The sequence below is a fragment of the Carassius auratus genome, chromosome 26 (genome assembly GCF_003368295.1).
Source record: "Carassius auratus strain Wakin chromosome 26, ASM336829v1, whole genome shotgun sequence".
In the NCBI taxonomy this organism is placed as follows: domain Eukaryota; kingdom Metazoa; phylum Chordata; class Actinopteri; order Cypriniformes; family Cyprinidae; genus Carassius; species Carassius auratus.
The window spans coordinates 22536871-22777870 of record NC_039268.1 but is presented as its reverse complement, the minus strand read 5'-3'; the positions used below and the strand labels follow the sequence as shown (position 1 = coordinate 22777870).

Below are 241000 nucleotides of genomic sequence, written 5' to 3'. Positions count from 1 at the left end.
GTCTTGAGTGAACATTGAGCCACTGCACATCTAAAGGAGCACCTTTCTTTAAACTCTATTCTGTTCTGTTCAGCAGAGTTGGAGTTTAGTTTGGCAAGACCTGGGATTTTCCTTTTAGGCCTGAGCTAGAACACTCTTCTTTTAGGGTAAGCATGGAAATCTTTGAGAAACAAGCATTTATGCTGCAAGCTGTAATTCTGTAAAGATTAATAAAGAAGAAAGTGAGTGGTTGATTCAGGTACAGGCATTATGATCTTCTCTGGTTGCACCTAATCATGTGAACTGGACAGAACAGAACTTGTTGCTCAGACAGTTGGGGTGTAGCTCGATTACATAAACCCAGAGGTGTAATATGAATGTTGTTTTTACAACTCTTCACCTGGAACGCTTCAGGGGGAAAAACATCAATCACTGTGAATAGCAGGTTTATGGGAGTTGTCATGGAGCAAACTCTATCTGCTTTAGAAAAAGCTAGTTTGCTCTGTTTTTGTGATAAATGTAAGTATGTTTTTGACATGACTGGCATGCATTTGACACATTTAATGTGTGTGGGCAACACATCCTCTTCTGCATGGTCAGCCATCGCCTGCTAACTGGAAAGAAAATTGCTGATAAAGAAACACTGACTCACACGTTAGCAAGTATGTGAAATTTGCAACATCCTTCTGAGTGTCTCAACAGTGTAAGGAAAAATTTAACTCAAAAATGAAAGTTCAGTTATTAGTTACTAACAGCACAAACCTGTGTTTTCCAAACGTGTTGAAGAATATTTATACAGTTTATAGCTGATAAAATAGCAAATTTGTCCATTTTGCTTTTGCTTACACCTAGATAGACACAATATATCTCTGACATGGCTGCTTCGACACGAACCGTGGTTACTGAATCCACGTCTTTCTTTCTGTGAACATTTGGACAGCATTACACAAATATTTCCACATAGTGATGTAGACATGTGGGGGCGTGTTTAAACAAGGTGTTTCAGTGGGCCGTGTCAGAGTCTTAACTTTTTATAAAGAATATCTCTTTGGATTTGAGACATTATTCTTTGCAACTTTACAGATCTTATTTATACATCAAGAGCTTGTAACACTCCAAAGAGAAAGGAAAAATTTGAATCGCATCATATGACCCCTTTAATATATTTTAATCACTTTCATAACTAATAAAGTTAATGCGTTTATCTGACAGCCCTAGAAACCTAAAGGGTTTTGAGGTCTGTCAAAATAAAAGTTTGGCTTAACATGAAGAAACTGTGACAGAAATATATTACTGACAATAAAATTATAATTAAAACATCAGTTTGAAAGAAATATTACCAGAAAAAAAACATTTACCAGAAAAAAATGTAAACAAGTAAGTTATTTAGAGATGCTTTTGATTGAAATTGTATGAAAACATTTAAGATGGAATCCAGAAAATTAATGGCTAACAGAATATGATATAAATAAAAGTTAATTTGAAAAAAAAAAAGTGTTTCACAGGGCCTTAAAATATACTTTTTGCTAAACATTTAATACATTTGGAAAAAATAAAACTGATTTCAAAGTGTGCTAAAATCAAATGGGTTTTAAGGACCATAAGAGTGAGTTAATGATGTTGAATTGTAATTTTTGTGTGAACTATTCAAGGTATAATTGTTTCAAGCTTTCTTTTAGTGCAAGATAATTCACTTTGTGAGGCAAATGTTCTGTGAGAGAATCAAAGTCTGCTCTAGTTCCACAAACACTTCATAAAGGTCCCTCTGACCTAGACCGGTATTGATCTTTGACTATGGTTTCTAGCCTGCCTGTTGAGACCGGACGCCTCCTGCTGTGATCTGTTTAACAGGAGTGCCACTAGAGTGCCTCTGGAAAACTACAAAGTCAGAAGTCCTGACCTTTGCAGTTCAAACAGAAGCTAATGGGCATCAAAAAAATACCAACAGTTTTTATTTTTATTTTGTTTCCACTCAAAAACCAAATGATTGTGAGTTGGTTGATCGTTTTAATGGCACTTAAAAGCAAGATGTTTTGTCACATCTATTCAAAAGTGTCTGTGATGTGTTTCATGTGATCTCATTGGCCAACAGAGTTCCCCACAAGGTAACGTATGCTTAGCAAACACCACTTCCTCCCGCTACTTCTGCATAATGTGCATTTCCCATGTCGACCAACAACTGTAAGTTTTGCATTTGTACAACTATATTTGTTATTTTAATTGAACTTTTGGAAAGTTTTTCCTTTCCAGGCCGAGGAATATGGGGCATTGCTATTTGTGTTGGCACTTGAACTGATTTAAATTTGAAAATAGGCTTTGAGACTCTTCGTAATGAATGCTGTTGACCTTTCATGCTGTACATTTGAAGACAAAGATCATATTATAGGAACCAGAATTCACGAATCTTGTTATTTGGAATATGTGATTGGTTGACGCATATTTTTTTTATCTAATTCTGGTTAATATGTGTATTTTTAGGAAGCAAATACCTTTGTTTAGAGCATCCAGGTATTATAAACAGGAAGTCGAATATATGAAGGAAATATATGTTTAAAATGTGAAATGTATAGTACGCCAAAAACTGACCAGTCATACTTTGGCCTGGTACTGTTTCTATGGAAAGCACAGGCATGTGCAGGTCCACTGTGTTTAAATGCAGCCGCTGGTTTCCTGGCAGAGAGACAGGAAGTGGGGGCTGGGTGCAGTCTGCACTAGTTCGATAACATGCAAAAAATACACTGATTCTTGATTCCCTGGTTTGTACGTCCCACTCGCTCCAAACCTCATGGAATTATGTGGTTCTCTCCCAAACCAGCCCCCGATCCGAGGTGAAATACCGGAGTGAAGTTGTCAGTGTCAACACTGGTGGCGTGGTGAAGGGCTCTTTCTCAGTCCTCTGAGAGGAAATGTGTTGTTTGGGTCGAGTAGCAACAGCCTTCATTCATTGCCAAGAGGGTCAAAGACCTTTATTCTGTTAAAACACGATCGCTAGTTAGAAAAATGAGAGTGCTGTTTATGGAAAATATTGTTGAAATGTTATCTCAGTTTGCGCCATTGTTGATTTTAATCAAGGCAGTTGATTCTGTAATATTGTATTGTTTAAAGTACAACATATTTCCACAAATGCTGCTGGCATAGACCATTTATCTATAAAATGGAAATAAAAAGTAATTATATATATATATTAATGATTGGTAGTTGTCAGAGCATTGATGTGTGGTTCCTAATGTTTTTTGGGTGTTTGGTAAGTTTTTCAAAAGGGTCCATCTTCATATCTCTGATATTTTGTATTCTAGAATATTAAGGTCCCACTTTCAGGGATTTATTTATTTTTATTTTTATTTTTTTTGGAGGGGGTAAACCATATGGCAGGTCACTCATGCCAAATTGAAACTGCAAAGGTGACACAAAGGCACTTCTGAAATGGCATTTAGGTGTGTTTACACAGACTTATTAATACTGCTCAGAGGTGCATTTACAGAGCAAAGATAACCATATGAGAGCAGGCATAATTTAGTCTGGCTTTTATGCAACATTATGTCTTTATACAGAATTGTAACCAGGCACATAGAAGCCTTAACTCAGCTGTGTAAAATGCCTTTAGGAAAGTAATAGCACACCTCTCCTCAATAAGCTGCTTGAGCTAAGTCATCATTTATGTCTGTAACAAAACAGCCTGGGAGAAGTTATGTGCTGAAGTTTGATGAGCGATAGTAATAGCAATGCTTTCCTTTGCAGAGATTTGTTCAGTGCATTTTGGCACCATCACACAGCATGGCTGTTCACAGTGGAGTGTGAGCACTCTTTGTGTAATGATGTGTCTGCTCTGTGTGTGGAGTGAGTGGGCCAGAACTGTGGCTCAGAGCTTCTGTTGTTGAGGAGACAGGCCTCAGTGTCATCCAGTACCAGGACTGAGTTTAGTCTGCAGGAACATCTGCTAGGTGTCTTTGTTCACTTCCTCAATACGGTTTCCAAATATGCAGGTGGCCATTTAGCAAGACCCAACATGTAGCAGAAGTGCATTCTGAACCTCAGTGAACACTGTCATTATTTACTCACTCCTTTGTCGTTTCAAACTTGTATGACTTTCTCTCATCCACAAAGCACAAAAGAAGGATTTTGCAGAATAGTACCATTTGCTGTTTTCTACAGTGGCCCAGTAGTGCACAACACAACGAAATCTCCACAACACAATGAAATTGCCACAAAAAATAGGATTAATTATGTTGTGTAGCTTGTTTCCATTGTGTAGCTTGTTTCATTTGCATTGTGTTACGACTTGTTTCTGCTGTGTTGTGGGTTGTTTCCATTGTATTGTGCTAATTTTGTTGTGTTTTGGCTTGATTCCGTTGTGTTGTGGAGATTTCGATGGGTTCTGCACTACTTGGCCAATGTAGTTTGCCATCTTCCAAGTGCAGTGAATTTGGGTTGAAGCTTTCAAGCTTCGAAAAGATGTTGCGGAACTATTGAATTGGATCTTTTCAATTAATCGGTTGATCCAGTTAACAACCTTAACAGATTTGTTCACGAACCAGACTTGATTTCATTGTATTCATGCAAAGTCAAATTAACTAAATTCATAATATTTTTTGAATATGAAAGCTTTAATTAAAGCTTTTATGTGCTTTTTGAAGCTCCAATTCCCAATTAATGTAAATGTGTGGAAATAAGTGAACAGTACAAGTCTTCAGATTTTTGTCTTCCACATTTATAAAGGTTTTGAACAACATGAGGGTGAGTATATAATAAATAATTTGTAAGGTGAACTATTCCTTTAAGAAACATAAAATGTTAAACAGGCGGCAAGGAAGCCAACCGGAAGTTGAAGTCGGCCGCGTGCCGCCATCTTGTAGCAGAACTTCACTTGCGTTAGCATTCCCATTGACTCCCATTCATTTTGGCGTCACTTTGACAGTGAATAACTTTACATCTGAGGCGTTTAAAGACTCCGTTTGTCCATTATTTATTTCTAAAGATACACGACAATGTATAAAGGGCTCCATTACCTTCTATGTTACATTATGACCCGTAGAAACCGTTTTTGTAACGATTGCGTCATAACCACTCGACTCTCTGTCGCACAGTAGAGAAATTACCATACAGACAGGAGGAGAAGCTCGCAGGCAATTAACTTTATATGGCGTACTGGCGTTACATTTTAAAATACTATACAAAATAATTAATCAGAATACTTACTCCTGCTCACTCACTCAATGTATCTTGCTTTTGTATTTGTTTCATGTCATTAAATAACTCTTAATTAAAAAAATAATAATAAAAAACTTCGAGAAGCAAGTATAAAGAATAGCAAAAACTTTTAAAAGCAAAAAACGTTTATTTTCTTTTTTTTCGTCAGAGATGTTATACTTGGAATTGTCAGTGTTGTCAGAATGGGGTAATTGCATATGAATGCATGTTCACAATTGTGAGGTTATGCACAATTGCACCAGGATAATACAGTAATTATGCAGTCCTGATTTTTCTCGCCTGCCTCAGACTGATTTTTTTTCTTCTGTTGATACAGACCCTATTAAGCAGACAACGGAGCGTTGTTTGTCTTCCTTTTCTGTTGTGTGCAGTTTGACATGGTTTGATTAAATTTTATTTGTACAAAACACATCTCAAATTTCAGTTATTGCATGTATTGAGGTACCTTGATGTAAATACACATCGCAATTGTTTCCGCAGCAGTCGTGATAATTGTAAGTGTTATGCAATGCGGATATTGTGAAAAATCAGAGCAGTAATCCTTATGTTTTGTACATTTGTATGTTGCGCAAGAGACAAAACCAGGGTTTCCTACAGTCTTAAACAGGACATGAAAAACTCTCAATTATTGCTCCTATGAAACTCTTGTACACTGAAGGTCTCAGTGTAATGAGACAGCAGGGTAAATAGATACAAATGCTACAAAGGAATGTTGAGAAAGGAATGGCCCATTTGGGCAGCTTGGACAATCATCCTAGTTTGTCAAACAGGTGTTGAGTGGAAACAGTCTCAAACACCCTGAAATATAAATAGTTCTGCTGTGTTTCTCTGTGAAAGAATGTGCCATCTGAATAGTGGTGAGTGTGTTTGTTGATTTGAACCATGAGAACATTTAATTTTATCCCCTCAAGACCTTGGCAACAAATACCAGTCTATATTAGTGTATAGCAACTTTACTAGTTAGTTTACAACTATATTAGTTTATAGTAACTTTAAATCATTAAAAACATCTCATAATATTTAAAATCCATTAAAATGATCAGTTTTAAATATATAAGTATTAATACTTGAAAATAAACTTTACAACATACAGTATTGTTCAAAATAATAGCAGTACAATGTGACTAACCAGAATAATCAAGGTTTTTAGTATATTTTTTATTGCTACGTGGCAAACAAGTTACCAGTAGGTTCAGTAGATTGTCAGAAAACAAACAAGACCCAGCATTCATGATATGCACGCTCTTAAGGCTGTGCAATTGGGCAATTAGTTGAAAGGGGTGTGTTCAAAAAAATAGCAGTGTCTACCTTTGACTGTACAAACTCAAAACTATTTTGTACAAACATTTTTTTTTTCTGGGATTTAGCAATCCTGTGAATCACTAAACTAATATTTAGTTGTATGACCACAGTTTTTTAAAACTGCTTGACATCTGTGTGGCATGGAGTCAACCAACTTGTGGCACCTCTCAGCTGTTATTCCACTCCATGATTCTTTAACAACATTCCACAATTCATTCACATTTCTTGGTTTTGCTTCAGAAACAGCATTTTTGATATCACCCCACAAGTTCTCAATTGGATTAAGGTCTGGAGATTGGGCTGGCCACTCCATAACATTAATTTTGTTGGTTTGGAACCAAGACTTTGCCCGTTTACTAGTGTGTTTTGGGTCATTGTCTTGTTGAAACAACCATTTCAAGGGCATGTCCTCTTCAGCATAGGGCAACATGACCTCTTCAAGTATTTTAACATATGCAAACTGATCCATGATCCCTGGTATGCGATAAATAGGCCCAACACCATAGTAGGAGAAACATGCCCATATCATGATGCTTGCACCTCCATGCTTCACTGTCTACACTGTGTACTGTGGCTTGAATTCAGAGTTTGGGGGTCGTCTCACAAACTGCCTGTGGCCCTTGGACCCAAAAAGAACAATTTTACTCTCATCAGTCCACAAAATGTTCCTCCATTTCTCTTTAGGCCAGTTGATGTGTTCTTTGGTAAATTGTAACCTCTTCTGCACATGCCTTTTTTTTAACAGAGGGACTTTGCGGGGGATTCTTGAAAATAGATTAGCTTCACACAGACGTCTTCTAACTGTCACAGTACTTACAGGTAACTCCAGACTGTCTTTGATCATCCTGGAGGTGATCATTGGCTGAGCCTTTGCCATTCTGGTTATTCTTCTATCCATTTTGATGGTTGTCTTCCGTTTTCTTCCACGTCTCTCTGGTTTTGCTCTCCATTTTAAGGCATTGGAGATCATTTTAGCTGAACAGCCTATCATTTTTTGCACCTCTTTATAGGTTTTCCCCTCTCTAATCAACTTTTTAATCAAAGTACGCTGTTCTTCTGAACAATGTCTTGAACGACGCATTTTCCTCAGCTTTCAAATGCATGTTCAACAAGTGTTGGCTTCATCCTTAAATAGGGGCCACCTGATTCACACCTGTTTCTTCACAAAATTGATGACCTCAGTGATTGAATTCCACACTGCTATTTTTTTGAACACATCCATTCCCTTTCAACTAATTCAACTAATTGCCCAATTGCACAGCCTTAAGAGCGTGCATATCATGAATGCTGGGTCTCATTTGTTTTCTGAGAATCTACTGAACCTACTGGTAACTTGTTTGCCACGTAGCAATAAAAAAATATACGAAAAACCTTGATTATTCTGGTTAGTCAAATTGTACTGCTATTATTTTGAACAATACTGTATTAATAAAATTGTATTTGCTTATTCAATAAGTATTTGCTTATACTTATGTCACCTCCATTCATACTGTGTGGGAGATCAGGACTAGTTATTGTCTCACTTTTTAGTCCAGTACTTTATATCTCATGTTCATAAATCCATTTAACATATCCATGCATACACATTTTTTTAAGAAAAAAGAAAAAAATGCAAAATTAAAATTTCAATTTTGACCACAATTTAAGAAAGAAAGATAGAAAAAAGAATGCAGATGGATCTAACCATTATTTTGACTAACATGTAGTTATGAATAAATATAAAAAAGTTTAAAACTACTTGAGCTGTGGAGAGGGATATCGATGTTTGTATTATAAAAATATCAGAAGTTATAAAAAAGTAATTTCATATGATATTTTTTTTTTCCTTTTATTTATTTATTTACAAATATTGGTTTTATTTTCAACTGTACAGTTAGTTTTTATTGGTTTTACTTTCAACTGTATACAGGTCGTTTTTTTTCTTGGAAATTCAGTTTTTTTAAATATATATTTTATTTCAAAAGTACAAACTGTACAATTAAAAACAAATTGTTTTGTGAGTGCTGGTGCGTTTGAAGATTTTCAGAATTATTTTAGAGAAATTCCTGGCAACTAAAGGGTTAAGACACTTTTCACCCGTGTGACAACTAGCCCCGGTCTGTTCTTCCAGCGTGGCTTTGAGTGGGAGGAGCCAGTGTCGCTCGCTCTCGGACTGTGATTGCGTTTCTCCGCGGATCTCTGGAGAGAGCTGCAGGCAGTGAGCTCACATCCTCGCGATGCAGCTGCCAGCAAGTCATACTGCGAATACTAGTTCATAACTCCGGCTCAAATCTGCGACATACTCGCCAGCCTTGCAGGACTACCGCGTAGCGACATATAAACGCGTTGGTCTCAGATTGTACGCGCAGGTTCTTCCAGTCACTGCTGGCTATGGAATGCGGTTTCACTTAAACACCTCCCCTGCTTTTCTTAGTGGGGTCGTGCATTTTTTCTCGGCTCGTTGTGTCGGATCTATCGGTTCATTGTGTGAAACCGAGCGCCATGTGGGCCAGGAACGATTTTGAGGACGGATTCGACGCTTATAAGATAGGTAAGAGCCTAGTTCTTGTGTAATGACACACTGTAAGCCAGATATGCTCATAGGAACAGCCATATTTGATCGCGTGTATTGTTGTTTCGCGCTCTCAGACTGTGATATATTAGATACGTAATGTTCCGTTATGAGTGTTGTGATGTTATTGAATTGTGATGGTTTGACAGCATCACTCGTGTCACCTTCAGCTTTGTCTTTGAGTCAGTTATGGACACAAAGGTCTCTAACGTCTTCTATCTCTTTATTGGGGGGCCTTTTAATATATGCAGTTCTGTGGCACACAGATGGCATATAGAGAAAGAGGGCTATTAAATGTTTTTTCTAAAGCAAAGCATTGTCTAGAATATTTATTTAGTTTAAGGTTTGTAACTACTATTAATGTTGGATGTATAATAAATTAGAAAAAAAATATTTATTTGTAAGTATGTATATAAATGTGTTATAATCATAAAAAAAAAAAATATATATATATATATATATATATATATATATATATATCCATTTTGTGATTTAAATAATTGTCCTTTTTTATCTCAAATATTGAATTATAAATTCCTTGCATGTGTCTTTAGTCCAGTCTTTCTTATTCTTTCTTTATTTTTTTTAAACAAATTGTATACTGGTGACAGTAAAATCCAAACAAACACGTGTTCAGGGTTTAGTTGCTTGTGGTTTTACACTTCTTGTTTGAAAGTTGTCTTAATATTGAACAGTGATGCAACAGATTCTGGCTAGTCTCTCTGCCAGTGTTTTTAATAATTCATATCACGTTGCATAACTGTTGGTGGTCTAGAAGTTGCTGGAGCCTCATCAACATTGAGCCCTGTGTTTACCCGGGATATTTACAGATCTGCTACTCTGTTACGATGGCTAATGTAGATCACTTTCATACGAACTATTAGGAACTTGAGGTTTTCCACCCAGGAATTATGGAGATGTAATTTTGGTTCTGGCCTTAGTGATTTCGGCTGGAGCTTGGCTTTCATGTAAAGCATCTGAAGTATTTTTTGGTTTTCTGTTTATTGCTGTTTCAGGGCAAAATGCTTCAAACTCAGTTTGTGAGTTTTCTCAGATGTATGGCACAATATAAATGCGTGTGTTAGGAGTATAGAATTTGCTGACTGCACCTGAAAGGAAAAGGATGAGGTTTATACTTTCCACAGTTTTAATAACAAGTTAATGATCAATTCTGAAATTTATCTGTTGTAGTTTTTCATCTCTTCGTTGTATTATGAATCAGTATTAAGATTTTTTTTTCTCCACTATTTGGAAGCAAATCAAAATGTTCAGAGATGTAGGCAAGAGGGTTTATGTATTCCACTTTTTTCCTGCCAGGCATTACAGGGGACAGCCGAAATGGTGGTGTCTAAACCGATTACACCTCAGAACAGATTAGGCCAGCAGATATTGGGGAAGAGCCCTCGAGGGCAAATCTGACCATTTGGTTCACTGAACTTCACCTTGTTTTAGTGATTTAGTAGTTTTTGGCCCCAAAAATGTTTTTAAAAGAAGTCATAGCTTACTTATTTATTTTTCTTTTTTCTACAGTAAAAAACATTGTGAAACATTCTTAAATCTTAAAATGTCATTTTAATCCAAATGTATTACTTTGATGTTAAAGCTGAATTTTCAGCACCCAATGCTCCAGTAAGATAACATTCTTATATGATAATTTAGTGTTTAAGAAACATCTCTTATTATTATTAATGTTGACAACAGTATTCTTTAATGGATAATATGTTCAAAAGAACAGCTTTCATTTAAAATAGAAATGTTTTGTAACATTACAGATTTCTTTACGCCACTTTAGATCAATTTAATGTGTCCGTGCACAATAAAAGTATTAATTAATTTTAAAAGTAAATAAATAAAATGTACTTACCTCAGGCATCTTAATGGCAGTATATATATATATATATATGTGTGTGTGTGTGTGTGTGTGTGTGTGTGTGTGTGTGTGTGTGTGTGTGTACAAGTGTATAAAATACTAAAACAAAATTATTAATTTTAATAATTTTTAATAATCAAACAAATACTAATATTAATATCACTCATATATGAGTCAAGCTCAGAAACCTTAAGTACATAATTGTACTTTTTTTCAGATTTCCATGACATTTGGTTTACTTGACAGGCTTTTTCTTATTTTTTTATTTTTTGTTAATGATTCTGGATAAGAACCGGTTGTTGATTCTCAATTCTATGTTTGTTCACATTCATCTCATTTCATTGACGTGTTTGTAATGTCTATCTGAGATTTGCAGCTTTCAGGTTACACTTCTGTCAAGTTTTTTGAATGCTCACTTAACTAATGACTTTCATTGTGAATAAACCAAGTGCTGATACAGTTTGAAATCATGTGTTGGTTGGACATGACATCCCTCTATTTGTTTTCTCTTCTCCCATGGTAACCCTGTTCTGTTTGTCTCCTAGGTTCGAGCACGTCCTCTCCTGGATGGGTCCCTGGCTGCGACTCAGCATGGCAAGCTTCCTCTTCCGCCACTGGCATTAGCAGCCGCGGGCGACGTCACAGCGCTGCCTCGGACAGTGGCGATACCGGCATCGGGACCTCGTGTTCTGACAGCGTAGAAGGTACGAGACGTTTATGAACATACCACATGTGGCTCGGCTGACCGGCTTTAATCTGTTTTGCGAGGTGTGAAAAGTGTTATTGATCGGCTGTTTGTAATTCATGCCTGGTTTTCGCAGTCAGACGTTTTCTAGCAAGCTCATTACAAAATCAGCCCGAAGTCATGACCTGACTCCTCATGCTTCGCTTTAGTCAGACAAAACCTCAAATGGGATTGGCTTTAGTTTCGCCGTGACCAACAAATAGAGATTTTAATGCTTTAGCGAGGTCAAACCAGGGCATTCTTCCTATTATTTGTCAACCACCTTGATTTTTGAGAAGTTACCCTTAGCAAGCATCGGATTGTAAAAGCCTCTAGAAATAGGTCACGCTTCAATGTCTCTAAAATATATGTAGGCCAATGTGTGCAGTGGCTTATGGGTGGAGATTATAAGATGATGTGTAATGTTAAATCAATTCGTTTCCTCTTTTCCCAAATGACTGTTTGCATCTAAACACACTGATGATGCATGTTTACTTTTTTTTAATACATGTTAGAAACAGTATAGGAATTATAAGGCCAACCATATGCATAATTTTCTCTAAATTATTCTAAACCAAGAGTTTAGCGACTGATATAGATGCCTGCATTTGGAAATAAATGAAAGTGAGAGTAGTATATACTATATTAAAAATTTACTTTTTTATTTTATTATATTTTACACTGTAGTTTATTCTTTTGATGGCTAAGCTGAATATTAGTGCAAGAGAAGAGAATGAGGGGAAAGCCTTTTTTCTCTACAGGATTTTGTTATTTTGTCTTTGCAGAAGTGAGAAATGATAGTAAAAAATAAGGTTGACTTAAATTTCTTGTTTGATTTTTACTGACATTTACTATTAATGTTAGTCTGCTCTTAGTATAGGTAAAGCACTGTAAGACTATTATTTATTTATTTAAGACCGTTATTAGACTATTTAGTTGTAAAATTGGCAGTCTTGGATTGGGTATTCAAATGTCTAACCAATTGTGTGTGTTATAAATCTAAGCCTGTTTTGGCAGTAACCTAAATTGGATGTACCTATGGTTAAAGTAATGCTTTCAAGGTCGGGGAGATGAAAATTATGGACTAAAGGATATTTGGGTTTTAGTTGTAATGGTGATTGAATGATGGTTGTCAAAACAAGCACACCCGTTATATCTGCCTATATCTCTTGCATAGGAGCTTGGATATGGTCATACATATTTCAGTATATATAACTACCAACAGCTTAGCTGCTATTATCAGCTAGGCAGCTCAGTCACTACATTTGCTTTAGAATGCTTCATTCATTATGCAGGAGAATTCAGCCAGTTCCTTTACCATAACGTTCACAACATACTCATGGAATACATTTACAAACACAAATTGAATGTCACTTAAGTTTAGCAGCACTAATGAGCTTTATTTACTAGATGCTGGTGGTCAGCATTGTTGGAATTAACGCATTACAATTAACGCAAGTTATATAACCGGATTACTTTTTTGAAGTAACTAGTAAAGTAACACATTACTTTTTTTTTTTTAATTTAGATGAGCCCCTTTCACACCGCGATTCCGGCAAATACACGGGTAATGTGTCCCGGCAATTATTACGGGTCGCTAGATTTTGCACTTTCACACTGCCAGTGATTACCCGGAATATGTGCGTGCTTTCCCGTAACGACACGTGACATCAGTGTCTGACGTGTAATGTACGAGTCGAAAACATTAGACACGTTATACTTTCACTGAAGCAAGCGAACGATCTCATCTTCAGCACAGAAAGTGAGGAACTAACTGATCTCTGCTTCATTACAGTTTGCTCATATTTTTTCGTCGTGAACTAAGATCTTCCTTCAAAACACCTGGTAAAAGAGTCGCACGATAATGTGCGTCATCACTTCGACACGGCATTAGATCTGGCTTTTGTTCATAGCGCTCGTTCCGGGACTGAACCCGGCAATGTTACCAGGTCCCCAAACCGGGATCAATCCCAGAATCAATCCTGGGACGTGTTTGCTTTCACACAGAAGGCGACCCGGCAATGTTCCGGCAATTTGCTGGGTCTGACGTGCAGTGTGAAAGGGGCTATGGAAATCTGAGTTAGACTACTTTTTCAAAAGATTAAGGCCACTTTGTTTCCCATGTATTGACTGATAGCTCTTGTGTTGCCATGTTGAGAGAAATCGGGAGCAAGTGGAGAGGCGTTGTGTGTGCTACGGTTCTATAGTATTTTGTCGCGTCACACCACGCTGCTCGCCTTTTGTGTAGACACGGTAAGACCCAAGCAGATGCATGTGAACAGTGAATTCTGTTCACAGCTATGTCAAAATCCATGTCTCTGCAAGTGTCCTTGTAAACACAGTTGCTTATGGCTTAGTGAAAGTAAACAAGTGAGAAAGAAAATGGATGTGTAACATTATATTGGTTCACAGCAGTTTAATGTTCCTGTTGCTTTCTGTGTCATGAATCACACTACAAAACACAGAGAAAATAAGCTCCTTTAAAGTATTTTAATAGTATATAAATAATACTAAAATAGCAAGTGCAGGAGAAATGTGATTACTGCTTTCCGATTTAAAACAATCAGTATGTTGCTAGGGCATACTAGATACATTCTAGGTAGTTTTGGGTGTTTCCTAGCGTGTTGCTAGGTGATCAAAAGACCAATTTTGCAGTCCCTCCTCCAATAGAAATCTATGTGGTTTTTGTACGCCCGTTCTATAAACATAATTGGTGCCTAGGATTATGATGGGTTTGTGCCATGGTATATCATGTCTTTTCCAGTGTGAGCTCCCAGCTGGAGGCACACCATTCTGCCCTACATTTGAGCAGCCAATAGCCAACATCCTTCTCTCACCATCCTCACCCTACTTCCTGTCCCACTGCTGTCTAAAGGGAGTTGACGTTTGCCTGGCTCAGTGCCCTAGGAAGACAAATTCAAGCCAGTCTTATCGTCAGACGGACTGCGGTCAAGCTCGTATTGATCACAGCTTGTTGCTTTAATTGATCTCTTTATCATTAGCGCAGTAAATACGCCTCCGCTCAGGGCTCAAGTCAAGGTCAAGCCACAGGCTGTTCATGCATTCTGTCTCGATTCTGGCTCATGCGAAAACGTGTGATTTCATTGAAATGCCCCAAATGGTACAAGAGTTAAGCATGATCTCAAGACTTTGTCTCAGTGCCGATCTGGATGCAGGCAGCCAGCATGAGTTGGCTCCAGAAGTAGGGCAGATCTGCTATGGAAACATCTGTAATCGCTGTGTAGGATGAGAACAGTGATATCACCGCATGGGAGAGAAAAGAACTATGACCACCCCTGCACTGCTAGACATGATGACTAATCTGCACAACTTCATCTTCAAAACTACATTTGAATGACTGTCATTCATAAGTTTCCAGCTAATCTTATGATGCAATCAATAATAATTCCACAGATCCCCCCCCCCCCCCCCAATAAATATCTACAGAAAAAATATGCTTAGGCATGATAATCGCCTAAAAATGTCAGCCTTAGCAAAGGTTTGAGCTCATTTGAGTAATTTTTGCACCACTAGGGTTAACAAATGGAATTGCGAAAATAATGATTGTTCTCATATAGGTTTCCTGAACACTCCCTTTCATTTTTCTTTGAATACAACCCTATTGCCGCTTGTTGAGCCTGTAAACAGGGAAAGTTAGTTATTGTTTGTGGTTTTCTTTTGTGCTAATAAGTACTGATTTTCTCTTTTAGTAAAATAACTTGTTTAATACAAAGTATTACTGTTTCACTGCAGTGAGACAAATGTGGTTTTGCAGACAATGCACCGTCAAGCTTTGCAGAGCGGAGGAAATCTGATAAAAAGGCTTACGAATGATTCTCCAAAATAAGCCTCTTTGTTTTAATCCGGCCATGTTGTACAGTGCTCAAGGATGGTTTTATATAGGTCTACCCTGAAGTCCTTCTCTCCTCAATCTTTCTATCATGAATAATTCTAATGCAGGCTCACTGACTGTAAGCTATATGAAAAAGAATACTATTCTGGGAGACTCTGTGAAACCTCTATATCTAGTTGTCAACTTACAATTGGCTTATTTCATTTTCACTCTATGAAACGCAGAAATGTCTGATACATTTAGCCATAATGTACAGACAGCGCCACCCTATAATTTAATAGCTACTTTTCCATTTCCTTTTTTCTGGGAAGATTTAAGCGGTCTAGATATGTTTTTCCCGACTTTTTCTGAAGTTTTAGAAATACAGAATGGATTTTATATACTGTATATATATTTATATATAATATATGTTGAGTTTGATAAGTTTGAAACTCGCCTGTTATGTTTGGAAGTCACTGATCTAGTTTATCTTTTTTTTGCATGTCTATAACAATGCTATTGCAGACTGCTAGTCAAAGGCCTTAGCTTTTTCTGTGTTTTTATACTGGGGGTGTGCTCTTCTCATGTGGATTTCATAATTAGCAGACGGCCTCATTACGGTTCGTTAGGAAGTGCCGTATATCTATGAGCCTGGGGACATGTCCTGCATCGAGGACATCCTGTCATATTGTACTCAGTCACTTTGAGCACATGTGACCTCAGATGCAGAGTCACCAGGCCTCAAGCCAACTGGCATAAAAAAAGGTTTTCTGACTAGGTAAATAGTCCGTTTAATGTTGAATAAAATTAGGGTTTTACTGCATAACAGTATAATATACATTTTTGGTGGACATTAGTGGTTTTATTTATATATTTAGTTTATATTCATCAGTTGATATGAGACATATTGGTATTGGTATTAGGTTCTATATTTGTTGTCATCAAAAACATTCATAATTTTATTCTGTAAATTGTAATCTATAAAATATTTAAACATTTAACTGTTTATAATAATTTGAATTATAATGTTGTGAAGCCTGTGCATTTAAATGTATTCATTTTATTTTACAAAGAAAACCCTAAAGTGTTTTTTTTCTCTTTGATCTATGAGAAGTTGTATATGAAGTCATTTTATCAGTCTAATGAAGTTATTGTAACCTGTCTGCAGGAAATTGCTAAGTCTTAAGGTTGCTTGATGGTAATCAGTTGTCATCTTGCCCTTTGAACCCTGATGGACTCATGACAGAGCAACTCAAAACCCTGTCCTGCCAAAGTGTCAGGCTTTCCTGTGACACCAGTTTAACCTTGAGAAAAGCGCTAGAGACTTGTCCTCTTGCAGATTAATTGACTTACTTTCCTCCACCTTGAGGATCAGAATTCCCTCTCTCCAAATGAGCTGCCAGTGGCTGACCTAGAAGAAGGCACAGGAAATTCCTTTCGTTCTGAACCAGGACGCCTCATGACCTGAGTCACTAATTATACCTTTCCATGGGCAGCAGTAGCAGTTTTGTAATTACCCTGGGGCTCATGGCTCCTTTCGGGGACTCCTTTTCGTTCAACTCTTGCATGGGATTGATGTTAAGAGAATGACATAGCTAATCTTAATTCATCAAGAATCATGTTCTTTGCCCCACTTGCCACACTTCTGATCAGAGCGTTGTTTTTGCATAGTACTCATGGTACATTGCATTTCCATGGAGCACTTACGCAACGTAGTTCTGGACAGTTAAGGTGTCATCTTACTGTGTGAGGATCAGCTGTGTCGAAAGGAAACCGGAGTTGCATGACTTATCAGCCGAGAATAAACACATAGGTGCCCTAAGACTTGCTGAAAAAGATGCCTTGGATGCCACCGAAGCATCCATAAATACACGAGGAGCAAGTGACGTGCATACTGGTGTATTTGTGCCGCTGTGCTTTTGCATAATTCTTTAATATTTTGACAGCACTGTGTCACACATCAAGTGTTTATTTGTAGGAGAGAACCCATTGTCAGTGTATTATGTATCTGTAAAATATGTATGTGTATTCAGATTACACCAGATGTAGGGTAGGTTTAGACTGAAATCCCATTTAAGATGTAGCTCTATTCCATTCATAGTTTCCAATTAGCAAATATGATAATATATTTCATAAAGATTGTATTAAAAACAGAATGCACAATTTTATATAAAATAAAGCTTTTTTATAATATAATTATTCAGTTATTCTTTTTTAAACCAAAGAATGTCAAAATTAAATAAAAAGCACAGTTTAGGTAAAGATATATATGATTTATTATTTCCTTACATAAAATGTGCAATAAATATTGCATAAAATAATTAGTGCTGTCAATCGATTATTTGCAATTAATCACATCCAAATTAAAAGTTTTTGTTTACATGATATATATGCGTGTTTTGTGTATAATTATTTATATATATATATATATATATATATATATATATATATATATATATATATATAAATACACATACATACAGTATATATTTTTTAAATATTTACATTTACATCTATTTAAATGTTTATATTTATATTCATATAATTTATTTGATCAATACACACATTTAATGTATAAAAATAACATATCTTTCTGAAATGTACATGCATGTGTGTGTTTATATGTATACATAATAAATATACACAGTACACACATTATGAAAACAAAAACGTTTATTTTGGATGTGATCGTGATGAATCGTTTGACAGCACTAAAAAATAATGTTTTGTCACAACAATCTTTGTTATAAAAAGCTTGAAAAAATATTATTGTTGTTTGTAATGATACAAAATTCATTGGGAAGAAGGAGGCGGAACCGGCGCACAATCAAAACATAATTTTAATATTCAAAAATAAACACAACAGCGCGTCAGCCCCTCACGGCGACTGACGCGCACAAATAAAAGCAAACGCATAAAATAACGTCCCAGGCCTGGTCCTCTCTCGTCCTTCACTATAGTCGATCCAGTTTTATATCCTTCCATCTCCTACGTGGGACTCGATACTGGCGGTGGGGCGCAGGTGTAGCTCATCTCCAATCACTACACCTGGCCTCACTCCTCGTTCCCACGCCTCTCGGCCCCGCCCCACTCACCACATTGTTCAAGAATAGTTATTAGTTTTGAAGTGATTATTTAGTTGTTTGTGATTTGTATAGTGCTATTTTAAACCAAAAGTCTCTCAAAACACAATTAAAGTCACATTTTTAGGTGTAGCTCTTTTACATATATTGATTCTTTATTGCAAATATGCATTCCACATATCATATATTTATTTATTTATGCTTTTTCAAATAAGTATTAAAGTACATTTCTTTGGACTTTGAGCAGATCCCTATAAATATGGTTGCTTTTGCTATGGTTGGTTTTTAGTTGGTTTGTGGGGAGATGAAGATTGACGATTGTATATCATAGTTACATTGACAGGTAGTCATTTTTGGACAAAAAATTAATAAAAAAAAGGAGAGAGAGATCTTTATCTGTTTCCAAAACTGGTAAATAATCTTATAAATTCCTAGTATCAATCCAGTGGTATTAACTAAATCTCTCTCTTCAAATCTTCTCCGAACATCTCCGTCCCAAGAGAATTCTGGCTCAAAATGTTACCCTCTATTAGATTTGGGCTAGATTAGCTCCTGGCACTGTCTGATTAGCCAGTTGGGACTAGCGTATTAGCATTTGACTTAGAGTTGGGTAATGCAGTTAGCATGATTAAGGGGGGTATTGTTTGCTCCTGGCCTTCTGTCTTTTACCCCATAACCCCACCCTGAAACATATTTCATATGCCAGCTGCTCCTAACCCATCCCGCTAATGATGGCTTAGACACTGAATGAGGAATGAGTTTGATACAACACTGCATTAACATGATCTTCTTAGTTTACATGAGAGCCAAAACGGTTTTCCTCAAGTAACTGTTAGATTTAGGGGTGTGTTTGCAAATGTAATAAAGATTTGAAGTATTACATGCAGATATGTCCTGTGCATTGCTTTATGGCGTTAAGTCTAATAGCATTTCCTGCCAAAGCCAAAAACAATCACTTTTTTTTTTATCAGTAACAGTCCAGCTTAATGTACCGCTACCAAAAAAAGCCTTACCCTAAGAGTCCTCATCCACTTTAAGCATATCAGAATATATATTTTTTTGACTTGCCACACTTTGAATAGCTTGGACTTCTTTAAGTGATCTTGTTAAAAGTGTTTATTTATTTATTGTTAAAGCTAGACCTATAATACAATATAATATGATATAAAACAAATGTTAAAGATTTTATTTAAATTTATAGATATTTGCATACATTTATTAAATACATACATAAAATAAATTCATATATATATATATATATATATATATATATATATATATATATATATATACATATATACACACACACACATATTTTTATTTTTATAAAAAATATATATATTAAAATATACAATTAAATATAAAAATGTAAATTAAGTAAAATAATATATATATATATATATATATATATATATATATATATATATATATATATATATATATATATATATATATATATATAAAGAAATCATTATTCATAATCTAATTTGATTTTTTTTCTCATTTAAATAACATTATTATTGGAATAATTGACAATGACTGAATTATTTATACAATTTCTTGATTAAAGCCTAACAATCTAAATATTAAAGAAAGCTTGTAGACTGTATGACTTAAGTCCTTTTTTATTGTAATGTGTGATGAAGTATCTTGTGAAGCCCCCTACCTGGTTTCCAGGACGACTTTACTCTGGCATCTTAATTTGCTCATCTGACATATTGTTGAAATCTCAGTGGTGTCAACCAGTGTTAAAAATCCTGCCAGCTTTGGGTCACCCAGAACTAACGCATTGTTTCACCTTTTGGCAGAGGGATCAGGATTTTCTGTGCATGTGAACACCGGCTTAATCAATTTCGAATTAAGGGTCTAGCAGAGCGTTGATTAAATCACACCCAAATAAGATTTTCCATCACAACTCCATAACTTGGAGAACCAGTCTGTCTAGCAAACGGATGGTTAATAAGACGCCATGCTCTTATAGATGAGGGCAGTGTGAAAGGAAGGAAGTCTGTCTGTGTGAAGCTTTCTAATTACATTTGGAGTGCAGCCACACTCACACTTGGAAGCTCTTGCCTTGACCTTTTTTAATTAATAATCTCTAAGGCTTTTACCCGCACGACCAGAATGGGCTATTTTGCATTTTTTTCTCCCTGTTGAAAGTCGATTGGTTTAGGATTCAGCATATCTTGATCATATTATGGAGGACAGGAGAAGGTAAGGACTTCGTGTAGTAGTCAATGTATAAGACTAGTAAAGGTCAGTGTTAGAAATCACACGGAGATGGAAATTGTCTGAAAGTTGTGTTCGCAAGACAAGAAACAGCATTTTGAGCCTTTTAACCTTATTAAATGCTCTATTTCCAAATGATTTGGGATATTCACTGAGAATTTTTTTTATGTTGGAAAACAAATCTTGCTATTTATACTATACAATACAATAATGTGGTTTAGTCGAGAAATGACACAGCTTTGAAGCATCCAAGCTCCTCATGTTGGTGACCTACATTTTCTGTCATAGCTGTTTGTTCCTGTGCGTTATCTGGTAAACAGGAAGCTATGAAAGATCACTGAAATATCACGCGGACACACAATTCACTTCCTGTGGACTGATATCTGTTGGTGTTTATGGAAACCATGCTTTTATTGTTGTATTATCATTTTTATCGTTTCTTTCTCTTCATCTACATCTGTTTTAATTGGTCAGTGTCATGAAGACTCTTAACTCGTTTCTCATCATTACTTTGCAGTAATAGGTAACTGCAGTTAACCCCCAGCTTTTTAATGTTGTTTTTTATTATTAAAATGATTTATCAGTCTTTTGTCAATAAGTTTGGTTGACAATGACTTAGTCATCCAACCAGTAAGCTGATTAGTGAGCTTGATTAATTCTATTTTTCCTCTTGTTTTTCTCTATATTAATCTGTTATCATCACAATCTAAGTAGCACTTGGTAAGAAATTCTTCATCTTTAACAATATATTTCAAGGCATTTATTGTGAGTCTCAATATTTTTAAGCGCAGTTTCATCAGTTGTGTGTGTGTGTGTGTGTGAGCTGTCTGAGCTATTGCAATTTTAAGAAGACATGTAAAGTCAAGTACTGTTTATAATTTATTCGGGGCTTCCTTATGACTAACTAGTTGACTAATTGCTCCGACGGCATGCAGACTAATTGATTTTCAGCATCTCTAATTATAGATGTGGAAGCAAGACTTATTGTTTACTTTTGCTGCATTGAAACATGAGTCATATCGCCACCCTCATAGAAAACAGAATAAAATAATAGGATCGAAAGGATAATCCTCTTGCCTTAAAGGAACCAGATAAGAGCTTTCAGGCCTTCAAACACTGCAAGATGTAGTGCTGTGGAAAAACCTTCCCTCTGAGACTGGGTAATTTCTCTAATTATATACTAAGGGCCAGGCTCACAAAAGTAGGGTAGCACCTCTTATGAACAGCTGTAGAACATGTCGTTTTTGACTTTGTGGAAAGAACACTAGTGCATTTTAGCAAGTTAATTTAATCCATAATTGCATAATGAAATGTCACCTGTACTCCCAAAGACCACACATGCATAGATTCATGTTAAATCTGCTGTTTTACCACAGGAAGGAAACTATTTGGGCTTAATGGCTCTTTCCACATATCCGGAATGAAGTTTTGCTTGACTTTTCCATAGTGGAACTCACTGAAAAGAGGAAAGATCAGGTCTCATTTTTATTATGTAATGTTGTTCTGCTGATTTTGGCTTTTCTAAGTCATATTTCACACTGTTAAACTCAAGTCTGCTAGATACTGCACAGTTGTGTAGCACATTAATATTAATTTAAAATGTTATGTTTTTGCTCTGTTTTCAGTACCATTCAAAAGTTTGAGATTAGTTTTATATACTTATTTATATGTTTATGTCTCACATGGCTGATTAATTTGATCAGAAATGCAGAAATATTATAAAATATTATTGCAATTTAAAACAACTGTTTTCTATTTAATGTAATTTATTCCTGTGATGGAAAGCTGAATTCAGCATCGTTACTCCAGTCTTCAATGTCACATGATCCTTCAGAAATCAGTTTAATATGCTGATTTGCAGCTGAAGAAGCTTGAATGATTTTTTGATGAATAAAAATTTCAAAATAACAGTATTTATTTGAAATGAAAATATTTTGTAACATTTATAATGCCTTTGCTCTCTCGTTTGATTGATTTAATGCATCCTTGCTGAATTAAAGTGCTAATTACCTTAAAAACATTTATCTGACCCAAAACGTTTGAACAGTAGTTTTTAGACCGTTTTTTATTTTTGTACAAGAAGTATAAGCATTGTTGGTCTGTGAAATGTGTAGCTCTTTAATATAGAGAAGGAGAGCGGCTTGTGTTGTAATGAATGAGGTCAGCAGTTGATCCTCTCTCATCTCAACACCAGACTGGTTTATTCTCGTCCTGTCAGGGCTATTTTACCATTTTCTCCCAAACTGTTCCATATGTTTTCTGGCACAGCCTAGCCATAAAGGGACCTTGTACATAGACCTTCCTTTATGTTGACCTCCTTTCATCTGTTTGGGAATCACATGTAAGCCATTACGGCTGTGATGATGGTCCTTTTGTGGTGAATGTGATTCTGTTATTGTGCTCCCTGAGGGCTGGAACATCTGTCATCAGACTCCAGCTGCAGTGCGCTTGAGTGTGAGGTCTGGAGTGATGTTTGTGTGAAAACCGTCACAAAGAACTGTAGGATAGTTACGCTTTACTTTACAGGTCTAGCCAATGAAAACCGGACAATTTGAGCAGTATATATTAAAAATAGGATATTTATAGAAGTGTTTTCTTTCCTAAAAGCTACTATTGTTTAACTGAGCTATAAGGTTAAGGTATACTTTATATAATATACAGTTTTATCACTGTTGGCATATTTACAGTCATAACATTTTAGTTTTAAATAAATGAAAAAGTAATAGGCTAATATTTCGTTTTAAGCGATTCAATTTAAAGAAAAATATTTGTACTGTTTTATTCATTTCAAATTAAATATTTATATTTAAAAATAAAAAATATAAAATATTATAATATACTTTTAAATGAATAAAATGAATACTATATAAAAATAAAAAAAGCTATTACATTATTATTAGTATTAAAATTAAATTACTAATTTAAATTTTTAAATAAAAGAAAACAAATTATAAAAGTAATAATTTTTTTTATTAATTTGAAATGTATCTATTTATTTAAATTAACAATAATTACATTTTTAATTCAAATTTACACATATATATATATATATATATATATATATATATATATATATATATATATGTATATATATGTATATATATATATATGTATATATATATATATATATATATATATATATATATATATATATATATATATATATATATATGTATATATATATATATATATATATATATATGTATATATATATATATGTATATATATATATATATATATATATATATATATATATATATATATATATGTATATAATATTGTCAGGAGAGGCAATCAAAATAAACCAATTTGTTTTTTTGTTATTGTTGTTGTTTTTATACATTATTTAATTATTACATTTCATTTAAAACACAGAAATACTAAATATATATATATATATATATATATATATATATATATATATATATATATATATATATATATATATATATATATATATATATATATATATATATATATTGTGTGTGTGTGTGTGTTTTTTAAATTAAATGTAATAATTCAATTGTCATGACATTTTCCTCACCCTGTCCATGCTATCCCAGTCTGCCTTACCTCGAGCTCATGAATGAAATGAGAAACGCTGTGCAAGGAGAGAGGGTATGAAAGAACATGTATGATGAATGAGAAACTGCCGCTTGCTAGTACTGTATTACTTTCTTTATCTCAAAGGATGGAGATAAACGAATTACACAGGAGCAGGATGCAGCTCAGGCAGACTTACTGTATGTCTACTGGATATGGATATAGATCAATATGAATGCAGCCATAGTGCTGCCTTTTCTTTAAAAAAAAAAAACCACACAGGAAGGGATTGTATCATTGATGCTTTAGAGAGGAAGATATTGATCACTTCATCATGAAAATGAAACACAGAGAGAATAAGATGCGCATGAGCTGTCATTTATGTTGTTTAAACATTGTGTTTATATAAGTTTTATATTTTTTCACTAATTCCCAAGTTTTTTGTTTACATTTCTCTCGATTTGTTGCCCCCCCCCAACCCATTTTTATTCTGCATTCCTTTTAAAATGTTAAATTACATTTTTTAAAGCATGTCTAAATACCTGAAATGAAACATTATTAATAATTTAACAGCAATTTATTCAAAGTTAGACAGAAATTACATTTCAGGGCCCTATGAAATCCTTTTTTTTTTTCAAACTATGTTTGGCGATTTTATTAATCTTTTATTTTTTTAAGCACATTTTATATATTTCAGTCACAATTTCCTCAAAAAAACTTTTATTTTGTGGTGACATTTGAGTTTCTGAGTCCATATTGTAATTTTATGAATTAATTGTATGGCCCTATTTTGATTTATTCATCTAAAATTCAACTAATTCTGTGACATTTTATGCTACATGTATTTCACATTGCAGAAATCATAGGGCCCATGATCCACTATTATGGTAGTTTGTGAGTGACTGCACAATTGCCATCTCTTTTCATAACACGATCAAGTGGCATGTTAGCACTCCGTGGTCCCTCGAGGACGTACAAATACATGCGCACTGACACCGTGTAATGGCTCAGCATTTCTGTTCCCAAACCTGATAATTAGCCTCACCAGTTTGAAAACACACTTCGCGTCCTCTCGGTCCTCATTAAAGCTCTGCTGAGGCCTGTGTTTTTTCAGCTTAGTTTAACTGCTGTGCTCTTCCAGGTCCAACCATTGTGTTCATGTTTACTATGCTGTGTTAAATTAATACTAAAAGCTGCTGGAGATTACAGGTCTTCTCACTAACACCATCAAACAACATCAACAAGCTAGTAAACAGTCTCCAGTCACTTTTAGTGCGTAGAAAAAGTGGAATGTGGTGGCAGTGTAGATGTTCTGCTAAACATCTCTTATGTTCCATGGAAGAAAGAAGCTAGACTGCATTTTCCTTTCTGGATGAAGTAGCACTAGTCAATAATTGGCTGTGTGGAGCGGTGTGTTTCTTGAGGCTTGACCGTGACTCGTCTCAGATGCGTTACATCAACTGTCGCGTGTCACTGTGGAATTCTGAGCAGCTGGTGATGCAACAGAAAGCCGGAAATACTGACTGTTGACAGGACTGACATGTCTGGAAGAGTTTTCCAGATCCTTAGCTGAGTAAGACACAGAATGCGTTTTTTGCTTTGAGAGGCGCCTTTTTAAAATTGTTTTCGGTTGGCAGTGAGCGTTCTGTGCACTGTTTATGCACTCTGTGCACCTCGTGTTTTTGCCGTCTGATGCGCCTCGTGTTTTTGCAGAGGTGCTCTGAGCGCCTGAAGCAACTCTGAGCAGAAAAGGCGACGGACATCTTTCGCGTTTTTCCCAGTGGGCCTTCCGTTGTGCACCTCTCGATTTCCTTCCTAAAAAATGCATTTGGTGTGATCTATCTATCATTATGTCTATCATTCTATACTTCTATTATTCTGTAGTTCTATCTATCGTTCTATTATTTTATCTGTAGTTCTAATTCTATCTATGGTTATGTCTGTTTATCTGTCTATTGTTCTATCGTTCTATCTATATTTCTGTCCTTCTATCATTCTATTATTTTATGTTGTTCTATGTATCGCTCTATCTGTTGTTCTATAATTCTATCATTCTATTGTTCAACGTTTCATTCTTTCTGTTGTTCTGTCTGTCCTTCTCTAGTTCTATCTATTTTTGTATCTATTGTTCTAACATTCTGTTATTCTATCTATTTATTCCATCTGATAAGAATCTGTAAAAAGGTTCGATCCAATCACCTGTTATTGTCATGTGACTAATTAATTTACATTAATGATGTCACCTAGGTTTTACAGTGTCCTTATATGTGGTGAACAAGTAACTGTGTCTGATTTCAACTTGCCATTTTTGTCTCCATATTGCTGTTACCAGAATCCATCACTGGTTCGAGAAGCACCCATCATGTCTTTCTCTATTTTTAAAATGCCTAATCTTTATTTAAAAGTGTCTTGGCCCGGGGCCCTTACGAGAATGGCCCTTGAGTTCCGTCTTGGTCCCCAGCAACCGTCTTTTTGGCGCCAGGCTAATGGTGATAGACGTGGCAGTGAAATCTAAGAGCAGTTGCTAAATATGTGCTAATGTGGTAAGGCCATCAAGTCCATGCTCTGGTGGCACACGCTTGACAACTGACATCAGAGTGTGTTGTGATACTCTAGAAATGGAGTACTCACATGTACACTTACTCATAACCATGTGCAGTTGCTGATAAATGTTGAGCATATATGTCGTGACTTATGTGCTATGTTTCGAGTCTTCTGAAGTTGTTATGAACAAAATCAACAGATTCGTTGAATTAAAGTTTTCATTTTGAAGTTTCACTTCAAACCGATGATTTGTTAATGACCACAATTCAAAATTCATAACAATATTCTCCCGTAGGAATATGGAAAACGTTCAGTAGAGGAATCCTGTGAAAAACACAGTGATCTCATTCTCATTGATCTGTCGTGCTGGTTTTCATCTTTTTTTAGCTTTACCGCTCAAAGTTACGTTACGTAACGATTCTGAGAACGTTCACTTGTTAGCAAGCACTAAATAAAAATAAACACACGTGTTCCAGCTGTGAGCAGCTGCGAGGGGTTGATTGACTCGCTGAGAGGGCGGCTGAAATAACACAACGTTCTGCTTACTCTGGCTCAGGGAGATGATTTCTCTTGAAGACACGTTTGGACACAGATTGCAGATGTTTTCTGACAGCGTCCATGTGGACGTCATGCTAATCAGTGTCACTGAGGAGGATTCCGGTGTGGAACGGAGTGGACGGCTGTTGTGAAATGACAGTTATGGCATAAGTGTGTTAGAATAAGGTGTCTATCTATCTATCTATCTATCTATCTATCTATCTATTAGGGGTGTAACGGTTCACAAAATTCACGGTTCGGTTCGATACGATACACTGATGTCACGGTTCGGTTCGGTTCGGTTCGATACGTTTTAGATACAGCAAAATGTAAAAACATCTCCACTTTTCAGAATGCCGCAAGCGCACCGCGGGTCATGTGACAAGAACCAACCAATCAGCTTCATCCTTTCCCGTAACAAGGTTGAGAGCTCAGCCAAGATGAAGGAACAGCTGATCATAGTTGTATATGGATTGCAATTTTGAAATAAATTTAGTAGCAGAGCTACTGCAAGCGATTTTTAGAGCTGCAAATCCATTTATCCTTCGCTGAAATTTCCGCGTCTCATGGAGAGAGCACGTCATTGTTGCTTAGCAAAGACAGACGCCTCATGAGCGCTTCTGCCCGAGCGCTTTGGAAAGGAGGAGAAAGACGTGCTTAGCGTTTTCCACGCGTTTTTAGGAGCGATATGTGAACGGCCCCTAAGGCGCTCGCTCACTCAGCACGCGCTGAAGGCTCGTTGCAAAATGTCTAATGCATTTAACAGACCAGAAATATAAGATCCTAAAATAACCAACAGGTCTGGTGTTTGGGTTGGATTCCCTGTAAGCTATAGTGTCTAAATGCTGCAGGGATAGTTTGCTGCGTGCATGTTTCTCCTTTTTTTCGTCTTTTCCCAGATAGTACTGACGCATATATCCCAGATATTCCCGCTGGTTTTTTTTTTTTTTTTTTTGTAATCCCGCTGCTGTACCCTGTCATGTTGCAGATGCGACATACCGTTGTTTTTTTATCCACCACTCTCTTGCCATCACCATTATAGCTTAAAGGGAATCCAAAGTGTCCAAACACCAGACCTGTTGGTTATTGGGGGATCTTCTCATTTCTAGTCTGTTAAACGCATTGGCTATTTTGCAACGAGCCTTCAGCGCGTACTGAGTGAGCGAGCGCCTGCTGAGTAGCCTAACATAAACATATAAGATGGTGTTTTTTTCTTCTTCGGGAGTGTCAGGGGCGTTGCCTGTTACGTTGTTTGGGTTATTGGGCTACCTTGTTGAACGCATATCATTATATTTCTATCTCTCTCTTTTTTTTTTTTTTTTTTTTAAATATAATTAATTACTCCAACGAACCGTTCGGTATACATAATGCGTACCGTGTACCGAACCGAAAGCGTCGTACCGAACGGTTCAATACGAATACGCGTATCGTTACACCCCTACTATCTATCTATCTATCTATCTATCTGTCTGTCTGTCTGTCTGTTTATCATTCTGTGGTTCTGTCTGTCATTCTATAATATCTTCTAATATGTCAAGTAAGAGAACATGTAGAAAATTCAGACGGTATTGCAAGAAAAACTTTTTTTTTTTGTAATTTATAAATGTCTGGATCTCAGCTTTGTAGATCTTATCCTTCCATCATCCATTCATCCACCCATTTTTACTCTAAAGTATCAATCAGTCCAACCATCAATTGATTAATCCCTCCATCCATCCATCCATCCATCTATCCATCTATTTTTACTCTAACGTTTTCATCCACCCATCCATTTTCCCTTTAAGGTTTCTACCCATCCAATCATCTGTCTTTCCTCTAAAGTGTCCATCTATCCTCCAAGTATCCATCCATCCATTTATTTCTCTTTCCTCTAAAAGATCCATCCATCCATTTTCCTCTAAACCATCCATCCATGCGACCATCTTTCCACTGAAGTTTTGAGAGAAATCTGTAAGAAAACATTCAGAAAGTGCAGGCAGTATTGCAAGAAAATTTTGTTTTTGATGATTTATAAATGGCTTGATCGCCGTAGGAGGAAGAGCTTTGTAGATCTCGGTGACCCACATTTCAGAATCCCACAGATACAAACACACACGGCAGTGCATTTATTACAGTGTATCTGACAGAAACACAGCAAGAAACCCAAATCACAAGAAAGTGCACAGACTTTGTCCATCGACCTAAACACATCGATTCAGCCCTAGAGAGACGGCAGCCAATCATAGATCAGCCCACCCTGATTTTTCCTCAACGCTGCTATCACAAGCTTCAACACCAAACTGATTTCACTTTAAATGTTTTGAATCTGAGCCTGATCTGTACCAGGCTAATTGATTGCATAGACTGATCTCAAACCTGGTTGTCACATTTATTCAGCCCTGATAAATAGCAGAATTGAAATCCCCATTTAAACCTGATATCATCAGCCATCTCAAGCGACCTTGGTGATCCAGTAATCAAAAACGCAAATGACCGTATTGTATTGGAGTCCTCACATGATTGTTGCACTGGAAGCAAAAGTGAGAGTAGTCTTGTCAGTCTGGAAAACCAGGTAATTCCCTGTGATTTGTTTGGCAGTGTTCAATTACTGTATGTGCGTACAATATGTGAATATTTGCAAGAGTGGTGTCTTTTCTCTGGAATGTGCCGTCTCAGTCCTGCTCTGTGTCCAGATGGTCTTCTGTTGGCAGACACACTCATGCCAACAAAGAGCCGTATTGTGCAAACCTCCGTAGAGATGTGCGACAGTTTACTTTACTATAAGAAGTTAGTCAAGAAGGGTCACTACAACTTAAAATTAATATCTAGAGTTCAGAATTCCTTGATACGATCACTGAAAGCCAGTCAGGTGTCTCTAATAGGACTGTGATTTACAGGAGAGTTTCTCAAGGAGCTTTCATAACTAACAGGAAAAGTGAAGGGAGTAGGTGGGATGTAGATGGAAAGAATGCTGAATGGCAGAAAATATATTTGGTGAAGAACAGGATAAAAAGTGCTAAAAAAAATACTGCATTGGGAGTGTCTTATTGCTTTAATAATCATTGACAACAGCAAATGATAAAATACACCAATGTTTAATCAATGTTGTTGGTTTTTATTATTACTTACAGTGTTGTTTTTGGCAGCTCTTTTAGTTTAGTCTTAGTCTTAGTCTTTTGGACGAAAATGCTTTTTAGTTTTAGTCACTTATAAACTTGATAGATTTAGTCGACAAAAACACAAAAAGGTTTTAGTCAAGTTTTAGTTGATGAAAACGCAAAAAGGTTTTAGTCAATTTTAGTAAAAAACAAAAAAGTAGTCTTTAACAAATTAATTTAGGTTAAAAAGTATTGGAAATGGACTTAGGTTTGACAGGTTGTAACGAGTGTTGCAATTCATAAAACAACAGTTAACCTTAAAAGCTTTGCATAATAAACTAGACTTTCTCATTGATGGAGATGCAGTGCTGCCAAGCTGTACTTCATGGTCGCATTGGGCAGAAACCTTTTATCCACATATTTCAAGTTATATTTTTTTCCATGAATTGATGCTCTTCTAAAATTTCAGCATATTGCCTATTTTCACCAGTAATCACAGTTATAAAGGAATGGTTTAAAGTTTAAACAGCAAAAAACTTTGAGCTACTACAACATTACACACAGATAAAGTGGTAACAGTGGAATCACTGTTTTACTCCAAAAAAGCCAGGAATAGAAATATTCTTATTTTGGCAAAGGTGGCTTTATTTGAGAAATTGCTAAAGTGCGATGAACAACGTATATTATATACGTACATTTTCGTTCCGTCTCGTCTCGTCAACGAAAACTCGAAAACGTCTCGTCATGTTTTAGTCACATTAGAGCCATTTTTAGCTAGTCATCGTCGCGTTATCGTCATAAAAAAAGGTGCATCAACGAAGTCATTTCGTTGTCGTCATCGTTGACGAAAACAACATTGATTACTTAGTAGTAGTAGTAGTAGTATCACTAATCATAGTTTTAATTATTACAAATTACACAAATCACAATAAATGATTGCAGGCTGTTTACAGTTGCTGCAGAACAATACAGAATTCAGTGGATGTGCAGTTATGGGTATGTGAATACTGAGTCTCATGTGACTCATTTCATCCGTTTTTTTATCATTGTAAAAACCGCCTGAGCATCCTTTGAAAAAGATTGATTGCTCAAATCTCGCATAACAAAGTGTCCGAAGCGGCGGTCACACATGACAGCACTGATATGATGAGAGCCTCACGGACAGCTGAGCTTCTTCTTCTGAATGTCCATATCTTTAGCTTCTTCATGATGGGGTTAAAGCCTGTCAGCTCGTCTCAGTGTGACTGTCAGCGCTCTTCACTCTGCCATGACTGCTCATACTGCAGTACACTGACCTCAGATGCTTCCTAACCACATCAGCACCTTTCATTTGCTTTACCTCTGCTTCCAGTGTATTATTACAGCCGTGTGTATACATTTCTAGATCCATTTTTGAATTCACATTTCCTGTCATTATCTTCTGTAGTGTGCTTGGTTATTGCTGGTTTATTTACAGTGTAAAAAAAAAATTTTGTCAGGTACCCTAACATTAAAATTAGATGTAGATAAACTGATTTTTTCAATTAAAGAAGATTTATTTATTATTCATGTATTAATGTGAATACTGTAGATTACACCAATTAAAGGAAAGCAAATAATCTGGATTTATTTATTTTTCAATTCCGGCTTTTTTTTTTCTTCTTTTTTTTTTACGGTATTTACTGACTTTTCATTATGCATATTTATTGAATGCAACATCATGATGCAATATTTTATGATTTTTTTATGAGGTGTGTAGTTTATTTTGTATTTTGTGTTTTATTTTTAGGGCTATTTAATGTGGTATTTTGTTTTTTTATTATTATTATTAATTCATTTTTACATTTAATTGTACATGTATCTATTGCACCATTCCATGACATAGTTGAAAAAATATATATTATTATTATTATTATTATTATTTAAATATAGTCTCTAAAATACCTTTATAGACTTTTGTTGGATCTAGAAAATTATATATAAAAAAAATCTGAATAGGTTTCTATGTGTTTCAGCCATATTGGTGCATCCCTTATAAATATAACTTTAATAATATGCTTGAACAACAATATATATATATATATATATATATATATATATATATATATATATATATATATATATATATATATATATATAATTTTATTGCTTTGAATTAAATGGTCATAAGTTTGAAGTCTGGTAGTCTTATATAAGAATAGTTTGAGTGTTATTCTCCTGCAGTGACTCACAGTCAGATGAGTTCAGTCACTGTTTATTAGAATGACAGAGTTTGTGTTTTGTTTTTAAAGCATGAAAGAGAGGCTATGTGATCGGGGGAATCCCAAGTGCATGATGGGATATTGGAGCACTGTGGGCAGGGTCAGTATTAGGTCATCTCCATCCAGTTACTTTGTCAATCTAGTCTCTCAGGAAGAATAGGAATGGAACGTGAAATACTTAGCCTCATTTCCTGTAATCATTAGAGGCTTGTGTCACTCCAAACTTTTCTGGGTAATTCCTTCCAGACAAGGGCGTTAAAAACAGTTTTAGCTATTGAAAAAAAAATAAGTAAAAAAGTTTCACTCATAAAAGTAATATCCATTCATTTTAACACTAATTTTTAACACTATTGTTTATTTTATTTATTATTTTCACTTGTTTCAGTCTGCATAATAATAATATTCAATTATTTTTAACATTATTATTTATTTGTTTGTTTTCACTCGTTCCATCCCACATAAGAATAATATCCAATCTTAATTAACACTTATTTTATTCTGTTTTATTTCATCATCAACATTTTTAAGTTATTTATTAGCTCATTTCAGCCCTAACAAGAATAATATCTAACATATTTATTTGTTTATTTATTTTCACTTATTTCAGCCCAGATAATAAAAATGACTCCAATCATAATCAACACTTATATATAACACAATTTTATTATATTCTATTTCACTTCAGCCCTTGTAAGAATATAATATCAAATAATTTGAAACAGTTGTTTATAACACTTTTATTTATTTATTTTATACTTATTCATAACACTATTTGATTTTATTCTTGGTGCTTGTGTAGTTCATTTCTATTGTAAAGCTTGTTTGAGTTGGTAATAAACTAAGGGAGGTGGATCTTGTAATGTATTACTGCTCTCAGTAGAGGGAGCTCTTTTTCATCCATAACAATCCAGCTACCTATTTTCCTTCTGACAGCAAAGCAGTGACACCCAAAAGGTTTTTACATTCAAATTAAAATTCTGTTTTCATTAGCAGGAGCATTAGCATTGTTAGTTAAGCCTAAAATGTCTAAATGTTGCATCTCTTTCTGTCTGTCTCCAGACCACTCCACCTCCAGCGGCACATTGTCTTTCCAGCCTCTGCGCTCGCAAGGTCCCATCCCCACGGCCCACGTCATGCCATCTCCGTCCAGCTCCAAACTCAGCGTGCCCTCGGCCCCCACCAGCCCCTGGAGCAGCTGCCAGCTCCCTTCTCCCCTCGACAGCCCCCTGGACATGAAAGACCCCCGGCCGGTGCGCCGCTGGTCCTCTCTCACCCGTCTGACCGGCCAGGAAAAGTCAACCTCTGCTGGGAGACCGTCACAACGCATGGACCCACACGGCTCCCTGGATCGAGGTGTGCTTTACGGCTACCGACAGGACCCTCTTTATTCAGACGGCTTTCTTTCTGAAAGCCTGCACAAACTTTCCACCAACTCTGACTTTACTAAGTACGACCTGGGCAGCAGTAACACCCTGGGCAAAACGGACTCGTCTTGCTCTTCTCCGCTCAAGCCCAGCACGTTAGACCTTACCTACAGTGCCTTACCAGAGAGCAAGACGCCCACCATCGCCCTGGCCGGGCCCGGGCAGAGAGGTCCCACGCTCAGGCACCAGGCCGTGGGAGGGTCGCCCATCCAGCCGGCCGTAAGGACTCAGATGTGGCTGAGCGAGCAGATGGAGTACCGGCCGGGACCGGAGGGATGTGGCTCGTGGCAGCAGGAACAGCAGCAGCGAGAGCGGCTACGACAGGAAGCAGAACTCCCACAGGTCAGTTTGCAGTTGAAAAAATGCATGGAGAAATAAAGAAATGTTTTAGAAAAGTAGGTCCACAGCGCCCTCTGCTGGAGATAGAGTGGTAGGTGAATGTCCTGTTCACAGCACAAACCATTGAAACTATTTACTAGCAAATATGCTTCATTTAAAAGACTCTTATTTTTTATTTTATTTATTTTTTTACAACTATGCAACTTGTAATTAAGAGATGTTTCTGATTACATCCACACCAGTGATATTTTAGTATTGATTATAAACTGTTATAGCATTTATTAATTATTACTACCATTATTAGATGAATTTTTCAATTCGTTAATTTCAGTTCAGGTTTTATTTTTTATCTTTTATGCATATAAAATGAGTATAATTAAATTTATTGTGCTAATGACCAGAATGTCTCAAATGCTGATGAGTTTGAACTTTTATTGACCTCGTATTGAAATTAATGCTATAAAACCACTGTGTAACTTTTGAATCAGGTATATTGTCTAAAAACTGTGTTACTTACTAGAATGGAGCCTGGTAGTTGGAAGGGTTGAAGAGTAAGATGGATTCTTGACGTCAAACGATAATAAAAGTGATTTCCGAGACAGAACAAGGTTATGATTGAAATAATGTGCACGGTTCAATCATAAACAATACGACCATGAGCATGCATTAAGAAAGTATTAGTGATTTCATGTTGATTATGGTCTCCTGTGCCTGGTGTCTATTTTTAGTAAAGACCCAGTGTTTGTTCTAAATGGACTCTGCAGGACTTCAGTATTTGCTTTGATATTCTTTTTCATTTACTCAATGTCTTATTCAGCTCACAAAAAGACACATTTTATCGGTGTAAGTGTTTTTATTAGCAGCACTTGCTTTCATTGTCTTATTCCTCAAGTGCCTGCATTGCACAGTAACTCCTTCCCATATATGAGTACAAGTATTTCATAAATATATTCACACAGATTTAGACGAGCTAAGTGATAGCAGAAAAATAATATAGAAAGAGTAAATTGATTATTTAATAGGCAAACCAGTGCATATCCTTATTAAAACATGACTTTGTCCTTCAATTTATTATAAGGAGTACATCCACAATTTTTTTTTTTTGCAGGTAAAATACAGATTTTTACAAGTTGTGTGTCATGTAATTTTAGTGCTCATCTATATTGTCATGTACTTGAATCCAAACCTGCTGTTCACAGTTTTGTTCACTAATTTTGATCTAAATCAATGGAATTGTGTTGTTGTTGTTTTTGAGCAGTAAGAGGCAGCAACCACTAGAGGGCGCAGTGACACTGGTTTTAACGTCTCAATTTTTTTTTTTTTTTTTTTGTAAATAATATGTAGCAGCATTTTTTTTCTATCGACTATCAAGTTTAGAATTTTTTGTAATGTTTTAATTTTTTTTTTTTTTTTTTTTTGAGTGATGCAGTGGAAATATTTTTTTTGCATTTACCTTACTCCTCCATTAACCTCTAGCAGAGCGTGTGTCATAAGCTAAAGTTGTTAACTGATATTTTTAACACCAGGCTTTCATAACGTCCTTACTATCTGATTCAAATGAGTGAAATATGTGCCCTGAGAAATAATAAAAGTCTCTCTGACAGTGAAAAATATAGAGAGAGAAAAAATTTAGGGAGAGAAAGGGGAAAAGTCTACATCGGAAAACTAGCCAATCAGAAACATTGCCTGCCTGTCATTCATTTCGCACAGGTTCATCTGGTGTGTTGTTAAAGTGAGAAAAAGTCAGTCTGATGTCATATTAGGAACCTTAAACTGGTTTTGGAGGTGGAGAGAGTAGGAGTCTCTTGTTTCTGGCCATGTTGGGTCACATGAGCTTGACCAGAATCAGCATGAGCAGTAGAGCCACTACAATAAGCAGGAAGTTGAGCAGCAGGTTTATCCCTCGGTTATTGATCAGATCCATAGTGACGGGATGGAGATTTCCTGGGCTGTTCGGCCGTGTGGAAGTGTATCCGAGTGGAGGTTCTTCTTGTTTGCCAGGGAACAGGAGGATGAGCAGGTTACATCACGCTGGTCTCTCACATGCCGTGGAAAGAGCTAAACATGATTGACAGATTGACATGAGCTTTTCTGATAAGACAGAGTCATATAAACAGACAATAACTGGTTCTCTTAGCTTCCTGTGACTGCATCAGTGAAATACTGGTGTGGATCATTTAACTGAATTAGTACAGTGGGATATCAGTCAAAAACAGAAACGGCACACTTTTTATTGCACACAAGTGATCATACAATGCTTTTATTGAGCAAGTGTTTTTCAGTTTGGCACAGTGTGTAACAGAAGACGTGGCTCACAGGTGACATGCAGTGACGGGATACTGGGGAAAGTGACGGACACATGGAGAGACACATGCATGCAGCATAAGTTCATTCAGTTCTTCAAATCACCCCAGAAAATGGAGCGCCAATCCTATTTTAGCTGATTTAACTCATTTCTAATCAGTTGATTGTACAGTACTGAACAAAAGTCTGGGGTCAGTAAGATTTAAACCACCTTATGAGCACCAAAGCTGCATTTATTTGATCGGAAATACAGTAAGGACAGTAGTAATGGGAAATAGTGTTATAATTAAAAAGAACAGTTTTCTATATTAATATAATCTAAAATGTTTTTTATTCCTGTGACACAAAGCTGAATTTTCTGCATCATTACTCCATTCTGCAGTGTCACATGATCTTTCTAACATGCTGATTTGCTGCTCAAGAAGCATTAATATTATCAGTGTTCAATAGTTGTGTTGCTTAATATTTTTTGTGGAAACTGCAAAAAAAAAATATTTTTAGCTTTTTTTCTGACATTATAAATGTCTTCTATTTATTGCATCTATGCTGAACAGACTTTTTCATTTCTTAAAAAAAAAAAATAGAAACAATTTACTAACCCCAGACTTTCAAAAAGCAATTTAACTATATTAGTCTGTATTAAATTAAATTTGTGACCCTGGACTACAAAACCAGTCTTAAGTCGCTGGGTATATTTTGTAGCAATAACCAAAATAAATTATACATGGGTGAAAATTATGTTCCATGAAGATATTTTGTAAATTTCCTACAGTAAGTATATTAAAACTTCATTTTTGATTAATTATATGCATGCTAAGAACTTATTTTGTACAACTTTAAAGGCGATTTTCTCAGTATTTAGATTTTTGTGCACCCTCAGATTCCAGATTTTCAAATAGTTGTATCTCGGCCAGATATTGTCCTATCCTAACAAACCATACATCAATCGAAAGCTTATTTATCCAGATCATTCAGATGAAAAAATTGACCCTTATGACTGGTTTTGTGGTCCAGGGTCACATGTTTAATTGAACTCATTATTTATATTTACTTTATTAAGTTTGCCTCATCCGCTGTCTTGGATTTACTTTTCAAAATGGCACAATTCATTATTTAACTTGGCTTTTCTGCTTAGGATACATGTGATGCTGCTTTAACATTAGTCCCAAACTAAATCAAATGATATAATTCAATTTTATGTGACATTATCAGACATATTGGCATTTTAATCATCTGACTGTCTAGTTATTGATGTTGGCAACATCCACTAAAAACCCCTGTTGTTTAACCACTAGTTAATATCAGTATTGCCTTTTTTGTGTTCCTCTGAATGTGATATTTACAAACAAAATTTTTAGACACAAATCATGCAACTACTCAAAACCCCATAAATAATAAATAGCCCCGCCCATCCCACCCCTCAACACGATTGGCCCTATGTACAGTCCTTCTCCCTCATTGGCCAGAGGGAAACCTGTGTCCCCTCCCGCTCACATTAGCAAGACAATGATGTAGATGAGCAGCAGGCAGATGAGGATGAGGCAGAAGTTGACGAAGAGCTCCTGCATGTTTTGCTTGGCCTGCTGGGGGACCTCCATGGTGGACGCCCGGCGGATGGCCGCCCGTGTGATGTGCTGCACTTTCTCCATGCCGAGGCGTGGTGGGTGGGACGGATTAGTGCAGAGAGAGGGGAGAAGTGTGGAGGAGAGAGGAAGAAAGATGGCAGTACCACGAGGTGGAGTGGAGAGCCGCGTGAGGAGGAAGCAGTGCTGGATTTCACGGCGATGGAGGACGTGATCCGGTTGGCTGAGGGAAAGGAGCAGGAGATGAAAGAGTGAATGTGCATGCAGATTCAAAAGAGTCATGCAGTTTGGTAGATGATTCGGAAGATTTTGACACCATCTAGCATCCTTAAAGTGATAGTTCATCCAAAAATGAAAGATCTATCATCATTTACTCACCTTCATGTCGTTTCAAACCTGTTTGACTGACTTCCTCTGCAGAACACATTGGGGTCCATAAACCATGGACCTCTGAATATCTTATTTTGTGTTCTGTGGAATGGGTAAAGTAACTGATTGAGTATAATCTGAATTCCTACTATTTTTGCCATGTAATTTGGAATCAGTAACCGAATAAAAAATTTTTTGTTTGTTTTTTTTGGGTGAACTATCACTTTAAAGATCATATCACACGATTAGCATTATAGAAATGTATTCAATAGTAATGTAAAAGGCCACTTGGACTTTCACATGTTTTTACGATGTAGCAAGAAATTGCACCAAACATGTACCGATTTGAACTTGGAACATGAAAAAGGTTGATTGTTTCAATACATCAAAAAGATTCACCAAATATTAAAGAATGATTGTACTATGACTAAAAAGGAATACACTGAATTACGGTGCATTAACATCATGTCTATGCCCTAATGTGTTTCAGATGTGTCCCCAAAAAGAAAGATGCTTGACGTGTTCCTAAAATGAAAACCCCAGGGGTCTCGGTTCCTCTGGGTTCGTCGTTCAGAGTGGATTTTACAGTCTTACTCTCGCTTGGATTCACTTTTACAAAACCTTGGTCTATCATACTTTGAATGCAACTTCATTAACCTATTATTATTATTAACGCTTGCAAAATGAGACTCTGGCAGCACATATTGTGTCTTTATATAACTGTCTTTGCGGTGTAGGAGTGAGTCTATTTCTTTTCATTACCCCGTCTTGGCTCTGAGTAAATAAAAAGAGGCGGCTTCAGAAAGACGTTTTATATTGGTGATTTTACATGTGTACAAAACAGCCTAAATCAGGATTTAGCACTTCGCCTCCAGAAAGAATAGATGAAGCCCTGTTTTCGCTGAAAGATAAAGTGGCCTTGATTATAAATCTTTGCGTATTAGCCTTGCTCTCGTCTTAGAAGAGCTTATCTCGCTCATTCAGACTGCTGCTCATTCCTGTGTCCTCAGATCTGTGTGGAGTTCTGTCTTACGAATGCATTCGGAAGCATCTTGAATGCAGAAGCACCTCTGACCTGTGTTCTCTTTGGCTGATGTGTTGCATTATCTGCTTCGCCCACAGTAAAGTTATTCTTAGGAATGACTTTTGGTGGTCGCAATATTCCATTGAAACCGTGGCAAGGACTTACCCGGAATGCCTCAGGAGCCGGACTCTATTTTACTAAGTACAACTTATCACCAAGAGAGCCATGAAGGCCTGGGATGATGTTGTCGTTGGATATGTAGGCTGTGACAACTTTAGCCTAATGGGAAACAGGATGTGAAGGATTGGTTGTTTTTGTAGTGACCTGCATGACAGAAACCTGTTCCTTTGCAACAACTTGTAAAGACATAAAACAGGCCTTTAATGGCGTGCATGGTATTTTCAACTATTTATGCATTTCCACAATTTATGTTGTTTAAATGGCTTCTTGACAGGAAAATTATGTAGGCCTACTTCTTGTTTTAGTCTGTTCCACTTTAAATTAGAGATGGGTCACTGTTGTTAACAACAACAACTGACTTATGTTAGTCAGGTTGACTAGTTTTGGATTTAGCATTTTCTTTTTCTATTAATATTTTTTAGCGGCTACATCAATTGACCTGCTTTCAGTGTGTGGATTTTTAGCTGTTTACTTTGTTTTGAACATTTCACACTATGAACATTGGGTTTTTAAGCTGATTTACATTTGAAGTCAACACAACAATCCTAATCTTGTATACGCCCCCTAAAAATGCACCCAACTGGAGTCACGTATAGCAAACCCCAGCCTAATTTAACGCCTCCAAAAATGTGAATATCGGGACTGGAAGAATGGATATAACTGATAAAATCCTAAAAGGTCATGGGGAAAAAAAGTTATTGCAATTTGTGTAGTCAACATTTTTCTTATGTATTCTCTCTTCTAAATATTGGTATAAATATGACAAAAATCTTATATCACGGTATGAGTAATATTATTTCATGGTAATATCACAATATAGTTCTTTTAGCTTAAAATAAGGTCTTTATGATATCTAAACTGAAAAATATTGAAAGACAAATACTCCAGCTCACCGAAGACGAGTAAACAGTCAGCGATTAAGTAAGAATTGAAAACGAATTACAAGCAATAGGACAAAATCGACAATAAAATAAATCAATAAGAATTGCTACATAAATTGTATAAAGTATAATCATCACTGCATATTCTTCACTGTGTAAATTAAATATATATTTCTTCTTATTAAAGCTACAAAAGTCAAGAGCACTGAGAGATTTTCTCTCTTCCGTTGTTTGATCAGCATAAAAAGACAGAAAGCGGGAATATTAGACTGCTGTCACTTTAAGAGCTGCCCAGATCCAAAATACTGTTACGCATGTTTTCTTCCTGAGCTGTTTGAGTTCAATTAAAACCTACATTTCAGTGTTTACAAGGACACATTTTGACACAAAAAAAGTGTGTGTATTTAACCTTTCAAGGACTAAAGCAGCAAAAAAAACTCAACGTTCAATACTCCCACCCACACTCCATGACAGTGCTCAGAAACACGGTTGACAAATTCCAGCAGATAATTGTGTCTACTAGTATATTGGCAACCCCTAATTCTAATTATTTTACTAGATATTTCTCTGTAACCTTTTTTGTGTTCTTTATGCAATGATTTTTAAAATACTTATCACAAACGACTTGACATTTTTTTTTTGTAATAGAAGTCTTAAGAGTCTCATCTCAACTTGAAAAGCCATGTTTTCTTTTAGCGGAATGATCGACACTAAGCTACAGAAAAGTAGACCCCACACTTCCCCACCGCTTGTTTTCATAGTGCTTCTTGAGTCCAGCTGACCGATGTCACTGGACAAAGATGTTAAGTGTACGAGTGACTGACAGGGAAGCCTGGAGTTGAGCAGTCCATTCAGACGCCCATCGCAGGCCACATGTGACACAGAGGAGATAAACCCGCTGCTGGTGACGACAGACTTTGGAGAGATGTTTGTCAACACCACAGGGCACCAGAATTCCAGCACCCTAGTTAGCTAGTCAGGAGTCATGTCCGCCTTCACCGCTGGGAATGATAAGATCATTAACAATCTTCTTAGGAGGGTATCAGGCAGGTCATATGTTTGAGACCCTTCCTCATATGGCTGTTCTGAGCAGATTTCTATCAACTCTCTCAAGCCATCTTTTGGCAAAAAATAAGAACTCATCTGCACTGAAATGCACAGAGAGAGCCAAGAAAGTTGTGAAAAAATAAAACAAGGAGAGCAAAAATAAGATGGAATCGCACCGAGGAAGGAAATCATCTGAAAGGCTGGCCTGGAGATTTCCCAAGCCTCTGCATGTTTATGTGCATATTTTTTACTCTGCTGTACAAATAAGTCGACGTGAGGCAGAGCGAGTGCACTCAGTTGGCCTCAATGCTGAACTTTCCATGATGGCATTGTGGAGCAATGCAGTGGGGTTTTTTTGTGACTTGGTGACGCTTATGGGCATGACTCTTAACAGGTAGACCAGAGCCTGTTGAAGTGGCATTACGACAAACATTTCTGGACATGCACACAAAGGCTGTGCTGATAGTCACATATTGATATTTAATATTTCACTTTATTTCTTTGAAACTTCAGATCTTTTAGATATTTTATTAATGCTATAATTTTCTTGCAGTTCAGTTTTTGAAGAAGGTGAAAGTCTGAAACTATTGTGGAGATGCAATACTGGACACAAGGGAAGCAAATCCATTTAAACGTCGTACAGCAGATGCATTCTCTCACTGAGAGAATTTCACATTTACTGCAGTTTCATTTGCAGTACAGTTTTGAAAAAACTTTCAACTTAAAAATGTAAGTTCATGTTGAAGCCTTAAACTTTTACATTTTATATAATTAGCATTTTAACTTAAATTACATTAAACTGACTTTACAAAACCAAGTTGAATTTCATATAACTAGCAGAATAATAAGGCAGTTGCAACAAATGTTAGCTCAAATACATATAACATATTTAATTTTTGTGCATCATTTTTTTCATGCATTTTTATTTTTTTGAACACAATTGGATGCGTGCAACCTTTGTTGTGGTTCCTGCTTTAACACTCTTCTGTATTCAGTTAAGCTGTCCTCCTCTGCAGGGCCACGGTGAATGCAGTGCAAATGTGGGGTGTTGTGTATAGGTCGGAGTCAGTCTAGGTCACGTCTCCCAGATTTGTGTCGGAGAAGAATGAATCTGGCTTGCTGTTTATCGTGGGCACACAGAGCGTCGTCCACTGCTGTGTAAAGTTATGAATATAAAATACAAAGGGTAACTGTATCACAAAAAAAATATTTAATGCATTGTTGCTTGTGGAAAAGCATATGCACGGAGCTTTCAGTGGTAAATAACCTCGTCAACTAATTAATATTAATAAAGCACCTTGAATTTAGGCTGGTTTTGGATAAAACAGACTCCATTCTCTTTTTTTCCACATGTGCATTTTTAAGTCAAACTGTTTTTAACTTGACACAGCATCCTAGAAATCCTATGTTTGGGAAAAGATTCTCATCAAACAGCACTAGACACAATAGTCAAATGTGGTAACTGTCAAGGATAAAATCTAGATAAACTAATCTTTGACGACTAGACTGAAACTGATATACAAGAAAAAGTTACCTACCTAAATCTGTAGATGGAGAGTGTTGGGGTTCAATCCTGTTGCTCTGGTTTTAGAGGAAAGGAGGGTCTGTGGCAACAATGTTGTGTTCGAAAGTTTATGGCAGAAAAAGTGGAGGGGTGGAGTAGAGGTGGAGAGAGAAAAGAAGGAGATGCGTAGGAGGGGTCTGAGCTCTCGCTTTCTTTCTCTCATTTTTTATTTGGAAGCAGATTTACAAGTGTTTATCCTTACATAAGCATAGCATACCAAAACGAGGATTTATTGAACAGTGTTTATACAATTATTTAAAATCTTTAATTGGAAACAAAATTAAAATAAATGTATCCAGGTTTAAAATAATATTTTAATTATTATTATATAATTATAATATATATATTAGTTGTTATAGTATTGATATTATTACTGTATTTATTTCTATTACATTTGTTTTGTCAGATTTTACACTGAGGGCTAATGAAGGTTTAAATTACATTAAAACTATTTAAATAAACTTATTTTATGTATATACTGATTCATTTTAATTACTATAATCCTACTTACATATTAATGGACATGAATTATGTTTGCATATATGAAAATGTATAAAATTAACTGTCCCATGGGAAAAAGCTTTTAACTTTAAAAAAATACGTATATAATGTTTTGTTTTTTTTCATGTGCATCTCTTAGTTATAATGTAAGATATTATGGGCCTTGCCTAAATGTTACAAAATTGTGCATTTATATTAAGTGACATATTTTGCTAAGCTTTTCCCTGCTGCATGTAACAAGTAGGCTTGTGAGGATCTAAACAAGCCAAACAGAAATATTTGCAAACAATACTTGTGCTTAATATATTGTTTTTCTAGCATTTGCATGCTTTTCCCCATTACTGAACGGTTCAGCCCTGGTTGAATTTACTCACTGGTGAATTAATGCAAATATTCTCTTGATGTTGCATGTGCTAAATGACCGGTTCCGTTGAGATGATGATACCTATGTCCTAATAGACTATAACCATTTTCAACATGTGGTTTAAGACCCTGGGGGCTCTGGGAACTTTCTTGCATATTTGAGCTTTTTTCATCATTGTTTGAGTTCTATTTTGAGATAATAACATCCCGAGTCCTCTTCCTTATAAGGAGCTCTGTTCACTAGTGAGGGAAGCTCTAAGAGCTTGAAGAGGACCTGAGGATTGGAGAGGGCATTGTGATGGCATCTGATTTCAACAGAGCCTCCAGCCAATGCCAAACTGTTTTTGGTGAAGTCTGGATGACTGCCACTTGACCAAAACAGCACCAATGTCTATAAAGTCTTTAAAATGCACACTAGATGCTAAAGTTTGAAGGTTGTGTTATAAAATTATGTCAATTAGGTTTTGCTGGATGAACACTACAGCTGTGTGTCTACTCTAAACCAGGTCTAATCAAGCATAAACCAGTTTTTTTAAGCAACTCCTTCATCTCATAGTTCCTCAAATCTTTCTGAATGTGCATTTGTTAGCATGCTAGTTCCCACTACAATAATCCCAATGCAACAGGACATCGTTTGTGCCATTCGGCTCGGTAGACATGCTATTCTTTTTGGAAAAGGAGGAGGTTAGTCCACTCTGGTGACCATGTCCAGCGTACTGCGTTTACAGAGTGTTTATGGCGTGTAAATGCCCGGTTGCCATGCACATGTGTACACATTGTCTGTTCACCTGTCCCATGCCCTCTGGCCAGTGCTGGAAAGTTTGCTTGTTAGGTGCAATATATCCATGTCTCACCTCATTGTTCAGCTTAGCACACCCGCTCCCCGGATTCAACAGCTGTCACCAGAACACACACACACCGCGGTGCCTTTGGGTTGTGACAGAGTGTGTGTGTATACAGTGACCCTCAAAAGGTATTCGGACACTCGAGTGACACTTAACATGTCTAAATGTCATTTCATTAAGTGGCATCTGTAAACAAATGCTGCTTGAGATTTTCTCAGAATTAACTTTCTAAATTGCTATTTAATAGCATGTACTTTTAACTGGAGCCGCAGTGATTTTAAGTGGATGTATGAAGTCATTCCTCCTCACATTCACACAGGTGTTGAAGTGTCCAAATAGGTTCTGTTTGGTTTTCATTTTGAACAATGTTTTTTTTTTTTTTATCATTTAAAACCTAAAAAATCTACCGGAAAAAGCAATATTCTTCAGTGTGTTTGTATGTCTATCAAATAAATATCACTTGGCTTGATATTTTGTTACTAAATCTAATCTACAGTACGTCTATGCAATAACGTTTTTAAGTGACCAAATTATATTACTATTATCATTAGAGTTTTTTTTTTTTTAACAATGCACAAAGAAAACGTGTTGTAAGAAAAAGTAAATTTAAAAAAAATAAACAGCAAGTAACACTGAATTAAACATGACATTTTGAAGTAGAAACGCTAAAATAGTACTTTATTGTAAATGTACACCAGTAATATTTGTTATATTAACATCTTCAAAAATTTTTAAACTTCAATATATTATATTTTGCTTAAAAAGTGTGCTTGTGCAATTTTTCTTTCAAATAAATATTTATTATGCTATAATAGTTTTGTTGCCCAATTTAATGCAATGACATTCATACAAAATGTACTGTATTCTGTGTGTGTGTTGCTCAAAAGCTTTTAACTTTAAAAAAATAAAAATATATATTTTTTTTTTTTAAATATCACTTGGTTTGATATTTAGTCGCCTAATCCAATCCAGTTACATTCCTACAATAATTGTATTTTAAATGTCCAAATAAGCTTTGTCTTTATTTTGAACAGTACATCTGTTGTTTTATCATTTAAAACCCCTAAAAATACCTTTTTAAGAAATGTTGCCTAAAAGGCGTGCTTCTAGTTCTTTTTTTCTTTCAAGTAAATATCAGTTTGTTTAATATTTTCATATTTTTTTTCTTAATCTTATGTAAAGAACATAGCTTAAGTGTCTAAATAATTGTTGGGACACCGTATGTTCAATTTTATGTGTTTGCACTGTTTTTATGTAGTGAGTATTCTGGATCTAGAATAGCTTGAAGCAAACCCGATATCACCTACCTGTGCTCAAAACCGACAGGTGATTCTTATATAACACACTGCTGAACTCCCGCTACATTACAAATGGCCACAGCACTGCCTTTATTGGCAATTCTGAGTACCGCCACCTCGACAGGAGCCAGCGTGTCTCCCTTGTGTTGTCCCAGAATGCCAAAAGGCTTGATGGACGGCTGTCTGGAGGGCCTTGGAGAAAGCGCAGTGGCAGGGTGTGATAGAGTTCAGGGAATTGGCACCAGATTAGCTGTGCAATGTGACAGAGTGAAACTGTTCAAGTGCTGTAGCCGAAAGGCATCAGACCTTTCCTGTGCTCTTTGCTGCATTTGAGAGAGTGGATTTGACTTTTATACTGTTCACCAAAGGCATCCGTCCCCTGTGGAAAAATCCCCAATTCTAATTGCTACCAGACTAAGCTAAATTTTTTGAAATGTATGTCTGAAATCAATGAAAGCAAGAATTCTTTTTCGTGGGATTTTATATATCACTAAACTGGGGCATTAGGACCCACGCAGACCACAGGGTCAAGTTTCAATATGTGCACCTCTTCCTTGAAAATTGATCAAAATATGTTCCCCTTCAGTGTGTCCTGTCCAAACTACTTGTTTCAATAGGAAATGCGCTGTCAGGTGATTTATTGTGGTGTTTAATGTGGATTTTGTTCATAGAGTTAATGTGGTAGTGGTAAATAATAGAATATGCAGGGGAGCTTTCTCCATTTTAAAATGAAGACCTATTCAAAGTTGTTGACTCGAGGCGAATGAGGACCAAAGGGAGTATAAAATTAAAGACGCAGCATTTTGCATTTTCTGGCCTCAGTCTTCTGTAATGAATGAGGTTCCTTCTTCAAGCAGCTGTTCATATCTTAGACCGTTTAAATGGCTGCGTTGAAGGAGACAAACAGTGCCATCAGGAGCTTTGAGGCGCAGGTGGGGGAACAAGTTTAGACAAACTTCTGACTCACAAAGCTTTTAGTTTATGTAACAGCATAAAATTAGGTAAACATAGATGTTTATTCCCACTAGTTGCCCACTAACCTTACTCTTTTCAGGACTTATCTGCTATGATGCATGTTTCACACTCACACTTTTTGATGCCATAAAACCAGTACAGATACAATGACTTTAATCTCATATTGCTATGACTTTGATTTTTGACTTTATTTTCATGCTAAGACTTTAATCTCATAATGTTATGCCTTTATTCTCAATATGGCTACAACTTTATTCTTGTAATTTTGATTTTATTCTCAAAATATTATGACTTTAATCTCGTAATCTTACATTTATTTTATTTTCGTTTGCGTGGCAATAAAACACTGTCGTAAATCTTGCCTGGGTGTTTACCTGCAGAATTGTTTTTCGTTGGGCTACCTGGTGGACATTGTATGAAGCACAACAATGTTTTGGAACAAGTTCCTGCAGGGAGCTCCGTGACCATGTGTGATTCTATCGGCGCCAGTAGACTCATGGTTAGTGTGCGACATACAGTGCATCTGCGCTCACGGTGACCTACCGTATTTTCCAGACTATAAGTCACACTTTTTTTCATAGTTTGGCTGGTCCTGCGACTTATAGTCAGGTGCGACTTATTTATCAAAATTTATTTGACATGAACCAAGAGAAATGAACTAAACATTAACCAAGAGAAAACATTACCGTCTACAGCTGCAAGAGGGCGCACTGTTTTCTTTTGGTTCTAAATAAATGCAACTTATAGTCCAGTGCGACTTATATATGTTTTTTTCCTCATCATGGCGTATTTTTGGACTGATGCGACTTATACGGTAAGTTTGATAACCGTCTCGAGGTCCTTTGCCTTTCCCACTCCCAGTGCTTTCCTGTCTGCTCTCTACTATCCTTTCAAATGAAGGCATAAGAAAGCCCAAAAATATAACTTAAAAAATACGCTTTCTAAATGGCCACATATGTATGACAGAAATTTGGAGGCCTAGGGTCAACATAGTATCTTATGTAAGTGTAAAGGTCCTGGTCTTGATAGGAATTGCATGGTACTTCTGGCATGTGGTGACAACACCCTCCGAGGAGACAAGCTGGTGGGGAATGACTGCTATGTCCTGGCTCCCATGCTCTACAATCATCAACTTAAAGCCTTCTGGTCAGATGCATGGACACGTCACAGGCCATCATAGTAGTGCATGATAGTCAAATGTGTGGGTTACATACATAATATGGAGTTATGCATAGAAATGATTGTTTCCCTTATGTGATGGTCATGATGTTGTCTCTTCAATCATTAATCTTGGGTTTCTTGCCCCAATATTGAAAATCTCCTTCCTGAGTTGGGATTAGCAATAAGTGTTCTTTTGTTTTAATGTTGCAAGCTGTTCTGTTTAATAGTTGGTTGGTTAGGCTTGCTTCAGACTGGCTGGTACTTAGGTATCCTGGATATCGAGATTTATGACATTGTCTTGTAGTCCTGGACATCTTTGTGGAATTTGGCTCTTTGGGTTGTTTTAACACCAATCTGATTCAATCTTAAATTGTCTGATTCACTCTGATAACCTACAATAATAATACTTTAGGAGTTATAACATCTACATTTGGAAGATGCTATTATCTGCAACTTACATTGCATTCAAGGTAGTGTTGTCAAAAGACCCGGTACTTCGGTACCAAGTCGGTAAAAAAAAAATTAAAATGTGACGGTACCAGGTTTCTTTAAGTACCGGTAGTACCGAGGTCCCGTTCAAACCCGGTTCAGCGCTATGATTTCCACGAAGCAGAAAACGAGGACGGAATCTCAAAATCCAGTCATGAAAATGAAACTTACATTTTAATATGGACAGTCATGGAATTTGTTAAAGTAAGCATAAATTAATCAGATCAATTCTCCATATGGACCAGTATCTGTAAATGTTAAGCCGCAAAAGTTGTTTGAAATATGAATCCGTGTTCTGCGCGTCTCTGTGTGAATTAATGAATGGCAGAGACGTGTGGGTTTGTTTACTACATAGGCTGAAGCGCATGACCCTTGCATTAATTTCAGCATCTGAGCATCAGAGTTCTCTCTCCATCAAGCGATCTGATCTTTTCAGTTCACCTCAATGGACGTACAGCGCATCTGAAAACTCTTTGTGAAAGCGCACGACTCACCGTCACTATTTTTTTTTTTACAGAAAGCTTCAATGACAAAAAATATCATAAGCATCACCACCAGTCTTAAGTTCAGTTAAAATGACAAATATGCATTCATTAGGCCTAAAAGTAAATTTTTACATAAAGGCATTGTGCTAGAAATATTATACTGCTGTGTGATACTGCTACTACTGTTGAAAACATTTATGAAACTTAATTTTTTAAAGAAATAAATCACAATATTTCTTCCATGTTTTAATTTTAATAGCAAATCCCCTTTATTTACCCAAAATAAAATGTTTAAATTTCATAAATTAAAAGACAAATTAAATTTGGTTGAAACTTGCTTACTGTTTTTTATATTTATATAACTTGTAGAAAAACTTTAAACACAATTGTAAATAAGTATTTATTTTTAGTTCTAAAAAGTTTTATTTTTTAGAAGTTAATATTTTTTTAAGTAGCATATTTTTGTGTTTTGCTTTGGTACCGAAATTGGTACCGAGAACCGTGGATTTTCACTGGTATCGGTACCGAATACTGAAATTTTGGTACCGTGACAACACTAATTCAAGGTATACATCTCTTTATCGATTCTTTGCTGGAATTTGAACCCATTCACATAAATGTAGTTGTATAGACTACTTTTACAACTTTGTATGGTTCTTTTGCACCCTTTTTATGTATAAGTAAAGACAGAAAGTGCTTTTCTTTTTTGGGTGAACTGATCCTTTAAGAGTGAAAAGAGCGAGCTGCCTACTCAACTTCTCCCCATCCATTCTCTGTCATCTGCTTCCCAGCCTGTGTTTGTTGTCTCTGCTGCCAACCACCCAACCGGTGATGGACTCCTTCTGCAAAGCTCCTTGTGTGCGAGTGGTTGGTGCTCGTGGCACATACTGTGGAGATTTGAGCCAGCTTGTTGTGTTTACCACACACTGACTGTTAAATATATCCCCAGCTATGTGAAGAGTTGAGGGAGGCCTGGCAATGAAAGTGGCACCTGCTTCTTATCACCGCACAGTTTGCTGCTGAGACTAAAACCTCTCCAGAGGCAAATAAAGGCATGCTTGCAGACTCGAGTGCGCCACTGATATGTGCCGCATTTATAGGGTTGGCATTTGTGAGTCTGGCGACTGGTCAAGTCTGCCGATTTGGGTCAGGGAAACAATACGCACTATTTTAAAGAGTTGATGTAAATGAGTCTAATACATCTGATAACTGGTTGTGTAACTGGCATCTGCGGTTGCTCCTGCACAACCACATCAGTTGAATGCATAGTCTAGTGGACGGCTGCCATTGGTCTCCTTGGATAAAATGTACCATACCACATCCAGTATCCAGTCCAAAAAGTACAGGACTCCTAAGATTTATTTAGATTCCGAACAGTTGCTCAGATGACAAAAGAATCAGTAACAATGAACATGGAGACACCTTATAATTAAAGAAAATAAGTTTAATTTATATTGTTAATTATTTAATTTATTTGAAAATATGAAATCAAATTATACATAAAAGATTTTACAATAATTTACTAACGTAAACAATTCATTTAATAGTTATTTATTCAAATGTATTAATTTCTAAAATTAAATCATTTTAAATAATTCATTTGAAATGAACAATTCCATTGCGAGAAACATGCAAATCCTGAATTTAGAACGGTTTGTATTATATCAATATATATAATATATATTATAGCTATAATAATATAATTTCTAAAAAATAAAAAAAATCTACATTTCTAAATAATTTTTTTATTAATTATTAAACGTTTAATTATTTCACACTAAATACCTTTAATAATTATACTGTTTTTAATTTCATTATGAGAAGCCTACAAATCCTGAAAAATTACCTGTTTATATTATATCAATAAAGTAGCAATTAAAATATTTTTAGAAAAATATTTTAATTCATTAATTCTCAAATGTGTTATTTATAAAATGATTTTATATTAAATATGTAAAAATATTCTTATTATTTGTTCATTTTATTACCTGCAAATCCTGAATATAAATCTGAATTTATTAACTTTCAGTGAGTTACACATCTCCTTTGAACAAACATGCAAGTAAAGTTCTAAACAAATGCATGATCAGATTCAGCAGACTCGCTGTGGTCCTTGAGGCAAACCCCCTGGAGTTCTTCACTGTAATGCTGCGTGACTTCGGTGGCAGTTTGTTGTTGATGGTGATTATGATGACAGAGTATGTTAATTACAGTGTGCTTACCATAAGTACACGCTAGCCTGACCCCGCGTGTTTACCAGATGAGCGCTTCTAATGCTGTAATTATTGTTTGGTGCAGATGCTGGGTGGAACATCTCTCCCTGTCAATACCCTGGTAAAGATTAAGGAGGGACTCCTGAGGCAGAGGGAACTGGAGATTGACCGGTGAGTAAATAAAGACACTTTTAGAGTGTAATTCGATTATTTTTAGGTTGTGGGGTCAAATATATATTAAAATCATCTGACAAATTGAGCTAGAATGGTCCTGAAAATCTAAATTCAAGAATAATATATATTATAATCTATGTAATCTAATATGCAAATATATGGTAAGATATACTTGTAATATAACATTGACATAATTATTATTTAGTTATATTTATTGTGATTATAGATTTTATATTATTATACATTTATTTATGTGTTAAATTAATAGATATATTTTATCTGCCACATTAAGTTGTACACAAAGAACAAGACCTTTAGATACACATATACTGTATATAAATTCTAAATTTACATATATTAGATATTATAATTATTATTATATTATATTTAAAATATATGTATTATTTCTCTAAATGTTTTATTTTAAATTCTAAATTAACAGATAACATTAATATATAATAATTAACATAATATTAGATATTAGATAATAATAATGAACATATTTATATATACATGAATATCTATATTTTACACATTTAATTTCCAATCAAATAACATGGTTTCAGTAAGTCACATGCCTTACTGAAAACCGTTTTAAAGTGCTCAGAATAAGACAATTTTTAGGTTGTTGGGTCAAATATTTATTCAAATGGGGTTATAAGATCTGATGCGTGTAGACATATTTCACTTATTAAAATAGTCACTCATCCTAGCCTAAAATAAAAGCATCTCTCAACTGTCTGTGTCCAAACAAGGCCTATCCTGACCTCCCACATAAACAGAGTAATGGAATCATCCATTTTTGTCTGTAGGTTTGTCATGAGCTCCTGTTTCTGGAGAGGGGCAGATGCTTCATTAATAGCGTTTCATTAATTTAACATGACATGGGCTGTGTTTGCGACTCTGACCCTGCAGTGATTGCTGTGACCTTGAGCGCTTGTAATTATAGCATCATGCCATCACCCGAAGTGTTGTGAGCTCTAACAGACGGGGCAGTTTCACAGACGCCACCGAGCAGACCGCCACTGTTCAGACACAAACGAACCGCGTTTCCCTGCCAAGAATTACACATGAGGAAACGCTTTTAGCTGGCCATCAGTCTGGTACTGCTCAGACTTCTGTCACATGACAGTTTAGCTGTTCGCTTATCATATTGCTCTTATACATTTTAGTTTAATTTATTAAAGGTGCTGTAACCAATGTTTGGGGACTTTTATTTTCACCCCCTCTTCTTCCAAAACCCTGCCTTACAAATATGTTGTTGATATAAGGAGAGAGGAGCAAAATAGCAAAATTGTACCACAGACTAACTGTTGATTGTTTATGAAAGTGAATATGGCTGTAAACCTGAATAATCTTAAAAAATTGACACTCTTTGCTTCCTGTTTCACAAATATGGACTGCTCCGTGAACATGCAACATGATTGACAGGTAGAAAGCATTTCAGAATCTTCTGATTGTCTAAACCAGGTTTTTTTTCTCTTTGTTTGTTTGTTTTTAAAGCTGGTGCTGTCAAAATAATTAACCATGATTAATTGCAACCAAAATAAACGTTTTAATTTACATGTTTACATATTTGCATAAAATAATTTTACTTTTATTTATTATGTGTGTGTGTGTGTGTATATATATATATATATATATATATATATATATATATATATATATATATATATATATATATATATATATATATATAAATACACACACACAGTATATATTTTGAAAATATTTACATGTATATATTTACATTCGTATAATTTATATTATATATAAATATTTTTAATTTGTAAGCGAAACATATTTTTCTTAAATATATACATGAATGGGTCTGTATTTATATATACATAATAAATATACACAGTGCACACACACATACTGTGTACACAAAAACACACATTTTTTTTGGATGTGATTAATTGCTTTACAGCACTATTTTAAACCATAAAATATAAACAGCTATATATTTTCCATGTGTACAAATTTCTACTGTGTGAGGAATGTATATATAACGCTTCAAAATGTCTGACAATTTTTTTTTATTTTTTTTTCAGAATATTTTACACTTTTTCTCAGAAGTAACATCACATTCTTGAAATGTGTTAATTCATATTATTATTATTTTACCTTTTTCAATTTGTATTTTATTATATTTTGGGTCTCAGAAATGTTTAGGCCACAATTTATGTTTCTAAATCTACGGTCATCTCAGAGAAAGATCTGTTTCAGAACATCTAATTCAGTTATTTCCGTTGGGGAAAAAAGGGACGTTTTCCTAACAAATTGCTTGCAGCACCTCTAACTGAACAAAACATTAGGTACCACAAGACAGCTTTGCGATCAGTTCCCTGATCTTGCTGGTTTATCATATGCTGAACTTGTTCTAGTAATGTTTAACCACACTCCCGCTCTTATTTTGCTCAAAGGCAGAAAATGTCCAAACCAAGTGCAACAAGCACATTTTAAAATGTCATTGCAAGTGTAAAAACTCTGAAGCAGCGCTGTGCAACAGTCAAAGTGAATATTGAGTGTCTTACTGATTTCTAGGCAAAAGCAGCAAATCCTTCAGCTCCATGCGAGGATCAGGGAAAACGAGTTAAGGGCGCAACAAGTCCTCCAAAACCAGAGGGGGCGCTATGATGACTCATATCTGCTCAAAGCTAAGGTACTATAATGATTCGGATTACATAATTATTTTATAATGAGATTAAAAATGGTCACTTACCTACCACTGATGCCTTTCTTTTCACTATTTTAGGACTCTCCGTATGACAGTCCGGTATCCAGCCAGAGTCCGAAGTCCCAGCTGCCGGAGCGCGTGAGTCCCCTGTCCTGTGAGAACGGAGAGCTGGGCCGGAAACTAGCTGCGGCAGAGCTGGAGGTCATCCACCTCAGCGAATTTCTCAAACAGAACACACAGAAATACACTGAAGACATCAAGAAACTGGAGGAGAAGGTGAGCGCGTCTAATTATCTTACTCCTAAACGTCTGTGGTGCTAAAATATTTGGATTATATGGATTATATGTATGCACACAACAGTTTCTTATGAATATGTATGCTTAATTCAGCACACGTGCATAGACGCATGAATTTCTTCTTAACCTCATTCTAATGTTAATGAAGTTTGAGTTTTGTAAATAAGCAACTGCATGCCTGAAATTAGTTATCTGCGTAAAATAACAGCCAAAACCATCAAAGTTACAGACCTCTTATTAGCCAGCTGTACGTTATAATATGTAAGAAATATAGTATAATATTATAAAGACAGCAATAAAATAAATAAAACAATATAAAATGTGTGCTTTTATTTTGCCATTATAGTAAAAGCTAAATAAATTTTAGTAGATTTTCTTTTCAAATGTACAGTTACAGTACTTATTACAATTAAAAACAAAAAAAAAACAATTAAAATCAATCTCATGATTTCAGAGTATGAACAGTATTTTTATTGTTTATTAATATAATAAAAAAAATTCTGACTTAAAAAAAAAAGTTAGATTTATATATTAAATTTATTTATATATATATAATATATATTATATATACACACATGTAAATATTTTCAAAGTTTATACTGTTTGACAGCACTATATATATATTAGGACTGGGCAAGTTAACGCATTATTATCGCATATTAACGTGCATATATATATATATATATATATATATACAAATTTATTATCATTAACATTTCTTTGTATTAAACATTATAATTTTATATTAGGATTAACTATATTTAAGATTATATCTGTATCTAAAATGTTATTTTATCATGATTGTAAGGCCATCCTATGCATGTGATTTTGGCGTACTTGTGGCTTCAGTTGTTGAGTTTCTTACATTTAAAATAAATGATGGTTTGTAATTGTGATATCTTTCTGAAAACGTTCAAACAGATTTCTCACACAAACTTGTGTCAACACAATGTGTTTAGTAAATGAGAAACTGTTGAAGCTGAACAAGATACTCTGTGTTTGGGTTCAGATGAAAACACGTGACCGCTACATCAGCAGTCTGAAGAAGAAGTGCCAGCGTGAACAGGAGCAGAATCAGGAGAAGCAGCAGCGCATCGAGACGCTGGAGAAGTACCTGGCAGACCTGCCCTCGCTGGACGAGGTCCAGACACAGGCTCAGCAGGTCCGGACGTCAAAACCTGATCCAACAGTCTTTTACATTTAACCTGATTACCTTAGATGCTACTTCTTCCTAGTTTATCACCATCCCGTTCAGCCTTAAATCTGATTGTCAGCCTCAAAAATCTAAAGTGATGTTGATTCAGTTAATCAGGGCATAATTAGCGTCTCCTTTCAATGCTAAACCAACACAGCAGTGTCAGTCCCCACGGCGTTCTGCTAACAGATCAGCACAAACAGCTGCTGATGTGACAGACGCTCTTCATTATGGTTGGAAATAATCGTACTTGCGGGTTATTAAATCATTGTTTTGTGCAGTCTGCTAGTGAAGATTAATTTTATCCAACAGTCAACAGCAAATTTTTGGCATCACATTTTTCTTATCTGAGTAGTTTGCGGCATCTTTCACTTCCCTGTCACTACACTCAGATGATGTCTGCTGATTTTTTCTGTTCTGACACTGGATTAAATGCAGTGCAGTTTACTGCAGAAACAATTTTACTCATTAATATTTTAGTCGCCCTTTTCAGTACATATGAGAAAATCTATGATACGATACATTTCAGTACATATGAGAAAATCTATGATACGATACATTTCAGTACATATGAGAAAATCTGCGATACGATACATTTGTGTACTACTTTTATTTTATTTTAAAAATGGAAGAACACAAATTATATAGTGACCAGAAATGGCTGAACAAATGGAAACAAACATTTAATTTTGTTACTTTTTTTGTTGTTGTTGTTGTTGTTTGTATGGTTTATGCTAAAACCAAGAATTGGATAAGCAAAATAAACACACAAATAAAATAACATATTTCTAAATACTAAACTACTAATATTTGAACTCCGAACTACCCACCAAATGAAAAACATTTGTAAACACTTACTCATTTTGTGTTTGTAGTATTTTTTTTAACTTTTAGAGAAAATGGAAATGGAATGACAATCATGCAGTGACCAAAAATAAAAGAAAACTCAAATTTTTTATTTAATTCTTTATAAATTATTTTATTTTTGACAAATATTGAAGTTATCAAATCCTTGAAATAACACAAATATTGAAATTAACAAATATTGAAATTAACCAACTGAAGTGACCAATTTTTTTTTAATAAATCAAAACATTTGATTTGAAATGTTACGGTCCGAAGTTCTTCCCACACTGCAGAGATAAATGCTGAAATAACACTTCAGACACATTCTCATTTTATGTTATTTTATTTTATTTTTCCTAGCGCATTGTCAGAGTTTTGTCTTGCTTTACGCATAATGTACAATAAAACAATGTAAAATAAAGATAAAAAAATATACAAATTTACTATATTATAATATTTCACTTGTTTCTGAAAACAAGTCATTATCTTTTCTTCTCAATTAAACATATCTTGATTTAGAGATTATTCTGACCAATTTTCTGAAATGCAAAAGTAAAAAAAAATCTGATTACAGGCAAAATAAAATTTCACATTTGAGTAAATGTTATTAAATGGTGTTAATAGTGTTTGTGATCTGCAGTATTGTTACTGTACTCATCTCTGTCCGTATTGTGGCGTCTCAGTTGCAGGAAGTGCAGGGGAAGAAGCAGACTTTGGAGGACACGGTCGCCCAGCTGGAGAAAAACCTGGAGGAGAACCGAGCTCTGCTGCAGGAGAAAGATGCCCTCATCGAGACCCAGTCCAAACGGGAGAAAGAGCTTATGAGCGCTGTTCAGAGGTACTGCACTCACTCACTCACACACTCACTCCATTGAGACGAGCTCACACCCAGAAGCATTGCTTTTGATTTGCTTCTTCTCTGAAAGCCACTTTTTATATATAAAGTGCCTAGTCCTTGTTAGGTGAGCTGAAGATCAAAGTGCTGTGTACTCTTATTAAAACACGGCGATAACACAGGAATTAAATCAGGCCAAGCATCTGCTCAGACTGAAAAAAATGGAATGCCACTGCAACTTTGATATATGTAATGAGCATCTGTTATGATTTCTCTTTGTACCTTATTTCATTTTACCCAATGAATGATAAAACTCGTGTCTGTAGCCTGCAAGAGAAAGTGGAGAAGTGCTTGGAGGATGGAGTACGGCTGCCCATGCTGGACCTGAAACAGCTGGAAAGAGAAAACACTCGTCTGCTGGGACAACAGAGCCAGAAGAGCCTGGTACTGATCCCCCATGAAGCACCTAATGAAGCTTAAAAAGACATTACTGTAATCATGCGCTGCTTTTATTTCCAGACGTCTCTGCCACAGATGTCTTTTAGTACATTATAATCAACACATTTACTGCTAGATTGATATGTTGCACTAAAGACAGAACATGTACACTACACTTAGAGTTTGGATTTTAATAATTTGGTTTATTTTTTAATGTATCAAATTCTCACTGAAATACAATAAAAAACGCTGATATTGCGAAATAATTCAATTTAAAATCATGTAGGCATAAAAACCAAACAGGCCGATTGTATGGGAACACCTAGTCATTCTGTATTATTAAATATATCCCACCTTTTATAAAAATACTGACGTACACAAATGGAAGTAACCAAAAATTTTGATGAACCAATTGAAGTGACCAAAAATGGTTGAATTTATGAAAAATTAGTTTTTTGTTTTGTTTTGTTACAGTCCAAGTTCTTCCCACACTGCTGCGTAAAATGCTGAAATTCTCACTTTATTTAATATTTATTTTAATCACTGGCTGCTTTTCCTCCTTTGGGCATTCAAATTATATAATTACAATTTCTGCATTAAAATTGTAATTTTGCATACACGCATATGTATATGCAGTGTTAGGAAACATTACTTCTAAAAGTAATGCATTACAATATTGCGTTACTCCCTAAAAAAGTAACCAATTTCACTGGAAAGTAATGCATTACATTACTTTTGTGTTACGTTTGTATTACTTTTTCGATATAAGCAGTGCTTCATTGTTTTTAATATAATAAGTTCCATTTATAGAAAAAGTAAAAACCCTTTCACTAATGCTCAGTGAAATATTCTTACTGAATAAACTTCAGGCTGAAGGAAAAGTTAATTCACGTCTGTAGAGTAGAACGCAGGAGAAGAAGGTTCAACACTCTTCAGCAATAACAAAAAACAATGAAGCACAATTGTTAGTTTATCTAGAGTAATTTTTGCTTATTAGTATGGTTGAACTGGATTATTAAAAGTCTTAAAAAAGGTCTTGCTTAATAAAATGAGATTAGATCCATTTGTGTTATTTAACACGTTTCATTTGTTTCAGCTGATCGACGATCAGAAGCAGCAGATTGACAAACTCACTCTGGAGATGTCGGTAAGATGTCATTCTCTACCTTTTATTTGTGGAAGCTTGGTTTGGATTGGCTCTTACTCTTGGATGGATGATGAGGCTTATGTTGAATTGAGTTATCAGAGCAGGCTTCTTGCAGGCCCTGGAAAAGAAGCTGCAGAGGGAGAGAGGCATCACGCAGGAGCTCCGCAAACAGCTCTTGGAACGCGAGGAGGAACTGGAAACCCTCTCCAAAACTCTTCAACAGGTACGGCTCTCCAAACCATCCGCAAAGCGACTCTAAAGTCCCCCTAAGACTTTTTTCGTCCTAAATGATACAGATGAGCCTGCAAGCGGAAGTTAGAAGCTTGATTGAAGGCTCATTTTTGTGCCATTAAATTGCTCGCACCCTGCCTTTAACAGCTGTCGAGTCATGAATAACCCAACCGGCCCTCAGTACGTTATTAGGATTCAGAACGTCATTTTTCAGCGCGCCGTCTCAAGGTCATGCGTGATCCACAGACTCTCACAGAGCACTGAGGCCGTACATCATACCGCTGCCACAGGGACACCAGATTATTACCTGGCTTTCTCATTCGAGACCCACAGACTATTGTGAGGTTTGATTACCAAGTATAAAAGATCCCATGTAAAGGAGGACTGCAGTGGACAACAGTTTGGTTCCCTCATGATGCAGTTCACAACCGCTTTTAAACCACAGATCCTACAGCCTTAACCAAGAAGTGTTTCTTTTCCAAGCAACTGAGACGTAAGAATAGTACTACAATTTTTTTTTGTTACATTTTAGATTTACATTTATTTACATTCCTACAACCCCATTAGATGTTATAAATTCACTGTAAATTATAAATTACTGCTTTAACAGTTATACGTAGTAAGGTTTCACAGAATAACACAGAGCAAAAAAATGTAATGATATTAATAAAAACATTATTCTTCCGGCAAACAATGTAGTTTTTCAGAAACAGTTTTGGTTCCAACAAAGTGTTTGCCGAGCAACGCAAATGTAAACAAAAGGTGTGTATTTGTAGAGTAATTTACAACAGCTTCGAACTTGGCTCAACCAATCAGAATCAAGGAATTATCCGTTTTACAACATATTTGTTACATTTTAGCAGAGGTTTATATTTTGCATTGAAGTATGCCAATCTGCGTTGACAGATGGTGTGTGTGTGTGCGTTCATGTAAACCTTTCAAATGTTTGCATTTTTGACCGAAATACAATGAGAATATTGTATTATGAAAATATGTGAAATATTGTTACAAATTAAAATAGTTGTTTTCCATTTTAATAATTACATTTTAATATTCAATAATTTACTATCAATGTTTTAAAATTGTGCGTGTGTGTATATATACACAGTACAGACCAAAAGTTTGGAAACATTACTATTTTTAATGTTTTTGAAAGAAGTTTCTTCTGCTCAACCATCCTGCATTTATTTGATCAAAAATACAGAAAAAAAAATGTAATATTGTGAAATATTATTACAACTTAAAATTATAGATTTCTATTTGAATATACTTTAAAAAAAATAATTTATTCCTGTGATGCAAAGCTGAATTTTCAGCATCATTACTCCAGCCTTCAGTGTCACATGTAACATCCAGTTTATCACATGATCATTTAGAAATCATTCTAATATTCTGATTTATTATGAGTGTTGGAAACAGTTCTGCTGTCTAATATATTTGATGAATAAAAGGTTCAAAAGAACTGCATTTATTCAAAATATATTTTTTAAATAATATATATTTTAATAATATATTTTCTTTACTATCACTTTTTATCAATTTAACACATCCTTGCTGAATAAAAGTATTGATTTTTTTTTTTTTTTAATGAAAGAAAGAAAAATTACTATTACTATACATCACATGTTCTGAAAAAATATTAAGCAGCCGAACTGTTTCCAACTTTGATAATGAATCATCATATAAGAATGATTTCTAAAGGATCATGTGATAATGATCCTAAAAATTCAGCTTTGCATCACAGAAATAAATGATAATTTAAAGTATAATAAATTGAAAAATAATTATTTTAAGTTGTAATAATATTTCACAATATAATTTTTTTTCTGTATTTTTGATCAAATAAATTCAGGCTTGATGAGCAGAAGAAACTTCTTTCAAAAACATTAAAAATAGTAATGTTTCCAAACATTTGGTCTGTGTGTGTGTGTGTGTGTATATATATATATATATAGATATATCTATATATATATAGATATATATATATATATATATATATATATATATATATAGTGTGTGTGTGTGTGTAAAAATGTAAAATCTTAAATATATGCATGCATGTGTGTGTTTATATATACACAATAAATATAATAAATATATATATATATATATATGAACCCTTTTTATGTATTATTGCGAGAACCATGATCTGTTTTTTTATTCTGTAATAATAATTGTGATTCCTTGCTGAATAAAAAATCTTAATTAAAAGTAATCTCAGTTTTACAAGCACATTTTAATTTTACAGTATTTTTTATATTTACATTTAATTTCATATTTTAGTTCTCACTGAGCCCACATTTTTGAAGTGAAAGTGACACCTACAATTTCTGCCAGCCCGAGACTCGAACTCACAACCCTTCGATTGCGAGTCCGACTCTCTAACCATTAGGCCACGACTTCCCCTTAAAAACAGAACAGTAGTTCTGATTTCAGATGCAGCTTTTGTGTTGATTTCTAGTTTAATTTTGTTGTTAATCCTCTAATTATTAGTCCTTTACTGTGTGCTCACTTTCTCGTTATCAATTTTCTGAAAATTGTACAAGCTCTAGCAATGCAGTTGAGTAACTACATTCTAGCTGTGTCAACTTGAACGCCGTTCAGTGTTTATTTCATAATGACCTCTGTGAATAAATGAATATCTGCATCTTCTGTAATGTACGACACAGAACAGTTCTCTTCGGGCTAGATGTGAATGAATTATCAAGCGTTCTCCGCTGACGTGCAGATTTTATCCCACCATCATCAGTAGATCAGGACGCACGTTCTCCTCTGCTCTTGCTGTAGTCCTGCTGTGGAAGTGCTAGTAATTCCAGCTCTCACTCTTTAATATTTTGGGCAGCTTTCACAAATAGCTGCTCATGAATCTGTTCTTGTAGCTCTTGAATATGCTCAGAGTTACGCTGGTGATCTGTATCAGGATGCACACGATTGTTAAGCTTAGTCATCAACGCTGCAGTCCAAACTTTGAAAGTTCCTTCCACACTGCAGCATAAAATGCTGAAATCGCACTTCAGACACATTCTTTGTGTCCGTAATAGCACTTGAAGGTGAAAATAACCATTCTCTCAAGTCTCCAGTGGCAAATGTGACAAGCCGGGGCTTCATTGTACTTTCATAATTTAAAATTAAACTCTGAATGTTCCCTTGAAAGGCTCTGTCCTGATTCACCCTGCTTTCTGTATTTGTCTCCACAGAACCAAAGACGGCCAGACGAGGAGACGCTGAATGTGACCCCCGGGTCCTGTCTGAAGGAGGCCGGGCCCCTGCTGAAGGAGATGTCCCTGTGTCTGCTGGATCTGAAGGGTCTGTGCAGTGTCCTCACACAGAGAGCTCAAGGAAAAGAGCCCAACCTGGCCCTGCTGCTTGGCATCAAATGTAAATACTCTAGCCTTAGCAGCATAGGATCTTTTATTCCAGAATAAATAAATGGTTTGAACTTCCTTTTTTCTTCCAGCTATGAGCTGCTCGGCGGAGGAGAACGAGAAGCCGCTGATGGAGGACGGCTTGCGGGCCAAGCTGGTGGAGGTGTGCCAGCTGAGGAAAGACATTGACGAGCTGCGGACGCTCATCTCGGATCGTTACGCACAGGACATGGGCGAAAACTGCGTGACGCAATGAGCCATTTCCACCTTGTCAGGCCCGACGGCGTTCCCAGAGATCATAAAGGGGAAATAAAGTCAACCTCTCGGAAACAAACAAGGTCTTTCAGACCACTAAAGGTTGGACCAAGCTGTGAATCCAGTTTACAAGGACGTCTTTACAACAAGTTTCTTGCGGACATTGAATTTTCAAGGAGTTTGAATGTGTTATTGTATTTATTGAGACCGTTTGAGTTCCTCACGCTGTTCCTGTCAAGTCGACTTTGAGGGAAAGTAGAGCAACTGGTGTCCTAAAGTGCCTTGTGTTCCTGTTTGTGTACCTTTAAACTTCATGAACGTCACTGAATTATTTTACCCAAAGAAGCTGGTCCATCCTCTGCCCAACAGCTGCAGGTCGCAGGTCGATGTTCAGGACCCTGTACATCAAAAACACCAACAGGAACAGCAGCATTTGAAAGCTCCTTCATCGCCAACATCCTGCATTTTGTGTAGTTTAGTATGTTTGAGCTTCCGTTGAACTCGAGCAATGTTGCATTTCAAAATAAATGACAGCAGAGGAATCCAGGTGAATCTATTCAGGATGCCCATTAAATAGTTTTTAATTGGAATAAAATATGAGCTGCTTTTTTAACTTCGCTGCACAGTTCGGTGTCGAGTTCCAAAGTCAGACAGGAAACAGAATGTTCTGCACTTCCTGTGACATGCTTATGACATTTTATAAACTCCAGATAACACATGTATTTCTTAGGAATATGGACGAAATCAATGCAAAACTTGTTCACTCAGGTATTTTAAGAGTTTCTTTTATTCGTTGTCGTTGCTCTGAATGCTTTCAGAAGGGATTTAAGTGTCATTAAGTTCATTTTCGACCCCAAGCAGAATATTTTATAGTTGATAAAGTCCAGTGATGCGGTCATGTCAAGCTTTGCACCAAGGTGACGAATGTTTAAGATATTTACAGTACAAGCATCTATATATGGCTTATGTATCGTGACTGTACTCTCATTGTATTTAAAGTATATTAAGCATGTTTTCAAATGGAGGTTTTGTCATTATGTGCTCATAATATCTTGTGCATGTGCATAAAATTACTTTGTATTTAAAGAAGGGACTAGATTAAGGTAACTAAGTAGATGTACGCTGCGCTATGCAACCTCACATTAACCAGCATTTATTATGTGTTTCTGCAGATATGTAATATTATTCTGTGCCTTTACAAATCTATGCAGCAGAACCACAGTATGACATCGAAGGGTATTTTCCATAACTGGCAGAGACAGGAAGTTTATTTCATAAATGTGCAGGCCAGCTAAGCCATATTCACATGCAATGCATATTTATTCTCAGGCAGAGAGCTGCTCATAACCAGATGGAGAATGCATGTGGTGCTCTTCATTGTGCATTAGAGGACAGTGTGACCGCATGCTGAATTGTGTATATATAGGAATACAAAAGCAACGTGCACTGGTTGACATGACCCACTCACTGTGCACTGAAAGCCACTGCTTGGTTTAACAGTATGTTTGAATTTCACATGTCTTTCAAATCTTAAGCTTTTAATTTTCCAGCTAGATTTTACAAATGCCAAAGGTCTATTTATGTACAATTTTAGTTTTTGTTCTCAAAAGTATTAACTATTTTTCCATTTTGTAAAGTGCTTTTCGTTTGTACAAATGTCAAATAAAGTATTTTTCTACATCGGTTTGTTTAAATGTTTTTACTAACAAGAACAGTAAATTCATGTAGATTATTTTTTATATGATGCACATTCAATTCCAAATCTTGGTGTAAAATGTATAGTAATGTAGGATGTGCATTTCATTTAAATTTCTAAATCAAATGGTCGAAGTATTTTTCAGGCACTTTGATGTAAAAAAAAAAAAAAAAAAAGGGGGAGTACAGTATTTTTTTTGGAGTATAAGTCGCATCGGTCCAAAAATACATCATGATGAGGAAAAAAAACAAGTCGCACTGGACTATAAGTCGCATTTTTTAGAACCAAGAGAAAACATTACCATCTACAGCCGCCAGAGGGCGCTCTATTTTCTCAGGGGTAGACTACAGGAGCACTGAGCAGCATAGAGCGCCCTCTCGTGGCTGGAGAAGGTAATGTTTTCTCTTGGTTCATTTCTCTTGGTTCATGTCAAATTAATTTTGATAAGTCGCACCTGACTTTAAGTCGCAAGACCCGCCAAATTATGAAAAAATAAAGTGCAACTTATAGTCCGGAAAATACGGTATTCAAGTTTCTTTTTTTTTTACTTGAAAGAGCCATGTGGTTTCATGCATTCAGAGTGGATTACACTGTAAAAGAGTTGGATTCTCATGCCAAGCATGGATATAGTTTAAAAATTAATTGGATGTATGACTATTTCTGTGCCAAAAATCTTACTTCCAGGTTCATACAAGTTTCAGATTTTTCAATTGTGGCTCATGACGTAGACGAAGGTGGAACCTGGAAACCCACACCCACATTGACCAGAGCGAGATCGCGCTCATCAGTGAGCTTCTTTCAGATGAACATTTTATAAATAAGGCCCAGTTAGACGCTGGATTTGCATATGGTTTAAAACTGAAAGACGGAGATGTCCCAGCTATAAAAAGATCCTCCAGTCATGATTCAGGACTGCAGACGCAAAGTGAAACGGCATCAAAGGTCAGTTTTGTTTGCATTCGGTGCTCGTCACTCTTTAACTCCGCCCACAGCACATATCCAAGAGTTAAAGACTAAAGACTTTTTGGCGATATGAACGATGCAGTACTACTCTATAGGTGCTCAAGATTAACATGCGATTGGATGAAACTGTCTGTCATGCCCCCTTTAAGGGATCAGTTTGCTGCAGTTCACTTAAACAGCCTTCCAATGTCTAATTTACATGGACATTTACACAATTACATTTTTCAAAACTATATGCAAATATCAAATTCAATTCTCTCCAGAAACCAATTAACTAACAAAAAATAAATAAAATGCACTGGGTTTCATCCATACTTCAGGGTTTATCAAAACTCAAAGAATAACAAGACTGGAGTGGAGCATAGAGGTGCTTTAATAAATCAGCAACCCTGCAGTCTACCATAGTAAGATCAACCCAAGCAAAAAGTCACATGATAGTTACAATAAAAGCATCTCAAAAAGAGACCAGTGATCATTTGGCATGCTAAAACCAATAAAACGATTATCATTGTATGTGCACTGCATTTGCTCAGACATAAATTGAGAATGATTCTGTGCAATAAAACCTGGGGACTGACAACCTCAAAAGTGAAGGTTGCAAAAACAAAAATTCTAAAAAATCAGTTAAAAAAATTAAGTCATAAGCATGTTATAAAAAGACAGTTAAAACACTTAAAAGGTTTGTGTGTGTGTGTCTGAGGTCAGGCCTGAAGCGTGTTGAGATGACTGAGACAGGTCTGAGCACACTGCAGCACCATTCCCTTCAGAGCCTCCAGATAGAGCTCCTGGCCAGAGTTCAGGTACAGCCACATGAGTCGACTCAGCTGCGCTGTCACACAGTCCCCGTGCAAACTCTCTGTTCAAATAAAACACACATCCAGGTTAGGAATGACTGATGGACGGCAATCAGGAAACACACAAACCTTCACTTATTCTTTTACAGGAAGGTGACATATACAAACACACACACACACACACACTTTCATGATAAATGTAAACAACTGCTGATTTAAAAAAAAAAAAAACATCTAATATATATTTTAAACCTCAAAAAAAAAAAAAAAAAAAAAACTATAAAATACGACTGAAAGAATTTCTACAATTTAAATGAATTATTTGCTCTTTTTTTTTTTTTTTTTTTTTTTTACAAATTACAATAAAAAGACAGGTTTGGTTTATGAATATTTAAGCCGTTTTAGTAAAAAACAAATACATTTTACTTATTAATACTAATGCACCTTAATCTTAAAATGCAACAGCATGACAACAGTAATTAAAAAAATTATTGTTGTTATTATACACATAGTGTTATGTTATACAACGTTTGAATTTTTGCTTTATTATTCGTTTCATGCCATGGTACTTGAATATTATTTACTTTATGTTTGGATTTCCATGGTATGGAGTGTCAATATTTTGTCTCGGTTTTGTTTTTAAATCATAAAAATGCATAAAGATATTTTGTTGTTAAATGTTATAGATTTACTGTATAAATTATTATTAGTGAAGACCGGGAGAAAGTGGCAGGCGCAAGAAGCCGTCACTAAAGCGGAGGCACGACTAAGGCACAAAACGCTGGTGGGCTCCGTGGCAATGGGACGAGCAGGTCTTGGTTGTTTTCCCAAGCCACGTTATGATCTGGCTCATGGAAAAGAGAGGCGCAAACTGATTAAGGACGAGATACGAGCAGAGGTGGAGGAAGAACGCTACACCAAAATGGCCAGCATGTCCAAACAAGGAGCGTGGACCAGGTGGGAACATGCAGATCCATGCAGAATAACCTGGGCAGAGCACTGTAAAGCAGAGCCATTTCGGATCAAGTTTCTTGTCCAATCCGTCTATGTCATCCTCCCAAGCCCAGCTAACCTGCACACCTGGGGCCTGGCAGACACTCCTGAGTGCAAGCTGTGCAAGAAGAGGGGCACACTGGAGCACATTTTGAGCAGCTGCTCAAGAGCGCTAGGGGAAGGGCGGTACCGCTGGCGCCACGACCAGGTGCTAAAGGCTTTGGCGGACTCCATCTGCACAGCGATCCAGCTCAGCAAGACCCAGGCAGCCCCCAAACAAACAATCACCTTCATTAGAGCTGGGCAGAAGGAACAATTCCACCGGCCTAGCTCTACGGGGGGGCTCCTCTCCACTGCTCGTGATTGGCAGCTTCAGGTTGACCTTGGAAGACAGCTTAAGTTCCCAGGCAACATCGCAGCCACTTCTCTCCGCCCAGACATGGTGCTAAAATCTGAGTCTACCAAGCAAGTGGTTATCCTGGAACTAACTGTCCCCTGGGAAGACCGTATTGAAGAGGCCCACGAGCGTAAGAGGGCTAAGTATGCAGGGCTCAGCTCGTAGTGCCGGAACAACGGCTGGAAAACTCGCTGCGAGCCAGTCGAGGTCGGGTGCCGAGGCTTCGCTGGCCACTCACTGATGTGAACCCTCAAACTCCTTATGACCCCAAACACCCTATGACCCCGGGTTTCTCACTGATGACGTGTCCAAGTAGCACCAGAAGGTGTATTCAAACTCTTAGTAGTAATAGTTTTTTTTTTTTTTTTTTTTTTCATTGCATTATTCAGTCACAAATTGCCATTTACTTCAAACTTGTAAGACACTTTGATTGGACAGATCCTGCTAATGCCAATGTCATGAACTCTGTGTGGTCCTGAATGTTCACAGAGGACTGGATTAACACCAACCGCTTACAAAAGTTGAACTTGGTTGAGTAGCATTCTAGAAGACAGCATCAGCTTAAAAAGATGTTAATGAGACCCCTGAGGGTCTCAGAAGTCAACATAAGCATCGTTAAAGCTACAAATGTAAAGTGGAGGATTAATCCTAACATGAGCTACTGGATTCTTCTGTACTATTGCTGTGCAGTGATTTAGATTGATTCAGCGTTGTTCACATCATGTTAGCCAACACACCTTGAGAGATCTTGGTGTCAAACTCCAGCAGTGTGTAGAGCGATTCAGGCAGCAACTGTCTGGCCCAGCTGTTCTCCTCCAGGTAAATCCAATCCCGGATCAGTCTCTTTCGACGCAAGAAACCTTGAACATGATCCAGGTACACTGAATTACCAGAGACCAGATACAGCCTTAAAAAGAAGAAAAAAAAATTATATGCATGAGTTGGAAAACGGCAAGGCAAATTATTTATATATTTTTTTTCCCATCATCGTGGGAAATAACAACCTTTATTAATAAAGCCACAATGAGAATTAAAAACCAGAAACAATGTAATGGCTTTTGCGGGGAAAGTAATTTTTCAAGCACTTCTGAACAACGAGCCATTCATCTTTACAGTCTCTGGAGATTTGCTCCTGTGTAATGACTGGTACAGCTTCAGACAAAACACGCTGGGAGAAAAAAACAAGAAAACTCAATTTGTGTGCCGCAAAAATGCAAACACACACAGAGATATAGCTCCCCAAATGTGGATTATTAGCTCAATTTAAAATCAGCCAAGCAGGAGCAGGACTGCTGGTTTGAATGCTAATGATCAATTAGACCGATCAGATAGTAAGGAAGAGATAAACTACAGTACATAAAAACAACTAATGTTATTTGCAAAAAACTCAAAATAAAATATAATTTTTTTTATAATTTATAATAAACAAATCTTGCCACTTATTTGCAAGACGACTGGGTATAGAAATTAAAAATATGTTTTTCAATGTAAGTGGCATAGCATGAAAAAATGCAAACAAAAATACATTACAGTTAGCATTTTCACTTTTCATGCTGTGGCACATACACATACACATACATACATATATATATATATATATATATATATATTTAAAGCCACATCTTGAAAGCATGAAAAAAATAAAAAGTAGTATCATTTTAAAATGCACTATAATGTTCAGGTCTAATTGTTTGTTCAAGTGAGCACTTTACCTCTTCAATCACTCACACATCTGCTTATGTAAGACGATCAGCCTCAAGGAACATCCCACTTAACTTTACACACTACTGTTTTCTGATACTCTGGGATCAGGCTGACTTTAGAGCGGAGTTCAGTCCATGCTCTCAGAGATCAGTCACCATACACTTCAAAGATATCATCGACTGCCCGCGGATCTCAGGCTGTAAGTTACTGCAGGTGATTTGTTTGAAGCTGCCAGCGCTGCTCCTGTCTCCACCCAGCGCTCTCTCCAGGCTTCAAAGCCCAGTCTGAAAGCCAACCACTGCTAAAGCTCAACACTTTCACCACTAGTTTTAAATGGAAACAACAGCAATTCGAGTAAAAAAGCAACATTTTACAGCCTGAAAATAGTGATCGATGACAATGCTAAAGGTCAAGCTCCTATGGGTACCAGCAAATAAGAGTGTCACTAACATAACTGTGAAAGAGCCTCCTTTAAGTAAAATGCTGCATCAGTTCAGATTTTTCACCATGTTATAAAAATAAGGTTTTCAAAGCATTTGTTGTGTGTACAATGTGCTGAAGACTAGATTGCCATCAGCTTTGTAAAATAACTTAATTTAAAAAGTTATGTAAATTCAGCTTAGTTTATAGCATTGGGTTTAATTTTATTTTAAAAAAAATATTTCGTTTGTATTTATACAAGTAAATTTAAAATGTAAAGACATCTAGCTTCATTTAAATAAAACTGTTAAAGGTTTAAAGGCAAGAAATTATTTTTATTTATTAGTAATTTTATTTAAATTATTAAACGATAGCTTAGTTCTATGCATTTAAAGAAACTTTTTTTTTTTTACTTTTTACTAATCCAAAAAATAAAATAAAAAAACATCTTAAATTAAGCCAACATTTTACATTAATGGCATCTTAATGCAAGACTTTATTTTTAGATAAAAAAAAGAAAAAAAAAAAGTTTAAGATTTGTTTGTATTTAAATACATAACATCAGCTTAAATGTAAATGAATATTATAAATATTTTAATTTTAAATCAAGCTATGCATTTAAACAAAAATCATTTATTTTATAAAATCTAAAATAAATGTTATTAAATAATTGTTAATTTCTGAAACAAAAAGAGAAAGTCAGACAGAGTATTCAAACGGACTCGAGCAGGACTGACTTGTAGTAGGGGAGCGACTCAATCATTTTCCAGTTGACATAATTGGCAGCAGTCTCCTCCAGCGTACAGACACGGGTCATCTGGACTTTGGCCACCTGCCAGAAGCGCTCGTGCTCGATGAGCGTCTCCTGCATCTCCCGTCTCAGCAGAAGATACACACCCTCCAGTGTGTCTTCATAAACCTGCCAATGACACGTCACTTCATCAGCAAACAATATTCAACTTGACCTTGCTCCTGAAAACATGGCATGCAAAGGGGAACAAGACAAAACGTGCATATTAATAAAAGTGCAAAAAAGACTGCACACAAAGTGCTGTCCATTTTGCATTAAAATACCTTCATATCCTAGCTGAAGACTATGCTGATATCAAGCATATAGGTTATGCAAAGCACATACATGAAACCCTGAAACGAACTACATTAACCTTTGTTGGAAAACATAATATGCACATTTAATGTCTCGCTGGTCCTTTGTGTGTCCTTGAACGGTGACCGGTGTTGTAAAACAGCAGGAGAGTTTGTATGCTCAGACGTGTGATGTAATTGACTGAGACATGCACCGATACGTCTATAATCCATTTAAGCAGCCATTAGATAGGAGTGTCTGCTCACGCCGTGACCTGTGAAGTCATTTTCCCTGGCTAATGAAATGCAGAAGATGAGCACTGCTAAAATATTTAAGATCACGTCCTCTGAGGAACTTAATTGGCATTTTTCAGATGGGGAAGAGAGACAGCAGTTGGAACAGAACAGGGAACTATCATGTGTGAAGAACTTAGTCCTTGGAAAGACAGCATGTCAAATTTATTCAAACATCACAATGCACACCAGGGAGAGAAGACTTCTTGTCCCCCCCCCCCAAAAAAAAAAAAAAGTGTTTTAAAATGCAGACTGAAATATTGTTCAGTTTCCTGCATGTATTCCATAGACGCACCTTTCTTCGCTTCAGTCGGCCCCAGTCGCGGCCAAAGATCCAGGCCACGAGAGACTTGCACATGGAGAAGTAGTTTCCGACAGTCTGAATCCCTGATGGAAAGAAACAAGTAGAGTCAGAACATGAGATGATACTCCAAGGGATGGAGCAGCAACATTTGATCTACAGACGGATTTCCTGCCAAACGACTGGTACAGGCACAGTTCCTCAGGAGAGAGCACTACACGAGACCAACACAAAAAACCTTCAAATACAGCAGGTTTCACCTGCCTCTGCTGGAGTACTGGCTTGATCTGCTAACCCCTGAAGAGGCTGACCAACAATAGATTTTGCAAATGCCAGTAACAAAGGTGCAGGGGGAAAGCAGTGTTACAAATAATAAGCTAATAAGCAATAATTTTTTTAAAGTGTAGTGTAGTAGTAATAATGGTATTGTTTACATAAAAGAAAAACAATATATAATGCCATTTTGTTTACACCTAAAGCTAATAATAATTAGTAAACACTTAAAATGTTTAAATGATAAATAGTAACTAATTTATATAAAAGGTATGCAGTCTGTTAAAACACTAAAGTTATTATCATCATTTTTTTAATTCAAGATACAACAAAAAATAAGTTAACACTAATAATAATAATAATAATAATAATAATAATATTATAAAGCAACTAATTTACATAAAGATGTGCAATCAGTTTACATAGGACATACTAAATTTACATTAATAATACAAAAAAAATTTGAACACTTAATAAAACCAAACTAATAAATAATAATAAATAATACAAAACTTAAATATAATTTATAGAAAAACATGCAATCGGTTGACATACTATCATAAATCTATCATTTAAAAAGTAAAAACAAATAATACCAATATCCATATTAAGAATTAAAATATTATTATTATTGCTATTCAATCTTAACAATACTAAAAATCATCATCCTCCTCATCTTTAAATTAACCAAATAAGTTACCGAGGCTCTCATCTCCCCGGGCCAGTCGTCCTCTCCAGTAGTCTTTGGTGATGGGGTGCAGGGAGGCCAGGTACCTCACATCACACAGGGTTTCACCCCACGTGGCCACCTTTCTCTTGCTGTGCTTCTTCCACTGCAGGAAAATGGACCGCAGCTGCTTGTTGTACGGAGCCGGCTGACGAAACAACCAATACGTGAAGAGCCACTGGAACCTGCACTGGACGTACTGATGGTACATGGACTCCAGCTCTGTGTGTTCTAAAATCACCACAAAAAATGGTCATCAATGCCAACAATACTACAGACTGAAAGCTATGGGCAGAAAACGTAACGCCACAATAAAATGAATTCATAAAACTGTACAATTACACCTTACAGAAGGAACTCCAAAATTTCAGGTGGAAGTTTGAAAGACCTTTAGATCATCACTGACCAGGATGCACTACATCCTGTTTAAAGCTAACAGCTATAGAACATGGGCCTTTCATAAAATAACGCATTAAAAGAAAAAAGAAATACCAGGTGAGGGTGAACTATGAGTCACAGTCCTTCTTCACACATCACTACAAAAACAGTGTGTCATACCCCAACTTTCCGATCAAGGGTCCACCACAGCAGTTTGAAGTGATTCACCAGTGCAAAAAAATTGGATTACTGCATCTTTCTTCAGAAATCCCATTACTTTCAAAGTGGGGAAATGGAAATGTATACAGCAAAGACATATAAAAGGTCAACTAAACCAACAAGAGCTCCCAGAAACCCTCATGCCATTTTGGTTAAGAAAAAGATACAGTGGAGTTGGAGTGAATCCGATTTTTCAGTCTAAATGCGATGCAAATGTGCCAGAGAGCAAATTGCAGTTGACTGGATTCACTCCAGCACTCACAGAGGATTAACGTAAGGGGATACATTGCATGATACATTATATTCCTAAATCACAATATTCGCAACTTTGATAATAACCAGTGTTGGGGGTAACGCATTACAAGTAATGTGAGTTACGTAATCATATTACTTTTTTCAAGTAACTAGTAAAGTAACATTACTTTTTAATTTACATGAAAATATCGGAGTTATTTTTCAAAAAAAGTAACCCCAGTTACTTGTCTGACATGTCTCCTGCCCCCATATTGTAAGGGAATCTGAAGTACAGAAGTGTGCTGTGTGAACATGATGTTACTGTAGTTCTAAGTTAAATGTGCATTCATTCATCTCACTCGCAAAAAACGGATTTAGTATTCATCGAAATGAATACAGTGAAATGCAAACTCAGAAAATGACACAAACCCGCAAAAATAAAAATGTTAAATAACACAAATGTATCTAATCCCATTCTATTAACTAATGTCTTTGATAATCCAGTTCAACCATACAAAGAAGCAAAAATTACTCTAGATAAACTAACAATTGTGCTTCATTAATTTTTTTTCCCTTCAACCTGAAGTTTATTCATTACACTTTTTGGTGTGAAAGGGCTTTTACATTTGCTATAAACTGTATAAATAGAACTTCTTATATTAAAAACAGTCAAGCCCTGCTCATATTTAAAAAGCAACGTGAAAGTAATGAAAAAGTAATGTAATGCATTATTTTCCATAAAAAGTAACCAAGTAATGCAATTAGTTACTTTTTAGGGAGTAACGCAATATTGAAATGAATTACTTTTATAAGTAACTTTCCCCAACACTAGTTATCACACTTTTTATTTGGCCATTAAGCTTCTTAAAATCCAGGCAAGCAGACAAGTTTCTCATCTAGTTTCCTAAAATGAGATGCAGATATCTCACCACTGTTTTGGTGCTGGCTGAGAACATGCTGAAAGACCAGTGAGACACTACCATGATGCTTCAGTGCAAGATGATACAGCTCTCTCCATTCAAACTTGAGCGTGTCACAATCTTCAGTTTTCTCTGGGAAACAGAATAACACATTAGGCTAAAATTATACATGGAACACCCATGTGACAGCTGAGAGTATGACCACCTTGGAGTTTGTCCTGGAACAAATCTGCAGTGATTCCCCACAGTTTCTCCACGTCGCTGCAGGGAAGCCTCACTGAAGGCAAGGGAACACTTTCCTCCAACACGAGCCACTGGATCCAGTACTTGTGAGGCGCGAGCGGGATCTCCACAAAGAGTTTCTCCTGAAACGCACGGTTACAGTGGATGTTTCTGAAGAGGGATCTCCACATAAAAACCAGACGGAAGGCGGTTTTGGCCGTTACGGGACACCGGGCATGGGCATATGTCAGACTGACCCCAAACGAATCCTGTGGAGGAGAGATTTTGGAGAGAATAATCAATTCCAGTGGTCACTTGCATGCTTAAAGTTAATTCAAATTAAATAACTTTAAGCCTGCAGGTCAAAATAAATCAATCTCCCAAATGTATTGGGAATAAAGACAGTTATTTAAAATATTAGGTACTTGTATGTAATAGTAGTATTTGCTGGATTGCCATTATGCTGATTGTGGATTTTGGTGCACAGTCAGGATAAATTTTGCTGGAGTATGACAAGAATTAGAATCTCCGATAAAACTGTTTAAATTGCAAACAGAACGAGTACTCAAATCATATTCGAACCTTTTAGCTGAATGACTAATTCACAACCATGCAACAACTGTATTTTTCGTTCACTTAAGCTGCATTTTAAGACTGAATATAGCAAGAGCAAATGTCATTCATAAAAGTTTTTCCGGTAACCTCTATCATAAGTCAAAGTTACAGTAAATGAATTCAATGGCACAAAGAAATTCTTAAACTAGAAGATTATAATGGTTTCTCATTTTCTCTAGATCTTCTTCAGTGTCACGTATATGCATGTGACTCGGTACAAGTCGCATTATTCAAATAACTATAGTTGGGTATCATTTGAATTTTATCAATTCCGACTTCTGCTCATCAATTCTGATTAAATTCCAAGTTTCGATTCCAATGTTAATAAAAGTCAAACATTTAGCTATCAAACATATTTATTCTGCGTCTATTTTTGCAAAACATTGAATTGCTGCTGCATGCCATAAACCAAACCCAGCTTGCTATATAAAAACTGGACTCTATTAAGAGCGGTGTGTGTGCAAACAACAGAGCTGCCTGATTTTGGGTAAATTAAGACTTTTTCAATTGAAGGTTTTAGTTCCCCCCCCCAATTCTGAAGAAAAATATTACACAAAAGTGAAGTGACATTCAGCCAAGTATGGTGACCCATACTCAGAATTTGTGCTCTGCATTTAACCCATCCGAAATGCACACACACAGAGCAGTGAACACACACACACACACTGTGAGCACACACCCGGAGCAGTGGGCAGCCATTTATGCTGCCCGGGGAGCAGTTGGGGGTTCGATGCCTTGCTCAAGGGCACCTAAGTCGTGGTATTGAAGGTGGAGAGAGAGCTGTTCATGCACTCCCCCCACCCACAATTCCGTCCGGCCCGAGACTAGAACCCACAACCCTTCGATTGTGAGTCCAACCCTCTAACCATTAGGCCACGACTTCCCCAACAACTGAACAAGAACAAAAAAAAAAAAAAAAAAAAAAAAAAAATTATGAATGGAACGATTCAATGACTCACTCAAGATTTACTTGTTTTATTACTTGAAAAATAAGGTGTTTTTGAATGAACCTCTTAAATTAATGATTAAAGGCAAATAGCCAAAAAATTTTTTATTTAAATAGACACCAAAAAAAATTAAAAAAAAAAAAAAGAGCACGGGAATATGTAAAAATTTTCCAACAAGTATCAGATTCGCGACCTAAGTACCCATTTCTGGACTCACTGTGATGAATCAAAACTGTAATTCCCACTCAAATCATACCTGGAAGTGTGTGGTCCACAGAGAGTTGCACGAACAAACTCGGAACAACAAGCTGCACGTGCTGCCGAGCCTCAGCAGCGACACTGGGTCCAAGTTCCTGAGTATAACCAAGAGAACTTCATCACTTAAATGCAATAAGCCCGTTGTGTTGTCGCTGCTTTCCGAAGTAATATCTGCTGTATTCAGATGGGGCTCCTCGTTTGTGGCGGCAGTCAAACAGGAGAATTGCTCCAGCAACTCACGCTCCCAGGTCGCGCTGAGGTCTGCCATATCTGTGCCGGTGTCACCGCGCTGCGTGCAGACGCCTCTCAGGTGTTAAAGGTTAGGAAGAAACCACCTGAGAGAGGTCATGGGGAGGTACATCTCTTAGGAGTCGCTCATGAATATTAGTAGCTCATGAATATAAATGAGGTCATGCCGACGTTGCTTGGCAACATACCTGCTTAAACTAATTAACATTCATACGGCAAGCGTTTAATTCGCCAAGTCAGTCGTGTAGGCATTCTTGGAACGTTGCGTAATAAATATTCATAAGATGAACACTTCATTTCCTTACAGCGATGAGAAAACCGCATTTCTTATTTGCAGTGTGTTTGTAATGCTAATCTATTCTACCCTCTGTCTTGAATTTCTTGAATTCACCGTGTTAGAGGTTAATTTTACTGTTGATGTTCATTCACCTGAAGTTCCCCATGGGTCAAATATAGTATTTTTTGTCTTGTAGGGATTACACTTTTATTAGCATCATTTACTCACCCTCAGCTTTGTCAAAATATGTTTGAGTTTCCTTCCTTTGTTGAACACATCACAAGATATTTTAAGGAATGTGAGAGAACAAACAGTAGCTATTTCATACTATTGAGAAAAAAATAAATAAGTTGGAAGTCAAAGGCTACTGTCAAAGGACTGGACACCAACAATTTAAAAAAATGGAGTGTTCATATATTTGGAACAACTTGAGAGTATGATGACAGAATTTTCCTGATGTAATAGTTTGCATGGTCAAACACATTTTCCCACATTTTTTTCGTGTTTTTTGAGTTTAAGACAAATATACTTTATTATAAGCAAGTCAGACACATTAAGAATTTCCAATATTTAAATGCCAACTTAAGAATGCAAAAAAGAAAAAGAGAAAATGTAAAACAAAACAAAACTCAGATATCAGTTCGGGAATACTTTGCATGTATTGTACTGGATTTTATCCAAATAAGATGATAATTAAGACTGAACTGCTTATAAAACAAACACATGTGCAGTAAAATACTTTACAAGTTTACAATCAATTGCTACACAGACTCTTAAATTTAATACAAATGCATGTACCCTTTTTCCTGGCAGAATTCAAACAAAATTTGACAAATATATATAAAAAATGAATATGGTATAACAGTTAAAGGGTGTAAAACCATTCTCTCTCTCATTTTTTTATTTATTTTTTTTACCCTTTTTGTATTTCTGACTGATGAATGTAAAAGTTTATAATTTTGAGCAGATAATACAATATGCAATCATGACATGTCCGGTACTGATGACTGTTATTAAGTCATGATTTCTCACTGGCTGATTTAACCCACAATAACATCACATGGCAAGGCACTGGCTCAAATCAGCATTGTAAAACTCAGAATGCAGTTTTCGTCAGATAAGTCTCATTTAAAATGTAAAATATTCATGAAGCTGTAGTGAAACAAACCATGTCGAACTTTCAAATACAATGAACCCTTTGTGCTCGTATAAGAAATTAAAACAATCACAATTGAGCATTTGGACAAAACAGTCAGCACGAATCCTTCTAAACACTTAATTTGCTGCGGGGAAAGAGGCAATGAGGTGAAATCATCTCTATACATGATGGATCTGATATCTCAGATATACAGAAGTCACTGCTACCTATTAACAGTTCATGATCACAGTGTACTTGTTTGCTACGTGGTTGATTACATCATTCAGTGATCATTATCATTCGTTTTTCTACAGACAGTTGGGCCGGGCAGTGGATGATTGGTTTTGAGAGACCACGCCCCCTTCAGGCTACTCTTACGCGAGGCTCCTCCTCTATTTCCTGACCCAGGCTCGTATAGGTCACTGAAGGCTCCAGGGGCCCCACGGTGGGCGTGTCTGAGATAGCGTTTCCCACATTGCGGAACTGTTTATAAACGCGAGGATCCTGTGCCACGTAGGTGGAGGAGGAGTAGTACAGGACCAGTCCCAGGATGATGATGAAGAAGGACAGCAGGTAAAGGCCTGAAAACTGAAGACAGACAAACAACATAACGAACTTCATGAAAGTCTGAAGAGTGATTCAGAACTCAACATAATGATTTATTCATTTCAAATCATGATCTAGTAATTCTAAATAGAACACTTTAAATCATAAAGTGAAAACTTTAAATGATAATTTACTACTTTTAATTAGAACAGTGATTTTAAAAAGTACAACGGTTCAAAACAGGACAATGATTTGTACTATAAATCATTATTTACTTCAAATAGAATACTCATATAAAACTTTAAATCAATATTTACTATAATTTTGAATTGATCACTGATTTAAATAATGATAGGAACACTGGTTTAAGATAATTATTAATTGATTTATTAATTCTAAATAATATCACTGATTTAAAACCTTAAATAACAATTTTCACTGATTTAAAAATGCAAATCATTATTAATTAATTCCAAACGGAACACTGATTTATGTTTTTTAAATAATAATTGACTAATTCTAAATTGAACAGTGACTTTAACCTGTACATTTTAACTAGAACACGGATTTAAAACTTCAAATCATAAATTAATTTTCTTTAAAATAGATCACTAATTTAAAACTGTAAATCATCATTTATTCATTCTAAACATAACACTCATTTAAAACAGTCAATTTGAACTAGAACACTGAAATAAGTATAAATCATAATTTATTAATTCTAAATAGAACACGATTTTAACATTTCAAATTTTACTTTAACTTTAAAAGTACTACTAAAGAACACTGATCAGAAAACTGTAAATCATGATTTATTGTTTCAAAATAAATGTTTTAAAACTTAAAATCGTTTACTACTCTTAAATACAACAGTGACTTCTAAATCATGATTTATTCTAAATAAAACACTGATTTAAAACTGCAAATCATACTTTATTAATAATAATTCAAATCAATCCAAATCTGCATGCTGTTATTTTTCTATGGAACACAAAAGAAGAGAAGAAAAAAAAACTTGACAGTCACAGTCACAAGTGTCTGTATGGAAGGTAGTTATTTAAACACTCCTTTTATTTTAAACAGACCAAATAACCACATACAGATTGGAACAAAATGGGGGTGAGTAAATAATGACAGAATATTATGCAGATGCTCCATATGGTCTAATGACATGGCCATTGCAGACATCCTTTGCTCCTATAAATATGTCACATTAGGGTAATATTTTGTTAATGAGCATGAGGGAATCAGACAGGCTGGCCCAACAGGAGAAATTCCACCAAGAATGAACTAATGAGCAAAAGCAACAGTTGTGTTAGAAATGTCCAGAGAAATGATTCACTCCCAATGTGAGTCTACTGTTCAAGGCAGGAGGTCTGTGCTTGTAATTACGATGGGATGGCATTAATAATTTAATAATGGTTTAAAATTTATGTTGTGAGACCAAAGGGAAAACATGTGCATTAATGTGATTTAATGTCATAGGAATGCTTAACTTAACTTAATGGGTCATGGAAGAACACTTTAATTTACAAGAATGCTCTAATTTATCCCAAAGTCTTCAGCATGAAGCCAAACTACATGACAGGTTTAGGATGGAAGATGGAAATTCACAATCATCAACTGATATTGAGCCAGACCTTGAAATCAGAATTTTGCCCAACCATGTTTTTTGAATATTAGAAAGATGCTGGACTGCTAAGGTTTTTTTTTTTTTACTGCACTACTGACGATGGCATTTTTGAGCAGTGCATTATATTTTGCTGTGGGTTATGGTCAAGCAGGGACTCAATACCCTTGTCAGCGCTTTGAAAATAGCAACAACAATCACAACTTTGAAAACTGAAATGCCAAAGCTTCACTCTATTTGCCATCACTCAATCTCCAAATCACATCAATAGTTTTTCATCCGTAGGGTCTGAGGTGTGGATGAGCACAACAATCACTTCCAGCAGCAGAGCTGTGCTATGAACAATGGCCTCTTAGCTTGATCATGGTCCATTTCTGAGCCATGTGCTGCCCATCTATAACACCTGTGATAAGTTGATCATTAAAAAAGTAACAAACCAACAAATACAAGCAAATCTGATGCATTAGGATTTTTAAGTTTCCTCAATAGCTTTTACATTTTGTTCAACTGCATGTTCAGCCCAGTGTTATTTTAGTATCATTGAGATGCTATCTAGTTTTTATTGCATAAATTCTGCTGTTTTAAATTTTTACATTTTAAAATTGAACTTTAGTAATATAGTTGTGTGTATCTGTCATGTCTATTGATTTGTTATATATATATATATATATATATATATATATATATATATGTGTGTGTGTGTGTGTGTGTGTGTGTGTGTGTGTGTGTGTGTGTATATATATATATATATATTTAGTGTATAAATATATAATATAAATATATATATATATATATATATATATTTATTTATAGTTCATATATATTTGTAGTACTTGTAGTATGTTATTATTAGTGCTGTCAAATGATTAAATCGCGATTAATCGCATTCAAAATAAAAGTTTTTGTTTACATTAATATATTATGTGTACTGTGTATATATATATATTATGTATATATAAATACACACACGTGCATGTATTTATTTCAGATAAAATGTTATTTTATATATTAAATATATTTATTTATAATATAAATTATATGAATATACATATTATACATGTAAATACATGTTAATATTTTCAAAATATATACTGAGTGTATGTGTGTGTTTTTAAACAAACACAGAACACACACCTATATTATGCAGACAAAAACTTTTATTTTGGATGCGATTAATCGCGATTAATCATTTGACAACACTAATTATTATTAGTATTTATACATTTTTATTTCATTTTAGGGGACACTTACACAACATCAATGTACTAAAATCTAAAAAGTTCAAGTTTCGTTTACAAATGACAACTTTGTCAAAACGATCCCCATTCACACGAATCCATTAGAAAAATTAAAATGCTATATTATTCATGCCATGCCAGTAGTTGGCGATGACACTTTTTAAAGAAACAATGTGCTTGCACACCTACCTGTAGACTGAACACGTAATACACATTAGCATTTTTTTGGTAGTTTACATGGAGACTTCTATTTTGAAATGTGACTTCAAAAGTTTTCCGTTTATGGTGTTGTTGTGTAAACGTCCACTTAGTTTTAATTCTTTTCATACATGAAGTTTAATTGATTAAAATAATAAATGTTTCTTGGCAAAGTTTTAAGCATGTTTCATTTTATTTCAGTTAACATTTAGTTCATGGTTTTTATGGTTTTAGTTTTAATTAACTGTAATATTCCTAATTCAGCCAATAAATTCTTCTGGAGGCAACTACAGATTTCTACATAACAGCAAACATAAAAGATGTGCTTTTAATATCAGACAACAAGTAACTAGCAACTACAGTACATCTGGACAAATTAGGTTAGCAAATATCTGTGACAGTAACTCTGTACAATATATCAATGCTCATTTTATACTGCAAAGCATGCTGGAAGCTCACAGCCCATTAACAAATCACTAACAATGTTCAGTATGAAAGTGTTTGATTAGAAAACATCATTATGCTAGTTTCAGGGGAATTAAACATGTTTTACATTCAAAGTATCAAAATATCTGTGATTCATCAAGCCTCATATGCAATTGATTTTAGTGTTATTAGCTGATCACATCACATCTAAAAGCTCTAGTACCAGAGAGGACCTCCATGAGACCATCGGCGCTTCCCGCCACACTGAGCCGAGGCTACTCTAGTGTAAAAACTACATGCATACACAGCTCATAAATATTTGCTAGCACATCCACTCCAAAGCCCTGAAGTGATAGACATTAGGCTTTTGAAGTCTAGAGAAACTCCACAGAGAATTTTAAATAACCTTTGACACTTTCTCGCAGTTTAAAGCCCTCTGCTGCCTGCCCCCCTCCAGCACCACAGCAGAATAAATATTTCCAATAAATCAATAAGGGCAAGTCACACTATGTCTTGGTGAGGCTTTTATGCATATCCAGAGTTGCTTTTCATAAAATCAAGTCTGTATAAATCTGTCAGCATGTGCATGGGTACACAGGCAAAATGAATATATTAAAGATGAGAGGTCTAGGATGGACAGTGCTTAAAAAAGAACCCAGGAGGACTTACTTCTATCTGAAGATATCTATTTCATTCCTCAGATGGTATCTAGAACTAATGCGATGTACTGAAGAACCTGTGATGTAACTTCAAAAAATGTTTAATCTCTAAAACAGCATATAAACAACTTGAGAAGTGAACACAGCGAAATGATCTTTTTGATAAAGAACTGATTTATGACAGCCCATTTCCAGCTCAGAGACAAAAGAACAAAAGTAAATGTGAGATAAAGTTTACATTAGAAAATAAAAACATTTCAAATTAAGTAACAGTTGTGGGAAGTGATCAGAATTATGAGTCTTATATTTCCAATTGTGAGAAATAATAACAATTTTGTGATAAAATGCTGCAATATTACATCATATATTGCAGATGTAAAGTTATGTAGTTATATATAAAATCCTAATTTTGAGAAATAAATGTAATTGTGAGTTTAAAGTTGCAATTATGAGACGAAGTAACAATTGTAGGAAATAATCAAGATTCTAAGAAAATAAGCTGAAATGACAAGTAATAAAGATGCAATTGTGATATTTAATCATAATTACAAGTAACGAAGATGCAATTTTTAGATAAAAATGCAGTTATGCTCATGGAAATTGTTTGCTTTAATGTTGCAAATTTGATAGATAAAGCTGCTATAACTGACTTATGAAGTTAAAAGAATAAAAAAATAAAGTACAAAATTGTGATGGTTACAAATATTTGAAAATATTGTTGAAATTAAAAGAAATAAAGTTACAGTTTGTATATATTAACCACAATTAAGAGTAATGAAGTTGCAATTGTGAGAAAAATACAGTTTTTTAAAAAAAATTGTCAATTATTATATTTAATGTTGAGGTAAAAAAAAAAAAAGTTGCAATTATAAGAAACAAAGTCACATTGAGAGATAAAACATATACAGGAAATACTTTATTTTTTTTACACTGAGGTGGAAAAATCTTTCAAAATGAAAATAGCAGGGAAAAAATGTGGCAAAATCCTGCCAGAGTGTTTTTTTTTTTTTTTTTTTAATTAACACACCTGAGAGTTCAGTGCAGACCACAGGTTAGAAATTAGGCAGATGGTTCTGGCAAAAATTTGGAAGACTGAGCTCAGCCTGAGAGATTTTTCAGTACTGCAAGGGTATTAGAGCCGGCAAGAGTAATATCTGCTGGAAAGGAATATATTCTGTTTACATCGCCGGTGTGTCAGGTTGCTCATTTAAATATATCAAGTGTTGCTACATGCCACCATAAGTATGATAAAGTGCCTGCTTTTTCAAGCCAGACACATGGTGCCCCCTTTCCCCCCAAGCATTAGGGGAGAAAAGAGTTTTCAATAAGGCTACAGTAATGTAATTACAACCTGAAAAAAGATGCCATACTCACAATAAATCATACTGTAATATGCAAGGTGTTCTGAGTGTCATATTTCAAAATGAAAGTTATGAACCAAAGATGGATTGTACTGTCCAAGAGACAAACAGCCATGTGTTAAAGAAGGGTTCGAAAAGAATAAAACTTGTCCTTGTTATTTTTACTTAGACATGGCTTTATAGTTTGTCTACCTTTGTCTACATGTTCATTTTGACCCAGAAAATGCTTGTTATGCTAGTGTTATCACATTACAATAAAATTTACTGACTTGGTTTAAACATGGTATAACAACTTCTCACTTTTGAGTGAGAGGGTGACCACCTGCTAATAAGCCCAAGGGGGGACAAGCGGTATGTTTCTGAGGGACAATGTGGGACACTGCCTTGCGCGGTGGTGCCTCCACTCCATTGGCAGACTCACTGATAGTGGTTTACCCATTTCTAGCACATACCACCTTACATGGTATATTAATAATGCCCTATTCCCCTTAACAAGTGTAATTGCTGATGTACTGTATGCTTATGACAGAATCGACAAATGCACTTCCACTTACGATTTACTTTAGCTATTTAATTTTATTTATTTTTCATTACAATTTATTCACTTTAAGAATAAAGTACTGCTCATATAAAGCATTCGCGTTGAACAAGAGTTAATAATTTGTCCAGGGGGAGGGGGGTTTCTCTCATGTTTTTGTAATGTCTGGGAAGCCAGAATGCGCATGCATCAACAGAAACGGTTTGGGGTTTTTTTTTCAGCGAACCGTGCCATCCCTATTACCTCAATAATCAATCAATTACAGGCCTAAAACAATCATGCCCGAGCAGACGGATATTAGAACATCTCATCACACCGGCACCCGCGTCTAAATCAGTTGTATGGTCTGGTTTTCAGTCTAAAACAGTTGAGTCAAGTATAATTGTCTCATCTGTTTCGGGAGGTGCGCGCGCAGTCAGCGGAGGCTCGCACCTCCCAACTCGCACCGGAGGCTCGGACCTTTTTTTCTCAGATTTTGAAAAATCTTCGCGATCGACTTAAAATGCTTCCAAGATCGACTTGTCAACCGCGATCGACGGGTTGGTGACTCCAGATATAGATGGGCGACCAACTTTTTTTTAAGCAAGCATTGATTATGCGTAACACAGTCTCAATTTGTGGGACGCATGAATTGGGCTTCAAACGCTGTGCGCGCACGCGCTACGCGGGACGGGTGGTCACCCTACATTTGAGGTGCATAAGTTCAAAAACTTACAATAAAAAGACTGAATCCAATATTTGTTTTCAGTGTTTTAAAAACGACTACTGATGGTAAATACATACTATCTTACTGAAAAAAGTAAAAGGTTATTAGTGACACTACTATTTATCTACTCCCTTACACTAAAGCCAATGGTATTTATCCTTCCATTTTAATGTAACATTTCCTAACTTATCTCAAAACTTTTCCAAATTCAGAAAATCTGTGGCTATGTGTGAAAAATTATATTATTTTCTTATTATTTAATATTTTCTGTTTAATGTGTTAAAAACAATTACCACAATTAGTGCTGGATCAATTTCTTTACCTTCCTGAAGTAGCTTTTTTTATATTTCTTTTGTTTACATTTTTGTAGAATTTTTTTATATTATCATAGTTGTTTTATCAACTTTTATTTTTGAGTTGCACACAAACAAACTAATAAAAAGCTACACTGAGAAAAATAAGGCCAAAGGCACCAGTTTGGAATAAATAAATAAATACCGTATTTGAAACATTTTGATGTGAGAAAGGGAAAAAGACTGAAACACTGGAATATTTCTAAATAAATTTCCTCAACAATATTTGTTTGAAACATTTTGATTTACATTAGAGAAAGGGAAAAAGAAAAAAAACACTGTATATTGTCTGAAGAATTTCAAAATAGTGAAATTATCTAAATGATCTAAAACATACCCCTATATAATAACTTATATCTAATATTGTGTAAAATCAGTCAATTTTATTTTTCCTTCCTTCTTGTTCTTTAAATGTAACTTGCACTTGCTTATCTCAAAACATTTCCAAAACCAGAAAATCAGTGTTTCCTTGACTATGGAAATCAAACTCCAAATGCAACATGAAACTCTGCTAACCAAGATAGTTGTGCAGCACAGACCACCTGCAAAGAAAAGCATGTCTTGACCCACTAATTACACTCGAATGACCTAAAATGACCCATAATAGACTAAAAACAGACTGTGCTCAGCATGCAAGCTTTTGTAACCACATTCAAATTTCATATTCACTCACTTCAATTAATAAAATTAGTTGGCTAACAACTGTCCTCAATAAACGAGGCATTTTTATGGGAGCATTTAAAATCCCACAATGGCATTGGTTTGTTGTGGGTAATGGCTGATAACCCTAGCCCTGCCCATGCGTTAAATGCAATAAATATTTAGGAAAAATGAATCGCATGTGTTAATGAGCTAATTTTGACAGCACTAGAATGTATAGAATATACCCATAACAAACTTCACTCTGTCTATATTGATTGGAGAATATTATTCAAGTCAGGCAGTTCAAATCCTATTACTCTAACACGCAGTTAAAGACATGAATATTGTCTTATCTGCTGATTGAAGAGTCTCCCTTCTCCCTCTGTGTCTTTTTTAATGATTTGTTCAGTAACCAGCACATGCTTCCAGTAAAATTCTCATTAACAGTCTTAACAATTTAATCTGGACCCGACCACTGCCAATATGAAGATAAAGCCAACCATCAAACGATCTACTTTTCCTTATGGAATATGCTCCAAACTAGCCACAAAGTGCAAATCAAGTGCAAATCAAAGTCTAATTGCAGCGAGAACATGCTTCTGTCACACATCTATACAGGCTACCAAGATTTCAGGAAATTGGGCAACCCATCAAGATCAGAACTCAATCATTACAGCTCTTTTTTTTTCTGAATTGGCTCAGCTGAACATCGAAGGATATTGTGGGAATCAGCTTGATTCAAATTTCAAACACACTCTCACCATCTTCTGTCTGACAAGCGGCAAATCACTGTGAAAACATACAGGCAACGTTCAAAATGGTCTCAGCCAAGAGTGTGTATATGCCAATATCTGTCCGCCACAGATAGGTTTCATATACAGTGGGAACCAGAAGTCTGAGACCACTAGCAAAAATGCTTCTATTTTACACATTTAATATGGTCTGGATTAAATGTTAATATATATATATATATATATATATATATATATATATATATATTAGGGCCGGGACTTTAACGTGTTAATTGAGATTAATTAATTACACAAAAAATAACGCGTTAACTAAGATTAATTAATTACAGAAAAAAAATTCCCGCATTTTTAATAACGTATTTTTGCACCGCGGAACGTTTCTCACTGGATGAGTTTCGGCGGACCGATTATACTGGAGCACCAACTAGCGTTCGCATATCACTGCAGCACATCGAGCCTCAAGTATCACCTCAACGCAAAACATATAGCAGCTAGCGTGGACTTTACACTTTATGTTGAACTATGTATTATTTTGTTGGTGCAACTGGCAGTTTATGTTGAACCCTTTATTGTTTTGGCCAAGGTTATTGAGAGTTGGACTTGGTATGTTATGGCCTCTGAAGCAACAGAGAGATGTTTTCTAATAGTCAGTGTTTCCAATGTTCTGAATGTAATTGACAGTATTGTGTTTTACTTAAAAAACACTTTACAGAAGGTTCCAGCACCTATAAGCTTCCTGAATTTCTGAAATGTACTATTTCTAAATTGTTTCTAAATATGCTATTGCTACACTTAATGGCAAAAATTGCACTGGTCTGCTAAACTTGGTTGAACAAAATAAACAATATTTTGATGCTTAAGCTTATGTATTCAGTCATTATTCAATGGTATACTATAAATCCATGTGAAAAAAAAAACAAAAAAACTTCTCACTGTTCTCAGGTCAAATATTTATATGCGATTAAAATGCGATTAATTTCGATTAATTAATTACAAAACCTCTAATTAATTAGATTATTTTTTTTAATCGAGTCCCGGCCCTAATATATATATATATTAATTGTATTATTATTGATGCATTAAAATTTTTACATTATCAGCAAAACAGTTTGAGACAAAATTGTATACTCTACATTTCAGGATTTTTGTTTTATTGTTCTTTATATAACTGCAGCACTTAAGTTGCATTTATAAAATCTGCTAAATTTGAAAAAGTGTTATTTTAGAATCAGTGAAATACCAAATAGTTTTTATTAATAGTTTGAATTGTTTATTTCATATATTATACATTTCAAATTGTATTAATTTTGTTGTGTTTTTGTTATGAATTTTTTTTAGGTTTATTCATTTTATTTCAGTTTTAGCTTTAGTTATTTTAGGGAAATCAAGTTATACTATATGAAAAATTATATAAAAAAAACTTTTAAACTTAAACTTATTTTATTTCAGGTAATGTAAGGTAGGTTATGTTTTTTTTTATTTTTTTAATAAATAAAATATGATTAAAGTTTATTATTATTATTATTATTATTATTATTTTATTAATATTATTATTCTTTATTTTATGTTTTACGTTTTCACTTTAATTTGAAATGTAAAATTTTTTAATTTGTGTTTTGACATTTTATTTAATTTTTTTTATTAATATGTATGTTCAATTTATGTCAGGTAATGTTTTATAACTCTAATAGCCCTGATGATCCAAAAGAGTGTAAAAGCAAGAGCATCTGACTGTCTGTACTCGAATGTCACAAATTAGCTTATTAGTGACCCACAGAATCTGAAATATTTCACCTATCTTTTATGTCCTTTCTTATTCATTTAATGATATTAGATCATCATTGCAGTCTCAGACTTCTTGGCTCTGCTATAAACTCAAAAGGACCTTGAGTTTGCATCGTGAGCAGAAACCAGGTTTGAGAAGACAAAGGGCCAGACACAAAAATAAAGGAGATGAGAATGCAGGTGCAGACTATAGCCAACAGCAATAACAACAGCGTGCAGAGAATCTCAGAGAGCTCTAGCTACATATGACCACATTACAAATGGCTCTGGCATTCAGTTCAAGGCTGGAGAGGGATTCATTTGGAGGCGCTTCATGTCTGCCGGCTTTCTTTCAAGCTGATGTAACCTCTAGCCTTTATGTGTACAGCACAATGACCAGAGAGAACAGTATGCAGAAAATGTTCTTCATATCATACCAGACATGAGCATCACGTAGTAAGATTACTTAATACTATGCCTGTCAATGTAATGCATTCATTTGTTTAATGATTAGGTTAAAAAAACAGCACTTGAAAAACACTAAGCAAAACAAAAAGCACAATACAGCAGCCAAAAACGTCTCACCTGCCACCCTTAAAATATCTTATTCTGTTCAGCTTATATTGATAAAGCTTTGGATTAATGACATATTTAATGAATCAGCATATCAAGTAATTCATTTGATAAAGAAATGGAATGATTGACAGCTCTAATTACAAAATAGTTATGGCTCCCAAATCTGATTGAGCTGTTTAAAGCTGTACTAAAAAGCTTATGTATGAATATTTTAAAAACTAGAAGTGAAAAAAATTAATATAATACTACCAGAATACTTTGAATACTGCTTTTTTTTTTACTTAAATTTTTTCTAATAATAACATTAAATCAAAAGTTAGGTACTTAGTTACCAAGGAAATAAAAAGAGTTAAAAGAAAAGTTAAGAGCAATTGAAGCATGATAAAAAAAATAGTGTGGCCGCTTAATTTAAAATCTAATGTTATAACTCTATTTTCCTTTATCTAGTGTTTGTAAAATACTGAAATGAGCAAAACAAGTCCTTATCTCTTCTTACTCCTCTATAATATAATATAATATCATATGATGTATTTCATAAATACATTATTTTCCTGTATCTAGTATAAATAAACTGCTGAAATTAGCAAAACAACACCTTATACTTTTTGTACTTCTTTTGATATGCTATATTTCTATATAATAACGCATCTCAACATGTCTATTAAACATGAACTGAAACCCATGATTATTTCTGCGATTCAGAAAGGGACAGCTGTGCTGAGCCTCTTCACACAAGGACACAAAAAGCCAGAAAACAAAGCCAGAGATGCTATATATGTGATTACAGCTTTTGTTACCGCTCTGCTCAGACTGAATCTGATTTCGTTGAGCCACTTCTAACTATTCCCAGCAAGCCGAGAAACCATGCAGTAACCCTGAGCTTTCTGCCGATGGCGACAGACATGGGGGCTGGTTTCATACCCATCACTCTAATTGTATTTCATGAATACTGAAGCTCAAAAACAAGTTCCTAATACATTCACCTTGAGAGTCAAAATTCAAGCAGCTTTATTCACCAGCAAAACACCTTCCATACTTCACTTTAACAGCACAGTAACCATTCAAACGAATCAGTGTGATACTCCGTCCATATAATGATTCATTCAAAAGAAGCAAAATGTCTTTTGTTCTCCAGACAGTGTAATCTGCTCTAGACGAGGAGAGGGAGTTTAAAACACTATGCTCATTGTACAGTATGACTAATGGCTTTGTTCAGTGATGGCTTTAGTTGTAATGGTGGTGTTTAGAGATGAAGTCTCACATTGTGGCTGGATTTTTCCCTGAAGGCAAAGTGCCTCTGAAATCCCCTGATAAATCGTCTTAGTATTTCAGTGAAAAATCCTTGCTCTTTCTTTTAAGGGCGTTGTGTTATTGCATTGTGGATCTGTCTCAATTCAAAGCAGCTTCAATGCAATATGAAAGCGGTTGGTATTGAAGGACGGGGCAGCACAAACTACATTGAACCTAACGGCAAAGTAAGCACTACTGCAAACAGGGTTTGCAACTTTTTCACTCAACAGCCAATTTGGTAACTACATTAAAGTAAGGAAATTCAAAACTTTTACAGTAAAAGCTAAAACAAGCAGAAATAAAACAGATTATAAGATGGAAATCATGGCTTAGAGTTAAAGTATACTGTTGGGAAAATATTTATTTGATCCCCTGCTAATTCTGTAATCTCGTCCACTTATAAAGAAATGAAGGGTCTGTCATTTAATGGTAGATCTATTTTAACGGATAGAGACAGAATATCAACCAAAAAATCTTTTCTCATCCTGCCACAGGAAAATGGTCATGCAAAACAAAATAGTTTTTTAAGTACAAGAGATCTTAACTTATATTATAAATGGATAGACTTTGGGTGGAAAAAAATAAATGATGTGCAGAATTTAGGATTCTCTAATCTCTAAAAAACATGTTTTTGAGGATTGTGGAAGCTGCATGACTCATAATGAAATCACAGAGACCTCTGAGAAGGAGAGGAGAGAAATTCTGCTCAACATTCATGAGAGAGAAAAATGGGACAGGTGAGTAAAATTACAGCAGGTGTAATGACATACAGCTTCTGGTGGTGGTGAGGAGGTGAGAAAGAGAGAGAGCAGTGAGAGAGTGAAAGCGTATCCTAACCTTGTACTGGAACAGGAACAGGCCGCAGAAGAGGCTGTACAGGTCAGCCGTCAGCAGGGAGAGGTTCACCGCTGTGGCGCTGGTTCTTTTGATTACCACTGGCATGAAGCTGTACAAGCCAAACATACACGCGCTGAATCCAATGTACAGCAGCCCTGAGAGGACATAAAGAGTTACAGCCACATCAGTCACTATAGGGAAAATCTGAATACAACTGCATACAGTGCAATAAAGAAGAAATATCCTTAATAAAAAAAATACAAAATAAATGTTGATCAACAACCTTGAATCTTTTTTGTTTTTAATTTGGATGCATTTTTTTGTTCGATTTATCAAATTGTGAGTTAAAAAATTTGTTATTTTTAAAAAAAATATTTGAATATATGATGTAATGTATTAAAATACAATATTTAGTTAGCCCCTTTATATTATTGGCACCATAATTCATTAATAATGTACTTTAAGGTGAATATTAAAATGACATGATATTACTGTGATACCATAAAACACAGTATCATAGCACGTTTTAATCTTTTGGTTAGTGACAGTGCTGCTATGGAAGAAAAAGTACAGGATCAACTCTGAAATCCAAATAATAATGGTAAAAACAAATAATCAGCCTGTCTCCAATAAGGACAAATCAATGTCAGGATTGTATCACACTATATATTTCAGAGCTCACTGCTGTTCACACGCAGTTGGTTCTCAGGCTATGAGGCTTCGGAGATGAGCAGAAGGCTTCATAACTTATTCAGATGCCTTGCTAACACTGTTTGGAGATGTAGCACATCATAGAATTATAAGTTGTCACCTGCTATTCTGGGGAAGTTCAGATCTGTCTGTAGGCAAGGATTTACAGAAGGAATAAACCCGTTAAAAATTCTTTAATTACTTGGAGGTGATGACAACATTTTTAGAGTATTTTCAGAGTGGATGTGACAAATCTAACTAATGATGCGCCCTGAGCAATGTAACAGTACACATATATACAATAGTGGCAGAAATAGTATTAAATAATATTAAAAGGAAATATTAATATAAAATATATTTGGACACTTTTAAAAACCTAAAAAAAAAAAATGATAATAATAATAATCCAAATGCATGCATTGCATTGCATTTTATAACAACATTGTCAGGATCCTGCCCTGACAGCCCTGTCCATCTTGTCTCTGTTCCATGTTTCTTTGTTTGTTTTGTGTCTAAGCACATGGTTCTGTCTTTGTTTGTGTCTGCCACGTGCTCCCCATGTCCCACTTCCTTGTTACCCCTGGTCACGCCCCCTTGTTTAGCCCTTGTCTGCTTGATTGTTTTCACCTGATCCTCATGTGTACTGTCCTATATATTGGGGTTTCTTTCCTTGTTTCTCTGCTGGTTTGTTTTTGGTGTTTACCCGTCTTTTGGCTCAGAATTTATCCCTTTGAGCTTGATAACTATTTTGATCTCTTATCTAGTTGTTTATATCCTTTTTGGTCTTTAGCTTTGTCTAGTTTAAAAGAAAGGGAAATATTTTTGTGTATTCTAATCTAGTTTTGTTTTCATTCGATTTAAATTTTCATTTATTCTTGCTTAAGTGATTGCAGTTTTGGATTTAGTTTTGTTCTTACTCTTGGATTATAGCTTTGGTTTTCTTTTGCTTTGTTCTAACTTTGTCTTCAATTGTCTGTGTCGTTTTGAGTCTTGTTTTTGTGTATTGTCCTGTCTTGGCCCCACTCAGATTTCCTGACCACTGAACCCCACTGCCTGGAAGCAGCTCACCTCTCTCACGTGTCAAGTCTCTGGTCTTGTGAGTCTCTACCTGGCGTCTAGACTGGTGACATTTGAGTTTCACTTAAAGCTACGGGTTTCCCGTGTCTACCTGGCCCTTCCTCTGGAGCTAACTACTCTGTGCTTGGGCCAGTGGTCATCTTGGACTGTCTCAGTGGTCATCCCTCCTGCCCGTATTGTTGTCTGCCCTGCCCATCTGTTTGAACTGTTTCACCGCAAATTCCCCCAGCTGTTCCAGTCTACGTTTTGTTAATAAAATTACCCTTGTCTGCTCATTCTGCATTTGGGTCCCATTTCTTGCAGATCCCTGACAAACATTTTACATTTATTGAAACGTTTTACTTGGAAAAAGCTTTTGTTTCCTTAAAATAAAAAGCACTTTTTGATTTGTTTTCTAATGCAATGACATTCAGATTTTTTTTATAAGAATGAAAATTTGCTGAAAATTTACTCCCGATGTAGAGGTATTCAAAATATATATGAGTTTGTTTCTTAATCAGAACAAATTTGGAGAAATTTAGCATTACATCACTAGTTCATCACTGGATCCTCTGGAGTGAATGGGTGCCATCAGAATGAGAGTCCAAACAGCTGATAAACACATTACAATTATCCACCAGTAATCCACAAGTCTCAATTGGGAGACCCAGCTATTGGGTTGTTTTGACCCAGCGGCTGGGTTTAATGTTTAACCCAAATATTCTGGGTAGAAAACCAACCAGTGGGTCAAAACAACCCAATAGCTGGGTTTGTCCATATTTTAACCAGCGCTTGGTTGTATTTAACCCAGCTTTTAGAGAGTACATGTTTGCAATGATCAAAAATTCATCAATAATCATTTTAAAAACATTGCATCTGCCCAAAATACAGGTATATAATCCATAATAACACTTCCTCCAGTAAATCAGTCCCAGTCCATCCCCTGTTTTCCTCTCACAACATTAGCCACCCACATATATAAGTATGTAAACAGTGCTTGATCTGTGCATATTTCTCTCCTGATTCAGATGAGATAACTTTACATTAGAGAAAGCAATATTATGTATTGATGACTCAACATGCATCTTAACTGATGGACTGGAGTCGTGTGGATTACTTGTAGATTATTGTGATATTTTAATCAGCTGTTTGGACTCCCATTCTGACGGCACCCATTCACTGCAGAGGATCCATTGGTGAGCAAGTGATGTAATGCTAAACTTCCTCCAAATCTGTTCCGATGAAGAAACAAACTCATCTACATCTTGTAGAAGCAAATGTTCATTTTTGGGTGAACTATTCATTTAAGCACCCAAATACTTCAGAAGTCACTGTATTAATAAATATATCATACGCAATGATGCACAGATAAATATGAATTTTCTCATGCTCTTTCAAGGACGGTGGCAACATAACTAATGCATTGTCATCAACATGCCCTCGTTACTTTTCAAGGGCATCACAGTTTTGGCGGGAGACGTTCTTTCTTCTGGCATAAAGCACGTTACTTGCAACAGCCCTGACAGTTAATGACGTTGCCCCCTCAAGCGACTCTAGACTTGCTAATGTCCCTGTGACAAGCCAGCATCCTCCTGGGATCCAACCCAAATGCTGCCTTTGGCACAGCCTCTCAACACTTCATCAAGCCGCATCAATCTGGATTAAATTTAAGTGACTTCCTGGGTCATAAAATACACCAAATTTGAGGACGCAAGTTTTGCCAAGTCACATCCAAACAGGATTACAAACCAAATTATATTTATAATTATTTCAAATCAGATGCATTTAACAGTAACTGTGATAAAATTACTGTAACGCACTGCCTTGAGTGGCTCATTGCTTTAATAAAACTGCATTTGTTGTTTGCGCATACATTTTCTCAGAAGACGTGAGCAGGCGTGTGTATTTATACACGGGGTAGAGATGTCACAGACTGCATAAGCAATTAATTTTGTTAATTGTCTTTTGTCAACAGTTTACATATGCTTGTTATTGTCAGCGAGGAAGTCAAATTGAAAGTCACATCTTCTGGTTTATTTGGCGCTCCAGCACCTCTCCCCGAGCTCAGCAGCACGTGCACAGCAATATTTAATCAGCCCCATCCATTCACAGCTGTCTGGTGTTTTTTCTAAGGGGGTTTCAAAACTAGACCCCTATAAGTTTGAGTGCAGTGCTATGAAAGCTGTTTTCTGAACTCAGCTGCACACAAGATCTCTTGAAAGTGGGGGTCTGGAGTGTGCTTTATGCGCTTTGTGATTTATACTTGCAATGAAAGCTATCCAGACTAATTTGAGGAAATGAACCACTATCGATGATGCATATTTTGTTATATCTGTCACAAAACATTCCCAAGATAAATGGAAAATGCTTACTGGTTGACAAAGGAAATTGAATTCTTGTTAGAAATATGGGCAGAAAAAACTGACTCAATCGATTAAATAGCATAGACTGTTCTGGTATAACTTATTCCTGTGACGGCAAAGCTGAATTATCAGCATCATTACTCCAGTCTTCAGTTTCTTATTGCACCAAATTAGCATATTAGAATGATTACTGAAAGATCACGTCTTTCAGTAATCATTCTAGTATGCTGATTTGGTGCAATAAGAAAATACATTTAATTATCATGATACAATCAACAACAACAAAATATTGTTTTTTTGCAGTGTTGCTTATCTTGAAGATTAATGTAGTTTTAAAGATTTATAAATACTTTTACAGTATTTAGTAAAAGTAAAAGTAACAGTAAAATAAATAAATACCCATTTAGAAATATTTTTTGCAAAGTGACTAAGAAATGTACTTATAAAACGAATCAATAAAAATGGTTTCTTAAATGTACTTTAGCATAACACTTAAATAAACTTACGTGTTATTTAAGTTTATTTTATTTAGCCAAATATATTTAGTTTATTTTTTATATTATATAATATATTATATATTATATATATTTATATTATTTATATTATTTTATGTTACTTTTGTCACTACTATATATACTTATATATCTTTTTTTTTTTATAAAGTTTTTATAATAGCTGTCAGTTGAATTCTTAATGTAATGCAACTAATTGGACAAACATTTCTGAAAAATTGTAAAAGAAATTGCAATATTGCTGTTTCTTCTGCATTTTTACTAAATAATTGCCACATTGGTGAGCATAAAATGCTAATAATTTTTTTTATTACTAATTGTAGTCTATGAAACGAGATCAGTTTACCCTTTTCTTAGACTTAATTTTGTATATTGTATTGTAAAAATAAGTGTATTTTGTTACAAAAATACTGATTCTCCATTTGTTTTTAACTTTTTATTTTTAATAAGTGAAAACTATCTAACCAAGCAATACGACAACAATTGTTCATGACTTCATGTTAAATATGCATTCTCTAAAAACAAATGTGTAATTTAGTGAACTTATTTTTTTAAATGGACAAAAAGACTTGCTAATAATGAAATTATTTGCAGTGAAACCGCTTTAAGGTTCAGCGGTACATTGTGAAAAGAGACCAGTTGGAGAGGGAGGATTATTGAATTCAACTCAGGCTGGGATGAAAGTGTGAAAACTGTCAAAATCACCAGCTTACCGATCTGCCAGTCCCACTGCACCTTCAGAAGCTCCTTGTGCTCCATAATGGCCCTGAAAAACAGAAACACAGCACTCCCATCAGCCACAGCTGAGCTAGGGAAAAACCAGAAAGTCAATAAAAGATAAATAGCGACAGCACCGAAGTCTCGACAGCATGCTTCATTTTGACAGGAGTGCGATTTCTGCAACTACGGCCAGTTTGACAAATCCAGCCAGCTTCAGCAAAGAGCGGTCAATCTCCCCTGAAGCCCTCCTGAACAGTCCGAGGGATTCTCGTGACACGTCATCCCATCCACCCCCCTATGCACAAATAAAGCCACACGGGAAACAATCCTCTGGCCCCTTGTGACACCTCTGTAGAGCTGTCACAGATGATCTGTTGCCAAGGCTACAAGTCTCATCGGCCGACAGCATCTAGAGGTGCATCAGCGGGAGACCGATCCTGAATCCCTGAAGCCTGCAGATGAATCTAGTTGATGCAGGCAGAGAAAGAGAGAGAATATTCTAGATCCAGTGAGGTTGTCACACTGCTTCCTCCAGAGCCCTTTATGAAGCAATCAGACTTTAACTGAAAGCAGTGTTTGACTGTCGTCCACAGTTCCAGTCTGCTGTCAGATATGAATGCCTTTCAGCAAAATTACACCCAGCTGGCATGGATAAACAGTGTCATTGGGGTTTATGTAAATACGCCACAAATATAGATGTTAAAGCGCATTGAAGCTCCGGCAGCAGGGGAATAAAGGTGTTAGATGAGAATGTGACTCCAGCTGGAGCAGCTGTATGTTTGCTGCGGGACGCAGGCTGTCCAAATGGGTCTCGTTTGTGGAAGGATAAAAAAGACGGCAGACGAGAACCTTCCAGCTGGCTGGTGGTTGGAAGTAACTGGGATATGTGGAGCTGGAGATCCAAACGGCTCTGGTGGAAATGATAATGAAACATGCAGGCTGTGTAACAGTTAGGACGATCTGAGGATGACGGCAGGTGGATGGCAATCCAACTAGAAAAAAATAGTTTCTTTGAAGACTACGAGAAGATGATCTCCTGCTACTAGAGCTATGGTGAAACAGTTAACAGGAAACCCTGGAGTAACTTGGTGTAAAGGATCTGAACCAAGGGTACAACGGTGATAGACTATGGGCCCTATCATACACCCGGAGCAATGCGACGCAAGGCACGGCGCAAGTGTGTTTGCTAGTTTCAGTCCAGCGCCGTTCGCATTTTCCCGTCCAAACCCACGCCGCTTAATTAGCAAATGCATTTGCGCCCATTTGTGCTATTTTAAGGAGATGAAAATAGACTGCGCCATAGACCAACTCAAACTTGGTCTAAAGTCTAAAGTCTGGCGCAATGTTTTTTCTTTGTTATTTAAAGAACGTGTTGGTAGAAAATGCGCCTCTGGGTGGGTCCACAGTGTGCGTTGACCTTGCTTATTACACACAAGGATCCGCATCACACAAACATGCCAAATATTAAAAACAAAAGGATTACAGTGTAAAAAAATATTATTGTGTAGGCTACATAAATGTAAAAATTGTAATGATAGATAGTCATTGCGTGTATTAGAATTAGGCTACCTATTTGCAATTCAGCCTAATACTAGTTAAAATGATGAATGAAATTGGCTAATTAATTGAACAATCGTGCCAATACACAAATATATATATATTAACTGACTCATCGCGCAGAGCTTTGGTGGATTCCTGCTTGTCTCTTAGATGATCTGATCGGTTTCTCCGCTTGAAGCATTCAGCTTTTCCGCTAACAAATTCCGTTAAATTAAACGTTAATATAAGAATCACTGAATTATAATGCACAGTATGAAAAATGGATATTCATTTTGAGGTTATATTTCAAAGTGTTATTAAATATAAACTTGAAGTGAGTATTAGATGACAGCAGTGGACAGGTGTAAAAATGTAAAAATAAGGAAAATGAACATGAAAATGCTGATATATATAAAATCTTAACTAATAGAGATAAATTGTATAACTGTATAGATAAATAAATAAGCGATAAAGTGTAAAACTGCATGGTACCAACATTATATCAGTATTTTATTTTTGTGATCGCAAAGCTAAAAAGATTTAAAACAACATTTATTTGAAATATAAATCTTTTGTAACATCTCTTTACTGTCACTTTTGATAAATTGAATGCATTCTTGCTGAATAAAAGTATTAATTTGAAAAGAAAAATATTACGGACCTCAATCTTTTCAATGGTATAGTATATATACTCTGCATCCCTAAATTACAATCATTGAAAAGACTGTCATCTTAAAGAGCATTTTATTGAACAAAAAACATATTTTTCATAAGTTTAAAAGCATTTTGATGGCCTCAAAGCTAAAAGGCCTGGAGGAAAGGCCACAAATCTACAATTACAATTATTTGATCTTTAAAAGTGAACAGTAAGAGACTCACAGTTGGATACCACTGAAGAAGGAGCCAAAGAGACCCATCATTCCCAGGAATTCGACCCGGCTCAGGTTCTTCACGATGAACTCCTCACATACATTTGAGATGCCGTACAGCGTCGCTCCCGCAAGAACCAATAAATCCCCTAAAAGCTTATGGTCCCCTGTAAAAAATAGATATGAGACATTTATTAGGTGTGAAGAAGGACTTACTGTTATGGGGATTAGCCAATCAGCGGCTTCGTTTCGGGGTCACAGAGAGAACACAGTTTTAGCGCTAACAGTTTTAGTTTCGTTTTGAGTTGGTTGTGAGATTGGCCGGTAAACGCATTGTAGAATTTACTGAGGTGAATAGATGTCTTCCATGTCAATATCTGTGCATGTGTGCGTTCAGAGACATGTGAGTACCCTGATCTAAATGTTTACGTATGTGTATTTCGGTGCCTTGGGTTGTTAAGAGTTTATTCTGAGATACTCTATTGAAATGCAGTATGTTAGCATAAAGTTCGCTAGCATTATGTTAATGCCTATTAATATTATTTTTATATTAATATTGTGTTTATATGTGTTCTCACTTGACACTTTATAGTTTTTATCTGAGAGTAATTATGGTTGAGAAGTAGAGACCTAGGTTTTTTGGTTTGATAGTAGTGATAACTAGCAGTATGAAGACAGTTCTTTAAGGCAATAAGAAGATAATGTTTTTATCTGGTATTTTATTTTGGTTATTTGATATGTATAAGCAGCTAATGCTACTTAAAGGGAAATGTATAATAATTACAAGTTATTACCTTTGCTAATTGAATCATGTCAGCACTGTTGTTTATTTGTATTCTGATATTTTCTTTCTTTTATTGTTTATTGTAGAACCACACACACCTACTGTACGTACATGAAGACAGATAATCCTCTGCTGAGTGTCAATAAAACCATCAAAGAGATTTACAGCATCCAATTGCATTCTTATCGATGCACCACAGTGGTCACTTGTCCCCAACTAGCTACAGTTACAGTCCTAGCTATCAAGTCGTCATTACAAATTTGGTCCTTCGAGCCGGATTCAGTTTGTGACCGCTGTGCGTGAGGATGTTCCCATATGCGAGAGAGGAGGCAACGCCACTTACTGATACCCGCCCGAGACGTCAGATACGTCCGCCAGCCTGGTTTGCTGATTATGAAGTCTCCCTGCCTGTTGTGGAGAGACCCTCCCCGGCTGCAGCACTCTCCTCGCAGCCCCCCCATCAGATGCAGGAGCCTTACTATGGTGGTGACAGGATCGATCAGCTGTTAACATGCACCTCCCAGCTTTATGATCAGTGGAATCAGACTGGTGCTCGCCCTAAGTATCCCAGAGATTCAGCGTTCTCAGGACCCCATTATCAGAGCACCCCAGACCCACTGTCTCACAGAGTAAACTCAGGGGCTTCACCTGAAATATTAGATGAGCTGCAAAAGATTAGGGAGGATAACCGAAGACTTCAACTTATCATAATGGAGATGCAAACACAGCTTAGTTCAAGAAGAGGCCCAGATCCATCACAACACACTGCGCTCTCCCCCGAGGAGTACAGCCCGAACGTGCAGTCGGGAGTGCACGCTGCATCCATTAGCTCACCAAGGCCCACAACACAAGTTACGGTCCATAACACATTAGCACCTGTCCAGGTACCCAGTGAAGTAGAAGTGGACGATGAAGACTGGCCCCTTCCCCCCCCTCCAGTGGCAGATGATGAGGAGAAGCCACAGCTATCCACTACCACACTGTCCACAGAGTTAGTAGCAGAACTAATGACATGCCTTAAGAAGATGGGGATCACTCAAGATCAGCTTCCTGGAATGCCGGCATTTGGCAATGATAATCGGGTTGCATCTGGTCAGATGAGGAGGTCACACCAACCAACGGATCCACAAGTCCGTCCACAGATATCACCCCCTTTAGTTCCTCATGAGCCAGGCGCAGCTAATGAAACGAGACACGAGGACTCTCACACTCGCCGAGCAACGGAGTACATATATCGGGGTCCTCAACCCACCATCCCAGACTTTAATAGAGGGGACCCTCGTGAGTTTGCTAGGCTGAAGACCTCCCTGGAAAATCTACTCCCCCATGATGCTACGGAGAGGTTTAAATATCAGATTTTAGTTGATCATCTCAAATTTGAAGAAGCGCTCCTTATCGCAGATTCATACACCAACTCTACACAACCCTACACTGACACTATGGCCTCATTAACAGAGCATTATGGGCAACCTCACCAGCTAGCATTAAGGCGCATTGCAGATCTGATGGAGGCGCCTAACATTCGTAGTCAGGACATCACTGCCTTTAAAGGATTTGCTCTCAGGGTGAGAGCCTTGGTTGGCATGCTCGACCAGCTTGGAGAGAAAGGTCATATTGAGCTTCAGTGTGGGTCTCATGTCACTAGGCTTATGTCCAAGCTTCCACAAGATCTGCGGTCTGGGTTTATGAGATACCTACATCCCCTCAGCATCCGTGTCCCTACGCTATTAGACTTCGCCCGCTGGCTGGAGTTTGAGCTGCAGATTCAGGAGTATGGATATGAGTCCCGACCCCAAGAGAACCCAGACAGTAAGAGGGATAGACGGAAGGACTCGAAGTTTGGCAGGCTAACCACAGTCCTCCATGGAGCTGAACAATCTTCTAGTTGCCCGACTGTCCCAGTATTCTCATCTACCAGTGCCAATCCACAAGGCAAAGTCGCCCTACCCTGCCCATACTGTACCGACGCCCTGCATTATTTGAACCAGTGCACTAACTTCAGCCGGTTAACCACTGAGCAGCGGAGAGACTGGGTTAAGAAAAACAGGCGGTGCTGGCGTTGTGGTCGTTGTCACCAGGCCGCACAGTGCAAACTTAAGGCCAGGTGCAAGAATTGTAATGGCAGACATCTGGAAGCTCTCCATGACCTTAACTTTAGACCAGCCATAGTGACACCAGCCACAGAGAACACATCATGCTTAGTGAGTACTGCTAATGAAGTTCTCTATCTTGATAGGCCGTCTGGCAGCAGTCAGGTGCTCCTAAAGGTGACAAAGGTTGTGCTACACAATGGACAGCATGCCATGGAGACCTACGCGATACTGGATGATGGGTCAGAGCGCACGATGCTACTTCCAGCCGCCGCTAAGGAGCTTAAACTTAAAGGGGAGTCAGAGAACCTTGCTTTAAGGACGGTGCGCCAGGATCTTAGGGTTCTACAAGGAATGTCGGTCTCATTCTCAATTTCTCCTGCTAGGCACCCCCAAAAGACTTACAAGATCCGGAGAGCCTTTACTGCTGATCAATTGGGCCTTGCAGAGCATTCACAACCGGTGAAGACTCTTCAGCGCAAATATAAGCACCTGAGGGGACTTCCTTTGCAAACACTGGAATGCGTTCACCCCATGGTCCTCATTGGGTCAGACTATACGCACCTGATCACCCCAGTAGAGCCGGTTCGTATGGGTCCACCTGGCGGACCAGCTGCTGTAAAGACCAAGTTGGGCTGGACTATTCAGGGCCCAACCAAGATCATCCGACAGCATCTTCAGCCGCAGCAGTGTCTGCATATATCCACACAGTCACCCTCTGCAGAGCTCCTTTATCACGTGGAGAAATTATGGAAAATGGATGTACTGCCGTTCAGGAGTGATAAGGTAGTGGTCCGCTCAAAGCAAGATCAAGAGGCAGTTCGCATGCTGGAAACCAAGACAGTGAGGGTGGAAGTCGACGGAGTACATCGTTACGCCACCCCCTTGCTTCGTGTTAATAACATGCCGTGTCTCCACGCCCCCAAAGATGCTGTACTGGCGAGTCTGCGGAGCACTGAGAGACGTCTGATGAAAGACCCAACACGAGCATCAGCCTATGCAGCAGAGATCCTGAAATTGGAACAGGCGGGGTACGTGAAGAAGGTAGCAGAGGAAGATCTGAGCACATCAAGAGAGTCCTGGTTTATACCTCACCACATGGTGAGTCATAATGGAAAAAACAGGCTTGTATTTAACTGCTCCTTTGTATACAAGGGCTACAACCTAAATGAGCTTCTACTGCCAGGCCCAACATTGACCTCCAGCCTGCTAGGTGTCCTGTTGAGATTCAGGGAGCATGTTGTTGCTATAAGCAGCGACATAAAAGGCATGTTCCATCAGATCAGGTTACTGCCAGAAGACAGATCTCTGCTTCGTTTCGTGTGGAGGGACATGAATAAAGAGGCACCACCCGGCGTCTATGAGTGGCAGGTCCTCCCCTTTGGAACAACATGCAGCCCCTGCTGTGCAACGTTTGCACTGCAGAAGCATGTGACAGATCACAGCCAGCTAGAGGAGGATGTCCGGGTGGCCGTCGAGCGCCACTTTTATGTGGATAACCACTTACAGAGCCTCTCCTCCTCTACAGCAGCAAGACAGCTGGTTGACAAATTGAATAGGTTATTGGCCTCAGGGGGGTTTGAGCTGCGTCAGTGGGCTAGTAATGTTCCCGAAGTTATCAGTCACCTTCCTAAAGGAGCAAGATCCCAGAACAGCGAGTTATGGCTCACAGAGTCAATGGAGGATCCACAGGAGCTTGCACTTGGACTCAGATGGCTTTGCGCCTCAGACACTCTGGCCTACAAGTGTAACGTCACTGACCGTCCCACACCAACTATGAGGAACATCTATAGTACACTGGCACGGCTTTTTGATCCGCTAGGCTTTCTCGTTCCCTTCGCCACGCGGGCCAAAATCATTGTGCAGCACCTATGGAACAAAGAGAGGGAGTGGGATGACCCGTCGCTGCCAGATGATGCCCTCAAGGCCTGGCTAACTTGGGAGAATGAGCTGCAACACCTTCCAGAGATTGTCTTGCCACGGTGCTACACAAGTCCCCCTCTGGACCACCCCAGTTCTGTCAGAAGCCTTCATATATTCTGTGACGCATCTGAGAAAGCTTACGGTTCAGTTGCGTACCTTCGTACAGAGGGTTCAGGTGGTAAGGTGGAGGTGGCCTTTCTGACTGCACGGTCGAGAGTGGCCCCCAAGCGCCAACAGTCGATACCTCGATTAGAGCTGTGTGCAGCGGTGACTGGAGCTCAGCTAGCAGTGCTGTTGCAGCGTGAACTCACCCTGGTAATACATGGAGTGGTGCTTTGGACAGACTCCACCACGGTTCTCACGTGGCTTCAGTCAGACTCTTGCAGGTTTAAGGTGTTTGTGGGCACCAGAGTCGCTGAGATCCAGGAGCTGACTGATGCTCAAGCATGGAGGTATGTGGATTCTGAAAGTAATCCCGCAGATGACATTACGCGCGGGAAGACCCTGAGGGAGCTGGCAGGGGAGAGCCGGTGGAACCATGGCCCAGCCTTTTTGCGCCTGTCACCTCAGCAATGGCCTACTAAGCCACAGGCTGAGCAGTTGGATGCCACAGAGCTTCGCAAGGCCACATTTTGCGGCTCCATCATCACCGTTCCTCTTCCACCCTTATTTGATGCCAGCCAATTCAATGGTTTCAGGGACATGATCGAGGCAATTGTGAGGTTCCGCCATGGGGCGGCAGGTAGTCAGTCAATGCCATCTGCACAAGACTATCAGGATGCTGAGATAGACCTACTGAGACGAGTTCAGTTAGACTGCTTTGAGGAAGACTTTCAACACCTTTCAGAAAGAAAACCCGTCCCTTCCACCAGCCGTTTGATTACATTAGCTCCTGAATATGATGATCAACTGAAGCTGATTCGGGTTGGAGGCAGATTGCGTCAGACTACCTTGCTGGACACAGAAGCCATTCATCCCATAGTTCTGGATCCAGCTCACCAGGTGACTAAACTTATCATTCAAGATGCTGACCGAGACCTCCATCATCCAGGCTCAGAGCGATTATTTGCAGAACTTCGCAGACGATACTGGATTCTTCGTGGAAGAGAAGCTGTGAAGCGGCACCAGTTCTCCTGTCCTGATTGTCGGAGATGGAGAGCGAAGCCTGCAGTGCCACAAATGGCAGACTTACCTCCCGCCCGTCTGCGGTTGATGAAGCCTCCTTACTTCTCTACCGGAATGGATTGTTTCGGGCCCTTCACGGTCAAAATCGGACGGCGTAATGAGAAACGTTGGGGTATACTATTTAAGTGCCTCACTACCCGAGCAGTCCATATCGACGTCCTGACTAGTCTCGATCAGGATTCCTTCCTGATGGCCCTCCGCAGATTTATCTCACGCAGGGGAAAACCAGCGGAGCTTCTGTCGGATCAGGGCACGAATTTCAGAGGAGGTGAGAGGGAAATCCATGAGTCTTTCAAGGCACTGCACCCCACTTTACAGGCAGAACTGGCCAAACATCAGATCCAGTTTAGATTTAACCCTCCAAGTGCCCCTCACTTTGGTGGTGCATGGGAGAGGGAAATAAAATCTATCAAAGCTGCCCTGTATGCAACAATTCAGATGCAGACGGTGACAGAAGAAGTCCTGCGCACGGTCCTGATTGAGATCGAGGGCATCCTAAACTCTAAGCCCTTGGGGTATGTGTCCAGTGACGTCGCGGACCCTGATCCAGTAACCCCCAATTTGCTTGTGATGGGGCGGCCCGACCCCTCACTGCCCCAGGTGTTGTATCCTGAGTCCGAGCTGTTGAGCCGCCGCCGCTGGAGGCATACACAGGTCCTTGCCGACCAATTTTGGAGGGCATTTATCAGGCACTATCTGCCGGCCCTGCAAACGCGCACCAAGTGGCAGAAAGATGTGGCCCCATTACAACCTGGTACTGTCGTCATGATCATTGATCCGCAGCTCCCGAGGGCGCTCTGGCCTATTGGTCGCATCACAAAGGTTATCCCAGGTGCAGATGGGAGGATAAGGACAGCGGAGATCCAGGTGAACGACAGGAAATACATCAGGCCAGTTGCCCGTCTTGTTCAACTTCCTGCCATACCTGAGACAGCACCTGAGACCAACAGTCCTTCTATGGGACAGCAAATTTGACTGTGCAAATTTGGGGGCGGCTGTGAAGAAGGACTTACTGTTATGGGGATTAGCCAATCAGCGGCTTCGTTTCGGGGTCACAGAGAGAACACAGTTTTAGCGCTAACAGTTTTAGTTTCGTTTTGAGTTGGTTGTGAGATTGGCCGGTAAACGCATTGTAGAATTTACTGAGGTGAATAGATGTCTTCCATGTCAATATCTGTGCATGTGTGCGTTCAGAGACATGTGAGTACCCTGATCTAAATGTTTACGTATGTGTATTTCGGTGCCTTGGGTTGTTAAGAGTTTATTCTGAGATACTCTATTGAAATGCAGTATGTTAGCATAAAGTTCGCTAGCATTATGTTAATGCCTATTAATATTATTTTTATATTAATATTGTGTTTATATGTGTTCTCACTTGACACTTTATAGTTTTTATCTGAGAGTAATTATGGTTGAGAAGTAGAGACCTAGGTTTTTTGGTTTGATAGTAGTGATAACTAGCAGTATGAAGACAGTTCTTTAAGGCAATAAGAAGATAATGTTTTTATCTGGTATTTTATTTTGGTTATTTGATATGTATAAGCAGCTAATGCTACTTAAAGGGAAATGTATAATAATTACAAGTTATTACCTTTGCTAATTGAATCATGTCAGCACTGTTGTTTATTTGTATTCTGATATTTTCTTTCTTTTATTGTTTATTGTAGAACCACACACACCTACTGTACGTACATGAAGACAGATAATCCTCTGCTGAGTGTCAATAAAACCATCAAAGAGATTTACAGCATCCAATTGCATTCTTATCGATGCACCACAGTGGTCACTTGTCCCCAACTAGCTACAGTTACAGTCCTAGCTATCAAGTCGTCATTACATTAGGTATTACATATTAATCGGAATACATACTTTACAGAAATCTCAGTTCTCAGGGAACAAGCATACTAACAAAATGTATACTCGAATGTGCTGCAAGTCACTCTGGAAGAAGCATCTGCCAAATGCATAAATGTAAATGTAACATTAACTCAGCAGTAGGTAAATTATTCAGAGACAACACTAACAACAGCAGAATCGCTGCGAATTAGTGTGATTTTCATTAGACTGCCCCGTGGGGAAAGCTGTGTGTGAAATCGTATGAACAAGCCCCTACTGTTCATTCATATTTAATAACAGACTCTGAAACTGAATCAATCCGCATGATCTAAGCTTCTCGGGAGGATTGGGCAGTGCTTTACACTGATGTAACGTCTGGACTGTGGCTGCACGTGAAACAAAATGCCACCCAAGGGAAACGAGAGAGGGTTATTGTGCGGGTTAATATTCAGGGTGTACCGCAGCATCGTGGAGGGGTGAGGACTTACCAAGGCCTTGCTGTCGGCCCACCATGACGTCAGCGCCCACCATGCAGCCCATGCCCAGGAGACACACGCCCACACCCACAAAGTGCAGCACTTTATACCTGACTAACAGGAAGAACCAGGACAGCAGCAACACCACAGGGATCACGAAGCAGTCCAGCAGCTGTAGAATACATTGAAAATCTGTATTCAATAAAAATCTAAATCCTGTTTTGACATATTTCATATTCATATAAAATAACTCATTCAAAATAACTCAAAAAGGACAATAATGACAGACAAATAGACAGAACAAAAGATGATAGAAAGACAAATAGATGGAACAATATGCGACAGACAGACAGCTAGACAGATGATAGACAGACAGACAGACAGACAGACAGATAGAGAGAAAGACAGACAGACAGACAGACAGACAGACAGACAGAGAGACAGACAGACAGATAGAGAGAGAGACAGACAGACAGCTAGACAGATGATAGACAGACAGACAGACAGATAGATAGAGAGAGAGACAGACAGACAGACAGACAGACAGACAGATAGAGAGAGAGACAGACAGACACATATAGAGAGAGACAGACAGACAGACAGATAGATAGACGGATAGACAGACTGACAGACCGACAGACAGATAGATAGACGGATAGACAGACAGATAGATAGACAGATAGACAGATGATAGATAGACAGACAGACAGACAGACAGACAGACAGACAGACAGATAGACAGATAGACAGATAGACAGATAGACAGATAGATAGATAGATAGATAGATAGATAGATAGATAGATAGATAGATAGATACTAAACTCACTGTCATTAAGTTAATGAACATCCCTAGATGGAAGTGTGTTTAAGTAGCTCTCTGCTGTGATTTAGCAGTGCTCACTGGGCTTATTTGAGTTAACTGATACCATTCCAGAGTCCAATTTATAGCTCTAACCTGTTCATATTCCTCTAGTGAGGTACCGAAAAGTTTAGAGAAAATAAATTTTTCATAAGGCCTCAATGACTGAAGGACACACAAGTGATATAATGAGGTCATAAAATTTATACAGCGCCTCCATTTATGCACCAAATGTCCAAGAGACATTTCTTTAAACTCCACAATTTTTGGCTCAGTCGATAAAACGAAGAAGAGAAAAGGAGAGAAAGAAGAGAAAATATAAGCCGAATTAGTCAAGATATTTGCATTCTGGACCTTAGCCAACACCATGAACCTCTATAACAAGTAATCATCTACCCTTAATGGGCAAATGTTTTAAAGAGCAGCATGACTGCCTATTAATATTGATGAGCCGTTGTGTAACCTCATTACTGTATATATAAAAATGTTAAAATACGCTCGTTGTGAACCATAGAGGAAAGGCACGCAAAAGTTTGGGAGGTAGGAAGCATCTCTTTACACAGAGAAGAGCAAAACATGAACAAAAGTTAATATACTTTTACTCAAAAATTTACTAATGTCCTACTACTAGGCTATTGAAAAATTACCTTGATAACCGCAGACCATAATAACTACAAGTTAATACTGAAAATTATTATTTATTTAAACGATTATTTATCTTTTTTGATACTTTAGTAGATAGATCGATAGAACACTTTCTGTTACAACGATACGCCAATAGTTGGCGACAAGTGACTTAATGAGTGAATGACTGAATCGTTCATTAAATCGAACACTGATTCAGAAACAAAATTAAAGTAAAACATTTTGAAATATTAATGTGTTGTCGAATTAGTAATGCTTTTGAACTAGCAATGAGTGCACACACCGCATCTTTATTGTTTGTTTTCTGCTTATTTGCATAAGGGTCAACTGTAGAATAAAATAAATATATTTAATATAACTTTATTAAAACTGGAAAATGAAGTAAGGGATAATTGACGACGGGCCATTTAATTAGTACACCTGAGGTGGTGATTCAGTCACGACGTGAAGCGGAGTATGGTTACCACACCTCAAGACATCAGTCGGATTATATGTTTCGAGGGATTCGTCCATTTTTTGATAAAATCATAAGAGCAGCACTGACAACAACTATTTGTGCAAACTGCGTTACTATTATCACAATTAACTATGCGAAGTGATATGGAACTGTAATGTGAGCTTGAACTATTTTTATTGGTGGAAGCTTTGTGTTTGTTTAGCTAATAAAATATTAAAACTCGATTCAAAATAGAGTACAATTGTTTAATTATGTCATCCTGGTATCGCGGACTCGCTCTCATTTCATACAAATGCATATACTGCCATTTGGCTACGATTGTTTTGTATGCTGTAATGGATTATAAGAGAACTAACAAACTAAGGTAAGGTTTTAAAACATTTTCGTCGTAATTATTTTATTTCCATTATTATTTTGTGGTGAAATGTTGTGTATTACGTGGATTGACTGCACCGTTTCACTTAAATGTCCCTCTAGTTTGAACTTGCCGCTTACTCACAACTGCCTTCTTCACAGAAGCTTTGCGTTCAATTTTTCAACTCAAATCAATATTTTGCATCTATATTTGGCAAGTAGCCGTGTAATAAGGGGTATAATGTACATTCAGCCGGTTGTTCTCGCAGAATAAACCCAGGCAGGGTGATCAAGGGGTTTATTCTGCGAGAACCACCGGCTGGATACATTATCCCTTAGATAAACAAGAGCAACAGGAAATGTAAGCTTAAATTGCACAAATAGGAAGTTTGGAGGAAACTATATGCTACTGTGGTCATTTTTTTTTTTTTTTTGTAAAGTTATCTCAGCAGTAGCTTCTACTTTTCTGGCCAACTTTTAAACTTTGTTTTGAGCACTTAATGTTACCTGTCTCCTTGTGATGGATATCTTATGCTGTAGAGTTCCTCACTGGTAAATCGCTTTGGATAAAAGAGTCTGTTAAATTGATAAATGCATCTAACACTGAAAAATTTTCAAGCAGGAGGGTTTTAGTTCATTAGAGTGTGTTATAATGAGTGTCAATGCCGGAATCTAAATCTAAATGTTTTGCTGTTTGTCATCAGTGCAGATCCTGTTATAAATCTGCCAGAGTTCCTCACTTATCTATTGCTCATCTGCACATGGTGCTCCGTTCCAAACAAATGTTGCTCATTTTCATTCAGTGATCTACAGCTGCAATTTTGGTTTATTTTAATAAAACATTGAACCCAGGAGACTTTGCATGAATGGAAAAGTTTACTTCTAACCAACAATCTTAGACATGACCAAATTTAATGAAATATATTTTCACATTCATAAACTGACTAATATAATAACAAAAATATTACTGAAAAATATTATATAAAAATCTGATCTGTGCCAATTCAACATTAATTTCGTTTGGTTCCTTCAAAAAAAAATAAAAAAAATAATAATTATACAAAAATAACGAAAAAAAAAAAACATTTAATCAAACTCTCTGACCTGTATAAATTCTGTATTGAGACACTTTCTCCTGGTGCTATAGAAGCTTGTTTCCTCCACAGGATTAAAAAAGAATAAGAAGAATAAGAATAAGAATAAAAATTAATTGTGAATTTACTGTATCTCAGTCAAAATCTTGCAAATTGTGAAGAAAAGTCAGAATTGTGAGATATAAACTCGAGAAACCTAAAAACGTTATATTATAAATGTAGAATTCATAGAGAAAATAGTGAGTTGTGAGATAAAAAGTCCCAATAACTTTTTTTTTTTTTGTGACCGAAATCATAAAACTGAATTGCAAGATATAAACTCAAAATTCTGAGAAAACAGAAACGTCAGTTATTCATTGTGGGAAAAAGGCAGAATTGTGAGACAAACTCAGAATGGTGAGAAAAGGCAAAATTGTGAGATAAAAGGCAATCATCTTTTGTATTTTTCATCCGGTGGCAGAAACAAGCTTCCATAGCTTTCACATCTAACTCCACCTGAGTGTTGCCCATCTACAGTATTTATCTTAAAGTCAGCTGCACAGAAATGCAGTGGAAATCATTAGGAAGTCTGGTGGCGTGCTTCAGGGTTTCTGTTTTTGATTGACCTGCAGTAGCGTCTGGTTCCACAGTCTGATCAGAAACACAGCAGTCTCCAGCGGTATGAACTTTTTGACAGTGAGAGTCTAATTCTCTTTTGTGTTGGGTAGAGAACACAGAGAAAGATAACGCTTTAAAGTCAGGCGCACAGGTTGTGCTGTGCAGGCTCCAGAGAAGTGCTGAACTGGCAGTACCCGCTGATTGGTCGCAGTGGGTGCGTTCAAAAAAAAATAAGACTATTGAAAACAAATCAGTGTATGTTGGCAGGGACGTCACGCACCTATTATTTTGAGGCAGTTCTGGCTCACTGGATGCCCTAAGTGAGATAAAACATGACCTAAACAACTTGGTAGTACAATATATATGTGTAAGACATGATCATTACTAAATTTGCCTGCAAGAGGATTTGTTTGTTTGTATACCGCGCGCAAGGTTTATGCGCATAGTCCAAGGCTTCTTCTCCATTTTTTGTGTATCTCTATGGCAGAATTTCAGTAACACATACTGGTCTAGTGTATACTACATCGTTTTGAGTCAGTTTTGTGGTTTTGCGTGGATGCAGATATTTCTTGATATGAGGGGGAAAAAAGATTGGATAGGTAAAGCTCTGGCTTTGTGTGGATGTAGCCTAAGCTAAGATGCAACTTAATTTGACAGCCAGTAAGCTTTGATATTTCCATAATAATACTCCACAGAAAAAAGTCATATTTTAAATTCACAATGTTTACGCTGTTTATTTGCATGCACTGTCTGCTTTTGTTTTCCCCCAATTCATTAAAGAAATGTTGCAAACTAGCATTTAAAAAATACTTGTGTCTAATTAAAGTTGATTGTGGGTAGTTTAAAGACCTGGAAGACCACATGCAAAAGCTTAGCAATAGTTTGGGGAATTTGCCACTGTATATTATAGAAGGGTACATAAATATATGATGATAAATCAAATTTTATTTACATGCATTGACTGCTTTTTGTTTGCAAATTATGGGAAAATTACCAGAATTTTTTTTTTTATTGTAGGTGGTTTGTGAATAAGATGCAGGTTTGTTGACTGAAAATATTATGTGCAAAAGCATATAGGCTCATTTTAAAAACAAACATTAACCTACAAATATTTGCACCTCAGAACAGTTTAGTGCATAAGTTGTATAATTTGCTTTATATGTATATCTTTTCTGGCATAGTAAACTTGCTCGATAACTCACCTTGTACATTATTGCCCTAGCAAAACAAGAGTGCTCAGAGTCGGGTAAATGATCTCAAAGACTTTTAGAAACAATCTAAAATGTCACGGTGGCTTTCGCAAGTGAATTTTTATCTCACATTTGCTTCTGTTACACTATGGTAAGGTCATGTTAAAAAACAAATAGAGCATTAACCTTTAAGCACCACTTTGGACAAAATGTACAACAACCAGCATGATAAAACATTGCCGGATTCATGTTCATCTGTTTTGGATAAAACTGAAATTACTTTTTGCTCCACTTACTGGACATTTCACTTTGAAAGTGTTGCGAAACATGAAAGAAAGCAACTTAATATAATTTTTCATAAATGTTTTGATGTAATAGAGTGACAGATAATAATAACATTTTTAATTTAAAGCAAATGATCTGCGTAAGACAAACTTTTTTTTACAAACAATCATCATGGAAGTTACTTATCAAAGATACTGCAAAAAGGGCTTTGCACTTTTATTACAAATTGCAATCAATACCCACAAAAATCTGAGGGTGCATGATGCCTTTTTAGTGTTTGTTTGTGTGTTTTTGGGGGCTTACAAATCAAACAGCATCTGTATTCACCTGTAGTCCTGTGCTATCATAATGCTATGGGATCTTATAACAAAAAAAATCAATACCAACACCACACAGTCTTGTTTTAAGATGTGTACTCTTTTGTGCACATTATAAAATCCTTATTGATTAGAGCTGATCCTCAGTTACGCTTGCAGATCTAAAAACAGTCTGAATGTCCCTTTTAATGTCTAATGGTAGGGAAGGCTAGGCTAATATATGGCTGGATGCGAGCACGTTCTTCTGACAAATACTTGATGACAGTCTTTGCATCAACAAGGGTGCTCGTAATGACCGTCGGAGATGGCAATAGAAGAGTGAGAAGTGAAAAATCTATGCTTTTCTCTGCTGGAATCTCTAATAATCATTGAGACCTCCTCTGGCCACTAATCAAACACCATTAGCAGTGACGTGAATAAGGCTCTTTCAGCACTAACAGCGCTCTAATGAAGATTAAATAACAAGCGCAATGTGAAGCAAACAGCCGAGATTTAACCGCCAATCAGACAAACCCAATAAAAGCCTCAAGCCCACTGCGCTTTTGCTTCTTAGGATATTGGCTGTTTGATAATCTGTCTTTTCTTTCCTTCACAAGGCACAAACACAGACTTGTAAACATAATCATATACCTGGACGCTGGTCAGTGTGGTGTACTGGTAGGCTTTGATGACCAGGTAATTGGCCTCTATATCAATCAATCCCAGAATCATGTACTTCCACCATCTTCTTTTCAGTATCGCCAGTAGATTCTCTTCTCCTGTGGGAAAACATGAAGGTACGCAGAGAATTCAGTTATTAAGACAGGCTCCTGTGGTATAATCCATTTTACATGATCAATACAAACATGTATGTACAAACTGTTTGGGGAAAAATCAATCGGTTGAAGTGTTTTGAAGTCAAGCAGGGTGAAGCCAGCTATTTGTTAAATGTGGTTTAAACGAGCAGAACATAATCCTGGATAAACCTTATTTTGCTGGTAATTCCTATAAACCCTTGACGTCAGATTTAAGGGTTAGATTAGAGTAGATGGCACTATAAAATAAATCAAAAACTACTCCAAAAAAAAAACATTTTTGTATGCACTACTGCTTTTGGGAGAAGATTCGGTTATTCAGCAAGGATGTATTCAACTGATCAAAAGTGACAGAAAAGACATTTATAATTTTAAAATATATTTTTATATGACATACTCTTTTTTTATATACTTTGCACAAAAGCACTAAGCAGCGCAGCTGTTTTCAACAATAAGAAAAGTTCCTATTTCTGAAGGACCATGTGACACTGAAGACATGAGTAATGATGATGAAATAAAAAATAAATAAATAAAAAAAATAAAATAAAAATAAAATAAACTTGGGGTATAAAATAAAATAAAATAGACTTGGGGTATAAAATAAAATAAAATAAAATAAAATAGACCTGGGGTATAAAATAATAATAATAAAAAAATAAATTTATTAAGTGAAATTTTCTGAGATTTTAAAGCTTTATAATGCATTGATTTGTAATGCATGTTAATAGGTTTTAATACCAGCTGATGATCTTTATTCATTCTTTCCTATTCAGTTTCTAAAAGAAAGGGTGAAATGAGATGTTACAGGCAAGAAGAAAGGGTGAAATGAGATGTTACAGGCAAGGGCAGATCTAATTCAATGCCAATGACAATCAAATCCTGCAGATGCCAAATCCTTTCACAAACATGTAAAGAGAAAGCATGTCTCCCCAAAGGTAATCAAAAATTTTAATACAGATTACAGTAACCGGAGACCGTAATAACATTTGCGGATTCCTTTCACTGGATTCAGATTTGACAGTCAGGAGAAAAGTAATTTAAATCGACTTCATCTGAAAACAACAAAGGATAAAAGAAATGGGAAGAAATATGATAGAAGCAGCAGGTAAGATCTAAAATCTCTCAGAAGAGAGAGTATATATGCGCAGAAGTCGTGCCTGATACAATACCATTATTAAAAAAAAATTATGTAAATATATCAATTATATTTTTATTTAGGTACAGGAGAATATCATGCAAGCATACTTCTTGTGTGACATATTAAAATAAAATAAAATACATTTCCTATTTGAACAAGTGTTCATGCTGCTTTTTACACATGAACAAGACTCACACAGAAAAAAAAAATCATAATAGTTTCAAATGACCTGTGGACTAAAATGATGTCAGAATTTTCTTTGCTGAGTACTTGCTCTCTGTCCCTTTCAGCTTTATAGGGATATATGACACTGAACCGTTCTCCTTGAGGCATATCATTTTGCTTTTGATTCATATCTATTCCCGCCTCCCATTTGGGAGAATGTTAATGGTGTGTGCCATTATATCGACTTTAACGCGGTGACCACAGGCAGCAGCTGTGACAGAGATGTCATCATAGCGCTTGTTAAAGGGACCGACTGCGGAGAGCGTGCTGGTCGAACAAGGAAAAGGAAATTACTCTTAAAGACAGGTCATTCTGAGAGACCATATAATAATCCCATTCCCGGAGAGCACTGACAAATCCCACTGTGTTACAAGAGTTTCTAAAGATGGATCTCTTGACGGACCACTCTTCCTCACTGCCACTGCGGAGCGCATATGTCCGAATGAGACTGACTGCTGGGTGGTCGCATATTTCAGAAAAAATTGGTGTGAAAAATTACTTTATAATACTTTGTATTATAAACATAAAATTTACTTTGTAAAATTAAAATGCATTAAATGGATCAAAAGTTACAGTCTTAATGTTACAAATAAAATCTATTTCATAAAAGTGCTGTTCTTTTGAACTTTCTATTCATCAAAGGATCCTGAAACATAGGTATTACATAGTTTAGGGTTTCCAAAAAAAAAAAAAAAAACATTAAGCAAACCAACTGTTTGTGACATTAAAGCCTGGAGTAATGATGCTGAAAATTCAGCTTTGCATTACAGGAAAAAATTACATTGTAATATATATTCAAATAGAAATTATTTACAGAATTACAGTTCTTTAAACTGTAAGAATATTTTGCAATATTACTATTTTTTCTGTATTTCTGATCAAATAAATCCAGACTTGCAGAACATACTGTAAGAGACTTCTTTTTAAAAAAACATTTTTAAAATCTTACCAGCCAATAACTTTGAAACAGTTGTGTATTGAAATGTATAAATGTATGCATTCAAACATAGTATTATGTACATTAAACATTTATTTTATACTTTATCTATCTATCTATCTATCTATCTATCTATACAGAGAGAGAGAGAGAGAGATTGAGAGAGTATAAATAGTATATATTAATATATTGTATATACTTTATATAGTATGACCCAGCCAAGTATATATCCTATACTATCCTATACTATACAAATAGTCTCTTCTCCATCAGTTGATGGAATACTAGTGTCATGATTCACTCACCCTCAAGTTTTTCAAATCTGTATGAGTTTCTTTCTTCGGTTGAACACAAAAGAAGATATACTGTATGCATGAACTTGCGTAAACAGTTGCTGCAGCCATTGATGTCCATTGTTTAGGAAAAAATACTATGGAAGTCAATGGCTACCTGCAACTGTTTAGTTCAGCAGAAGAAAAAAATCATGTTTGGTTTGGAATAACATGAGAGGTAAAGTAAAATTTTCATTTTTTTGTGTGTGATAAATGAAAATAAGTTTACTGCTATTGCTAGCAGTAGCTTTCAAACAGGAATCTGTGGTGATGTAGTATAAACCCCAAAGTAAAGCCTGAAGCCCTGAGGTAAAGGCATCACCGTGCAATGCATTAGTCAAATCACAACAGCCATACTCAGGAGAACATGAGGCACTTATGATGAAAGCAGCCGTTAAATCAATAAATAATGCAGAAATCCTATACAGCACGTTTACATTTACTTTAGTGATTACTAAAAGCATTACAGAACTAACGTGATCCCCCCTGAGACTAAACAACCCTTCCAGAGACTCATTCATATGTTCTCCTTTTCCAAAAGAAAGACTAATGCTTGGTTCAAATGCCCTATAACTATTTGACAACTATTTAAAAAAGATTCAAACATTCACTGATGCTCCAGAGGGAAACAAGATGCATTAAGAGCTTTTAAACTTTTGAACACGATGAAGATGGCCAAATTTGTCTTATTTTGTTGAAATATAATTTTTTTCCATTTAGTTTCCATTAGTATAAGACATAAAAGCCTGATGTATCAAATATGATACTGACTCTCTCACTCACATGGCTGTGAATGGCTTCTTCACACTCAGCACCGGCCGAGGAGGATACATGCACGCCCCATCATCGTGTGGACACAGTTTATTGATTATCTGTCCATGGGGGGAGCAGGATAGAGTCGAGGCGCTGTAGCAATGCAAACAATAAATCTCTTCCCTCACTCCTTCCAGCTCAACACCTCTAATCTGTGTCAGTAAGAAGAAGTGGATACAGCTGGCCTCTAAAAAGTCAATAAAGAAGCTTTCAGGGGTAATTATCAACGCAGAGGACAAAGCACTGACCTCACACATTACCCAGCAATCCCTGCACTTGATTTTGCAGGAGATAATGAAGACGATGTGATGGATATGCTGCAAACTGACTGCAAACACAAAGCGGAGGCCTCCTCCTAACCTACAATTAAAAAAGTATTTCAAAAAGGCTTTGAAATTCATCTGAAGGCACTGATGCAGATGAGATCTCAGAATCCAGTTCTAAAAATGGAATTTACAGTAGAACACGGAATGTCGTTTATTTTAGCAAAATACTGACGAATAAATAAAAAGTAGGGATGGAAACTTGATATCATATTGTGATATGGACTAGTAAAAAGACTGCTTTTGTATATTTCATCTTCTACACATACTGAATTATTAAAGAATATAAAAAAAAAACAGTAAACTACTGTTGTTAAGCATTTGGACAAAAAAATTAAATGAATAGTTACATTTTCATTTGATTAAATTTTAAAAAGGTAATGACATCTTTAATGATTTATGTTTTCATTTGATTTCCTTTTTGATAATAAATGTATATTAAATCATAAATCCAGTGAAATTAAAACAGACACAGACAACAGAATTTCTGAGAAGAAAACTTGTTATAAATTATTAAAATTGTTATTTTTTTATGAATTCAATTTATTAGATATGCTTTTGATTATAAAAAATATTTAGTTAAACCAATAAAAATAGTAATGACTGAATTGTAGAAAAATAAAAAAAAATATTTTTATAAACCGATGTTAAACTCTACATGATAAAGTCTCATGATTTTTTTTATTTAACCAAAAAAAAAAAAATAAATCATTCAATAGTTTAATGAGAAAAAAATTTAAATGCATTTTATAGGGTCCTAAACCAGTGGTGGACAGTAACGGAGTAGCTTTACTTCGTTACTGTACTTAAGTAGGCTACATTTTTCAAGTATCTGTACTTTACTGGAGTAGTTTTATTTTGAGTAACTTTTACTTTTACTTCACTACATTCCAAAGCATAAGATCGTACTTTTAACTTCACTCCATTTCATAAAACATATCGTTACTCCCTATAATATATCACGTGCTCCGACACGCAGAAGCGGTGTCTGATTCATCATGAACGAACTGAGTCTTTTCAAAATAAACTTTAATCAGATCGTGAATCGCACCAAACGATTCGTTTACGAATTAGAATGATCCGATTGCAGCTGTTCGACCACTCACTGATTCAAATGAACCGTTAAGTGCGAGTCTACAGAAGTAAGAACCGGCAGATCTTGTGAGCGCGCGTGCGTCTGATGTTGCTAAATTATTAATGTCGAAATTTAGGATTAATTATTGTAACTGAAAATCATATTTAGGTCAAAATTGTCAGTTGTTTGGGAACTAAATCCGCTGTAAAGAGTGATCTGTTTAAGCCCACTGAAATGCTGACATGCAGACACATCAATCAGCGTCTCTGTGTTTTAGGTTAAAAAATAAAATAAAATAACCTTAAACTAACACAGATTAAATAAAATAACTCATGCATGTCCAAATTCCCCGCTACCGTAATATTAACAGTTTTATTAAAATGCTACCATGACATCTGTTTTTATATTGTGTATTAATAGTAACGTTATACATATGTATATTGTTTGGATTAACTAGACAATGTTAGACAGACATGTTTATTCATAACAGTACTGAAAATAAGTAAATATTGTAGCTGATGCTAAATGTCTAGCTAACAAGCTTGCTGGTGCTAACTTGAGGTAATTTTTATAAATAATGTCCAAATATTTTTATTCAACCACCTATATATATATATATGTATATAGATTACATCTAGGGACAAAAGAAAGGATGTGATGTTCAGAACATGGTAACTAGTAGCCTAATTATCAAAGAGGGGAAGAGATGCACCCCGTTTGGCCAGGGGTGTTTTTACACCACAGACAAGGTTTGAGAAGGAAAAAAATCATTATGAAAATATAATTATATTTCCTTAAAATGTTCTTCCTAACTTCAGGCCTTATTATCATGTCATATATAACTGTGATGTTCTGTAAAACCACAAACTTTAAAACACTTTCACAGATCACAGATTCCAAAATAATATTTGGTAGCACAACTATAAATAGTTCTAATAATAAATCATCATATTTTCATGATTTCTAAAGATCATGTGACACTGAAGACTGGAGGAATGATGCTGAAAATACAGCGCATATCACAGAAATGGATTATATTTTAAAGGATATTAAAATAGAAACCATTATTTATATATTTTATTTTGATAATTTAGAATTATTACTGAAATACATTTTTTTGTTTCAAACAGTTCAATGAACAATAATAAATGAAGTACCTGGAGCTGACAATGAAGTAAATGTATAATAATTAGCAAAGATGATTAATTTAGCGCTGTAAACGCGCGTGTGAGGGGCGGAGACGCGCCGCGGAGCGTCAGACGCGCGTGAGGACCAAACACAGCAGAACCATAGGAAACTTCACTCCTCTTATTACTTCTCTTTTACTATAGCGATTTATTTTAGACACGTGATCTGAGTCTTTCATAGATTTGTAGAGTTATTAGAGTTATTAGATAAAATGAGTTATTTTTTTTTTTTACATTCTTTGGTCGAAGTTTTCAGATCGGTAATTCGGAGCCTGTTCGCGACTCTGTTGATTCAGATCGGGACTTCGGAGCCTGTTCGCGACTCGGTTGATTCAGAACGGCACTTCGGAGCCTGTTCGCGACTCGGTTGATTCATATCGGGACTTCGGAGCATGTTCGCGACTCGGTTGATTCAGATCGGCACTTCGGAGCATGTTCGCGACTCGGTTGATTCAGATCGGCACTTCGGAGCCTGTTCGCGACTCGGTTGATTCAGATCGGCACTTCGGAGCCTGTTCGCGACTCGGTTGATTCAGATCGGCACTTCGCAGCCTGTTCGCGACTCGGTTGATTCAGATCGGCACTTCGGAGCATGTTCGCGACTCGGTTGATTCAGATCGGCACTTCGGAGCCTGTTCGCGACTCGGTTGATTCAGATCGGCACTTCGGAGCCTGTTCGCGACTCGGTTGATTCAGATCGCCACTTCGGAGAATGGTCGCGACTCGGTTGATTCAGATCGGGACATCGGAGCATGTTTGAGATTTTGTTAAATTCAGACATCGAAGCAGGAAGTGTTTGTCAAACAGTTAATTGGTGATAAATGAATATTTGGACTTGAGGCTTTTTTTACTTGTCAATTCAGCATGTACACACAAAGGTGGACACACTCTAGACTTAATCATCAGTAGAGCTCTAAAATTTTCATCCATTGTTATTAAGGACGTTATTCATAACCGTACTGAAAATAAGTAAATATTGTTAGCTGATGCTAACTGTCTAGCTAACAAACTTGCTGGTGGTATATATATATATATATATATATAGATTACATCTGGGGAGAAAAGAAAGGATGTGATGTTCAGAACATGGTAACTACAGTAATTATCAAAGTGGGGAAGAGATGCACCCCGTTTGGCCAGTGGTGTTTTTACACCCCAGACAAGGTTTGAGAAGGAAAAAATCGTTATGAAAATATAATTATATTTTCCCTAAAATCTTCAGGCCTTATTATCATGTCATATATAACTGTTGTTCTGTAAAACAACAAACTTTAAAATACTTTGTTCTTACTGGTGAAAATCAAATGGTCATCTCTGTTTTCTCTCAGGTACATCACAGTGTAAGCTTCACAGTTAACATTACTCTCATCAGTGTAGTCCATATCAACAACAAAAATATATCTTGACTCCATATAGTGGTTATTTTGGAAAAAATCCCAGGTATTTTGAGCAGTAGGATTATAAAAAAAAAAAAAAAAAAAAAAATGTGCTAATATAAAATTAAATTAGCCTATATAAAATTGCAAACATCTATCTTTCAGTACTTTTTTACTTAAGTACATAAAAAATGTAGTACTTTTGTACTTTCACTTGAGTAAAATTGAAAAAGGAGTACTTTTACTTTTACTGGAGTAATATTTTATTATACGTATCTGTACTTTTACTCAAGTACTTGATTTGTGTACTTCGTCCACCACTGTCCTAAACATGTGATGTGAATTGTATAAGTTTGTAAAAACATATAAATGATTTCGTAAAAAAATCATTGCGCTCTGCAAGTGAACAACGCCTTGTGGTGCCATCCCAAAGAAATTCAAAATCACTCTCACGGACCTTTTCCTGGACTGTGCCCAGCTGGTGGAATGACCTCACAATCTCAATTCGTACAGCGGAGTCTTTACTCATTTTCAAGAAACATCTAAAGACTCATCTTTTTCGCCTGCACTTAACCTACTAACACAGTACTTTTCCTTTTCTTGTCTTTTTCATTTAATGAAAAAAAAAAAAAAAAAAAAAAATTATACACCTGGCTATGCGTTCTATACTAGACTAACTGAGACTTGTCATGGCACTTGTATTCTGTTGTTGTTCTCTTGTTGACCTGACTGCTTCTATTGTTCTCATTTGTAAGTCGCTTTGGATAAAAGCGTCTGCTAAATGATTAAATGTTAATGTAAATGTAAATGTAAAAGATTACAATTTAAATAGACATGCTTTTTCATTACTAATTTTACAATTTAAACATTTTAAAAACTAAATGAAAATAGATTTAAGGGCCTACGTAAGTTTCACCAGGAAGCATTTGAAACAAAAAAGCCTCACGTAGCAAATGCTGTATGTTAACAGTTTGAATTATGTGAACTCATTACCATTCATTTCCATCATGCATCATAATTGGCTAAAGTTGATTCATTTTGAGATGCAAAACCCCTCTAAAACCTGATCTCAAGTAGTTTTCAAACCAAATGGATGAGACAAGCTGTGAAAAGATAAAACTGGCTGATTTAGCTGTTGAAATCCACCAGGAAATCAAGCTCCGAAACATCTCAAATATAATTGCGATATCAGCGTTTCAAAAGGTTCTTGATGTCAGCTCTCTAGATGTGTGTACACGGCAGTGTAAAAACAAATCGCAGCGGCGTAAAATCAATATCAGGGCTATCACATCAAGATGATTAATTATCTTATTGAATACAGCTCTGTAGGGGAGAGTAACAATTGCATGTTGCACAAAAAGTTGTACAAGCTTTTAATGTCAGATGGCAGTGATGAATGTAAGGGGGCGGGGCTCTCCAGCACCACGCCCCCTCAGCTCAAGGCCAATAGGCACTGAGTAAATGGAGCTCTACACCTGCAATCAGTCAATGCAACATTTTGTCACTGAAATAGTTTGAGGGTGGCATATATGACAGCACTAAACTTTGAGGTATGAGCAAAGCCAACGCTTTTAAAAAACAAGTGCAGTTTTCACACAAGATTTCCTCTGTGATTTTCTACCACTTCCCTCACAGCGACTGCTTTCAGCATTATAACTGTTATTGCCATGCATTCCTTTCTCTTCGCCAGCATCCACTTGGCAGCCATGGCACAGTGTTGACAGATTGGTAAAAATAATTCTGGCATGCAGATGCATTTATTTTCTATTCCTGAAACAATAAGAGAGAGGGCCATATGCTGTGCAGACACAGTCCTGCTGGAACAACAGCTATTGTGACTCCGTGTGCGTCCTCGCACCGGACAGACAGGTTGTTCTCATGCACTAATGCTTCTGCCATGCTTTGGGAGGCTGTTCTTTTATTTTTATCTTTCAACATCAGCAAACTTGATACTAATGCAGCTTACTTGATACAGTACACTATCAAAAGACCATTTCTACAATGAAATAAGTGTCTGAAAACTATATCTGAAACAAACAGATGCATTAGAAAACACTATTCTTTTAAAATACAAAAGAAATACCCACTGGGATCAGAAATGATAGTGCTTGTTCATTTTCCAAGGCTCCTTAGAGATAAAAGTTAGCTAGAAATATTTTCATTACTTCAAATAAATTAACTAAAATGTAATATAAAATTAAATATATATATGTTAACATTATTCAGTTTAACTTGATGTATTAAAATAACTATTTTTGAATAGATTAACTGAAATAAAATAAAAATTGTAAATACATTTATTTCCACTAGTTATTTATATTTTTTATTTAAATTAACTGAAATAAAATTATTTTTTATTTCATCTGGTTACCATGGCAATAATTATTATTTTTATTTTGCTTCATTTAACATTAAAATAAATAATAATTAAATAAATAAATTAAAAAAATAAATTTATTTCAGTTAAATAAAATAAATGCTGCCAAGGCATCATTTATCATTTTATTTATTTTATCTTGATGTATTAAAATAACTAGTACTTAACTAAGTAAACTAAAAAGTTTAAAAATATATATATTTTATGTTAGCTACTTTCCAATGAAATATTGTAAATATGTATTAGTTTGAATTCATGTAAATAACTAAAACTAAAATGTGAAAAAATTAATAACTAATTCATAATAATATTAAATTAATAAATAGACATAAAACAAAAATAAATGACAAAAACACAACATAAAACTAAAATTAAAATAAAAACAGAAATATAAAAATATAAATAAATTCTAAATATCTCCATGATAGCAAACTACTGTAACACTACCTCAGATGTTTAGCTGGCATAAGAAATTGAAATCTTTCTAAATGTATTCAAAGTTAGGCTAGTTGTATTTATTCTGATCAGCGGAGTGCAGTGTTCTGGAATTGCCATAATATGAATCAGGCTTAATAACGAACAGCAGAGCATGAAACGTTTCTGTCAGCCATCAGCATTAGCCTCCAGTAATTAATAACTGCCTGGCTGCATTAGTACAGGAAACCACATTATGTCTCCACCGGTAAAAAGTGATGCAGTTTTGACGAGAGAGACCAATTTCCCGCCATACCCCTCCTCCAGTACTGCAGCGCCGTGGTTTAAATCCAATTTGAACGGAGCACGGGGGTCAAGACTGCTACAAGCTACACAGAAGAGGTGAGAAGAGATGACGGGAAGGGAAGGAAATGAGAAAAGCAAGTTTCACTTTACCGAGGCTATTGTAAGATGACAGATTCTGCGCTGTCGGACTGTAGAAGATGAGCATCATTGTTTGGCACGGAGCTCGTGGACACGGGCCGCCTGACAGGCAGCTGCTCTTGTTACCCTGAAAGCTCACATTCCCTGCCCGCTTCTGTAGCGTCGTGTGGACATGTTTACCGAGGCTGCAGACACAACTCCTTGGTCACTGGAGTAGAACAAAGAGACTGCGCCAATTTGGCAGGAGCCGCTGACGGCGTGCTTGAAATAATGAGTTTGTACGCAGCCTTCGCGTGCAATATTCGCATGCTTCAAAATACGGTTCAGCAAGGCTTGCCAATTAAAATGATGCATTATGGGTGAAAAAAGAGCTGCGAAAAAGTTACTATGACAAAAACTTGACAGAATGACAAGTAAGGATACTGGAAAGTCACCCATTAAACCCCAAATGTTACTACAGTATCTATCAACAACGCCCTAGCAACATCTTAGAGGCACTCAGAACAACTTAGCAATCAAATCAAAACCTAATTAATGTATATGTATACGTGTGTATATGCATGTGTTTTTATATTAAACACACATTGATACATATAATAGACATGAAATCTTGCTTTTTCATGTAAGAATTGTATTTCAAATGACTAATAGAGAGTTTCGTTTTGCTTGATTAACCACTCTGAATCATGCACTCTGTAATATTTATAGTGTAAAAGTATGAAAGCTCCTAGCAAAGATTTTCATCCAAAATCATTTCTGGTCCTGTTTAGCCTTCAAAAATGACTCATCCATTAATGATCCTAAAAGAGCTTATTAAAACAACCTGATTTCTGTATAAAAAGAGTGTGTTAGTCAATGAATCACATGTGATCTGTTATAAATAGACTGTGAGTTGGCATATTTCTCATCTCAGAACACGACGCTTTTCCGTTTCTATTCTTAGCCTGCTGAAAGTGTGCCAGAAAACATTGTGTCAAAGCTTGCTGCTCGGACACGAGACTCAACATCAAATCAATTAGGAAATAAAACCAGAGCACGACACCTGTAACCTGACTTGCCATCAAGTGAAAAGAAAAAAGACTAAACGTATACAGTAATTACCACATCAACATTAAGACAGGGCTAATTATGCACTCCTATGTTTAATTTAGAAGTATAAAATACACAAAATAATTTATTTGTCCACATTTACTTAGTTCAGTCAATGCAAATTTGATGTTTGAACTAAATATAAGTGGATATACTTTAGGGGGAAAAATGTGACAAAAGTAAAATATGATGCATTTATGCTTTTATTAAATAAAATGTAAGAGAATTTGTCTATAAATGAACAATATAAAAATAAAACAAATAAAAAATACAAGCATCAAACACAGAGTTCCTTTTTCTTTTTCTTTTTTTTTATGAAATCTACAGAGCCTGACTGACATGTTTCTGAATAGAAACAGGCTAGTAGTTTTGAAAGTTTGTGCCAGAGTCCCAGAAGAGGTCACGCTCGAGACAGAAAAGAGAAATTTAATGGAAAAACTTCAAATAACCTTTTTCTGCCAGTCTCTCATAAAAAATGTACATTCCTATGGTCTTATCATCACCTTGTCTTACAGATACTGTAACCTCACGTTATGTTACCATTTGACAGTGTTATATTAAACTGCACAGAAGCCTGGAGGAGCCGCCCTTACCTTGCCTGACTGCGAGTGTGGTGGTGTAGACCAGGAACAGCAGGATGTAGTTGAGAAAGCACTGGAACACCGGAGTGTTGGCGTGGTAATCATCCGCCAGGTATTTGCTGGTCAGGCCAATCCCACAGATGAGCAGTGATAAGACCTGGCCAAGGGCCAGCGTCAGGAGAAGTTCTCTGTGAACGGAAATCCAGCAGTCATTTGCATATCTCATAGATCCAAAGAAAAACTGTACTGTATCGTGTGACTTAAAGCACGACAGAAGGACACATTAAAGGACAAAAAAAAAAAAAGTTCAGACAAAAACTTAAATTCACTGAACATTTACTCACCCTCAGGCCATCCAAGATATAGATGAGTTTGTTTCTTCACTGGAATAGATTTGGAGAAATTATCACTTGCTCACCAATGGATCCTTTGAAGTGAATGGGTGCCGTCAGAATGAGAATCCAAACAGCTGATGAAAACGTAATCCACATCATTCCAGTGTATCAGTTAACATCTTGAAATGAAAAACTATGTTTGTAAGACACAAATCCTTTAATAAGTTGTTTTAACTTTAAACCGCCGAAACAATCCATAATCCATAATACTTCCTCCAGTGAAAAGGTCCATCCCCTGTTGTCCTCTCACATCACGATGCACCAGCATATTTGTTTACTGTTTTAGACTGAACCGAGCTTGATCTATCTATTTCTCTCTTGATTTAGATGAGATTATTTTTTCACCAGAGAAAGCAATATTATGGACATAATATTCTAGCTAGAAACAATAGTTTAAAATTAAAATTATCTGTAAAGATTTAGTTTCTCACTTCACAAGACATGCTGGACTTGAGTCATGAGGATTATTGTGATGTTTTTGTCAGATGTTTGGACTGACGGCACCCATTCACTGCAAAGGATCCACTGGCAAGCAAAATCTGTTCTGATGAAGAAACAAACTACATCTAAATGGTTCTTGATCCTGTTCATAAAAAGTCTGTAGTTTGTTTAAATTTGTGAATGAATTTGTGCTGTAAGAATTAAATTGGACATACACAACTTCTGATGTCAACAACAAATGATAAGTGTTTTGTACTTTCTATTTATTTTGCAAATATACATGATTACATTCCACTGTTTCATATAAATGTGTTGTGTGGAAGTTGAGATAAAAATACTGTAACAAAAAAGTGTACCCAAAGAGAAGGGTGGACACAATATGTATCTCTGTGAGAAGCTATCAGGCAATAGCTATCAAGTAAAGAGAAGACACACTTTTCTTTGTTTAAGTGCTTTCAGTCAATTAGCACTTTAATTCTTTTTGAATCACATTCATTTTTTTTATCAACAGATTGTTCTTTACAGAGTGTTTCCTATGATATGATTGTCTGTGCTGGGGAGAAAATAAATAAAAGTAGCAATGCCACTTACCTTAACTACATTTTAAAATTAAAAATAAAACTTAAAATTAAAAAATAAATACAATTACTATGGTTAATAATAATAATAATAATAATAATAATAATAATAAAAAGAGCATTTATTTGAGCAAAAATTCAGCATAAAGATAAATATTGTGAAAAAAAAATTCTAAAAAGACAAGACTGCTATATACAGTAAAATTCTCTCAAATGATTTTTGAAAGTAAAATGTTTGAATACCATAAAATTTGTTTAAAATCAAACAAAAGAGTAAATAAATATGTCATAAATATATAATAAATATTACATTTGATTATATATAGGAATATGTTATTAACTTTTGATGTTTAAATTATATGATGAATTAATTATAATAATAAAAATATACTGTCCCTCTAAATAATGTAATTAGCTGCTTTTTAGTAGCTAGTAGATTGAAGTGATTCAAATCTTTATTTTTATTTTTTCAAGAAATGATTTAGAGATGGGCTGTACTTGAAGTATTTAGCAGATTAGCTTTGCGAGTTTCAAAGTAACTTTCCAACACTGGTGACCTCCCATCAAGCAAGCCTTTCAAGAGCTGTTCGCCACATCCTTCCCGTCGGATTTAAGTGATGATAAAATCACACCAGCTGTCATGGTGATAAACAAACCTGCTTCCTGTAATTCATCAAGACAATTTGTCAGATTTGCCATTTTCTGGGCCGTGCCAGATGGTTAGTTACAGGTGGTGGTTAGTGGGAACGACTAGTGAAATCCAATACGACAGGCCATGTTTAATTGTTGGTGCAGTATGTGTGTGTGTGTGTCTGTGTGTGCCTGAGACTCAGTGTGTGACAGTCCAATTGGCAGGATCAGAGCTCTGAGGAGAACGCAGGAAATGCAGGCGTGCAGAACCGGGTGAGGGAATGAACTGTCAATCAACTGGGCTTAAATATAGGGGACTTGCCCTCTCTTCAAAAACACCATCCAGCTCCCCAGTGAACACAGCGCATACGAAAACAGCCAGTGCTCACCGCACACACATGGATAACGAATGAGGCACGCACACAGGTTAATTCCTGAGACAACATGCAGGAAGATGAAAGAGGAGCCGCGTTATCAAAAAACATGTGCTGCTGCATTCGTACATCCGTCAAAGACAAGGTTGAAAAGAAAATGGGGCAAAAAAACTAAACAAAAAACACAGTGTGTTTGTCCTGCCTTTTATTTTCATACAAATCCTCTTAGTCTAGTACAACAGAGATAATAAAAGGAATGTTACGCTTTAGTAAGTAATTGAAAAGTGGATTAGAAGCTACCTAAAAATTAAAGTTGCTGTATTTACAAGAAATCAGAAATGTTTGTAATGCACTTCAATTCTTATATAAGTGTGTGAATTTTGGGATGTAGTTTCTCAGCCAAAATGTGCAATATATACCTTATATAAAGTAATGTAACAAGTTGTTAAATTTAATCAAATGGATTGTTTTTGGGGAGTAAAGTGTTTGAAAACCATATAATTATGTGTAAGATCCACATTCAACAAAACCATAAATGTTGTTTTACAATTATATATATTTTTTGGTAGTATAAGTATGAATATAACTTTTTAAATTAAACAAAACAACAAATGTAGTTTTGCATTCATTTTAACAATATATTAATATATGAATGTACTGTAAAACTACATTTGTTGTTTTAATAAAAATTTTAAACATTAATTTTATTATATTCATACTTTTATACTTGTTTTAACATTAGTTCTAAGTATATATGTATATATAATAATGTAAAAAAAATACACATATTAGTCTTAAATATATTGCATTTGATTAAACTTTGAAATAAAGAAAATTTTGGCTTCTATATTTGTGTGTATGTATGTGTGTCTATATAATGTATCAGAAACTTTTAATTTAAGCTATAAATGGATTGATTAAATCATGGATTCAATCTGAATCAACTCACTGACTGGAATCAAACTTGTAACCCTAGCTGTGTTAAATGATTCATTAAAAGAATTAATTAACAAATTCATTCATAATTCATTAAAAGAATCAAATCATAAGAGTCCTTTGTTCATGTGTCAGACGGCACTGTTTGTGCTGTGTTTGCGTTTGAGTGCAGCCAGTGAAGAGACAAAAAAATAGAACAGTGTGTTCCTTCATTTATAGGTGTATTATTATTTACAGTACACAGTATTTTTCATCTTATCACATTTAACTCAGACTGCAAGCTCATTACTCAGGTAAAATATCATTTCCTTGCTGTGGCCCTGCAGATTCAGGAGTTGTGCAGAAAACGATGCTAAATGTTAATTAGATGTGCTTACAACAAAAATGTTCATCTATTCAGGTAAAATTTTAGAATCAAGTACTGCAATTAATGACAAACAAAACCGCTTTGAGACTTGGAAAAGGTTACTGAAACTTCATTTTTTTTTGTCATCACATTACAAAGCTGTCCTCATTACAAAACAACGCTTGTAGAATTGCTCTCATTTAAAGACTTGGTTCATTGATTTCTTTTGTGTTTTTCACATTATGGTGTACACTTTACACAATTAACTGCAGGACCCTATCCAAAATGGTGCATTTTTTGATGAGGACATGCAGTCTCGTGGCCTTCATTTAAAGGGATAGTTCATCCAAAAATGAAAATTTACGAAATATTTCCTCACCCTCACACCATCCAAGATGTAGATGAGTTTGTGTCTTTCTAACTTAGCATTACAGTACATCACTTGCTCACCAATGTGCAGTGAATGGGTGCCGTCAGAATGAGCGTCTAAACAGCTGATATGTAACATCATACTAATCAACAAGTAATCCACATGACTCAGGTCCATCAATTAAAGAGAAAAACATCATCATTAAAGGCATTTTAAAACTTCAAACCATTGTTTCTGACTAAAATATGAGTCCTCGATCCATCACATAGCTTTCTTCAGTGAAAATTCCATCATGTTTGAAATATTATATGCACAGATCAAGACAAGCACCATTTACAATCCAAAATAATTATAAATTATTGTGATGTTTTTATCAGTTGTTTGGGATCTCACTCTGACGGCACCCATTCACTGCAGAGAATCTATTCATGAGCAAGTTTCTCCAAGTCTTTTCTGATGAAGAAATTGGATGGCCTGAGGGTGAATACATTTTCAGCAAATATTCATTTTTGGGTGATCTGTTCCTTTAAGTGTGTCTGTGAAGTGCATGAGACTGAAGTCTTTTGCATTTGTTGTTTTATTTCAAAAGGGTGCTCACCATTCACAAGTACCCCCTTTGAGGCTGCTACAAAGACAAAAACATCAACTCTATTTAACAAGGGAGAAATATTACAGAATTATTCAACTGAAGCCGGATAATCACATCCAGACAAGGACCATGAGGAGGTGAAATTTCTTATATTCAATTAACAAAAGACACTGAAAGAAAATCATCAAATACTTGAGGTTAAACCAAGAGCATTTGTTACAACAGGCGACTCTAGGATTTCAGTCTCAGGGAGGCTCAGCCTTGATCTGAGCATGAGCTGATGTGGCTCAAAGGAATATTTTGCTTTAAATGCAAGGGGTCACAAGTTCAAATCTTGCTCCAGGGATTACTGATCTGACAAACAGATGCTATAATAATGTGTTTATATATATGTATATATATATATATATATATATATATATGCATTTGTTTGTCAGATCAGTAATCATGGCCTGTTTGGTCTCATTTATCTTGTGATTTCACTGGAACGGAAAGCACTGGAATGAGATGGATGAGAGACGTTAAAGTCTTTTAATAATGCAATAACCTCACATAGCTTACTGCAGCTGCTGTTTTCAGCAAACGTCAAGACAGATCAAAAAATCATTTTGTAGGGGGACTGGCAGCTGAAGTCCTAAACACTGTCAAGCAATGTTTGTTACCCCTTCTTTGTCGCGAAATGAGAGGAAATACACATCAGTTCACTGGTTCTGACAATAATTGAGCGATGGCCAATTTCATGATAACAGTATTAAAGTGATGGAGCAGATATCCGACATCTCGCATCTCTATCCCCAGGGATTTTGTGGCCATTTTCTAATTTTCTCAAAGACTACAGGCTTTTGCCGAGAACATCACAGTCTGCAGGAAAACGCTTGGAGCTCCACGTACTGTAATGACACTCAGAAGTGACAGCAATGATCAATAATGCGTGACAATTATTGTGTGACTCAAGTTCTATTTTTCTTCCATTAAATTAAATTAAATTAAATTAAATTAAATTAAATGTACAATACAAATAAAACCAGACAAGTTAAAATAAAAATATTATTTATTTTATTTTATTGACATTGCCGTCATTTTTTTTTTATGTGATAACAGTGGTATAATTTTAATCATTTGTGACAATACCTGTGTGACAATGTTTTTCTTCAAAATATTTAACTCTGACTGAAAACTAGTAATAAATAAATTAAATTAAATTAAATTAAATATAAAATAAAATTAATATATTATATGATAAGGTCAAATTTAAGTTAAGTAAATAAAATGAATAAGAAGAAGAAGAAGAAGAAGAAGAAGAAGAAGTACAAAAAAAACCAAGATAAAATAAAACTAAATAAAGTAAAACTAAATATATATTTATTTGATTTTCTTGATATTGCTGTCATTTCTGTGTGCTATAATAACATTCAGCAATGACAGCAATGGTCAACTCACAACTAGCCAGGAACAGATAAATGTGTTCATAGTAAATTGATACAAAGGTTACAAAATAAACCCCATGCTTACATTAAAAAAGCATTGTACTGTACAAAGAAAGCGTTCAAAGTACTGCACGTAGCAAATATTTCAGCATAAATCACTGTAAATCTGTGCCTTGTCAAACTTTTTAAGAACAGACCTATCAATCACTAAAAAATAAAAAGTGAAATGTCATACATGATTGAGGCCTTGCTTGTGTCTCAGAAAGGTCCAAAACACACATGCATGAGCTCAACTCACCCAACACTACCACAGAGGTTCAAATTTGCATTTAGATAGAAACCAATTTGCTTTTCTCTAAGGCAGTTGTATTTAAGATGAAATATGTAGTTTTTTTTTGGTCTATGTTACATTGCCCCAAGAGGTATTACCTGGCCGAGAGTTGAATTGAATTTGCTTTATAGCTCCTGTAAGAAGCTCTCTTTTATTATGGAGGAGAAAGAGTGACAAGGACAAAAAGAAAATGATATTTAGCTCATATATGCTTTACTGTCCTTCACATGTACCTGCTTTGCCTTCAGAAATATATAATGCAGGCATGCTGCCAGCTGCAAGGCGTCCACACAATAAATGCTCAGACTGATGGATGATGTTTGAAATGTGATGATTGGTCGCTCCAGTCCTCTAGGAAACTGATATCTTCTTGACCTCAGACTATTAAGGAGCCTGTGTGTTTGTACACTCTGCATTCACTGCAAAAGTGCTGAAAACATTCATGTTGTATTTGTTGATCTCTACTGTTCTTCTCAAGGACAGGGATGTGATGAGGACGAACAGAGGAGCAAAACAACAAATAAACTATTTATCTGCTGATACAAACAGAAAAAAGAGGTTAAGACACACTGGGGCTTGGCCTCTGTTACAAAAGCGTCCTGTTGTGTTGCACTCACGGGCCATAAAAGACATCGTTTTGAGACAAGTGTGACAAATGTACGGGCTGTACTTTTCAGGGGCATTTTCTGTTCAACAGACATTCATGAAATGTCAGGTATATATACTTATATATATACGAAAAGTATGAATATTTTTGTGGACACCATTGTACACTTTTCAAGACTTTTCTATAAATGATTAATGCAAATTAATATTATCAAATGCTGATAATCATCTCTGATCTGCACATGTTATGGACTACTTTTAATTTGTTATTATAGTGTTTTTTGTCCTGATTGATCAAAATGAATTACTAAGTCATGTACCACCAGTTCTTTTCTTTCAATGGCTATATATACTCTTTCACAGTGCAGCAGCCTATGAAGCAAACTAACCATTACTGACTAAATAATATTTACTGAAAGAGCCACAGACGACACCCCGACATCTCTATAGAGCCCACACTAGTACCATTAAATAAGATTTGGACAGACTTATTCCAGAGCCAGAAAAACATCAGTTCTACCAACTTCACAAGAGCCAGCAAGGATTTTTTCATACTTTAGAGCGCCTGTGAATTCAGTGTAATTGGGAGGATTGTAGCACTAAAGTCTGTTATTTAAAAAAAAAAAAAAAAAAAAAAAGATGACGGGGTGTGTGTGAAGAAGTAAACAACTTCAGATCAAACATTCAAGATAGTCTGCAGGAAGACAGAGCCTGGCAAGAGAGGAATTTATCAAAGATATCTGATACTTGCTTTCAAGCAGGCTTATTAATCTATTGAACAAATTGGGAGGTGAGGAAACATATCTGTCATGAAGAATTCTCTGTCGTCAGTGGCTGAGGAGGAAGAAATAAATGAGATTTCCACCTGAAATATGACTAGAATTGATTTTAGAGCCGTGCATGGTCATCACTAAAAATTTTAATCAGAGGTTTCCAAATAAAGACTATAAAGTTATTGCCATTTCTGACTTTTGACTAAAAATTTCATTCAATTTAGCCAATCTTTTATGTATGTCATAGGGATATTTCACCCAAAAATAAAAATTCTTTCATCATTCACCCTCAAGCTGTTCATGAATGTCTTTGTTGAAAACAAAACAAGATATTTTTGTAAAAAATGTGGGAAGCTTAATTTCTAGGCCAAATTGAGTTTAATAGTACTTTTTCCATTCAGGAAATGGCACATTCTTCAAAATATATTATTTTATATTCAACAGAAATAAGAAATGCATACAAGCGTGGAACAACTTGAGGATTAGTAAATGATGACATCATTTTTATTTCATTATTCCTTTAACTAAATAAACAAATGATGTCAATTATACACAATTTTTGTCAAATTAATATGTTTTAGTTCAATTTTGTGGTTGAACAATTTTTGTGTATGAATTTTTTATATTATATTATATTAAACTAATAAACATACATTATATGTATGATTAAAATAATTTGATTTAAAATTAAAAATTAAACCGTATTAGATTTGTTAAAATTATTTTTATTTTATCTTTCACACAGGCTTCACCTAACCGTTCACACCAATTCCTCAGATTTACTTGAAGCTCTAATTTCCAGATGTCTCGGATCAAATGATGGTTAACTCAAACGGATGTCTTGTCAGATCAATAGACTTCACTTTACAACAAAGACTTACCAGCAAACTCCACCGAAACAACAGAGGGGAAAAAAGCTTCAAAGTCAATCCGACAAAAGTGGTCTCTGTCTGGTAATCTGTTCTGACAGCCTCTTTGAAAGAGTGAAGTAAAACGCTACACACCTTATTTACGGCTCTACTCTGGGCTTCTGCTCTGATAGAAAAGAAAGAATGTTTAAGATTGATTTTTTTCTCACTTGCATCTCCTCATCAGATCTACACTCCATGCTAACTCTGAAGGTCCAATCAAACATCATTTTCTCCAAAATTACTCCAGTCTAGATCAATACAGATCAGTGGGATGACCTAGACTCTCCTCAAGGGGTAAATATACATCAAGTGCTAATTTCATTCCCATTGAAGGCAATGCCCTGCCTCTTGAAATAAGACCCATGCTAGAGCATAAAAGCAGAGTGAACCGGAGAACTATTCAATATTTTTTTTCATATATTCTCTACTGCAAAGGCTCTCCAGTATGCAGTGGTACATGAAGTGCCTGAAGTTCTTCACCACATGAAGCATAATTGAAATCCTCAAAAAATATAGTATTTTAGATTCACTTTAAAAAAAGGTTTCTTAAAGGGGGGGGTGAAATGCTATTTCAGGCATACTGAGTTTTTTACACTGTTAAAGAGTTGGATTCCCATGCTAAACATGGACAAAGTTTGAAAAATTAAGTTGTACGTTTGAATGAGTATTTCTGTTCCAAAAATACCTCTTCCGGTTTGTCACAAGTTTCGGAAAGTTTTTTTCGAGTATGGCTCTGTGTGACGTTAGATGGAGCGGAATTTCCTTATATGGGTCCTAAGGGCACTTCTGCCGGAAGAGCGCGCGCTCCCGTATAGCAGAGCTCTGAGAGCACAACAGGCATTCGCTGATCAGAGCGAGAGCGTCGCGAAATGTCACAAAAGAAGTGTGTCTTTGGTTGCCAGGGCAAGACAACCCTGCACAGATTACCAAAAGAGAAACAGCATTAAGGGACCAGTGGATGGAGTTTATTTTTACAGAGCATCAACGGAGTTGTGCAAGTGTTTGTGTTTGTTCCCTGCATTTCGAAGATGCTTGTTTTACAAACAAGGCCCAGTTTGACACCGGATTTGCACATTGTTTATTTCTTAAGGATAATGCAGTCCCAACGAAAAAGGGTCACGATCGTGTGTTGTTCACTTAGCTATCGGCGCGTAAGCACATCAAGTGAACAACATGCGATGTTGTCATCAAACTGCACTTTCCACATATACAGCTTAAAAAAAAAAAAAGAAGACGACAAAGTGGAACTTAGTCATTTTCCAAAACCGCTAAGCAAATATATACAATTTCAGTACATACCACATAGAGACGTCGTTCCTGATGCTGCTCTTGTTAAATTTCAGCCTCTGAAATCTGATTCTGGATCTGATTCTGGATCATAAATATACGGCTGAATCTGACTGTTAGCCATGGTTTGTTTTGGATGATGGTTTTTTCCTCACGGTAATGTCACAGCTTCCACATGCTCTCAACGCAAAAGCCTACTGGCGCTTGTGATTCTTTAGCTCCGCCCACACGTTACGCCTCCAGCCGGTCGAGTTTTTCCGGGAAAAATCAGTACAGACTATCTTTCTCTTATGAATATAATAAAACTAAAGACTTTTTGGAGTTATGAAGGATGCAGTACTACTCTATAGGTACTTAAGATTAACAGGATATTGAGTGAAAACGAGCATTTCACCCCCCCTTTAAGTTTACATTTAAGTTTATATTTTTAAGTATAATCAATTTGGTTTAACTTATAGTGCCTTTAAAATTAAGTTGAATTTTATATAACTTATAAAAAAGTTTAGATTTCTTTATTTAGATGTGTTAAATTAGTAAAAAAAAAATCGGATAATTGCACAGATAAATGTTGCCCTAAAACAAAACTGAGTTGGAATGATATATGGGCATAACAGTACATTTATTCACTAAATCTCTCTAAAAGGTTTGATCTCTCTGTGGCTAGGATTTTTTGCAGACATCAAATAGCCAATAAACATTTAGATTGAGGAGAGGTCCATTGATGAAAAAAAAAAATTACTCTAGTTTATTGTCACATGATCCGTCAGAAATCACGATTTGATGCTCAAACAACAATTCTTGTTATTATTAATCTATCCTGCTTAATATTTTTGTGGACAAACAGAATTTTTTTAACAACGTAAAAGCATTTACTGCCATGTTTGAACAATTTAAAGCATTCTTGCGGAATAAAATTATACATTTATTTTATAATTATGCAAACTTATTACATATAATTTACAAATCAATCAAAATACTGTATCAAACATCACGTTTGTTGTCTTCTGACCTGTGAATTTGCATAGCAAAAAGTCATTTTAATACACACCGTCTAATGCAATGCACCTTTAGATAAGCACAAACTACAAACAACATTATGTCATTTTTTTCTGTATTGCATTAATTTTCCTTGCCCTTAAGCAGATGCTAGACCACCTACTGTGGTGCAAGTACTCACTAAAGCATACCACCGAAATCTAATATCCTGCCATGGAGATGACCCATGTAATATACAATGCCTAAAGATGTAATTAAGGATCTATTTGGCTGGATTCAGCTTCTAGAAATCAGCCCTGCTCAAAATTTCTTGAGTGTTTCACATGATAATTTTCACCCCTCCAAGAAGGCGCATGAAACTAGCACAGACTCCCTGTGGGGTCTCGGTAACCCTAGCTTGCCCCGCTTCGCTATACGTATCAGAGAGCCCATGCTTCATTTAACTAACTCGCAGAGGGATTAGGAAGAGCACAAAAGTGAATTCTTTCTCAAAGGAAGGGAAGTTCTTTCATCTAGGAGTCGTCTTGCTGTGCTGGGGTTGGGATCGGTCTCACAGAGGGGTTTTACTCAAGGGTTTAGTCACCATGAGGTAAAGCGACCACCAATTTGATTACAACGTTGAAAAATCTGGAATGATACGCTTTCTCAACCTGGAACATCAAATCAGTTTTCTTCAAAGGGACATTCTGCTGAACAGATTAAAATGATTTGATTCTCTTTGAAATGAATAGTTCAGATTCTGAAAATCCATGAAAGCTGATTGAATGAGACATCTTGAGTAGTTCGGGGTCAGTATGATTTATGAAAGTGAACAGAGACTACATTTATTTGATCATTAAAAACAAATATTGTAAAAACTGTTTTCACTTTGAATATATTTTAAATATATAATTTATTCCTATGATGAAAATTAAGATTTGAAATGACACGAGGGTGAACGAGGGTAAATGATGATGGAATTTTTTTTTTTTTATATATTTTTTTTTTTGGCGGGGGGTGGGTGAACTAATAACTAGTAACTAAAAAAATGCTATTGCTTCAAAGGTAATATGTTCTCTGCAAAATTGAGCAAAAACACATAACATTGTGTTTAGAACAATATCTACTTCTTATTTACTGAACTGTTGTATAAAATCACATTTGCACTCATTATATTCGGGACAAAATCAGCACTCATCTAATACTGCTCTCCCTGCTCGTGTGATATCATATGATATAAAAACATGAGACAAAAACTCATATAGGGGCATTTTTGCACCAAAATCTTGAATTGTACAGCATAACTGCATTTATGGGGTTGTTGTCCTGCATCATATTTGTGAACAGTCAATTATGTGAAATGTAAGATGATGTACAGATTTGGGGGTGGGCCCAGTGCGTTAACGGGGTTAAAATATTTAAATTGCATTATTTTTCATAACTAATTAAGTTATCGCGTTACACTAACAGCACTATTTGAAATAAAAATATCTTGTAACATTATAAATGTCTTAAGTCTCACTTTTGATCAATTTAATGCATTCTTTCTGAAGTATTAATTAAAAAAATAAAAACATACCATGACCTCAAAATTTTGAACAAAGGTACACCTGTGATCGTATAACACAAATTCACCAGTTGTGTTAATGAACTATTAATTGGAGAAAAAAAAAATATTGTGATTATTTTTATTAATAAATTCAAAAATGTATTTTATTGATAATTTTCTTCAATAAAATTGTGTTTAATTGAACATTGGTTAGTTATCATGGTGCTATTGCCAACATTTCATAAAACATATCCATATTCATGCACCATATTACAAGTCTTCTGAACCCATATGATATAAAGTATGATGACAAATCAGACATTTATGTCAGTTTTCACTGAAAATACCAACATTATTGGCATTATGTGTTTGATGTAAACATTCATATGGAATACTTTAGGTGTTCTTTCATCATCATTGTTTTTTCCTTTTTGACAAATATGGTGACTATGACCATGTAAACTCCCATTGTACAGAAAAGAGATGTGAAATTATTTTGGGGTTTTGTTTCATTTTTGGGTAAATTATCCCTTTAAACTCGGTTCTGATCTACCACCACTTGATGGTAGGTATTCAAATCAGATGCAAATGAAGAAATTAATCACACTTGTTACAGGTTAAAGGTCCAGTGCCAGATGGCTGGTTGACATTACATGCTTTTTTTATGTTTCCAGGGTGCCATACACAGTTAATGGGATGTAAACCTACGAATATATATTGTTGCAAGTCACACAGGTCAGAGTTTATGAAAAATTGACTTCTTGTTCCTCTACTTTCTGCTAATATCAACTTTTCACAATCAAATCAATTCTAAATGAACGTCCTGTTTCACTCAGAAAAGCATCACTTAGAGGAAGTAAAATGATTTGCGATCGCAACTTAAAGTGTGTTAAATATCAAAATGCTTTTATAGTGAGAAACTGAATGTGATTTTGATAAAGTCTGATATCAACGTGTGCTATGGGAAGCTGTTAGTACAGATTTTAGATTTTTGTGCTGAATCCCCAATCCAGGTAATATCGCTCAAGGACATTAGAAGGACAAGAGGCTGAATTTTTGAGCAATATTTTAAGATACTATTCATACAGAAAGCAATAACACCGCTAGATATATTTCATTTAAAGTTCAGATAAGCCTGCTTGAGTAAAAACAAAAACATTCATACTTCAGTGACAAAAATATTTAATATTTAATTTAAAATATTTTGAAGTTGTTAATAATATGCCTATATGCATTTTCATAAGGAACCCCACACTGAGATTATACTGGAATGCAATTAGTAGATTTTAATTTAAATAGAGATTAACCCTTTAAAAGGCAGAAAAATACTGAAGTCAATGTTACTGACCTTTGCAACCCATTTTATTTCCAACAAGATCCCCCAAAAATAGACCTAAAGACATTTTTTTCCATTGGATACAAACTGAAACAGTTTGTAAAAGCACCCACAACTAATTTAAATTAGATAAAACAATAACAGCATGATCCAATACAACTAAAACAGGTCCATATCATCTTATACTGATGCTACACACTACACAATAATGCATGTCACTGCCGATAAAAGAAACCTGACCATTCCCTCCAAAAAATCACTCTCCCAACATTTCAGAAAGCCGCAGACAACATGGCCTGTGTTCAGTTGGCATGCTGGGTAGCAGAGAGCCATTGTGAGATCCAACCATGCTGCCAGAAAACAACTCAATGGTCACTTCACTCGGTACAGAGCTGTAGTCATGATATCAATCATCCTTCATATACTGCAGCACACAAATAACCACTGTTTCCATGCACAGGGTCATTACTCAAGCGGAGCGGATGCTTTCACATCAAAAATACACGCATCTCTCTCCCATTTTGTAGATCTTCTAGAGCAAAAGTGCAAATCAATCAGCATAAGGTAGAGAATGTAATTTCAAGCACTTGTACTTGTAGAAACAGCACAACTGTTTTGAGACAGACAGATCTCTCTGTTATGTGTTGGCCTCTGCACATTAGTGTTAGCAACTAGTTTAAAAAAATAACCTTTTATTCAACAACATTAAAAGGGTGATGAACTGCCTCTGTTTTTTATGTCGTACTGTTCTCTGAGGTTCCACTTATGGGGCCCTATCATACACCTGGCGCATTGCAGTGTTTTTAGCCAGTTTCAGCCCGACACAGTTTTCATTTTCACGTCCTACGCCACGTTGTTTACATAGCAAATGCATTTGCACCCATTTGTGCGCCCATGGGCATGCTGGTCTGAAATGAGGTGTGTTCAGGTACATTGTTGGCGCACTGCTATTTTGAGGCAATTGAAACAGACTGTGCCATTGACCAACTAAAACCTGGTCTAAAACCAATGTTATTTAAAGAGCGCGTTAGTAATATGTGCCTATAGGTGGGTCCATAACACGCGTACACTCTGCTTATTACACACATTGTGATGGGCAGCAGCACACAACCATTTCAAATATTCAAATGCAAAGGATTACAATGTAAAAGATTATTATTGTGTAGGCTACATAAATATAAAAATACCTCCATAATGGATAGTCATTAAATGTGTCAGAATTAGCCTACCTATTTGCTCGTGCACGAGCAGCTTTCCTCTCTGGAGACACGTTCAGTCTTTGCTTGCATATTCCACTGTGTAAATAGCAAATCTGCAATGGCACGAGCGCAAAACCGACTCTTAAAGGGAATGGGAGGCTCTGATTGGTTTATTGCACGTTATGCCCAAAACACACCCATTACTCATTAAGAGAATAAGAACTACCCCTTTAGACCATGCGCTAGGCATGCCAACCATTTTCCTGTCATTAAAAGTGGATTCGGACATGCCCTAGGTGAACTTGCACCTTGCTCTTTAAACCATGCTTTTAGATCGTCAAAATGGGGCCCATAATGTTTTCAAGATTTTTACATAAAAATAAAAAAACATCATAATGGTGAAGTAATGGGCTATTTTCTGTCCTGTTTGTTACCCCCCTCATCAGAACGCTCTGTATGAATAGGTGTGGCGGATTGTAGACTCGGACACCCACTGCTATGATTGTCTAGTGTATGTTTGACAGCCTTCACAGATGGACGCTACTGTGATTTAGGTTAAAACGCATAAATACTCATTACATATCATAAGCTCTGCTTAACAGACAAAGCAATAGATATCACGTAATAAAAACTGTTACACTTTTGTTTTAAATATTCTGTTATTTAGTTAGTGTTTATTGCATTATTTTAGTGTTGTGTGTTACCTTTGTGTCTTGTGTACTATCTATACATTGGCAATGTTGTTTTTCAGTAAAATTTTAAGTAAAAAAAATATTATTTTTGTAGTTCAGATAGCTTTTTTATTAACATTATATCGCATACATATGTATAGGTACAAATATGGCACCCTATAACACCAGAAACATTGTCACAGCATTTTGTATGGTAAATTTCCACAGTATTTTTTACATTCAATTTAACTGGTTATTTTTACAGTGTACAAGTGAATAAAATTCATAATAAAACCTTAAGCAACTTTCAAAGCAAAAGAGGTTATTGCTAATATTTGCCTGAACATGATGCATAAATGCATATTTTGAAAATGAATTGTAATTAGTATTCTCTTCATGTACTTTTGACATAATATTTTTCTATGATTTAAGATCCTAATCTTGTATAGTATTTAGTACAAATATTCTGCAAATTGGGATGCAGTCGCTGTTCCAAAGAAGACAGACATTGGCAGGCACTCTTATAACAAAAGTTAAATCATAATGAGTTTCACATCAGCCTGATGGGAAAAAGATGGTTAAAGCAAGAGACTTGAAGTATAATGGTATTCCGCAGTGCTTCATCAAACTTAATTAGGGGTCTAAAAGACAGAAAAACTTGGCTGTGAATCAAGATGAGGTGTCATGACCAAAAGCAGAAGGCAGAAGACAAGCACATAAAACTTTTATCCGACCATTAACCCATGTCCCGCAGAGACACCTGTCAAATGGCCCAAAAAATGAGGAGTGATCACAAATATGTTGTCAATCAGAGACCTTCAGCTAGCAGCATGACTACTTAATTGGTACCATCACATGGCATACCGATGAATACAAGTGACATCGTATAACTAGTAATTGTTTAGAAGTTGCGTAATGCAGGTTCATCAAGTTCAAACTTGCAATTTAGCTGACACTTTCATCAACTTTCAGTTCACAAATTGCAGGAACAAAACTTCTGAAGTAACTTCACAAGGCTTGTTATTTTGTATGGAAGTCTGTTTCCACCATGGAATAAAAAAAAACTTGCAACTTTTTATCTCACAATTCTGAGTTTATATCTCAGATTTCAGACTTTGTTTTTATGTTTGTATGTATGTTTAAGTTTGTATTTTGCAATTCTGACTTTTTTCTACCCAGAATCTCAGAATTCTGACATATTTCTTTAGAACTGTAAGTTTAAATCTCACAATTCTGACTTGTTTTATTTAAAATTCTGAGTTTTAATCTCACAATTCTGACTTTTTACTTAGAACTTTAGGTTTAAATTCATAATTCAGATTTTTTTTCTATAGAATTGTAAGTTTAAAGGGGGGGGGGGGGTGAGATGCTCGTTTTCACTCAATATCCTGTTAATCTTGAGTACCTATAGAGTAGTACTGCATCCTTCATAACTCCAAAAAGTCTTTAGTTTTATTATATTTATAAGAAAGAGATAGTCTGTACCGTTTTTTTCCCGGAAAAACACGAGCCGCTGGAGGCGTGACGTGTGGGCGGAGCTAAAGAATCACGAGCGCCAGTAGGCTTTTGCGTTTAGAGCGTCTCTGGAAACTGTGACATTACCGTGAGGAAAAAATCATCATCCAAAACAAACCATGGCTAACAGTCAGTTTCAGCGTATATTTATGATCCAGAATCAGATCCCGAGGCTGAAATTGAACAAGAGCAGCAGCATCAACGACTACAGCAGGACGTCTCTATGTAGTATGTATTGAAACTGTATATATTTGCTTAGCGGTTTTTTTTTTTTTTTTTTTAGGTGTACATGTGGAAAGTGCAGTTTGATGACAATATCGCATGTTGTTTACTTGATGTGCTTACGCGCCAATAGCTAAGTTAACAACACAGAGATATTTGAAGCAGTTTTACTCACCGCCTGCGGTTCCAACACACGATCGTGAACCTTTTTCGTTGGGATTGCATCATCCTTAAGAAATAAACGATGTGCAAATCCGGCGTCAAACTGGGCCTAGTTTGTAAAACAAGCATCTTCGAAATGCAGGGAACAAACACAAACACTTGCACAACTCCGTTGATGCTCTGTAAAAATAAACTCCATCCACTGGTCCCTTAATGCTGTTTTTTTTTTTTTTGGTAATCTGTGCAGTGTTGTCTTGCCCTGGCAACCAAAAACACACTTCTTTTGTGACATTTCGCGATGCTCTCGCTCTGATCAGTGAAGTTTGTTGTGCTGTCAGTGCTGTGCTATACGGGAGCGCGCGCTCTTCCGGCAGAAGTGCCTTAGGACCCATATAAGGAAATTCCACTCCAATCTAACGTCACACAGAGCCATACTCGAAAAAAACTTTCCGAAACTTGTGACAAACCGGAAGGAGTATTTTTGGAACAAAAATACTCCTTCAAACGTACAACTTAATTTTTGAAACTTTGTCCATGTTTAGCATGGGAATCCAACTCTTTAACAGAGTAAAAAACTCAGTATGCATGAAATAGCATTTCACCCCCCCCTTTAAATCTTGCTTGATTGACAGCCGATCTGACCAAACATAACACAGAATCTGCCATCTTGTCCAACAAACAAATCAAACAGGAAAGTAGATTAACTTCAATGGACTTCATCTTGAAAAATCATGTGTATTGATGTCTTTCCGCAGTTGAAATAAAATGCTTTCTGATGTTCATTCACATTTTTTTTTATGCTGTACGTAAATATAAAAAAATATTTTTTTTTCTTAAAAAAAAAGAAAATAAAAAAGACAAAAGCTGAGACCTTGTTTCATACCAGAAGTAACCTGCTCTGTCTTGCTGTCAGCTGTTGTCGGTTTTTCTCTTTGCTCCGCAATGTATTTTTCACTGCATGGCTTGTTGGACATAGCAACAGTAACTAAGGAGATTAAAAAGGCTTTTTTATTTATATAATTTTGCGACCAGATATAAGTCAAAAACCTAAAGGAGATTCATTCAAACTTCTTCTTTTGTTTGTTCTGCCACAGAAACAAAATCATACAGGTTTGCCACAACACAAGCGTGAGCAAATAATGACAGATTTTACATTTTAAGAATTAATTAAATGATGAACTGCCTTTAACTGAAAATTGAGTGTTTACTATTGACATTTTGCATACTGACCATGCGCGTAATTTGCAGGGGGGTTAGGGGGGTCATGACCCCCCCAAAAATCAGATCCAACTACCCCCTCAATATCATCAAACCATTCAGATTAAAATAATATGAAGTATTCAGAATAAATACTTTTGTTCGTTTTCTTTATTAATTTCATTTACCAGCAAGAAAGATAGTATCATATTTTAAATAATCTGTAATGTACCCCCCGCCCCCCGCACCGACTACTTGGTATTACCCAACCTGCTTTCTCTACCAAGTTTGTTCACTATTTTGCGCAGTCCCTGGGATGAATGGGTGGGAAAAGCTGACGGAAAGATGAAAAGGACCCTGAAAGGCAGCCAGACAACAATTTTTCATTGTTTGTCGACACCAGCCAAAAAAAAAAAAAAGAAAAAAAGAAAAGAAAATCCTGACCAAACGGAGGTAACTTACCCCGCTAAATTGGCTGTTAAGTTAGCTGAGCGTTTCTCAAATTGTGGGGAGTAGATACACGACAAACATGTTTTGTGCCCATCTTTTTAATTACTTTATTTATTGACCATACACTCAAAACAAAACAAAGACACATTTAAATGTAAGCCTTACTTAACCTTTTCACACGTAAGTTTAAAAGTTTTTCAAGGCGACCGTTATTGATCTTAGTATCGCTTTATGGTTCCCATGGAGACGCGTCATTCATTGCTTGTCAGCGCTGATGACTGATGATCTGCTATTATTTCCTTTTTTATTCTAATTTCACAAATTTGTTAGGTATAGCAGGATATATCTGATATTCCGATTGTCAAATATGTGCAAGTGGATGTGTTTTGTGTTTCAAATACCTTTACGTTATAATGATCGCGTTAATTGAGTTGTATGCGCAACGTATTTTAGGTATCTATCTTATTAAAATACCTAAAAAGTTACGTAACGTTAAATTATTATTAGGAATTTACCTCCTCCGGTTCAATTTGAGATGATTATAATATATTTAATAATTATTATATATATATATATATATATATATATATATATATATATATATATATATATATATATATATATATATATATATATTATTTTTATTTTTTTTATTTATTTATTTTTGCATGGAGTTTGCAAAGTGACAAAATGAATCAAAGCACAACTAAGGTTAACGTCAGTCCACACTTTTATTTTCTCAGTTTCTGAATTTGATGTTATCAGAGGCTAAATGCAAACACAATTATTATTATTTTTTTAATCTACTTTTGAGTCTTATTTCATGCAAAGTGATAATATAATTGCACTTTCATTTTCTCTATTTGAAAGTTTTTAATGCTGTTATTTTTGTTTTTGTTATTATGCTGTTTTGTTGACTGGAGTTGGCTGGCTAGATGTTGGTTTGCCAGTGTCCTGTGAGGTAAAGCCAGAGGGTGCCAGGGACTGTGTAGAACCAATGTCACTGAATTATAACTTATGTTGCTTTTTGCTCCAATACAGTCACCCGTTTTTTTTGTTGTTTTTTTCGGGGGGGGGGGGGGGGGGGCATAATTAAATTATGCAAATTAGCATGTTACCTTTTACACAAGAAAATTATTCAATAAATTAATTAATTAATAAATATGCCGCAAGTTTAACCCCCCCCAATGGTAGACCCAAAGTTACGCCCTTGATACTGACACACAATTTTCATATTTAATACTGTAAAGTTGCTTTGACACAATCTGCATTGTTAAAAGCGCTATATTCATGACGAATGCATAAACTCCAACGGGCTTCTCCGTGTGAAGTAGAGGTCTGAACTACTAGTGAAAATCATGCAATAAAAGTGAATGATAAAAGCCACCAAAAAACACATAAGGCTTGATGCAAAGGTTAATGAGGAACATCTAATACACAACAACGACTAACAGATTGGATATTTCTATAACAATCAATATAACCAACATGTGCTGCAAGATTTATCCTGCAATAAGAAATATTAATGGATGAAGAATGATAATTAATAGAATAAAATACTTACATTGGGGTAGCAATTAATTACAATGATTTAAATTATTTACAATTTACTATAATAAAATTGACATTTATTTACAAAAATATACAATTACATTATAAACATATGCTACACATCTAAATCTACTATGTACGTCACCTCAGTTCAGCAAGGAAAATTTTGGAGCAAAAACTGACAATACAAGTAGACCTGAATCAAATTCCAAAACGGACACTTTTCCCAATAACTTGATTGCAGAAGCCAGCAACCAACTCAAACTAGCTGGCCCGAATCATCTGTCCCTAATGTACTATTGAGATCAAAAGCATCAGGCTCTAAAGAATTCAATACAATTCAATGTTTCTGAAGGGTGCATCCACTCCAACCCTCTCTAAAAGACGAGTAATTACCTCAGAGCCTCACTTCCCAAAAACCTGCTGGTTATGATAAAGACAACCTATCTGAAAAGATTGAGAATCTCTGTACGTGGACGAACAAAAGTGCCATGATGCTCCTGAATTTCTGCAGCTTCATTTATTTTCTTATTGTCACAGAGAAAGGAGCTGCTCCTAGCTGACAAGAATATCGATGAGCAGGACAAGTGCATCCTAACCTAAAATCTATTTTCTTTTTCACCGGGCACTAAATCACAAACCTGATTTGATTTTTATATATATATATATATATATATATATATATATATATATATATATATATATATATATATATATATATATATATATATATATATATATATATATATATATATATAATCCAAGATGTTCATTTTATGAATAATTTACCTGCTCTTACAAGGTAATAAGGAGTTACTCAGGCATACCGCTCTCATGAATTATTCAAACCTACAGTATATTTCTTATCTGAGAGAAGGGTGGCCTGATTCTACTGTGTTTTCTAGTTATTTGGAAGCTTAAACTCAAATTACGCTGAAATAATATATGCTTTTAGAAGCTTGCAGACACGGTGCAATCCTTGCCGACTGGATACAAGCTAGTTTTGGCTACAGTCACTGTTCTCGGTTACACCACATTTCCTGCTTCAGTGCTTCTGTGAAACAGTGAAAGTGGAAATGAAAATAAGCACAGATCCCCACACGTTTAGTCTGACTCGAATGAAGCGTCTCACTTTTCACCTTGCAGTCTCAACGCACACATGCAAACCAATGAATCCATGGGGACTCGCCCACACACAATATGTGCTCATGACTGTGCGTGCACACTTAAAGAAATAGTTCACTCTGAAATTAAATTATACCTAATTTGTTGCAAACATGTATGCTGTCCATTTTTAAATGTGGAATACACACATAATTGTTAAATACAGTCTACAACATAAATTGCTATACAGCTTGAAAATATTATATAAATACATTCATAAATACACTAATGTTTACATTTTTGGTGTCAAAATTATTTTAAGAAATTTTATTCAGCAATAATGCATTAAATTGATCAAAAGTGACAGTCTAGACATTTTTATTCATAAATAAGATTTTTTCATTCACACAATATTTCTATTTTACATAAATATTGTGCTTCATTTTTATACATCATATAATCCTGATAGAAATGTAGCACAAAATATTTCAACATTGACAACAATAATACATGTTTCTTGAGCTCCAGATCAGCATATTGAATGATTTCTGATGGACCATGTGACACTGAAAAGTGCTGAAAATCATCACAGCAATATTAATATATATATATATATATATTGTGACGAGTCAGCTGCCTCCTCCCTGTTTGTCACCGGCACCCCGTCCTAAATCGCCGCCCTTCACCAGGCTCCCGACTGGAGTGGGTGTGTGAGAGGAGGGGCGCTGGACGAGTCAGGGCTGGCGGCGTGTGATGGGGCACACCTGAAGGAAGTGGAGCCTCATTACCGCCGCTGTTTAAAAGCCCAACGCGCCTCTCCTCAGGAGACCGGTCTCTTCCCCGTGCATGCGCACTGGTGTCCTCGTGGGTCCAGGAAGGGTGCGTTGAGGGACTCCCGCGCCACCAAGACGTGAGCTGCCGGACCCGCGATCCGGATGGGAACCGCACCCGTATACACGGCCGACGGGCCAGGATGCCGGGCCGTCCATCCCCTACCAGCGCCGCGGCCAACGAGAGAGACGCGGCCGCTAGGAGAAGCCGCCGCCCCTCGCGCCCCGGACCAAGGAGGGGAGCGCGTGCGGCCGCCGGACTCCGCCCCTTGCCTGGACCCTTCCTTGATGAACACTGCCCGACCTACACAAATCCCGCAGCACAACGAGGACACCAGATTCCCTGTTATTTTGGACACTTTCCCCCTTTGGCCACTTTTATTCCCTTTGTTTTATGATTTCTGTTAATAAAAGCCTCTCCGAGGCCTGACGCCACGCCCACTGTGTCTGTCTTGTGCTCCTCCCGTGACAATATATATATATATATATATATATATATAAAATATCTGTAAAAATGAAATAGAAAAACTTTGTTTTAAATTGTAGCAGTATTTTACACTATTGCTATTTTTATTGTATTTTTGATCAAATAAATGTTTTGAGAGCATAAGACAAATCTTTCAAAAACATTTTTTTTTTATCTTACAGACCCCAAACTTTTGAACAGCAGTCAGGCATGTATAAATAAATAAATACATAAATAAATAAATAATCTTTACTGATGAGTCACAGAATCATTCAAATCAAATGATTCTATTCTAACACTGATTCGCTCAAGAACAAAGCAAGTGACCGTTTAATCACTGAATCATTTGCTCAAATAATTCCTTAAAAAAAAAACGATTCAGTCAAGGTTAATTTAATAACTTTTGTCACTACTATGTTGCTCGTGCCAGAGCCCAAATCACAGGTGTGCAACTATTCAGAATAACCGATTTGCAAATTGCAGTGTGTCATTTTTGTGCCTCTACCAGCACCAATCACATGCCCTGGTCATCTCTGCACATTAAACCCAGACATAACAACATAAAAAAAAGATTACACACTTAAACTTTATTGAACATTCAACATAATCACACAGCCCTGAGTCACAGGACAGCCACCCCATTTAACTGACCTTGTAGCTCAATTCTTCTATGAATGCTGATCGGTGAGGCTGCATTATTTATAAAAAAACACCAACGAATGAAAACCCAGAACAGGAGCCGGAGAGGCTGGAGTTGCATCAGCTCAGAAGGGAATTATACAGCTGCAGGTCATCCAGCAGCAGAGGGATAATCATTCCTCAAAATCTCTACACATGCCTTTGGAATGCAGCCACTTTAGCATCTCCAAAGAGGCATCAGCCAGCAGGAGCACGACCAGAGAATCAACCAGCAGTACTCCAGTCTGACGGCAGTGCTACCTCACTGAAGATGAAGCAGAAAGGATGGAACGCAAGCTGGGAAGTGCACAGCCTCTGGCGTTTGAATGTGAAAGAAAATATTTCTTTAAAAAAACTCTTGATAGGATGTATACATGCAAATTTGGTTTCTTTTTTCACTCGTTCTTCAGTTAGGTGACATGTATATCGTCCCCCTAAGAAGTCAGCACATATCCAAGGCAGAAAAAAAAAGCAAGACGCCATAATTTCATATTCATCTGACATTCAGCAAAGGAATCTGCCAGCATTTCCTACAAGCAACAACTCATCAGACAGGAAGTTGCATTCCATGACAGAGGATGCATCAGTGACTCCATGCGCAATAAACACATGGCAGTTGGGCCAAACACACTGGCTTTGAACCTAAAAAAAAAAACCCTGCAGTTCTACAATTTCCCATCAGTCCTCCAGACAGGCACTGAGCTGCCATATATGAAGAGACGTCTATGCTGGCAGAGACCTTCATCTCTCTACCTGCTTCAACAGATGTATATTTAAACCAAACACAAGCTTTTTCAATAACACTCGCAATTCCGCGATGGCAGATCAGGGGAAGAGCATTTATATGAGGGAAAATCAGCAACTAAGACTGCTTTAATTTCTGCAAATCTTGACAGTTTGGATCACAACATATAATTTGAATGACATGTCCACATGATTAAACGAAAACCAAAAAATAATGTTGTAGCACATTCTAGTGCTATATGGTACATACTAGTGGTCAACTGATATATTGACCACTAGTCAATATTTTAGAAGTTGTGGCCTAGTGGTTAGAGAGTTTGTCTCCTAACCCTAGGGTTGTGGGTTCGATTCTCGGGCCGGCAATACCACGACTTAGGTGCCCTTGCGCAAGGCAACGAACCCCCAACTGCTCCCCGGGCGCTGCAGCAAAAATGGCTGCCCCGTGCTCCGGGTGTGTGTTCACAATGTGTGTGTGTTCACTGCTGTGTGTTTGTGCACTTTGGATGGGTTAAATGTGGAGCACGATTTCTGAGAATGGGTCACCATACTTGGCTGAATGTCACGTCACTTTATCGCAGAGGCCGATATATCGGCTGATATTTTTTTAAATATCGGCAGATACGTTTTTTCGCATATCCGATGTATTTGAGGCGGGACTTTTGTTTTGACGGTGATGACAAAGGAAGCGCCTGTGAATAGTGTTCACATTCTCTCTCTTGTTCGCTTTCGTCGGTTAAGTTCTGCCAAATACAGATAGTAGAAGTCTGTCTAATAATAAGATAGAAAGGTTAAACAAAGGAATTAATGTATATAGAAAGTATTATTACGATTGCTTTTATCTTTTTCTTAAATATTAAAATAAGATGAAATAAAATATATTATATTGGCTTTAAATCGGCTATTGCCCCCCTGTTTCCAAGATATCAGCATCGGCATCAACATCGGCTGTCAAAAAAACAATTATCGGTCGACCACTAGTACATATTAGTTCGTACATACATACATACAGTATATACTATTATAATTATAATTCACTCTGGATCCCTCACATCCAAGTCACCCCATTTTTGAACTTTTGCCATCTGGCCGGCATCTCAGAGCCGCAAATACCAGAACAGCAAGGCACAAAAACAGTTTCTTCCCCCAGGCAATCTACCTCATGAACAGTTAAATGTTCCCCACTTATGCTTATGCAAACAAAAGTGCAACATCCTTATATTTATTTGTTACCCCTCCATCCTAGTACATCCCTGCATCTTTTTCAATCCTATCCCATTATCATTTATAGCACAATTGTTTATACACTTATTTATTTGGCTACATTTTTTTTTTTTTTTTGTCTGTGTGTTGGTGTCTCTGTGTACTGGAAGCTTATGTCACTAAAACAAATTCCTTGTATGCGCAAACATACTTGGCAATAAAGCTCTTTCTGATTCTGATTCTGATTCCGATTCTGAATTATGGTCCCACTTTATATTAGGTGGCCTTAACTACTACGTACTCACACAAAAAAATGAGTACAATGTACTTATTGTGTTCATATTGTATTGTAAAACACTTTTGCTGCTATTGAGGTGGGATAGGGGTAAGGTTAGGGAGAGGGTTGGAGGTATGGGTAAGTTTAAGGGTGGGTTAAGGTGTAAAGTATGGGTCAACAGTGTAATTATAAATGTAATTACAGAAATTAAATACAGATGTAATTACATGTCGTTTTTTTTATATAAGTACAATGTAAAAACATGTATGTACACAATTAGTACATTGTACTAAATTATTAATTAAAATGTAAGTACATAGTAGTTAAGGCCACTTAATATAAAGTGGGTCCATAATTATTATTGCAATTTAATATAACTGTTTTCTAATTGAATATCTTTTAAAATGTAATTTATTCCTGATGGCAAAGCTGGATTTTCAGCATCATTTTTCAGTGTCACATGATCCTTAAGAAATCATTTTAATATGCTGATTTGCTGCTTAAGAAACATTTCTTATTATTAGCAATGTAAAAAAAAATTGCATTTATTTTTTATTAATATTTGAATTAATATTTCTGTGTAAATGGTGATACTTTTTTTCAGGATTGTTTCATGAATAGAAAGATCAAAAGAACAGGATATATTTGAGATATTATTAATAATTTACTGACACTTCTGATCATATTGACTAAACGTACACTTTTGAACGGTATACTGTATATGGTGATTTAAAATGCTGCGATAATGGAGTGAGACAAATAAAAAGCAGCAAGATATAAAAAACATGAAGCATGAAGCTATGCACTAACAAAGCACAATTTCTAGAACATGTCCCAACAACCCCTCAAACCATATAAAACGTGTGAATTTACTACCTCTCCATAACATATGATATGATGATTAGCACGCTTTGCTTGAGAGTCTGAGGTCAGTCTTATCTGATGATAACAGCTCTATCCATTATCATATCATGCAGCTAAATAATGTTTAATCAGTTATCGAGGGATTGAGAAAGGCTTTTGATTTATCCTCAGTGATCCAGCATGAATCTGATGCCCAGAGATAGCATCCAATCACCTAGCAATCAAGGAACATGTTTCAGGACGATTTCTCATCATGCTAAATGCTGCTGAATAAAAACAATGCAATAATATGGTCCACACAGCTAATAAACAAATAAAACTACATCATTTTACATTACAAATTAGCATTACTTAAATATATATGTATAAATATGTTTGCTGCACCAATAACCTCAATTGTGTATATTGAATTGTCTAATATGCAATTAATATCTAGAGTCAATTAAAAGCCATTCATAAGCTTTTTCTCTCATTCTAGCATCAACCAATAGCATAAGTTTGGGCTCCCTGAATGTTCTCCATCCTAAAAAAAAATCCATGCAATGACATCCTCTTGCTCACACAGAATCTCTCTTTGTTCCCACATTTCGTGACCCCACAAGGAGAGGGCTGATATTTCACAGGATGGCTTTCTCACAAACACATCTACTCATGAAGCATGTGCACAGCATGTCTTATTGAACAAGAGGGTGAGGGGCTAATGCCTCACTCGCTCCTTCCTCTTCATTTAACAGTTTCTTTCTTTAAAGGTGAAGTGTGTCATTTTCTGCACCATCAGCATCACCAAATGGAACTGCAAAAAAATAATGACTGTTTTCAAACCGGTTTTCCACTATTTTCCATCTCAAATCAAAATCACAGCACTAATCCAATCTTCTGGCAACATTCAAGTGAATCAAGCTACAAATGGATTAGTGATAGTAATTTCTACATGTAAAAACAAAAACATACAAAGTACATGTTTAAATGTTTATTTTATTATCATAAAATGTCATTTTCTTCCTATATTCTGATGGTTTTTATAGAGGTTTGTTCATATATCGTTACTCTGAATTGTACATTTTATTCTGAAAAACATGCAGATTTTTTTTTCTGGCAGTTAACAGTATTTTCAGATTTATGGAGTGATAAAAATATATATTTTTCCTTTGTAAAACCTTTAACATCATCTCAGCAAAATGTCTTTATCAAGTATTCAGATTTGTGAAAATATATGCAAATGAGTGCACATTTAGATATATTATTTCAGAAAACATGCAATACAAAATAGTTTTCTTACTGTACTGTGTACTGTGATTAATCAGGCGGAGAAGTATGACATTATCTTTTAGTTGAAATATTTTACCCTATTCACCCCATGTTTTTTGCCTTATTAATATTTTTAACGATAAACGGATTTCAGCTTCAGTAAATCAAATTAAATTCAGGCTCCATTAGATTTCTCACATGTCTCTGCTCCCTAGATTGATTCATGAGGAATAATGATGGACATTATTCTAAAATATATTCATAATGTTTAATCAATATATATATATTTTTTTTTGATGCATGGGCAGAAAAATATTAACCAATTATTTTAAAGCCATTCAAATGCCAATGAATAGTAATTTACACTACATTTATTAATTAACATGTACTTTTAATCAGAGTGTCTGGTAAACCAAGAAATTTGTCATAAGAATAAACATTACTCATACACCCTAAAAATAATAATAATTTTTCTTAATTATTGAGATCATATATTGTTTTCTTTTTTTTAAATTATTGGACAATTTCAGTCTTTCTAATTCAGTTTCAGTCTTTCTGTTGCACTATTTCCAGTCTTTTTTCATTTTCTGAGTGAAAATTGCTTAAACACCTTTTTTTGTGTAATATATGATACTAAATTTTAAGACAGGTTGGTAAACATACTAAATCAGAGGTGAATTGCAGGAAATAGCAGAATTTCATGTTTTTTTAAATCGTCCTTTTCCAACATCTACTTTTTTCTACTCTCCAATTTTCCTCTTCTTTCTTTTTCCCCTCTTCCTAGCCTTCAGTCTTATTCTCTTAATCTATACCTTGAGGGACTCTTTCACATTTACTCCTGAGAGCAGATGAAGGTCTTTAGCTGTGGCTCCTGAAGCCTGACCCAGTTAGCCAAGCCTAAACCTCATTAACCAGTGATGGGAGTATATGGACCCGTTCCATCAGAGGCATCAGGGCTAAGGAGAAAAGCCACAGAAGAATAATAATGTAGTTTTAGGTTTGCCAGGTGGGCTAGTGAGTTCCCACAAGTCAATGATCCGACCCTTTCGTTCAGCCCCGAGATCCCTGTTCATCAGTGAAGCCCCGTTCACGGCCCGCTCTGCTTAGCCCAGCTTAGCTGCTCTGCTGGGACGTGGCTAGCAGAGTCTTGAGTGCTCAGTGTGCATGCTAAGAGGTGTCTGTGCATGCTAAGGGCATCTTGGGAAAACTCTCAGGGCCGTTGAATTTAAACAGAAGGGTTTAATCATAAGAATCCGGAGTAAAATGTGACTAATGAAATAAAGAGAGCAGTGTACGTATTGTAAAGCTCATCAGGTCTTTCATTGCATGACATGATATTTGAGATGTATGCAACGTGTTGATTTATCAAATGCTACAAAGCTAAACGTGCAGTATGTTAGCTCTCACAGTCATGTCATTTAATAAAAAGTAGTTGACCCTAAAAACAAACCACTTTTAACCACTTTTTAAAAACTACTGAAAGTAAAATATGGCATGTCACAATTACACAATTACACATACACACAATTATAGAAATATAATACAAAATATATTATAATATAAATATATTAAATATATTTTAATATTGTTTTTAATTAAATTAAATTTAATATGTATATCATAAAAAATTATATTATATCATGTTAATGTACTAAATATATTTAAATAGTATATTATATAACAAATTAAAATATTTAAATATAATATTTTGTAAAATTAGGTTATCTACTGGCAAAATCTAAATTATAACCTAAGGAATGAAGAGGAATTTATAAATACATTTTATGTTAAATGTTTTAATTTTTGGCTGTCAAATGAGTCAAAATGAAGCTGTTGGTGTTTAATTTTTTTCTGGTTCATTTATTACACTGGGAATGAAAGATCACATGTATTGCATTGTGGGTTGTATTATTCTTTGCTGTGTGCTTTGTTGTATAATGCACAACATTCCATCCTTCCATCCACAGTACTCCATGCATACAGAAAATGTTTATTTTGTGCACCATATGCATACTACATAGTGTAAAAAGATTGATAAACTAGCATGCTATTGCAACAGCCCCCTCAAAAAAAATGCTATTAAAAAAGTGCGGCAACAACTGATCAAAAAAATCAGAGCAAGAAGAAATGGCTGCTCACTTCTCTGGGTGTGTGTGTGCACTTTGGATAGGTTAAATGCAGAGCACAAATTCTGAGTATGGGTCCCCATACTTGGCTGAATGTCAACCGGTTTATTGAATCGAACTGTCCGAAACACCGGTGCTGGTGATCCGAACACCGATGCAACCGGTTCTTCACTCGTGAACAAGTCAGTCTATTGTTCGTTATCTGGCTCGGCTCGGTGTTCATCTTCAGTTCTCTCTTCACAGCAGTTCAGTCAGTGTACTGTTTGAGTAAATGAATTACTCCGTGATATTGGTTTGTTTGAACCCAGAGGGAGTGTCAGCCACATTTAAAAAAAAAGTTAACATCTTAAGTCATTTGTGGATTAATGCGTATTAGAGATGCGAACCGTTTAAAACGATTCAGTTTGATTTGGTGAACTGAATGATTTGTTCGCGAACCGGATATCCTGAATGCTTTGATTTGAACTCTCTCTCACACAGACACGGAAGAGAAGACAATGCTGAATAAAGTCGTCGTGTTTGCTATTTTCCCTCTGATGTCACATGGACTACTTTGATGATGTTTTTCTTAACTTTCTGGACATGGACAGTATACTGTACACACAGCTTTAATGGAGGGACTGACAGCTCTAGGACTAAATCTAAAATATCTTAAACTGTGTTCAGAAGATAAAAGGAGGTTTTACATGTTTGGAACAGCACAAGGGTGAGTTATTAATGACATAATTTCCATTTATTGACGAACTAACCCTTTAAAATATTTTGCGCTTGAAATGGCTGTAAATATTATTGCTAGGAGGAGGCACCGCAAAGAACACATGGTAGAAGGGGGAGGATTTTTTCCACACATATTAATTTATTTAGTACCTGGCCCCCTACATGAAATGCAAGAAAACATTTATAAATCGTGAACACAATTTACTAAATAGTTCCCATGATGTACTAAAACGTGCATACGATTACTATTTTGTTCCCTCAATTTGCTAAATCGTGCGCACAATTTACTAATTCATTCTCTCGATTTAAAAATTGTGTACACGATTTAACAAATTGAGGGAACGAATTAGTCAATCATGCACACAATTTATAAATCGAGGGAACAATATAGTAAATCGTGCACACGATTTAACCTATTATTTTTTCCTGCATGCCATATGCGGGGCTCCGTAATTTAGAAAGCAAGAAGAGCACATTGTCGAAAAATATCTTTTGCCAAGTCATGTTATTTTTTATTTGCTTCAGGAAATAAAAGACGACGTGGAACCCCCAACTAAGAGTCATGCAATACCAGGTCTAATTTGCCCTGTTTAGTAAAACTGGCCCTTAGTCTGCATGGCCGCTGAAGGTGTGGAGAAAATGTTCAAACAGCCCCAGTGTGATCAATGCCTTGATTATGTGCGGATGCTCCTTGCCTTACATCACTCCTTGGCAGTCATGAAGACACAGCTAAATGGTCGAACAAGGCTGAAAATTGGACTCCTGCCATCTTCAGGGACACATCCTGACCTTTGACTCTGATCTCAGAATTTCCTGGGAGGCTGAACTTGGCAGGGTTTTTTCAAAGCTGATAGAAACACTCAAATGTGTCTGGCATAAAATCTTTAGTCTCATCCAAGCTATGGGCACTTTTGGCCCTGTAGACTTTTAGAAGAGAAACTCTATACCAATAAATACTTGTTTTTTTTTTTTTTTACGTTTTTTAACTACAGGGTTAGTTCACCAAAAAATGTAAATTCGTCCATGTTCTATTCACCCTCTGAATCTATTCACCCGCACAATCAGAATAGAAGCATTAAAGGGGGGGTTAAATGCTCATTTTCACTCAATATCCTGTAAAGTACTTTGAATCACCATCGAATATGAAATGTGCTATATAAATAAACAAAAATAATAATTAAATTATATATAATATTACTATATTAATTGCTGTTTCCTTGTTATTTTATTGTAAAATTTACTAGTGAAAACTGTTTCTACACCAGTTGTTTTTCAGAATGAAAGTCTGGAACAAGGATACAAAAATTCGATTTAAAATAGATATCAACCCTAGAGCACAAAAGTGCCTTTATCTGAAAAAACACCTTGATATGCAATATCCTAAAAAGTGGGCGTTAGTGCATTAGAGGATCAGTATATACTCTGAATGTGATTTTACAGATCCTTATTGCATTGACAGTGTGTTATCTGACACACTTAGATGTTATCAGTGGCGGATATTGACTAATATGGCACTGAAATGCCTTTGTCGTAATATCTGTTTATTGGACACTAGGGGAAAGGAAATGGAGAGTGTGTTCCATTTCAGCACAAGGAAATGAACATGAAATCCTTGTGTCAAGACAAACGGGGATGGTCCAGCCCTTTAATTAACCCCTAAGACATGATAAATCACTGAGTCTTTCTTTCTCTCTTTAATCTCTTAGGTGCCATTTCTAAGGCTTTGCTTCGGCAGATTGAAATGACCAGAGAACTGTTTTCATGAGGATGAAAATACATTCTCGGGATCCAACAAAAACACAAAACAACAAGACAAACAGGAAAATCTGTGCTTCAAGAAAAGCTGAACTGTTATGTTGCACTGAATCAACACAAATTAGCATAAAGCAGAAAGGTCAATCAATATTTTAAAATAAATTCCTGAATATTCATAAAATTAAAGAGGCCATGTTTTTCATTTTTCCACTGAAGTCAGCTTATCATGTTAGTCCAATTTAGTTGTGCCAAAAAACATTTTCCACTCTTTCTCTGATCTTATAATTAAACAGACTTTTTTTCTACTTATGCACCATTAAAGAGATTTCACCCAAAAATGAAAGTTTTCATCATTTACTCACCCATATATCATTCCAAACGTATATGAGGTTCTTTCTTCTATTGAACACAAAAGAAGATTTTGAAGATTGTTGGTAACCAAACAGTTGATGGTCTCCACTGACTTCCATAGTATTATTTTTCTGTGCAATGCAAATCAATGGATACCCACAACTGTTAGATTACCAACATTCTTAAAAAAATTAAATAAAGTCATATAACATTTGGTACAACTTGAGGATAAGAAAATGTTGACAATTTTCTTTTTTGGCTAAACTGTGCCCTTAAGATGTCTCTCTTAGCAAAACCTTTATTTTTTAAACAAGTTCATAAAACAATCTGTGCTGAAATGTGCCACACAAACTGCTGAGATCACACCTGACGGTCATCAGTGACATGTGTTAATGAATTCTGTGCCATTTCTATAAATGGTCTTTTTTTTAGTTTTTGAGTTTTATTTCAAAAGATCAAAAAAAAAATCTGACCATTATTTCATATGTCAGGCTTTATAGGGTTAACACGAAAGTAGCAAAAACAGTCAGAAGGAGGTTGAAAATGGAGATGTTAAACTAAAATTTAGTTTTCAGAAGCATGAAAACTTGAGTAACATTATAAATTCAGGTTCTGCTACAAAAGCGTATGATATGTTCTATTAACATACGTGACGGAGCGTGCCGTTGTTTTTGAGTTGGGCGATATGATTGGAAATTTCAAGATGAAGCACACTGAGATTCTTCATCCTATCAGCGCACCTGCTTCCCAGTGGCACATGCTGAGACAAATTGAATCCTGGGCATCCTTCATTCACCGGCAGATTGACACACGAGGCTTCACTCCTGAATTCACCTTGATTAATCACGTTTCACTGGAGGGAATCAGACGTCAAGTGAATGACGATATTTGACTTTGCTGCAATGCTGTGAGAGGCAATTAATTGAGAGGAAAGGTTTTTCTTTCCTTTTTTTTTTTTAATTATGATCAATTTGGCCATATTGTCAAAAGCCAATTTCACTGTTTCACTGTCACCTCTAAGCACAATCAGAATAGAAGCATTAATGATCTGAGGTGTTTACATGTCTGGGCAAAACTCAATGCTGACACACACACACACACACACACCACTCCAGCACTCCAAAAATATTTACTGGAGAAACCAACTGCTGAGTTTGAAATTGGAAATGGCAAAATTTTCAGCCATTTTCCTCTCTCCTCAGTTGATGATGGGAGTGTGTGATATTTGATTATCCTTAGACCACCCTTGAACACAGCAAAGAAAAAAGAAAGCCAGTCATAAATATGTATGCACAGCCTCATGATATTCATGTTAATGGAACTTAATTGAATACACCGTAAGACATGAAAATATACATTTTATGAAAAAAAATATTTTGAATAATATTGCACGTCTGTGTGTGTGTGTACTGTTGTAATGGCTGCTAAAAATGTAGCTTTGCAACAAAGAAATTAACTGCAGAAAATATATTACAATATATTACTGTATTTCTAACAAACTGGTGAGCAAAGTTAGTGCTAGGCAATAATTAATCGTGACTAACTGCATCCAAAATAAAAGGTTTTCTTTATATATGTGTGAGTACTGTGTATATTTATTATGTTTATATAATGACTATTACACATAAAGTATATATTTAGAAAATATTTACATTAATTTACATGTTTAGATTTATATTCATATAATTTAGATTATATATAAATATATTTAATATATATAAACATACATTTTTTCTTCTATATATATATATATATATATATATATATATATATATATATATATATATATATATATATATAGCATGGAATGATTTGTGAAGTAAAGTATAAATGAAGAAATATTATGTTCACACAATATATCGAACGAGTCATATGAACTTTTACGATACTTTTGCATCTTTGTTGTTGCTTAAAATCCTAAATCCTCATTTTAATAGCACGGAAAAGAATAACAAACTACACAATTCAAAATTTCGCCATATGTGTTCAATGGTATGAGGAAAATAAAATATAGGTTAAGTGAATGATCACAAACAGGAAACATAATCATTATAAGTGCATAGTAATAGTAATCATACTAAATACGTTTAAATGCAGCACATCATTCTGCTCACATCATCATCCTCACCAAAAAGTGAAATAAATACATTAAACTGCACAGAGGAAGGAGTTAAAGAGTGTCCTGCTAAGCTGAAATAAAGCTGATTAAGACGCCTGGATTAAATTGCTCATAAATGTTCCACAAAGCAATAAATGGGCATTAAGCTGCGAACAAAACTATGAGGCTCATTATCGGGAGAATTTCATAACGGAGACTGAATGTTAACTCAATTTTAACAGCTCCTGCCAAGTCAAGCCATGTGAGTTCCTCTGACCTGATTACCGCCACATGATTAAACAGCCAATTACACTGCGGCACAAGGCCCCGGAATAGCCATTCTGGGAGCAGAAATCATCAGATCCGCTCCACTGTTATTCTGAAAGGAGAAATTCTGGATCGATGAGTTCTAGGCTTTAAGCAAAAATTCACTATACCTATATATAGGACTTTTCAATCAAAGCTCACTAATAAAAGAATGTGTAATATAGACCACTTGTTTGTAATTCAATGTTGGAACTGATCTGATTAATCACAATTTAGAATCATTTCTTAGAATGAAGATCTAAATGAAAAAGATACTTTGTAGCACCTTTCAGAGGATTCCGCCTTCAAGCCTCAGGGGGATGAATGGCACGTTTCATTTAACATTTCACATGATTTCAGCTGTCGGCCGAGCAGTAACGCTGCCACAGGAAATGAGAACAAAGTTGCGCTGTTAGACCCAGGAAGTCCATGCAGCAACGTGAATGGTTTGGGTGCACCAGAACAATAACATCAGCCCACCCGCTCCTCAATGAGCCATGAACATTCCATGCATTGTCTCCTGGGTTGCTAAGAAAAGGAGCCACTTTCTTCGAGGATTACATTACGTCTTAACAACTCTGACAATGTGGAAAAACTCAAATGCATATGACTAGAAGAACTTACCAGCTTCAAAGTGGACCAATTTAATTAATTTATTGTTAAAAAATTTTGAAACAACTAAATGATGACAGAATTTTCAGTTTCGGGTGAACTATGCCTATCTTTTTACCAAGAAGCCCATCCATTCCATATGCCACAGAACTAGCTGGGTAGATCAATTTCAAAGAAATATAATCCATTGGAAAAAATTAGCAATTTCCCCCTAAAACAACTCCGTTTGCAAACGTTATTAGCTGTAATGCAAGAAAGAAATCTTAAACAAATCTTCCTGTGCCATGTGAACCACAAGGGTTTTTCTACAGATGAAACGTGATTAGATTTAGCTTAGCTGTCCTCACTATCCCAGTGTCAGAAAAAAAAGAACCACTTTCCCTTCAAAAAATGATTTTCATTGAGTTTGCTGCTGACTGGCACAATATTAATTACTGAAACAAAGGATCTGAACACTAACGTACACATATATTCCACAGTCAACTCATTTTCCCCATGAGGTGAGGACAGAAAAGAGCTGTACCGAAGGTAGGACAAACTCTTTTGTGCTGCTACTAACATGCCATGGGGAATTACTAGATTTTGCATATTTTATATCTTATTATGTCACATTGTTTCAACAACCCCATTGCACACTGAGAGAAGCAGAAACGTGGCAGGTTTACCCTTGGTATATAAAAGTTTAAAAGGATAGTTTACTGCACAATAAAAGAGATTTTTTTTGTCATTATTTACTCACCCTCGTTTTGTCCCAAACCCAATGCTGTTTTGTTTTGTTTAGTTTTTTGGCATGAATTAAACATTTTTATAAAGTCAATACGCTGCTCTTGCAATGCAAGCATTACCAGATGCTCTCTAGCTCCAAAAAGCACAAAGGTTTCGAACAACATTATAGACATTTTACTTTTTGAGTGAGCTACTCCTTTAAGTGACCACTATCTATATGGAAGACAATCATCCAGGGCAAAACAACCTTGAGGGTTATTAATGCAATCTGAATCTTTCCTCTAATTAAGCTTTATATTGCATTGCTTTAAGCAACCACAAATACAATATGACATCTAATCCCATAAATAAGTTTGACCTTCTTCATCCAAACAAGCGTTTAAATTACCGGGCTTTGGGGAGGACAGACATAGAGAACATTAAGCATGATAGATCAGACCAAGCTCATGATGCTATCGGATTATAGAAACACAAATAATGAAACAAGCATATTATGTAGGTGTATCTTATAATATATCAAGTGTATCATAAAGAATATATGTGAATAGTCAAAAACTGCCAGGATCCAGAAACTCACCCCTCTATTGACTGCATTATAAAGTTAGTTGAAAGATCCCACCCCCAGGTCTTAATATCATATTTTGGTTTCAATATACTTTATATGCCTGCTTGATTTGACCTGTAGCACAAACTTTGTGAGATGAGTTAGGAATAGTGATGCAGCAATAAAAATGTTCATTTCTATGCAGTGGCATCCTGCTGGTTAAAAGATTCCTCAGTAAGAACAGGCATCACTTTCACCCTAAGAACAGATTTTACTTTTGGCAGGTTCACAATGGGCACTGAAGCACCCAGCATGCAACCCGATCTGCCCCTGCACAGATTCCACCTCCTGGGACATTGTTCTGGGAGATAAAGGCAAGTGGCGGGGATAAAAAGGGCCAGCAGATGGCAAAGAGCGAGAAAGATTGGGCAGCCTGACTCATGATCTGACCTAGGACTAGCAGCTGTCATCCTCTCTGCATAACCACACACACAACTGGAGCAGCGAAACCCTCCCTTCCACACACGGACTAAATTACCAGAACAAAACTACTCCAACAAGTCAGAAGAACGCTTCTGGCGCATTTAGAGTCATAACATCTCAAATACATTCAAAAATCAACAAAGGCTTGAGACAAAAAATAAATAAAAAATGTTTTGCAATTTAAAATATGAGAGGAAAATGCTTTCTATCCTTTATCTAACAAACAACATACATAATTAAACTCTGAAAAAATCTCTCTCTCATTTTTAACTCCTATTTATATTCTTTTCTAGATTAGTAATAGATTCAGTGACTGCAGTACAATGAATAAAAAAAAAAAATTTGAAGTTGTAATTAAAGACTACTTACTTTCAGACTTTCTACTTGGAAAAACTCACGTTTAATTCAATGTGTTGCATTTAATTTCTTACTAACAGTTTTTTTTTTTCGGTGTATTTGCCCGTAGCCATCATTTCACAGTCTTTAATGCAAATGTTGTGCTTATATGAAGGGTTTTGATGCAAAAGTCAGACATTTGACCTGAAAACACTAAAAATCTATGGATTTAGAAAAGGCCAAAAAGCTACTTATAATCTATCTTAAGAGTGAAGTTCATTTGTAACACTGACTCCCACCCAAACTAAACCAAAATCTGGCCACCTTAGAACCTGATCAAGAGTAGATTTGAGCCCGAGTTGCTCAGAATGCAGTTTTATTGGACCAAACTGTACACAACAGGATTTCTGTGACTTGAACAGGAGCTCAAGAGAAAATTCCTCTGGTGCCAGCACAATTGTGATTTATGGACACACACATCACAAGACAAAAGAGACAAAGTGTGCATTTCTCCACAAGACATTTCAGTCGCCGTGATGAAGTGAATCATGACTTTTACAAAAAGACAATCGGTGATACTCACTGAAACATGGAGACTGTGGAACAACGTGTGAGGGATGTTTTGTAGGAATCCATTTAAATAATGACTGAAAGTAGCTGACATTAGAACATTAATATTTCCTAAATCTCTTTCCAAATGAATAGCATGACAGAAGAAAGAAACCTGCACATGGCTCACAAATATAAAAACAGCACTTGCTTCACCTCTCTATAGATAAAAATAGAAATCTAGTTTGGAACAGTCATTACAACCATCACATCTGGATGCACTACTGGGAACTGTAGTGTGTGCATGAGAACAGATTGCTTCAGTCTACTCTGATGTTGTAAACATGGGTGAGCAAACCAGGTGCAAATGCTAGATAAACATCTTAATAAATGTGCCTATCCAAACACATCCTGACAGGATATTTCCAGTAGTTTCTCTTACCTGTTAAACACTTTCTTCATCCTCAGAACCAGCGATGGGGATGCAGTGACCGTCTCTGATGGAATGGTCTCAATAGTGGTGACAACATGGTTCTGGTGCTCGGGCATCATCTCTGAAGCTGAAAACTGAAGCGGTCAATCAGGAAGCAGTGATCATTCCTAAGGCTTTGGTTATTCCGAACAGCTCCAGCTCTCCATATTGCAGGTGAGAATAAACAAACAGGTGTATGTATCTCCAGTAAGTGCTGGAGGAGGAGGGATGCTGGAGGCTCCTAGAAGTCGCTGGATTTTACAGATTCATGCGCGATGTTGCACCTGTTCCCCTGTTTGTTTCCCTGTGTTTCGGTGCGCATTTTATGAACGCCGGAGCAGGACTGCCGTGAATATTGGGAGGCGGTGTGCTTTTGAGTGTAATAGACAGTCTGACCGCTAGAGGCCACTGCTTCCGACGGTACGCGTCAACCACATAGACATTAAAAGAAATGAGAAGGATTTCAAAATAAAAAGCTCTATGAAAAAATGCAAGCACATTTGCTAAATGTAATAATACGTACTATAATAAATGTAATCATATCTAGTAAATATAAGAAAATGCGGTAAAATATAAATGCAAGCACATTTACTAAATATACATGTATTGTAAATTTAAATTAAATAATAAACAAATAAATAAATGTCATCTGATTTATTAAAACCTGTTAACTGTCACCAGTCCCCTCTGTGAGACGCCTACATTTACTTCACTATATTGCAATTAAATCTTATCTAATCTTGACAAACTATATATTCTTGGAAAGGTCTAAGACTCCCAAATATATATTTTACCAATGTTTTTTGTTAAAAATTATGTAGTGAAAGGAATCGATTAATTTATGACAAGAGTGCACCTTCAAAAATCTAAATTATAACAGGTGTTATGACCTTTGTTTTTAAAAAAAGACTTCTTTGTTGCCTTTTTCTCTATCACATTTTAGAAATCATCAGATATTATGTATCGACTGAAAACTTAAAATCTCAAAATTCATCCTTTAATACATTGGCTAATAATTGTTTTTAATATTTAATTTTATTTTGGGTTTTAATTTCAGATTTGTTAATGGGTGTAAAGGAACAAATTACAATTAATTATTTAATTTAAAATTATTATTTTTTCTTTATAAAAATAAACTTTTTTAGCATGTTAACAGAGACATCAAGATAAGATCAGACTAAAGTATTTAACAAAACGTACGAATGAATATGATTGCATCAGTATAAATGAAAAATAATAAATAATTAAATATATGTATATTTAAATACATATGTAAATAATAACAATAATGAATAAGCATAAATACAGCAATAAATTAGACAATACTGAAAAGAGAGAAAAAATCTGCAGCTACACAATCACTACAAATGGACAAATACAGTTTGCTCTTTGTTTAGAGAGAGAAAGAAAATGAAGCACATAATGGATTCTTTTGCAAGCAAATAAGTAAATGCATATTTTTCTAGAGAAAAATAGAAGCACCGAAACAAAAACATAGCAAAAGGCAACTAAATGCATTCTCTAGCTTTGTCTTCAGAGGATGTAATCTTGCCATAAGGAAACACTGCAGGTATTTCAATTCCCTGTGCAGCGAGATGTCAAAACACAAAGCCCACGATCAGTTACTCATTCCTAAGGGGGCTGAACATCTAAGCCTATGCTTGTTAGTGTGCCAAAAGCCCAACAGTTATGGAAGCTTCGGTCTGAAATCAATACATGGATTTCATTTCCTTGCAGCACATCGTCATGTTTTAAGGGTGCGCTTAGAACTGTACAACAAGTGAGTCACGTTTGCAAGCTCTCTGTCTTAATTTGCTTTGAAATCAACATCCGCTTTATGTAACGATAGATTAGTCCTTTCAGTATCATCTGGTGTTTACGTTGAGAAAGTACTGTTTTCACACAGGCTTTGACCACCCATCACCCCTTAGTTGTCATGGAAACCAGTGGCCAGCATGCTGAACAGGATTGGCTCTCATATTGCATGTGTGTGAAACCGCAGCATAGAGTGTATCCTTTGTGGCTGAAGCACAGAGAGAGGTCACACACTCGTTCAGAGGGACTCTACAGACAGCAGGTGCTATCCTGACCCAGTGGGAATTCTCTTGTGCACTTTGATGGATGTTGATCTGCTGAATGTTGACGAAGGAGGAGCTGGAAAGATGATGTTTGATCCCACATGTTCTCCTGGCCTTGATCAAGCATCTGTCTGCTTGTTTTGAAGCTGATACAGAAACTCTTTTCCAAAAAAACATAGTTAGCTGCTACATTTACTGCCTACATAGACAGCTGCTGAATTCTATCTATCTATCTATCTATCTATCTATCTATCCGTCCAAAATATATTTCCCTTATAATGCTGTTTTAAAACTATATCAGCGCATTCACCTTATGGGATTTTATTTCAGATAGAGTTGGAATAAATGAAAGTGTGTCGAAGCAGATTCTAGCATGCTTTTTTTATTTTGAACACAGCACTGTAGTCTTGGCCTGCAAGAATAAAACATCATTATAAATGTAACAGAATTGGCATGCGATATTACTCAATGGTTCTGTTATACAATAAGCACACTTTGTGCAATACTGCGGACCATGATGCAATGCGTTTGATCTGACCTTCCTTTTTCAGTTTGCCAAATGAAAACTAAAATATTTTGTGAGATTATTTTCATGATAGTTGTTTTTTTGTGAAATTTGTAGATTTTAAAGATCCCAGCTTGTCTCATTCCTCAAAGGAAATGGAAGGTCAGTTTGATAGCATTGCATCATGGGATACATTATTCCTGTCCATTTTGGGAGGAGCTCTTTATGCAAACAGAAATGTGTGCAGTGTACATAACAGAAGTAGCTATTCCAAACAGTCGATTTCTCGACTGAAAGACTATGGGGTGGGAAATCAATTTCAAATTTCACTCAGCCTGAAGAATGCTGGTGTATAAAGAAGCTGTTATCTTTTTCCTTTGCTGAGGGCCCGTGACTGCAACATGACTGCTTTGTCAAGCGGCAGGAGACAAACACCCTATTACAAGAGAACGCCCTGACAATGTCTGTACTATAAATAGGCACAAATTCAAATCCATAAAAACAAGGGAACTGCAGAGCTCATAAAGCAGGTCCTTGAGTGGATTTATGTGTCTGCTAATGCATCCCGACTTTTGTGTGTTCCCTGAAACAACCTAATGATAATTTAGACTTTGGCTAATCCACTACGAGATGTTATTTTAGTAGGCAGGTCTGAATACTTCTTTCTAAGCACCTCAGTTCAGTGTGCTCCGGTGATCAATTGATTTGTTTCTATTCAAGGTGTTAGCGTGCGGCTGCAATATTTATCTTATTAGCCATGGGGGGTGGATCACCTAGAGCCACGGTCGATGCCTTTCTCTGACTGACTGAAGGTCCACGAGGACCTGTGCTTTATTGGAAGCACGTACAATGAAAAGAACAAAGGATTTTTAACAAAAGCTCCATATTTCAAACACTAAAGGTCATTCAGACAAACACAGATAAGTTCTTAATCTACTATCAGAAAGCTTGCATCACGCTCAAGGAAATTTTGGTTGCTGGTTTTGCATTGTTTGATTTTTCAGATTTAGTAAAACCAAGGGACCAAAGATCTGCTAGTCTTGAGATTCATTTAGATACTGTACTGCTCAACTAAGCAAATTGCTTACACTTCTTCAGACAGCATGGAAAGTCATTGTCAGGCAATGATGCAATCTGCACCATGTTACTGAAATTATATTCACATTATAAACATAACTGTTTAATGTATAATAAAAAATAAAATATTACAAATTAAATAATAAAATATATTTTATCAGTAACAGTTAGCATGTCTCCATTTTTGAACGGGCCAGAATTTTTTTCTCTCTCAAAGAGTTCAACCTCATTATGACAGTCTGCCCTTTAGAATAAGATTTTGACCTTTCTGACAACATACTTCATCATATTAAGCATGCTATTTGCTAGTTAATGCTATATTTTGCACTGAACTTCAACCCTAGACCATTTTGAAATGTCCAGTTACTGAGAGCCCAAGGTAGGAAAATATGATTTCTGAAAATTCAGTTTTAACCCTTTAAATAAAATAACATCATCATAAAAAATAAAATAAAAACATATTGAAAGTACAGGGGGGGGGGGGTTTCTTACTGTCATGCATTTTGTAACTGCTTTTAGGTCTTAAAGGAAGAATCCCCTCAAAAATGAAAATCTGATAAAAATGTACTCACCCTAAGGACATCCGTGATGCTCATGAGTTTGTTTCCTCATCAGAAAAGATTTGGGGAAATGCAGCATTACATCTCTTGCTCACCAATGCAGTGAATGGGTGCCGTCAGGGCAAGTCCAATCAGTAACTAAAAACATCACAATAATCCACTCCAGTCTATCAGTTAATATCTTGTGAAGGAAAAAGTTGAATGTTTGTAAGAAGAAAAACCATCATTACAGTGTTTCAACTTTAAACCTTCTGGCCAATAAATAAATCCATAATAACGCATCATCATCTACATCTTGGATGGCCAGAAGTATATATATATATACACACATACACACACACACTTCATTTAATATTGCTTTAAATGAAAAAAGAACAGATTTATATCTCTCATTTGATAAAAATACAGTACATTTCATACAGCATGACAAATAACTGGACTACTAATCTTCATCATAATTTAAAACAATGGTGAAATATGGATTTATTAATAAGGCACAGTTCCAAAGCGGACCTCAAATTTACTCACCAACAACTATTAGGATGACTTGTATACCAGATACTGCTTTTTCTTTTTACCTTTTTTTTTTTTTTAGTTTTCAGAAGTAGGTCAAGACAATTTGTTCTTCAGATACTCCCAAACATCTTGACAATCTTATTAGTTCAAAGTCGGCATGTAATTTTCATGTTCAGCCGTATGAGATTGTTCAAATGAAGCTCACACGTTTATTTACTCTTTAGAGACAAAAAAAAAGGAGAGAAACTTCTGTGCGAATTAAAATGCTTAAGGCAATAAACCCCTTCTTGCTTGCAATTAGTTGTAACAAATGCACTGGCTATGAATCCATGTAAAAGAAAAAACATGAAAAGAAATCGAAGTGATATAAAAAAAAAAGAAATAATATGGAAAAGCTTTTCCCAATAAGACATGTAAGACCAAATTAGTTTGTGCATTTCAAACTGCATCCAAAATCTAAAGCCTTGGAGCCAAATTTCAGTCCATTTCCAGCATTATTCTGTCCTCCTGAGGCAGATATACTCTTAAAAAAGCCCAGCAACAATCTATACTGAAACATCTCCTGTGAGAACATGGGAATATATAAAGCAGATTTTAGTAACTGAACATAGTCAGACGTACATCTGAGTAACAGATATCGAACAATCAAATGAAGGGTAAAATTCAAAGGCAACCACTTCTGGTCTGCTTTTTCTTCTCAATATAGTCATTTTCAGTCTTTACCTCGAAAGGAGAAGTAAATGACACCCGACAGAAGCAATGAATAAGTCTCGGGATGTAATCGGTGGCCCAGATGTTCATAACACCTCCTGTCCTCACTGACCTAAATGTGCGAACTACTTCAGAAGCTGCATTTTTGGACATGGAGGTGTTTAATAAGAACAGGAGGAATTTATGGCAACCCCCATCCTTCAGCTTTCATGTCCCAATTACATCTACTACTTCTGAATGTACAAAAAACGTAAACCCATCACATCACATTTAATTATAACATTACAAGGTGCAGTGTGTTTTAATAGATTAGCTTTAAGAGTGCATTCAATGGATATATAATAAAAATGGAAATAAATGGTTATCTAATATATATATATATATATATATATATATATATATATATATATATAATTTCTTTTTTTTAATGGTTGCAGGGTATTGTGCAGTATTTTCTGTGCTTTTAATTAAATAAATGCAGCCTTGGTGAGCATAAGAGACTTCTTTCAAAAACCGACGAAAAGTTGAATTACTGTAGAAGAATTATTCAGATTGTATCCAATATACAGAGTTCCTGTGACTGCATGTCACTAGAAATGCCAATGCCATGAGTTCAGTTCCCAAGGATCATGATGATAAAACATATAGCCTGAACACAAGTCACTTTGGATGTGCCAGCAAGATGAAGAACTGTCAGATGAATACACGAATGTTAAAAGAAAGAAAAAAAAAAAAAAAAAAAAAATTCACACACCAGTCAGAAGCAGGAAGTGTGAGAGTGAAGCTGCAAAGGAAAACCATTCCTCTTTACATTGAGTCTCCACTGCAGAAAAATCAATTGCACTCTCAATACAACTACAGTTAAAGATTTCAGTAACGTTTATTGTACATTCACACTGGACACTAGCAAACCAACCCATGAATTACACGTTTAAGATGACTTCTTGTGTGGAGCATGAAAAGTGTGTGGCCTTTTATGAAAAAAACAATTATGGATCTCACAAAATATTCATGTGAAACATTTCTGATCAATTGACATAGACAAAAAAAAAAAAAAGATTTCTGAATGAAACAGTATTTACTAAAAATCGAATAAAACCATAATCAGTGCCACAAGCCATTACAAAGAGCGAGAGCTTTCAGGGGGGTGAGGCGATGTAGATGTAAAGTGTCAATTAGTGTCATCTGTGGCACACACGCACACATTCAAATGACACAATGACAAATAAACACACACATAACCATTTACAGCCTTAATGGGACCGTGACGTTGCAATAAGACAGATTCGTCATGCAGAAGATTCGACAAAATAGAAAAATCTCTCATGTTTATGCCGTCTGAAGGCAGCTGTGCAACGAGAAGCACATTCCCTCTCCAGAGGCTCTCGTTCGCTGTGCAAGACGGATGACTGTACACAGCTTCTGTAGAGTTCAGTGCACTTTTACCAACTGCCACCATTCCAGTGGCCAAAGATAAAGGAAAGTAAAAATAAAAGATGATGGTAAGTTTACACCACATGGCTAACCAAGCTCTTCGAGTGACCGGATTGTCTGCAGGGCAGCGTTCACATTCTTTTCTGTGTGTTGTTACTCACGGGAGACTCACACATACACAAACGCACGAGTCGAAATCATACACATACACACAGAGAGAGAGAGACGCCCGGCAGGCCTTGGCAGAGAAGAGCAGCAGCGCTGAGGCTCTAGTGCTTGTACTGTAAACATGAGGAGAGGGACGGACTCCCTCCATCCGCTCTCGCTCATCCTGGTCCTTCTGTTCTGCTCTCTGTGGACTGATCCTCACTTGCCCAACCGCTGCTCGCACGTCGCATATCGCTGCAGAGCACCGAACAGGTCATCGTAAGAGACATCTACGTGAGACGGCAAGGAGCTACAGGCGGAGAGGAGAGAGGAAATACTTCAGAAACATTTCATTTTCTATTATTTTTGTTTTGTTTTAAATGCATTTTAATGATGCCTTTCACCTTCTTAAATAAGTTCCTTTTTTTTTTTTTACAATGAAAAACAGTTGAAACTACTGCATTTCATGGTTTTTAACTAAAGCTAAACCACTTTATTTTCTTCCATACTGAACATTTGTGCAGTACAGAATGCATAATGAAATAAATATGATTTTAAAAGATCTCATGCTCACCAAGGCTGGATTTATTTGATCAAATATACACTAAAAGTTTAACACTATTTAGTAATATTGGTAAAAATTATAAAATACTATAATGGCAATAAAATAACTTAATAATAATAATAATGTAATTTATTCTTGGGATGCAAAGCTACATTTTGAGCATCATTACTCCAGTCTTAAATGTCCTTTAGAAATCATTCTCAGATGGTGATTTGCTGTTCAAGAACCATTTCTTATTCTTATCAAAGTTGGAAACTGTTTACAAAAAAAAATATTAAGCAGCACAAACTTTGACAATTTTTGGCTTTCAGGTTCACAAGCAATATTGTAAAAAATAATTCTCCACAATTTCAGTCATTTCCAAATGTGCACATTTCATTTTAGTGGAATGAACATGATCAGTTGTGGTTGGATTATCTCAGTTTCCTCAGGGTATCTGGGTTGATATAATTAAAATGTAGCTAATTACATACCTGAAATGTTGGTGCATAATTGTAAATCAATTTTGCGCAATCACTTAAACTTCTGAAAATCATTTTAATAACTTTAAAACAGCCCCGATTAACAGTCTACAGATGTATTCTCATCCAAGGCTTAGAAGACTGAATGAGTTATGGTACATGGAAGGGAAACTAAACAGAGGATCAATAATGCACTGAATCAGCGCAGTTACACACTGCCATCTAGTGGAAGCGCAGAAAAACACACAAATCATTCAGTGGTGAACAATGCAAATTTACATCCACCTTTATTTCAACATCAATTGCAAGTATCACTTCTTAAGTCGACAGGATTAAAAATTCCATATTTATACGCTTTTACTTTTAAAATGCCATTAATATTAATATTTTTTGAATTTGTGCATTAAGATTTTAGGTTCAAATTAATATAGAACGAAAAGTGTATATGGCCTAATAAAGTTAGTAAGGCATTTATCATTCACAATCTGGTGAGGTAAAAACTTAATTTAGACAAGTAAACTGGGATTTAAAACAGTTAAGATGGAGACTGTCAGACTGCAGGACGCTGATGATGGTTGCATGATGCAATGCAGTGAAAGTCTGCATGAGTGCCGTGATCTCACAGAGCTGCACACGTCATCACACACGCTGGGAAAGCTTCCAGAGATAAGTGTGCCAGCGTGGACAGGATTACTTGTTAATCTGTGCTGATAATCACACCAAATGATTTAAGTAATCTCTCCAGGCAAACGGAAACACAACTATGTAAATCAGACTTTCTGCTTCCGAGCTCTCATTATGTCTCAAATCTTATTTCTTTGTTGTACATTTTCACTTTATTTCCAGATTTAAATTTGATTTTAAATACTATACATCTATTTTGGATTTTGAAGCCCACTGTACTTTTAAAGAACACCATCTTGTTCTTGTTTTAGCATGAACTCGCTTCATTTTAATGTCTTTTTTTTCTGCAGTGCATGCAATATTAAATGCAACATTTTTATGAATTTAAGTCATTCTGCTCTGACTTAAGAAATTTTTAAGGCCCTAATTTGTGGAAGAACGAATGAACACTTTAAGATGCACAAAAGATAACCCAGAGGAAAGGACCAAAAAGGACAAAAATCTTAACGTTCTGTACAAAGCAATCAGCCTGTAATCTGGACAGATTGTGCTTGCTCAATTACATCGATACGCAAACATACTCACATAATCTCTGTCAGTCTGATGTGCCAGGGAAGAAACCCAAGTGTGCTTTCCACAGGGCCGAACTTCAGCACCAGGTCTGGGTCTGGTATGTTCTTTGACTCTGCACAGGGGGGAAAAAACAGCTTCTGAAGATAAATACTGAGAACACTACAGGCTCTTTTGTTAACTGAGAAGATCCTGGAGACCACAAAAACAGCAAAAGGTCCTCCTGAACCACAGATCTGTCTCTCAACACAACATATCCTCCAGGATGAGTGAGCTCAGCGAGCTGCAATCAGAAGTTGTGCTTTAAATATTCTTCATCACTACATTTTCTATTGTGCCTCTTGTTGACATTATCATGTTCCTGATATACACTATTCTATGTTTGTAAGTGGATTTTGCTTTGATACATCCAACATTACTGTAAATATAAATAATAATAAATCTTTATAATAAATATCTTGTAATACTTTTTTCTATACAACTGGTTTAGATGCTTCATATTTAATATTATGACCCAATATTTATTAAAATGTAAATTTACCTTTTTTAATGCGTCACAAAATTTATTTATTTGAAACGTCAAAGGCTTAAATCATTGCATCTATAAAGAAATGTCAAATTACCATACAAACAGTCTTGTAAACCATTATATTGTTTAGTATTTTCAATGTTGAATCTTTATTTATTTTTTACATTTAACAGCTTTTAAAAAGTTGATGTTAAAGGTGTTTTGTTTTATTCTACTCTTGTTCTGTGAAAAGAAATCACCAATACAATATATCCAAACAATGGCCCATTTATTGGCTTTTATTTGAAATTTCTCATAAGGCACTTTGAAAACTTAGTGTTTTCTCCTTTTCTTCACTTCAAATACCTACTGGCATTCTTCACTAAAGAAAGGAAAAGAATTGACCAGATCCTTTAAAAGACCAACACAAGACCTTGTGTTAGTATCTTAAAGACCCTAAGTCTCAATGTGGATTGCTCAGACAAATTACAGGACTAAATGCTCATATATAAGTGTTTGTGCTTGTCAGCTGACCTCTGAGTAATGAGTCCAGCACAGTGACGTTAATGTCTTTGAGTGTCTTCTCCTTCTGCTCAACGGCCCTGCAGAGCTGCTGGGCTGCCTGGACGATACTGAGCCGCCCATCTTCTGGAGAGAAGACTTTCACCACTGACTGACAAGATAACACTATAGAGGACAGGAAAAAATTACTTTATATTAAATGTGGACAACAGTTAAACAGACTAAAACAATCAGGCAATGAATAGATATTGTTGTATTTTACATTCAGTAACGGAGTGACTCAGAAAAAGTGACTAATATGAAGTCTGTCTTCTTGTTATAGTCAGACATGTGATGAGACTGAGATTAAAACAGCAATCACAAGTCACAGGTTTGTGTGTGTGTGTGTGTGTGTGTGTGTGTGTATATATATATATATATAAACGTATAAAGTACTTGCGTTACATACAGTAAATCATTTCAACGGTTCTAAAATCAATATTGAATTAGAGATCTAAATTTACCGTCTAAAGATAGAATTGAATGCCGCATCTTTTTGACACAGAGACATGAGAAATATGTCTATAGAAAGCCTGTCTACTTTTTAACGAATTCAAATCGAAAACGAATATTCTCTGATTATGTCATCCGTATGAAACTAAAGAGAGGACATAGGTGGAGGGTGAACCAACTCCAGGGTAAGGCTAAAATCAGCTAAATGTATTAAACATCCTAAAACCGTCTCTTCAGGCAACAGTCAGACACGGGTATCATGTAGGCTAATAAAATATATGTTTAATTGGACTGAATTTGTATTCAATGCGATTACGGTTTAATAAAAACATTTGAATCTTATAAGTAGGCTCTATAACGTTACATTATTACTAACTTCAGGGGTGTCATGTCCATTCAAAATTAGATTTCTGAGCCAAGCGGATTTTAAAATGCAGCTTCCAAAAGACAAAAATAGCCGAATAGTTATTATTGCAGCAGCATTTACAACACGGAACCGTTGTTCACTGACAAGCTGCACAAAACCACGATCATATTTTGCACAGCATGTCGGTGATCAACGGCTATGTGTAGTAAATGCTGCTCCACAAACATGCACGTGTAGAGATTTACCACTGATTACAGAACCGGCTTTACTGACGAGATGTGCATTAAATATCATTCTGATATTTATTGTGCATCCCTAATTAGCATCAATTAATCTTTTCCAGACAACACTGCATAAAAGTGTCTTTTTCTCCACAATTAATGTGGAGCCATGAAAAAAGCCATGAAAGCCATGAAAAAAGATAAAAGGTGTAAACAAACTCTCATTGTGATCCATCACAGAGATCGTAAAGGTGCAAAACCTGTATTCATCCTAGACTAAATATTCTGCTATAACCTGTTTGTACAGACGTCCCTCCACAGTGTGCATCTCAAACAAAAAGCAACAGTCGTATTCTCAGGCTGAGCCTCACCTTGATGCTCTTGTTTATCTGTGCCGTTCTTCAGAAACTCCACCGAGTATTTGGAGCTGTCCATTCCCAAAAGCTCCTGCTGCTGTTTCAGGATCTCCTCCATGAGTCTGGAGTTATTCCGCCTGAATACACCTTTAAAACAAGATGTCTCACACACTTTAGACACTATAGATCCAGAACGAAACACTCCATGTTCTTCATCCATTAAAATCAGCTTACACTTTAGCATCTCTTATATCATTAACATCAATCTAAAAATGTTATCCGCAACCTCACACTTTCAGAAGACAACTTTAGACTCTCAACATTTGAGGCTAATTAAGGAACATGTCACATGAGAGAACTCAACTTGACAGAGTGGCTTTCAGTTGGAGGGACACAGTTCTGTTTTAATAGTATTAATAATAAAACAATAAACTAAAGCAAAATTAATAGGATAATCTATTTTTAAAGGGAGGAGGGGAAAAAATCTTGAATCGGACTTCTTGGCTTCTTCTTAAAATGAGTTATTCCATAGTGGCATGAGCGAATAAAGAGTGGAATTTACGATTAATAAAAATTATTCAGATCTCTGTTCACCCTTACCACATATTTCTCAAAGGTTACAAGCAGCATATGACTTCAGACACTCCCCTGCTTCCATTGAGAAATATAGGTGAAAGGCACTGTTTTGAAACAGACCAGACAGATTGTTTCATTCTAAAATACAAGAACTAAAGTTTGAGTAATATGCTTTTCAAGGGTTCAAAGAAACATTCATGCAAATAGCGGTATTAAAGTCTAGTTTCATTCTTGAAATAAATGAATGAGAAGTTTTGGTTCATGTCTCACACACGTTTATAGTTTGTATTTTTTACGTTTAATTTGATGCAGAAACCAAAATGGGACATATAATCTTTGATCCCTATATTGATAACCATAAACATACTATATCTGACATCAATAAGAGCAAAAAAGTGAAGCATTGGAATAAAGGAAATCATATCTAAACACGAAGCAAGTTCGCCAAATGAACTCTTTGCTCAAGTCATGAAACAGCAGGTGACTGGATGCATGTGACTGCCATTCACTTCCCTTTATTCAATGCATAAGAATCCCAATAAGTCTTACCTTGATTATCATACACACTGACATATGAGATGCCCACTGCCATGCACCAGACCACTAGACTGGCGACGTCAGTGAAGTGGATCTCATCCTCGGTGATCAATAACCCCAGATGAAGAGGCAGCTTCTCTAACGTCCTGCCATCGGCTCCACTGCGAACCCGGCGGCTGGTCCGTTTACCTGTGGCTTCAGTCTTTTTCAGCTTGTGTATGCCCAGGGCAAGGGGCAGCAATAAGCCCACCACGGCCCGTTTCCACCTCCAAATGTGGACTCGGAACCAGGCGACCAGTGCTCGCTGGACATAGAGCAGCGCGTGCAAAAAGCGCCACGCCATCTCATACAGTAAAGCCATGCTTCAAAGTCTTAGAAACGCGTTCCTAGTTGAATGTACCTATGGGGTTTTTCAAGTAAATGCATCATATTAAAGTAATCCGTATCAGTGTGACCGATAGTCTATCCAGAAATTAGCCATTTTGGTCACTGCCTACACCACTGCGCGCCGGCTGCCATTTCTTCTTCTTGCCAACCTTTCCACTCTGAACTGCTGTGTGACATGGAGCTCTGTGATTGGACGGCTGACAGAGCGCTTGTGCGTCATTCTAATCGCTGGTCTGGGATCGGTTGTGACGTTTCCCGGCAGTGCTAAGGCAGGAGAAGAACATTTGACGGCTGATCTCAGATCAAGATAAAATCAGAATTCAGCCTTGCGCGAGATGGTGCAATACGATTGGCTGCTGTACCGGTAAATGGAATATGTAAAAAAAAAAATCCTATTACTGAAATGTCATTTTGATCTAGGAATTAAAAAAAAGTAAAAAAAAAATTTGTTTACTTCAAATATACATTTCGCATTTATCTCAGCGTCATATAATATAGAAAACGTTTTATTGAAGGACATATTTGAATCTGTTTGATGATAGGATTAAAACTTTTTTAACACGTAACGTTACTACTAGTAGCCACTGTTAAATGCATCAACATTGCAACTATAAAACGATAATTAATATATATTTTAATTTAATGTTGATGCATTTTATATAAATATTTTATTAAACTATAATACAGTAACAATTGAAGTTTTTATCAAATTAATTTGAAATTAATTTTTATGAGTCTGTTTTTTTATCTGATTTATTTCTGGAGTTTAATTAAACAAAACTATATTTTCCAAGCCAAATACAATTTATTTTATTTTATTGTATCCATATCACTGGCGTTGCCCATTACTGGACAAGATTAAATTTATTGTTCATTCTATAAGGGGTGAAAATAGAAATAAAGCATGCAGAGAGACAGAACAACATTGCAATGTCACATTACATTTACAAATCATATTCATCATATTCCTCATTGTCTGTGTGTTCAGTTTGGCTCTCCAATAACAAATCTCTGGTCTGCTTCTGACAGATATCTTTTGCCAGTACATAAGCTCGCCATTCATCAAGAGATTTATGAACAGGTTCGCTACAGAAATCAGGCCTGATTTCCACATCCTTTGCTAAAAGGGCCTTTTTGACATTGATGAGTTCACAGTTGCACTGCCATGGGTTTCCATCCAAATATAGAACTTTTAGTTTTGGTAGGTTCAATGCAGGCAGGGTGGAGAGTTTGTTGTTGCGCAGATTTAACACCTGAAGTCGCCTGAGAGGCTTCAGCTCACGCTCATGTATTGTGCCAATGTTGTTCCCCTTCAGATCCAAACGGACCAGTGTCTCAGGAAGCCTGGTATAAAAAGAATATTAATATAACTGATTAATAGAAACAGTTATCAAGAGATTATTGAAGCATGTAACATGACCAATTAATCACATCATATTCAGTCTGATAAAAGCATAAATAAACAAACACATGCATAAAAACAGTAAATGTATGCATAAATAAATGCATAAATAAATGTGTAAATTAATGCAAAAAAAACGAATGCATAAACTCATGAATAAATGTGTAAATTAAGGTATAAATAAATGCATAATTAAACAAATACATGAACTCATAAATAAAATAAACGTATGTATAAACTGTACAAAAATGTATAAATTAATGCGTAAATAAATGCATAAATAAACAAATGCATAAACTCATAAATAAATGCATAAATAAACAAATGCATAAAGTCATGAATAAATGCATAAATACATAAATGCATAAATAAATGTGTAAATTAATGCAAAAAAAAACGAATGCATAAACTCATGAATAAATGTGTAAATTAAGGTATAAATAAATGCATAATTAAACAAATACCTAAACTCATAAATGAAATAAACTTCACAATATAAACTGTACAAAAATGTGTAAATTAATGTGTAAATAAATGAATAAATAAAAGTGTAAACTCGTAAATAAATGTGCATATTAATTTGTAATGCATGCATAAATGAATGCGTAAATAAATGCATAAATAAACAAATGCATAAACTCATAAATAAATGCATAAATAAACAAATGCATAAACTCATGAATAAATGCATAAATACTTAAATGCATAAATAAACAAATGCATAAACTCATAAATTAATGCATAAATTAATGCGTAAATAAATGCATAGATAAACAAATACATAAACTCATGAAAAAATGCATTAATAAACAAATGCATAAACTCATGAATAAATGCATAAATAAATGCATAAACTCATAAACTTTACTAAAATAAAATAAATGTTACTATGTAAAAACTATAAAAAAAGGCAAAAACATCAAAATGAATAAAATTGAAATTAAAATATTTAATTTAAATATTAATAGTAATTAATATTAATCATACTAGTTAATATTAATATCAAGATGTTAATAAAAACTATGATTTCAATTATACTAAAAACACAGATGGAATTTTAGTTTATGTCAGAGGAAATCAAACAAATAACAATACATTAAGTAGAAAAAAAAATGCACATACCCATGAGGAATAGCAGAAAGCAGATTCTGTTCTAACGCCAGGCTGGTTAGTTGAATGCAGTTTTTAAGGGCATTGGCTTCAAAGTTTTGGATGGAGTTGTTTTCCAAAAAGAGATGTTTCAGTAGTTTCATTCCTGCTAGCTGTTGGAAAGTGACTTCCTGGATATTGTTCTGCCTGCAGTCCAGCTTCTCGAGTTTAGAGGTCAATCTAGCAGGCAGCATTCGTAGCTGGTTTCCTGCCAACTCGCACACAGAGAGATTAGGCAGGCGAAGACCCCCGTCCACTGACACTAGCCTGTTAGAGCTGACAGAAAGGGTAATGAGGTTGTGCAGCTGGGACATGTCACGATTTCTCAGCGATCGAATCTGATTCCTGTCCAAGTTCAGATGAACCAGAGACTGAGGAAGACCATGAGGGACTTTGGTGAAGCGGTTTGAAGACAAATCCAATGTTTTTAGAAGCTGCAGCGAAGAGAAGAAGGTTGATGATATGGAGGAGATCCTGTTGTTTCCCATGCTAAGCAAATTGAGTAAGGGCAACCTGGGGGTGCCATGTATTGATTCGATTTGATTTCCATCCAGATAAAGACACTCAAGCCTCTGGAGTAATGTTAGGGTGTTTGTGCGTAAAGTGTTAATCTGGTTATTCTGGAGGTTCAGGACCCGCAGCTTCTTGAGGCCCTCCAGGGGCAACTCTTGAAGGCTGTGTATCCTGTTGTGACCTAAATGAAGGATCTCCAGGCCAGAGGGCAAGCCATGGGGAAGCTGTCTTAACTTGTTTTTCTGAAGGTCCAGAGTTCTTAACAACATGTGAGATCTGAACACATTGGCGTCGATCTGCTCGATCCCACCAGACGACAGAACCACTTCTTCAAGTCCTGGCAAACCAGAAAAATCTCTGACCTATAAATAACACAGTCTGTTTAAAATCAATATAATAGGCACTGAGAATGCTCGAATAATAATAATCAAAACTTTAATTAAAGAAAGATCACATGGTACAAAAATAATTGAACAAAAATTAAATAAGAGAAAGGCATTCTCAATCTGTAATGTGACACATAAAAAAGCTAAAAAATAACAACAACAAAAACCAAACAAACAGATATTTACAAAGAAAAAATTATTTCATCCACTGGGAATAAATAAATATATTTAAAATCAACCAATATAAAATACTATATAATAATAATAATAATATAAACTTTAATAAGAGAAAAATCACATTGTAAAAAAGTGTAACAAAGAGAAAGGTATCTTGAAATGTTCAAATTCACTACAAATTTGACATCTGTAATGTGACATTTGAAAGTAAGACAGGGTATAAATGATAATAATAATAATAATAATACCCTGGGAATTAATAAGTAATCAATCAATCTTTTTAAAATCATAGGCTATTAAAATAAATAACTAATAAATAAAGAACATACTAGGATATTCTATAAGAAAAAAAATAAGATTTTTGTCCACTGGGAATTAATAAATAAACAAATCTGTTTAAAACCATCTGATATAATATAAATAAAAAAATATTAATTTAATTAAAGAAACATTACAGTATAAAGACGTAAAAAATAAAACCGAGAGAAAGACATTCTGGAATTATGAATTGAACCAATTTTACCTCTGTAATGTGACAAATTTTAAAGTAAAACAGCAAAATTAACAAGAAAAAAAAAAAGAGTTCATCCATTAGGAATGAATGAATCAATGTTTTAATCCTGAACAGCAATATAAAATCAACAAAGAATAAATGAAATAAATAAATAAGAGAAAGACATTCTGGAATTATGAACTGACTGCCAGTGTTGCCTATGTACTGTGACACATTTAACCATAAAACAGGAAAATTAACAAATATTTCATCCACTGGTAGTGAATGAATGAATGCTTTAATTCTAAACAGCAAAATAACATCAGTAAAGAACAAACAAAAAAGTACAGTACCTTCAGCTCTTTGAGGTGACTGTATCCCAGGTGTATTTTCTTCAGGTTGTTTGAGACGACTGGTGGTACAGCCTGAGCCCTGAAACACTGCAGTGAGCTTGCTTGCTCACAGATGCAGTTTTTTGGACAGATGTAGCTGCAGTGGCCATGTTGACTGTAGAGTGAGACACACAGAAAAAGGCAGAATATCATCATTCTGAGAAAACAGCGTCACACACCTGTGTGCTGAAGAAGCATTTTGAGCGTCTGAGGCTTAAATAGCTGAGGCAGATTCACGCTTGTGGGAATAAGACTCCTTTGCTTTATTTGGAACAATGGCTGAGATCATTATCTTGGTCAGAAAACAAATTCGACACCAGCAAGGAACTGGCATATCAGTGATCGAGTGTCCTGTCTGTTTGTTTCTGTTTGTCCTATTCTTTTAAATAAATGCAGTTCTTATGGATAAATTATTTGGCCTCTCTTTGCACCCATTAATATTAACATTACAAAATGAAGTTTTAAAACCTGAAATGTAGAAAAAATCTTATATTTGGGAGTACTTGATTAAACTACCAACATTTATTGACTTCATCATTTTTTTTTTATTATTTTTGTTGTTGCTATAAATCTAATAAAAAAACAACAACATTGAATGTGGACTTCATTACTGAATAATATATATATATAACTTCAATTTCTAAAAGTAAAAAAAAATATATACAAAAAATTATTTAATTCAAAAAGGTTGGGTGGTGCAGCAAATAATCACATCTCAGGTTTTTGAGCCAAATATAAAATGTAACATTTAATAATGTTTAATTATCACATATACATATATATATATGTATATATATATATATATATATATATATATATATATATATATATATATATACATATATACGTATATACGTATATACATATATATATATATATATATATATATATATATATATATATATATATATACGTATATATATGTATATATATATATATATATATATATATATATATACATACATACATAAACATACATATACATACATACACATACATACACATACATACACATACACATACATATAAATACACATACATACACATACACATACACACACACACACATACACATACACATACACATACACACACACATATATATATATATATATACATATATATATATACACACATATATATATTCCCACGAAGCACTCATTAATCGAATCGCTCGTCAATCGACAGCCTTCTTCATTGACGGGCACCATGGCCCCATCGTGTGGCAGACCAAACTAATCGATCCACGCTTGACTTGTTCGCTCTCGGATTTCCTGGTCAGATGAGAGTACGGAAAACACGCCAACAAAACATCAGTCTTACTTTCTGTAACACCCGAAGTCTGCTGTTAATATAACTTAATCGGCAAGTGATCGCACTGAGTAAAGGACTACATTTCAGGTTATCTGTGTGTTCTTCTTATATCCGTGGTTCAACATGTCTGCGTCTGCTGGCGGTGCTGTCTCCCCGGGCTCGGCCCTCTCTCCCGGTCCCGCCGCGACTCCCGGCTCCGGTATGTCCATGTTCCGATGGCTCGAGGTGCTGGAGAAGGAGTTTGACAAAGCGTTTGTGGACGTGGATCTGTTGCTGGGAGAGATCGACCCAGATCAGGCTGACATCACGTATGAGGGCCGTCAGAAGATGACCAGCCTCAGCTCGTGTTTTGCTCAGCTGTGTCATAAATCCCAAACCATGTTTCAGCTCAACCACAAACTAGAGGTGAGGAACATAGATGGACATTCTCCTACAAAGTCTCTAGACAAAGTTGGTGTAACGTTACTGTTAATGTATGCTTTGTTTTGTGAACTTTTCGGCTGTGAATGTTGAGGACTGAATAACTAGTAACATATTATCGGAGTAAATAGATGGCTGTTAGTCTTTAATAAATTATTTTTATTTTGTTTTAGTAAAATAGAATATGGATAGGATATGAATATTGAGGTAATTTTTTTATTTTAATCTACACTAACAAAAAATACTATGTAAACTTGGATCGGGGTTCCCATAGTCTTGGAAAACTTGGAAACTTTTTGAAGTGTAATTTCCAGTCGTGGAAAAGTCATGGATTTATTTATATTTTTATTTGTGTGTGTGTGTGAATTGCAATACTGCAACACTTCATTAGCTATAAATTGTTCCGTTTGATTGAGAAATCAATGAAAAAAGAATCACTTCTCTATAACCAGGAATTCCTAGAAAAATCTTATGCAATAAGGGATGGGAACCCTGACATTTACACTTCTCTATAATGTCGAAATAGTATAGATGGCAATAGTACATCATTTGCATTCTGAATTATTGATTTGAATCTTGCTGTTCTGTTTTAATAATGTTATAGTTGTTATAGCTTTTCCTTCCATGTGACACAACTTAAAAGATTACTCTAAATCTGAGGCGTAATTACAGTGCGGTGCCTTTTGTCAATAAGTAAGGCCTAAAGTACAGTTAATCTGGTTATTATCACACAATAAACCCAACATGGTGATCAGAACCCCTACGCAAAGCAAGATATCATGAGTCTTGTACATATTTAGAGCAATAGTTTTAAATATGAATAGGTCATATTTGGAAAATGAGCTTCTTTGTATTGCCAAAATAAACTGTATAGGCTGAAAACTGTTAACTCAGGTCACTGAATGGCCCTTGTTCCCTTCAAACTACTTGTCACTTCATGTAGGCTGTCTGATAAATAATGCAACTGTGCATTTGTTGTTTTGTTCTTTCATTTTTCTCGGGACACACAGATGGCTGTGTCTGGATGTCAGCTGCATAAACAAACATAAAAAGTTGCCAATTCAGAAGCAGATTTCTTCATCCACTCGAAATGCTTTGAATCTGGTGCAAACCGAGGAGTCACAAAACTAGGAGGACAGCATAGAAAAACCTGTTAGGCCTGCTTAGCCAGCCAATGCCAGACACTGGTCATTCTTCTGTTTAAAATGACTGCATTGCATCACATAAATGACCACTTATGTGCCAGGTCATGTTTGTATTAAGTACTGTTGCTGTTGAGCTCAGCTGTCTTTTTCTGTCGCACAGTCTGGATAATTGGCATCTTGTCTGTGTGTTGGTAGATTCAGGTTTCTCAGGAGACCAGCTCGGTAATCTGCTTTTCCCACCACTTTTCAAATCTGTTAATGACTCTTTATCAAAGCTCACAGTCCAATTTGAAAAGCAGTATTATCTTCCATATGGGAAATGAATCGTCTTTCCTGTGGAGGAATCACTTGAGTCCAGGAGATAAAATTCAAAATAACAGGTTCTTCACTGCACTGACTCAATGCTTTGCGTGTGTGGGAGGCTGGATTTCTTTCTGAAAAGGTAGTTTAGCAGGTGAGGAGGTTGCCCATGCACCTACCTCTTGGCTGGCGCTGCTGAGCAGAGCAGATTAACACACAACTTGATAAAACCCCCTGCTGTACAAGAGGAGGGTTGGATGTGACCGTGAAGATTACAGCTTCCTTCCTAAAAAGGTACTGTGGTGGTACTGTTGCACAATGAAGGTACTATTTCGATGACACTTGGTTACAGTCATGGTATTAACATGGCACTTGTCCAAAACCCTTAGCACTCGGGGTCCAAAAACAACAACAACAACACTGTAGTACCATAGTACGTCTTTGTTAGAAAATACACCGACATTATGACTTGAGGTCAGCAATAAACTGACTTCTCATTACAGTTGCGTAATGTGATGCATTGCAAAGAAACTTGACATTTAATAGGGAAGGTTGATCAGTCATCTAGTCTATAACATTTATTTCTTATATTTTTGTAGTTTCAAATTATGTTTTAAGTGGAGGTGCTTTAATTAACATGCAACATGGAAGCACAATAGTACATATTTGTTAGTAAATATACTACTTATAGTCAACATAAAAACTGCATTGTTTAATCATTAAATTTGTGTAATGTAATTTGCGGGGGATTGGTCATGAAGAAAGGGTCATAAATAGGGTTCATTTTGATTTCAGGCTGACTTAAAAAACTACTCCGGTGATGTAATTTTCCAAAGGATCCACCCAAATATCTGTACCAAACACCCTCTCTGAGGGCTGCCACTGTATGAAAAGTCTTGGCCTGAAACAATAAAGTTTTTAATAAAGTTTGAACCTTCTCTGCTGAGTTACTGCTAAATATGAGAGTCCTTCAGTAACCTTGGCTATCCAGCATAGATTAGGCGCATAAATAAAGAGTAGTCTTTCTACGAGAGGACTTTTATATCTGTCCTTGATGCAGCTTGCCTTCCTAAGAGGCTGAGATGCTGGAGGATTGAGCTGCTTTCTAATTCTACAGGGCCTTCTGATATTCATCACGGCTGTGATTGTTAATGAGTATGTCAGATGAGAGTATGCTCTTCTGAAGGGAAGCGGAAACATTAGAAAGAGGAAATTTAAAGCGATAGTGCACCCAAAGATCCAAATTCTCTCATTAATTACTCTAATGCCGTTCCAAACCCCGTAAGACCTACGTTCATCTTTGGAACACAAATTAAGATATTTATGATGAAATCTGAAGAGCTTTCTGACCCTGCATAGACCGCAGTGCAACTGAAACTTTCAAGGTCCAGAAACAGAGTTAGGACATCGTTAAAATCGTCTGTACTAACTCCTCAGTATGAGTTAAAGAAATATCATCAAGGATATGAGCAAATGTTCAGTTTTCTGTCCTCTCTTCACAAAGGAACAGTTCACCCAGCAATGAAAATGTGACCGTGGACCACAAAATCAGTAATGAGTGTCAATTAAAAATACATTTAGTTAAAAGTTTAGATTTATCTGAAAGCAGAATAAATAAGCTTTTCATTGTTGTATGTTGTTAGGATAGGACATTTATTTGGCCGAGATATTGAAAATCTGGAATCTGAGGGTGCAATAAAAATCTAAATTCTGAAAAGAATTTGCCTTTAAAGTTGTCAAAATTGACGGATGAACTATTCCTTTAAAAACACTGTTGCAAACTGGAATCGAACTAGAGTTTTTTTTTTCTCATCTCAGCTTGGCTCAACGTGCCAGAAGACTTGCACTAATTGCTAGTGCCTCAGAAAGCCACACATTGCAGTCTTCCTTTTGGTTTGACTCGGTTAGGAGTATAAACATTTGTCTTAATTTTCATACTTTATATTTTCATTATTAATCTGTAAATCTGCTCCATTCTGGAGTGGAGACGGATGGTCAATACTTCACACACAGACACTACTTGAGTCAGCACAAATCTCAGCATGATGCATTATTCTTGGATGGCTAGTTATACTCTCTCTCTCTCTCTCTGTGTGTGTGTGTGTGTGTGCGCTTCAGGCTCAGCTGGTGGACCTGCGGTCAGAGCTGACAGATGTCCAGGCTGAGAAGACTGTGGTGGAGAAGGAGGTTCACGAACAGCTTCTTCAGCTCCATGCCATGCAGCTCAAACTCCAAGCCAAAGGCGGACAGGCGGTCGACTCGGACTCCATCAAGGACAGGATGGTGGGCACAGTACCAGATTCCTAGGTTTAAATCTAGATGAGTTAAAGAAAACTGGCTTGTAGGACACCTAGTTTAATATCTTAGCATTAAGGCCACTTGGATCTTCAACTCATTATGTGGTCAAAAGTATGTAGACACAGAACATCTCATTCCAAAACTATCATAATTAATGTGGATTATAATGGCCTTCACTCCTTTGGGAAATCTTTTCATTCGATGTGACGCTGAAAGTGTCAGGCCTAGAAGTGATGTTAGTCTAACTAGTTGAGTGGGATATCGATCAGGCTGATCAAGTTATTCCAGACCCATCTAAAAAGGATTGCTAGATGAATCAGCAGCCTGCTTTGCATGCAGGACTTTTGCCATGGCATTTAGCAAACAAACCATAGACTATCATTGTGTGCTTTAGGATTAGTCTTCCTTTCTCTGGAACTTTGATTCCAAGAGAAAACCCTATGTGTGAATTCATGTTACACAGTATGCAAATATTAGATAAGCCAATAACTGTTTTCTTGTTACAACCAACAACCATTCACCAAGATTTTGTCTAAAGAAATTACAAATAAAACCTTAAAAGCTAACCTAACTGAATGAAAAATGATTATGAAATATTGAGAATTGAAAAAACATATTAATTTAGAGATTTGAGGATATTAATTTAGCTATAGATTACATTTAACAGTGTTATTAAGTTACTCACATTTTTAAGTATTAAATTGAGTGCTTGGTAATGGAAAAGATAATTGAAATGTAAAAATGGTGAAAGAACATGCACAATTGAATATCCAATATCCATATCCAAGTATTGGTCAAACATTTGGGGTTGGTAAGATTTCTAAAAGCGAAGTCTCTTATGCTCACCAAGTCTGAATTTATTGGCTTAAAATACAGAAAAAAAGTAATAAAATATTATAAATATTATAGCAATTTAAAATAACATTTTTCTATTTTAATGTTTTAAAATCTAATTTATTCCTATGATGCAAAGATGAATTTTCAACATCATCAGCATTCATATTAGAAAATCAAATGATCAAAACGTGATAAATGATGCATTTTGTTTTGGGAATATTTGTTGAATAAATAGTTAAAAAGAATAGCTTTTATTTGAAATACTTTTTTTATTTGAAATACGTTGATGGCACAAATCTGACAAGCCGACTACAGAGATTACATGGCTGTATGCTTCAGTTTATCCAGCCATCATTAAAGAGGTGACTGCAATAGCTCAGTCCACTAATTAGTATGTGTGTCTACATACTTTTGACTGTGTAGCGTAGCTGTGACATTCGATGGTGTCGTAATAGCAGTATCTTTGTATAATTAGCTGTAATAAACACTAACAGGCTCTGGTTGGGTTGGCACTCTGCTCTGTGTCTTCCTGACTTAACCTAATGATGTAAGGATGAGCGTTGATGCGTCTGTAACTGTCCTTTCTGTTTAACCCTGTCTCCCTAACCTCTGACCCTCTGTTTTTCTTCTCAATCTTAAGCCTGTTCCCTCAGTGGAGGACAAGGTAAGTTTTGCATTGTTTTGAGTCTGTGTGTGTCCTGTCTAACTCCACTTTTTCCCTCTGTTAATGCTGCTGCTGTCTGTTTTAACCATCCCTAGTAAAGAACTATGCTCTTTTTGTGTACTAGTAGATTAACTGCTAGAGGTGAGTGATATATTGGTAGCCGATACATTATTCATTGAAAAAGTGACCCAGCTGTTGGGGTTATAATGAAAAAGCAAAAGAATCTGTATCGGCCACCACATGCTCTCAAGGTGTGGTCATTTACTGGTGTTGCGTGAAATTTCTGGGCTATATCCAGTATTTTAAATCAGCAGAGTTTTGCATGAGAATGAAACTGTTCCTTCACAGATATTGCTCAAATTCATCACATTGACAAGAGAAAGCTGCTTTGTTTGAAAATGACTCACTAAAATTTGGAAAATAGACCTTTTATGTCTGTGAAATTTCACCAAAATATCGCTAACGTGACCGCAGCTTTAATCATTCATACAAGCCGATCGATATCAGCCCTGAAGTTCAATGCTGGTACATAGCTAAAGCTAGATGTGTCTTTTTTCCACTCCAGGGGTTGTAACAAATGAAGAGATGCCATTTAAGTGGCTTAATTTCACACTACTGGTAATCTAGTAGAAGAGGTGGGCGATAGGACCAAAATCTTATATCACAATACGAGTCATTTTATTTTACGATAATGATACACACATCATGATATAGTTATTTTTGATTTAAATAAGGACTTTATGATATAAAAAAGTTTGATACCATAGAAATTTCAGAATTGTTGATTGTCATTATGACTATAATACACGCCTAAGAAAAACAAACAACCACAAACTCACTGACAACAAGCGTTTAAATAAGTAATTACAGTCAATAGGACGACAAAATTCCAGTAGAACAAATAAAGAAAATTTACATATATTGTGTAAAGTAATCAAATGTATAAAAACACTGCATATTCTTCACTGTGTAAATTAAATATATTTATTCTTATTAAAGTTAGGAAAGTTATTAAGTCTAGAGCAGTGAGAGATTTTCTCTCTTTTGTTGTTTGATTAACATAAGCAGAAATATTAGACTGCGGTCACTTTAAGAGCAACCCGGATCCAATAGACTGCTACACGCATTTTCTTTCTCAGGTTTTTACTTTCACGTACGATCTATATTATTGTGTATGAGAATAATTGCAAAAAATGTCATTTTGACAAATACAAGTGTGTGTATTTAAGCGTTCAATGTGACAAAAGCGGCCAAAATACATCCCCCGCTGCATGATCGCAGTCTTTACATGCACGTGTAATGAATATAGCGAAATGAGTTATAAAATCACTTGTTTTAAAACCGCAATGCTTGAAAATATGCTCAAATGGTAACTGTTTTCTTGACCATGTGGCACATTAATGTTGTGTGAGCGTGTAACCGCGATAGAGACGATAGTTCAAAATCTCTACCTTCTTCTTGACAAATTTAAACTGATAATCGTGTCCATCGGTATATCGCCCACCCCCAACTTGTAGTAATTGTGATGTTAAATCTACATTTGTTACAATTCTGTAGTATATGTGCACACATTTAGTGGTATGTTTAAGCTAGAGTGGTTGTTTGTCTTGTGATCTCACTTTACTTGTCATATGCACTGTTGTGAAGCTCTATTTTTTGTGATGATGCAGGTTTTCTGTTTCTAGTCCTATTGGGCAGCAGCCTGTTAATGACAGAGATTTAATGTGACCTGTTATTAACAGACTTGTATCAGTATGCACACATGGTCAGAGGATTGGCGCACAACTGCTCACCTCTTGTCTTTGTTTGATTACATGTCACAGGAGAAGGAACTGGAGGCCAGTAAGAAAGAGAAAGTGAAGGAGGCCAAGTTGGAGGCAGAGGTGAAGATGTTGAAGAAAGAGAACGAGGCCCTCCGCAGGCACATCGCAGTACTACAGGCCGAGGTGTACGGAGCCAGACTGGCAGCCAAGTATCTGGACAAAGAGCTGGCTGGGAGGTAAGAGACAGCATTATTCTTCTGTTCTTAATGACCATTATGTGGGTTTCATGTGGCGATTTCATCCACACAAAGAGTCAAGACTGGCACAGAGTTCTGGGTTTCAGTATAAACCAGAATACTCTTTTCATTGTGTTCAGGGTGCAACAGATCCAGCTGCTCGGGCGAGACATGAAAGGACCAGCTCATGACAAGCTGTGGAACCAGCTTGAAGCTGAGATTCACCTGCACCGCCACAAAACAGTGATCCGAGCCTGCAGGGGGCGCAACGATCCCAAAAAACCCTTGCCATCACCCGTGGGGCATGTAAGACGGCACATTCAGTTCATTTACTTCTTAAACACTTGGGAAAACTGCAAACAGAAGGCATACTAATTTCCTTGAGAGATATCAGAGTAAAACAAGAGAATGATATTGAAATTTCACCCCAAAATCAGAAGTTAAAAATGTAATTTCTTATATCTGCTGTTTATTTATTTAACTAAAAGTAAACTCATAATTCATTACTTCAAATAAAACTAAATTTAAATTATTTTTTTTACAAAAATAGTTTATATAATTAACGTTTTTTTTTTCAGTTTTAAGTACTAAAATAAACAAAATTACAAAAAACTTAAATTAAAATATAAAAATACAAAATATAGTAGTTCATTAATGAAACTAAAATAATTATATTAAGATTTAAACAACTAAAAGTTTAATTAAATGTTAACCCCCATTAAGATTTCTGTTCTGCACTGACATTTAAGAATGAAAAAAATAAAATATTTAAATTTCCATATTTACTTGTTTATATATTTATATAAAATATATTTTAAATATAAATTTAAGATTTTGTATATATTTTACAATTTATATGGACTTAAATATTAGTCTTTAAAATGTTGTTTTAATATATTTTAAATATATATACCATATAATGCCAGTCACAAGAATGAGATTTTTCCACAGTACAGCTGGCCACTATAAATATGAAAATAATGTCACAATATAAATAGTATAATATTATAAACAATATAATATGCTATGACACAAGCTTAATTATTTAAATGCACTATAAATAAATATATTGTGATATTGATATTGATATTGTGGTGAACTACGACCATTTGCCTGTGATTCACCCTTGATTATGTCTTCTCTACCTTAACCTCTGAAGAACACAGATTCTCTGAAAAAGACTCAGGGAGTTGGCCCTATACGCAAAGTGGTTTTGACCAAAGAAGATCATGAAGGACTTGGCATCTCTATTACTGTGAGTTCAACCCTTGATTTTATACGCAGGCTAATTCATCTGGTTTCAATGGATGAATCACTGTATGTTCCAAGATCAAAGTCCTGATTTGATGTTTGCATTGGAATCATTACAGGGCGGGAAAGAGCACGGCGTTCCCATCCTCATCTCTGAAATCCACCCCACTCAGCCTGCAGAGCGCTGCGGAGGACTGCATGTGGGAGATGCCATCTTAGCAGTCAACAACATCAACCTGAGGGATGCAAAGCACAAAGAGGCCGTCACCATCCTCTCACAGCAGGTGAGGGACACGCACGGAGCTGTCAGATCAGGGCTTAGCATGTGTGACCTAGAACTTCTTATTAGAAGCATGTTTCAATCCCATTCTAACACCTGCAGAGAACCTCCCAAAGGTTAAGATACCCTTAAATTAGGCTTGTGAAGTGTAATGAATAACGGTTTGAAGAGAACATACCTGTTAATGGAATTGTTCAGTCAAAAATTGTCATTTCTTCACTCTCATGTCGATCCAAACCCATCTGACTTCTTTTCTGTTGAACACAAAAGGTGGGCGCTCTTTTCAGTTTAATAAAAGCAAATAAGGACTTGGGTCTGTCAGGCTCTGAAATGACAAAAAATGCATCATAGATGAACCCAAAATGGTTTATGTGACTCATGAGCAAATCTTCTGAAGTGTTGTTGTTGTTGTTGTTGTTCTGCAGCGGGGAGAAATTGAGTTCGAGGTGGTTTACGTGGCTCCAGAGGTGGACTCTGACGATGAGAACGTGGAGTATGAAGATGACAGCGGACACCGCTACCGTCTGTACCTGGACGAGCTGGAGGAGGGATCAGGAGCCAGTCACAGTAATGGCACGGACCCCGCTTCCCTACAAGGCAAGTGCACTGATGAATTCATTCTCTTCCAATCAAAGAGTAGTTTTAACAGCATTTATTAATCTGTGCAAACTTGTTCATTCTTTATTTGTTCATAATATATTAATATTGCATTGTAATTTATTTAATAAATTTTGTTATTTATATTTGATGCTAAGGCAGTGAATATGAATAAATAACATAATAAAATAAAAGTAATAAATATGAATATGAATGCATAATCTATGTAAAAAAAAAAAAAAAAAGTTATAAATATGCCATCAGCTTATACTATTTTTCATTGTCTATTCATGGTTGTTCAGAACACATTATTATTCTATTTTAAATTTTCATTAATTTTATTTTTTATTTTTGATGCAGGCAATAAGACATAAATATAAATGAACTGATAGATAATATAATAAATAATTATATTAAAGTTAGTTTAAAATGCAACTTGAAACATTATAAATGTGTTCGTAAGAAGTAATATAAAAAAAATGGCTATAAACGTATTAGTAAAGTCTAATACTTGCATCAAATTATCATTAAAAAAAAATCCACACCACTGTTGCAGTTATATCATTAGAGCCTATGCAGCCATTTAATCATAAAAAGCCAAAATCTAATGGTTTAAAGAAAAGTGTGAAGTTTATCCAAACCGACTAACTGTTTTCTTCCTCCTTACAGCTGTAGGGAAGCACTTAGTGAACAACAGAACAGAGAATGGAGATACTGCCTTGTCCAGTGAAAGTCTTTCAGATGACAAGACCTCCAAGACCGCGGAGTCTGCAGAGAGTTCCTCCTAGATCTCCAGACTCCAGAAGAGATTAAGACTGCACTTGTAGAATTATGTAACATACCAGATCTTCTTGTTTTATGCCGTTTGGAGAACAGACTGCTTCGACGTCCACTGGAGATGGATGAACCACTGAGAAACACTGAGGGAAGAGGACATACTGTTACTCCGTGGACACAAAGGATTGTTTGCATATGCACGTCACCATCTTGGTCTGTTCTTGTAAAGTAACACTCGAGGGGACAAAATGAATATTTTACGTAGATGAGTAAAGTGATGGTATACGAGTTTTGATTCTTGACTTCCTCTTTTGTGTAACGCTCTGTAGTAGAGCTGAAAATGAGCTCAAATGTAGGGCTTCTACTTTAATGATTCACACTTCTTGTACCGAAGCAGATGGATATAGTAATGAGTTACTGTTTGCTCAAAATGTATGCACGTTGTTTTTATTGTAACTTCTCTGTTTTAGCTTAGTGTGATCCTGTTATGCTCCAAACAAAGGCCCACGGGATGATGCTACTTCCTGTTTTGCACACAGGGTGGTCAGTAGGTGACAGGGACAGAAATAGAAATGACACGGCGTGATTTACTAACAGTGCACAGTTCAAGAACAGAAGTGGAGAAGTGCCATTTAGTTGATCTAGAATTAATTTTGGGGTGAATTTCATAGAAAAGATATCCAGGTCACAATTTACCATATATAAATACAATATTTTTTTTTTTTTCTTTTTTTACTTTTCTGTGGCATTATTTGTAAAATACCCCTGACACACACACACACCAAAAATCATTGTAATGTTAATTTGTTTTGTATTTCAAGTTAAGGACAAACATTACTCAAATTAACAGTGACACTTACTTTTTCAATATTTATTTCAACTAAAAAAATGTATACAAATCCACACAATTTAATTTTAATTGAAATATTAAATACTTAAAAGTGAAATGTTACAGGTTAGTGTGCTTATTTTATTTCTCATCAAAATTATGGCACAATGCAAAATATTAACAATAATAATTAATGGTACTAAATTAAACAATTTTCTATATCAAAAAATATATTTTCAGGACAATTACACAAAATTCCAAAAAAAAATTATAATCTCTTTTTTTTTTTGTTTTTTTTTGCACAAAATCCTCATAATTGCAGCATGCTATTTTATATTTAAATACATTCATTACAAAAATAAATGTTACTGGCAATTGAATAATAAATACAAACAAATACTATTTTTCATGATAATTATGTCACAATGTAAAAAAATATATAAAGTACCTAAAATTAATTTATCTTTTTATTAATATTATTATTATTATTATTTTTAGGGTGAAATGTGACCAAGACATTTCTTGACAGCTTTCATGATATCCACCCTTATGTATCTGTCAAGGTATTTTGAAACCTCTTTTCTGAACAATGTCCATCTCGTGCCATTAAAACCTACTGTATTAACAGTGTCTTAGGAAAAGATACTGATATTAGCTTATTAGAGAACTTGCATTTTTACACGGAAATGTAGCATAGCGTATTTAATCCAAACAAATTTAGTCTTAACGTTCTGTGGAAAAAAAAACATAAACGTGTACAGAAATGTAGGATGATGGTTCTCATCGACTACCTTGCCCAGTTCAGTCTCTGTAGAGTCAGCTGTAGTGCCTCAAAATCTGTGAATTGTAAGATCACTACTGCATTGATCACCAGAAGAGGTTCCTATAATCATCAGTGTTGCTTTACTACCGTTGAGTTATTTAACATATCACTTTTCTCTCAACTTTTAGCATTTTCAGAAAGGTGTTTATCACATTATTGTTATTTAATGCTCCAGTCTGTATGTCTCTACATTGATTACGCTATATTTAAATGAAACATTTGGCTGCATAGCAATAAAACATCCCCTAAACAATTGCTTTACCCTGCTGAAAGAAATAAACAGCTTGGTGGTTAGCGATTAGACTGGTTTAAGCAGGTTTTTTCATCAGGTAAGCATAGCTTGAGTGGTAAATATGAAATATTCATAGGTTATTTGCTTATATCACACACTTATCTGCTATTTAACACCCCACTGTAATGATCACAGGTGTTTGTAGATCTTAGATGAGGACAGTCGGGACAATCAGCTCCTTTGACCAGAAGGTCTTCTCTTTGCAGTATATGGTTCAGTGGACTGTTGTTGCTTATATTTTCTTGTTACTGATTCGTCTAGGAGATGATTTGTGAGATGAAATGCTTCCCACACTGCCAGTGCATGGCACCGCACAGATGCAACTTTAACGTGGAGGAACATATTTCCTTTTTAAAGCCAATTAATTTTTTTACTTTTCCTTCTGGTTTGTGATTTATTCTTCTGTTAACTCTGTTTTTCCAGTGTCATAGGATTTGTCATAGGGAGATTGGGAATAAATGTTCCACCTGTAGTTACTGTATGTCATGAAATATTTCAATAAACTTAAATTTATTTGCCCAGAGCACAGTGTTTTGTTGTGGTGTTGATAAAAATGTTTTACTATAGTTTAACATGTTTCACATGCGTCACATAACAAATACTACAAAACATACAATATACAAACTCGATTCCAAAAAAGTTGGGACACTGTACAAATTTTGAGTAAAAAGGAATGGAATTATTTACAACTCTCACACATTTATATTTTATTCACTTTTATTAATTTTGAAATGTCATGCCAAATACTGGCTCATTTTGGATTTCTACACATTCCAAAAAAGTTGGGACAGGTAGCAATAAGAGGCCAGAAAAGTTAAATGTACATATAAGGAACAGCTGCAGGACCAATTTGGAACTTATTAGATCCATTGGCAACATGATTGGGTATAAAAAGAGCCTCTCAGAGTGGCAGTGTCTCTCAGAAGTCAAGATGGGCAGAGGATCACCAATTCCTCCAATGCTGTGGTGAAAAATAGTGGAGCAATATCAGAAAGGAGTTTCTCAGAGCAAAATTGCAAAGAGTTTGAAGTTATCATCATCTACAGCTCATAATATCATCCAAAGATTCAGAGAATCTGGAACAATCTCTGTGCGAAAGGATAAAGCCCGGAAAACCATACTGGATGCCTGTGATCTTCAGGCCCTAAGACGGCACTGTATCACATACAGGAATGCTACTGTTATGGAAATCACAACATGGGCTCAGGAATCCTTCCAGAAAACATTGTCGGTAAACACAATCCAGGCATTTTCTCTGGGGCACGGCTTATTTAAAATGGAATGTGGCAAAGAGGAAAACTGTTCTGTGGTCTGACAAATCAAAATTTTAAGTTCTTTTTGGAAAACTTGGACGCCATGTCATTCGGACTAAAGAGGACAAGGACAACTCAAGTTGTTATCAGCACTCAGTTCAGAAGCCTGCATCTCTGATGGTATGGAGATGCGTGTGTTCATGTGGCACAGGCAGCGTACACATCTGGAAAGGACCCATCATTGCTAAAAGGTATATCCAAGTTCTAGAACAACATATGCTCCCATCCAGATGTCGTCTCTTTCAGGGAAGATCTTGTTTTGAGATAAATGCCTTTTATTCGCAATGTCTTGGCTAAGTACTTTATTACCCACACTCCTGAACAATCCCACAATGATGCATCTGATTGGTGGAGCTCGTGTAACCGTCTAGTTAAACCCCGCGAAGGTCCGTGAAGACTGAAGATCATTAATAAAAAAATAAAATAAAACAAAAACCTGTGTTGCGTTTTTGCAGGGTAGACTTATCAGTGCAATCATGATCTCCTTGGCTGCCATGAGAGTTTTGCAGGGAGGTTAGCATTATCGTCCACTTTAGCTAGGTTACGTTAGCCTTCATATGGTATTAGTCGTATCAATACACCATACCTATATAAAACACTATTTATTTACACGATTAATACTGAAAGAACTGCTATTACTGCACATTCAATATATAAAATAAAATAAAATTCACTGGAGAAAAAAAAGTTTGCGCGGGCGGCCGTCATCAGATTTGGAAGTCGCTCAAAAGGCTTGTTCGCGGCTTTACGGTCTATGGTTCGCGGTTGTGGCTTCAGTCGAATTCAGTGAGGCTCGAAATGAAAATATGTACAGTCTTGTACCTTTGACTTTTTTGGATTTTCTCTTAATTTTTTCACTAGGAATTATATGTTATATGCTTATGAGTTTCTGCCATAGATCCTTATGCTCTAAAACTCTTTAGATACGGATTTTTCCGAAAGTCAATGGGAGAAATGAATGGGAAATTTACTTCCGGCACCAAAACTCTCTCCGGCTGTGGGCAGGACTGTGATGCTAGGACACCTGAACGATTGATTTAAACATTAGGGTCACCATCAGCTGCTGTCCCATAACAAACACCCTACTGTTACATTCCTGATCACTGTCCCACAGAGACACCTCATGTGTGACATCCTGCTTGCATCAAATACTTACGTAAACATGCTGATCATTCACATTTTTTAAAGCAAAGTGACCATAACAGGACAGGTTGAACAACTGGTGCTTTTAATCAGGGTTTAGAGGAGCACAAACACAGCACTGAGATTCTCATAGGCAAAGCACGTCTTCAACACATCAACATGACCAGATCCTCACGGGCATACAGTATCACACATGAACCATCCGCACATCCCCCAAAACATTTCACAGAAATTAAGACCTGTCAGTAATCTTTAACAGGGATTGTCCCTTAAACAGCAGCAACTCACAGATCTTCTTGAAAGGGATATTTTGAACTTATTTCCCACAATTTATAATTTCTTCTCATATTCCATAAAATAAAGTCATTCATATGGGTTTGTAATTAAATGAGAATGAATAAACAATTGCTGAGTGAACTATCCCTTTAAATAATCATTGACAGCACAAAGTAACATCTCTCTCTCTTTTTTTAAAACTAAATATACATTTCAAACCTGTACATACATATGTATACTACTTTAGACAATCCAAATAAAGACAATTTTTAGTCCGTTATTGCTTTAAACAGCCAGTTTTCACCTGGAACAATGGGAACGTCTAAAACAACAGAGTGAGCACAACAATATTCAGCATTAAAGAAAGATCAGAAACCTTTGAGATTCGATTGCACGATTGCATACAACAGAATGAGTGATGATGAGAAATGATCCAAAATGTAATAATACGACCCTTACACTCAATATACGCTGGAAAAAGAGCAGCAGCATTTTGCTTGCATTACAGGATCAAGCTAATTTTGTCGCATCGACAGAGCTTGCTTCCAATGTTAGGCTATATTAATGGTGTTTTCAAGTCATTTCATTTGGTTTGACTGGTGTAGGGACATGAACACAGAATGGTTCTTGGTCCTAAAGGAGACGGACCAAAGTAACTGCTCAGGAACTTGTGTTACTCCAGTTCCAAAACATCCCCTTCTTCCAACAGGAGATCTTTTGATCTGCTTCTAAAATATGTTTTTTGTCCATAGTCCATAGATTTTCAACCAGTTTTGTATTGTTAAAAATGTCAGTAGTATATCAAAATGAACAACTTATAGTCTTTCCATGTTATCTGCAACCCAAATACATCAGTTTATGTCAAAAGTCTGTAAGATTATGCGAAACACATCACCTGGCAATTAAACGTCTTTTTGCTGGCAAATTAATGGAGAAAGAGTATAGATTGTGCATATACATATTACTAATGACACCAAAAAATCTGATTGAAAAATCAGTGAAACTGCCCTTTATGGATGTTCAAAGCAGAGTCTGATGGTCATATTGTAGAATACATGAAAATCTGGCTCGCATTCACAGTTTGTCTCCATAGGGAAAGAACGTGGAAAAAAACAGGACAATTGAATCAAAATCATGATATGTCTGGACAAAATACATCATATATACACTTTTTTTTTTGTTAAATTACACAAAGTGTTGGCATCTGGCAGCCTCCGCAAAAATGCAGAAACAAGCTGTCCCTCATGCACAAATAAGTTAAAGAGACTGGAGGTGTTTTGTTGAGTCGGGTAAATCAGGCACATCACAGAGCGGTTCTTCTCAGCTTCCTTCAGAGCTGCTGCCCTCTGGGTCCGGTCTGAGTCCGGAGAAAGGCAGTCTGACGCAGTCTCTGGGAGTGGAATAGCACTGTTGAACTGGGGATTTAATCTGAGGTCTCTGGTACTCCGAGCAACTCCCGTTCTGCACGACGGGTTTCAGGATCTTAGGGCTGTCATAGATGTCCTCTGGGTAATTCCCCCTGTCTGTTGCGATGTGGGGCGTCCGATTGCTCCCTGCAAGCCCTCCGATCACTGTCCTACAGTTGCTGCCCTCCACTGCTCGAAATGACGGGCTTTTGTTTAGTACCACGCCTGGGACGCAGTAGCTGGGATCCAGGAGGAAGGGATCTTTGCGGAAGGCGTGGCGCTCGATGATGGGCGTGGCATACTCTGGCTCCTGATTGGTCAGAGGCAGGGCATACTGGATGCCCGTCTGCAGGTGGTCGTAGTGAGAAGAAGCCTCGATGTCTTTGTCTTCAGTGTCCATGGGTCTGAACGTCGAGCCTTTGCGGGACACCGTGTCTGTGCCGAGCATGAGAGGCTGCTGGTACTCAGCTGAAGAGAAAGAAAAAGAAAATAGTCACTTAGTTTTTCAAAAAATGCCCCAATCTCTACTGTCAGTGTTACTTTAGCATAGTATTTATTCATATTCTGAATATGATTCGTTTTATATTTTCAGTTTTAAGTTAAAATTTTAAGTTTGAACAATTTTGTGTTATTTTGTAAATTCATTTAGATTTTTTTATATTTCTATATAGCTTTAATTTATCATTTAGCTTTAAAATTTTAGTAGTTTTAGTACTACATATTTTGTAAGTAGGCAATTTTTATTATTATTTATAATTAATTATGATTTAAGATCTAATTATTTATATTATTTCAGCTCTATTTTAATTACAGAAAACTATTTTTAATATTTTAAGAAAGGGCATATTATCGTTAACTAAAACTGAAACAAAAAAAACATTACTTAAACATTAACTGAAAAAAAACTTAAACATATACGAAAATGACAAACATTTCTGAAATAAAATAAGTTTCGGAAATAAAATAATTGAAACTAAAAGCAAAACAAACTATGCAAACATATAACTATACAGACATAAAAAAACAGAAACAGAAAATATTAAAACAAAATCTATTTCAAAAATAAAAAAATATATTAATTAAATTTAATAATAAAAATATAAATGTAATGCACAAATGATCCTAAAAAAAAAAAAAGTTACACTATTTGATGGTTCATACAGTGAAACTCAATGGAGTCCAATGTCGTTTGAGGGTCAAAATGGTTTAAATATTCTTCAAAAATATCTTCTTTCGTGCTCCAAAGAAGAAATTGTTTATGCCAAGCAAGACTTAAATCTACCTGGCTAACTAAGCAAGCCATGTTCATAGATCTGGGACCATAAACTCTAAAGCCATCAAAAATGAATGACATACAGTACTTTAGTTAATTTTCCTGACAGCCTAAAAGAGGAACGACTATCACAGTAATAAAAACCAAAGTTTAGGCAAATAAATTGTTTCAGCATGAATGACTTGAATGACATTTTTTAGTATTTCCTCAAAGGGGCTTCAAGTCAAGCACTGGGCCTGAAATGAGACTGCCTGTAATCTGTCTGATGTCTTGCATCAATAATTACAGCCCTGGAGGAGTGTAGGGGGAAAAGTGCCAATTAAATTTTTTCATCTGGCAAGCTTTCAGGCAGTTACAATAATTTTAGAAAGCTGTTTTCCTTCTTCAGCTCACCGAAGGACCATAAATTGCAATACAAGTTGAACCCCTTTATCAGACAATAAAAACTCCCCTCTCTGACTTTTAGTTTAGTTGTAGCCACAAAAATTAAACACTCTGGCTTCAAATCCATATATCCACATGAATACAATATCCTAAAACAAAGCGATAAATCACATCTCTTCTGCGTCAAGTGTCTTTTGTCTGACTATGACAAGCAAACTGTGCTATGAAACATTTTTTTGGTCACTTGGGCTCTATTACCATCTTGGCTTCAGTGTTGAGAAGTATGTATAATTAAACTAAAATCAACCTTTTTTTCAGTTGAAATGCTTGCAGTTAAAATGTTTTGTTGCTTTTGATTATTATATTAAAATTTGGGGACAGCAATTTGTTGTTTTAATGTTTCTGAAAGAAGTCTTTTACGCTTATCATCAAGTCTACATTTATTTATATTAAAAAGAGTAATAGAGTAGTATTGTGAAATATTATTACAATTTAAAATAACTATTTATATATTTAAAAATGTATTAAAGTTTAAAGTTTTAATGTTGAAAACAGTTGTGCTGCTTCATATTTTTGTGGAAAAATTGATATATTTTTCCAGCTGGTTCTTTAACACTGGATGTCAAAAATCCCAAATGTCTGGTCAGTCTTTACCTGCCATTGCACAGGTTACCAGGTCCAGCTTCTGGATGGGGTCTTTCTCAGAGCTGTATTTGATGGTGAACTCTGTGGACTGGTGCCTGGCAAACGGCTGTTTTATCTTCCTCCAACAGCCTGTAGACAAGAATCACTCAACTGTCAGCCAGTCAAGATGGTTTATCTGTGTGTGAGTTGAGCAGCTAAGCCTTAGATTATACGTGTCTGAAAGGGCAAACCGCTATGTTTTTTTGGAAGAAGGGATATGTCATGAAGACTAAAATATTTTGTGCAGACTTGGGGAATAATAAAGGTAAAAATCAGTCAGATATGGTGAAGTCATGTGTTATTTATCCAAACGTGTGCATTCTATTATTTTAAGGATTTTATGTGACTCTTAAAATTAATGAAAAAGATTTCCCATTAAATAAACATTTTGTTGTCATTTACTAATTTCATCAATAGAACACAAAACAATATATTTACAAAAATGTTCAAGCAAACAATGAAAAAATGCAGAACAGTGGCACCAAACACAAAATTAAATACAAATGTTAAGTTATCTGATAGCTTTACATGAAAACCAACCAAAAATGATGTCATTATTTATAAATGATAACAAACAATGTTTCACATACAAAACCATCATATGGCTTTAGAAGGACACATTTAAAATGTTAAAAAAGCTTAAATATTCTTCCAAACTGTCTTAGAAAAAAATATAGTTTTTTTTTCATTAAAGCTGCTGTTTTCCACTCAGTTTTATCTTTCTTAAGCCATGTAATAGCTTTGTATATGAAACTGACTTACATTTATAAGTAACTTTTTTGGTAACACTTAAAGCCATTATGTATAATGCACTATACAAGTAGATTTAATGCATTAATTATGCCTTGCAATGCACCTTATAATGCATTGTACTCTCTCATGAATAATTGTAACCACAGTTAATACATTAAATTCATTGTCACACCATGCACTGTGAATTCTGTTATAATTATTTACAACATGATAATATATTACAATGCACATTATTAATAATCACAATCATTATACCCTTTAGTAATTTGAACATTTTTGTAAACATCTTGCGTTGTGTTCCACTGAAGAAACAAGTCATATGTTTATAACAGCTTTGGTTTTGATAATTATTCCTTTAAATGTTCCAAACAGTTCATTAAAAGCGACTATTTTACCTGTATGTGTCTCCGCAGAGCCATACGTGTTCTCCTTTGTCTTCTTACTATGGAACAATGAAAAACACCATCGTCAGAGACACAGGTGGCAAAGTCGAGGGTCTCTCACCACCTTCATCATTCTTAAACAACAGAAGAAGCCTAATAATTCCCTTGAAACACTCCATTCATTCATCTTCATTTCCCCACAATCCCCTTGTCCCTGAGCTCTCTCTCAGGGGACTAATGCAGCTGGCACATCTCCTGACACTGACCTTTGACCCTCAACCCCCCTTCATCCCCTGCAGCCCTCGATCTCTCCTTTCTTTATGAATCTGCAATGTGTTGCTGAGGAATTACAACAGGCCACACAGGGTTTGCTCGTATCAGTGGCTGTGGTATCTATTAGGGCAGGCTGGGAATCACTTGTGCATGTGCATACGCAATAGTGAGACTGTGTCTGCTGTGTTTGATAACAGGACTAGCAACAAACTGTAGCTGAACTGAGATAAGCTTGCCGTGCTTCAATAAATGTTAACATATCAGACTCTACCACCCTCTCACGCCAGACACAACATGGAGAACACAGACAAAACAGTCTTAACTTTCATCCTTTCTTCTTTCAAGTCAACATGAAAATAAAAACCAACCTATTTACTATGCTAATACACAGTGAAGGTTAGGTAATCATTACAGAGGTCTTTTACATCTCGAAAAGGCTTAAAAGTAGGGTAGCAAAAGGACTTCAGGGAAAATATAAACAAATACGGCAACTTCAGAAATGTAATAAAACTGACTTACGTGTATAGCATTTTAACCACACAGATTCCCACAAAGAGCAGGACCACAAGCAGAATGGTTGGCACAAGTATTATGACCAGATTAACTGAAAACAAAAGAAAATTATACGATATTAATGATCACAAAGAAAAACAAAGAAAAAACACTGTTTGCATTTATGTACATGGTCAAGTATTTTTGAACCATTATTGTTATATATAGTTATTATAGTGCGTGTATGTATTAAATCATTTTATTCCATGGTCTGTCTGAATACTGGACTCTGATTGGCTGGCAGGTATGCATTAAAACCATTTAATACAGAGGTGGTTCCAAGTCGATTTAATCACCGTTCTATATTAATGTGCTGCTTTAATTGATGCACACAAACACACACACACACACAAAATTCTGTACAAATATAACAAGTGTTATGTGTTATCTTAGTGTCAATGATGTACTATTAAAATTATTATTTATATTTTGAATTACATTTAGATTTTATTTTTAGATATTACGGTTTCTTTTTAATTGTAGTTCAAATATTGCAAATTTCGTTAAGTTTTTGAATATGTTTATAGTAATTTATTTTATTTTTGAAAATGAGAAATGTTGCCTTTTCCAGGTCTCCAGAAATATCCGCGTCCACAGAGAGCACAAAATTATGTAGTATACATATCAGACCAGTATGTGGCGCTGTAATTCTGCCACAGAGATACACTAAGAATGGAGAAGACTATGTGCATAAACCTTGTGTGCCATATACAAATTAACATGGAACAATACATTTATTAATCTGTTACATGACGTAGTGGTGTCTGACTAGGGGTGAGACGTGGGCTGATAATGTCATCATTTCAGAAAATATATATGCATTCGTGGTCCACATGAAAATGCAAGTTCGGCATTTCCAGATTTATCTACTCTGGGACACGGTTTCAAAAATATCGGTTTCACTCTCCCAAAACGGCAGATCTGCGTGGACGAAATGCTAAACAAGTCTCCATGTGTAATTCACTTTTTATGGTTATAGTTAATGGAATTAAACCCCTGAGGTAGACAACAAAATAAAATGTCTTGAGAAAAAATAAGCTTTTAGCTGAAATTTGAATAATAGTAGTAGGGAAGTATTTGTGGGTTGTCAGACATTTGTCCAGTACATCTGTAACATAATCTGTAATAATTCATGAGCGATTAGCTTGTGTTTTTAAAATCATACCAAGATCAGCGTGAGAGGCCAGTGGCTTGGTCATGTCCCTGTGAATGGACTGTGTAGGCCGGGCCTCCTGCATCACTGTAGATGAAGAATTCACTGCATAATGAGAAACAGTGGTTTAGTGAACATCTCTAATGAGAGAAATAATGTTGTGAAGCCTTTGTGTCTCAGACATGCACCTGGGATGGGTTTAACGTAAGGACAGCCCAGAAGCTGCAATCTCATGGCGATTGTCCGGTGCCACTGTTGAGGTACGACTCGAATGCTTCGTGCTACGATGGAGGGATGAAAGCTGTTGCGTGTTTGGTGGAGGCTGTCAGTATTTCCTTCAAAGATCTGAAATAAAATACAACACTGTATAATTAAAAAATTTTTGTCTATACAGTTAAAATAGCTAAATCTATCGATCGCTATAATTTCCTACAATTTTCAGGGGAAAATGTAAACCAAACATATTATAATAATCAATTAAAAAATATATATTATTAATTGTATATATTAGGTTTTACTGAACATGATTATGTAGTGAATTAAAGAAAGTCTTACCATTTCATCAGAGTTATTATACTGGACAAATGTTCGCCAGCGACTCCTATCTTTGTACTCGATCTTATAGTTTTTGACAAAATATTCAAAGCCTGTGATGGTCAAGCCTGTGGTCTGAATACCTATGAAACAAAAACATGACTCTGAATTATTTCATCGTCTAGTCACACAACATGTAATCCTCAAATGCTCCTGAGGAAGCGCTCGACCAGCTGAGGAATGTGACAGCATGTAGGCTAAAGACTTCACTTCAGAGCGCATCACGGTGGAAAACCTGCGGCTGGCCTCCTTCGCTTACTAAACACATTCCTGAGGGAAACACTCAAGTGGCATGTTCCCAGCAGACACAGAAAGACCCCAAGGCCTGTTATTACTCTCCAACATTAACTACATCTCAGGCGAGAGGACACCACTGAGATGACAGGAGCAATATAAAGTGTGAAGCTGTGAGACTGAAGTGTGATGACTTGAAAGTTGCAAAGGAAGTTACTCATCATCAAAGAGAATGCCAGGAAAGGTAAAGAATCAAGCACTATTTAGTCACTGGTGTTCATTCTTGTGGTTGAAGATGAATATATTGAAAACTAAACAAGCAATTAAGATAAATGATAAAATACATAAATGTGGTTCTGACAGGATGAGCAAAGCATAACCCATAATTCTCCCATCTCCTACGTGAAAAATGACCACTGGGATGGCTTTTGGACGCCCGACACTAGTGAGAAGTGTAATTTATTGTCATTTCAAAGACGAGAGAGTGAAGCAATGTTCTATTGTTTGTTTTTGGAGAATTATGAGTTATGAGTTACGACTGGAACATTGTGGGATATTTCAGTACTTCCACTCCAGCATTACCAAAACATTACAGATTTTATAGTGCTCAATATCACAGCAAGATGAATCAACTGACAATTATTATACATACAGCATATCCAACTACACATATACTCACATAAAGCGATATACAGTTTGGTGTTGGTAAGATTTCTTAATGTTTTTGAAATACGTAAATACATTTCTTAAGCTCGACAAGGCATTTATTTGATATGTATAATTTGAATATAGTTTTTAAACTTTATGTTTTCCATGATCTTTCAGTAAACATTCTAATATGCCAGTTTGCTGCTAAAGAAACATTTCTTACTGTCAATATTCTTTTGTGGAAAACGTAATACATTCGAAATTCGAGAAAGTTCAAACAGCTTTTATTTTAAATGTAATTATTTTGTAATACAGTAAATGTCTCTATGGTCACTTTTGACAAATTTGATGTGTTCTTAGTACTGAATGAAAGTATACATTTCTTTCTTTCCAAAAACAAAAATCTTACTGACCCCAAAGTGTTTCAACAGCGCTGTACATTACAGGGATTTTACAGTGTTGAAGTGTGATCCTAATATATAACACCAACAATAGTTTCTTGTGGCTCACTACTTTCATTTATCCTACCCTCTACAGCAATACATTAAAAAAAACAAAAAAAAAACATGAATTTTTCATGCCTGTTGACAAAAGCTTTCTCAGAAAAAAATGCAGAGTGGTGACCCCACAGATAAAGAGATGCTTTTTCTCTAGATTTATTTAGCCTAACAAATTTCCGCCATCAACACAACGATAACAGAGCTTCCTCTTTGTTTCCCTCAGGGTCATCGTGTCCAAAAGCACAGATTCCCTCTGACAGGAGACAAAGTGAGCATTCTCTTACTTCTTGAGCTGTATGAAATTAACTGGGTTTTGCTGTCTACACACAGTTGTGCTCAAAATAAACGTGTCCGACGTGTTCCTAAATTTAAATGTGCTTTTGTAAGAGGGTTTGTATTTGTGATGAATGGACAAAGAGAGGGCTTTTCTGTGCTTTTATGTAATACCAGGAACTGTTCAAAAGATGCAGATACCAGTTAGCAGTCGGGGAGGGGTGAGTGTGTAATGCTCGGCACTCAGAGCTGATCACGAGAAAGACCTTTTTGTGAGGATAATTACACTTTCTGGAACCAACTGTGGGTCTCTCCCACATGTTTGCGTGTTTGTTCTGTAATGATAGGATTACATTTCTTCCCGAAGTTTAGAAAAGCTATTAAATGATGCATTGGGAAAGCCAAATCTTGAGGTGTTAAAGAGGAAACTGGACAGTCAGGTGACCCAGAGTCGAACAATCATGTCAGTGAAACCAGGTTGTGAAGGTTACAAGTATTACCTGTGATCCTCCTCTTTTCTCCGAGGTCAATCTGGAGCCATTTGGGATGGTTATTTTTAAAGTCATCAGCAACAGCTGGCTGGGTGCTATAAGGAAACCAGTGGACTTCAGACCCGTCAGAAGAGATATTGTGTGATGACAGGTTTGTATTAGTGCTCACAGGTTGAAGAACAGTCTGTCTGCTACAATCTGTAAAAGAGAGAACATTGAAAGATTTACATAAGTTTAAAAGTTTGGGGTCTCTATATTTTTTCATACTTTTATTGATCAAAAGTGACAATAAAGACTTGAAAACTGTTAAAATTAAATTTAAATAAATGTTGTTCTTTTGAACTTTTCGTGCATCAAAGAATCCAGAAAAATGATTCACACTTTCGATGATTTCTATGAAATGATTCACACTGCACAACTGTGTTCAACACTGATAAAAAAAAGCAGTAAAACAGCATTTTACTATACAAAACCATTATTTTACATTTTAATATTAATTCACAATATCAGTGTATTTTTTATAAAATAAACACAGGCTTGTTGAGCATAACATGCTTCTGTGCAGTGTTAATTTCGTTGACTAAATATTTTCGTCATTATTTTCGTCACGAATATATTTTTGCGGACGAAAACGAAACGAAAACTAAAAAAGAAGGCATTGATGGAGACTAAAACTATGACTAAATTGATTGACATTTTCTCAAATGTAATTTCACAACGATGTTCTTTTGTTTATTGAGCTAAGCAAAAGTGGAATACTGCAGTGCATAGATGTTGTAGCATTAAATATTACGAACTGAAAAGTACTGTAAAATAGCCCCTTCTTCAAGTTAGATGAAAGCACAATACTAATACGTAATATTATGATACATACATTTGATTAATACTAATGTTTAGTATATTTTATAATGTTCTACTTGTTGACAATATCACAAATATTTCTATATTAGTCATGTGAAACGTTAATGTTCACATCCTATCATTATACATACTAATCTAGCAATATTGTATTTAAAACATACAATATTGCTAGACAAATGAATACCTTATAAAATCTTGTTACTTTTTTTATCCACCCAACTTATTAAATATTTACTTTAAATGTATGCACTCCTTGTTCAGCTCAGCTGTAAGCTTTAAGGTCCTGGACCTAACTTTATTTTTCTTTTATTGATGGTCAATTGGCAGCTAGTTATTGTTTACATTATCATGACAGTGTTTGTTGCTGCATAAAAGCTTTTGAATCGAAATAAAGACACAGTTGTGTTGAAATAAAGTTGAATTTGTGTTTTATATATTTTGGTTAAGTTTGTTTCCTATACCAGCTGTAAAAAAATTGTCTAGTAAATCTGTTATTGATTTTAGTCTTATTTTAGTCGACTAAAATACCAAGCAATTTTAGTCGACTAAAATAAGACTAAAATTAAAACAAATCAGATGACTAAAACTTGACTAAAACTAAAAAGAATTATAGTCAAAAGACTAAGACTAAAACTAAATTAAAATTTTGTGTCAAAATTAACACTGCTTCTGTGTGTCAGCTATTGTGCCACATGTGCAACTATGGTGACATATTAATGAATTCCAACTTGCATTAAAAAAAAAAGAACATCAAAAGAGAGTAATGTCAGTTTGACTCGTGTCTACTCTAGTGCTCGCTTTTAACATAATGAAACACACATGTTGAGCAAAAACTCAGTGACGTTTACATTGACTCAACAGGAAGCCCTGAGCTCTTAAAATACCCACCATGTGTACAGTTAAATGGAGACGTATGTGCTATGAACACACCAATATTACAATAAAAGAGGGGGGAAAGACACCCACATCCTTTAAAGAGAGAAAAACAGGGCCAATACATCCTGTTGCTTAGTCCCGATTTGGCTAACACTATCACATTCCACACATTTAGCATATGCTAGCAGAGGAAACTCAGGAAGAAGACAAGGAGAATCTCAGCAGGTGGTCAGAAAGGATCCCTGATTGAAGTACAGTGGGGTCTGAACGTCTGCAAACTCCAGAGATGATGCTTATGTTTTTAATGTATTTTACTTTCCTTAATAACCTTATAAATACCAAGAAATCATCAGTAATTTTTACATCATAATGTTTCTTTGTTTCAACTTTTTCCAAATTCTAAAACAGTTCATTTTCAGCATTAAACAGGAGTTTTAACATGGACCCTGTATTTCAATGTAGATGTGTTTGAGAATTTAGTTAGACTTAAAAACGCCACAGAATTGCATCTCGATACCTTCAAGGTCTCGTCTCAGAGGCTACAGTTTGTGAGTGATATCATCTAGCTAGGGGGTTGATGAGGGTAGGATGCTCACTAATGGTAGCAGTCATTGCCGGGTGCACGGCTGTGCTTTAAACTAATTGGATTAATGGCAATCAATTGACATGGATCGATTGATGTCCACACATCTATCAACTCCTGTCATCAGAAACTCGTGCAATATATCAACAATGCACACTGAATACAAATCCACTTCTGACCAGAGGAGATTAGGGTCATAACGATCAGGAAAGGTACTTCCACAAATCTATAAAGACAACTGACTAAAGCTTGAGCGTATCACTAAAGCAAATAGGGAACAGTCAATGTGTATCCTGGTTGACAACAGGAAATATTCTCTTAAAAATAAAAGGTTCTTTTTTTGCACCAATGGCTGCATGAAGAACCTCTAACATCAATGGAACCTTTCCATTTCACAAAAAATTGGTTCTTTAGATTTTAAAATGTTCTTCACACTAAGAAAACAATGGTTATTTTAGGACCTTTAAGAAAAGGTTCATTAGGGAGCCAAAAATAATAAATCTGTGGCAATGCTGTGAAAACCTTTTGGAACCTTTATTTTTAAGAGTGTAAGTATGGAAGTGGACATTGTACTTGTACACCCAATGCAAATTAGGACGCAGGCGCCTTTGAACTGACTAGATTTTAGAATTTTGAGTTTTGAAAAAATGCTGAACCCCCACAAGAATTTTGAATCTGAATGGAATGACTTGCATTCAACAGTCACACAACAGAAAATTTTAATTAGTCCAAAGTTAGAGTAAATAGCTTCAACAAACAAGGTAGGCTATTTGCAATTAGTGTAAATAGACACTACATTATTTATATATCTTTATAAGTTAGTTAAATTGTCAAAATTAGCCATATTGTTTTGCATAACATTTTAATCTATCAGTTTATTATATTGAATAAATAAATACAAAAATTGTATGCCATTCTCAATTTAGCAGCCTGCACAACCATGGAAGGTAAACATTTGGAGCAAGTGTTGGCACATGCACACATTTGGCAAACGCTGTGAGAGTTTGATTCATCCTCTTCTGCAGAGCTGCATGAAGCACGTCGGCACAGGTAAATGGCAACAGATCTGTGCCAGGCTCAAACAGCCAGAGAAAAACAAACTCGGGTGATAAGATATTCCCACGCCTTTCAATTCACCCTAATAAAGAGCCAACAGTGCTTCCCATATCCGAATCGGTTAAAAAAAACCTGTTGGGCCAGCACAATGCGTTTAAACCACTTCCTTTTTTGCAGAGGTGCAGATATACCAGTCAAACAACACTGTAACACACAGCGGCAGCAGGAATAACAGCAGGCGGCGAAAACTAATCACGTCGACACGGTTCAAGAAATAATAGGATTAATCCTACACCAACATGTGTGCTCAATTTACATCACCATTGAACCATAAAACAAAAGTGCTTACCATTTATCACAAACGTGAAGAGGGTTTCAGACAACGAGCCACTGAAAAACAAGCAAAAACAGATATCAGTGAGCACTGAGCATTTTAGACACAAAAGATCATTATTACAGTGATTAATTAAGGCCCTGTCATGTGAAAGTAACGCCTACAGGGGCTAAAAGGGAGATTCCCATTGTCAACCCCACAAATTCAGACAACCTCCCTCACTGCATCCCGCATCTCCCCATCTGACAGGAGAACTGGGGTACAGCTGGGCCGGGGAAAAGAGCAGTGTGCTGTAATTAGAGAGGAACAGGCCGGGAAATTGCATCTCTGTCATGCATTACTTAAAAAACCTGTCATTATCACAGGCTTCCTGGATGGGATTACTTTTTCATTACTTTTATGGCAGTCGAGCAAACCGTTTCAGAGTTCAGGGTACAAAGTGGTTTACGACAGCGTGAATGAAACCGAAATAGGATACGACGAGTGGTGGGCCAACAACAACAAAATAACAGATAAATGTTTGAAGACTGGGAATATAAGCAATAAACTGATGGTGACAGATATATCATCTAATAAAATCCACGGAAAAATTAATCAAGTGCTGATCAGAGTCTCCGGACTGAAAAAAACGTTTAAGTGCGTGCAGTAAAAGATGTGGAAAGCCTGAGGTCAAAACCCAAGCAATGTAAATACAGGAACTGATATTGATTGTAGTTATTCATTTAGGTTAAAGCGGACCCCTGAGGACCGCTACGCCATCAACATAATCTCCTTAGAGTGGAGATGATGGGTTTAGTTTGACTGATAAATAGGTTTGTGAAATAAATGGCTAATCCACAAGTGCAACTTCATGATTTGCATTAACATTTTAAGTGCTTGCTAAGACAAGCAACACTATTGCTATTTCTCTCTTCCTCATAATTTGGTTCAGTTAAAGAATAAATTAAATGCATTAAAATAAATAATAATTAGTAAATGGGTAAATAAATAAGACAAAATTAAATAACCCACATCCAGGACAGACACCCTAGCGATCACAGAAATGCACTTCCAAACAAACAGAAATCCCAGTAACTATATAGCAATGATCTACCAGGCAGAAACAACAATGCAATAAAATGCATTCGTTATAACACCTAATAACTGCATAACAATGCTCTTATAATCCAGAACACACTAGGCAGCACATGGCAAAGCACCAAAATCCATTTAGAACATCCAGTAACTTTCTAAACTAGAACCTCTTAACTAGTGATGTTGGCGGCTTGGTGGAGAAATGTAGTCTCACAACACATGTGAACAACAACAGGTTGCTAACAAACTGTGAAAACGGAGCTCAGCAAAAGTGGCAGTGGATGAAAAATAAATCCACACACTAGACTTGGACATTGACTGCTAGTCAGAGAACTGAGAACTGGCTGAGAGCTGAACCATGTCAATGAAAGAAGGGTAACTGCACAGCAATGCCCTAGTGAACACCCAAAAAAGCATATTGCATCCCATTAAAAAACAACCAGTAGACCCCAGTAATACTAGTATAGCAACGCCCTAGCAACAGATAAGCAACACACTAAAATCTATTCAGAATGCCCAGTAACCAATTCCAAAGACTGCTGTGATTATAATTTCTAGCTCCTTTTAATAGAACAAAATAAACTATGCACTGTGGCCTAGTTCATGCTCTTGTCACATTAAGGGAGGTGGCTAGGTCGAGTCAGACTTGCATCATCATTTTCTGATCCCCCTTCCCTCCTCTTTCCTTATCATTTCCTGTTTACTCCATCTACTATTCCTATCATTAACTGGTCAAAAAAAGAGAAAATGATCTTAATCAGTATTTGTACCAGGTATTTAATGGATTAAAGTATACCTGGCTTTAGAGAGCTGCCTATTGTCCTCCTAATAAATCACTCCTCAATGGACACGTCAAGCACTCCTCAGAGACTATAACAAGAGTCAATCCCGATTTCTTTCTCAACCTGCCCCCCAATTCCATGAAGACAGCTCGCAACAGAAACCACAGACAGAGTGTCCCTCACATTAGGTAGTAACTGAACCATTCATCATGCAAAAGAAGGCAGGAATCACCACTTAATAATAACTGCTATAGTCCTAGAGAACCTACCAAGGTCACATCCAGCCACAGCTGTTAGATGAAGTGCCAGAATAAGACATGTTGCGACTTGTCAGGGGAACTTGTAAGACAGACTATTTCAATTTTTTTTAACTCTAACCTAACTGTTTTTTCTGCCAAACTTACAGTAAACACAAGCTGACAGAAATCCACTTGAGATGGAAGTTACATACTTTAAACATCAACATTTTATTTCTTTTTATGTACTGGGAAAGCCCACATGCTGATGTCTGACTCACCCAAGAATATAAAAGCATTCTGTAGCATAGATAAAATCTGAGGCTTCAAGATTCTGTCACAGAGAAAGACCACAGAAACCACTGCAGTAACTCACTCTTTTGACTGGATGCCGTTGGCTCTGACCGCAGGGTAACGACTGAGCCCTCGGTGCTCCTCCACTGTGACTGGTCCTCCAAACTGATCCATGATGACCCCAGCATGCACCGCTGCTTTACACAAAACTGATGTCTGAAATAGAAAGTACAGACAGCACTCAGACACAACAATGAAGGGACAGACAGAGAAAGGACAGAGATTGGCCTATAAGACATAACAAGTGTTTCTTTACTTATACACATCAATTTTTTTTTAAATCAAACTTTCCTTTAAAACAAATCTAAATTTTGTAAGACCAATATGGCAATTCAATTAAGTTGACAAAAAACAATATTAGAACAATACAGATAAAACCAGTTTTCTTCATATTATAGTAATTAACAGAGAAATGGCTGATATAAAAAAAATGGATATTAATATGTTGTCTAAGAAAAAAATGTCTGATTTCACATAGAACTAACGGTTTTCTCCTAATCAGTTAATACACAGCCTATTATGATCAAGCTGTAAATAACAATTTGAAAAGAAAGAAGCTCCATATAAATATTTTTTAAAGTGCGTGAATAAATCCAACCACCCCTGTAGATTTATGTTTAATTTTCCATAATCCGTGACCGACAGGAGCATCTTGGTGGCAGTGATTTAAAACATTAACAAGACTCAAACTGACAAAGACAGGTTTTTTTTCGATCAGGTAAGTTACAAGTGATTTTAAAACATTTCAGCCGGTATATATATATATATATATATATATATATATATATATATATATATATATATATATATATATATATATATATATATAAATATATATATTGTAGATACATTATTTACACGATAGAAGATGAATTTGGTTTTGAGTCAAGCGCTTCATTGTAGTACTACGGTGATTATCTCTTCAGCGCACAGCATGAGCAGGTCAAACTACAATGCAGAATATTAAGAACTATAACTGGACTGTCATATACATACCATTATAACGAGAACACCATTATAATAAAACAATTGTGATTTTTTTTAGTGAGTTTAGCTGCCGTGTTTCTGACTGTTGTTGCGTAAAGAACGCGTCCACAAAATGAGTTTACTCAGAGCCGCGCAGATATGTTCATGTGCATTCGGGCCCTTTTTGCAGCATATAAATCCTAATATTAATGTAATGTTGCATACATAACGAAGCGTATTCTATATGAAATTATAAGTTAAATCCCATTGGTTAAAAACTTGCTATCAAATGCAATCCTTAGTCGGGGACACCCCTACTGTACATTATTAAAAAGAAAATCTATATTCATACACACATGCATGCATATATAAAAATCCTATTTATATACATCATAAATACATACATTGCAGGTCAAAAGTTGTATACAGTTGTTGAAGACAGTAAAAATAGTACTATTGTTAAATTTTTTTACAATTGAAAAACACCTTTCTATTTTAATACATTTTAAAATGTAATGTTTCTGTTATTAATTATGTATTATTATTTTTTTTTCTCTATGATCAGCATCCCTAAAAAAAAAACGGATAAAAAAACAAAAACATTTTTGCCAATTATTTCACGTTGTAAGCAGTGCACTATCTCCGCTACCATAAAACACCCATATGCGTACTTCTAGCACAGGCATTCAATTCAGTATGCTCTGGTATTTCATACTTACTAAAACATAACTTACATAAAGCATGCATGTTATTAGTAACAACATCGATTAATTTAAATTTCTGACTGAGGAGAGCTTTATAATTTCATTCTGAGGCAACAATTACAGTAATTGTGGCAGCCAGTGGAAATTCTTAGCATTCCCTAACTACCACCGCTAATGCTAGTCACAGAAAATGCCATAGCATTAATAACCTTTTTAAGGCCATTTTACTTAACAGGCCACTCAGGCAAGGTAACAGTCATAATGGGATTTGAACACTGATCTGAATTCACATTATGATCATTTGAATTGTGTTGAGTAACACTGAGCTCTGACCCTGAGAGCACATGCATGACCTCTAAATGTGACCCTGGACCACAAAACAGGTCTTAAGTGTCAAATTTTTTAAATTGAGATTTATACATCATCTGAAAGCTGAATAAAATAAGCTTTCCATTAATGAATGTTAGGATCAGACAATATTTATCCGAGTTACAACTATTTAAAGGGGGGGTGAAATGCTATTTAATGCTTACTGAGTTTTTTAGACAGTTAAAGAGTTGGATTCCCATGCTAAACATGGACAAAGTTTAAAAAATTAAGTTGTACGTTTGAAGGAGTATTTCTGTTCCAAAAATACTCCTTCCGGTTTGTCACAAGTTTCGGAAAGTTTTTTTCGAGTATGGCTCTGTGTGACGTTAGATGGAGCGGAATTTCCTTATATGGGTCCTAAGGCACTTCTCCCGGAAGAGCGCGCGCCCCCGTATAGCGAGGCTGAGTCTGAGCAGCACAGACATTTCACTGATCAGAGCGATTCACTGATCAGAGCGAGAGTGTCGCGAAAAGTCACAAAAGAAGTGTGTTTTTGGTTGCCAGGGCAAGACAACCCTGCACAGATTACCCAAAAAAAAAAAAAACAGCATTAAGGGACCAATGGATGGAGTTTATTTTTACAGAGCATCAATGGAGTTGTGCAAGTGTTTGTTCCCTGCATTTCGAAGATGCTTGTTCACAAGGCCCAGTTTGACGACGGATTGCGAATCGTTTATTTCTTAACGATGATGCAATCCCAAGGAAAAAGGGTCACGATCGTGTGTTGGAACCGCAGGCGGTGAGTAAAACTGCTTAAAATATCTCTGCCTCCTTGTTAGTGCGTCCCCTCCCATGCCGGACACCTGGGTTCGAGCCCCGCTCGGAGCGAGTCGTTGCTGCTGCTGCTTTCGTTCAGTTTCAGCCTCTGGGTCTGATTCTGGATCATAAATAAACGGCTGAATCTGACTGTAAGCCATGGTTTGTTTTGGATGATGGGTTTTCCCTCACGGTAATGTCACAGCTTTCACATGCTCTCAACACAAAAGCCTATTCGCTCTCTTGATTCTTTAGCTCCGCCCACACGTCACGCCTCCAGACGGTCGTGTTTTTCCGGGAAAAATCGGTACAGACTATCTTTCTCTTATGAATATAATAACACTAAAGACTTTTTGGATTTATGAAGGATGCAGTACTACTCTATATGTACTCAAGATTAACAGGATATTGAGTGAAAACGAGCATTTCACCCCCCCTTTAAAAAAAATCTGGAATCTGAGGGTGCAAAAAATAAATAAATATGTTGAAGTTGTCCAGATTAATTCTTAGCAATCTTCATGGAACATGATCTTTACTTAATATTCTAATGATTTTCGGCATAGAAGAAAAATTTATCATTTTGACCCATACAATGCTTATTTGGCTATTGCTAAAAATATACCCAGCGACTTAAATCTTAAGGTTTTGTGGTCCAGGGTCACAAATGTGGATGTTTCTTAATATCCATCTGCAATATTTAATTTTTTGCTTGCTCATCTGCAACATGCCAAAAACTTTCTTCCTTTTTTCAAATTAAATATTAACCACACAAGTTTTTGCTACTTTTGAATACTTAAAAGTAAATTTTACTTTGAATCTTAAAGCTGAAGATAAAATTAATTTTAAAAATGTAAATAAATAAATTAACTTTCCAGAAGCAAGCTCACTTAAAAGGTTTGAGCAAAATGACTACGGCAGAAAGACTGAATAAAAGTATGTATGGTCTTTGGGGTGGTCTGGTGTTTTACATTGAGCCCATTAGCCACTTGCAAATCATTACGGTGATAGAGGTAACAGAAGATGTATTGTGTGTTATCAGCAGAAACAGCTGCTTTGCATTCAGACAGAGATGCTTCATTAACCTGAACATGTCTCCTCCAGTCAGGGCCATAAATACAGCCCTATCTAACAACTGCAGTCATTACCTTTGTTTTATGATGCATAAAAGTTGTGCTGGCCCATGCAAAACACTGCTTTTAGTGTGGTGCTATGTAGTTGCTATAATGTACTGGATTTTTACTAAATTCCATGAAAAAAAATTCCAACATGGCAGATACATGAAAAGCCCTTAGCCTCTGCTAATTTGCTATCGTTAAAATTAATTAATGTACATATAGAACCAAAACATGGTTAGTTTGATAAATGTTAATTATTTAACAATTACTCATAGCTACATAAATACTTTTTAATGAATAACTTTTAAAAAGAAAACATATAGGCCATTTTCTCTTTGCACTTCTAGTTTTGATTAGACTACATATCCAGTCAGATGAACCAGGGCCTGAATTTTGTTTTGGAAAATGGGGGGGGGACTTCCCCTTTTAGGTGGCTCTTATGGGGGGGGGGTATTTTTTTAACCTATTTTAAAATACAATCATCCAACCTAAATGTTTCGTCCAAATTAAGACCAAATTAAACTTTCATTTATTTTAGATTCATTGCACACCAACTGAAATATTTCAGGTCTTTTATTTTTTTAATACTGATGATTTTGGCATACAGCTACTGAAAACCCAAAATTCCTATCTCAAAAAAATAGCATATTTCATCCGACCAATAAAAGAATAGTGTTTTTAATACAAAAAAAGTCAACCTTCAAATAATTATGTTCAGTTATGCACTCAATACTTGGTCGGGAATCCTTTTGCAGAAATTACTACTTCAATGCTGCGTGGCATGGCATGGCACTGCTGAGGTGTTATGGAGGCCCAGGATGCTTCGATAGCGACCTTAAGCTCATCCAGAGTGTTGGGTCTTGCATCTCTCAACTTTTTCTTCACAATATCCCACAGATTCTCTATGGGGTTCAGGTCAGGAGAGTTGGCAGGCCAATTGAGCACAGTAATACCATGGTCAGTAAACCATTTACCAGTGGTTTTGCCACTGTGAGCAGGTGCCAGGTCGTGCTGAAAAACGAAATCTTCATCTCCATAAAGCTTTTCAGCAGATGGAAGCATGAAGTGCTCCAAAATCTCATGGTAGCTAGCTGCATTGACCCTGCCCTTGATAAAACACAGTGGACCAACACCAGCAGCTGACATGGCACCCCAGACCATCACTGACTGTGGGTACTTGACACTGGACTTCAGGCATTTTGGCATTTCCTTCTCCCCAGTCTTCCTCCAGACTCTGGCACTTTGATTTCCGAATGACTTGCAAAATTTGCTTTCATCCGAAAAAAGTACTTTGGACCACTGTAGCCCATTTCCTGCACACGCCTGTGCACGGAGGCTCTGGATGTTTCTACTCCAGACTCTGCTTCCACAGGTCCCCAAGGTCTGGAATTGGTCCTTCTCCACAATCTTCCACAGGGTCCGGTCACCTCTTCTCGTTGTGCAGCATTTTTTGCCACACTTTTTCCCTCCCACAGCCTTCCCACTGAGGTGCCTATTCGTCAGAAATTTCTTTCTGTGTCTTACCCTCTCGCTTGAGGGTGTCAATGATGGCCTTCTGGAAAGCAGTCAGGTCGGCAGTCTTACCCATGATTGCGGTTTTGAGTAATGAATCAGGCTGGGAGTTTTTAAAAGCCTCAGGAATCTTTTGCAGGTGTTTAGAGTTAATTAGTTGATTCAGATGATTAGGTTAATAGCTCGTTTAGAGAACCTTTTCATGATATGCTAATTTTTTGAAATAGGAATTTTGGGTTTTCATGAGCTGTATGCCAAAATCATCAGTATTAAAACAATAAAAGACCTTAGTTTGGTGTGCAATGGATCTAAAATATATGAAAGTTTAATTTTTTATTTTATTTTATTTATTTTATTTTTATTCACTTAGCTGACGCTTTTATCCAAAGCGACTTACAATTGCTATATATGTCAGAGGTCGCACGCCTCTGGAGCAACTAGAAGTTAAGTGTCTTGCTCAGGGACACATTGGTGTCTCACAGTGTATTCAAACCCAGGTCTCTCCGACCAATGGCATGCGTCTTATCCACTGTGCCAACACCAGCCATCACCAGCCACCACCAATGCACCATCACCAATTTTTATCATTACATTATGGACAATAATGAACTGTTATCACAATATGCTAATTGTTTGAGAAGGACCTGTATGTTGTAGATGCAAAAATGTTGTATCTGAAGATCATTTGAAATAGTTCTGAAAACTCCACTTAATTATAGGTTATGAACTTCACATTCACAAAATTAATTATTTCTGGTCTGCCATGTGTTGAAGACAGTGGAAACATGTCTCTAGTAATTGTAAAACTTAACTTTGCAACACTTATTTTTTTGTTGATTTGTTTGCTCTAACGCTTATTTGTTTATTAATTGACTACTGTATTGCTGTAATTCATATGCAGCTTCTTTATGCCAATATTAAATCCTCATTTTTAAACATCCTTAGAAGGATCTTTGCATAGTGACTATTTCAGTGACAATATGAGCTTGAGACAAATCTCCTCACAGCAGAATGGGTCACAGCATGAAGGGAGCTTTCCACTTTTTATACAAGAATTGATGAAACAACCTGGTTACAACAAACACATACACTACCATTCAAAAGCCTTTGGTCAGTCCAATTTTTTTAAGTCTCATACTCAGCCAGGCTGCATTTATTAATGAAAACAGTTATTCATTTATTTTAAAAAGGTAAATAAAAACAATCATAATGATAGCAAAACTAGTAGTAAGCATGTACTGTGCACTTTAGGAATTCAGTTTCATTTATTTGCATAAAAGGGGGTGGTGCTATATGTCCAAACAAATTTCATTCCTTTGATTCATTCAGTCTCTCAAAGTGTTCTGATGAATCTAGAACTTAGAATAAGGTGGTAAGATAATAAATAAATGTGTGTGTGTTGGAGTGACTGCTGATCCACACCCTCACTGCAGTCACATTATCTGTCTGTAATCCCAGAGTCCACTGCTCCACCCCATCTACACAAAAGCCAATATGAAGTAATCAATCGCTCTAGCTCTTTCTAAAGCCCTCCACACTCGCGTATCAAAGCAGACAGCAGCAGGGTGGAAATGCACCCCCTTGTCTTCCATTGTGGGTTAAGACCCTGTTGTGCGAGTTTGAGCCTGGAGCCGTGTGTCTGTTGTCTCTCTTGAAAACCTGTGATCCGTGATGGGGGTTAGGACAACTTAAAGCAGAAAACCTTCCTCCTACCATCACTTTAGTCCATGGAAATGTATCATTAGTAAAATACAATACAGAGAGATAGTCACGGTCTGACACACTGGATTTTCCAATAACCAGAATGTTTATTTTCCAGTTTCTTCCGGTGTTACATATTGTAGTCTATTTCTGTTATATTCACTTCCTAAATTTATATATACTCCCTATATATATATTTATTAGAGGTCGACCAATAGTGGGTTTTGCCAACACCGATATCTAGGTTGGACCACATTGGCTGATTAATTAACCAATAGTTCTTACATATTATAATTTAAAATAACTGTTTTCTACTAATATATTTATAAAATGTAATTTATTCCTATGATGTCATAATAACTGCATTCAGCATCAATACTCCAGTCTTCAGTGTAACATGACCCTTCAGAAATCATTCTATGTCCTGATTTGGCGATCAATAAATACTTCTTATCCTCTCAGTATCAAACAATTGCGCTGCATAACATTTTTGAGAACCAGTAATACATTTTGAAGATTCTTTGATTAATAGAAAGTTGTAAATAAAAGCATTTACTTGATTTTCTTTTCATACATTTTTTTTGTAACTTCTGATCAAATGATTGTGTCCTTGCTGAATAAGTTATAATCTTAAACTTAAAAAGTAAAAGTAGTAAACATGGTTTCATTACTACAAATATAATGTTTTTTTTTTCAGATAATAACTTTATATTAGTGCTCTTAACTGTCACCCCGTCCCGTATACGGGATGCCTACATTTACTTCACTATATTACAATCAAATCTAATCTAATCTTGACAAACTATATATCGTTGGAAAGGTCTAAGACTCCCTTTGTTCAAAATTATGTAGGAAAAGTAAGATTAATTTATGACAAGAGTGCACCCTCAAAAATCTACATTATAACAGGAGTTCTGACCTTTGTTTAAAAAGACTTCTTCATTGCCTTTTTCTCTATCACATTTTAGAAATGATCAGAAATTATATATCAACTGAAAACTTAAAATCTCAAAATCCATCCTTTAAAACCCATTTTAAAATAAGACATTGCATTACCATGTAAATGGTACATCAATATCATGTTTCAAAATGTTTTCATTCATGAATTATAAAAATGTAAGTTTGAATCATGCACTATAAAGTCTATGTTCAAAAATGTGAGTGATAGTTAAGGGGTTTTAATCACATCCAAAATAATATATTACATAATATATTCCTGTAAACGGTGTATATTTTGTTATGTATATATAAATACACACTCATACAGTATACATTTTGAAAATATTTCCATGTATATATTTATATTCATACAATTAATATTATATAAAAATATTTAATATATAAACTTAACATTTTTCTTAAATTTATACATGCATGTGTGTGCATTTATATATACTATGCGCTCCATAAGTATTGGAACCGTAAAGACAAAATTGTTCTGTTTGCTGTGGAGTAAAGAAATCTGTAAACACTTTAAGAGTTTCATCTCCCTATCTGATGTAAGCATAAGTATTGGAACAGTTGCCTCACACGTCTTTCTAAGTGTTCAGCTGTGTCCTGTTCCATTAATTCTTCAGATATTAAACGTAGTGGTAGACAATTATATTACATATTATATGTAATGTTTGTTTTTAGACAGCCGATGCCGATATTAAGCCGATATAACAGAGAAAGCAATTATGTCTTTACTGTTTATGGGTTCATGGAAATAGATATTATTTTTGCTACAGTTTTCCTTCACACTGAGCAGTAAGGTTACTCTACTTTTGGTTTTTAAGAGATTAAGCTATACTCATGCAACAAACATCTGATTCAAATGAAAAGAACCTTTCAGTTGCCCTGAAAAAATCAATGTCGTGATGCACATAAAGCTCAGCCAGCTTTGCTTTCACAAACAAGAAGAGATTTTACCACAATGCTAAGCCTTCAGAAAGGCCCTTAACTTCTTGAGTTATACCTCAAAGCCCAAGCACATGATTCTCTCCACATCAAACTATCCATTGCTGCTCGGCCAATCCCTCGCGTAACCCAAAGCTCCAACCCCGATTCGCTGGAAAACTATGCACAATTACATAAACTCCTTTCATTCAGAGTTCACTGCCCACTTAAGTGACCAGGGAGAACAATGGAAGCAGCACAAATGATCTGTCACTGCGTATCCTCAGGGCGTCCACATACTCATACAAAAAGCCCTGTCACAACAAATGGCTGTCAGACAATGGGACGAGCCATTAGCGCATTCCACCCCCGACCGCTGGCCTGCTTAACATTCCCCGTCAAGGCCCTAGAGGCCTGAGCACCTGTGGGAAAATCTGCTTAGAGAAGCTGCTTTTCCTGGCCGAGCCGCTGCATCTGAAGCCTGTTCAGGAAGCTCCCCGCTGAGCATCGGCTTGGCTGCACGTCAGCCTTGTAAACAAACCCACAGCTTGCCTAACGTTCACCCACGAACGCGGAATAAGCCACGGCATGCCAGCCACACCTGAGGAAAACAACGAGATGCAACTCACATGTCTATAGCCCAGGGAAATGTCCCCAGACACGTCTCCCGTCACTGCTGCACATCCGGCCGGACAGTACTTCCTATACGGGACGAGAACAAAGAGAAATATCTGCTTACAGCACATCAGTTAATTATAGCCGACGGCTCTGGAGAGATAAAGCTGAGTGAGAGAACTAAAATTATAAGCACTGATGGCATGAGATATAGTCTGGAAAACTGTGACTATTACCTAGAGTTACTTTTTTATAATGTAATGTCTTGTTGCTTGGATATATTTCAACTGAACAGCTGTAAATAGGTCTGGGCAATATATATTTAATATTTTCAATACATGCACTATATTTATGTATATATTCATTTTTATTCAAGCTATTGTGATGATGCAATTGTACTTTTTTTTTCTAAAGAGTGTGTCAAATGGCTGGTTTTACATTCCATCCTGCCTCAAGAGTCATTCCATTTATAACTGAAAACTACACTTGAATTTTTCTTATTAATTGTATAAACTTTTTACTGTAGTGTATTTGTGCATTTAAGCAAGCAAATAAGTACACACACACACACAGATAGATAGATAGATAGATATAGATAAACACACGCACACACACATATGCACACACACACACACACACATACATATACACGCATAAACTGTACAATAATTAATAATAAAGTCTCTGAAAAATATTGAGTTTTTATTAACTAGTGGTGTACTAACTATATTAACTAGAGGCTTTTTGTATAATATTATTATATTAAAAAACCAAATGGAATAATTACACACAATAAAAAAAATAATCTGATCTATAATCATAAAAAGTATTATTATTATTATTAAAAAGAATAATAATAATAAAATCAGGCCAAAGACGAAGTGTCCCATTTTGGTGTCTGACGGAAATTAAATGTAAAAAAAATATATTTTATATACATAGAAAGCATATTAAATAAAAGTAAAGTGTATACTTTAATTTTTAAAATAATGTATGCATACACTTATTTTTATAAGACTGAAAAAATGCTTTATTGGTCAGCTTTTTCCAGGTTTCTATATGCTGAAGACATACTCTCATACGTACTTTCCTGCTGGGAAATGACTGCCTGTGTCCAAACATGTCAGCAGCTCTGTGGAGGAAAGCAGACGAGGCCACACAATAAGGATAAAAATAAGCAGATCAGAAGTGTCTCCACAAAAGAACTCAAAAACAACAACAACAACAACAGGACCTGAGCCTCACAAAGGATGACGGACCCACTTCCTGCACTTCCATGTATAGGATGGAAACTAGGGATGCACGATATTGGATTTTGGCCGATATTCGATATGCCGATATTTTCAAAATAATTTTGGCCGATGCCGATACCGATATCGATATATATACAAATATATACTGATATATTTAAACTTTAATTTTACTGAAGAGAAATCCATGTATCTCTTCTGTACTGATTCTACCATAAATTTATTATTTTACAAATGTAGACAGACATTCACATCTGAAAAACAGGTCAATTATTTCACTTGGAGAATATCGGTTTGGCTCATCGGCAGTAATATTCATATCGGCCGATACCGATAATGGTCATTTTAAGCTTTTATCGGCCGATACCGATATTGTGCCGATATTATCGTGCATCCCTAATGGAAACATATACATACTTAGACATAAACCTCACTCACACTCACATGACAGGCACAAACAAAGACCACAGACTATCAAGAACTAAAAAAAGAAAAGACAATTCTCATTTTTGGATCAACTATCCTTTTAACATTGCTTTGCTTTGTTCAACCAAGTCATATAAAAACATCCCTAAAGGATCTGTAAGCATCCAGATGAGGGAACGGGGCAAGCCACAGCATGGGGCCACAGCTGGGGGTTAACACGAGGGTCAGCCAAGAGACAGGAAGATTATACACACATTTCATTTTAAACCAATGATACCTTTGTGGTTTTCAGTGGAGTATGAAAGCAGAAATCCTCTTCCAGAGATGTGCTGGCTGCTGCGAAAGCGGACGGTCACTTCACTGGAGTCTGTGTGGATCTGTGTAAGCTTGGGCATCGGACCACCACAGTACTCCCAGTAAACTAGATGAAATGCAAGTACATTTATTAAACTTCATGAAAATGTAACTCTAGATGAGGAATTAAATTTATATTGATGTATTAATAAAATGAATTCAAATTAACATTCAACAAAACTGGGTTCAACATTAACACCTGCCAAGTGCACAGTGAAAGAAAAAAAGTATAATAATAATAAAATGTTGTAGAAGTCATTTATTAAGCCAAAAAGGCAGAAATAGCGTGATTGTGGAAAGTTTATGACATGTCTGCTAATTGAAGGATAACACTGATGAGATTCTGATAAGCTCTGATGATTATAAGCACACTTTAATCTATAAAACATTATGACTGAATGGATCAAAGGGTCAACACACAGAGACATCTGAATGACACAACAGTCAAACTCTGCACCAACACAAAGCTTTAGTCATCCAACGTCTCTCAACTGCTGTTGAAGAATCCCTCAGAGAGGAATTCCAGCCATCCAGCCGCAGGTCGCTTTGATCAGTGGATGTGGCTGAAGCTGAGGCTCGACTCTTGTCACCATAATAGTGTTTGCTCTATATGAATTTCTCATATCTACCAAGGTCTTCCAATGACCAGAAGGAAGAATAATGCTTAAAAGTAAAGCACTTTAACATTATTGAAACTAGAATGTTGGATTTGATCAAACAAAACGAGGAAATTGAATGAACACAAGAACTGCCAATAATATATATTTTTCTTTTTTTGAATTAAAGGTACCAGAATTATATTCGACAATCGACAATGAAATTTTAGCTGCTGTGATATCCATAAACACACATTTTTTGGATTAAAATAATGCACAGACATGTTCAGCATATGTTTGACCATGTATCCACAAGTCAAGGCATTTCGAGGGAGCAACCATTTACAAATGTACCTAATCTTATTCAGCAAAATCTTTCATTAAAATATTTCACACCTTATATATTGTTATATATATAAAATATTGTTACCTTTTTTACTGAAATGCATTTACACTCAGAATACTACTTAATCTGTGCACTATTCCAATTTTTTAAATCCCAATATAGTGCAAAAACAGCATGCTCAGTCAAAATAAACAAATATCAGAAAAAGGGATGGGTATTGTTAAGGTTTTAACGGTATTACTACTCTTACCGATACTGCTTAACGGTACGGTACTTTAACGGTATTCTTATCGGTACTTTGTGTTGTGTGTTTTTTTTTTAAGAACAAGTTGAGAACAGAATTAACATTTCTTTATTTTTTTAATGTAAAATTAACAAAACAATTATTTGTAGTGCAGGAAACAGCCATAATGCACAAAATGCACTTTGAAAGATGCTTTGACAGATTGCTTGTGTTTCCGCCCTTACATGCAAAAATTGTTGCACTTATGACAACGAGCGTTGTCTGCATTAACTCTAGTGAAGTATAACCAAACTTTGAAATCACTCTTTGTATTAAGCGAGAGTTTTCATACTGTTATGCGTGTAGCGCTCGTTCTTGTTGTGTGTGTGTGTGACTGACAGACAGCCTCACAGACAAATGTCTTAATAATATCGCAAATTAGAAATGTTTGGTAAGATAAAATGTGCACGATAACTTTATCAAGCAAATCTCTTCGCCATCGTCACTCTTTATTATTAAGTGGGAATTTTCGTACTGTTGTGTGTGTGCATGCGCCGCGCTTGTTGTGGTGTGTGTGTGTGTGTGACTGACAGACAGCCTCCGCAGCGCGCATGAGAGATCTCGCAGATCTCACAGGCAAACGTTTTAATATGATTGCACATTAGAAATGTTTGGTGAGATAAAATGTGCACGAGAACATTATTAAGCAAAAATACATAGTACATTAATTTTTTCCCCTCCAGTACCGAAAGCAGAACCGATAGCGTCAGATCTTACTGATACTATGGTCCTTCATAATTTAGCCCCGGGGCCAGTGTAATACCGGTTATAACAAGTGACAGTATCCTTTAGGAAACAGGAAGATTTGGCAACATTTCCCCATAAACGCTGAAACATTCTCTGACACACTGCTTTCTGTGGTTTCCTCCTGCTTTACAGTAAACTTATCAATGTGTGACTGGTGCAGACTCATGACAGTGTTCTGATTTATAGAGCTTTTACAGGTTTACTCACAGTAATGTGATGTAGGGGAGTTTAAACTGACTAAAGAGTGTATGATCAACTATATCATAATATGATTGCACAAGTACAACCAGTACATTTCAAATTTTAAATACAGCAGTGTTTCATATAGCACTTTATTTCAGCACCATACAACAACATTGGCTCAACAAACGGTTTCAGTTGGTGGAGCTTTATCTGTTTTTTACAACCAAAGGAGGTATAGGAAACCTGTTTGAAAACAATCATTACTTCTGGTGCCTCGCTTTACTTTTAAATTCAAATGCAGCCGTCAGAATGTCCTTTAGTCTATTAGTCAGCAAGAGACTGTTCTTCTTGTTGAGAAATGCACCAAGAAAACCACTCAGACAAAAACAACTTAATCCACCACACTTTCCATTAATCAAACAAGAAAGCCCTGATGACAAAAGATGAAGATCTCAGAACACAACAAGCTGTTTCATCATTCACCACTGAAAACATCTGGTTTTCATATTGCTTGACCCAGACGGAGGATGTAGTAGCCACTAGGGAATCGCTAGATAATGGCTGAGAAAACAACATATTATGTAAGCACCATTATATAAAACAGCTCACCATTTTCTGCCCCATACGATCCTTTCAGAACCTTCAAATAGTCAGAATCACAGTCCTTCTTCTCCACGTTCAGGTCTCCAAACTTAAGGACAATAGTGTGGCCAATTGGTACGTGAAGCCGCCATTCACACCAGGAGTTGTTGGGGTAAGTTCCTGGGTAGTTCTTGGAGGACAAGACACCACTCTCTTGACCGAGGACATAATGACCACAGCCATCATCTGTAAAAGAAATATGACAATTTGTTGTAATATAACATGCTCCAACCAGACCCAGGAAGAACAAGACTATCAAGACACTATCAATATTTAGTACTTTAAGTATGGAAATGTACAGCTTATATTTTAAAATTAGAGATGATCATTGAATATGATCCAACAACATTACTAAAAAAAAAAGAATTTAAGACAAAAAGATATCAGGAAATTAGTTTTATTAATGCAAGGATGCATTCAATCGATAAAAATAAGAAGCATAATAAGAAGAAATGTTTCTTGAGCACCAAATCAGCATATTAGAGTGATTTCTGAAGGATCATGTGACTCTGGAGACTTATGAAGCTAAAAATTCAGCTTTGCATCACAGGACTAAATTACATTTTAAAATAAACTAAAAAAAAATTAAGCATAAGCATAAAAAGCTTTTGAAAGGCATGTTCTTCTAAAAAAATGTTTACATTGAAATGTAAATGGACACACATTGAATAAGCTGCCAGAACGCTGCTAAAATCCACAAAATTCTGGCCAATAATCAGGCTCTGCCAATAGATCTTCACCCAATAAATAAGCAAAATTTAAGTTATTTACAAGTTGTCAGATTAAACATAATTAGGTAGGCCAATTTAACACACAAACTATTTTTGCAGTTCAGTTTGGTGTCACTAATGGCAAAGAAATCAATTGAATTTAAGCTTTTACCTTATTTCTTAGAAGACAATATTAATCCAAGCCAGACCAAACTCATTAAACTCTTTAATATATTCGAACAGCAATTCAATCTATTACATAACAGCAAGCAAGACTCTAAATGCACAATACTTGATACTCTTGCAACAAAAGATTAGATGAACCCAACAAGCCAATACACGCCAACCAAATAATATTATATCAGCCAGCAAAAAGTTTCATTAACTCAGTGTTTGGACATGCACATGCCCCTAAGACAAATCAAAACACCAGAAGAAGCCTCTACTTAGATCTAAGTATAACTTTTGAAATGAAAAGACAATACACCACCCTTATCAGAGAGGAAATTAGATGTTCCTCACATATGCCCACTCATCAGTGACAAAGGTGGTGTTAGAAACCGTCAGCTGCCGGACACAAGTCATATGGAGGAGAGCTCCCACGCTGTGTATATCAGCATTTGTGCGAGTATTGTCAAGACTGTCACTGTTCACTGATATGTTATGGCTCTATTATACCACTGTCTCCCACAGTAAAGGCACTCGCACCTGTGATGGCACCACAAAATCCTTTTTTCTAGACAGCTGAACATCCAGCAGCCACGCAGGAACTTGGCGCTGATGTATTCGCATTACGGACTCTAAGACCCCAAAGTTTTGTGACATTGGCGGCATTCTTAAATGACATGAGGAATGAAATGGGACCGATGTTATAAATAGCTCTGGTGAGTTTCTAAGGGAACATTCACCCGCACTAACTAAAAAAGCTTTCTTTGACCTTAGCTAGTATTACATCAGTGCTAAATACTAGCGGACACACAGTGGCCTTTGTGGTGGCGTCTGAACTCCATCCAGATGTAGGGTTGGGTCGGTGCAAAAAAAAAAAAAAAAAAAAACTAAAACTAACGGAAGAAAACCTTAGGGCAGGTGGTGGAGGAATGACATCATATGTTAATCACAGCCATTCAAACGAACTTAAAGCTATGACTACTTAAGCCAAGACATTTTCAGTAAATAGAGCCAAAAAACTAAATTCCCCATTGACTGATTACGATAAGATACTTGATGCTTTTTTGTATCACAAGCTATCTGAAATTGTGTTTAAATATGAGACTCCTAATTTAATATGCATTAATTTGCACACATTTCCAGAAACTTGAACACTGGATAAATCCTGGTTTAAAATTCTTGGTTCATTTTGATGACATATTAAGGTTTTTACAGAGGGGATTTTGAATCGCTCTCCATGAATCAAAATCTCCATTATCACTCCAGAAATTAGAAACAGCCAGGAGAGAGAGAGAAAAAAAAATGTCAAACCATTTTTTAGGCAAATTGTATATGAACAAACCTTTCCGTAAAAACCTTCAGAATATAAAATTTGGTACAAATGCTGCGTTTCAGTTCATGTGGGGAAAAGTTTTTTTTTTTTTAAATCTGGCCTTTAAAGATATGTTTTGTCATTTAATGGATGGATGGATGGGTTAAATGCAGAGCACCAATTCTGAGTATGGGCAGGGTCACGATACTTGGCTGTATGTCACGTCGTCGTTGTCACTTTTTAAATATACAGAAAAATCAAATAAACATTTAGAAGGGATTTCAGATGTTTTTTTAGTCTGAAACAACACGTTATGAAAAGCCAAATAGTTTAAAAGCTCAAAATTGACCAATGCATGAATAAATAATATATTATAATATATATATATATATATATATATATTTTTTTTCCTTTAGTGTCATGCCTCAAAGAATATTCTAGGTTATTAATTGGAAATTAAATTAGTCAATAGTTCTAATAACATGGTTTAAAAATAACCAAACTCGGTTTTCTCTTGCACTGAGAAGAACATGACAGAGCTTCAAAACCAGCTTTTTTAGCATGTCGAAGAACACCTGGCCATCGTCTGCCCCAGGGTTGAACACAAATATTCATAACACTGAGAGTTCTGCATGTACAGACAATCCCACTTTCTCCTCCTAACATACACCAATTATTGGTTCACACTAGTTGAGGATATTCAACTTTCAGAAGGGGGTTTCTCAGTGAATTATGCAATAGACTAACCATTTATGGTTCCCCAAAGAAACTATCAGTCAGTTCCTAAAATAAACATTTATTTTCTTGTGTGAAGAACATGTTCTAAGCCTAAAGAACCGGCTTACACTATAAAGAACCCCTTGTGCAATGGAAAGCTCCCTTGGACGTTAATGGTTGTTAATGGAACCAATGACTACATCAAGGGTAGTGATACTATAGTACTGAAGAATTGCATCCTCGATTGAAACACTTAACGGTAAATTAAAAGTTCACCCAAAAATAAAGATTCTTTATTCATTCATACATCGTTTCAAACCCCCTTGATTTCATTTCTTCCATGGAAAACCCAAAAAAGAATTGCACTTGCTGCTCTTTTCCATGAAATCAGTCTAACAAAATTCAATAGGTATAAAAATGGACTGAATTAGAAAGTGAATCAGCATTCCAGTCGCTTTAAACAGTAGATCAGTGCAAACGTCATGGGTTTGATTCCCATAAAATGTGTACCTTTAAATGGGTAATTCACAAAAAAAATTAAACTTCCCTCACATCATTTACTCACACTTGTCATAACAAACCCTTAAGACTTAAAAACTGACACTTAAAGCTATTTTCAGTTAAACCTTAGAGGTTTCTGTCCCTCTACTCAAAGTCAAGTTAATCAAACTTAAAAGATTTAAAAGCGTTACAAATCTGTTCATCATATTAAGCAACCGCATCTCTTAAAAAGACTTGAATGAAATCGCTTGAATCATATTAATTCATTTAACAACATTATGGCCTTTCCCAGAACTTTTCAGTTTTGGCTTCCTGGTTTATCAATGGAGGTACGAATTCTACGAAACCTCTCAGGTTTCATTAAAAATATCTTCATTTGCGTTTCGAAGATGAACCACATATTATGGTTTTGAAAAGTAAATTATGAAAATGAACATTTTTGGGTGAACTAGGCTAATCTTTTAAATAATAGCTTCGCCAAATGTATGAAAGTAAATCAACCATTTCATTAGAAAATCTGACTCAGAATGATTCATTATTAAATCAGACATATCTGCTTCGCTCATGAACCCGCCAAGGATAGCTAGAGCAGAGGTCAAGGTTTTCAAACTATTTAGATTTTGGTTTACTTTTTAAATGTTAATTCTACATCTTTTTCAGGGTTCGAAAATCTTAGCCATTCAGTAAATATATTTTTGGCTGAACTATTATTCCTTTAATAACCAAAGGTATCTCCCATAGTATTGTCTCAATGTGTGCCCAGTAAGCTTTTTTGGATAAGGTCACATACATAATTGAAAATTAGTCCTAAAGGAAAATCCCAGCAGTGAAAAGACCTCTGTGCAGCAATGAAATCCCAAAGTTATGTGTTTGAAGATCAGATCCAAGCACTTTGACTGCAGTTGTGAGAGTGATTCGAGGGAGAGTTGTCCTCATGGACAGACTCCTCCAGCATGTTGTGTCAACTGCTGTTACAACACAGTCAGCACATTCTACTGAGCCAAAGCTCACACCAAATGTCTTATCTATAATAAAGCGTAACTATATTAACTTTTTATGCATTAATATCCAGAAATACTAGGGTTTCAAGTAGTGCATAAACACACATATTTTAAACCAGCATATGTGCATGTAAGAAAATCACAAACATACATCTTGGTTTAGAGTAAGACCATTTCTATAATGTTAAGTCAAACTCATTGCGCTCACCGAGTTCAACAAGAGCTCGTGTAACAAAGTTTGAAACATTATATCTCCTCAGAACTAGCTCTAACGTACGTTTGTTTATAATAATATAAAATGAAAAACGCATGTCCTATGCAAACAACTATACGAAGTCGTCCTCCACCAGTAACCTCTGACGCCTCAGCAAACAGCCTCTTTTGTTTGTTTCCGTTCATCTGCCGCGGTTTTGTTCACTTACCCGGTTTTTCGGCGAGCACGAGCGGGTGAATTGAATATAAGAGAATCAGTCCATGCAGTAAAGTGTTTCCAGACATCTCCACTTAAAACCGCTGCGAATGAGAGTAAAACGCGAGGACGCATTGGAGAAGCGTCACCGGAGCATGTTTACCGGGAGAAACTCGAGTACGTGTGTCCGCGAGGATCCCCAAACGCCTTGAATGAACTCTTCCGTGTTTCTCTCCCACAGGCGGCACCAAGCGGTTAACAGACCAGTCTGACGGGTCTGTCTAGTGTCAGGCTGTTAGTGTAGCTTAGTATCATACTAGGTTTGATATGGATACAAAGTGCTACTGAATAGAAATACAGACGATACATTAACGACGTTTCTTTCTTTCAACTTCGGGCACTGTTATGTCTCAGCGACTACGTCATATTAAAACAGCCTTTATTTTTCATGAATATTTACTTGTATTCAAAGCGACTTAAATGAGAAGTAAAACAAGCGATTCAACTTAAGGAAATGCGCTAAATTAGCAAAAAATAAAAAAAGTATTATTTATTTATATAAAAATACATTGATCTATGATCTATAAGAAATATTACATTCAATATTTATAGTGTTAAAATTATGTGTATTTTCCCCTTAGTTTTGACAATGTCCGCTATAATCAACAATTCAGATATTAGCGTAGACCTAAATAGTTAGCCTACTAAAAAATGAAATAAAACATAGTGAAAACAGAAAAATAAAGGTGTTAAATTATTATATATTTTTATTGTGTGTCGCATCCAAATCTAGCTAACTAACTCTATCTAACTTTAATTGTGTCGAATTAAACAAACTTTGACCAATTAATCTGATTTGATTGTGGTTATTTAGAATAATTTAGAAAATTAGCCTTAGCAAGACAAATAAAGCGGCCAGTTAATTTAGAAAATGTTAAAATGACATTACACCATACAGTAAATTATAATTTAAGATGTGGTGGATTATGATATTTGTGTGTGTGTGTGTGGTGGGTGTATATACACTTTTAGACATTATTAGTGGGCAAATAAACTCAAAAGAGCCCTGCAGACCGACACCGTACAAAGATCATCATGAATGAAAATGAAAACGAAAAAAGGCAGATTTTTGCATATTTCTAATTTTGCATTTGATATAGTACAGCAAATGCTACTGTAAATATATACAAGCGCATGTGTATAATTTGTGTGTGTGTGTGTGTGTGTGTGTGTGTGTGTCGCTTTATACTTTTATTTAAAAATATAAATCATTTTATTTCTGCAGCCTTTGAACTTATAATGTTATTGCGCTCTCTGCTGGAGAGAAATCGGTCAACACAGTGTACAGGTCAGATTTCATTTAAGTTTGCAATTACATTTCATTTTTTATTATTAAATATTTGTAGTCTTTATGCTAATATAATAATTTATATATAGCGTTGTTTTTATGCCGCAACATTTTCTTTCCAGTTCCAGATTATTTATGTGTATACATACAGTATAAGGGTTATCTTTTAATAAATAATTATCTTATGAAATCATTTATACTGTATGCATACAGTTTGTAATGTTTAATAACAAAGAGTCACTGCTCCAAAATGCTGCAGTAATCATGGCATGAGAACGACTCGTTTTACTAAAAATGTTACGATGGAACTAAGAATCTTAATTTTTAAAAATGGTTCAAAAATTAAATAAATAAATAAATAAACCTCTATAGCACCTAAAATAAAATATTAATTTTATATTTTAAATGACCAGAAATGTTGTTATATAATGTATTTATCAAATTCTGATCACTTGTCCATACTGTATATACAGTATTATACAGTTATATTCTCCAATATAATAATGTCTATAGGTGACATGTATCTTTCCTTCCAGTGATGTCTAGTATTGAACCACTAGATGGTGCTGTTGGATATATTTTTTGACAACTAAACAACTCTGAAATAATGTAATGGAGATCGAAGCAGTAAAGAATATTATATGATAGAAAGTAACTGTGGAATATTGAAGTTTGACTGTCTGTTGCAGTAATAAAAACATACATAATACTGCCAAATCTGGTTAAGCCAATGAATACAGGTGCTATGTCACAGAAATATGATGATTAAAAATGTTGATCATAAAATGTAACTAAATTGTATTTAAAAAATATATATATATTTCTTTGAATAAGCACAATGGAGGAGATAGAAGAAAATAAATAATAATTTAGGATATGTTTGACTGAGATTGAGATTAGGCTCTTGATTTTGACAAAAATGACCACAATGACAGTTCTATAATATAATATAATATAATATAATATAATATAATATAATATAATATAATATAATATAATATAATATAATATAATATAATATAATATAATATAATATAATATAATATAATATAATATAATATAATATAATATTAATGCAAGATTGATACACATTATGTATCCATCTTGAAAAAAAAAACATCCAGTTATGCCCAATGTAATCAAAATAAGAGTGCCAACATATATTTATTCGTACTGAAAAAGTTTAGCCCTGTAGAAAGCTTTGTTCAACATCTCCTTTTAAATGTACAAATTAAATAATCATGCATCCTTAATGATATATGAAAAAAAACTGATTTCCATCATAACAGAGGGTTTCTGTTTCCCTGCTGCTAACACACTCCAAAAGTAACATACCCTACCAAAAACACCAAACCTGTTTATTTCAGTACACTCCTGCAGAGTTCAACAGCTCAATCAATGTCTGACCTCATACATTTCTTCCATTTCTGCAGAGAAATTAAACGGGACCTCCGCTCTAGAGAATGACATCACAAAAAACGCTGTCGATTTATTTATCAATGACAACAAATCATAACAAAAACACCACAGCACCCCGAGGGTCTCTGTAAGAGCGCAGGTTAGTGTTTCACCTCACTGCTCACATACTACTTCAAAGATGACATTTTCACTTAACTTTGTGTTTTTACTTACTGGCACCACATTCCTCACATACAGTACTGTACATTTCGTTTAACACAATCAGCTGCCTTCAGATTAATTTTACAGAGACGGACACCTTACTGTATAGAAATTGTAGGCTAGAATGCATTTGATAAGTGACAACGCAAGAAAGGCTTTAGAATATAGACAGGAAAGTTAAAAGTGAAGGAAACTGGAGTATTTGAGATGCATTTTTCCTTTAATTAATAAAAGATTGCTGGAATACCTGAGAGATTTCATCTCTAGATGACAAAGAAAGAATGGTGAGAGACCTTGGTAGCCCCTTTTTACATGAAGGATAGGCTATTGACTACACTTTTAAACTGATGTCGGGCTTTTCTGCTTTTGAGAACATGCTGCCGTATTGCCATTCAGTTTATAGGAGCGTGGAGTGATGTTAAGTGTTTGACGACGTGCCAAAAAACACTCCTCCTTTTTTGTAAAAGAGCAATTTAGAAGAATGAGGCAGATTTTGCTGAAGAAAGGCAAGGTTATATTTCCTTGTTTATGAAGTTCCATTCAAGTCATTTAGAGATGGTGATTTTTTTTTTAAGTGCAATAATTTGTTTGACAATAAAAGCCGTGGTATAGGCTGATCAACTGAAGTGACCTTGTATGTGACTTCAGGCTGAAATAAAATCCTTCAAAGCTCTTTGACCGTGGCGGTTTACTCACATGCACAGCATAGACTATTTTTAATGTATGTGGGTTATGCTTTCTTGGACGAGTGTTGATTTTATGTAACGTCTTGTCAATTTTTGTCACTGAATGTTAAACAAATCCTTGGCCATGCAAATCTTCAGAAATGGCTTTTCGAATGTGCTTGCATTGTTTTCTGTAGAGTTGTCTTTCATACACTAATGTTATTCACTAATTAAAACGTGGCAAAAAGCACCAAGGCGAAATCCTACAAACCATAGCTTTACAGTTTACCTTGTCCACATACGAGGTCTTCTATGAAATACTTTGTGTTTTATAAAAAAATGAATACAGTTTTCAAAGGGTACAAGTTGGATAGCAGATCTCAAATAGCATTGGAGAGCAAGCATTTAGGCTCCCTTTACTCTATTAATTGCCTTTCAACTTTGTTGCTTCATAATGGACTTCTAAATGAGGCTTCAAAGACATCAGAAACACTTTTGAAAAAAATCGAGAGGTGATAGAACTTGCTTTCATGCTTTCTGAGGCCCACAGACTCCATTTTCTGAAACCAAGCACTTGCTGTGGTGCTTTGTAAAAATCACTATACCTTCATCTGGTTCAAGGTTTCTGAGGGATAGTAGCTATTCTACACTAACAAAGAACTGTACGTATAAATCGTGTCTGAGCCGAAACGGGTTTGGGTTGACAATGTTAGACACTTATTCTGACACTGGACTGAAAGGATGAATGTGACCAGGAAGTCCAAGGATACTGTGCTTACACTTCTGTTTCTGATTACTCTTAATGTCCTTGTAATTCTTATAAATCCTTAGGAATCATTATTAAACAAGGAAAATCTTTCAGATGAAGACAAATGACTTCATGGTCAACGAAACACCTATTCCGAAACACCCCTCTTGCCTTAGACAAATCAAGGAAATGGTTAAATAAATTAAAAAAGAAATTGAATAAAGAGGAATGTGTAGAGATGTTTATGTCAATGCAACTGGGTCTGATGTATGATTAAATCACACAAATAGCTTATTTGTTGCTTTCAAGGTACCAAAAATTGAGTTTTAAAACATCAAAATGTCAAGTGTTTTTAATTAATATTTTTCTGCACTTGCTTAATGCTCTGCACCACGAGTATGCAGTGCCTGTATTTTGATATATAGCAGTTTGGCTTTCAGATCGCCTGTGCGACAGTACCACAAAGCAAAGGACAAACTGGCTTTCAATGTAAAAAAAAAAAAAAAAACAGAGAAAGAGGAAGAACTTCTTGCTTTCATTTTTTTTTTAATAGGAAACTGAGGTTTGAATGTAAAAACGCACAAATATATAGTTTAAAATCACAACAGCTAATTATCCCCCACTGTATTAGGCTACTTATAGACTTAATCAAGTCATGACCATTACCGTCTTACCTTGCCAAAACTTAGGACTAAGAGTAATTGCTAATTAATAGTGCATTGTTGACTATAAATCATACTCTAAATGGGAAAGTTACACAATTAGGGTTTAATATCGAAAAAGTCTCTTTTAATTTAATTTTTTGAATTTCAAAAATGGAGTAACTTATTGCAAACACAATATTTCCGGTCATTTTTGTCCATTACTGGAAATGAGACCTTAGTTTTTGAAACTTTACAGATCTTCTTATGCACCAAGAGCTTGTAACACTCCAAAGAGAAAGGACAATTTTAAATCAGATCATATGACCCTTTTAATGTTGATTGTCTCTGAGTATTTATGTCTTTATGTATGTTATTATGGAAAACAATGCTTGGAGAAACGCTATGCATTTGTCATTCAGCGGCCCTTCATCCACCACAGCGTCTCAAGTGAAAAAACGCTGCGCTGCAGAGGTGCTCTGAAGAGCTCACAGCTGGCTGTTTTCACTAGGCTTAAAGTGCTTTGGCGTAATATGGCCAGAAACTTGTTTCTTTCCTGAATAAATCATTGTTTTTG

The 241000-nt window shown here is 35.9% G+C and overlaps 8 protein-coding genes across 11 annotated transcripts; 2 read left to right on the top strand and 6 right to left on the bottom strand.

Annotated features, from left to right (window-relative positions):
* The first annotated feature begins 2091 nt into the window (after positions 1-2091).
* On the top strand, positions 2092-64890 carry LOC113044657 (centrosomal protein of 85 kDa-like). Of its 3 annotated transcripts, none has more exons than XM_026204821.1 (13): positions 2092-2160; positions 11456-11614; positions 33779-34485; positions 51850-51935; positions 54486-54603; positions 54697-54894; positions 55925-56077; positions 57640-57794; positions 58118-58235; positions 59326-59376; positions 59492-59599; positions 62805-62985; positions 63065-64889. In XM_026204821.1, the coding sequence occupies exons 1-13, from the start codon at positions 2145-2147 to the stop codon at positions 63226-63228; spliced, it is 2214 nt and encodes a 737-aa protein (XP_026060606.1). In that variant the 5' UTR covers positions 2092-2144; the 3' UTR covers positions 63229-64889. The 3 variants fall into 3 exon arrangements, with proteins under 3 accessions (XP_026060606.1, XP_026060605.1, XP_026060603.1); XM_026204820.1 differs by lacking the exon at positions 2092-2160 and adding an exon at positions 8636-9019 and having other exon boundaries at positions 57646-57794; positions 63065-64890; XM_026204818.1 differs by lacking the exon at positions 2092-2160 and adding an exon at positions 8637-9019.
* LOC113044659 (cardiac phospholamban-like) lies at positions 36192-43544 on the bottom strand. The gene is made up of 3 exons (XM_026204823.1): positions 43409-43544; positions 38281-38592; positions 36192-36540 (listed from the first exon to the last, which is right to left on the bottom strand). Exons 2-3 carry the CDS (start codon positions 38433-38435, stop codon positions 36522-36524), a joined length of 174 nt encoding a protein of 57 aa, XP_026060608.1. The 5' UTR covers positions 38436-38592; positions 43409-43544; the 3' UTR covers positions 36192-36521.
* Positions 64891-66565: 1675 nt separating the features above from the next.
* On the bottom strand, positions 66566-77018 carry LOC113044658 (uncharacterized). Its single transcript, XM_026204822.1, has 8 exons — positions 76664-77018; positions 74829-75114; positions 74633-74755; positions 72846-73103; positions 71867-71958; positions 70932-71113; positions 68808-68977; positions 66566-66742 (listed from the first exon to the last, which is right to left on the bottom strand). The coding sequence occupies exons 1-8, from the start codon at positions 76931-76933 to the stop codon at positions 66588-66590; spliced, it is 1536 nt and encodes a 511-aa protein (XP_026060607.1). The 5' UTR covers positions 76934-77018; the 3' UTR covers positions 66566-66587.
* Positions 77019-78098: 1080 nt separating this feature from the next.
* Positions 78099-166179, bottom strand: LOC113044656 (solute carrier family 35 member F1-like). Its single transcript, XM_026204817.1, has 8 exons — positions 166070-166179; positions 126805-126980; positions 114318-114445; positions 107901-108060; positions 99605-99761; positions 97180-97232; positions 91846-92000; positions 78099-78917 (listed from the first exon to the last, which is right to left on the bottom strand). The coding sequence occupies exons 1-8, from the start codon at positions 166177-166179 to the stop codon at positions 78693-78695; spliced, it is 1164 nt and encodes a 387-aa protein (XP_026060602.1). The 3' UTR covers positions 78099-78692.
* Positions 166180-172332: 6153 nt separating this feature from the next.
* Positions 172333-179575, bottom strand: LOC113044655 (dehydrodolichyl diphosphate synthase complex subunit nus1-like). The gene is made up of 5 exons (XM_026204816.1): positions 178939-179575; positions 177829-177960; positions 176390-176542; positions 175363-175462; positions 172333-173437 (listed from the first exon to the last, which is right to left on the bottom strand). The coding sequence occupies exons 1-5, from the start codon at positions 179285-179287 to the stop codon at positions 173347-173349; spliced, it is 825 nt and encodes a 274-aa protein (XP_026060601.1). The 5' UTR covers positions 179288-179575; the 3' UTR covers positions 172333-173346.
* A 565-nt stretch (positions 179576-180140) lies between these two features.
* On the bottom strand, positions 180141-184029 carry LOC113044821 (nephrocan-like). The gene is made up of 3 exons (XM_026204986.1): positions 183787-184029; positions 181838-182739; positions 180141-180657 (listed from the first exon to the last, which is right to left on the bottom strand). Exons 1-3 carry the CDS (start codon positions 183979-183981, stop codon positions 180258-180260), a joined length of 1497 nt encoding a protein of 498 aa, XP_026060771.1. The 5' UTR covers positions 183982-184029; the 3' UTR covers positions 180141-180257.
* A 980-nt stretch (positions 184030-185009) lies between these two features.
* Positions 185010-195995, top strand: LOC113044654 (Golgi-associated PDZ and coiled-coil motif-containing protein-like). Of its 2 annotated transcripts, XM_026204814.1 has the most exons (9): positions 185011-185544; positions 189123-189287; positions 190780-190803; positions 192627-192802; positions 192943-193108; positions 193962-194057; positions 194173-194337; positions 194759-194930; positions 195600-195995. In XM_026204814.1, exons 1-9 carry the CDS (start codon positions 185263-185265, stop codon positions 195716-195718), a joined length of 1365 nt encoding a protein of 454 aa, XP_026060599.1. In that variant the 5' UTR covers positions 185011-185262; the 3' UTR covers positions 195719-195995. The 2 variants fall into 2 exon arrangements, with proteins under 2 accessions (XP_026060600.1, XP_026060599.1); XM_026204815.1 differs by lacking the exon at positions 190780-190803 and having other exon boundaries at positions 185010-185544.
* Positions 195996-200171: 4176 nt separating this feature from the next.
* Positions 200172-235676, bottom strand: LOC113044653 (discoidin, CUB and LCCL domain-containing protein 1-like). The gene is made up of 15 exons (XM_026204813.1): positions 235415-235676; positions 230551-230769; positions 227710-227853; positions 226843-226888; positions 225771-225843; positions 216163-216296; positions 213710-213750; positions 209994-210182; positions 207800-207921; positions 207433-207589; positions 207257-207349; positions 206059-206143; positions 205279-205325; positions 204101-204220; positions 200172-202257 (listed from the first exon to the last, which is right to left on the bottom strand). The coding sequence occupies exons 1-15, from the start codon at positions 235488-235490 to the stop codon at positions 201704-201706; spliced, it is 2100 nt and encodes a 699-aa protein (XP_026060598.1). The 5' UTR covers positions 235491-235676; the 3' UTR covers positions 200172-201703.
* Positions 235677-241000: the final 5324 nt, after the last annotated feature.

Coding starts and splice junctions, on each gene's coding strand:
- LOC113044821 (XM_026204986.1), bottom strand. CDS start 183,981: ATGATGATATTCTGCCTTTTTCTGTGTGTCTCACTCTACAGTCAACAT. Junction 182,740..183,786: donor GTCACCTCAAAGAGCTGAAG/GTACTGTACTTT, acceptor TGTTATTTATAG/GTCAGAGATTTTTCTGGTTT. Junction 180,658..181,837: donor CTTTCTGCTATTCCTCATGG/GTATGTGCATTT, acceptor TTTTTATACCAG/GCTTCCTGAGACACTGGTCC.
- LOC113044658 (XM_026204822.1), bottom strand. CDS start 76,933: ATGGCAGACCTCAGCGCGACCTGGGAGCGTGAGTTGCTGGAGCAATTC. Junction 75,115..76,663: donor TGTGGACCACACACTTCCAG/GTATGATTTGAG, acceptor TCTCCTCCACAG/GATTCGTTTGGGGTCAGTCT. Junction 71,114..71,866: donor GCCGACTGAAGCGAAGAAAG/GTGCGTCTATGG, acceptor TGTCATTGGCAG/GTTTATGAAGACACACTGGA.
- LOC113044654 (XM_026204814.1), top strand. CDS start 185,263: ATGTCTGCGTCTGCTGGCGGTGCTGTCTCCCCGGGCTCGGCCCTCTCT. Junction 185,545..189,122: donor AGCTCAACCACAAACTAGAG/GTGAGGAACATA, acceptor TGTGCGCTTCAG/GCTCAGCTGGTGGACCTGCG. Junction 194,931..195,599: donor GGACCCCGCTTCCCTACAAG/GCAAGTGCACTG, acceptor TCCTCCTTACAG/CTGTAGGGAAGCACTTAGTG.
- LOC113044655 (XM_026204816.1), bottom strand. CDS start 179,287: ATGGCTTTACTGTATGAGATGGCGTGGCGCTTTTTGCACGCGCTGCTC. Junction 175,463..176,389: donor GCTGGACTCATTACTCAGAG/GTCAGCTGACAA, acceptor CCCCCTGTGCAG/AGTCAAAGAACATACCAGAC. Junction 173,438..175,362: donor ATCAGACTGACAGAGATTAT/GTGAGTATGTTT, acceptor CTCCGCCTGTAG/CTCCTTGCCGTCTCACGTAG.
- LOC113044653 (XM_026204813.1), bottom strand. CDS start 235,490: ATGTCTGGAAACACTTTACTGCATGGACTGATTCTCTTATATTCAATT. Junction 225,844..226,842: donor AGTCATTTCCCAGCAGGAAA/GTACGTATGAGA, acceptor CGTCCCGTATAG/GAAGTACTGTCCGGCCGGAT. Junction 207,590..207,799: donor ATAATAACTCTGATGAAATG/GTAAGACTTTCT, acceptor ATTTTATTTCAG/ATCTTTGAAGGAAATACTGA.
- LOC113044659 (XM_026204823.1), bottom strand. CDS start 38,435: ATGGAGAAAGTGCAGCACATCACACGGGCGGCCATCCGCCGGGCGTCC.
- LOC113044656 (XM_026204817.1), bottom strand. CDS start 166,179: ATGATGCCCGAGCACCAGAACCATGTTGTCACCACTATTGAGACCATT. Junction 108,061..114,317: donor CCACACTGACCAGCGTCCAG/GTATATGATTAT, acceptor TGTATTCTACAG/CTGCTGGACTGCTTCGTGAT. Junction 92,001..97,179: donor GCAGTGGGACTGGCAGATCG/GTAAGCTGGTGA, acceptor ATGTCCTCTCAG/GGCTGCTGTACATTGGATTC.
- LOC113044657 (XM_026204818.1), top strand. CDS start 8,971: ATGTGGGCCAGGAACGATTTTGAGGACGGATTCGACGCTTATAAGATA. Junction 11,615..33,778: donor GTGTTCTGACAGCGTAGAAG/GTACGAGACGTT, acceptor GTCTGTCTCCAG/ACCACTCCACCTCCAGCGGC. Junction 54,895..55,924: donor TCAAGAAACTGGAGGAGAAG/GTGAGCGCGTCT, acceptor GTTTGGGTTCAG/ATGAAAACACGTGACCGCTA.